This window comes from Buteo buteo, chromosome 9 (genome assembly GCF_964188355.1).
Source record: "Buteo buteo chromosome 9, bButBut1.hap1.1, whole genome shotgun sequence".
Lineage (NCBI taxonomy): Eukaryota > Metazoa > Chordata > Aves > Accipitriformes > Accipitridae > Buteo > Buteo buteo.
This window is the reverse complement of record NC_134179.1, coordinates 28697836-28930523: the sequence shown is the minus strand read 5'-3', so window position 1 is coordinate 28930523 and position 232688 is coordinate 28697836. Positions and strand designations below refer to the sequence as shown.

Sequence of the window (232688 nt, the reverse complement as noted above, 5' to 3'; positions counted from 1 at the left end):
TTCTTGTTTTATCTATGTATTGAAGTGTTTTCAAGACTCAAAATGAATTCTTGACCTTCTTAGCGTCTTTGAGTGTTTGATACAGACCGTGATGGGAATACGCAATTAGCTTGTGTCTTCATGCAAACTTCACTATTCACAAGCCTAGTAATTTTAATCCTGTAATGTCTGGTAATTGTTAGTTGAAACACCATCTGGTTTTTTTGATAGCAGAAGTTGGTGAGGTAATACATGGTCAGTGCTAACACCTCTTCTGTGTAACCTGAGTGTCAGCCTTCCATAGTGGGTGTGATTTCCTCACCTTCCTCAAGGTGTAGGGGACAGACACATGGTCTGGATAATGTTCAGCACAACAGGGAGGAAACTAGATTGCATCTCTGGAACAGTGCTGCTTTGGACCCTCAAGCAAACCCTGTTTTTTGGGGTGGGGTTTTTTTTGAGAAATAAATGCAATAGAGGTCACTTGGTTGTAAGTAATTAAATGGTAATCAGTTTTTAATCTTTGAGCCTCTTTTTTATTACTTTGTTACACTGATTACATAACTCCCAGCAGTGAATGTTTTTTTACTGAGCTGAAGCCTTAAATGTTTTATTTCCTCCTTTCCGTAGGCATTTAAAGATTCCATTGATAATTCCTACCTCTGAGCCTGAGAGCTGGAAGCAGCACATTTATCACACATAACAAAGAATTTTAATTCTTGCTTTGAGGGAAAACATGGCTAAATCTTAATCACAAATGAAACATTCACCCTGAAATAAACACTTCCAGGAAAATCCTACATGGCTACATCAGCTACATGTACTGTAACGAGCAGGGTGCTGGCAAGTTATAACACACAGGCAGTCACAGAAGTACGAGGGACCTGCTGAGCTTGACCCGAGGTTTCAAAGCAGCTGTTCGGAAGCTGGTCAAGCTCTACCGCTGGTTGGGCTCTTTGCTCCTCTTCGGAGACTGCTCCAGAGCAGCAGTCCTGTGATTGTTAGGATCCTTCTAGTTGCCAGCCTAAAGGTGCCTGTGGCTTTTTTTCCTGCTGCTGTGTCTTCTCAGGCTTAGAAATATTCAGAGTTGGGAAACAGCAATTCTCAGTCAAAGGTGATCCTCTCTCTCTTCCCTACCTGTCAGAGGAGATGCATTGTCCCTCTCCCACTGCACCACAGGGAATAAATAACCTTTTGTCACCACATGTTGGTGAGACATCAAAGTGGACTTTTAGGTAAAAAAGCATGTTCTAGTCTTAGTATGCGATAAAATACAGACTAAGGGTAAGGCTGGGAAATAACCAAGCCCAACTTCCTGAAGGTGAGTGCAGAAGATATTTACATGGGAGGGGCAGTATAGCAGGCTTCTATCTTTATACTCTTTAGAAACAGTTATGACACATCAATAGTAACACATTTTCGTATTTAATATGGATACCATCATTGCCATTAATTCATGGGAATTATTAAGGTTTGAATTGATAGAATAATTTAAAACAGAGTTTAAATGTGAATTTGTTTATGGAGAAAAGTTTAATACAAATGAAGCTAACATGGCACTCTGCAAATTGACCGGAGCTCAGCAGAAGCCACTCTGAAAATCTGAACGGCTTCATCCTCGATGTTGGACCATTGACAGCATTATGACCATGAAAAGTGGATTTAGCACAGGACTTCTTTCACGCATATGTTAGGCCTTCTTCGGTGGCGCAAACTGGCCTGCTTTAGGTTGGGTAAAAGAGACAGTAAAAAGCAGGACGTTAATTTTGAATAGGGCTGGTGTGCTTTTAAGAACAAAGCAGTTTTATTTAAAAACAACCAACCAAACAAAAAACCGGGATGTTTTCAGCAGAGGTAACGCGAGGTCTTTGCTTACTTCCCCGGGGAGCCGCGGGCCGGAGGGGAGAGGGCGGGCGGGACACTGGGCCGGCTGCCGGGGCGGGGGGCGCTGAGAGGCTTTGGGCACGGCAGCCAGAGCCCCCGGCGCTCCCGCCCGCTCCCGCGGCCCGAACCCGCCCGGCACCCTGTCCCGCAGGAGCGACGGCCGGCGGGGCGGCGGCGGCGGCGGCGGCCTCCCCCCTGGTCACGGGGCCGCGGCGGCGGGCACCGGCCGCCCCTCTCCGTGGTGCTGAAGCGGCTCCCGCCGCCCCCGCGGGCGCGGGCCGTGAGCCCGGGGCCCGCCCCTGCCGCCGCCGCCGCCGCCGCCGCCGCCGCCGCCGCCGCCGCGGCTCCTGCGCCGCCCCCGCCCCGCGGCCGCGCAGCGCCGGGCGGGCTCTGGCGGGGAGCCATGGCGGAGCGCGGGGCCTGAGGCGGCGCGGGGCGGCATGGAGGCGGATTTCGCCGCCTTCGGGAGCCCGCTGTGCGGCCAGGTCAAGCGCTTCTGCAGGCGGGTGCGGGAGACCTACCGGGAGATCAAGGAGGACCTCACCCCCTACAAGGATGACCGTTACTACCGGTACTGGCGCGGGCGCGGCTCTTCCCCCGGCCCGGGGCCCTGCCGGCCCGCCGGGGCTGCGCCCGGCGTCCTCCGGGGCGGCCCCCGCGGCGCTCCCCCGCCGGGGCTCCGGAGGGGAGGGGACCGGCCTCACGGGGCCGGGGGCCGGGGGCGGGGGGTGGCGGGGAGCCGCACGAGGAGATCTGGGGCCGGGCTTCACGCCACGACCCCCGGCCGCGCACCCGGGCGCAGCCGCCCCAGCGTCGGGGCCGTCCCCAGGCGGGCGGGCGGGCCCCGCAGCCCCGGGCCTGCAGCAGCGGGGGGCGGCGGACGGGGCTGTCTGCTCTGCCCGGGGGGACGTGGTGGCCCAACACCTGTGCTCCTGCCCTCGCGTATTAATGTCCTGACGCGGGCGACGGAAGCAATTGCCATTTGCCTTCCTCTACGCTACGCCTCTGCCGCTGCCGTAGCAAAGCCGGGGGAACGTGGAACGATCCCGAAATAGCTACCAAACTGGCTAGGGATTCGGAGCCGTTGGCAAAGGCTGAGATCAAGAGGGACAGAGGCACTGAGTCGGCTACACCCATGTTTCTTCTGCGCCTGGCCCCGTCTTCTGTTTCCATGAATGACCAGTGGTGGGTGGAGAGTAGTAGCGTTTTGAGATCGCACAGGGCTAGGAAGGACTCCAAAGGTGTTGGAGGGCTGGGTTATACACTGAAAGGATCTGGGGGTCGGAGGAAGGGTCTGAAAAAACAGAACGAAAGTCAGAAGAAACAAATGCCGGGAACTACACAGAGAATGAATGCTATTCAGCCACGCAAATACAGTTTGGGGAACAAACAGGTATATAATATTTATGGTAAAGAAGGGCATGGGAGTTATAATGCTTTATAAAATAACCTCTTTCAACAGTGACATTGTCTTTTACATGTGAAAAAGGTAAAGTAATTTGGGGTGTACAGCAGAAGTATGGTTCGTAAGATGTGAGAATTACACCATTTACTTTTTGTCACCACTCCAGACCTTAGCTGGAGCTGTTCTGAGCACCACACTTCAAGGGCCTACCAGTGGAAGAGAGCATAAAGACAGAGATGTGGATAATCAAAGGCCTAGAAAACATAACTGTGAGGAAAATTTGGGGTTGCTCCCCCAAAAGAAGAAACATCCAAGTTGGAGGAATAGGAATTTCTGTAAAGAAAAACTTCATGTTCACCTTGGACAAAAGATTACAGTCTAATACTCATTGAAGGAATAAAAGTTCATATTGGACATTAAGAAAAAACTTCTGAACAGGGAGGACGGTAAAACCCTATAGAAAGAATTATCCAGGGAGACTGTAGCATCTCCATCATTGCAGGTCTTTAAAAACTTTTGACAATTGCATGCCAAGAAAGGCATACATCTGGCAGATGCTCTCTTGAGACAGAAGGAAAGATTAGGTACCTTGTGAGGTCTCTTCCAGCTCTATTTTACTATGAGTTTGAGCATAAATACTTCTGTCTGTGCACAGTGCCCCAGTTTTTCTGCTGAGATCATTTGACTTCAGTATGCTGTGTCTGTTTTTTCCCAATGAAGAGACAGGAGGTCCATTAGTTTGAATTTGTCTCATTGTTCACGACAGTGAAGACTACAGAGAGTCACAGAGTTTGGAAACACTGCCTGGCAGCTTGGCAGAGTTTAACATAACCACGGTCCTTCCTGTCAAAACAGTGGCTCCTTATACCTGAGCATGGTGTGAGAAGCCATGGGAGGTGATAAGGAGTGATGGAAATGCACCTGTGTGCATCTGGCAGTGCAATAATGAATATTGGCAAGAAAAAGGGGAGACATAAGCTTTGAATTAACAAATAAGAGGTCCCGGGAGATGCATATGTTCAGCTTTGTCTCCAGAAGAAACTGAGCTCTCCAAGGTAAATTGTTATTAACTCACTTTTATGACTTAAAGTGTGTATGGAGGGACTTTCTGTATTGAAAAGAGAAGATGCTACTCCACCGAATCAAATGAGCTTGTAAAGTTAGTGCCAGATTGCCTTTTCTTCAATGAGAGTATCCCCAAGGGGTATCAGCTGCAGGTCGTCTAGAGTGAAATGGAGTAATATTGGGATCTTGGCAAGGAAATAACATTTCGTGACTTAGAAGTCATGCTAGTACTTCTCTGCATTCCCAAGCACTTAACCAAAGTGACCTGGCGTAAAATAAGTTTACTGTTACTGCATACCTGCTGTTCTGGTGAGTGTTTCCCTTCAGCATTATGGATGGATGTAGCAATGGCACCTGCTTTTTAGATTCCTGGTAGGGAGGAAGGTTTCTTGATGCTACCATGCATTCTTCTTACAGCCAACTCTCACTTATGGGAAACAGAGTTAGACATTTCATCCTCTTCTGTCTCTCTATTTTATTCAGTATGTTTGGTCAGGTTATAAATGAGCACGCTCAGGGATGTACTGGAGATATTTACTGCTCTGATGGCAGAAGGAATTTTGGAAATTTGACCAAGGAAATGCTGTGTGGCTTTACTTCAAGCCAAAGGAGGTTCACTAAGCTAATCAGGTTACTAAAAGCAAATAATATACTAGACTAACAAAATGAAGAGATGGTAAAACCATATAAAAGCACGTTTTTTTCCCCTCTCATACACTGTATTCACAAATGTGAGGCTATCAACCACTGCCAGACTTAACTCTCCCCTCCCGCTGGTTGAACAAACCCATTGGGCCATCAGCTGGTGGTTTCCATTGCCTCTTCAGAAACAGAGCAGTTTAGTCCATTAAGTGGTAGGGAAGGAGATGGCGGGGGTGGGGGCATGAGTTTACAAGTAATCAAGATCTTCTAGAAAAAAAATAAAATTGGCTGCTGCAGCCTCACTCCTGATTTCTATAAGGACATCCTTCTCTGAGTGCCAACAGGAAAACTCAAAACTGGAAAGCTTTGGAGCAGACCTGATACAGAAATGGAAAAACACTGAGCAGGCCCCTTTGTGACTGGCAGGGAAATAGCTTTTCTTGACTCAGGAGTGCTCGCTGTACGCTGTGCTGGTATGTGCTCATTCTCAGTGACAGGGGATTCAGTGTGAGGGGATGACCTAGCTCAGAGACGGCTGATGAAGCTGTAATCCCAAGTAACTGTGCTCTCGCTGCACAGATGGCTGAGTCATTTCTGATTCAGCTCTGAGGCTGTCCCAGTTTAGTGACATCTTTTGGTGATGGTTTCCTTTAAAGCACTGTGCTCTTGAACATGTGGTGCAGCAGCTGCCTGTGAGCAGCCTGTTCTTTGGCCAAGGGTGACAACTAAGGGTGGCAGGCTCCTCGGCCATCTCAAGCTACACCATCCTCACTCCGCAGAGCCCCAGCACACTCATCCACACTACAGAGATGAAGGGATGTCCATGTTAGTGAATTTGTTCTGCCCAACAGCCCAGAATAATCTCTACATTGTGCCTCCTGATGTATTTCCCCACGAGCAAGTGCTAGTTTACCCAGCCATCTGAGATGGAGAGAGCAGGGTTAACCATGGCTCAGCATACTGATTAATGCCATCTGTCCTAGGCTAATAGTTCCCTTAGGAAGACATGGGACTTTGTAGTATGCTTGTAAAAGAGACTGTGTATTTACAGTCTAACAGATGTGATATTAAATAACCTCATTGGTAACTCCAATACAAGGTTGGTCTGGACTTAGTACACCTAAGATTAGTCTGTGGTACACCAGGAGATGCTTGGTGCAGTAGATAAGCTTGGAGAAGGTAGAAGAAGGGAAAAGTGTTATGCTTTCACATCAGTCCTGGGGACTGCCACAAAGTGGATCAGGTTTATTATGGCAACTTCAGGATTGGTCTAATTTATACCCCTGAAAAATTGCTCCAAACAAGCCACTTGAATGAACAGTTTGTTGCGTGGTGTCTCTCCCTCCCACTCCAATATGTTCCTTCCTCTCCTAGCGTGTCTCCTGGACGGGACGGCAGGGCAGGGAGAGCTGATGGAGGGCTGACAGCTGATGGCTCCCTCCATTGCACTAGGCGATTTTAAGCAAACTATTGGTACAGAAAGAGCTTAGAACCTTGTTACTAAAACATCTACATTTTTATCTCTTGGACATGTTGCCAGTGAGATATACAAAGCTCACCAGAAGACACCAGGCCTCCCAATCAGCTGACAGTTATTTCAGTGGGAGTTTCATAACTGTATCCCCTAGCTAACATTGAAGAGTTCAGCATGCTGAAAACATTTTGATAGGAAGGCAAGCAATTAAAGTCCCTACCCGACAGAGAGGACAGAGCAGGAGGGTGCCCAGATTGTGGTCTGACATCAGAATTGCATAACTATAAGTAACAACTTGGTATTTTTTAAAAATCAATTTCTTGGTTAATTAACATATCCCACTGGCCAATCAGCTTATACAAGGAAGCACAGTGTTGATGCTGAATTTAGTAATAATACCCAGAGATTAAGATAAATGACCTACAATTGGCCCTGCTTTAAATAAGAGATAAATTTTAAACTCCCATCATACAATAATATGACATTTTGTACATCAAAAAGAAAAGACTATGTATAGGACATCATGAAACGTATTATTTAACTTGCAGCTTTAACTAATGTTTGATGTTGCTTATGCAGGTAACAGAAGAGGTAATTACAGATGATACCAATATTCTTAATTCCTCAGCATCTCCTATTAGTGTTTCCAGTTCATTAAAACATAGCTAATCTCCGAACCGTGTGGGAGAAGTTCATTCACAGTGGTTCTGCTCCTTTGGCAAAAAGACCAGAGAATAGCACATCATTTGACTCAGCAATAAATAGAGGCTCTTTGTTTTTCCTTAGAGAAACTAATGCCTGCATGCTTCAGAGAAGAAACTTGAAGTTTGCCAGAGAGGGCTGTTGTGATAATGATACACTTCTTCCCACCTTCTTAAAATCCTTCCTAATTGCTCAAAGTGCAAGTCTGTGAGAAGCCAAGGGGTCAGCAAGACCTTGCTGGAGGACTGCAGTCAAATTGACTGAAGGTTCATGCTGCTTCCAGCCTAGACCCAGGCAGGATCTTCAGTGGTCCCGGCAACTGGGAGAAGAACCCGAATGACCCCAGTGTGAAGTACACAGCTAGGGCTAGAAGGCCTGAAACAGCAGGAGGAGGAGGAGAGTTAAGGCTGTAGCTTCATGATTGCTTTAAGCTGCCATAAGCTGGCTCTGTGGCTGGAAGAAACCATCCTAGCTTTCCTTTCCCTGCTCACACATTTCTGCTCTCTTCCTCGTCTGACCACAAATATTCCTATAACTGCACAGTGACCAAGCAACCGATCCAGCAGAACGCCTTTTTTTTTTTTTCTGAGTGACTTTTAACTCAGATAATTTCCATTATTTGATTCATCACTCTACTGCACAAACATTTGTGCTGGCAAAAATCAAAGAGCTACAGAGAGGCTGGATTTCACCTTTTGTCACTAAAGCTGTTAGGTATGAGCCATGAAGGTATATAAACTGGTCATGAAAGTATAGCGTTAGTGTTAAGGTGGTTAGTGTAAGTAGAATCCCGGCTGAGCTAGCATTCAGCCTGCTTATTCATAGATCAGCCTGCCTCTTCTTGCAAGCCTCGTTCACCATACAACATCCAGTTTCTGCAATAGATGTGGCAGACAGTAGCTTCTTGCACTATTTCACCCCAGAGCGGGTCAGACAAGGCACTGAGTGAGGGACCTTCTCGCAAGGAGCAAAGTAGGGTGAGACTCTGACTGACTCCATGTTTGTGGAGGGAAAGGGATTTCGCAGTGCCTTCGCTCCAAGTGTTTAGTTTGTAAACTCAATGCCATTATTTTCACAAAACTTAGAGGGTGCAACGTATGTGTTTACAATGTATTCACAACCCTTTGAAAGTTGGTAGATGGCAAAGAGAAGTGTGGTCCCATCACCAATTGAAGTGAGCTGGATTTCAAGCTCTGCTACACCTGCTGTTCTCCACGTGACTTTTGGCAAGGCTCAGTCTCTCTGTGCTTCAGTTTCCTACCTGTTCAATGAGAAGAATGTATTTTTTTTTTTGAGGAGAATAAATTAATACACGTTAGTGAGACACCTGAGTGCCAGAAGGATTGGAGCAGTCACCCAAACAGCTCAGATGTGCGCACATAAATGGCAGGATTCGTAACTCTGCAACTGCGCTTCCCAGAACACTGGAAATGGTCACAGATGCTATAAGCACCATTCCATCATTTTCTGGCCAGGGAGAACTTGTTGGATGAGCCTGAAGTGTGCTGAAAGCTACACAACACATGCCATAGTCACCCGTGACCTAGTGACTTCAAACTGTGGCTCAGTAGTGCTATCTTGTTCTGAGCAAATACAGTTTGTTAGGTTGTCCTGATTACTCAAAGCTTTATTTTCTGCCCTAAAGTAGCGATTCTCATTGATTTAAAATTTATAAATGCCTTTCCTTCATCCCTGGGTATTATGTATTGCCCAAGACAGCCTTTTTATGAGACTACTAAATAATCATCAGTGCTGCAAACCACAGATCTAACTGATGGGATAAATACCAGTATCGATGACTGAATTAATTTCCAGCATGTTTCTTTTGGGTTTAGCGGTGTTACACAAGAGGCATACTGGGTCCCACAGGTCACCAGTAATGACATGAATTACCTGTAGGGCAAGTGAATGAGATGAATAATATTATTAATGTTAAGTACCTTTAAAAAGTAATTGCAATAAAACCATCTTACCATCTAAGTAAGCTTTTAATGGAAGTATTTAATTGTTGAAGAGATAATTTTAAAATTATTTTTAAATTATATGTTGACTGGATCTACCTAAACATTTCTGGGGTCATCCCGAGATGGCTCTACGTTATGTATATGACAAACACCAAAGCCAGGAAGTTACTCTCAATTTTATCCTAGACTAGACACCAGTCTATCCTAGACTATCCCCACATGTTTACTACAGTAACTGCAGTGCTGGCTTTCTGTAAGCAAACATTAGAGCTATCGATCAAAACCGAATACAGAATGTAACTCAGCAAAATCCCTAAAACTGCCTAGTTTTCATCATTGCTACCCAATGGATTGGTTGACAATCATCTTTGTTGCCCAGTCTCGGGACATTTAGTAGGGAAGCAGAACAAAACCCAACTTTATCTCAACCTTTGTGCAAGAATAAAACACTTAGGTGTGATGTGGAGATTTTTATTAAGTAGTGTGTTTAAAGTAGTAGCTTACTCCTAGGATTTAATTTCTGGTGCTTGTGAGCTGACTGAATTCTCTGTGAACACGATACGTTAACCACATCTCTTGACCACCACAAAGCTGCAAGCAGGTGACTGCAGCGATGGTGTTTTCATTCCACTGAAAAAGCCACCGCCGTTCAATCAGGCTGGGAAAAAAATCGTTTGCAAACCAGGAGGCCGTCTCTAATGGGCACTAAACAAGGGACTTCTCCATGGCGAACATGCACGTCAGTCCTCACGCCTGAAATGGATAGGTTTAAACCGGATTCAGAACCGCCTCTCTGTCCTATGTGTCTTCTGTTCATAAGGTCGACTTTTCCTCCAATGAACGTGGCTGCTACTAGCGCCATACGAGCTGAAAAGGGGCACTGGAAATGTGGAAAACACCGCTGTCACCCCAACGGCAGGATGTATTTTGGGCCCCCCCGCCCCGCGCTGGGCAGGGCGGGCCAAGCCGTACCCTCGCGCTCAAGGCCTGCTCACCACAGCCGAGGTGGCGGTTCAAAGCGCCGAAGCTCAGCGCCCGAACCGGACGGCCCTCCCCCGCAGGCTTTCTCTCTCTCCCTCCCGCGGCCCCGGGCGGCCGTCGGGGGCGGCCTGGGCGGGTTGGCGGCCCGTGACCGCGCCCGTTGCCCGCCCCGGCGGCTCCCGCTGTGGAAAAGCGGCGGTTGCGGCTTGCGGCGCGGGGCGTGAAACGGCGGCCCGCCCCTCGGCCGGCAGGCCGGGCCTCGACGGCCGCGACTTTGCTCAAAGCCAGGGCCGCCAGCCGCTGCCCGCGCCCCCAGCACGGCCGCTGCGCCCGGCAGCGACGCGCAGAGCGCAGGCCCGTGTCCCCTCCGGCTCGCCGTAGCGCCGCCGCCCCCTGCCAGCGGGGTCGCCCTTCGGCCCCGCGGCTGAGGAGCGGCGGGGGCCGCCGTGACGTCTTCCGAGTCGCGTGGCAGCCGGGTGACGCACGCGGAAGCCGCCGCGAGGCACCGCTCGCGATTGTGCCACGGCAGCGGTGGCAGATCCCGGGCGGGGGCGGGGGGGGGAGGAGGTTCCTCCACCGCGCATGCGGCGCCGGGATGGAGCCGTGAGTGGTGGGCGGGGGAGGAGCGGGGGGGTCGCCGCTCGCTGGCGCGCGCCGGGGGCGGGCGAGCGAGCGGGCGGGCGAGCGAGCGGGGCGCGAGGCCGCGGCGGGGACCCTCGCGCGTGCCGGGCGGGGCGCGGGGAGGGGGGCGGCGGCGGCGGCTCGCGGGTCTGCCCTCGGGCTCGGGCGCCGGCGGCGGGACCGGCCGTTCAACGGCCGGCGGGGAGCCTGGCGGCGGGGAGCGGTCCGCTCGGGCTCGGGGGGCACGCACCGACCCCAGGCTGCCGGGACCGGCACCGGGACCGCGACCGGGGAGAAGAAATGCCTTCCTCTGGCCGGGTGCGGTGATTGAAGCTTTTCCCCTGTAGAGACCTGAACCCTGTCATTCAGTTTATACACGTTAATTAATCTCATTAAGGAAATAAGATCACCGAGGGGTAAATTACTGTTCCTGAGGCTACGGCTCGCCGGTCAGAAACCTGAGAGTGACCACCCACTCCTTTAGAGGAACGCTGCCGGTTTTGCTCCTCTGTGGTGAATGAACCCCCCTGTATTCTGCAACCCATACTCTCAGATGGCGCCTGTTAAGGAAAAAGAAAAACTTGTTTTCCCGGATCTGTCTTCGCATCGACAGAGCCATAGTCGTGACTAATTTTTCAGGCTTCAATGAATACAACGAACAAAGCCAAACCCACCCCACACAGGGTGGTCTGTTTAGCATAGTCATGGTTAGCTGTCAGTCGTCATATAACAGTACTACGTAGTTCTGTTAATATTAGTTGTATGCATCTTTTTATGTAGTCATGTGCTGCCTCATTAGCTATTAACCATTGTGGCATACGTCTGCAAGAAGTTGTTCAAGGTCTTCTGAGGGACACCAATGCAAGCAATGTCTTTAAACTGTGAGAAAGTGCCGTGTGTACAGATAGACCCAGTACTATGAATGTAGGTAGCATGTATAATAATTTAAATCAAAGTGGTTTTGATGGTTTTGTTTGAGAGTGAGCCTAAAATAGAAAAGAGCAGTTGGAGGCAGAGACATTGAGGCCAGTATGTCAGAAAAACTGCTATGCATGAAAGTGAGTTATTTCTGATTTTAATATCAACTCTGTGCTACCTGCTGCTTAATCCCAATTTTGTCACAGCCTTCCCATCTGTGAAATGAGATTCTTAAGTGAAAATTATTGTGTAAAAGGCTCTTTTTTTTCATGATGGTCTTTAGCAAAGACTGTGTTGTGCAGGCATGAGACGTGATTTGAAGATGAGGAATAGCCTGAGAAACATTGTGCTTAACCATTTGGGCCAAAACTTTACTCAAAGAGCAAGAGTTAACCTACCTTTAGATCTCACATACGAATGGCTACTGAAAGATTGCAGTTGTTATGGATGTGCGTTTCCATAGTTCACTCTATCACAGATTGCGTTAGTGCAGTTTAGTTTTTACTGACTACTATTTGAGATGTCCAAGTATACTATTTCTCTGTTTGTATCTCAGTGCTTTCTGCTCCTTTGCAATTAGTTTCAGACATATCCAATTTAATTATAAAATCTTTAGTTTCTGTCTGAGTTGGGATGAAACTCAGTACAGGTGGTAAAAGCTGCCTGAAAAATCTGCAGACACTTGGATGGCTGGTCTTGAGCTTTGGACTGCCTTGGCTAGGCTGATTAAAGCATCTTCCATTGGTAAAGCAAAGCACAGTTCTTTATTCATTTGAACAGGTGCTTCCAGAGTGACCGTCCTTTTTTGCTTTTCCCATAAATGCCTTTCAAACATTTTATTCTTTATTAGGCCTTTCAGATGTAAGAAAGAAGCTCTTAGTGGGGGATCATCAACTTGCACCAACTTGTATATTCCTAAATTTTATATAATCTCTTTCCAAAAGGCAGATGTTGAACAACGAACGTACAGGAAGATCATTTTATCTGCTTTGTATGTGAGCTGGTGATAGGCTGAAATGAGACTCTTAAAGCATACAAGGAAATTCTGTTATTGCAGCGAGGGGCAATGAAGAATACATCATCCGACTGGAATGCTATAAATTGCTGTTTGCTGTCATGATAAATGTAGTTAAGATTTGGCCAACTTCTTACATTTGCTCTTACAAAAAGTGTCCACTTTGCCTTACTGACCTGAAAAGTAGCACATATAGTCAGTGGCTTAAATGAGACTTCAGGAGTACCAGTATAAAAGAAGAAGGGAAAACACAGTGTGGCCTTACTCTCTCTGGCCTCCTCTCTTTAAGTGCCAGCGTGACTGTGCTTAGGTAGGTGTACACCTACCCATTTTGACTACTGGGTGTTGCACCACCTGGAGAGGAGTTGGAATAAAGAATGAGCCAATGTCTGGAACATGTTTCTTCAAAAGCTTGCAGGTGCATCTGTGCTCTGGCATATGAGTGAACCAGGGTGGTTAATTGCCAATAGCTGTAACCCTGTCAGTGTTCGCTGGGTGGTGAACTCTGGTGACTTTCCTGTAAGGATTGTGGAGATGAAGCTGCTGTTTGTGTTCACGTTATGCATTTTGAAAGTCTGCAAAAAACTTGGAAATTAGGAGGCTTATCAAAAGAACAAAGGATATGCATAGCAAGTCAGAAGTATCCTGCATCAGACTGCAGCTGTCAAGTGGATGCCCAGATGTAAGCTGTTAAGAACAGCATGAGCATATGTCATACTTTCCTGCATGTATATGATACTCTTCCAGTCATCAGCTATTCTTGATCCATGAACTTTCCCATCCAGACCTAGTTTCTGTGTACTGAGTGATCCTCAGTGTGTGCTTGGTATCCACTTGAACCCTTATAGTTAATTTAGGCATATCAACAATTTATGTACGATTTTTATATAATCAAGGATTTTCTTCTTAAGATTAGTATTTTGGTATCTCAAGATAATATCCCATACTTAGGCAGACAAGGAATACCAGGTCATCTGTGGAACTGAAGGAGCCCTTGGAACAGACAGGAAAATGTACCTTAGTTAGTTGTTTTAGTACTGGTACAGATGTAACAGCTTTAAAGTGGTTTAAGTGCATGAAGGCTGAGGTATTAAGACATTGATTTAAGGAAAATACTGTCATTATATCCCTGCAAAAGTTGTGCACACAAGTTCTGGTTTGAAATGCCTCTATTAATTGGCATTTTTCAAAGTCAACTTAAAATCATATTTGTCTGTGAGACTATCTCTGTGACAGAGGTCTGATCTGTTCCTGTTATGATTGTGATAATTTCATGTACAATTTACCTTTTTTGGCTGTACAATCTGCTTGCTATTCTGACTTCTTTGACTGGTGTGGGGTTTTTGCTCCACATAATGGTGTGTTTGCAGGTGCTGTGCCCGGAGTCCTGGACAGCCAGTTTGGGCAAACTTGTAACATTTACAGTTACTTGCTTGCAGTTCTCACTACTTCTGTGGGGTTTTCCTCCCTTCCTCACCTCCTTTGTGAGTTAAATTAAGATTTGGATGTTTCAAACTCTACAGTAAAGGAATAATGTAATTATTTTTGTAGTGTCTCATTTGGAGAGAATGCAGTGATTCTTAAAGAAAATAGAGGTTATTCTTAAATCCTTTTACTGGTTTAAACTGAATTGTTTGCCTTGCTTTTAAGGGCTGCCAGGCATGCAGGCATGCGGTACCTGGTCCCAGAATTCAGGCTGGGCTTATGGAAAGGATTCCACCGCTTTTTTGGCATTTCTTCATTAGTGTAGTGAACCAGTAAGAGCACCATTCAGCTGGTGAAAAGAAGTTTCATTCCAAGCTGAAAGGGAGCACTGTCATTAAAGTCTTATGCTTTCATTTCTTTCCGTCATGGTGCTCATGCAACTTCATCGGAAAATAAGACCACCCCACCACCCCCCTCCCAATTCTACAGCTTTCCCATATAAACTGTACACCTTTCTATGATCATACCTACTGGAACAGCAGTAGAAAATGAGCTATATGGTGGCTCAGTTCTGGCATAACTCAAAACGGCATGTTGGCTGTATTTTGAGACATGGTGGATTGGTCCTTTTGTTGAACTATGCATTTACCAGAAAGGAAGATAGAGGAGGGGTACATTATGTAGGATTAATTCTTTGATCATATTTCCCTTAAGCTAACTGAACTGGAAGTTACATGTTCCAAGAGAATACAATTTGTCCTTTCAATACTTTTCCCCCCTCTATTTTGTCTTTAACCTAATGATAACCACCAAACAGCTGTGGAAGAGATGTCATTGCTTTTATGTGTATTTGTATTTAAGTGTCTAATAATAAACTTAAGTTCAGGTTTCTTTTTCCTAAGCTTTGGTGGAGCTCAGACAAGAATGCAAAGCCTGAGCATGCACATCTAACAGATCTGGAGTTCTGCCTTACTCCTTGTTAGGGGTGATCCTGCAGGGATGAAGTGTATATATAGGGTGTAGAAAACTCATCAAGATCCTGTGCAGGTAACTGAGTTGTTAGTGATGTCAGTCCCTTTGGGTTAAGCTGTCATTGCAGCAAACATGCTATCTTGGATGTTTAAATTATTAATGTATGAACAAAAAAAATGTAACTTTTTCTCCCTCTAAAAAATGCTTTCTCTTGCTCAAGTCTTAGGACAATAGAAAACCCTAGCTAGAAAGAATGAGCAAAATTCAGACATTTTGGGGCACAGATGTGCATGCACATACACATGTCTAATAATTCCTAGTAGTTATCCTTGCTCTATAAAGCAGCATTAATTTTTTTTCTTAGTGTTACATGTTACCTCAGCATTTGGTTTAATTTTCTTTGTGGAGGAATGAATGGGGCCTATTCCCCCCCCTCTATAGAAATAATGACTGACAGCTAAATCTGTGCTTTCTTTTGCTTCCTGTAGGCTGGCACCAATGCGATTATATACACTGTCCAAACGGCATTTTGTTCTGGTCTTTGTAGTATTCTTTGTTTGTTTTGGTCTGACAGTCTTCATAGGAATAGCAGGTAAGGATGTTGTCTTTTTAAAAGATTACAATTCTTGTATGCTTTGTCTAAAACCGTTGGTATTTACAGATTTATTTAAATGCTAATGAGCTTACTGCCCCTGAGATGTCTGAGGAAGCATTACTTTTGACAGGGAGGGGGAAGTGTTTCTTCCATCTCATTTTTTCATAAGAGTACTACCTATGCAGATTTGATATTTGCAACTGCTTTGCAGGGGAGAGTCAGTAAAGTAAAACAAAACTATCTTCGCTGTAACATAATTTTTCAGCAGACTGCTACATTAATTTTCTTCTTCGTATTTCAATCTGTAAAATGGTGGTGCTAATACTTGGTTTCCTGCAACGAAATTGATAACTGTTTGTAAAGCCTTCTAAATGCTTGGGTGATAAATGCCACAGAAATATAAAATATTTTAGTAATGTAAAAATATGAATTTCCATTGTCGAACATAGGTAAGCTTAGGTCTCTGGTTTCAAAGACCTTTGTGCGAGTCATGATGTGGGAGGCTGGGAGGCTAAGCACTTAGTGCCTGGATACTTATCCTGGAGATCAGAGAGATTTGTGGAAATCTGGTCAACAAAGATGCAGAGTGTCATTAGGCAGATGGAAAGCGTGGGAGCCCTCTGTATTTCATGCCAGAGAGCTTTTCCAGGTCTAAACCGTACTTGATAAAGAAGTCATCATGCTGTCACTGCAGTGCTAATAAGCTAATACTCTGCTGTCAGGGTAGCTTTGTCAACACAGAAGTTAATTGACAGACAGGGAGGGGGGAAGGGAGGGACTTGTACTCATTAAGCAACCTGCCCCCCATGTAAGAATTATTTAAAGACATTATCACCTCCCCCCACTTTACTGCTTTCTCTTGTGCCACTCTTGACACCTCTTGGTGTGACACCTCTTGGTGTGACACCTCTTGTCATCCACCTCTTGGTGGGTGACAACCCACCTGTCTGTAGGGTTGTCTCTACCTCTGCTCTATCCTTCACCTCTTTAAAATGAGATGCACTGCCCAGGCCTGGAACTCCTCTGCTCCTGCCTGCCTTGGAAAGAAGTGGGGATTAATGGGAGGCAGCTGTTTGGGCTTTTTGTGTCCATCCATGCCTTGTAGGCAGTACATTCTTCATAATAGCATTAAATAATAAAATTTGTCTGTGAAATAAAACCTCCTTTCCTGCTGTTTGATTTATTGCAGCAGCCTAAGGTCCAAACAGACTTTCAGTCCTTAAAGGTTAACCGCCGATATTCCTGTGACTTGCCTAAGGATGCTGAAGGGCATTATTTGGCCACTAAAATACTGTATAAATACATTTGCAAAAATGCATTTTATATTAATGATAAAGGAAAAAAACATGGAATTACTCAAGTGTGTGTCATTTGGCTTAAAAAGCGAACCATATTTGTAGTTGTGTGTTTATACTGCCCAGTTGCAAGAAATGCAAGAAAGTCGCTTTACATAAGACCAAAAAGCAGTACTCCTGGAAGAGAAAACTGAGCATTTCATTCTTAATTGGTAGCAGAACCTGAAAGAGAGCTGTGTTGGTGTGTCACATTGTGTCTGCGTGCAGAGTGATCTGATGATGTGGTTGCCTTTGGTCTGGGGGACTTGTCTGCTGTAAGCAACACTTGGTCATCTGTACCCTGCTGGGGTCCCAGGACTTGACTGAGATCCCCTTCAGGAACTGGCATGGCTGTGGGACTCTTTTCCTCGTAAGATTGGTTTGCTGGATAGTTTTGTTGACCGAGTGTGAACACAGTTCATTATTATAACTTCATTATTTTTAAAAGGATGCTGTTTACCTTGGGAGGAGACCCACTGAACATTTACTGTGATGTTTTTCCGGTGGCTTTTGTTGACAGCTCCTTGCTTCCTGTGAATAGAGGGAGGGGCACTAACAATAGAGTGCTCCCTCATTAATGGGTGCAGTCTGAGCAAAACTCACCAAACCCACTAAGTAAATGAAAAAGTGGGAGATACATCCATATTTTCTGTGCTACTTGAATATGCCATTGCCCATACTCAACAGCTCTATCTGCAGTTTGGGAAGCCTAGCAGAAGTCTTGCTTCTCATCTGAGAAAACAAGATAGTTTAATCTGAGGTGGCTGTTGCTCTTCAGTTCTTGTAACCCAAGACAGACACAGACTTATTTTGCTTTTTTTCCCAAGTTACACTTACTTTCTTTCCCTTTTCCCAATGGGTCTGTGTTACCTTTGGGGTGAAACAAGTGTAAGGAAAATCCAAGGTGCAGAGCTCATTTTCTGTACCTGCACAGTTTTCCTGTTCACCACCTCAGGGTGGTTCTTTGCTTTCAGATGTGATTCTGTGAACTGAACAAGACTAAAAGAAAAACAATAACAAAGTAATTTAATCACCATTTTTTAATAACATGACCACAGCATTGTTTTGGTCAGTTGCTTTAAAAACCTTTAATATATTGCTTGCTAGAGGAGTAACAGTTATAGCAGTAGAACCTCATTATTTTTTTGGTTGCTGCTCTTGAAAACTGGGACTATGATCTTTCTGCCCCAATATTGGTTCATATCTTCTGGTAAAAAGAATCTTTTTAAAAAGGCTCATTTTATTGGTTTTTTTTTTTAAGACTTAGTTACTGAAATATGATGACTTATCAACTGTGAGCACTTACTGAAATTGAATTATGCTTTTCAAAACAAAAATGCCTTCCAAAACTCTGCCCTATTTATACGTACTTCAGAACTGGAAAGTTCAATGGTGCAGAACAGACTTTATAGTGAATGGGTCTTAGTGGAGTTGAACTGTAATTCTAATATGAAACTTTTGAGTGTGATGGGTGAAATTCTTCATGTTTCCATTTAAAGTCTGTGAGATGGTTAATATTATAATTAGAGTGGTTATAGAAGCCCAAGTAATGCTGCATGTTTAGAGCTGTCGTGACAGCTAACCTAAAGTACTTCTTGCACAGAATGATCCCATGTTGCTCATTTATAAAGTTCCTTCTTTTCCATTGTTTCTCTGTAGTAACTTTGAAGTCCACGGTCTTTGTGAAAAACTGCTTTTCTTGCATATTTTTTTTAATGCTGTTTGTGGCTGAAACAGCATGTTTTGAGGATTAATAAATTACATTAAATTGCCAGGCCGAATACATAAGGGACAGAGAAATCTTACCGTTACTGGGAAGCCTCTAGAGTGACCCAAATATACACAAATACACATCCTGCCTATGTCCCTACCTGCCATACATCTCCTCTGTGTTTGTTAACACCCCAGTATATAGATACAGACCTTTCCCTACTCTTCCCTTTCATTTTTTTGGTTTAGTCCTTTTGCTTATGTACATATGCACGCATGAGTACATACTTTTGAGTATGTACATACATGCATGCATTCCTCTTCTCCCCAGTACCATGTGTTCTTGCATACCTAAGAAGGCTAAGGGGAAACTGTACCACTGTCTACAACAACTTTATCAGAGGATACACAGAAGATGGGGCTAGACTCTTCTCAGAGGTGCATGATGATAGGGTGAGAGGCAACAGACACAAGCTGGAACACAAGAAATTCCAGTTAGATATTAGGAAATTTTTCTTACCATAAGGGTGATTAAATACTGGAACAGGTTGCCCAGGGAGGTTGTTGGAGTCTCTGTCCTTAGAGATGTTCAGGACTTGACTGGACATGGCCCTGAGCAACCTGATCTAATTAAACAAGAACGTGGACTAGATGGCCCCTGGAGGTCTCTTCTAACATAAATTATGATTTTATTGCTTCCCATTTACTGCATACAGAATTAGAGGTAGGGTGTGAGTAGATGGATGCAGTTGATCGTACATGTTAAGTGTGTTTGTCTGTATCCAGAATGATTGGAGGAATGGTTGCATAAAAAGTCTGGTAGCGAGCTGAACATCTCCCACTACAATTGGACATGAAACTCCATTGATTAAATGGATTGTCTGTTTTAGGAGAAATTGTTTATAGAACTTTTATACAATTATGTTTATTTATGTGATGACGTACACAATATATTGTAGCCCCAGATTTCTGTAGAGAAGGAGGGGCCCAATCTGAGTAGACTGAGAAGTGTTCCTAAACAAACATGTGGGTATCTTGGCCTGAACAGACTGATACAATGATAATTCAGCACTAGCCAGAAAGTACTTTTATTGTGATCGTAGAAGCAAGTACACTACATGTACATAAAAAGGCATTAGCATCATGCACTCAGATATGATGGGATGTGTTTGCCCTGGTACCCAAGCCTTGAGTGCAATGCATTATGGATGCTATGTGAATCAGATGATGGTAGCAGTTTGGCTGTAGAAACTTTATAGTGCAATTAGATATCCTGGTTTTTCAGGTGGTTTTTGCAGCCCTTGTTGAGCTTCAGGATGCTGTAACAACAGTGCCACTGGTGCTTAGCTAGCTTTTTCTGTAGCTGAGTACTTTCATGACTGCAGTGTACAGCTTAGCGTGGGGAAAATAGTGTGGTTTGCTGTAGTTAGAGTACACATGCTGGGTTTCTGACATGGAGTTCTTGATTTATAATTTACTTCCTATTTAATCATGCCTAGAAATACTATGGCAGAGAGGCTTAAAGGAACATTCATGCCAAGTTTATTAATGATATTGAAATGTCTAAGTGATTTACTGTTCAGCTTAAACACTGAAAAGTGGGATAATATTTACCTGCTTTGCAGGGAGGTATTTTGTACAGTCTTTTGAAATCGTATATTTACATCATTACTTATCAGTAATACGCATACTTCAATATTGTTTTCTTTCTTCCTTCTTATATATTGTGTAGGTCCTAATGTAATTGAAACTTCTGTGGCAAGAACTGACTTAAATAACACCCTAAAGGTAAGAGTTAGTAAGTATTGTTGGATTACATGAATGGCTTTATTTGATGTCAGTAATATTAAACATACCCCTCCTTCCCCCCACTTATTTTAAGTATTTAAATTTTTCCTGGAAAACTTCTTGGTCACATGGTGCTTTCCCATTTCAAATTGAATGTGCAATATTGTAGTACCACTGTGTTATTTCATGAGTGGCCCAGCAGCAATTTCTAGTCTCTTACTTTTGTCCAAGACATGGGATCTGGCTTCCTAACATGAACCTTCACCTTCATTTTCTTGAAAGCTTTCATATTTTGATTCTCAGTTCTTGCATTTTTATTTCTGTCTAGCTCTTCACTGTCAAACTAATATCTAAAGTAATTTTTGTCAAAGTGCTAAAAAGGTTTTGTTGTTTTGTTTTGATTTTTTTTTAAGTAAGTTTTCATTAAATACACTGGAACATTTCTTTTTTTGGTCTATTAGTCACCTATGTATGTTTGGATTGGTACTGTATTATGGTTGGATTTTTTCTTTTTTTAAAAGCATATTTTTATATCAAATAAGAGAAGTCTTCCCTGCATGTAGGTTTTATCTGTTAATGGTATCTACCATGCTTTTGAAATGAATGTGGGATTTTTAGAAAACCTAGTGGAAAATAGTTGTTTTCGTAATCATAGTTGAGCAGGTTTAAAACTATGTAGCAGATGAGGGGTCACAAATCTGACTTTTGATGTAAAGTGCTAGAAATGACTTTTTAATTTCAGGCTAGGTCTCAGGATTTTGTTTTTCATATCTGAACGTTTTTCTTTTATTGCTGCTGCTTTTATGTACTTTAAGTAGTGGTACCTGTCCTTACTTCAGTGCTGTGCAAAATATGTGTGCTGTTTAAGCTACTTCTCCAGAAGACTTATATTTGAGCTGCTTATCATACTGTCCACAGAGCAGCACATATTAAATCTATTCAAAAAAATACTGTCACAAACATAATTAACATGCCTTTCATCATTGTAACTACAGATATATCACGTAACAGAATAATGGCTAGTGCTAACCTTGTGGGGTTTTTTTACAGCTGAAGCCATTTAATTTAAGTTCGCCACCACTGTCTACTTACAATCAGCAGCTGTGGCTGACCTGCGTAGTTGAGTTGGATCAGCACGATGGTGAGAATCTTACTTAATTCTCAGAAAACTGCTATCTGTATATCGTATCTTTAAGTTCATCTGTCACATACATGATCCTGTTGCTTTCTGGCTATGGTTGGTGGGTTTTTCCTCTGATACATTTTCTCCCCCTACACCCCCTGCCCCTAGTAAAGACATGGACAGCATTGAACTTGAGAACTGGAAGCAACAGGTATATGGGATAAGTTGTTTGTTATTCCTGTGAAAGCAGTAGTATCTAGAGAATCTGTGTCTCTCTTCCTTCATTCTGGGGGGAATTAGAGGTGTAGATTGTAATGATACTAATTTTTCAATAAGACTTCCCTGTAAATATGTAAGAAATACTGTATTAGTAGTTGTTAATCTGTCAAGATTCAATACAGGGCATTTGTGACTTACTGCCTAAGTTTATAAATAAAAAGTTTTGTGGTTTTTTTATTAATAGACTGGACCCCTACTCCAGTAAAGTATAACTGAATAACTTTGAGTAATCTTTGGGTATCATATGTGTTTTAAACTATATTTGGAACTCTGAGATTTCATTTCTGCATGTAGCAATAGCTTAATGTTTTCTCTTTTAATTACAGTATCCCTCAAAAAGAATGTTACTATGACAGTCAAAGTACTTGGGGTGGTGAAGGATGGAAGCACACCGTATGTTAATAATCAAGTTCACAATCGGACAAGATTACTCAGTTGTGCACAAGTATGTGCCTGCTTAAACAAAACTCTGATGCAGTACATTTTCTTTAAATCTATTTGTGTGCATGTTACATTATATGGCAAATGAGAAGAATATATCTGTTAAGCATGTCTCAGGAAAGACTCTAGAGTATATTTTTATTTATAATTGGAACCTAGCTAGTAATGCTGACCCAGATACCTACCTGTCTGTCTTTTTCTGTTTACTTCTATGACTTGTGTCTATTACCCCTTAAAGACACTGCTTTCTTGCTAGAGTAGCTCTATGCCAGAAAAGCAGTGTGTCCTGCTTAGTTACCTAAATAGATTTAGCAGTACTGAAGAAAGGGATATTGTAGTAGAAGATTAGATATAGGGCTCCAGAGGAGAGAAAAATTCTAAATTTTTAAACTTAGAGACATCCAAAACAGCTTCTCCAGATGCAAGTCCTTTAGGAAAGGCATAGCTGAAGTTTTTTTGTGATAAGGATATAGGGTAAATCAAATGTTTTCTTTTTACATATATATACACACACAACATATATATTAAATCTTCAGAAATTAATGAACAGTGTGCCATTAGATTTAACTACACACAGCCAAGAGAGTGATGTGCTTGGGTTTTCTCTTTCCTCCTGTTAACTTTTAGAAATGAGTTAGTACAAGATAGCCCCATCTCACAATCTGATGACCTAGAGCTTGACTGATAGAGTTATTCAGATCTTTCCTGGTGCTGCAAGCCGTTGCTTTCACCAGCTTAAGTGAAAAGCTAGCCTTGTTTATTGGTTCAACCTTTGATCCTGCTGACTGACTTTATCAGTTTCTTCTACTTTGCCTGGTATCTTTCAAGAAATTATTTATCGGCAGGTCTTGTTTGAGTCTTATTATAACTGATCAAGATTGGTAAGGCATATAAAAAATATCATCAATATCTGACCATCTAGAAACAAATTCTCCAACCTGTACTAACAGTGTGTATTCTGGAATAAACTGAAGGCTTTTACATACTATTGTTCACTGTATGTGTTCACAGAAATGCAGTGAAATCATTGTTGCTCACCTTGGCTACCTGAACTACACTCAGTACAACATATTTGTTAGCTTTGAAGATCTAAATAAGTTAACGTACACCATTCAGAATATTACTTTCACAGTAAGTATAAAGTTTTATACTAGCAAAAGAAATATCTTTAATTACTAATGCTGTAGAAGTCTGCTTTAACTGTAATAAAAAAGTTATCTCATTTTTTAAGATAAACATAGAGATGCATCATAATTTATTTTTCTGTCACTACTAATGTCAGAACTATTATAGCATTCGCTGTTAGTAACTGAGTCTACACCAATTTTTTTAAGTCTATAAGGAAAGATGTTTCTTTCAGAACTGCTAATGCTGTTTTGTGGAACAGATAAATTTAGTCTAATTCCTGGGAGATATTTTTAACAGTAGGCAAGCTAGACTAGAACATCCAGTTTTCTGCATTTGCTTATAGATATGTTGCCTCTCTAAAGCATGGCATCTTTTTCAACCTTTCCAGTAGGTGTGTCTGAATTAGCAAGATTTTTCCAGACTTTACAAAACCCTGAGCTAGAAAGATTTATCAAACTCAAAGAAAAATGAAGAATTTTTTTTAAATTGTGCTTATGAGGAAGAAAAAAATGTTTATTCAGCTAAAATAAGCAGGCTAATAAAATAATTCACTAAAATAATCCCTAGTGAAATAACTAGCTCCATTCATAATGCTGAAGATGGCTTATAAAACAGTTACATCATCAGTGTGTGCTGATTGGCTCCAGAAAGAAATTTAGAAACATTTGCATGGGAGAAAATGGAACTAAACCGAATTTATAATACAGGTTACTATGCTATATTCTACATGTACGCAACACTTGGTATGTCAGATCAGGTAGCAAGCAAAAATCTTACTGTAAAGCAAAATTTTATTTTGTATACTAAATTAACTTCCTGAATATTAATATTTGTAATATTCTAGTGCATAAAGCACATTATTAAAAATAAGCTGTAAAAGAAAAAAAAAACCAAACTCACAAACCCTTTGCTTAGTTCCAGATTTCAAACAGGACAAAGTGTTGGAGCCATTATAGTTGTATGGTTTATTATCTTGCTTTGCAGGCTGCCTTCAAGGCAGACTTGGCCGCGAAACCAAAAAACCTAAACTCAAAGCCCTGTTTTCCTGCAGCAATTAGAATTGTCAATTTATTTCATTATTACAATGGTTTATGGTGATCTCAGTTCAAATCATAGATTGCCTTTTGTATAATGGGATTCTCTACATATAATTTTCATTCTACATTTGTGGTTTAAAAAGACAAGGCAGAGGTTGATAGATTTAATACATTGAAAGGGAAAGCTTCTTGTTCAGATGGGCAGAGCACATGTTGTACCTGGGAGTTTACATTTCAAAAGTGGCTTCAAAAGAGAAGCATGCCACGAATGAGATAAATTGTCAATAGAGCCGAGTTTATGCAAACCGACACATTATAGTTAATATTTGTGCCCTTCTAATAATTAGAGGAGGAGAAGGAGCTTTTCCTTCTTAACCCATTAAAAAAGTTCTTTATTTCTGGTTAACTCATTTATTCTTCCCTTACTTGATTTTTTTTTTCCCCCCCCACTTCTGAAACAAGAGAATAAGCTTTAAGAAAACAAGCCCATGACAGGAAGCATGTCTGTACCTTATCAACCTCTTCATAATCAATTTGTGCATCTGACCTTGGCAATAAAGAACATATTGGATTTACTCAATTATTGGCATTCACACTTTGAATGAAAAGTGCAATTGAAATCAATAAAGAATATCCTTTTTGTCCCGAGAAGTGTTTTAACTTATGACAGCACACTGAGTGTGTTACAAAGTGGCAGGCTAAAAAAGAAACAAGGATATTAGGCTTCTTTGGTTATCTTTTCATCAGATAGTCATATGGGTATGAATTTATCTTTGTCTCTCTATGGTGACATGGTGGAATTTGGTTATACCTTTAAATTTTGAAAAGCCAGAGAACTTTTCAGTATCTGCAGAAAGTGCTAATTATTGATGTTGTATGTACCCTGTCAAAACATTGTCCACTGGGCTATTTTTCTGTTTTCTTGTAGTGGAAGACCTACAATCCAACTTTTTCACAAGTGGAAATATGGTTCCGATTTGTCTTTGTAGTTCTTACTTTTGTCGTCACGGTAAGATTTTTTTTTTCAGTTTTTCTCAGTATATTATGTAGGCAGCTGATAACACTGCTCTGTATTGCTGTGTTTAGTAACTTAACCCCAGGCAGCAGAGTTGAGATATCACTGAATAGGTGTAAAAAAAATGTTTCTAAAATAGTTGTTGCTTTTATGTTTTTACAAGTGGTATTGAAGGGACATTAAGAAAATAGGATAAATGGGAAAACTTGTTTTTCTAAACTCTGATTTTGAATTGAACAGAAAGAATTTTGCTTAAACAAAGGAAATTGTGATTAGATGCTAGAAAAAATATTTTTTTTGCAGTGCATGTAGGCTCAGACATTGGAATAGGATGCCCAGAGCGTGAGCTCTCAGTCTCTGAAAATGAAAAATACTCAGTTGAATATGACCTTGATCTAACTTTAAAGTCATCACTGCCTTGAGTATGAGGATGGGCCAGATGACCTCCAGACATCCCTTACAACCTAAATTATGCTATGATTTAGATTATCTCTCCCCTCCAACCTGGTTTGGCCCCTGGAAAAGAAGTGTTTGAAAAAAAAAAACCAAACATAAAATCTAAAATGCAGAAATTTCAGAGTAATTTTCAGACACTAAAGCACTGAACATTTGCATAGCATTTTTCTCACATAGATGATGTCACTCAGCAGGTAACCGAATGTGATATGGAATCTGTTGTTTTAAAAAGCTAGTTTAGGTGGAAGTTGTTAGTATGTGACCAGTAATTAGGCAACATTTTTTCATCCATTGTTGATTTGTGTAGTACTGGCTGGTTTCTTTCTCAGTTTGCTTGAGAGATTAAGTAATTTGCATTGGGCTAAGACAACAAGCTTGAAGCAGAAGTAGAAGCTAGGAGATGTGGCTCCTGTTTTACAATGTTCTCGGTGCCAAAGACCTCGTGAAGTAGCCTTTGCAATGTGCTGTGTTATCTCTTTACTCTGGTAAACCAATAAGGCTCTATTCCTTGCTTACAAATTTTTGTTGTTGTTGTTTTATAGTGTCTGTTTGCACATTCCCTGCGGAAATTCTCCATGAGAGACTGGGGTATTGAACAGAAATGGATGTCTATCCTCCTTCCCCTCCTGCTACTTTACAATGGTACTTGTATCCTGGAATTTTTAGAAGAGCTCCTTTTTTAAAAAAAAAAAACAACAAAAAAAGAAAGAAAAAAGAACAAGAGAGTGCGTGAGAGAGAGAGGGCAAAATGGAATTTGGCCTTGAACTATAAGCAGCTGTTTATAAGACTTCAGAAAACTAATTAAAAAAACCTCTACCCTTTTTAAGTGTATCAAATTCAAGGGCATAATGAGTAGGTGGATTTCATTCTTTGCAGTCACGTGAATGTCAGCTTTATTTGTTTAAAGCTCTGATTGGAATAGGTGGCTGCAACCATACTGAAGCTTTCATATAGTGACATGTAAATGCAATTTCTGTGTTTGTCTGCTAAGTCTTACTTCTTCATTTTTCAGATACTTGCACTTTAGTTAAAAATGGAGGCTATTTTTAGTCCAGTAAACCACATCAAATTCTAGCGCTCTTTAGCAGTACCAGAAGAATATTTACCTTTCAGTCATTCTATGATAATTTTTTAGGTCATCACCAAGAACAGCGGTTCAGTAGAAAGTCTGATAAAACCTGAAATCTTCTAGAAATGTTGGCAACCAGTTCAGATTATTTCTACAGCACAAAGGATTGCTGCTGGAGGCACCATTTTCTTTGTAAATTACTTTAAGATACAGCAAACTTCAATTTCATTTACTGGTGTAATTTGAAAAATCTAGGGGGTTTTGTTCCTCTGAAGATACATTCTGCTTTACTTTCCATAATGGAAAAGACTGTGCTTTTTCCCCTCTGTTTAACTTTTTTTTCTTATTTTGTTACAGATCCATTTTTCCCCCTTTCTTTTCTGGTGAACAGTTGGTTTCCTGGAATGCTGGATGATCTATTCCAGTCACTGTTTCTGTGTGCATTGTTGTTGTTCTGGCTTTGTGTCTACCATGGTATAAGAGTACAGGTAAGGGTGCAACATTATCTACTACTTACTGAGAAGACACTACTTGTTTTTTCAACATTTATTTTATTCTTAAAGTACAATGTGACACATGAAGCTTTGGAGTTAAAATGATTTGTGGAGAAGTACATTGTCTTGAGGCTACCATGCCTAGAGATAGATGGGACAGTCTAAACTATTGCAAGACAGTCTTCAGAATTATGATGCCCTTCTGCTTTGTTCTTGTTTGAAGGGTTTTGTTGTTGTATATGGTGGTTGATTGTCTTTAAACCACTTTAAAATACTGCATAAGATAAATATGAATTCTGGAGCATATTCCTATATTTGCAGTATCAGTGAAATATGTGGGACCTTACAAATAGGATGCTCCAAATCTACTGCATCTTATTAACACAAATGATGAAACAATTTTATGTCTTCTGTAATCACCTGTGCAGGTTAAAAATACAGGAGGCAAGTCTCTTAATCTAGTTCATGTTAAACAAAACAAAGATGGTATTTATTTTATTCTGTCAAGAATCTCAAACATGGCTTCACTCCTTCAAGACACTATTGTTTCCTCAACAGGGGGAAAGGAAGTGCTTAACTTTCTATCTGCCCAAATTCTTTATTGTTGGACTATTGTGGCTGGCCTCTGTTACATTGGGAATATGGCAAACGTAAGTAATTTAAAATTTAGTGTGAAAGTAATGAGCTGAGAGTATTCAAGAATGACAAGATTGTTTATAATTAATGGTATCTATTTCTTAATGTTCTGATTGCAATGTAGGAATGAAGTTGTTAGGTGTTACGGCTCCCTACAATACTCCCTCTAGCACTACGTCCCAATTAGCTTTTAGTATTTGAAGCAACAAGTTTCTCTGTAGTTAACTATTAGACAGTTTAACCAAACTTTCTCAACTATTAAACCTGCACAACTGATATTGACAATGCCCAGTCAAGCTATGCTATCTCTCCTCAAAATTCAGTTCTTTTGCTTAGTTCAGTGTTTCTCTTTTTTTTTTTTCCACCCAGAAAACTTTCTCAGTTTTGGTACATTTGTAGTTTCTAAACTGTTTTAGTCTCAAGTGTTTGCCTCTTATTTTATTTCTTAGAAGGAAGATGCCTTCTAACTATCTTCATGCTGTTGTACATTGTTGAAAGCAGCGCAGTTGCAGGAAATGCTCGTGCTTATGTGCTATCAGCAGAATTGCTATGAGGGAAGGGCTTATACCACAGTTATTTCTTAAGTATAATTCTTATCACCAAGGACAAAATTTAAACACTAAATCCCGAAGGCTTGTAGGAATTTACAAGATTACATATTTTCTAAAAAACAAGTGGGGAGATTAGACCTGCTCACAACTGAAATCTTCCATATTCCTTCAAAATTGGGTTTGGGAAGAAGGAGGATGTTATGTACTGTAAATTGTCATGACTCCATTGGAATCAATGGCATTGCACCAGTTCATACAGCCAAAACCTTTAGTTATAAACCCTGTATAGTAACTTTAAACTTTTTCTTTCTTAGTGGGCTTCTTGGTCAGTATGGCTTCTTGACCTTGTCTTTTGTAATGGTGTAGGTACTACTTTTCATTTTTAATCTTTTCTAGTGTTAATGAAGTACATGATCCTACATATCAATACAGGGTTGACACAGGTAATTTCCAGGTAAGTCAGAAATGTTTTCTTTCTATTAAATTGTCAGGTGGAGTTAGGCAATACAAGGAGGTGGGGTTTGTTCTTCTGTTAAAATCTATAACACAATTTAGAAAATAGCAAATGCGGGTCAGATGGTCTTATTCTGCTGAGGTACTTTTAATTTTGCTTTAGATCATGCGTAGGCTATATTGAGCTCCGTCCCAGTAAGAAGAGTAAATTGTCTTGCAAATCTGGAGACTAAACACCACAAGTTTAGTCACAGACTTGTGACTGTTGGGATTGAAAGAAAAATTTTTAAGCCTCTTATTAAGTCAGTTTTGTACATCTTTACTCCTGCCAAGATCCTCTGTCCTAGTAAATTTCAGACTTTTTTGTTGTAAAGGAAGATCTGATTTAGATGGGTCCTTGTATTGTTCTCAGGAGCTGTGTTTTTAGAAAATCATTGAGATTCAGTTCACTGTGAACTCAGTGAACAAAATGATGACTTCTGTTAAACATCCTTTCTTTACATTCCCCCAAACATACCTTGGTGTATAGCCATCCTTGTTTTGTACTTCATTACATAAGCCTACCTTCCCTGAATAAATGGACCATTCTATGTTGTGCTTTGGGAAATAATGACTTCTATCAAGGGAAGAAGGAACAGACCAAATCTCGTTAAATAATAAAAATTCTTCTTATAGGGAATGAAAATCTTCTTCCTTGTGGTGGCAACCACATACATTCTCTACCTTTTGTTCCTGATAGTGAGGGCATGCTCAGAACTTCGTAACATGCCTTATGTTGGTAAGGAATATTTCTTTTGATTCTTCCCCAAACAGGCTTCCTTTTCCTAGATGTAGGTGTAAATTCGCTAATAACAACTTTTCTCAATCTTTTTCAGATCTCAGGTTAAAATTCTTGACTGCATTAACCTTTGTAGTGCTTGTCATTAGGTAAGGCTTTTCAAAGTACATTTCTCAGTACTGTAACTTTTATAACCTTTTTTTCAGGGCTTTGAATACATTTTGTTGATAATAAAATTGTCAATGTAACTGAGGAATGTCTTTTGATATGATTGTTATGGCAAGCATTTCTTAATTTTTTAACCCTTCTTGGGGCTTTTAGAGCTAACTTTATATTATATCCATTACCACAGCAAATACACTGCAAGATTTAGAGGTTCATTTAGCAGAGATGTTTTCTGTACTGCTGAGTGGCCTGCAGTGCACTGTTTACCTCCTTTGGAGCTTTGTAAGCTTCACTTAGTCAAAGCAGAAGTTCAGAATTAGTTTCTTAGTTTATTGTTAATATCTGTCTCCCCCACTCCAAGCAGTTATTTCAAATTATTATTGACTCTTGGATTGTCTGTAGCAGATGAAATCTGAGGGAAATAGACCAGGGGTGGGGCGAGGGGGGTGGGGGGTGTCTGCTTTACTCAGTTGACTGCTGACGTTTAATCACAAAAGAGTCATTCTTAATTTAGAACTAAGAAAGCAAATGTGTCTTAAAATAAATGGTCACCATGTTAACGTAATTATTTTCTCATATACTCTTCTATCAAGCTAGCATTTCAATTTTGTGGTTTAAAGGCACAATAGACCTATATGCTTTAACTTTTTCCCACAGCATTGTTATACTCTACCTACGCTTTGGAGCACAAGTTCTACAGGACAACTTTGTTGCTGAGCTGTCAACTCATTATCAGAATTATATCCTTGTGTTGTGATACTGCTCAAGTAGGAATGTTAATCTGTTTTCATGCAGAAGGTATTTAAAAAATGATGTACCAAAGGACTGAGACCTTTGACTTCTAGGTGGGCTTTTGAAGTTCAGTCCATTTTGATCGAGGTTTCATGTCAGCATTTTGCAATGGCTCTTTGTAAAGATTATGAGCTGAGACAGTTTCAGTCTAATATGTTTACATCACATAAATCACAACTGCATTTGATACTCTTCAAAAAGGAATGAAAGCCTAGATATGCATGCATTCAAGTAATTTTAACAAGTTATTGTGACAGATTTGGCTGTATTTGCTGCATGAATTCAGTTTGCTGCATACCTATCAGTTGGCATGGGGTGTACCAAAATATTTGAGAAATTAATGGTTTAGAAGTCACTGAAAATGAGTTTGTGTATTTGTCCAAGTCTACATGTGGAAAAAGTCATAGCAGAGAATTTAAGTGACTCGAGAGAGACTATTTCTGACTTCTGTTGGCAACGAGATTACAAACCATTTCTGGACCTGAACCACGAGATCCTACCTAGTTCATTCTACTTTCTGAAAGTGTCTGTGTGACTGCAACTGCTCCGGTTACTGATAAGCTTAGATATGTGTTGGGAGCTAGTAGAAAACAATATGTAAATCCTTTAGTATTTTCCCAAAATGATGACACAAAGTCATCTTCAGAGGTCTGTCTACAGATAGTCCTTTCTCCTTCCTTCTCAGTTGCTGTGCCAAGGAAGAACTTTTTTAAAAAATAAACAAAGCAAACCAAAAAAAACCCCACCTGAACACCCACCTTACTCAGCTTTCTTTTAGCATTGAAGGCAGAACTATTCAATTTACCATGCACTCCACCACGCAAGAATAGACCTTATCTCAGCAAATGTTACTTGTGTTAAAGCTTTGTCTTCAGTGGGAGCTTTACCTTGAAATAGCTTGAGTACATTAGTTGTCACTGAATTTAAAACATGCTGTTTTGTTTAGCCATTCATGCTCTCAAACTTTAGTAAGGTAAACATTCTTTCCATTCAAACAGCTTATGTATGGTTTGGGTCTTGTTCCCAAAGTTAATATGTATGGAGCTATATTGAGCAATATCCTTGACACTTACCACCAGCAGAATTCTTGTCATTTTATGGTTTATTGAACTTTTATCTCTACACGTTAGCCTTCGTGTATTCCCCCTCAAAGAATGCACTATATGGTAAGTGTAAGCAATTATCTGCACTGCTCCTGAGCAAATTAGTATTGGATATGTGAAGGAACACATAAAATGTATACAACTGATTAGCTAGACTTGAATTCTTACACACTTAGATCAAGCTTATAGTTAATATGATGTTTGCATACGATGCACTAACGTTTGCACTGACAGACAATTCTTAAGGAGCAACAATACTTCATTTGTCCTTTGTTCTAACAAAGGTTAATATATTGGCATGCTGGCAAACTGGACTCTGAAATAGGTAACATGCTGTTGGAAAAGTAGGAGTGAAGCCGATTGCTAACATGGGAGGAATTTGGGGGAACTTGCTATGGGGAGAGGGCTGCACAGGCCCCATGTAAAGGGAAATAAAAGGATTGAATCGGTGGCACTTCTGGTTTTGCGTTCCTACATAAAGGATGTAATCTGATTCACATGATGATTATAAAGTATTATCCCTCTCTAACAGATAAAGATCTGTAAAATAAATATTTGTACTGAGTGCATTCTCTGCTTTAAGCATTGAGTTCAAAATATAGAACCACAGAACAGCCCAGGTTGAAAGGGACCTGGAAAGATCAGCTGGTCCCAACCTCTCATGGGAAAAGGAGCCTAGATGAGATAACCTAGCACCCTGTCCAATCACATTGTGCATGCTGAGAGGTATGCCCAGGGAAGGCACTAAATAGTGGAGCTGGTCCTTTCTCTAAACTTTTTAGAGTTGAGATGGATGGAACTGTTACAGAAAAATGCTATTTTTCCATTAAGAAAGAGAAATGGCTGGGTGAGGATAAAGTTAAAAACTTGCTGTTGGTTGCAAGAAGTATTAGTTTCTAGAAGGCAGAAAGTAACAGGCTGCCAGGCAATGTTTATGGCAAATTGCTGGATTTAATTTTACTTGCACCAATTTATGAACTGCAGCTAAGCAGCACAGATTATGCAAGAAATTAAGGCCTTAAAACAAGGTAAAGGGAATTGTCATAAATAGCCAATGGAAAATATGTGTTTCCTTTCACCTCACAATAAAGGTACAAGTCCTTCCTTCATCTATTACAAGGATGAAAAATAACTGGCTAATCATTGACTTGCATACAAGGGATCACACCTTCGGTCTACTGTATTTGTAGCTTAGAAATGACCAAGAAGTTAAAGAAGTCTATGCTTTTAAAATACATATGAACTTTTGAATAATAATTAAGAATAATGAGGTCTGACTTAATGACTCTTATGTGCAGGCTGAAATAATATGACATAGGAAACTGCACAAGGGAGGAAATCCACTTAAACAACACGGACAATATCTATCTAAAATTAAGATGACGTATTTATATCATCTCCTAACTCTTAAGAATACCATGATGTTGTGGCTGAAGGGTGAAAAATTTAAAGGAGAGAATTCGTGTTTGGATATTGTTTTGTTTAGTTTGTAGTCGTGACTGCCTTGGAAGTTATAGAGTCTGTTGCTACAGTGTTGAGTTAGAAGTACAGCGACGTTTCTATAATAGGCTAAATTAACCCTTATTTATATTTTCCAGAATCACAGTTGAAAGACAATCCTGCTTTTTCTATGCTGAATGATTCAGATGATGATGTGATTTATGGGTAAGGTTATAAAATACCTATGGAGAGTTACTTTTATTGTGTTATTTTTGTAGTGTCCTTTTCCATATTCATAAAATAAGGATTTGTAGGTTGTTAGTGAAAGTATTCTGCCTAAAGAACAGAAACATAGCCTTATTCTCTAAACAGAAATGCAGTGAGAATGCACATTATTTTTTCTTTTTTTGGTTTCTAAAAGGGATTGCCATGGCACTGATACAAACAGGTAAGAAAGTATTAGGATGCTGGTAGGTCATGGAATGAAGGCAGCAAGAGCTGTGAAAGGAAAGGACTTCCTTTAAAACTGGGCAGGATTGCAGGAGTCAGGTGGAGTTAGCAAAGAGGCAGCTCATATGTAAATGCTTCAGGGAAGGAGAATGGCTCTTCTTAAGTGCTCATCACTTACTGAAATAAGAATGATCAAATCTAGCAAAACTTACTGGACTTGTGTGAGTTTATGTAATATGATAATTGTAGTAGCACTTAAGAGCCATACTGGTCAGGTGTGTCTGTGCTAGACATTGAATGAACTCATGATCTGCCCTTGATGTTTTCACCTCTTACGAAAGACACTGAAGTGGCCGGAACAGTGAGGATGGGGTTAATACTGCAGTCACCTGAAGAAGTTTGTGCTAAACTAGCTGTATGCATTGTCTGAGATAGCTTGCCTTTGTTTAGTTAGATGAGTAGTGGTAGTACCAGCTTGCTTCTATACTCTATATGAATCCTTGTGAAAAGTGGCTTGTAGTTACTGGAATTACTTTTATTATGCATCACCCTCTGGAGAGAAGTCATATATGTTGTCCATATCCCCAACAAGAAAGGAAAACAGATACCAGCTTCTTACCCAAATAACAATTTGAAGCCTCAGTGTAGTTTAGAACTTTCCTGTTTATGTTGGGCTTTCTATCTGAACATCACGTTCAGAAGTTTTAACAAGATCTGTTTCACAGGAGTGACTATGAAGAAATGCCACTTCAGAATGGCCAAGCTATTAGAGCCAAGTATAAAGAGGAATCGGACAGTGATTGATTGATTTTGATGTAGACAGACTTGTTCAGCTGGAATTAAACCAGTTTTGAAGTTTTCCTAGATGGACAACTTCCTTGGCTTCCTTACAGTCTGCTGTCATCTGAACACCGACTCCCAGGAACGACATCCTGCTTCTGATTCTGTTTACAAAGTTAAAACTGAAAAAAAAAGAATGCTTGAAAAGGTTGTGGTGAACACTTAAGAAACCAAAATTTTTACACGTCTTACAAAATGCTTCGTAGCAGGATGCCTGTGGACTAAATCTATTTAAATCTATTTCCATTTAAAAGTGTCACTGATTATACACTGATTTTAAAATTGCTTCCTGGCTGCTTGGTTTTGGGGTTGGTTTTTTTTGAGGATCATATACAGCATACTGTCATTCATCTGTTGCATTTGTGTTAGCTCCTTTGTATATTGTCCACTGCTGTACGAAGTGCCTCACTTCCCTTTCAATTTCCTACCTTAGTCTTTCGAGCTGGAGGCAGGGAATGAAGTGTTTTAGGGCTTTCTCTTCTTTTTTTTTTTTTTAATAATGAAAGAAAACACAAGCGTTCCATTCTTCCTTCGAAGAAGCGATATAGACTTAAGACCATTTTTTAAAATTCATTAAAATGAGTTTTTGAGATTTGTAAGTGTGAGATACATGCCAATAGTCAAGTTCTAGTGAGCCAAAATAGCCTCAGTGGTGCAAAATTATATTGTATAATATATGTTTCATAACATGCTTTACTGCTGCAACAGAAGTGTTTGTTTTGGTTTTTGTTTTGGTTTTTTTCAAACAGCCCTTTCAAATGGAAATATTTAAGCAGCAACAAATCTCAGAAGGAAGCCAGTACTTTTCTTTCTGTGTTTTTTGTATGCTGGAGGAGATTGTTACACATACAGAGAATACTGTATGAAAGTTTCATAGAGAATTACAATTTCAAATTTCCAGACATTTCATTTTTAGAGGCTTTTTCTACATCAGAATTTTTCCTTAAGTTGTATAGATAGTTAATCTATGTCCTAGGACCAGTCGTGGTTGCTCATGTATTGAACTGTCATGAGAGTTAGCTTTTGAGCATGTTCTGTGCATAGTTCAACTTCTTTGTCATACCACAGTCACCACCTGTACTGATCAGAACTTTTACTAGCATATTTTGTGATTATCTGTATTCCAGTCTATGCTGGAACAGTTATATGGGAATTAAGTATTCCTAGTACAATGCTGCTGCTTCTCTATTTAAAAGTTGGCTTTCTCCTACACCATTGTTCAGTTCTTTATTTAAGTGGATGCTGTTTGTTTCTAACTACTTTTTTTTTGAGGTATTTGACCTGTCTGAAAGTATCTTTTTTTTCATGGATTCATACCTGTGATTTACTCTTGTAAAATTTCTCTGCCCTGCTGCTGTAGAAGACTCTCAAAAGCACTGTTAATGTATTACGCAGAAGATGGTGCTGGCTTACACTAGGGAACTGTGCTCATCATTGAAGTAGTTTAAGCAGAAGAGTGAAATGAAGTCCTGCTAGACTTGCTGAATCATATTGGGCAAAAAGTAGGTTTGTTCTGCTTTGATGCAACAGCTGTTCTAGACCATTCCCATTGCAATAACCTCCTGGTAGCTGTTTGAGATCATGAAGGGGAGACTTCACAGGACAGCAGTTTGCTTAGAGAGGACCAAAGGAACTGCTTCATGTGGTTGCATCCTTGCTATCATAGAATAGTTCAGATTAAATCTGTGCTCTGCTAAAGACAAGTGTGGTAAGATACTCTTTGTGTGTGAGAGAGAAAACTTTCTGAAATGATGTACAGATGTGAATTTTTTGAGGGTATTTGAAATTTAAAACTTTCTGTACCAGGGATCATTTATTTGTTAGAAGCCAAAGCACTATTGTGTGGCTAAAGCAAGGAAACTGCTGGGGAGGAGGGGAAGGTTTTCCCCTTTAATTTCTTAATGAATTGGCATCAGTTTAGAAGAACATACAGGAAAACATTAAAGAAGTATTTCAAGTTATTGGTGGTGGTTTTTTCCAGTGAGCTGTAGCAAGCTGTACCTTCAGCACTTCCTTTTAGACTTTTTTTTAACAAGCATGGGAGATGATCTTTGTATCCTAAAATGGAGAGCCCATTCTCATTTTTACTGTTCCTCAGATAACTCTTTTGAGGCTTACAGCTGTTCAAATTTGCAGAGTCAGACTGGGGAACCAACTAGGCATCCTTTGCATACCCCAAATCCTTTACACCTCCATTGGAGTAATAGTGGGTACAGGAATTAGGTCTTTAAAAATTGATATTTACATGATCCTTATATATTCAGATCTTTTTGGCTCCGATATTGTTTAATTCTGTTCTAAATTGTTCTGAAGAGATAAAATGTTTGATTTGACCAATGTGCAAAGTATACTGATGTTTCTTATCACAGTCTAAACTGGTTGTTAAAATTAATCCTGAAATACAGTGTCATGCTTTGGGATTTCATTAACTAAAGAAAATATTTTTAATCTAACTTTGAGATCATGATTTTTTCCTAAGCTGTTCTCAGCCTATTTCACTTGCTGTTTTGTTTGCATTAACTTTTCTACATCACTACATTCAAAGTGGAAATAGGAAAGCTGAGAACAGGAAATGTGTACGTTAAGTATCCCACTATGAAAATAGTGAGAAAATAGTTTGTTAATTTTTAGAGATTATATTTAAGCAATGTTTGCCATGCAAAATAGCTTTATGTTTCGGAAGTGCTAGAGTGTAATGGTAAGCTTGGTTGAAGCACTGTGGCATCAAATTCAATATACAGTAAAAAGGCAAAAGTAGTGAAGCAGATGAAGAAATGGGTTTGCTAGCAAGAAATCTGTTTCACTCCTCTTATTTCCACAATTGGAAAGCAGAGACAGTATCTGAGGAATATTACAATATGGATTGTAAACAGCCTGGAAGTAGGTGGCATAAATTTACCTCTGAGTAAAGTATTGTAACCTAAGGGTGAAACAGAAGATATCTGGACAAGGAACTAGCCTGGCTTTCCTTTCATTACTGCCAAAGTAATTAAGTATTTCCATCACTAGAGGGACTGTATAAAATGAGAAAACTATACAAAAAGGTCCCACAGCTTACAGTGTTCCTGCTCTAAAGGAGATGCCATCTATTAAATAACTGCAAGACTTCCATGTACACAATGATCAAGAGGGACTTTGAAGAAATCAATAATCATTGAGTGTGAGCCATTAATGGCAACCATTTTCTGTAGTATTTGCTTTAAAGATACAGTTGGTATTGGAATTGGTTGGAAACTTTCCTAGGACTGGCAAAGAAGAGGAAGTGTAAGGCTTAACACCAGTAAGGAACAGCTAGTGTAACAGATCCGGGGCACTAATACTGGGGAAAATGGGAGCATGGTTCCAGCTAGGAAAGGCTTTGATCGGTTGTTTTTCTCTGAGCCAAAAGACAACTTTGTATCCATAGTCACCTAATTTTTCCCCCATTTCCTTTTGCTTATGCCAGTAATAACCTCTGCATTACTGTAAAACTTTTTTTAGAAGTTTGTAAATATGTAAAATGAAAATACGGAAAAATTGTGTACAAAATGGTATAAAAATGTGTAAGATAAATGCTCTGTTTAATGAGAAGCTGTAATTAAATGCTGCTTTGAGAAAGTGTGCATGAGGACATGTGGTAAATATTCTATGTATCTAGTTGTGTTAATGACAGCAATTATCCATTTTTATGTCAGAAAACTTCATGCTAATACGGAATATGAAGGAAAAACTAGTAATTTACTTCAAGCAAAAGTTTCCTGGAAGACTTCATGTGCATAATCATTGTTAAATATGTTCATAATAAAGTTTTATATCTTTATATTGTATCTTGGTTTTATTTTCCTTCTAGTGAATGGCTAACTGTACCATTTTCATAACTTGCATGTATTTTCAGTTTCCATGTATTTTGTCATGCATATTTAAACTTGGTTAATTGCATAAGGATGGGATCCAGGAGGCTCTGTCAGCACAGATTAACTAGGGAATTATGTTTTGGGTTGGTGGTTTTTTGGTTGTTTTTTTTGATTACTCTGCCTGGGCTTGAAGGTGGAAGGACAGGTTGCTAATTTTCCTAAGAAATATGCTAGCCAGTTTACAAAGGGGAACTGGCATTCTCAGATGGTTTAACAGTGGTTTTGCAAAGCCTGCTGTGGTCATGCTGGCAGTAAAACTTCCCCCAGTGAATGTTAGTGCCAGCTGCCTTTCTGCCAAACATGCGTGCTTCACCTGAGCTGCTGTCAGATGCTTCTGCCACCAGGACTTTAAGTTCTTCTACTTACCCTGCAGTGGTGCATCCTCTCAGCACACCCAGGAAGGGCTGCCCCACCTTCAACCCACTGGCCAGTAGTAAAAAAAAAAAGGTTGAGAGATGGTGAAGATGCTGATGTCATTCGTCTTGTTCTTATAGCTCTGTGTCTTCCAAGAGTCTGCTCATAGCTGGTAGACTGCAAAACTGATCAGTGTGTCGCCCTCTATTTGGGGTGATGCCATTCCTCATATAAATTTGAGAAGAGACTGAAATCTCATTATGTGCTGAATAAAATGACTGTAAACATCTCTGCACAAATGGATATGAAACTTACTTCTGCTTTAATATCAGAGATGGTAGTGCTAATTTACCAGCATCAGTTCATTCTGAAGCCATTTCCTTTAGGTTTTAGTTAAAATAGTTAATGGTGGAAGACAGGTCATAGTCATTTGTGGCAGTTACAGTAAATGGTGACACCCCCCACACACACCTCCCCTTTCCTCCAGATCAGGGCTGACATGCCTCTGATTTTTATAGCTGTAGTCATATGAAAAGCCATGGCAGTAAGCTAGAGATAGGAAACAAGAGACTGACCTTACAATTACCTTCCTGAATACTTCAGCCCACAGTTTGTGCTAATTTATTTTTACAGCCAATTAATTACCTAGAGCAAAGACTCTGCAAGCTCCTCACCCTAATGCTTTACTTTCGCACTGAGATGAGCTGGCCAGCAGTCTTTGAAAAAGGTGATTAAAACCATGGTATTTGAAGATAATTAAAATTTAAAAATCAGTAGCTGTACAACATCAAGACTATAATATACAATGGCTATAGCATTTTACAGAAAAGCTCTATCTTAATTCGTGGGAGTGGAGGGAACAACACTCAAAAACCCACAACCCTTAAACCCCTTTCTGTAGTCCTAAAACAGTTACACTGGAAGCATTCATTATTGCTCACATGTAAAATTATCTATAAAACTGGGTACCTTTCTGTAGCACAACTCCTGTTTTAATTACAACAGGGTTTTTTTCCTCCCATACAGCTTTTACACTAAGTGGCTCAAACCTTTTTTTTTCCCTGCAGTTCAGCATATGCATGAACCAACAAACGACAAAAAAAAAAAAAAATCAAGGGATTTGCTATTATTAACAGGAACAAAAGACAAGGAATGTTTGAATGTCTTGACCAAAAAGCTAAGTGTTTCTAGAAGTAAATACTGATTCAAAGTGCACAACACTATTTCTTTTAAATGTAAATAAATAGCTAAGTACTACACCACCAGCATCATAATGGCATGCTAATGGAAAGGCGATAAATTATCCAACCGTCCAGATGTAAAATTTCCTTAGCAATTCAGAGATCAAAGATATATTCTCTTCATGACAGGTTTCTCTCACCCTGATGACTACTTGTGAGAGACTGGAAGAGTCAATGCCTCAAACACTCTGGTGGGGCAAGTTCTGCTTAACAATGAACTCTGCACAACAAGGAACCCTGCTGAGCAAGGAACCCCAGGTGAGAAGCAGCCCACCAGCACAGACATCAGCCACGGGAGGCAGAGGCCATGCCAGAGGGTGCGCAGCTCCCTGTTCTGATAATGCTGTCCTGATATGCTGAGCAGGACAGCTCACCATGCAGGGAAGGGGAAGTTACTCCCCAAACGACCTCCCAAGCCCAAAGGCTCACAAACTGCTCGTGACACCTAATTAGCCTAATGAGTTTGAGTGCCCACCCAAAGGAGGGGCAAGGTTGATAAAAGGACACAAACTGAAGGCCCGGGTATGCAAGCCCACTGGAACCGGACCCCTTGGCCGGCAGGAGCAATGCTGGAGCCAGGACCGGTGACATCCTTCTCTTTTCCATTTTCTCTCTCTTGCTCCCTCTTTCCTTTTCCATAACCCCCACACCTCATCCCTTTAGACGTAAACCTCCAACCAAGTCTGGGACCAGGAGCGGATCCAGCCCCCCCGGGCTCCTCTCTGAGAAGGAGCCTAGAAAGCAAGGGGGTCTGCTCTGAACCTCCAGACCCAGTGGGAGGGCTCTCCTTATTGTCTTCCCTGAACTAATTCCCATATAAGCAAGGCCTGTCGTATATGTTTGGTGATGCATGGTTAGCACATACTACATCGTTTATATGTTTGGTGATGCATGGTTAGCACATACTACATCGTTTACTGACATAGTTTCATGCCAATTTTTGTTGTAAGCATACCAATTTTGGTGGAAACATGCCAGTTCTTGTGAGCAAATAAAAATTTAGTTTTGTGAGTTAAAGGATCCCTGGTGTCATTTCACCTTAATCCTGACCTGGGAATCGGCAAACCTGTCATTGTCTTGAGAAATTGGGATGTGACACTAGTTCAGGCACTTTATTCAATCTATCTTAATATTTTCTTTTTACAGGTGTTGTATCATTTCTGACACTGAATACTCAGCATTCTGTTTCTAGTCAAACCCATGCTAAAACTCTCTCTGCTACAGAAATAGAAGGTGTATACTCCTCAGTATAGCCCTGTAGCACTCACTAGGACATATCCTAGAATAAAGAAGTGGCTTGTCATGAAGGAGGTGTGTTTACAGAGATGTTTTGAAACTGGTATGCTAGCAGTAATATATAAGCCTTACAGGTATATTAAGAGTCTCAAAAGTACCAAGCCCAAACCTGCTGATAAAGACAACTTTTTTGCCCTACTGACAGCAGAAATGGATAGGAAGGAAGAGGGTTGAAGCCCTGCCTAGCACAGGGTTTTCTACAGTCTGTTTGGATACACTGAGTGGAGTTATCACAGAGAGCATGCCTCTGCACCTAGCACTACAAAAAACCAAATCCTCTACTGTCATTTGATTTTTCAGTATTACATCTTTCCAGATCATGGAAACATACTCTTGTATCAGCAGTCATCTCACTGTGAAGAGCTTTAGTTGAGAGCCAGATTCTGAAGACATTTGACAGGGCTTCCTAAATATAAGCAAATGCAGGCCACTCAGACTGACTCTAGCCCAGGTACTCTCCTGTACTTGCTTTGTAAGTAATTCTTTCAACTTCAACAGCAGTAAGCTATTGCATACAGAAGCAGCGTAGCAGTTCACAAAGGTAATCTGAAATTCATAGCATGCTCCCATTTCTTTAATTAGCTGACAAAGAAAACCTTACCCAAGCCTATGCTGAAAACTGGTTTTCCTTGTTATTCCTCTGCAACTTCACTCTAGAAGGCAGGAGACTTATTCACAAGTTATTTAGTCATGTCACCTTGAGGCAGTTTCCCCCCCCTTTCAGAAAGGATCATGTTTCACCAACTATCAGAACTCATCACACTCACTTTCAGCAAAATCTATGTAGAAAGTAGCAGGTAAGTTGAAGACCTACTTAACACATGTAATTGGCTGCAGTAGTGAATGATTACTTGTGCTTAGCCTGCTGAGCACTTCTAGAATGTGAAAAACTTCTTACCTGTCTTTGTTCAATGAACACAGTTATTTCCACGCCCTAAATACCATGCAAGCAGATTAAACAATTCCCAAAATTGCAGCCAAGTTACTTTCTGATAAGCATCATCTCATTTTGTAGTGCATTGCAATTTTGTAGTGACTTTGGCAAAATTATGGAAGTGCTTTGTATTCTGGTATGTACCTCAACTACCTTGAAGAGAATTAAAATAATTGGAACTTTTTTTTTTCCTTAAATAACAAGAGAGTTAAGTTTAAATGAGTCACACCAATGGTTATGAATTTGAATAATTTAATGCTAACCAAGAGTACAAAGTGTGAAAGTCGGTGTCTCATTTATATTGGTCTTAAAAAAAGAAATCTAGAGGAAGTGTTTACACTGCAGCAGATTTCAGTATTAGCACCTTGAAGAGAAGTTCTTGAAGTGTTAAGACAGTATGGCAACACTGGTACGGTACTAAGTACAAACATAAAACATGTAACAGCATGTTTTCACATTTCTACATTTGAAAAAAGTTACTTAAAAAGTACATTAAAAACAGAAGTTGTTCAGTGTATTCACAGTTTGAGTAGAGATGGAATCAAGTGCTGGAGTAGAAAAGAGAAGGATGAATGATTTCAAGGCAATTATATTGCAAGTCCAAAGGCACTGACAATACAGTACATAGTCTTATTCTCCCATCTCACAGTGCAGGTTCCTACAAATACAAAAAAGGGTTTCAGAGAGAGAAGAAAGTTACAGTGCTTAAATGCATGTCCTTATATGCATGTTTGTAATCGTTTACATTAAGAATCTTAAGAATGAAGCTTTCACAACAGCTAAGCATTTCATGTATAGCAGAGTTAGCATCACAGCCAAATGGAAAAAATACCAAACTGTATGCTATTACTCCAAAACCATAGAACTTTGCAAAAAAGAAAAGTATGCTGCCTAGTCTCAAGGGGACTTGCATTAAAGTTGCAAGCTGAAAAATCCAACAGTTCCGTTCCTTACCATCACTGGAGTTGTCCCAGAAGCAAGAGCTTGCTGTATGTAGCCCAGCACCATTCTTTTGCATAATCACACAGGTCACTGTTAGTCAGTAGAGAAGCTTTTATTAATTTATCACTAATGTTAATTAACATTTAGCTACATTTTTGCTTAGCATAGTACATACATACACACATATGCATATATACATGCTTATGAGTAGTTTACAGACATGGTTCTTGCTAAGATCTTCCCCCACCCCCTACCCATCAGTGCACTTGGCTGTACCAGCTTTAACAGAAAAGAGAAAGTTGAGCTCACCAATATACTTGAAAGGCTTCCCCAGCTTTGTGAGTTGGCTTAGCGTTTGTTCCACCACACTTGTTGTCCACTGGTTCACTTTGCTGTGCTGGTAGGCATTGCCACCTATCGCACTTTCTATGGCCTATTGGCGACAAACATGTAAAATAAGCTGCACTGTTATCAATCTACAAGGCACCCATTCCAACATGGAGCACTAAAGATGAGACCCCATACCCATAGAAAAAATCCTAAATACTGCTTGTCCGTACAGATTGTCAGAAGTGTTTTCAACTACTAGAAAACTTGCAGGTCAGAGTTTGAGCTAGGCATAGGGGAAATTATCACAGATTCCATCCTTTCTTCATTTTGTGGTATTTCGATTATTTGTAATTCCTATCCCAATGTCCTGAAGCCAGAGTTATGAAAAGCATCTTGCATTTAAACAGTCCCAAAGAGACTGAAAAAATGCACACAACAATGGCTCACTCACACATATTCTTCTACAGAAATGATCATCAGATTTTTCAGCAGAATAATTTTTGGGAAACAAAACCCCAAATCAAAACAAAAGACCCATGTAGTTGGTGATTACTAACAGAGCAGAAGCCTTCAGCCAAATAATCCATTTTACTTATGAGGATGGTTTCTGCTTTAAGATACAAATATAAGTACATTAAAGCTGCATGTTTTTCACTGATACATTTTTTCCTCACAGAAATTGTTTAAAACATAAGCACAAAATTATTTCAGATTCAGAAGAGACAGGAGCATGTATTAGAACACGTGTATTTAATTTACAGAGTCTGACCAAAACAGTTGTTTTGCAACAAGAAAAAGATTTGGCTTGTTTACAAGAGGAATTCTGGACACAGAACCCAAACCCCTTAGGAAATTTTCTAGACAGGAAATTCATGTTTCTTAGCAACTAGAATAGTGCAATCATTTCAAACAAGAACTTGTTTTGGAGGAAAAGCATCTCAAAAGAACACAGTAACATGCATATGCAGACAGCCTATAAAAACCCCCTATATTACTGAAACAAAATCTATCTCTATAAGGTTTAACATAAAACATCCCCCTAGAAATTCTGATAGGGATACACTGCAACCAAAGAGGAGCATATGAAATGATTTTAATTATCTTTTGGATTTGTAATACATATCACAACTAAAGCTAGGTGTCATTTCCACTTAAAGTATGCACATTGGTTAAATCAACAATTATCTACAGTTTGATAGCAACCTGTCTAGAAATCCATTACATATCAGTTACCAGATTTTCTTGAATGCCTTTTAGCACACAGCATACAACATACTATACTTCCACACCAACAGAATGAAAATGTTAGTTTACCTCTTTAATGATGCTACTGACTTCATCAACAACAAAGGAAGTCTACAAAAAAAGCAGAATGTTCAATAATCGGTGGACACATTCTTCTGTTTACAGTTCAAGCTTTGTTAAGAACGTGCACTAGAAGCTTAATTTATGTTTGTCAGATTTCTTGCAAGGCAGAAGATACCAAGTCTTCCTTTATTTATTCATATGTACACTGACTCCCCAAACCCCGTCAAGTTAACATTCTTAGCAAAGTAATGAAAACTAACAGATAAACTAATATTGGCTGGCCTTTTGAGTCAAAGTTTTAAATGCTTTCAAGTTAAAATTTGAAGAAAAGTAATACGTATAGCACTTCTGTACATATATATTCTCATTTTACAATAAGCATTAATGTCCACAATTCACAGTGGGGTTGCAGAGATAACTTCAGTGTGCAGACACTGCTTACGGTTAAAAGAAACCAACATCTCCAAGGCACTGATGTGGACAAAACATCAATTCACAGCTGTCATGACAATCTTAGCTGGGGATAAGAAGAAAACTGCCCCTTGGAAACCAAAAGGGAAATCTAGCTGGCTGGACTTCCCACCACCTTCATCCTTCTCTCAGGCTCTGGGGAGTAGAGATTAAGCATGTGGAATGGGGACAGAGAAAGCCCCAATATTTTACTAATCTTAAAACTACTACTCATTTACTTGTATGGTTAGTATATTTTCCTATTTTAGTCCCTCAGCTATTGCTGTCTCCCATGTAAGGTGGTTAAAACAAGCTGCCACTGCTGCAGGGCCATCCCGCCACCCCCCCCAGCCGTTTGAGCAGCCTGGGAATGCTAACCGGTGGGATCCCGCTAACTGGTGGGATCCCGCACAGAACGGCAGCAAGCCAGGCACTGCATTTTTACTACTGGCATCTCACAGCCTCGCCTCACAAACCAGAAGAAAGGAACCAGACAAAAGAAATGCACACAGCAGCAAACTAATTAATTTCAGAAGACTGAATAAGGATTTAAAAATTAACCTAATCAAGCATATGTTGACTGAGTTTTCACTGGGAGATCTGCCAGCTTCTCCAGCTGGCAAACATGAAAAACCACATAATTCAGGTGTTCAAGCAGGACATAGTTACACCTGCTCAGGAGAATTTGAACATTATATTCATAAACCCTTGGTCAGAAGGTGAACAGTCTAGCCAGCTTCAATTACATGTGACATTGAGAGACATGTGAGCAGCTGACTGTTCGCTGTGACAGAAGAAACAGCACACCCCAGGAGACAGACAGGCAGTGCCTTTGCCATAACTATTCAGAGGCACCAACTTGCTCACACACTTCAACATTTGTAAAAGCTTTTATGTGCTGTGGCAAACTGGCTTTTATTTTCAGCTTCTTGACTTTGATTTAATTTTAATATCCCCCATTTGTTTTCATGGTACTAAATTTTACAGTGCTTACATTTTAAGGTGCACCAGTGTATTTAACCAAATAAGAGTTACAATTATCAAAATACTCTTTCCCACAGAGCATAAGTTAAGAATACACATGCCAGACATGCTGGCAGACATCAAGCATGCTGTCAGGCAAAATGATAAACCATATACAGTTTTTTCTTCACAAAGTCTAGATCTCTGCTCAGAAATGCCTTTGAATGAGCACAAACGGTTCACCAAAGTAAACTGAATTCAATTCAACCCCCGTTCTCAAAGGTATTTAGATACCTAATTTGTACTGAAACAAGTGGGAAAGAGGCATAGATAGATTTGAGAATTTGGTTCTGGAGTTGCTGTTACTTCTTGACCCTCTTCATTTTTTGGGATGACAGCATATATGGGTTTAGATGCACAACAAAATAGAACATAAAGTTCTGATATCCAGCTTTGTGGTTTATGGGGTATAACTGAACTGCCAAATAATGCAACACTACTAGTTCATCTTTTAACAGGATGATATAAACCCTTTTTGTATCAAAAAGGGAAAAAAAATTCAGGAGCTTTATGATTTCCCTGTACTACCCCTCTGGCACAAGGAAAGCAGATGCAATGTTTCCAATACCATTTTTAAAACGGGTGCTTCCAGGCAACAAATGGAAACAGCAGAGCAGTATTATTTTCTAGTAATTCTGAAAATGCTTTTGAAAACAGCTATAAGAATGATGTTCGAGTATGTTAATTTTTTTTTTTTTTTCCTGTAACTGTATTACATAGGCCAGGCCCAGCAATCAGGACAAGGCTTTAAGGATAGCACAAGCTGGACACACCTTCACTCCTCACACTGCTTTGGTATTGTCTAACCAAGTCACCATACAGCTGTTTAAGAACAATGCAGCAAATTGTCGCAGCTCAGAAAAACCGTCCCTCTGCTGGAGCAACACTTGCTGGGGAGTCATTTAGCACGATAAAGACCAAGACCCTTTATCTATCCGACTTTGTATCTCTGTTAACGGGGTGTAATGTCTCATTAGTGCACCCGTAACATGCAGACTATCTGCTTGAACCCTTCTTTCCGCATAAAAATAGCTTATTCGAGCCTTCCACTGATCTAAACCGTACCAGCAAACCTTCTACCACAGCACACTGCTTTATCCTGCCGGTGAAGCCAGAAGCCACGATACCCCTCGAGCATTTTCTCCAAGTGATGTACAGCGGCAGGTTTCGGGAGAGGAGCAGGCATGGGTCGACGCCAGGCAAGAGGAGCGCAGCGCACACCCCAAATGCAGACAGGGGACTGGCCCGCCGGCCCGGCCGGTAACCAGAGCTGCTCACACCGCCAGAGAGACGGAGAGCTCCCGGGACGGCTCCGGCCGGCCCGGGGAGAGGCGGGGGCAGCAGCCCCGGGCGGCAGGAACAAAGGCTAGGCCTGTCTCCCGCCGTTGCCCAGGACGCGCGGCTCGGAGACACGGCCGATCCCCGGCGTCACCCCGGGGGAGGGCGGCAGGGGGTCGGGGGGCTGCCAACGGCCCCGGGATCGCCCGCGGGAGACCGAGGGGGGGAGGTCCGGGGCGGACAGGTATCACCCAAGACGCCGGCCCTGAAAGGAGAAGCTGGGCGCAGCCCCGCAGCTGCCTTCCTCCTGCCCCCCGCGCCGCCCCGGCCCGGTCCGGTCCGTTACCTCCTCCCCTGACTGGAAGTCGTCCATCTTCCCGGTGGAGCCCCTCACGCCGCAACCGACACCCCGGCACCGCCCCCTCACCACTGCCCCCCGCGCGCCGGCCGCTGCTCGCAGTGCGCCTGCGCCTCCGCCTCCCCGCCCGCGCCGGGCCACGGCGCCCGAGGCGCTTGCGCAGTGCTGCCCGCAGGGCCCGACCCCCGGCGTCAGGCGGAGCCCTACGCCTGCGCGCCTCGCGCCCGTCTCCGCTTGGGTTCCGTGCGCCTGCGCGCTCCTGCACCGTCCCGCCCCACCCCCCGCTTCCCGCCGCTCTCTTTACGCCTGCGCAATGCGCTCTCCGCGTCTCGGATGTGTAGCAACGGGGAGGGACTCGGCCCGCCCAGCGCCCTCCAAGATGGCGCCGTTTCCATAGCGAGAGCGCGGAGGCGCCTGGCCGGGACCTCGGCGGGGTGGTGAGGCCGCCATGGCGTTGCCGCACGCCCCAAAGCCAGGGGCTGAGAGGGAGAAGACTGTTTGCACCAGTTGTGTTTTTCATACAGATAGCTTGCCATTTGTGTTCAGTGGGCGCGCCTGCGGAGAGCTGGAGCCGAGAGGTCCCTCCCTGGGCAGGAGGATCAGCATCTTGTTTCTGGAAACATAGCTTGTGTGTCATGTATGCCCAGAAACTGAAGAAAACATGGAAAGACATGAAGAATATGTGCATTCTCACAGCATCTACATAATTGGATGCCATTATTTTTAGCAGCCAGAATCAGAATCTAGACAAAGGGCACACTTTTCACAGTTTATGGGTTTTGTGTGGGTGCATGTAGCGTTTACAGATTGCCTCAATTACTGATGATACCAACATCTGAGAGCTACTCTAGACAGTGGAAGATGCTGTTCAGGTTCAGAGTGGCCTGGATGAACTGGAGAAATAGTCTGAAGGAAGGAGAAAATATCTTACTGGGGGCAAGTGCAAAGGCCTATACAAAGGCAGGAATAACCAGCTCTATAAATGCAGACAGAGCAGGACCAGCTCACTTGGTAGCCATTCCGTAGACAAGAGAGTAGGGGGTTGTATTAGGTACTATTTACCTCAATTTGTCATATGGTGCTGTTAAAAAAAGGAGATGCCATACTGTGATGTGTAAACAGACGTATAGCTTGCAGGACATGGGAAGCAGCTTTCCTGTTGCACTCTGCAATAAGACCTCACAAGGAATATTGTGTCCAGTTTTAGGTGTTGTATTTCAAGAAGTTTGAAGGAGTTACAGCCTCAGGGCCCGAGTGTGCCAACAAACCTCAGCTGCCCTGATCAGCCTCAGCTGTGGCCTCTACCCCTGTGTCCTCTGCTCCAGGCCTGTCTCTGGTGGACCTTGGCCCTACATTTTGACCTTTGTCTCTAGTCCCGTGTCAGGCCCTGCCTCCTGTTTCTCCTGAAGAAGAAGACCCTGACCAGTCACCTCACTTTGGGACGGTGTGGGCAGCACCCGCTCTGCCTGCGCCCTGCTGGAATACAGTAGGACTGCGGCTGGCTGCTGAGTTTGCCCTCGTCCCCTCTCTGAGGCCTGCGCTCACTGCTCCCACCAGCCAGAAAGCAGAGGCAAAAAAGTGAGGACTATGGGAAGGCTGAACAAGTGGTGCTTGTTTAGACAGAAGAATAAAAGGCTATAACTTGGTTATATTCTTAGCATGTATAGAATACCGCAGCAGTTTTCCATGTCCAGGGGCGAGAGGGAAAAATACAATGAGTTAAAACTGTAGCAATTAAGGCTTTGGTTAAGTATTAGGGGAAAGCTAGTGGTAGGGCTAATGTTCATCTGACTGGATTTGTGATACTACGTATCTGTCACTGTGGATAGTTACAATCCTCAGGTTATTTCTTGTCTTTCATTTAGTTAAAGTTTTGCCTGAAATGAAGGCCCAAATCATCCAAACATTCTTTGCTGAGCATAACTCTGTGCCTCGCTAACAGTTGCTTTGTCTTTGGTGATACAGTTGAAGATGATTAAACTTGACATACACAGGTGGATATGTTTGAACCTATTTAACTTAATGAGGTTATAAAATTGCAGACTGTTTAATTTTGCTATGTGAATAGAGTTGCAGGGCTTTGTTTAATTTTAACTGAAAATAATATTTCTTAAAACACCCAAAACACTAAGAAGGGCTTCTGCATTGTATGTACAGTTTATCTGGTAGAGCCAGGAACAAGAAAGGAGATCGACCTCCAAGAACAGCCTCTCTTCTTTTCCAGACTTTGAAATAATTTGGATGTGATTTTGAATTTCATTACTCACACTTGGTTCTGTAATAGTCTGAATTGGGATAGCCAATCCAAATAATATTTTAACTTTTAGTAGTTATCTGAGATCAGATTTCTAGTTGTGAGGTAAAATAATGTTATTCTTTTTGCAGGTGCATAAAAAATGAATTCTTTTGAACTTCTACCTATACCAATTGCTTTGTCATTCAGACCTGAGTAGAAAACTATTTTGTTTCCAGGAAAGAGCTGTTTACCATACAAGCAGAGTTTTCTGTGAGAGTCCTGGGGACACTGAGGTTAGTAGTAGTTTCACATCTATAGTATCAGAAAAAGAAATGATGTAGAACTCAAAGCCACTTCTCTTCCTGTGTGTGGCTTGAAGACTGAGCATATTTTGATGATATCAGTCAGCTTTTATAGTGTCTTGTGCCAAGTCTCTTTTTAATGTTAGAAAAATGAGTAACTTCTCTTCGATTGCTAGTTGCTGTTGCTGGTAACAAAACCAGAGACTTGGCAAAAGCTGTTGTAGCCGTAGAGCTCTTTGTTGAATGCATTTGCTTTTAGCTGTTTTGGGGATGCTCCTCTGTACGTATGTCAGTCTAATTTCGGTGCCCAAAGGAAGGAAAGGGGGTGGAGAACAGCCACCAGTTTTCTTTAAGGAAAGATAAATAATAAGAGTGCTACTCATCTCTTAAAAGCAGTTTACTTCCACACATCTTTCTTTGATGGCTGCTGAAAAGGTAAGGACATCGTTTTAATCTATTTTATATGACATTGCACAGGGGATGCATTTTTACTTACTGGGATGGTGTTTTTTCAGCTGCAAAGATTTCATGGAAAGACCACAATGGGAACTTAAGTGTTTGTGTTGTTTTGGTTTGGTTTTTTTACTTGAAGTGCTGGGATGGGATGTTATTAAAATCCCAAGACATAACTTTAGTAAAACATTATCAAAGAACTTGTAAGTAATTTGCATGTGTGTGTGTGAGGATGTGAAAATTAAACTGTTGCAGCCAGGTAGTATGAAATAACACTTGTAATTTTCTTAACTAAGAATAAATTTATGTGATTGACCTTTGCAGAATAGAAAATAGCCACAAATTACAGTGGCTTTTGTGGTCGTTTTTACTCTGAACCTTCTTAGTCTGTGTCTTAGCTACTGATGTATTACATCCATCTTCTGGGTTAATGCATGAAGTAATACAATTATCTCAAGTCAATGAAGGCTGTGACTTTAGAAGATCAGTTTATTTATACTTATTCAATTGTCATTATTTTGCTAATGCTTAAGGATCTGAAAGAGATCACCAATACATTACATGCAAAATTGCTTTGAGAAAAAGCTTGCTAAGTCAGGCATTTCTAAGTTCAAAAACTTAAAAAATTAAGCTACCTTTTTACAAACTTAATCTTGTCTTAGGTAGGCCTTTTGATTGACCTTCAGTGACATAACTACATACTATTTTAGCCTGATATAAAAAAAAAAAGGCATGGTCTTCTCAGATGGCACTGTGTGCATGCATGTCTCCCTCTCCTAAGGCGTGACCAGGTTGGTTGTCCCATCTCCTTTATGATGGCTTTGAGACTTCACATGATATTTTCAAAAAGCTGCTGATCCATCTGCAAGCTGCCTGATACAGGATTATTTAAAATGATTCTTAAACAAAATATTTTATGTGGGCTTTGTGCTGAAGAGGGAGAAGTGTCATGGTATTTACTAAAAAGGTTGCTGTTGCTTTTGGTTTTACATAGAAGATGCTTGGCTTTGAGGTTAGCTGGCTGTGTAAAACAGCTAGCTAGCTGTTTTCAGTGGGTAAACATGAAAGGAGGGCATTTGTAAAGGTTTTTAAGATTGTTTTTTCCTGTCAAGGAGGCTCATTACTGAAAACACAACTTCTTTATTACTGCCAAAAACCTAATCTAATGCAGATGGCTTCGGTGTTAGAAAAGCTCTTCTTTTACAATGGTAGAGAGATTTTTTCAGTCCAATTTGAACACCTCTGTGAAATGATTATGAGTTCAAGTCTGTTGTGGGGCACAAGGATTATCTCCCATTTGGGGGGATATAATTATTTATTCTTAAAGCTACCTCATCATTAAGCTAGATTGAGTTATCTTTGAATGTGCAAGAAAAATTAACGGAACATGATGATTGTCAGAGCTTAAATCTTCATGAAGATTTAAAAAAAAAACCCAAACAACTAACTGTAGGAATGTCCATGTGCAATATTGATAGAGCTGCTGTCTACATGCTGTGTTTTAAGTTTTATTCTCTGCAGTGTGTGATGGTTTTGGCCAGCAGTGAGAATGCCACAGTGGCTTTTTCCCTCCCAGCATAGTGCAGATACTGTAGGATGTAGGGCTCCTGGCACTTGGCTCTGCAGTAAGTTTGTTGTGTTGTTTGGTGCCAGAAGATGATCCTAGTCTCTCCATCCTGGTCCCTGTTGGCAGTCCACTGCTGGAGTTAAATTCTGTGCTTGTGATTTATCACTGTGAATAGGGTATGAAGTGCAGCAGTAGACCAGGTGGTTTTGATGATGGTGTTTGTAGTATCACTGATGGGCTGAGGTTGGAATGCTTTTCTGAAGAATCCTGCCCTGGCTAGGGGGAATAGTTGTGAGCAAGACAAAGTGGAAACAGGAGAGGCTCCAAGCTGTTCCTTCTCTCACACTATTTAAATTTGTGCAAGCTTGAATAGCTGAAAACATTTTTTTTAAAAAATCCATATGCATCTCTAAATAAGAATCTGTATGCCCTCAATATTTTTCATACACTAAGATGTCATCTGAAACCCATTTCCCAAACCAAGTTTGAAATATGGAAAACTTTATGCTCTTTCTGTGAAAAAGAAAGGTAGCCCTTTTTTTAAAGAATTTGAAGGAGATATCAAATAGCAACTATTTCTGTGCTTGCTTAACTGCAGATGTTGTTCTTGGTAACTGTTTTACCGTGGCATATTCTTAACAACTCTGTAAGACATTCATATATTTTCATTAAGATCACTAGGGTGGTTTTATTGGAGCCACCTAATAGTGACTATCATGAATTTGCTAGGTTTTACTGATGCTTCAGCAGGATTTTCTGATGACGTTGTAGATACGCTAGCCATTGGAAATCCTAGGAGCTTATAGAAAACGTAACTAAAGCTGTAATGGGTGTTTTGGTATCCTGTATAGTGCAGAGGTCCCCGAGTTTGTACTGACTGCTTTTCAGATTGTATTGACTTAAATGGAGTTGAAAGCTCTAAATGTGCTCATCAATCCTGGGAGGTATTCTTGAGCTAAAAGATGAAAGCAAGTGAAAGATGCAGGGGCCTTTGAAAATTACATATATTGTGTTAAAAAATTGCTCAGGCTTTTTATGTTTCAACTGAGTAATTTCCTGTGAAATTGCAGTTGGTAAGGAAATAAAATATGATTATGCCTATCTCTGTTTCTTTTGTTTGCACAGGAAACCAATCTTTTTTTTTTTTCCTTTGTTAACACTGCTTCTGTGAAATGCTTTGTCCTTTTGGTGTCTGTTGAAGGGTTTCATGAAAAATTATAAAAAAATGGAATGCATACTGTTTATAAATACAAATTATTACCTCCTGCTTTTTTTTGTGGGAAAGTAAGTAACTTAATTGGGGCAAACTGTATGTAAAGTAATTCCCTGCACTGACAAAAATACATTGTGACTATATATCTGAAGTTTTGGTGGTTTTTTTTCTCTTTTAAACTTAAAACTCACAGTATTTTAAAATAATGATGCAGCAATGCAGATAGTTGGTCAAATTGTCAGCTGACGTCCATCAGTGAAGCATCAGTAACTGCTTTGGAAAAGCGTGACCCTTCTGTCCTAGTGTCTAGAATTTCTGCCCAGAGCCTGACTGTATTTATTTAGCTTAGATTAAGTTTGAAACATTAAACCAGTTTTCATATACACATCTTTAATATTTGGTGTACCATAAGTGGAACTGCCTTACATTTCTTGTAATACACACTAGACAATAGACAGTAGTATTAAAACTGAATATGGTATGTAAGTTGAATTAGATTGAATAATCAGTTTCTTTCTCTACTTCGCTGCAAAGTATATTAAAATTATTTTCTATTTTAGTGGGAGTTTTACAAAAGTGAGGTCACAGAATATATCCAAAATACAGTTGTGATTCTTTTTTAATTTTATACTTCTCATATATTTGTACATTAACAGCATCAGTTCGGGGCCAAAATCATTAGTGCACTGAGGTGGAAATAATATATATCTTAACTCTTTAGTGTTTGTGTGTATTAACAAAGATAATAGCATTATTGGGTATTAAACTGTTTATCTAGACTTAACAGATATAGGTAATTGATAGAAGTGACTCTTAGAGGGTGTCTTTCCCTCTTTCCTCTTAGGCTTGTGATGTTTTGTCTTTTCAGTAAAATGAGATTAGAAGGGGGCATCTTTGTCTCAACCAGTATGACTTTTCCAGTCACGGGGCCTGTAGGCCTGTGTTGAAAACTAACTTAAGCTTCTTTATTGGTTGTTTTATGTTGACTGTATAAAAAATGTGAAGGTACATGACTGAGTGTTAATGGACAATATGGTGAGATTGTCTGAAAAATGAGACTGTCTTAAAACCTATCCTGTATCTGCATTAGTGCATGAAAGGTCTGCATATAGCAAAATGTGGTCTTCACATACTATTTGAAATGTCTTGCAGAGGTGAGAAGAGATAATAACATGTATTCTTTTTTTTCCCTAGGTCCAGAAATCTCAAATCTACAAGACCAAATAAAAAAAACCAGCATTGGCCCCACTCCTTTACTCCATCTCTTGGTGAATTCTCCCTCCATCTGGTGACAGTTAAAGCCCTATCTAGGACCTTGCTGCAAGCTTTCATCTCTTTTGGAACCACTCTCAGCAAAAAAAAAAGAAAAAAGAAAAGAACAAGGAGTTTTTTCATGTGAGAAGGACAAGACTGTTGTGACCTTGCTAACTGTTCATATTCCCTGGGTAGCAGAGACACTTAAATGATGATGTGTGTGAAGACAGACACAGTTATTTTTCTCTTCGGGGTATGACACAATAAACGTATCACCAATCAAGTAAGAGCACAGGCACTTAGTAAACACTCAGACTGCATTATACTCTATAACGTAGTATCCATCGTTCTGGATGTAGTAGAACCATAGGACAGTAGTCTACAAAATAAGTGAAGTTTGGGGAAAATGGCCTGTGAATTTAATCTAAACTTCCTTAAGGAATTGGAACGAGAGGCTGTTCTAGAAGTCCTGTACCGTGACCAGATGGTGAGAAAAACAGAGGAGGAAAGAATAAGGTATCTGCCGTTCCCCTATTCCTGTATTTCTGTTCCTTTTTTTCTCAGAAGTACTCTTCTTCTTCTTTGCTGTCCTTCCAAATGTCTTCCTTTTTTAACTTCTTGTTAGCTAATGGCTTTTTATTCTTTGGGAAAACTAAGGGTTATCCAGAGCCTCTTGGATTTGCCATACTATTGACTAGTCTACCATAAAGATGAGCAAATACTGTTCAGTGAATAATCTATTGGATGAATTTTGCTTCTAGCCTTCATGGAAAGCTCAGTTGCTGCCTGTATTTTTTCTATGGCATTCTCATCATGTTTCTATGTGTGTCTATATAGTCCTGGTAACACAAAACATGTTCACATCTTTGGCTGGCTTATTTAACTTATGTTGTGGCAAGACTGGAGTTGAGAATCATTGGATACCTGCTCATTGTGCTGAGTCCATTGTTGTCCCTTCTCGCATACAACAGGTAGCAAGTGCACCACACTGTCTCAGAGGTTGTTACAAGTGTCAATAGGTATCATTGATTAGGAGAAGGATTCTATTTAATTATTTCACACTATGCAAGCATCTCAGTTGTGAAGGATAAGGGCTAATCTTCCAACATTTTATTTGCTTTATATCAGGGCTAGGGCAAGGATTTCCCTGCAGTTTGTACCCTGCTTTGTCACATTGCATCCCCATGTAAAGCAGGGTATTCATGTTGCTAAGTTAGAAATGTTTAGTCTCTTACATGTAGAAACTCAAACTTTGTTTACAGCAAACATTTATGTAAGTATTACTGGACATATTAAATGATTGTGGAAAGTAAGTAAAGGCTTATAAAGAAAGCCTGAACTGGTTAGAAAATCCCTGACAACCATTGATGATGTAGCTAATAAAAACATAGTTCTTGATTATTGGTACATGTAAAGGAAGCAAAGTTAATGAAAGGGAGAGGTTTCGATATTTTGGTCTGATGTATTTTTTATTTAACTTTTAGATGATGCATTTGTTATGATTATTTTTACTTGATGGAAGATTTGATTCTTGGATAAATATGATAAAAAACACAATCAAATGAAAAGGAGCACCATTTAGTCTCAGTTTTTGTATGTGAATACACAATCACTTACACACTTTCAGTGCCCTGCCCTGAGCCTGCATAACTGACATGAACAGAACCCCGTTTATACTAGACTACTCTGTCTGTATGCGCAGCTGTGGCATATACAGTCATAGTGCAAAAATGCTGTGTGTAGACACCTTCAGACAGTGTTCAGTTGAGGTCAGACTTGAGGGCATATCTCCCACTAGTAATGCTATTGCACAATCAGGATATCAGGGGTATTAGCTTGTGACTTACATGGGGTTTTTCGTCTATTTAAATTTTTTTTTTTTTTTTTTAACCTGGGGCATTAGGAAACTGAAACTGCAGCTGCAGCAGCTTCGATGGAAAGGGGCAAGGAATGTAAACCATGAATACCAGGAGAGATCTTGTGCTCGCTGTCAGAAATCGCTTGGGTTATTGATGAACAGAGGTGCGGTATGCAATGGGTGCAGTCATCGAGTGTGCTCCGAATGCCGTGTTTGCCTGAATCCCTGCCTTTGGAAATGCACCGTTTGTTATGCTCATGGGTAAGAAGTTTTACTGGTTTGGATAAGTGCTGGTTTACACTGGTTATCCAGTGGATGCACACTGGTTTTGTGTGTATCTGTTGCTTTAAACAATTAATGAAACAAAGCCTCTGGTGGAATGAAAATGTTGGATGAAGTCCTGGTAGCAATGAAATTGATGGGAATTTTGTGTTATACTTCATGTAGTCAGGATTTCCCTTCCTGTAGTTAGCAGAATGGATCTTCAGGGTAGGGCGAAGTAGTATGACAAAGATGGTAACGGCAAAGCATAGGATCAGTTGTTAGTTTCTGAACTGCAGATACAACTCCTTCCCCTGACTCAATACTGAACCAGGGCATCATAACAAGTTGCTGAAGTTGCTATGTTTTGGTATAGTATTTTGCTGTAGTATAGTATAGCCAATTTCTCAATGATTTCCTAATCTTGATTTTTTTTGCCTCATACTACAGGAGTGAGGAACCTGGATTGATGAATAATTTGAAGTCATGTTTTATATACATTTAAAACCGAGAAAGCATTAATAACATTATCAGGAATTGTTTAAATGTGGTCAGAAATCCAAATCTGTTTACCTTGAATTAGTGGGTTTTTTTCTTTTACTATGTCACCTTGGTTTTGTTTTCCAGGAAACAATCTTTTACTGTATTGGTACAATTTTTATATCAAGATACTTCATCATAGTCTATTCTATTCATCAGAATCTTTCTAAACCAAATGGTTTAACTATATTTCCACCTTTGATGAAAAGTAATATTATGTAGGCAAAGAAAGATAGTTTTGGAAATGAATCAACAGCTGTGCTGGATGATATATATCCCTGTACAAAGAGTGAGGATTTGGATGAAATTTTACTTGATGCCAACACAAGATTAATGCATTACTTTACTCCCTCTTAAGATGCCGAAATGAGATTTAAATAATGCCTGGGAAATGTAAGGCAAGGTATTGGTCTTAAGCTAAGTGAATTTCTACTACTAGTTTAAGTAATTTTCTATAGTTTGGAAGAGACTATAAACTGTCACTAAAAAGATGTTCTCTGAATCCTCAGTTTATTTTGCAGCTTATACATAAATAGGCAGATTAGTTTAATCTATATTTGATACAAAGCAGTTACTAGATTTTGGTGCACATATTTCACTATATGTGCGTCACGCTATATGCACTAAAAGGAAAGGTTACAAAGTTAACTTTCCATATCCTCCTCTAGATACCTTCCTCTACTTCTTTTAAATTGATTTCCAGTTATTTGGTGGCCACAGTGGAAATCCCCTATAGAGAGCAGCTAGTTGTTAAGCTGCCTTATATAGTGCTGCACAACCTTAATTATTTCATAAGCTTGTCCAGATATTTAATGGTAAAACCAGGAAAGCATTATTTAAATTAATTAAAAGGCATTTTTACTTTTCCTTGAGGAAATTACTTTTTTTTTTCTTGCTAATATAGAGGAATTATTTAGCTGTCATAGAAATTCTCTTTATAGCAAAGAGACAGCACATTTGATCTTGTTTAGTCACAATGCAAAGTCCATTAAAATCAGTCAGACTTCCGTTGCCTTCAGTGAGCTTTACATCAAGACTATAAATCTCGAGAAGGGTAGGGAGTGCAGTAGTGTGGTAAATACTACTCAGTGCTTTTTGTTTACCCTGGTGAGGAGAAAATAGGATGACTAAGAAGCATGAGAGCTGATTTTCAAGTCCTGAGCAACTGTAATTTTGAGTCTTGGTTACCGCTAGAGTATTTTTTCCTGAACAAAATGTTATCAGCAGCAGCAGCACTACTGATACACCCTCCTAGACACTAGGGTCATGTTTGTAATGAACATGCTTAAATGCCTCAGTGAAAGTGCATAGAGGGATAGGTGAATGTTCGTTGTTTACAAAATAAGAAATTTAAAAGGCCTTGTGGACTGGCAAAGTTTGTATCTTTCACCTGGAAGAGGCATCACTTATGTGAATGGAGTTGGTATAGTGTGTTTTATTGTGTTTTTTTTTTTTAAAGGAATCCTGTCTTCTAGAAGTCTAGAAAGACTTTTACTTTGAAGGAGTGTAGTCTGTTTTACCTGGCAAGGATAGTTTTTTATCAGCTTAATTGTCACAGTTTTAGTCATAGCTTAGCTTAATACACTTTTTAGCCTAAAAAAAAAAAAAAAAGGGTATTTCTAGATCTGTTTTCATCCTGTAAGTGGCCTAATTATCACATGAGCCTGTGCAGAACTGGAGATTAAACTCTGGGAAGATAACCATGGGTAGTGGGAAGAACATAAAAAGAAGGCTGGAGATGAGAATGGAGGCACTACCAATGCAGAGGCCTTGAAGATCTAGTGCAGCTGGAGATTTCAGACATTTATTAGTTAATAGATCTCCATCCAAAGTAAATAAGTATCCTGTCTCAAAGTTATTTTAACCTCAAACTAGTCTGTATTCAGTTACGCACAAGGATCCAGGGTTAGGCATGAAAATAAATAGTACAATCTACACAGGTAGTGAATTTTTTGAATATTCTGCATTGCTACTTGCAAAGGTGTATTTTAAATGCCTGAAATGCTTTAAAATCAAGCCGCAGAAAGAACAAACAGCATCCTACCTGTAGTTTGTCTATTTTAACACAGAGTAAGGTGAGGTGTGAAATGGCAGACCCAGGGATTTTGTTGCCTGGCCTTTGGTGGATATCACTATAGTTCTCATGTTTAGAGATTTTGCTTTCTTAAGGAGGCAAGCTCTACAAGAATTTACTGTCTGTATGTGTATGTTGTTGCCAATTTCAAGCAAATTTGGCAGGGGGAATAGGTAATAGAGATTAATTTCCTAGAAGGAAAATGAATTGCTGGGTAGAGAAGAAAGTTTAGCAGTGCCTGCACTGAGTAAATTTTTGCAGTGGGACTTCATCCTATAATAAGCGTCAGAAAATCCACAAGGAACAGAGATATTTTATATGCCCTAAAAATTAGTAAGGTATTTAGATGAGAATTTGGAACCTGAAGACTCCAGAGAATCCTCTCCTCAGTTAAAAATTCTTTTTGTCTCTTTAATAATGGATGAGTTCAGATTGAAGACTTCATCTAAGTCAGTTGGAGACAACAAAATGCAAGAGTCAAATCTGCTGAAAATCTGCTCTTGACAGAGCTATTTAATCTGATACCATTTTGTACTTGTTAATCATTACTTTTCTGATCCTGCGATCCTGATGCCTGTGTATGACTGACATCATTGATGTTAGTCTCCACAAAATGGAGAGAGATGGGCCATGAAGTCTTCACACCATCAGGGTTGTGAAGCTGAGTGCTCCCTGGTAGCCATCCCAAGTTCTGCTTGGGAGCATGTCTGCTATCATGACTTTCCTCACTCCTCAGACTAGGCTGCAGCTGTAAGCAGTCAGCATACCAGTCAGTGGAAGTGCCTGGGCTGTATTGCAAGTTGGTTGCATAGACTGGAGTGGACCCAGGACTCCTGGCTTCAGAGCAATGCCTAGAACAGTATGTATTGCTTTCCATGGGCAGTCCTATGTAGTGAAAAGTTAAAAAAAAAAACTGGAAAGGAGGAATCCTTTGTTTGCAGACCCACAGCAAAATCAGTCAATGGAGTGAGCAGTCATGAAATCTTAGTTTTATGGTAGGATTAAGAAAGATTGTTGGATTGTTAAATAGTTATCAAACATTTGAAGAAATGCACTTTGGAAAATGTTGATTCAAATGTCTTTTTCTTGTTTTTCAGAGATGTGAAAGTAAAGGCTGGCGAATGGTTCTTTGAGGAACGAGCAAAGAAATATCCAGGTGAAGGTAATCATTGGAACTGACCATAAACTGCTGTGTAATGTGTAGTCCTTACCTAAGTGAAACACAGAATGTAGTCTGCCACTGTATTTCATGTTTTTTCCGCTTGATGAGAGATTTTTGAGAAATTATCATGCATTGCATCTGTCTACGCACTAAATAAAACATGAGCACAAACTAGCAGAATGCATTTTAAAGTATAATTTATTTTGTGTGAGTAATAAGAATAAGAAAATTGCTGGCCATATCAATTTGAATTAATGAGTGTGGAAGACTTCTAAGAAATACAGTGACATGAAATAAATATAGAAATGTTAAAATATATGCGCAGGAAGGAAATGATCTTGCATCCATTGTTTGTCAAAGTTAAAACTCAATTGTTTTCCCTGAGAAAGTTCTAAAGCTTAAAGAAATGACAGAATGGAATAAAGAAAAACATATATAGCTATAAATCAACAGAGAGCTGAAGACTTACTGTTTCTTTACTTTCAGCTAGCTGTGCCATTACTTTGTGTTCAGTCTTTTCGGTGCACTTAGAAATACAAAGCCCTAAAAGAAATTTTAGAGGATGTGGATGGATTGCTCTATAGGGAATGTATTTTGCCAGCCAAAGGGCTGTTAGTCTTCATTTTCACCTACAATGACTAATGAGGTGGAGAGGATTTCCTTCCTCTTTCCCTTGAAGTGCCACTTTAGATAGGCAACTATTTCACTTTGTGCCTGGCTGTAGCTAAACGTTACAGTTTCACTTCCAGTATCTGCATCACATCTAGATTTAAGAGTAGCTGGTAAAAAGGAAGGCAGTGGGCCTTAAATATCTCTTGGGAAACTTGAATAGGAAGAAGTTTATAAATGGAAGAATGTAATTGGGCAAATTTTCAGTAGTAGGTATTCATGAAAGACAGCAGGTAGCAAATCAGGAAACTGAACTACAGTTCCTGCTAAAACAATTAATTTAAAATTTGAAAGATTTAAATGAATTCCATTCTAGCTAACACAGTTTCTAATTTTAACAATAAGCTGGTAATTTTAACAATCTCTCTCAGTTATTGGAAAATGCTATGTTGTTCTTAGAGACTAAATCTGATATTGCAAGGTACTGACTGTCCCTCTTTCCAGTAAAATAAATGAGTTCTCACCTTGTATTATCAAAACTTTGTGGGTACTTGAAGCTTTTTGCTTAGTTAGTCTACAGTAATACTGTCGAAGTCACAAAGATCTATGAATATACAGAAGATAAGCCTGCAGGGAGAAATATGTTTTGTTTAGTTCCTTTGATTAGACCAACTGATATAATTAAAGGGGTTACAAAGTGGCAAACTTTGAAACACAGCAGCTGTAGTAGTTATATATCCTTCAAGCCTGGAGAGGCAGTGCCCTCTTTTGGTTTGAAAATACAACACAAGCAAAGTATTCACTGGAAAATAACTGAAAAAATACATGTTACAGTGAAGTTTTCTCATGTTGCAGAACAAAAAAAAGGCAGTTACAGCAGTATGCTTTTTATTAATTTTGTGTAGCTTCTACCTAAAGAATAAAAATCATATTTTCATAAAAGTGGTAGATTGCCTTTACTGACTAATAAATTAAAAATTGAAGAAATCATTTAATGCTGCAATAAATCAAGATACCAAATATTACTTATTAATAACAGAGCATTAAGTCTGGAGCTCTGATTGAAATTTGTATTATCAATAAATTGATTATTATTTCTACCACCATGAGGTCTACTACTTTAATGTAAATAATATGTTGTAATTAATGACATCTTCAGTAAAGCATGGATCACATGCTGCTTTCTGTATTAGGAATGATTAGTGATTAAAGCAACTCCAGATATTTTCAGTTGGCCATTTGTTACGTGCATTTAGCCCTTCTTTCTGTTTGCGATTACTCAGGAGCAAACTACATTTTTATGAGTCTTCATTGTTTGTGCCCGATGGAGCGTTTGCTCCTTGGTGTTTTTTACATCATGTGGTTGCTCACATGAGGAACATGACATGGTTGCTATTTCCCCACAGGGATGGCCTTAGCAAAGGGGTTTGCTCATGTTTGTGAGCTAGTCATTCATTTTTGTGATTGTTCAGGTCTCTAGTAGAAATGAAAAGAATTTTTCATAAGATGCAAGACATGTCCATATGCCTACTCTTGTACACATTTTCAAGCTTTCCATAGTGTTTGAGTTTTATGGTTGAAGTGTGCTTTAGTGCAGTGGGCCTGTGTGCTACCTGCCTCCTGGACGTCAGGAGGCTGAGAGCACTTAGCGTTCTGTAAGAATGGGCCTGTTAGCATGTGTACATGATTGTCCTCAGCATTTGCGAAGAGCTGGTCTGAATGTGTCACCTGCGAGAGGTGAAGGTGAAATCATGATACAGTTTGTGATACAGGAGAAACTTGCATATTGCTTGGCATGTATGCTGGCACATCAGGTGGGGGTTGATGTCACTCCTGACTTGCATGTGCATGAGTTTCTGTAAATACAGGCCGGTTCCTGAAAGACACTGATTTTAAAAAGTATTATACAGGCATTAGTAACTGCGGTTGATGCTAAATAATCTTTAGGTGGTTTTTTGTTGGTTTTTTTTTTCTCCTTCACAGGCAGACATGAAACAGTTGGTGCAAAGCTCTTGAAATCTTATCAGAAACTGAGGTAAGACTTATAAAAGGACAAATGGTTCTAGGACACTGAGAATTTGTATAGACAATATATTGTATGTTATAATCCAGCCAGCAGTTTGTAATTTTTTATTATGAAAACCAAATTTCATTACTTTTGGAGTACAAATGATAAAAGCATAGAAAAATTGCCACTTTTATCTGTCAGCAATCCATAGAAAGGGTCTCAAGTACAAAAGAGAGTACTATGTTTAGCATAATAGTGTCTTACTTGAAATGAAGGGATGTTTTTTGTTCTGCTTAATTTTTTGCATAGCTCTTTACACCGTTATCTTTCAAATTTACACACTACTTTTAAATGATCAGAGATGAAAATTATTTACTAGGTATAATAGCAATAGCATCATTATTTGTTCAATGGGAGATATTGCTGATTTGGTAGCTTTAGAATAAATAGTAGACAAGAAGCTCTGTATTCAGTAAGACACATCCACTTACCAAAATTAAAACAAGTAAAAAATCCTGAATAAATACTGAATAAATACACTGAATAAATACTTTGGCTAGAGGCCTAAGCATGACCATACTTAAATTATTACTAGTGATATATAATGAAATAACAGTCTACTTAAATTATATTGTATAAAAGAAACCCTCTTCCTTAAAAAAAAAAAAAAGTAAAATAAGATACAAACAGATGGCCTCAATTTTGTGATAATATCTGGTGAGGCATAGCTGTGTAAGACAGAAACTTATAGTCAGCTAGATATGATCCTAGCCAGGGCTGCATAAGGACTTGCTTTTACCTAGATGTGGTAAAAGAGAATCAAAAAGGAAGTTCACCTGCAGCCTTTAGGGTCCGTGATTGTGCCATGATAACAGAATCAGTCAGGTAACAGTCAGATAATTTTTTTTTTCACAGATGGGGGCTATTTACAACAGATGAAATGGCTGGAGTGCTGTAAAAAGGCTCTAACAGCTTTGGGCCCAGGCAAGGAAGGATCCTTTTAGTATCGTAAACAAAGATAACTGTTTTCTGAAAACATCTCTGAAACAGAGATGGTATGGGTTACATAGGAATTGTGTTTTAACTGGGGACATAGATTGTAATACTGCCAACCATATAGAAGGCTAGGAAGCCTGTCCTAAATTAGGTCTTCCTGATTGTTTTAAATTAATAATTCTACCTAGAGCAGCCCAAGATTGAGAAGATAGAAGAGTAGTCCTAATTCTTACAAACAGGCAATAAGCCTGTGCTGCAACTCTTAAAGGCACAGGATCTCAAGCTAGATCTTTAGATTGCAGGAAAGGCAGATAATAAAGATACTGTGCAAGAACATGGTTTATTTATCTATCTATTAGCATAATATATTAATTGTTGCACTGTTTATTGTGTCTTAAATTTACAGTAAAATTTCTGTTGTACCTCCTACTCCACCTCCTTTCACAGAATCCACAGCAGGAAGCAACCTGACGGTAAATGTACATATCTGCAAAATACACATATACATGGACCTCTTAGGGTGTCATTCATGTGAAAAGGCCAGCCACAGAAATGCAGTAAATAGCAACTTCTGTAGCATCATATTGCAATAAAAATGCTGCCTTATGTTCCTTTGTAATTTTTTTTATGCTGCATTGGTAGTAGGAGAGAAAGGTCAGAGGCTATTATGAGGGATGTGTTCAATTAGTTTTCACTTTTTCAGGGAAGTGATTAACCACTCTACTTGGCATTAAAATACTGCACCCGGTTTTTGATGCCTCACTACAGAAAGGCTGGACTGAGATCTTCTGAGCTCCCCTCCAGCCTGAAGGATCCCATGATCCTATGATATTCAATAGTCATTTATAAAGCGATCATTCCATCTGTTACTTTCATTATTGAGTGAAAAACAGTGAATTTGATGGTTGCCTTGCATTAGTTTCTAGTGGACAGAATAGTAGGACATGAATCAGAACTCATCGAAATTGCACTAAATTACTATTATTTCAGTTAATTTTGCACTGGGTCCTCAGGCCTTGGTTTTGAAGCCCATTAGAATCCTGTAAACATTGTAATATGTGCTCACCTGGAGTTTGATGAAAACTCTTTGATTCAGAGGCACAGGAGCATCTGTAATAGACAGGACTTTCCTACTTGAAGTATTTACAACAAATCAGTGATGTAATTAGTTGTATTTATGAAATTGCTGTGTGATCTTCCTACAAGGAGTATATCAAAGAGTATGGAACTGAAAAGATTATCTTCCATCTTCATACATTAGTGTGACAGTTTTCAACCATGTCAATATATGTCCTCAGACGTATTTGTCTACAGAAGTGAGCAAAGGGCTGCAGGCTTACCATCAGATTGTTATGTGGTCTGTGGATATGTGATCATGGAAACTTTAAAACAGCAAATATTTTGTGTTTTCTTACTCTTGGCATCTCCCATTTGCAGGAACTCGGACAGTCTAAAAGTTTTAATAAGTCTGTGGAAAACTTGGTTTTGTCTCTCACAACACATATAAAAAGTAAGTAGCTTTCACTGCTTTGTCATTTTAGAGTAACATAGTCAAATGTTTCAATTTTTTGGCCAAATTGTTGGCCCAAAAATAGTTATAAAAAGGGTATTGAGTAATGGCTGAAATGCCTAATGCCAAGACTGAGCCAACCTGAAAAATAATCCAGTGAGTCTAATTGTCCTTCAGTATTCTGCTAGTCATTTAACAAGCTTATGATACCAACCCGGAATGCCTTTCTTGTAAAGATGTGAAAAGACTGTATAATGTTATTTTTAAGTTTATTGGGTGTTCAGGTGCAGTATATTTAACTCATGTTAACACAGAGTAATAACCACTTTCTACTGTAGTGATCTTCATGTTATCTATCTGACTGAACCCCAACTGGCCCTGTCAAAGGATCTATCATGTAATGGAAGTAGAGTTTAATATTTTCATTCACTGGCAGTTTTCAAGAGGACTTTCTTCCTCTTTATTGGTCTGTCTAGTTGTGTGGTTTTTTTCAGTGCATACTTCTAAGTGCCAGACAGTCCTAACAGCTCTTCTTTCATTCTGATACTTTTGGTTCCTTCCGTTCGCTTATGCTGCCTGCTGTTCTTTAGGGTGCAGATTGTGTGTATGCACCTCTAAGGCTAACTACACTGAGGACAGCCAGCCTTTGTGAAGAACAAATTAAAGGCATTAGTGACCAGAGGAAAACAACTTCTGAGCCTTATGAAGATTACAGGGGCTTGCACATTTGCATGTATTTGAACAAACCTTAGTGTTTTCAAACTAGCTTCATCTTGGACAACTCCAAATGTGAGATTAGACCTGAACAAATTTGGCTTTAGTAACTTTCTACCTTTCCCCCTAACTCTTCTCTTAGCTCTTGTTTGGTCTTTCCTCTAACTTCTTCCACCCATCCTAAAGGCTTGTTCTCCTTCAACCACACAAATTTAATGTTTTGTCTGTGTGAACACATATTAAAGCTATGCAGAGGCACAACGGCTGTCTCTTCTGAACAGAAATGTAGTGTAGGGTGGCTGGCATAGGGAACTTTGTTACTGGAAGCAGATAGCTGAGACAGCACAGCATTGATGCAAAGTAATTTATTCTGCTTTCTGTTTGTTTGAAGCCTGGTCATATCCCACAGTTACTGGTAAAGACTATCAGAACTGCACCAAGCTAATTTAATAATTCACTGCTACCAAAAGGAAGGTCCTACTCTCCCCACGTCTTCTTTCTCTGTTTCTGGCCTTATGCTGCCATCACTTAACTTGAATTAGCACCAGCGTTTCTGGGCCCCTCTGGAAACTGATTTACCTAATTAAAAGGGCAGAACATTAACCCAGACAAAACACATAGGTACTTTTCTGCTGGTTTAGTGAGTTAAATAGGCTTAAGGTAGGTTATATATGTTGGAGCCTGCACAACAGAGGGTGCTGGGCCATGTGGCCAGGAGCCAGGGATTGAGGAGGGAAGAGCAGTGGTTGCAGAGGGGGATGGCACCAAGTCGTTAGCTCAGTTCAGCTGTATGTGAAACCCCACTCGGGTGTTGTCATCCTGAGTTAGGGTAGAACCTTTTAATTTGTGAGAAAATAATAAGCCGTTGCAATCACTGAAGTCAATAATTAAAAAGTATAGGAAGTCTTACAGAGAGAGAGACTTCATTTTCTTGACTTAAGAAAACAGCTCTTTCAGACCATATGGCCTCTTAATGAAATCTGGTGCTATTCGGATAAATGCTTTTGGTCATGAGTGTCTAAAGTTAGTAGTCTATCTTATCTACATAAAAATGTCCTGGTTTGCAGAGGAATTTAATACACCCAGCTCTTGTGTATTGCAGTAAATAAACCTGGACAACCTTGTTATGCCTCTGATTCTATCATTGGAGCCAGTGTGTGTGCACGTGTATGAGAGCAGCAGGAACAAAGGATTAGTGCATGCAGCACAATGCTGCTGTTGTACAGTCTGCTCTTTACGCTGTTACCTCCTGTTCCAGCATGGTTTGGCAGCAACAGGAGATTATAATCCAGTGGTTGCCATTTGGTGAATATAAAATGGGTTGCTGTTTATAGTTCTATTTGCAGTGCAAAATTGCCCTTGGCACTAGAGATAGTGTCCATCTTACTGACTGTTTGGGTAGAGAAGCCAAGGGAGGAATAGATGGGAAAACCGAACAATCATTTTTTTCTCACAGTAATCTGTTCTGTAACCTGTTCATTTTAAGAGAGTGTGAGGCAAGCATATGTTTCTGCTTCTACTGCTGGTCAAGCTACTCAGATTGTATCTACTCCGTTAGAACTCTCACTGCAGTCTCTTTTATGATCTCCGATTTCACTGTGTATTTTAAAAACCTGGTTTCGTTTACAGTCAGAGATTACTTAATTGAGCCTGCCTATGAATATGTCACATGATGCCTTAATGGTGTACACAGAGCACAGTAAACATCTGAGGACTGATTGCTGCTAAGAACAAAACCCAAAGTGGCTTTAAAAATCACACTTAAGAGTGCCATTGTTTTTGAATACCATAATGACCTATTGTCTGCTGTCTGAGGTTCCTCCACAGAGGCTCATGTTGTGAGAGAAATATTTATTTCTTCTGTATGAATTAAACATAGGATAGCTATTTCATGTACCACTTATAAGTTATAAATTTTTCATGATAGACTATCGGGGATTTATAACAAAGTGACAGCTGCTAAGCCTGCTAGTTTTCAACTTCAGAAATCACAGATGAGTGCTGCCCTTCCCTTTAAGTGAAGTTCTGACTGTACCCTGAGAAATAAGAAGCAAAAAGTGGTGCACTAAATGTCCAGTTGTCTTGTAGGTTTATTTGACAATAAACCAGATGTTACCGAAGTGCTAATTCAATAAGGTACTTAAGTATGGACATAAGCTTATCCATATAAGTAATGTTATTGAAGTCAATGAGGGCTACTCATGTTCTTAAAATTAAATGTGGTTTGGGACCAGAGTATTTAATATCTCTCCTTTCATCCATATATTGTATAAATTTCTAAATATTTTCCAATATGCTCTGCTGTCTAATTTCCATTGTCGTGTCATCGCTTTATGTTGTTATAATGATCTTGCTTTTATCCTGAACCAAACCAAACTGCTTTACAAACCAAGCTATATATAGGGACTGTAGTAGCTACTTCTGCAAGGAAACTATATTTGATAGCATACAACAATTCCTTGCAGCAGCTGTAGTGATAGCAAGCAAAGAGTATAATTTCCAGTTGAAACAACAGGAAATATTTAGGTAGGCAAAATATAATTATACAAAATGGGACAAGCACTTGCCTTCCCATCTGTTTCTTACTCATAGGAGATCAATACTAAAATTGCAGGCTGAAAGTTTGAAAGCTACAGAATTAGCCTATAAATCTACAGGATTGCTTGCAATATTTGTTACAGTGACTTTTCTCTTTATTTTCACTTCAGAAATCTCTAAGTCCCAGAATGACATGGCTGACAGACGTCTCCTAACCACAGATTATGGGCAGAATGTGGAAAGAAGGAAGCAAAGAAGGAGCCAGTCTGACACTGCCATCAACATTACAAGCAGGGTATCCATATTATTATACAGTCTCTAACTGTAAGGGCAGTTTCAGGAATGGAATATATCTGTAAGAATAATGACTTACACAGAGGAATTTTACTTTTATTATACGAGCAGGGCTTAGCTGATATAATAGAAACTGACCACTGCCAGAACTCTGACTCTTCACAAGGTTTTTGACTGAGTCTGCACACTTGATCTCAGCCCAGAGCTGAAATGTTAGACTGAGATTTTACAAAGACCCTCACATAGAGAGGGACAGGATGGGTAATTTTGCTCTCAGGTGCTCACAGGCTCTCTTGAGGCTGATTGATGTCTGCTTGGTGTGATTGTTGGGCTGCAGAGAGGTGCTCTGTCTCTTGTCCTCTTCCTGCCCTTCTTGCTGCTGAACAGGACCAAGCTATGACCATCCAAAACCCATTCTGACACTTCCTGAGCACTTTTTAATTTGGCAAGGAGAAAACGTTGACTGCTGTTAGTTGTTGGGCAACTTCCCTTTTCCTTTTGCTTTGGTTACAGTCTCTAGCTTTCAGTGTTTTCTTGAGAAGTGTGAGAAAAATCCAGTCATCTGTTTTTCCACAAGTTGTGCAGGGCTGAAGGTGATGTCACATATCTGCTTTAAAGTTACACTGAAGATTTTTTTTTGTAAGCTTTCACCTCTCAAGTGACTGAACTTTGTCCATACTCAATTTTCCACATAGTGGGTACTTACTGAATTGCCATGTTCATCTGAGTGAGGTAAATGTATTTTGCTAAGCGCCTGAATTAGATGCTAAGAAAAGCTTTTGCTTTGAGCCAGACCTCATGGCAAATATTACTCACAGCTCCCTTGGTGCACACTTTTCACTTTCCTCTGAAGTCTTAGGTGCTGATAAATGGAAGAGGCAGCATGTTGGACCACATGGACTAAGGGTTTGAATTGGCCCAGCAAGGTCTGTGAACTCTGCAAAATTAGCTCTGGTATTTTTGTATACAGTTATATTGTAAACAAAATTGGCAGCAGTTACTAACTACCTGAGTGCTGCTTTCGTTGTGGTAAACCACACTTCAGTGTTACTTTATTCCACTGGCAGAGCACTGCTCTTTTAATGCATTGAGAGACATCAGAGTTGGAGATAATATGAACTTAAACTATGCTTCATTGCATGCTGATTACACACAGCCTGTCCTGTTTAAAAGATGGATATGGATTCTTTGGCTTGAGAAATGTATTAGTAGGAGACTCCAGATTATTTGTGTGGGGTTTTAATTGCCCATTTAAAGATTTAGGACTTAAATTAAGTCCACCCTTTGCATTACAGATTTTGAAAGATAGATTTCAATGTTGTTTGTGCGTCAGAGCACTATTTCTCTGAGTCAGGAAGCTTTTGTTTCATTCAAACCAGTTAGTCTACATTTAAGTTAGAATTTTAGTTTTGCTAGAATTACTTTTGATCTTTTTTTCTTGTGAATGTCATCTTTGCCATTTAGGTTTTTTTAATATAAAAGGAAATTTTACTCATCTGTTCCTGCACTTACATGATGGGGTTTTTTGTGTCCTTACTGTGATTTTAAAAACTATTTTTAATCTCTGTCAATGACACTATTGCATTATTATTCCATTTATTTTTTCTTCTTTTCCATTTTTGTTTTCCTTTAATAAGGGTAGTTGTTTACATCCTTACTAGAACTATGACTTAAGTTTAGGGACAGAACCTGTTTTAAATTACACTTGCAAAACAACTAATTACTCAAATTTATAACAAAATATGATGTAGAAATCTTACTTCTTGTAATTTCCACCCCAGAAGGAACTTGCATTTTTTGAGGATGAATGAAAGCAGTATTCCTGCCCCCCCCCGCTGAAAGTGTGCATTTTTCTCCTAGGAATAGCCTGGGAAGTGATAGCTGTAACTCCGCCATTTTGAATGTGCAGGGTATAACACTGGGGCACCACTTCAGACTCAAGAGCACTATCTGTTTCTTAAGTAAATTTTCCAAATTTGTGATATGTTCGGAGCTTCATTCCTTCAGATTAAAGTTGAAAGATATTATATTTAACTTCAGTAATAGTGAAAAAACAATCCAATGGCAAGAACTACGAGCCAGTGTAAGGCATGGATTTAGGAAGTTAACTGAATAGTGTTTTCTAGGGCCTCTCGCTATCACAATCTCTAAGTTAATGAAAGGAACTGCAATTATACCTGCCTTACTGGGGGAACAAGCAGACACGTGCAAGCTTTGGAAGCTGTTTGTGGTGTGTTGGTAGCTGTGGATTACCTCTGCTGTGACAGCAAATGCATGCTGCTGCAGATGTTAGAACTGGGCTAGGTGGGAGTCTTTCTTATGTGACCTGATGCTAAGTTTAGCACTGGTAGTTTTGCTGCCTCGTCAGTCACTTATGTTCTCTTTAACACAATAGAGAAGTCTTTCTGATCCAAGTGGAAGCTAAAATTCAGTGTGTAGTAGGTTGTTTTGGTTAGCAAGTTTTATTTTCAGGTTTTTATAAAGCAGAAGACAATTTCTCTGTTGAGAAATATGATGTTTTGGTTTTGTTTGGGGTTTTTTTGAGACTATATTCTGAATGCATTTTCTGTCTGCTTCCTTCTCACAAGGGAACTTAATGAATTCTTACATCTATTCTTAAGGTAGGGCAGTTATTAAACATAACAATCTCTGTGTGTTATAACAACAGCATACTGGTTTGGATTTTGCACATCCTGTTTTTTCAGAAGTAATCTCAATATATTATCTCCTCTGTTGTCCTCATTCTTTAGCGCTTTCTACTGATTGTGCAGGAGGGGTTCCCAGGTTTGTTAAATGTATATTATCTGTTTCTTTTATGCAAATATGTCGTGATCCTTTTTCTTGATTCAATCACAGTATATTTTTTCTAGCATATTTTTTAGGTAATCCCTGTTGTACAATTTCTTTTAAGAAATTATTTTCTTAGATCCTAACCATGTAAAATTTCTTACCTCACTCTTTTCCTACCCATTGAACTGTGAACATACTTTTCATACATTGTATTATCCAGGGGTAGTGGTGTGCCAGAGTGAGATAAAATCTATTTTCAGCATATTTCTAGCCATATGTATTAGTCTTTTGGCACTTCAGTCTATTAACTGTTGTTATTGGTAACAGAGGTGGCTGAAGGTAAATCTTGAGTTTTGCTACTATGTATCTCAATTTTTCACAAATTATCAGGGGTTTCATGGGAAAATTGGAAAGGTGAAGGGACTTAGTCAAAGCAAAGTCAAGAATATCTCAGAAATTTAAATTTTTTCTTTAGTCAAAGCTAAATAAGAACTTGTGAGCATTTCTATTTTCAAGTCTCTTTCAACTTACATTCATTCTTGCATAGGTAGACATGGGCATGTGTCATGCATATTGCAAAATACTATTTTTAATTTCCTGGAGGCAAGATTTTTTTTTTTTCCAAAATTACTGTTTTGTTAAAGGCTAATAATGCCTTTTATTTGTATATTGCTACTTTTGGTGTGTTATTAGTAGACTGTTGTTAGTAATTGCTGTGGTAGTGATCCTTAGAGTAGGTGGTGGTATGTTGATTTTAGAAAATTAAGAACATAATGAATGTACTACTAGCTGGGATGAGAGAGTTGCAAATTGACATTTAAATTAAGTTACTACATGGTCTTTGAAAGTGTGCCACCTGCATGACATTGATCAGAGTGAACTGTAGCTATTTACTGAGTTTTCTTCTAATAGCATTCCTGAAGGAATCAGGGCATTTTTCTTAAATTAAAAAGAAATTACTTGCTGAATTTCTTACAGATGAAAAGTACACCCAGTCTTCAACAGCTCATCACTGGGGCCCCAAATGACAGTGAAATTCTTACCAGAAGGAATTGCAAGGAGGAGGAAGACATAACAAGCAGTCCCACAAGTGATGCAGTTTTCTGTGATGGCAGAAAACATGTAAGTTAAAGAGTGAAACACAACAGAACAGGTGCTTAGTGGAAACAGATACAAAAGCTAAGATTTTGTGCAAAATGTTGGTGTATTTTGGATTATATTACAAAATGAAGGAAGAATTTTACTTGAGTTTGTATCTGATGAAAGAATGACTGCCTTTGGCACGGTCCTCATAGTAACACTGTGAACTTTTTACAGCATAAGCCCAGTCAAATTAATAATGGATGATTGATAGATGGTTATATCCATTAATAATGACTAATTGACAGATCAGCTTCCTCTGAATTTTGCAAATGCAACTAACATTCTTCCCATTTTATATTAGGGTTGGGATTGTGAACATGGTTCTTTCTAACCTAGCAGCTAGCTTTTGCTCTTAAAACTTCATTTAACAGAAGGGTTTTCTTATTCTGCAAGAACTGTGGTAATGGAAATGTCAGTGGAAATTCAAATGTCAGAATGTCAGTGAATGAAGAGGAAGCTGTCAGTGACAGAAGCCAGGGGAGCAGTTCATAGGTTTAAGGGATGGCATTGAATCATCCTCTGATGGATGGCATTTTGAATACTGCAAATGAGAGAGAAGGAAGCCAGTTATAAATGAATCAGACATATGCTTTAAAGCCTCTGTGATTAACTGTGAAAGCTAATTTCTACGTATTAGTGATGAGTTTAAGCAGGGTGAAGTATCCAAAGAATCCATGACTGGTGTTGTAAAGAAGGGAACTAAAATGACATTTAGGAATCGAGATTAAACTAGCCTGTTCACTTTGCAGAGGAGTATAAACACACACAAGGACCTTGGCATGCTTTCATAGTTTATCGCACTGTGGAGTCTGAGGTGTTAAACTGACAAATGGATAACAGTTTTGGATGACGTTTGTGATTCTAATGACAACCATTTGAACTGGACTATAGACCGCCCAGGCTTAAAACTGAAATATTTTCTACTATCTTATAAAAGGGAAGGTCAAGTTCCATCAAAGTTCCCTTTATGGGTAAGTGTTGGATGTTGATGACCACTCCATATATCTTCCAAAATATCAGATGGCATTGCTTCCAGTCATGCCAGCCCAAGTGCAATACATGAAGTCATTGCTAAATCCCTGTTCACTGAACCAAAAGGATGAGTGATTTCTACATTGAATGTATGTGACTCCTGATCAGGTGGGAGACACATGTAGTGGTATTCAGTCCAAACATCATTAATCAGAACACTTCTCCAGCCTCTCTAAATAAATAAGAGGATCCGTGGAATAAATATTAGGGACTTTTGCAGAACTGTTTTTAGGACATATGAGTTAAGACAAAAATCTGTTTGCATTCCTTTGTAATGAAGGATTTTGGTGGAAAATAAGCATTTTCTGATCAGATGAATAAAAATATGTCAGTGAGTGAAAGAGCAGAGCTGAACAAAGCTGTTAAGGGAGATTGATTACACTGATACACGTCTTGTGGAGGGAGCAAGATTACATGCAACAAGCATCAGGTCAAAACAGTCCTATCACTTCTTGTGACTTCCTCAGTAAGCACTCTGACCCTTCTTTTGTCAAGTTTGTATGTTACTTACAACTTAGACGATAGAGTAGATACGTTCTTTAATCTAATTAAGCTGTTGGTTTGAATTTTAAAATGAATATTTGGCAAGCTACACAAACGAAGAAGAGCATCTGCATGGAAGAGAGATATGATCTTATAAACACTACTGTGCACTCTTAGCTGCTGGGTTGTGCAATGCAGAACTGCTTGGTTAACCAGTCCTGCGTGGGTTGGTGTTTATTGTCAGAGGGAGGAGTGATTTAACACAGATATCTTGGCAATCTAGAGCAACGTTGCTGTGAGATTAATCACAACAACAACTGTGTCTTCATGACATGCTATCTAAAAAGTTTATAGGGCTCACCTTGAGGAATATAATTATAAATGAACGGAGACCAAACTATTTTGACTGGGTTGATAATTTGTTGCAGTGAAGGCTAGATAGCGCCATAAAGTTACATGTGTGCTGTGCCACAGAAAGGATTATAGTCTCTTCCTTCATTGCAGTTTCATGACCTCTGTAAATGCTAGACACAAATGCTCTTTATTTGTGTGGATGGAAAGCATCCAAACCTTTGCCCCATAGGCAAAAATAGACGAAAGGAGAACAAAGTGGCTGAGGCGAGCTAGGAAACACCTTCTTTATGCACCAACATATGACAACTGGATGTCTTTGTATTTTAATCTTTCCTGAACTGTCTGCTGCAGTATGGAGTATGTAATTTTTATGTGGAATTGGGGCATCTTGTAGAATGTTTACTGGATGTGCAAGGCCACTTTTGTTTCCTTTAATATTTGATAGAACCTAATGTATCAGTACTGTACCCTACTATGAGCTATGTATTAAAAGCAGTCTAGTTCAATGTTTTGTATGTTCTTTATTCCAGAGGTTTCTTCACTCTTTTCCATTCAGACACTTATCCCATTTTTTCTCATGGGAAGCTACATAGCAGTTTTATTCGGAGAAAATGTCTGGATCTAGATGTTACCAAGAAAGCATTTTCTTAGCCTAAAGAGCTTACTGAAGAGAAAAAGGCAAAGCAGTAGAATTGCAATTACAGTCATAATTTTCAAGGCTGTTATGGAAGCAACAGAATGTTTTATACAGGTTACCTTAAATCTTCGTGATTTGCAATAGTTCCAGTCGTGTCTGTAAAGATACCGACCTTTGAGGGAAATAAATACTTTGTCCTGTTTGATCTGAAGCTACTTTTCCCATATATTTGTCTTTTCTTAGGGGAGTTTGTATAGTCTTAACAGCACTTGCACGGAGTCTGGCAATTTCGGCAAGGCTAACGTCACAGGAGAAATAGAGTTTGCCATAAGATACATCTTCAAAGCTTGCATCTTAGAAATTTGCATCAAGGGATGCAAGAACCTGGCTTATGGAGAGGAGAAGAAGAAAAAGTGTAACCCGTGAGTATTTTGTAGAGGAGAAAAAAAATAAATAAGGAAAATACTCTGTTTTTAAGATACATATGTATGTTGTAATTGAAACCAATTGATATACGACGGTATGCCATATGAGTACTTTCAGAACATCCAACATATATACCAGCCCTTTTTACATATACACACTGCAAGACAAATAGGTTTCATACCAGCGCTTATTCCATTCTAACCATTTTCTGCTAGTAATTGTCTCTTTCCCTGCCTGTGAGCAGGTAGTTGGGCATCTGTGTTACTGATGAGCACCTCTGGATCTTGAGAATAGCTGTTCAGATCTTAGCTCTTAAGTTGTGCCTGCAAAATTAATACAAAAGTGGCTGAAACATGAGATGTCGAGTTCATAATTCATCTGCTGACTCACTGTGGGTTATTGGGTGATTGCTATACTACTTCTGTGCTTCCATCTTCTGTAATAAGAATAGAAATTTCAGACACTGCAACACATTTTAAAATCTAAAGCTGTTTAATAATTATGTATTATTGTAAGAGGAAGAAATACCTACTTCTGTGGATAAAATATGCCATAGAAATTTTTGGTTGGATAGTTAAGCCTTGGTGATTTGTCTGTTTATTACTAAACAATCCCCTCTGACCATACAGCAACCATTCACAGAAAATCACCAGGTAGAATACCTAACTACCTGTTCTTGCACCTGCTGTCACACCATGTTTGAGCACTTGAGTGACCACATTGAAATTGTGGAGTTGCAGTCACCTTCACCCAGAAGGAACGTGGCTTTTGTGCATCTTGGAGAGGATGTTCATAAAGACAAGCTTGGTGATGAAAGGAGCCTTGCTGGAACAGCAGCTCATGAAGCAGGGCAGTTTGGAAGCACTTCAGAAGTGGGTCAAGGTTCTTTAAGTCCCCTGGTAATTAAGCCAGGCAAACAGTTGCAGGAAGCCTGAAAGGCAATGTGGGAAGTCTGTGTAGTGAGCACTATGTTCTCCATTGGTATATATTTATACATTTCTGTTGGTTTCCAAGCCAACAGAAAAAGGACAGTCAGTGCACTCACTTAACACACTTGCTGAAAAGCAGACTTTTAACTGATGTTTAAAACCTGTTGAACTATTTAGCTCATTGACTGGTTTGAAGTCTGTCTGCTTTTTAATTAAATTGTTCTGGGGTGATAGAGCAAGAGGCTAAAACTTCTAATGCCTGAGTATTTTAAAAAGTAGTTTTACCTACGGATAAGTTTGGAAAGAATAGGGAAGATGTGTAAGTTCTGCACTGATGATATGAAATACAGCTGATTTTATTTACCCAGCATGTTAATCAAGAGGCTGTCTAAAAATTGGTTTACATCATATCTGAAATATATACAAGTACAGTTTAAAAATATTTAGTATTATGTTAACAATCACTCCTTTCCCTGCCAAACTGTGAGCAAGCACTCTATTGCTAATAATCTTTAGTTTTGAATTCATAACACAAATACAGCCCACTGAACTCATATTAAAGGGAATATTTAAGTATTAATGTTTACGTGACCTATACATGAGAAACTTTGGTAAAGAAATCATTGGTGCTTGATATTGGTCCAACTTAGCTTCCAGAAATTTTTTTTACTACTTTTTCTTGAATCAATGTTAGGGCAATTTTGAGCACTTTAGACAATCTCTCACTTTCACTCTAGTGGCTATTGTAACAATTAGCATTTGTAAGAGTTACAAATAATACATAATAATTCATATGATTATATCTTTTTTTGCTCTATGGTACTTGATGTTGTAAAGATGAGATTTTCTTCATGAACAAGCAGTAATGATCCTAAAGTTGATTGAGTTGATACTTTTTTTCTTTGAGCACATAATACAGTTTGTTTTCCTCATAAAACTGTCACTACAACTGACAAAGTGACTTCCTTGGTGGTTATTTTATCAGACGCCAAGAGTATGAAAGCAAAAGGTTCCTATTCAGATCCTAATCCTTTCCCAATTAGAATAAAATTGAAACACATTAGCTGAATGATGTACAGGGGTCCTTATAGTCTGTCTGCTTTTACTGAGAAGGGATATAACTCACAGTCTGCCATTTTATTGCTTGGAAAATTACAAAGTCAATAAAATTGTTGAAGAATTAAGAAAAAACTCCTCTCATCTAACTAATTTTTATTCTTGGTTTGTTCCCCCCCCCGGTCACTTTCCATATATCCTTTCTATTTACAAGGTATGTTAAGGTTTATTTACTTCCCGATAAATCTCCTCGGAGTAAGCGGAAGACAGCTGTCAAAAAGAGCACAGTGGATCCAGAATTTGACGAGACTTTAAAGGTACCGTTTGCAATTGTGTGCCACTAAGCGCGCTTTTCCATAGTAATGTCTCCTTTTGTAATGTACAATTCTGCAAGTTCAGAATTATCCTGATGGGGCAAGTCTAGGAGTCACTGACAACAATAATTTTAAAAAAATATGTTTTTCAGTCCAAATAAGAGAAAATGCTACTGGAGTTACAATAGTAAATTGCAAGCCATTAGAAGAGTCTGCCTTTGTCCATGAAAACACTTTTAATGAATTCCAGTGTTGTTCTGAGTTACCTTGTGGCAAAAGCAGTGTCTTACATAGACACTTTTTTTTTGTATATTCAGGAACTGGGTGTATTGCAGAACAGTTAGTATTTTATACAAGTATCCCTTTCAACTGATACCCCTTTTGTCAGTGCCATTGGGAGCGTTTCTGCTGTTAGCTGAATGCTAACTGAATTCTACCACCTCTAAAATGTTGTCTACTTCCTTTTCCCTGTGCAACTGATGCCAGGCCATCTCTTTGTAGTGTCTAATTTCAAATGTTAATAATCCCACCAGAGAACATTAGTTATTTTAATTCCTTAATGCCTTACAATATTACTTCTTGCATCCTTGTGAAAACTATGTGTAGAAAATAGGAGCCATTATTCTCACTTCACAGACACTTAATCAAAAGTGAAGTGGAAGCTGAGTACTGTCAGCTGGGAGAGGTTGGATTAGTTTAGTTGTTCCCAGCTCCAGTTTTGTACTCGGATCACTACAAACCTGGTTTTTGTGTGCATAAGCAAGCTCCAGTAGCACATAAGGTGAAGAGTTCTTCAGTAACATGTTGTCTTGGAAGAGATATGAAGCAAAGTTAATGGAGAGACAAACTTGTATTGCTTCTCCTTGAGCTACACAAAAGTTTCAGTGTTAGCCCCATCATCTCTCAGTGTGTCCCTTTTCAATGCCAGAGTCATGGAGAACTGACAAAGGGAGAGTGAGAGCTGTGCCTGAGCTGGCTGCATGAACACTAAAGGTAGTTTAGTTAGAAATCTTTTAAATTAGTTTAATTATTAGTTTATCCAGATTAGCAGAAAAATGGTCAAAAGAGCATAGCGCTAGTGCAGGTAAACTACATCATGACACTGGGATCCAACTTAGTGGGATTCAGCTGCAAATTAAGGCACCTGCATTTAGGTAGCTGTATGTGTGAGAGGTATGTAAGTGCTCTTGGGAATCACTGGAGCCCAGGGTGATTCAGGGTGATTAGCCCTGGAGCCTACATCCAGTTTATGATTCAGCAGCCTAAGTGTGGGTAGCCATGTCCTCATCCATGCCATTGCTTCCAGCTTTCCCAGGTGGTCACCTGTAGGCTGGGTATCATGTTTGCCAGTCTCATGTGGGTATAGTAGATACACAAGAATGTCTCAAAGGGCTCTAACTATGTTTTGGGAGCAGATCAGGGCTTTAATTAGTGGGCAGCTGAATTACTTGTCCCTACTGAATGCATTGAGTAGATGTCCACTGACTAGAGTGGAAGTTTCAGCACCATCGTTAGGTGTCTTAATCTTGAACTGGCCTCCAGAGCAGTCAAATTCTGTTGGGAGTATAAAACAGAAATATAAAAAAACCCAGCAAAAATGGTCAAGAATTATTTAAAGTTCTGAATTAATAATCAAAATCTTTAGCAAGGCAGGTCAAGGTATTCCTGGAATGTTGTTTCATATTTGGATGAGCATTATTTAGCATTTAAGTAGTGGGGTAATCTACAGATTGCAAAGCACATTCAGACAACATGGTTCTGTCTGCGTCCAGATGCCTTCAGCCATGCTGCGGCTAGGCTTCCTTTGAGCAGGTTATGAGCATGGGCCTGCATTCATCCTGTGTATTGCTTTGTAAAAGCTGTTTATCATTCTAGTACAAGATTGAATACTCCCAGCTGGGAAGTCGGCAGCTTCAGATCTCTGTGTGGCATGCAGGAGCACTCAAATACAGGGTATTTTTGGGGGAAGTGGTGATTCCACTGGCAGCATGGAATTTTGAAGAGAACTCGATGCAGTTGTTCAACTGGTACCAGCTCAAACCCAAGGTGATTTTTAGTTTTTGTTCTTAGTTGTATCTTAGAGCAAGATGTAGTGAAAGCTATGAAAAGATCACCCTTCTGAGATCGAGGGGAAAAAGGCTGTCAATCCAACCCATTAGTAAGACATGTTGCAAATGTCAATAAGCTGTGAAAAAGATGTGGAATAGAATGATTGCAGTAATGCAGATTTCTGTATGTCTCTCTCTTCAGCTTGAAAAGCCTGAAGATGATTTTAACCAGTACAGCGGCGAACTCCTTGTGTCTGCAAGACTGTCATTACCAGCCCAGCATAAAAATTTCCTGTTTGAAGGTATAGAATGTTTCAGCATTCATGAATCCTTTGGCTAGAAAATAATTGCGATCAATGAAGGACTGACAATGTGTCCATATAATATTCCTGTATGGGGTTTATAACAGCTACTGCAAATGGTGGTTTGTGGTGTATTATATTTTAAATTAATTAAAATTCAAACATTTGCCAACTTAATCGTTCTGTTCTTTTTGATGCCAACAAGAGTTGCACATTATAATGGCAGCAGTATGATGCATCCAGCTGTTTGGCAAGCTTGTGCCTGTTGTGGTATTGCCAGTAGACCTTATTCTGGAGGTGATGCAACAGTTTTACTGCCCAAGGTAGAGACTGCCTATTTAGGAAAAAGGTGGCAGGGAAATGTCTGCAAGGATACCAGACTAGCACTCTTGGCTTCCTCCAGTAGTCTCATTTTAGAAAGATTGTTTCACTTGGAAGATGTTAGGTTCAAAATGTAGTCAGGATTCAGTTTTTGGTAATGAAAGACTTGTAAGGTACATTAAGTATTGCTGTAGTGTGTCAGAGCAAGCACCTGCTGGTGGAGTAAAATAAATGCTTGTAGGGGGGAGGGATAGGTCAACCTCATTTTCCTTAACTCCCTAGATCATAGTGAGGTATATAGAGGTTCAGAGCTCTAGTAAGGCTGTCTGTGTCAGGACCATACCAACAGGTAAAAACCAACAGGAAGATCTAATTAGCTGTTAGGTTAATTTTGTTCCCTTTTCCAAATAACCCCAAAGTTACCAGCTTGCTTGCTTCCATTTTTCCTCCCTGTGCATGCCTGTGTATTGGGTCTCTGCTTTATAATTAGAGCTGTAACAGAGGAGCAGTATCACGCTGTGGGTTTGATTGATTGTTTCTCCTGCTTCTGGCTTTGTTTCAGAGAAACGCTCCTGTGGGTACTGCCCTGTGTTTACTTTTCACAAATACAACAGAAAGCTCTGTCTTTGGAACAGGAATCACAAAGCAACCTGCTACTCATTGCTTACTTTTTTGTGTGTGTGAATCATATATTGTACAAGCAGGTTAAAATCTTTCAAATGATCCTAATACAGCGCTATGAATCCTTATCTCAGTAGTACTGCTTAGGCATTTTCCTGCTTACTTATAGCAGCATCTTAAGCGATCAGCTGAACTAACTAACTGGTTATTTCATATGATAAACGCTCCTGTTTCAGGAAAAAAAGACCCAGGAGTTCCCAACTGCCAGCTTCAGGTTATGATATTTGGGGCCAAGAACTTGCCCATGCTGAGATCTGCTGGAATGCCGAACTCATTTGTTAAAGGGTATGTATGAGACCTAACACTTCAAATAGAAAATGTCACACACATTCTGTGCAAATGTATGTATTAACATGTTTTCATCAGGAGATGGGCATATGAAAGTGGCATTGTTCACACTCTTAGTCAGACTTTCTTGTAATGGTGACATTTGGGTGTCAGCACAACAGCAGCATTCAGCAGGATGGTGATGGGTCCCACGTGCTCTTTGGGTCCCGAATAGAACTTCAGAATTTACTGATGTCATTAAAATTTAGAGTTCACTAGTTTAAGTATCTGCCTTTAGATATTAGGAGAGGAAAAAACAAAGTGCAAATCAAAAAGGTGTTTTTATTCCTATTTTCAGCTGTGCCTTTGCAGAATTAAATATAGCTTTGGATACATTGAAAAGGAAACTTTTATCCTCTCCATTCTAGACATTTTAAAAGAGGAGGGACTAAATTTTTCTTCAATGCAGTAAGTAGCTTGTATGTGAGATTATTTTACTTTCTTGCTGTCAGGCATCAGATGCCATTAGAAGTATGATACTGGGGTACACTTACAACATCTCATATAGCCATTTCACCTGCTGTGGCACCTATCTTCAGTGAAATGGGTGAACATTTTATCTACTGAAAGGCAGGTTTCAGGCAGTACTGGATAACAGAACGGGGAGTAAAGACTCCTTCAGCAGTCAGTGACAGCAAAGCAAAAGCAGACCCAAAGAGCCTACGTGCACCCACACTGCAGGCAAACAGGAAAAGGAGTAAGTCCCAAAATAAACACACTAGCACTATGTTCTACCTTGCACTTAAGCTGAATTTTTTTGCTATTTAAGGCAAACCAAAGGGCCCTAGTTGATTATTGCGAATGTTCTGTTTTCTGGTTGAGAATCAGTAACCTTCTGAACAATCATTGTTTGGGGGAAGTTGTCTTATCCTTCCAGACCAAGCAGAGGTAAAGCGAAAGTCTCCTGTCCTGAAGAAAGAAGCCTTTCCCCAGTGGAAACACTTGTTTGTCTTTGATGGTGTTACACCACCTCAGCTACAGCAATCATGTCTACACTTGACTGTCTGGGACAAGTCAAGTTTCAGCTCAAGTGATCAGTTCCTAGGAGGAGCCAAGCTTGGTGCAGGTAAGTTCTTTATCACTAAAAATTGAAGGTAATTGGGGAAAAAGTTCATTTAGTTTACATTCTAAATAATAATATTTACAGTGTGCTATTTATTACCTGCTGTCATGGGCCTACACATACAGGCCCAGCCCCTGTCCTAAGCAACTTGTGATCTTGGGCTTTGATCCTGCAAGAACAGAGGCATGTGCGTTAGTTCAGGCCTGTGCAGAAGCTCAAGGTTGTCAGTGGGAATTTTCAGGAAGGCCATTTGTTAGCATGGTAACTTTTAGGGTCAGAGCCTGACCATGCTAAAACAGGCACAGAAAAGTTGGGTGGAGTTAACTCATCTAGAGCTCCATATATATTTTTTAAGACTTGTTCCTTGAGCTGTTTTCTAAGAATTGGCTAGTGTTAAATACTATTGCATCAAAAAGAAGCACAAGAACTAATGATCTAGTAGGCTCCAACCTTGCTTATATTTGTGCTTGTTATTTTACATCCACAAATCAACCCAATCAATGGGAGACACAGAAAGTGAAACTTGCTCAAAGGGGCTATTGCATGTCTGAGTTTTGGGCTCTATTCTAACATGAGAGTGAGCTCTCTCAAGGCTGAGAAATTTCTGAGAAACCCTCTGCTTACTGAATAGGCCCTGTTTAACTGGTAGTTGAGCAGGGAAGCATTGTCACTTGAAGACTGCCCGATGGAGTCTCTCACCCCTGTCTTCCCAGGGAGCAAGTGCATACTTTGGTTTCAGTATTTGAGAAGAAAGGCTCCAAAACAGTGAGGCTTGGTCACTTTGTTACGGTATCAGCATGCACTTTAGAGTAGTAGTATCACTAGTAATAATGCAGTGCTGTGCAGGCTTCCTTGTAAGCTTCTTTTGATTGTCCTACCCAGCATTTTCTTTCTGCTAGAGCAGGGACTACCTGCTTCTGAGGGAAGAAGACTAAGCCCTAAGACTAGTAATGCATTAAAGTCACTGAAGGTAAACTGAAGCAGCAGACTTAATAGCAGAATGGCACTATTAGTATGCACACTTGCTCCACTGCTTTTAGTCATACAGCTAAAACCTCTTCCTTTTCTGCAGGCTGAGTTCTTCAGCGTGTGATCCTAATCTAACAGGATGTAAATAATGCTTCACAAGTATAACTATAATTTATTGCAATTAATGCCTTAGGAGCTACAGAACAGCTGAAATTGCTATAGAAGTGGGAGAAGCAGGTTCTTTGTTACCTAAATCAATTGGGCCAGAAGTTGGGTAAGGCCAAGTGAAAAGTAACTCTGTGACCTTTCCTTTTGCTTTCTTGCAGAGGAATCATTGGGCTCTGCAGATCCTGTTCCTCCATCAGTGCTCCAATGGCAGGAAGTGCTCCGCAGCCCAAACACGTGGATGGACTTTACACTTGTACTGCATTCAAATAAGGAAAACTTTAAATCATGAGAGATTACCACACAACTTTTCCTTCCCCATGTGTCATGTTTCAACTTCAAGTGGCACATACCTTTCAGGTCTGCAGAAAGGTACACTGCAACAGTACCTACTCCAGCTTTTGAGGAACAGAGTTATAGATTTGAAAGTGTGTGATGTTCTGAAGGTTTTATTTCTCCAAAAGTTAAGGCTTTGTTATCTGTGTCTCTAGCTGGAGTATTAGGTTAGTATTGTTTCTTCAGGAGTGACATACTCAGTTTGAAATGCAGTACGTTGACAAGGCAACAGTTGCCAGATGGTATGCAGTTTTCCATTTCTGGGCATAGCAGAACAGTTAATTATTTAATTTAATCACAGATAGGAATACTTCTTAAGAGAAAATAACTGTTACCTTAAAGTTACATGCTTTCACTCTGATCTTGATGTTTTATACATGTTCAGAGAGAATTGAAAACTAGCTTATCTTTAACTGCTTGCTGCAGCTGGGTGATGCTAACACCTCTGTGCTTCAGATTTCTCTACAGTGCCACCATTATTTCACATGACTCTAAAAAGCTTTGGCCTGTGGCCACATGCCTCTCAAACTATGTGCTGTATCATGGTGCTTGAAACCAGTTGAATGTATAAATTTTCCCACAGTGGGAGTGTGGGACAATAGCTTATAGAGTAAGTGTTCTTATCAGCTGCTGCTGTGAGACAGTACTAAGAAGTCTGATCCACATGGTATACAGCACAGGACAAGAGTTTAGCTAAGGTTATCATTTATTCATGTGAACTGGTGGAAATGCAAGCTTAAGGCTCAACTACTGTGTCAGTTCACTTTGCCTCAGATGGAGTGTTACAGTCAGCAGAAACTTCCTGTCTACCACTGTAACTAGTGCTGCTGTTACATATCTCCAGTCATTACAGCAAGTATTCTCCTTTCTTCCTTTCCAGGTCAATATGACTCTTAAGTCCTTAAGAGTTAAAGACACAGGGATTCATATGCTAAGCTCAGGAACTAAAAGAGCAGTAGGACAGGTTACACAAAATACACCCCACACAAGAAACGCCTGATGCCAAGTCCTTTGTTACTTTGCAGATCTTTTATTTAGATGTTTGCTGCTGCAGATAAAAAACCCACACAAGATTCAACTCAAGTATAAAGCAGCATAGATGTTGTAAATGGAAGAGAAGAGCTGACAACATACTGTATCTCACTTTCTAACAGATTTTCAAGGAAAGGGGAAGATTGTGGGGAAGGAATGGTCACAGAAATGCTCTCTAGTAGAGAGAATACAACTGTGATATAAACAAGCAGTCCCTTCATCTTTGGAGTCTGAAACTTTAAATCAAACATTTAAAAAAAATTAGAAAATTTGTTAGAAAAATAGGTGCAGTAAAATTGTATATATTGGATCATGTGTACATATAACAGTTTTCATTAAGTAAAAAAATGATCTTTACAAATAATGCTTTATAGCAAATAATCAGTTACACTGTATCAGACTACAGTGTTGTTTAGGCATTTTTACAGATACAAGTCTTATTAAATCTGAAAAGTAACAAAATATACAGAGCAAAACTATTTCCCTTCAAACTAGTATTGCAATCCATGTATTGCATGTTTTTTATATATATAAATACTACACTATAACTGATCAGTAATGAAGCTGGAATGCAAACACAGTAGTGTATTGGATTCCAACAGAGTATTTGCCTAGTTGTTACATCAGGAGGGTATCAGTGTCCCTATGCCACACTTCTGAACCATCATTACAGAATTTTTCCAGTTGAGAACAGCAACCAGAAGAAGCCTAATTTCTACACAAAGTAGTTCTAAGGTGTTGTCAGTTCTTTTGTGTGCTGGGGGCAGGGGGCAGGGCAGGGCAACACAGGCATCAAGACCAAGGAAAAAAAAACGGAGTGTACAAACACATGTGCACACATACACACAGGTGCTTGCAAATCCTGAGTTCTACAGCCTGTCTTCTCATCTGTTGGACTTATACTGTAACTAATAATACAAAGACATATGGCACAAAATTCACCCACAGTTGCTTGTTTTTAGACCAAGCTGAATCCAGCACCTGCACAGGACACATATCTTAACTAGAAGCATGGTGTATTACAATTTGTCTTGCTTAAGAGAGATGTGACATAAGGCCTTTTGGCACTAAGCAAAGGCATGAGCAAGTTATCAGGATCAGTGGTACAATGAGTTTTTAACTATACCAAATTTGATAGAAGGTATGGAATGAAAGGGAGATTCAAACACCTCTGGGTTTAGAGAATATTTGTTAAGTGTCATACAGGGGAAAAAAACCCACAACAAAAACAACCCCAAAAGAAAACAAGAACACAGCATTATGATCTGCCTTTCCCACAGTCCTGCCTTCTTGTTACAACCATCATTACATTGCCTCAAACTCATCAATTCTCTGCTTGGTGTTGCCTTGCCGGATCTGCCGCAGCGTCTTGTACTTGTCACGTCCTTGTCGCATGTTCTCTGAGTGAATAATATCATTGTGGGTCCTCTTATTTTCATCTCTAGCCTGGGCCAGCTCATCTGTCAGCGCCTGCAATATAAAGAATATTAAATACAGATTACACACGAGAAGCTTTCAGCTCATGACAGTAGTGTTTTTTGGTGAAAGTTGACAGTTCTTAGGTGACTGGACAGATCAGTGAAATGGATACAACATATGTTTTCCATAAACACTATGGATGATTTAAATAATCTCAAAGCCTGAGCAACGAGAGTAATCTTTATATATCTTGTCTTTAATTCAAACTGCCTATAGAAACTGCAAGCAAAGAGAAACTATCATGCTTTGTGTGCTTAACCAAGTGGTTAAATGATGTGTTTTCCAGGAATGATTGTTTCAATTACTCCACCTCCTCCAAGCATTGTCTTACCCTCAGTTGCCTCTGTACACGTTCATTCTTCTCTGCTTCAGTAATGCGTTTCTCCTCGTTGCGGTCATTCCTGATCCCCTCGCTGGAAAACTCTGCGCTGTAGGCAGAGTACTCAGATCCTTCATCTTGCAAGTTATCATGGACATGGTAGTTCACTGGCTCATAGACAGGCGGTGGGGGTGGAGGCGGAGCAGTCATTACCAGGTGTAGCTCCTCTTTTGTCTTTACCAGATCCTCCTGGGCTTCCTTGGCCTTTGGGAAAAGAGTAAAAAATATTTCAAATGCATTTCTTGCTTTAAACCAGCTTAATCAATACTTTAATGCTTATCTTCCCAGTTTTTTCAATCTACTATGAAAAGCAAGAAAGAGGGAATTAAATCTCCACAGCTGATAGTATTCTGTTATAGTCTTATGCAGAACATCTTTTTTTTTTGCTAGTGATGCTATCATCATCCACTGTGTAATGTGCAGGGGATCTGAACAAAGAATCTTCCAATAAAACAGTCTAGCAAAAACAATTCTATGGGAAGCTACAGTTATCTTCATCCTGTTCACCATTTTAAGAGCTGTAGGCTGTAAATATGGGTTCCACAGAGCAAGAACTTAGATTCCCAGGTTAGCATTTTTAATGCAATTACACACTAGGCAGTCAGCTTCCTTGCTGCTTCAGTGGTTCTGCCCTCCCATGTGGTCGGCAGCGCTAGTTAGAGGGCACTAGGAGCACCAGGCACTCTGAGCCTTGCATGGTTTATTTTTGGTGTTAGTGCATCAAATTATTAAACTCTTCCAGCCCAGGTACCAGGAAGCCACTGACAACAGCACACACTCCTCAAGACTGGTACCTGCAGTGTGGCTGCATTTGTAGCATCTTCTCGATTGATGTAATGTTTTCAGACATTACATCATGGATTAAATGCATCATTTATACATGTGCCCCTTCCCCTCCATGGCTCCAAAATGATGATCACAACATTTTTAGGTTTATAGAAGCTTCCATTTTGAATTTTGACTGAAGGCTTGTTGGAAAAAGAGTTTTGCAGACATATTGCACATTCATCTCAAGTCTGCACTTCTCTGCTGGTGTACAGATGTTTATCTCCACATATTTAAAGAAGTCATACCAGGCTAAGCACTGCAGTATGCTCTGCTCAAGTGTAGAACTTCAGAGCAACTTGGTAAAGCAGATACTCACTCTGATTTGCCACTCTTCAACCTCACTCTCTTTACGCCTCCTTGCCTCTTCAAGAAGTGCAATCTTGGCTGTATACTCGGCAAGCTCTGTAGCCTGTTAAATAATAAAACTGGAATTATAAGGACTCTTAAAAGCCAAAACCAAAACAAAAAAAGCAAATGCAAAGAAACACTGTTGACTGGGAAAAGGCCCAAGTGTTACACTCCACTGTAATAAAGACTGAGTAGGAAATTAGGAGCAAAAAAGTAGATTGCTCATGTTAGAAACCAGTGCCACAATGATGCTATCACATGGTCTAGTACTTCACTGCACTATGCTTTTCCCCAGAGAACAAGGCTTTGCCTTACTCAAAGGGCACAGTAACATGCCTGTGTATCTTATCCTCAAAATGACTGGATCTTACCAGCTGTTCCTGGCTCTTTATCTGGTCCATAGTTTGTCTCTCCAGCTCTTCCTTGGCCTGCAGAGCAGCCAAACGATCAGCTTCCAAGCGTTCTGCTTCCTCCTGGGCTCGCCTCCTTTCCTCCTCCAGCTGAATGGCTCTTTGGATCTGATCTGAGAGCTCTGGAAAAAGATGGATCAACATGGTTAGTCCACAAGCCTGGTCAAAGTGAAGGGACTACAGTCTCAGGTAACTGCAGAAGTCATGACAAGCACTTTACTCCAGCTTGTAATACCCTTTCACTGTGCACCTCCAAGTAATTATTTGCATAATGCATCAAGTAACTGAATTCAGAAGTAGTCAGCTGCACATTATAATTAAATCTTCTGCAAGGTATTTGCACTGAAGTCTGTAACACTGACATGATTCTGTTGCCTTTAATTGACAGTTTACTGCAAGGACCAGATGTTGCTGTCTGCAATCTGTTCATCTGTGCATTGAAACAGAAGCTTCTGTTTCACTGGAAAGACTTGTTCCCAAAGTACTTTTTCTGTTAGAAGTAAAAACTACTTGAGAGCTGAACTCTTGCTCACTGCTGGAAGAGGCTCTCTTGGCAACAGGGGAAAACAGAGCATGCCTTTCAGTTCCCAAATACAATCTGCAGATTTTATGGTACTTTCATACTTTGGATGATCTTAGCAGCGTGTGTGCGCGCATACATGTGTATTTATCTGTATAGGTAGATATCAGTAAGCCTTGCCAAGAGATCCCAGTGTCACCAGATATAGGCTAGGTGTAGGTGGCAGCGACTCATATAACCCTTCTGTGGAGGGAGCACAATACACATGGTCTGGTCAGCCAGTACACGTACTTTACCTTTCTCTGCTTTCTGAGTCTTCACCTCATACTCTTGTAGCCTCACCAGCAGCTCCTCCTTCTCCCTCAACATTTGCTCTTTCTCCCTCTCAATTGTCTCCCTCTTCTTCTTCTCATTTTCTAGTTGTTGCCTGTTAGAAACAGATTTCATGCTTGAAGTTCACTTTCACACCTAATCTAGAGCCAGACAAGAAAGTTGGCTGGGCATCTCTCCAGGCAACTGAATGGGAAGCGACCACCACAAAATAAGAGCCAGAAGACAGAAACACATATAGGCTGTTCCTTCATCACTTCAGAATTTTTGCTCAGTTTTGGATATCCCATTTCATAAAAACATTTGTATTTTTGTTGCCCACCAGAGAAATTTAGAACACCAAATAGCTGCTAGATGCAGACAGTGAAAACCACAACTCCACTGCACAACAGAGGAGATTTAACTTTGTTACTTCTGTCATAAGGCAAGTCAAGGAGGTGTAAAAACAAGAGCACTGAGGGAATGAAAACAAACAAGGCACAAATACGAGAGAAAAGCAACACAATTTCTTGAATCAAGCAACCTACAGCCAGTGGCAGAAGTCCAACAGAATTGCTAATCCTTTTTCCTTGCCTGTAAGAGGTCTCCCAGTCCCCTCTTCTCTCTTCACAGTGTACACACATGCTCCCTTGTGAAGGTTTCTCCCTTACTCCCAACCATCCCATGGTCCAACACATGAATCAGGTCCTAGCACTCAAGAGCCAGGAGAATCCCTCTCCAGGTGTGCACCACCACACATGACCCCACTGTGCCTTTACTTGCACATTTCCCTGCAGTTCTCAAGACTGCAGACAGGACAGCAGACTACATGGACACAGGTCCAAGCCAGAAGAGTAACACTTACAGTCCTGCTGCGGGATATCCTGAGTCCACCCCTGTAAGCCAGAGCCATAGGGCCACACATACACCTTATGAACGTGGGACGGCTCACGGCCTTGCCTAAGCAAAAGCCACGTTACCGACTGCTGCCCTGCAGGTACAGCTGCCTGCTCGCCCTGGGCAGTTTGGTGTCATTTCTCTCTGCCACCCCATCCCTGCTGTCTGTGTTCAAGCTCACCTTTCCATTTGTTTCTGTTGCTTCTCCTCCCGGGCCTGGGCTTTCATCTGTTGCACCTCAATGGTGTCGGGCTTCCTGCGTCGCATATACAGTTCATGGTTGCCCATGCAGAGCTGCAGGATCCTCTTGTTAATTCTCAGACGAGGGGCGTAAAACACAAAGTCCTAAAAGAGAGACCCCACACAGTTTTCCAAGTATGCCTTCTCTTCTCCCAGCTAACTGCAGACAGATCATCTTGCCACTAATTTCACTGTAATCGAGACACATACATAGGCCATCTGAAGCCAAAACGATTGTTATTTATATTATCCATTTAAAGTCTACATAGAATTGAAAAGTTACTCTTCTAGAAAAGGTATATTTTAGAGAAAATTAACAATCTCCATTTAGAGGAGACTTTGTGGAGTTCCGATATGTTGCAGAAGATTCTGGGTTGGCAGGGCAACTCATAGACCTCTAGTATTGAGTAATTAGTTTTTAACTTTGCATGGGTTTGTGACTGAAAGATAAAGCATGAAACTAAAAATATATTGCAGACTATCAAAGCAACTTTGTAGAATTTCTTGATCTATTTGAATCAATATTCAGGGCACCATCAGTGTTTTTTCAGAGAAATACCTTCCAATATCATTCTCTTCTCTCCATGGCATTTCCTAGTTAAGTTAACCTAGGCTGTTATAAGAGTGTCAAATGAAAGCTGTATTTTTTTAAACCGCCAAACATATGGGTTATTTTGAATATTGGGTTGCAGGCAGTAACAAAACACAAGTTATTCTAAAATTTCTGATTCAGCAAAAAGAACAGCCATATGTGTTTACAATGCAGTCTGAACTTACACAGTGAACAAACTCTGCATCTTTGTGCCTTTTTTTGTGTATTTTGTGGACGGTGATAAGGGCAGTGGGCAAGCTACCACATTACCACCATAAATCAGTACCCATTCCTTAGAATCACTGTCTATGGGTTGCCTCACTGTTAGCAAGAGGTGCAACTGAGAAGGGGCACACAGGCTCTACACTTTTGCATGGCAGCAGTGATCATGCTTTTTAATTACCTGAGCTTGGAAGCACAAGTTGTGGCTATCTCTGGGAAAACTAGAAGTCACGGAAAGCTCTCCAGGTACTATTAAGAAGAACATGAATATGCTGACCCATTTTCTTCAATGCATTTTCCTAATTCACATACTGACTACAAAAGAGGCAGTCAGCATGGTGTGTTGTGCTCCCCTGCTAAATCCTGCTCAGACCCATTCTGAGCTGTACAGGTCTGATACTGCCAGCTGTACCTGTAAGCTATTCATCCAACCTCCTACTTCTGACAAGTAATTTTAAAAACATACAGTTTGTGTACACTGTGATAAACAGGTCCTATCCTGAGGCAAGGCTCACTTACATGGAAGTAAGCACCAAGAGCATGGATGGTGGTTGCATTTATCATTTAAGGCCATAACCAAGGGACAAAACATTCACCTAAGAGAATCCCCTCCTTTCCTTATCCCCAGCCTCCCTGGTCTTGCACAACTGGGAGCATCACAGCTTGATATTTTAAAGATAATATGCTGAATATGTTGGAGTATGTAGGCAGACAGGCCTAAAAATTAAAAACCTTATTCTGGGCAAGGTAACACAGGACTCTACCCATTACATTAGTGTCCATTTAAACACTGACATGTAGAATCCTCCAAATTAAAGGGGAGCTTCCAACCCACATCTTGGGTGGACTGAGCATTTTGCTGTAGTTATAATAGTTGCCTTTTAAAAAGGAGATATGAGCATATGAAAAGACCCAGACAACTTCCTGAATGCTCAGAATTATGTCCAGATAAATACTTCTTTCAGGCATAGCTTTCAAAATAACACCACCCAGAGGGAAAAGGACATTTGACACAGAGAGGAAACATAACTGAGGTTTTCAATGTTAACACCCTTCTGTATCAGCCTTTTGCAAGTCTCCCACTTCAAACTCAGTCAGATTTACTGTTGGGGAGTGGATGGAAAGCCATAATCCATAAAGAGGAGATGAATACTTAGTAATGTGTACAACATGTCCAAGAGGCTCTTCTATTGAGAAAAGCATGCCTGACAGAACAGCTTTGTATCTCTGCAGAGTTTTGCTGGCTTTCACTAACAGCATCACAGAAAGAAGCTCCTCTCCCCCCAAAACCCAGGTTATCTGGAGGAAAGCCCTGCAGCACGCTGTGCGTTAGTATCCTTTAAATTACTGGGAGGATCTTTTTCTCTTGAAGAGATTTATAAGCCATCACCCTTTGCCAAAGCCAAACTGCTTATTATTTCTCAGGTCTGTACTTACCCACCAAGGCCAAGTACTGGGGTGGGGGAAGAGAATAAGAGGAGGCCTTTCTCAACTATTCCAATAGTTTCACAAGACTGACAGAATGAGGTCCACCTGTACCAGTTATTCCAATTTATGTTCTCAACAGGTCAAAGTAAGTTGCTGATTCTTCACTAAAATAACTGAAAACATGTTTGTAAGTATTGAAAAGCAACATGCACAGGTAGCTACATTTCAGCTACAAGATCAGATTGGATGGCGCTTTGAGCAACCTGGTTTAATGGAAGGTGTCCCTGCCCATGGCAGGGGGGCTGGAACTAGATGGTCTTTAAAGTCCCTTCCAACCCAAACCATCCTATGGTTCAGTGCTGCACAGAAATCATATCCCTGCCATTTACCCCAGCATTGAAGAAGGTCAATGAACACCATGGTCCCTAACTGGCTTTTACTCTTTCAGTAGTGTGGAAGTGAGCAGTGAGCATTAAGATGGAAAGCCATATGTATCCATGTGGTTTTGCAGTAGCATTTAAATTATTTTTGTGGGTGTTTTGTTTTTTTTTAAAGGAACAACAACAAAAAAAGTTACCCACCAGCTTCCATGCACTGAAAGAAATGGAGAGAGGACTAGACTCAGTGTAATCTGGCTACACAGAAAACACACAGAACTAGCGAAGAAACTCAGATTTAAGCACAAGGCTACCTAGTTTGCTAGAAAAAAGAAGGACTCCACAGCTGTAAAATCCTTGTCTTTCTCCATGTTAGATACCACCATAAGCCCTTTATGGTGCACAGAAAAACAGACAGCTCTAAATACACCATAAATACGAAGGCTCATTTTGCACCTAGCATATCTGCAGCTTTCTCCTCCCCAAAGACTACTTTATTTTGAGATAAAACAGTATTAGTTGTTCATATGCAGTATCCAGGAATCCATTATAGATATACTTACTGGTGCCTTCTTGTCAATAGGCTTTATAACAAACTTCTTGTCATTGAAAGAGATGTTTCTGATTTCGCTCCAGGGGAACCCAATCTTTGGAGTCAGTCTGGAAAGCAGAGAATTGGTTTTAAGAGATGCTGCAATGAACGCTTTTTTTCCCCTACATTGCTTCTAACACACAGACTCAGTGGGACGCAACACTTCACATGGCTTTCCCAACAGAAAGACGACAGTAGTTGAACCAAAAACCCACAGGGAGTAGGAAAAGAAGCCCAGTCACCTCCCTTCCAGAGTCTCTTCTCATTATGGTCAGCTGCCCTACTGACCTTTGGCCATGCAGTAGGGATGGTCTCTACTGAAGCCACACACTCAGCTTTACCAAACACCTGCTTTAAGTTAATTTCTTTGAAATCAGGGCCTAAAATCCGCAGCGTGCAGACTCTAGGTATATGTGCTGTGCTTCCCGGAGGCTTCTCGTACATCATGGGAGGCATAAGCCAAAGTAACTCAGCTGCTCCTCACACCTTCTAGCACCCACAGAGGAGTCTACCCTGCTGTGTTACAGCTAGCGCAGTTACCTCCGCTCTGCCTTTACTTCTGAAGTGCTAGGCAGGCACAAACACAACTGGTAGAAGCAGAAGTCTTCTGTTTTCTCCCCTAGATTACAGACAAGGCTAGTAACAAAGAGCCCTGTTCTTTCCTTCCATGCAAACTGCTCTTTCAGCCCATCCCACTAGTCACCAAGCAGAACTTTACACGTTGGTCATGCAACAGGTTGCACCACGTGGCTCTCTCCTTTTGGAAAGCATCCCTAGGAAGCAAAGGGCAAGATTCAGACTCGCAGCTCTTCCTCACTGCTTAGGAGTTCAGGTCTGTTGGTTGTTTAAAATTACTTCTTTAAGCTTCACTAATCATTTGAGATTTTCCTCTCCTTTAATTTCTCCAGACTCTTGCATACAAAAAGCATGTTATTCATGAAATCAAATGTTTCCGAGCCATTCCAGTACTTCACCCTTACATACCTGCCCAGCTCTGCAGTAAATTCTAATATTACAAGGACTTGTGTATTTGACTGTAACTAATTCCTTTAATTCCCCCCAACCAAATATTTCAATTTTTATGTTTAATATCATGTTATTATTCTTTTATTCTTCTCTTATCAAGGGAGAGTATATTCTCTAGACATAGGAGTTAATGATTAAGAATTGTCTTACATAAATGATAATACCAACAAGCAATCTTCTTGTTACTAACCCCTCCAATACATGTGTCTCTGACACACACTGAAGTGCTAACAATTATTTCTAGCAAATGGTTTCAAGACACGAGTATTTAATGTTTAGCACTTCGAGAAACATCTATCATCATGGTGAACCACTCAAACTCTGTAAGAACCTTTCTATGGAGCTCATTGGTTAAGGAAAAAAGCTGGCCATTTTGGAGGAATTTGACTCATTGTCACAGAGATGGAAAGCTACTACACAGCACAATTTCACTGGGCCCAAGTATAATAAAAACTTGCTTTGTTTAAAATCAGACATCAAGAAAAAAAATACATCCTCTTCAGAACTTACCATTCCCTAACCTTTAACTCAACTGCAAGATTATGCAAGTGTGTGTGTCTAAGATTAAGTGAGAACTGTAAAGAAAACAATTTGATTAGACTAAGATTAACTAATTATTCCAGCCTCCATCATATTAGCTTAAGTGTTTCAACCCTAGACAATACAGTATGATGGACAACTAAAATAATTCCCTTTATTAATAAAGTTCTATTGCAGACTCCGCTCTTTAATTCAGGAAAAAAAAAAAAAAGCTTGAAAATACCTAGAAGTGGGACACTGACATACACTGCAGTATAGAGGCCCGCACACCTATAGCACGGTCTCATTTTCCTCAGGTTGAGCTTCAACAATGAAATCTTTGATTTTTCACCTTTGCCGCAGTCCCCAAATTTTGCACGTACAAACCAGAGGGGCGAGGTTCACATGGCTATTTTTCTAGTCCCCATATCTGCTCAAAAGACTTAATTACATAGTAGCAAGAGTTAGAGCAGAAACAAGTAGTTTATTCCAGCACTGTATTTGTTTTGCAAATGTTCTTGAGAGCTCTTTACAGTCAATGGCTATATCCTGTCTGCTTCTGCAGCTCGAAAAACCTGTTTGTGTGACCATGGTTACATAGCAAGACTAGTCATTCAAGACTGAAGTATTACATGAGCGAAACTACTTTTCTTTCAAGTGACACTCCTTGTTTTCTGGGTGACAGCACATATTAGCATTGCAGAAAAGACTGCATTTCTCTTTGCCATCTTAACAGAGGCTCCAGAGACTTCCAATTAATATTTGAGTTGCAGTCAAAGCTTTTTAGAGGCAAAGATGTAGAACAGGTGAAATCCCTTCTGTATTGCAATGATAGTCTGTTATAGGTTAGTGACATGAAACCAAGACTTGGAACATAGGGAGAAAAAAAAAAAAAAAAAAAGAAAGAAGGAAGCAGTCTAGACCGCATCCCTTCATCTAGAAAATGTCTATTTTAACTCCCCTTCAATCCTTCAGTTGTGGAGTATTAGAAGAGACTAGCAGGCTTAAGACACAGCTGTTCTCACCTTCCTTTCATGTTTATTTATAGATGTAGCCTATCATTTCCCACCTACTATCCAATTAATAATGGCTCTGCCTTTACCAGAAGGGCTGATTAAAACTATGTGTACCTCAGCAAGACCTCATTTAATTCCTTGTTCACAGTAACTATATAGGTTAACTCCTCCCTGGCTTCTACGTGTTATCCAGCTTTGGTTTTGTGTCCACCCCATAATCTGTCTTTTTCAAAACCAGGCAGTTGTACACACAGCTATCATTAACTTCAGTATAGGAATGGCCTTAGATGTCCAAACACTCTGCAGATATGTTAGCCTATCTAGGTTCTCGTATTGTATCCACTGCTGGCATACCTGGCAACCTGACTCAAGGAAAAGCTTGGCAGACTCCTTAGTTCAGGGTTCAGCTCTACAACTGTGCACAATTTACCAGATGGCATTGTACTACTGACACCTCTTTTTATATGGTAGGTAGCATTAGCAGGTCAGGCTACAAAGGTCAGGAAAGTCATGAAAGCATAAATGATGTGAAAGCTCATTTCCTAGCACAGCTTCAGCTACTGATCCAAAATTGGAACACGATTGAGTTCTAAACTTTGCCCTGATCCTGTAAATGAGAAATGTCCCTTGGCTCCCACACCAGCCCTCACTCTGGGGTTTCAGAGGTGAAAACAAAAGCCTTACTTATCATCCTTTTCATAGATGTTGAGCCCCAAGGCATCAACCCCCAGCCAAAGGTCAGTTCCTTTCTTATTCTTGATTTCAAAGTAGTTGATTCCATACATCTCCAGGTCTTGAGCAATCTTCAGGTATTCCAGCATGGCATTCTCTCTGGTTGAGACAGGAAGGAGAGCAGATGTTAGCTTCTCATTTATCTGACTATCTCAGAAAGCACAAAGCCCTCAGAAGAAACAGGTAACTTTTCCTAAACTGACACATCAAACAGAGGAGTTTAAAACTAAATATTCACCATCTGGGATTCACTTTGGAAGTTACAGTATTACACCTATGAGCACACACACACAGAGTACTCCCATTTACCAAGCCCTAGTATTGCCAGATGGAAAATTAGCAACATTCATCTCTCTCAGCATTCATCCTTGTCTCAAGGTAGTCAGTAGGAAAGGTATAGTATCTGAACTTTCTGCATCTGCCAATGCAAATGCTTCAATGAACATAAGGTTAGACATACACCTTTACTTTTTTTCCACTCAAAGCCATCACTGATGGCTGGACCTAGGTCCAGGATCTTCAGGAAGAAGACACTATTCTCAGCACCAGTGCAAATATCCTACTGAGTTTTACCATGTGATTCAATGCTGGACTAGAAAATATACACCAAGAGTTCCCCCACACAGGTAACCCTTGGAGTCTATTTCAAAAGCATGTTGTAGAACTGCAAGGGTAAGGTCATCAACCAGCAACAAAGGACCAATACCAAACACTTACTTGAGCATGCCACCGTGTTCAGCATGCCACACCTGGATCCGTTCTTCCCATTGCTCTCTGGAGAGTTTATGCTGGTCCATCACCCTACACAAGGAAAGAGGTATTAGCAAGATTAGACTTTATGTTCTACAGTATCCACTGATGCTGATCTTTGCTATAGCCTTACTGAAAAATTAGACCCACCCATGAAGCCTTACTGAAACCAAGAGGAAGATCCTACCCAGCCCAAAGATGTACTCTGTGAAGCAGAGCTGAACTGCTCTGAATGAACAAAATCCCTCCGCAAAGCCTTTCTGGTCACCGATCAGGGACATGAGAGGCGTAAGCAGAGCACTGCAAAAGAATCACATACACGCTGTAGACATCAGAGGGTTAAAGCAAAGCAAAAGTTGGTGTCATTCCTGGAATTAGACACTGCTGCAGAGTGTCATCAGGACTTCAGGAAGTGTAAACAGAGGCATTTGTCTGATAACATACACTTATCCTGTGTGGGGATGGCCTATGTAGCCTCAAGACATGCTTTCCAGATACAAGATTTTTAGGACTGTACATTAGGATTAAGGACACACAACACAACCTTCTCCAAGGATGAAACATTCTTGACTGAATGCTGCTCTCTTCTTCTTAAAGAGAAGACATTCATACTGCCAGTTACCAGCATGGCAGCAATGTTTAGGAAAGAAAAGCCGAATTCAAAGTATACTTCCTCTCCCTAACTAACCCAAGGAGAGAGCACAAAAACATACACTAATATGACAGAACTAAAAGAAGGAAAAAATCTGAATGCATACAGTTCAATTAAAGAAATAAATAAATCATGCTTTCAGTGAAACTCTTCGTATTTAACTGCAATGCAAATTCTTGACTTTAAAAAAAAAAAAAACAAACTACAGCAAAAAAACACCAAAAAAAATGGGAGACTGCATCAACCAACTCCTTCACCTTTGGGGGATCAGACGTTCTGAATTGAGGTATCCAGGCTTGTGCACATCTTTGTTGTAATCTCCGAATTTGGCCTGCACAGCATAGGAGCCAAGAAGTACTGCTGTTTCAGGAGGACAGTAGATCTCATCGCTGAGGATCCCTTCCTTCACCTGCAGGAAGAAGAGCTTCTGCGTGATGTCCTGGATCAGCTCTTCAGACACATCTTCTGGGAAGAACTTGGCACGGAATTTGAACTGGAGGGGATTCTCCTTTCTGATTTCTTGAGCAGAAACCTGAGGACATAGGTAACACAACAACTGAGCAAGGTTGCAAACAACAGAATAAATTGATTTCACACAGAAGAAAAAGATTTGAGGGATTTGCCTTAAGAGGTGACTAGCAACTCATTAGTAGAATTCCTTAATTCTGGCTGCTTACTGGTATGAGAACACAGGGGAGACACATTATGTTTTCCAACTAACCTAGTAAATTCTGTTTGCAAAGCCATGGTCACTGGAGAATGATTTACCATGCTGTATCAGATGGCAAACCCATCCAGTATGGTATGTGTTTGACGGAGAACAGCCCCCTGACATTAAAAAGGTATGTCTGATTGCCCCATCAAGAAAAACAGTTCATACCTTCATAAGAACTGCAAGTCCACAAACAAGAGCACATCAGAGGCATCACTGTTCTGTTACAACTGCCCGGCCTTGAAGTGACCTATCTTTCTGATTAGTGCAACAACTGATCCTGCACAAGCAGAGACTAAAACCATCACTAGCCAAGATGTTCCTCCAGTCACAGCAAGAAGAACTGCTTCTACCCACCAAAGTACAATATCAAGTTACTGCTGTATATCCGACCAATGCTAGAAAGCTTTCTACAATTCACACAGAAAGGGCAAACTTCTACCATGCCACACCTCACCCAAATCATTCCCATAGAGGTTACAAAGTTCCCTCTAAAAATAATTGTGGAGTTATGAGAATTAGGGAACAATCAACAACAGGTACAAGGTTTATAAAGTTGCAGCCAATAACACATCAGGAATCACATAAGCTTTAACCTTTGTTCAGCAATTAGCCCGAAGTCTGTTACCTTTTTATCAAGCTTCAGCCAAGTCTGGAATCCTTTGTTGTCCACATACTGAAGACCAAAGTACCACACTTCTCGCAAACCTATGGTTTTAACCACCTGCAACAGAAAGGTCAAAAAAAAAGAGTTATTGTAGGTAACAGTTCACTTGAGGTCCAGGTATCCTCGCAAGTCCCGCATCACCTGCGGGTGCAGGCAACAGCCTATACCTACTCATCTGGCATCTCTTAATTTCATCCTGTAGACAAAGATATACAGCTGCCATAGTAGATGACAGCAATGGCACAGGCTAAGCTACTTGTCCCACCCAGTTCCTAGGACAAGATGATTCTGGGGAAACCGGGAGAGACAAACAGGGTAAGTGACAGGCCATCAACTGCTAGACTGGTACACTGGCAGCAGGTGGGGCTTCTGCTTGCTTCTATCTACTGGCCCCTCTTAAAACTATACTTGGTGAAGCAGACGAGTTACTTCTTGTAGCTTGTAGCTTTTCCGAAGCTTATGGTCAGATGGTCTGTAATGGTGTTAGTACTAACTACAACTAGTTAGCAGTACTAATGGCTCAAGTGATCTTGTCTGCCAGTCACCAAAGATTATTTGGCTGGAGGAAGCAACTGAGGGATGCTTCACACAGCTGCTGCAGTAAGCTCCCTGTGTGGTTTTGAGAATTAAAACAAGCTGCATGTATTCTCAGTCAAGGGCATTCTTCTTTTAACTCACAGAAAGGCTGGTTTTGAAGGACAAAATATACTGATGGCCCAACATTAGGATAAATTTCATTTCAGATATTGTAAATACTAACCAGACAAAAGATCCAGAAACACCATCCATTGACAGGATGGCACACTTACTAGTAAAAATAGTCCTGTTTGGACATGTCCCTTTTCCTCAGTGGAGGAGATAGCCTAACAAGTTCCTGACCTCCTCCTACTCTTGACCGCTTGTTCTTAGAGCCCAGTAGTTTGCTGCCAGCTCATCTACCTGTAAAGCTGTGCTCTAGACAGAGACGAGATCTAGAAAGATTCACTACATAACATCGATGAAGTAATCCAGATATGTATTTGCAGAGTAGACCCTCAAAAAGTGATGTAGGCATCGCCACAGGGAGCCGAACTGAGTTGGAAGGCAAGAGCTTTTTAAAACCACTTTGCAAGTCAGGACAGTGTGACAAGACTTGAGAGGGTGGAGTTACATGTGTTACAAGAAGTCTAAGATCTCAACCAAGGATCTGTTTCACGCTTCCCATTTATAGTATTGCTGAAGACACTCTAGCTGGAGAGCAGACTTGAGAGAGACAATGATTCTAGGATACTTCATTAGTTTTTGCTGTAGTTTCCCTTAAATTTTCTTACTGATGAGCTAGAAGCCAGCAGTCTGTACCTGGAAGCCAGAGTTTCCTGGGGTTGTAAGGAAAAATGCACCATTCTGATTAGCACTCTGAGAATTACTGTTTGTGTGACATTGTTGAATAACAGGTAAATCTATAAAGTTTAATGATATAAGCAGACCAAGCAAATTGCTTAGTAGTATGAAAAATGTCACAAAGCAAATATAATTTTTAAGGATAAAGAGGTCAGTGTCTACTAGTTGAGGAAATGAGATAGCTTCATAACTAGACACTGTGGGCTGTATTCAGACTATGGTTTATATATACTACTTCAGCAGGGCCATAAGGAACTACTTATAACTAACCAGAGTTTATGTTAAAAAAACCAACCCAACAAACAAAAAACCCCAAACCCCACAACTTTTAAAAGATATGGGGTCTGAAAATGCTTCAGCCGTTACTTGACTAAAATCCTTTTCCCTCCACCCCCAAAGTGGCTTGTTTCACCACAGAGCAGACAAATTTTCTGACAGCTAGATAGATGTATTTTTAGAAGGGTCAGAACTGGGATTTACTCAATCTAGCAGAAAAGCAGGGGTATGTTGAGCATGGTACTTCCTATTGCACAAAAGTGTGTTGCAACTTTGTTAAAATAAGAGAGTTGCATAAATCAAGCAGTTATCAGGTCATCATCTCTGAATGACTCTTACAACAGAAAAAGTACACATTTTCTATAAATCAAGTTAGAAATATTGCAGAAGCTATGACCCCTCAAGTTCTTCCCAAAACCTAAAGGCAAGGAGAAAGTATTAAGCTAAACTTCACAATTTGACCATTTGAGTTCCAATACAAAGAACAAAGACATGAATGTTTTAGACTGTATGCTGGGAAATTGTTTATAAACTTCCTCCACAGCAAAACAAGGAAGAACTAAGAACCAAGGCATTACATTCAAGATGGGAGACACCGCCATGCCCTCCTCAAATGCATGAAGCAGCAAATCTTAAGTCTGCCCATTCCACCCAGAAACGCATTGACCCCCAGAAACTGCCAGTGGCACACTCTCCTCCATTTGAATTTGAAATCCTCCATTTCCTTGTGGCCAGGATGGCACACAACTGCCTGGGAGGTACTCCAGCCAGCTGCAGAGCCCACTGCATTGGTTCTTGGGACACCTCAGACCATTGTGGAGCAAACTCTGCACAGGTCTCACTTGAGCAGAGCTGAATTCAATATTCACAGGTTTCCACTATTTTCCCCTTTCTATAAAAGGGAGCTATAATCCACCTTATGTGCAGGATACACTTATGCTAGAAAAGCCTAAAGCACAAGGGCACTGCCAGAGTAGTTTTGCTAACTGACAGCCAGGCCAAGAAATCATTCTGTGGTTTTCAAAAATAGCCTGCTTCTTCAACGCCCTTTTCCGCCCACAGTTTGCAGTTCAAGTTGAGCCACTCCCCATACCTGTGAAAACCTGTTGCCTCCACAGGCTTTATCTGAGTGTAAACTCCATCTGAGATAAGGGTCTAGTAGAAAGCTTGCACAGCAGAAGTGAAAAGATGTCAGAACAGTCGCAGCTAAACATACGGTCTTCACCTTCCCCAGTTTTGTGCTGCACAATTCTACCTTGCTAGAAGCCACACTTCTCTTGATATGCAGAAGTGCACCCTAACAAGGTATGGACTATGGGTAAGAATTTCCAATCACAGGTTTTAAACCTGAGCCATAGAATGTAAGAAGCAAATCTTCATGAGGTGGATAGTCTATCCCAGTAGTGCAGTAAGTGCTGCAAGTCCAAGCAGTCTTCAGAAATCCAGAACTACCTAGACAGCAAGCTAGAAGTATCTTGGATCTGAAGCATCCTGCCTTCTTCCATGTTCTCAGGATTTTGTGCTTCTGTGCTGGAGGTCAAGAAAGTAGCTTCTCTTCTGCCAGAGAGATGACTCTGGCTCTTAACAGATGTAAACATTAGTGAACAAATGGGAAAAAAAAAAGTCCTTATTGAAACCTTGTCCTAAGGAACACAGGACATACTTACATTGTCTGATCTAAGGCATTGCTTTTAAAAACCTGGCTTTTAGTCATTTGGATTTTTGTACCCTCAAAGATGAAGCCAGAGTTCTCTGTTTTGGGTTAACATGGAAAGGGCTGAGGGAGGAAGGTACCCCAATGCAAGGGTGATCAGCAGTGAATGGAAGGTCAAACACAAGATGCTGGTTCCATAAAAATTCAGGTTTCATATGCACTTCACCAAATTTCCAGTCAATGAATACTTGAAGTTTATTCCACATTAGTAATAATCAAAAGGAATTAAAGTTAGATTTAATGCTAAACACAATCTGTAGTACTCTCTTTGGTCCTGTGAAGTTCTGCAGTGATTATAATTTGGCTTCCTCCTTTCACTCCCTCCAAGAACCCACTGTTTTCTTTGTCTTTTTGTGGTGTTTGGGGTTTTTTTTGTTGTTTTGGAAAAGTACTTCTCACTGCACAGTTGCCATAAGGCCTAGCAAGTTCTAGCTAACTCACTGAAATGAGAAATTGTACCAAAAAAACTTAGAAGGAATGGACATTGTTCAGCCAGTTCTGCCTCCTTGAGTTAAAGCTCAACCACCCTTTGCCATCAAGGCTAGAAGGGGACAAGGGGAAAAGTGCAGAGGAATTGCTGTAACACTTGATAAACAGCTCAGTATGCGTAACTGAAGTCTACATAGATCAATTCTTCATTTTCAGGGTTCCAGCAGGACTAGCTAAAGCAAACTTTTTTTTTTAAATTCCAGAACAGCAAGTTACATTTTTCTGCTGAAATCTAGGCCTTGCTTGACTTTTATAAGAGCAAGCAACTTAAGAAAAGAATAAGAAAGTTTTACAAAGTGCTCTTTGTTTATTTTAGTTGTCTTTATCTGACTTTTGTAGGTCTATCTCCAAACAGTTGTGTATATTTTTAATGCAGTAGCAGGAAGAATAACAGTAAGGGAGGAGAATCTTGACTACTCAGGCCCTTCAGTTCCCTGGGAACCCCCAGAAGAAGGCTAGACAAGTCTCTGCTCCACCCTGCTGCACAGGGGCTTCTTACAAGGCATGCTGCTATAGTTGCTGCATGGAGATCACAAACTCTTCTGTTTTTCCAGTAGTTTGGCAAGCTTGAACACTTGTGGCAAGTGGCTACCTCCAACCCAGCTTCTGAATGAATATGCAGCTATGCCCTATGCCTTCGTCAGCCACCTGAAGACCTGATTCTGAAGAGCTTTATGCACAGGGACAACATTTCAACTTCAGAATTTAAGAAATAAGAGCTAAGCTCTATTTCAAAGAGGTGCATTTTTACACACTACCTATGCTGTCTAGACATTTTAGATCCTTTATGACACTTCATCACCCAACACTGCTAGGAAGACAGGTTTCACTGGAACATAGCATACCTGCAAGGATTTTTGCTTTTTTCTTTTATTGTGATGGAATTTAGAGATCTCAGTTCAGACCAGATTAGGAGGTGGAGAGAAGAAAGAAAGGCAGGTTTGGAATCCAGTCTTAAGATAACACTATAATCTGAAATGTACTCCAAGCTTAAACAACAAGAGCCCATACCAACCCTTCACTGACCTGGTCAAACAGCTGTTTGCCTGTAGTGTTTGGCTGGATGGCAAACTCCAGCTCTGCATCCATAGTAACAACTCGAACATTGATCTAAGGAGAAAAACAAAAAGCATTATGTAAGATGTATTGAAAGCTATTTCTCAGTGTTAACACAGAACTTCATGTACAGTACAGTCTCCACGCTTTAATGCACTACTGTAACCTCTATAATATACACACTTAGGCCCCAATTAGATTTGTGTTATCACACAAGCAAACTTAATTGGGGCACTGACTTTGCTGTCTTATCCAGATTGCTCTGCAGGTTTTCCTACTCAGCACAGGATTGGACTGAGCTTCTGGCTAAATGAGAGGGCGTTTCAGAGTTGACCATTTCCAGGCCTAAACCCCCGTGGAATAAGAGCTCCTGTGAGTGCACAGCATAGCTGCCTGCAGGCCATCCCTTGGATTACGAAAGGCCCTAATGACTAAATTAAATTTAAGACTTATAATTTAACTTCCATTTATATTAGAGCTGGAATTAATCTGAGGTTTTAAAGGCAAAAGGCTGCAGATTATTCTTACGAAGCAATTGGCATTAACCTGATAAATGTTCATTCTTTCCCTCATAAAAATCTACTCAGCACATAAACCAGCAGTTATGGGTACTAAATGATACTACAGGGCAAGAGTTCACAAAGCTATTGCTGTTAGTGAAGAAACAACCAGATTTACTGCAATGGCAGAAGCAGACTGCAAGACAGAGGTTACTATTGTATGCAGAAGGCAAGAGTGTTTAATGACTAGAAAAAGTCTATTAGCTTTTAATCAAGAGGCAAAAGCAGCAACTAAGCTTGCAGGGAATAGCATAAGGACCTGCAAAATGGCAAATCAGGAAAGGATTATCTCCAACTGTTCTGACTACAGGAGACTATATTGCTTGCAATATTATACTATGTCTCAAAAAAACCAACAACGCCCAAACAAATATAAAACCCCCAAACTGGGATGATCACGTAGTATAGTTCTACTAACAAGTTAGATTTGTAGCTTGGTATCTTAAAGGAAAGACAAGAGAAAGTAGACACAAGGCAAGGCCAGACAACAGGTAAGCTACAGGCAGATAAGATTTCATGACAATTTCCCCATATTTTATAAATGTCACATTACTGAAATCCAGAGCTAAGAGACCAGGAGAGCCTGCTACAGCTGGTGCCCAGCACAGAGGCACACATTTGGAAAAAACAAGAGGAAGGGCCAGAAGAGGAATAGAATCACTCACTACAAAGCCTTGACACTGCAGCAGTTTCCAGCCACTTAATTATGTATATTTAAGCTCTAGGATAAATGTCAGGTAAAACAATGTTACGGTTAACACAGAACTGTGAATAAAACAAGTTGCCTCAGCTAGTTTCAGACAAATATAATAGAAAATTTTGCATTTGTTTTTTAGTGAGACATGAAGGCCTCAAGTGTCTTTTAGCCTTTATATTGTTTCTTTCTCCTGCTCTCTCCCAGATGACAGAGGACCCTCCTACAGAAAGATGACTGAAGACAGTTCCCAAGTCATGAGACCCCAGAACTGAACCAGAGAAGATGACTGCTTAGGTGTCCTGTCATTTTCAAGCTGTGTCCTTTAAATTAGGATTTTAAAAAAAAAAAAAAAATTCCTCTAAAAGCAACAAGAAAGAACAAGTAAGAAAGGTTTTCTAAGAGTTCCTTTTCCCATCTGTAGCATTTGGGATCGATAATGGAGCACGGAAGTGTGCTTAAGGCTTTCTTCCTGTGCCTTAAGAACCAAAGGTTTCCCAAACAGTGTTTCCAGTGTAGGAAGGGAGGGGAAGTTCAGATACCAAATTCTCAGCAACAGCAAGGCTGCAATTGGAAAATGTGACCTTAAAAAGCTCTTGTTGCTTAATCCCTCTCAACAATAAATCCCTAATCATATTCTAATCCTTTTCTACCCCCTTCAAGAAGACATATGCTTGTAATCCGCAGTTTTGTATTGTGCAAGTTATTTGTACTTCTGGCTAAAACACCTCAGTGGGTATAAAGTAAGTATCCTTTACAAGCTAAAGAACTTGAAAGGCTCTGCTTCCCACTCCTTACCAGAAAACTTGCAGGTTGTTGGCTGAGCACAGAATTCCAGCTGGTACCAGTACGTTCGTCTTTTACTCTATCTCCTTAGTGGTTATTTGCTAGTAAAAAAATGTAAACTCCCTAGTCTAGGGGAATACCCTGTATTACTCCAACCCTAAAAGACCCTTCCAGATACAGTCCCCTTCCTAAAGGATCAGCTACATAGTGAGCTATTTAGTGCTAAAGCCATCTACCTGCTACACCTTTTAAGAATTATTTTAGTATTAAGACCAAAAATTTAAGTCATCTGCTTTCCATTTCAATCATTTAAAGCCATAAGCATGTAGGAACATGACTACTTGGTTATCCAACAAGCTTTCAAGGACACTTGGGAGATGTGGTAAAGGTTAATTTCGTTGTTCTTAAAGGGCTGAACAACCAGCAGGCTAAAGAGGAATTCCCTGGTGTCCCTGCTGTGCCCTCAGACAAGCTGCTAGCCACATGACAGGCAGAGCAAGAAGAGACAGGGCCTCAAGCAGTTGTCACTTCAATGAGTTGATGACCGCCTGGGAAAATCCTTTGGGTCTCCTTCCTGCCATACTAAGTCCTCTTGCTTCTCATCTCCAAACCTTAGCCTTGATTTCAAGAAGAACATAATGGTTTTAACAGTGTTCTAAACAGATGTCCTACAACCACTCCACGCAAGCTTTTAGCCACAGAGAAGCTGGTAGTGAAGCAGGCAAGTGGAGCTTAACCCACTTGAAACCCTGATTTAGACCATCTGAAGAAACCTTGACATCCGTTGGGCTGAGAGGCGATCAGTTTGGCATTCAGCTCAGACCACGTGAAACTCCCCATGGTGCCAAGACGATCAAATCAAAACCCAAGGTGCTAACCAAGCCAAGATATTGTTGGGGAGGAAAACAGAGTAACTCAGACTAAGTTCTATCAGCAACAAAAAGAGCAAGACACAGTTAAGACAACTTTCACAAGTCCTGCTTATCCTGTGTAGGCAAGGCAGGTCATTTGTAAGATCCCTACCAAATCCTGGCAGTACCCCAGGACAAAATTGAAGGCATAACCAAAAGGAAAGTAGGTCTTAATTGTTTCAGAATACAGGTGAGTGGAGAGTGGAGAAGAGCACATGGCTGTTATACATGAAATAAGGGTGTTTAAATGCACATAGCATGCTAAAAACCCTAGATAGTAAGTTTTAACTTCCTTCTCAATAGGCCAATGCCATAACACTTCAAGGTTATATTTTTATGTTGAAGAGTAACATACTTAAAATGAACGACAAATAGCACCTTAGAAGGTTTGCTCGTGTGTATGAAAACATTACAAGGTTTTCCTCTTCCCCATCTTAGGATGCATAAAATTCCTAACCAATTTGATCCAGAGGGGAAAAAACATGCTTTTGAAAAGGCAATGCCATTTCCGTTAAATGGAAAAAAACTCCATGAATCGTAAAAGACAACAGAAACAGAAGAAATTACTACACCAAATGACTGAACACGAATTCCATGACCTCAGATTGTTCAGGGTGGACTGTAACACGTTACCTACATTTCCAGCTGGGACAAGAGAGTGGAAGTAAGATGAAAGATCAAACTGGAGAGAACTTCAGAATATAGTTTAAATAATCATAACGCTGTGGAAAGTTCTTGTACTAGAAGTTACAGTACTTAGAATGGGATCTTCCCTCCTTTAGCAATGCCCTCAAGTCATGCACTTGTTCTTACTTGCTTTTGGTTTTTTGTTAAGACAACATCTCTTCTAATGCTAAGTCAGTAGATCAATCTATGGGACACTGCAGCCTTTCAGAGACCGCGCACCATACGGTATCTAACTTGGAAAATTAAAGTGCCATTTGAAAAACATTCAGAAAACAGTGTCTCTTAAGGAGGCAACACATTGCCAACCAGCTGAGTGGCAACATCTTCTCTGTGTAAGATCCAAGACCTAGATGGGAACCCAAGATGACGTTGCCTCTTCAATCTCTTCCTAGCATAAATGCCCAGTTTCCAGGTGTGTTGGACACTATGCATGCACAGGTAAGTTTTTTTCTGAACTCTGACTCTTGATCTACAGCCTGTTGGTGCAGAATCCGTCTCTGGTTGCAGGCAGCATGGTATCTTTGAAGTTAACCATCCCCCTCCTGGTACTGCAGCTCCACCACAAAACATCCTACACTGAAGGGGAAAAAGGCGGCAGAACAGGAGAAAAATCCACAGCACTCTCACACAGTAAGCCATCATGGATATTTTGCATCCTGATGCATGAAAATAAATACCCCTTAAGTTCACTTGCATAATAAAATAGTTCAGTGACACCATGAAGTTGTGCAAGTAATTTCAAATACCATACAATTTATTTCCAGTGAATACCTAAGATAAAGGGCAGTAAATACCAACTCTTACCCGTACACAAGACAAACCAGTACTTAACATGTTGCATATCATTATCATTATGCAGCACTAAATGCCTCAGACAATGCTCAGGAATGTTTTCTTCCTCTTTCCAAGGAGGGATAAAGACCAGAGTCTCTTAAATAGCAGGTTTATGAGTACAAATGCTAGTGAAGTATCTTTCCAAGTGGTGGCAATTACCAGTATCATAGTGGAGAAACCTAGACAGGCATGCCTTCTTTCTTCAGTCACTGGATGTCTGGAAATCCCAGGGAAGGAGCTATTACATGTAAGCAGATCAAGTGCATAGCACAGAGGAGATAAGGGGTTTTGAAGTGCTGTATCTACACAGCACATAGTGTGAAAAACAGCATGAAGGCCTGTTAACGTTTCTTGCACATATGCAAACTGACAGTATAGCACATGGACATGCTTGTGCTGAAGGAATATAACAGTCTTAACAACAAATAAGCAAAAGCAGTGGTATTAAGAATACTATTAAGAAAGCAGTAGTATTAAACTTGCATCCTCTCTTCTGCATGTCTACTCTTCCACCACAAAAGCAATAACTACTATTGTACTTGTAATAAATAACAGACAAGCTTTTTGCCCTGAGTTGCAATGCATCTACATGGATGAAGTAATCTCATTTCAACCTTAGCACCCAGACCTGTTTGTAGACATGTGTAGTGATTAGGTATCTGGTAATAGGAAAAGCAATTTCACGTAGCAGCATCAGAAGGGCACTGAAACTGCTCTCTATTCTTCCACCTTCCATGCACTAGTGTTTGTTAGTTCCAGGCCCAACAATAAAGAAAAATATTGTGCTAACTGATGGAGTAACTGTAGTCCCAGCTCCTGGAAACTATTTTGGGAATTTTTTTAACTTTGATTAGAGAAAAAAAATCCTAGAAGCTCCAGAGCTCAGAGCTGACCTGCTAACACTTCAGTGTCTGCATTTCTGTCCTCCTCAAGTTACTTAAGTCAACAGCTAATGGTTCAGAGACTGTGGAAAGGAGAGGACAAGTCTGGGAAGGTAAGTAGCACGAATAACCCAAGCAACTGGAGAGATATTAGTTCTATTTATTATATTATTCTTTAGTACTTATGAACACCAATGTGTCAAGAACACAGCACCTGGAGCCTGTTCTGTTTCTTCTCTCACAGAATACCCTGCCTGAGGGATCAAACCTCATGTAGTAACATATTTGATGTGGTCCCATATGACATAGACTAGGCATACAACAAACCTGAGCCATGTGAAATTACAACCAAAGGACAAGTTGTGCACCTAAATTCTCCATAGCTTCTGTCAAAAGCAGGAGACAATGTCATGAATATCAAAGCAAATGATCAATTCTATTTGCTGCTGCAGGACTGCCAAAACACAACTTCCCTCTTAGTTGGGCTCGGCACCTTCATCTTGCTGGAACTACTGTAGGGACACATTTTGACCTCTGCATGGCAGGCCAGGGTCTTGAAAGTGGGATGACAGTGTGGTGGGGTGGAAGGAGTAAGAAAACACAGCTAAGTATTCTCACGGTCCCTGGAAGACAGAGTGCACTTACAAGTTCACAGACAGCACCGAATCAAGAACGAAAAAGAAACTCTTTAGGAGGACAGGGCTGGAATTCAAAGATCTTGATAGGTCTGAGAAATAAGTTACAGGTGTTACACTTGGAGAGGTGAGAATGGACATGAGGCACATGAAGAGATGAACAAATTACAGGCTTGCAAACAATGGGCTACAACAGTACTGTAGACAAGGATATAGTCTATTATAATCCCCAGAAAAAACACCACATTTCCTGGTGTGATGCTGTTGCATAGAAGGAAATATTACATTCTTGAGTGTCACTGGAAGCATTACAGAAGGTGACTATTCTGCTCTGCTTGCCTGATGACTTGCCAGTTGGAATGCTGTCACCTAAATTTGAACACTTCTTTTGGAAGGGAGCAAGTTAATCAAGGAAAGTCTGCACTAATCTGCAGGTCAGGTGTTTTGGGGTTGATTGCAGGGTTTGGGGGTGGGGGGATGGGGAGGGTGTTTCAAACTGGACTTGATTTGTTAGCATGGCACTCATCTCTTCCAAATGTGAGTTGCCTGAAACATTAAGTGTTTACAGAGCAGACAGCAACTTTTAAACCCACAAGGAGAAAAACACCAAAAAGCCCTCTAATTTTGCAGGCTGGGCAACAGGAAAAGAAACAATAATTGCTAGAGTGGTAAGATACTGGGATACTATATAAGCACTTCCATGCAGCCTTCAGACAACATAGGTTCAAGTCTTCCCCAGTGCTACATTTTTATGATGTAAAGGATCTCCAAGAAGCTAAAAGGCAAAGGCAAATAACAAACCTGCAATTTCTCTTCTACGGGAAAGAGAATCTGACTCCTATGAGAGTGGGAAAGAGATGTACAGCACAACACTGAAGAAAGCCTTTCAGTAGGATCCACATGCTCGTCCCCCGCCAGAATCCTTTCTGCACTACCTGCCCAACACCTAGCATTTCAGAAAGGGCAGTGGCAGCACAGCAAAATAGTCCTGAGTGTTCCCTTCCACACTGCTGAGCACACAGTCTGCTGACAAGAGAGAAAACAGCCTCATCAGTTAACAAGCCATGAATGGGGACAGCCTTATTGGCATCCACTTGACTGACAAGGCAAGCTCACTGCACCCATTTAACCGACCCAGTTTCTCAGCATACCATGTTAAATCAAAAAGACCCGACGGGGAACCGAAGGACATGTTCCATTTCAAATTTCATTGTGTTAAACATTGCTTCCTCATTGCAAAGAAATGGGAACATTAAGTCACATTCCACTGGAATTCCTCCAAGTCTGTGAAGCAGAGTTGGGTACTGCTGCATTTGCAACAGGTAAAACTAGAGTTGAGCAGGGTGGTCTTCGTTCCTTAAAACCTTGCTCACCTTTCCCAGAAGAGGAGGAAATACCACTGAGGGTAAATACAGTTGTATATATATAATCCAGAAGCTAGCAGTTACCTTAAAATTGTTCAGCATGGTTGTTAGCCTTAAATACTAGTCAACTTTAATGCAACAGCTTGTACAACTGTATTTTTTTTGGTAGTAATCCTCAGCATTTAAGGAGCAATAACTATATCAGCTATACTTAACTGAAATTTCTTAAGTTTACTCAAGGCAATAGGAGCCCAGGTATTTGCTGCTGTCATGTAAGGTGAAAAAGCCTTATAACAACTTACATGGAAGTTTTTGTGAAGAGAGAAAAAGTGCTCTGAGGTAAAGCCAAGAATAATTTTGAAGTGAAATCTTAAAGCCAGACTCTTTTGGATGAAGCGGAGCGGGGGGAAACTTATGTGGGCAGGAAAACCTTGAATACTCAGATCTGGGGAGTCATCCAGAAATTCCAGTTTTAGCAAAGCAGGTTGAATTTTCAGAATAAACTTCCCCCTCCCTGCCAGCATACACAAACAGATCACAAGAAAGCCAACCCATTGAGTTTGGTTTTGCAGCCACGTCACTTGACTCTTCTTTGTGAGATACCATGAAACCTTCTTTATAATTAAACATGAAGATAATCCTAGAATGTAAATTCAAACTTTTTTAGTTTAGATATGCAGAAGATGCCATAGTAAATTACACGCCTATCTCAGTTTCCTTAACCAAAGCCTTATGTATGTTCTGTCAGCATATAACAACTCCATAGCAGGCATCTGTGTGAAAAGCTGAGAAGCAGTCATGGCTGTAATTCAGTTCTTTATCTTAGGCCAAGCAATAACACTCTGCACGCCAGATGATCATGAAGATTTCATGCAGGTATGGCAAGCACACATGACACTGCTTTTCTGACAGCCCTGATTCCCAAATGCCTAGGCCTCAGCCAGACTTCCAGCATTCTCCACCTCTGGTCAGCTCTGTACAGTTAACATTAGATGCTCAGTGAAACAGTAAAACCAAGTAAGTACTCTTCCCAGAGAAAAATCTTTCTCCACCCACCAAAGTTTCCCCCAACTCTTTCCTAACAAGCAAACTACATTGTTCTGTCTCGCCTTAGGAAGAAGTTGAAAAATTGAGGCCGCCTTAGAATTTTAAAATTCAATTTTTTAAAAAATGTAAAATTACCTAGGGACAGCTCTATGATCTAGCATAAAGCAATGCCATTTAAGCCTGAAAGGCCCCAGGATATTGCCCTTAAACTAAGCCCCGTACACGTGGGGAGCCCAGATGTTTTTCATGCAAAATACTTGCTCCCACTTTCTGTGAGGGATGTAGGAATGGTTTACTTGAACACAGACAACATTAGCAAGCAGCAGGAGAGTTTATGGTGTTCTGTTGAAATACATTAACATTCACTTTAAAGACTTTCTGACACTGTATAATACTCTATTAGCATTGTTGGAATATCTGTGCACAAGCAGCAGTCTGTTCGTTAAAGAAGGAACACAGAGCCAGGGACACAAGGCTTAGCACAGCACCACTGCTTGGATGAGCCATTTGCCCTCAACAGATGTTAGGATGGATTTAGGAGCACAGACTGCAGCAACAATAGGTCCTTTGTACCTACAGGAATAAATACAGAGGGAAGCTACAGGCCACTGATTCAAACTTCTTCATACACAGACTGTTTTATCGTGACAGCTGTTGCATCTAATTAAACACAACGAAGCTGCAAGACTAAGATTTTACACGTGAAGTTTAAAGAAAGCCCCACCACCAATCCTCAAATAAGGTTTATCTGAAGAAGTCACTCAGAGTCCAGAACGAATCACGTCATCTTTTGTGGTCTTTCATCAGAAATGTCAGCATAGGGCCAAGTGCAGATAATCTAGAGGTTTAAGATCTGAAGCTTTATTATCATTTCAGAGTCTTTTAAACAATTTAACATCACCAGTATTTATGCGAGTCAGCTACATAAAGTTATATGATCCTTCTGCAATCCCTGAAAGGGAAAATAAAAAATAACCAAGTGTCTTCTAGGCTTGATCCAGAACACAAACACCATTTCATATTTCTGCTTGGCTTTTTCATTTGGAAACGACAGGCACACAACAATCTATGCAAAAGCTGAACTCCACAGTACCAAGTCACAACAAACAGTGGCACGGTCTGAAGGCATGAATAATCTAAATAAAAGCTATAACAGCCTCAGAGCTTCCCCTGAATCTGAGCACCAACACTGGTGCCTTTTATTCCAATGCTTATGCAGAGGCATAAATTCCAGAGAGCAATGTGCATGGAAAACCCAGAGCCATTCCAAAGAGTCCAAAGTCTGACAGATACTCACCTGGAGACCAGGCAAGAACACAGCCTGTCAGCACACAGCTCTCAACACTTTCAGTAGACCCTGTATGAACAGTACTGGCACAAGGTACAATGATTGTTCTTCTAAGGTGGAAGAGAGGCACATTATATTGGAGCAAGGCGGGCTGTGTGAACACAAGGAGAGCCTGTGACTTACTCTCTCACAGGATTATGCCTGGCAGGTTTAAGGGGACCAAGAACCAACTATTGGAGAAATGTTCTTAACGACTGTACTCTTTCCAGAGGGAGACATTACAGGATGCAAAGCAGTATTTTCATCAGATCTGAACTGGAAGAAGCTCAAGCATGTTCAAAGGCATGGAATAATTTCCAGGCAAGGATCAACTAAACTAGTTAAGGCTTCTCAGTTTGGAAGAAAATTAACTGAGGCTAGGACGTAAGAGCATGTAAATTCATGAGTTACATGAACAGGGTGGACAAGGATCACATGTTCATTGCTCTACCAATAGAATAACTACCAGGCATCAACACTCTAAACAAGAAAAATTTTTTTCAAGTAGTGCTGTAGCAAGGAGTTTTGTAGATAACTTTCCAAACAATGTGAAGGTTATCTAGGACAGCCTTTGTTAAAGCATACTGTGGATGCTGGAGTTCACACGGTTTCAAGGGGAGACTGGACAAGTTCAGAGAAATACCTTTAGTAACTCATTATATAGGAACTTTCAGCCTCCAATACCTCAGTAGCTCAGAGGAAAGCAATGATGCATATCTTTGAAATACTCTTCCTCAGGCATCAGCTTTTGGCCAACATCAGAGGTATACTATTAGGCTACAGGGGCTTTCTGCCTGACATAGCAAGGCCAGCCATGTTCTTATAGACGTCAAAGTGCAGAATGAAGATGAACTCCATTTGCTTAAGGAGAAATAGCAGTGTAACAAGTCACGCACGCAAGGCCCAGTAATGATGTATGGTCATTCGGCATTCTAGATACGAATCCATTTGTTGAAGAGGGATTTACTGATTCGATACGCCACCCTTCTGTTTTACTTGTTCTATAATCAGCCTCTTTCATTTTACCTCATGGACTTTGGTGGAACGTACCACATGGCATTTGTGAAATTTATGAGTGGGATTAGGTGATGTGATCACCTCTGATAGCTTGATAACCTGATCTACGTCCAATACACTACTATGCTTACACTTCCCAACAAGGTACTTCAAACAGTATGCAACAGGTACTATTTGCTCCCAGATAAAGGCAGGTCATCGCAAGTCCTGGAATGTCACCTAAGCACAAAGAGATTGCTCTTGTGAAGTTATAGATTCTACAGGAAAAGTGGTTGGAAGGATTGGCAAAATACCCCTTCCTGACCCCTAAAACAGCTTGAGGGCTTCCAAGATGAAACTCTTCACAGGCCCTTCACTACAGAAGTGTGATGGCAAGCAAACATGCACCAGTGATTCCCAAAGTGTACACAGAACACTGTGGAGGCAGAAAGGGTAACTTTCAAAAGTTTGCCTGCACAGCTGTATCAGTTTTTAAACCATGACCTCTCCCTTGTCTGTCCAGCCCGGGTCATGACAACCGAGTATCAGAGTATCAATTATGCAAATCCACCCCACATACTTTGTGTACCAGGAACTTTCTATAATCACTTATCTCTACAAAAACAAAAAGTTAAGCAAACTAAGCTTTCACAATTAAAGTGTATTCAGCTAGATGTTAAAGAATAACTTTATCTCCCACAAAGAACTCTGAAGCCCAGATCCTACAGTAAAGACTTTGAAGTCCTCTGCTAGGCTACACAGGATAAATTCAGGCACCCCAATACAAATGTGAGATTCTTTAATCTCTACTTCTTCAGGTAGCAGACAGCTCACAGATCTGCTCTATGCATCTGCAGAATGGTGATCTCTTAGCAGAACTGAGCAGCTCTAGACCCATTTCATAAGCCTGCTCAAGTCTCATCAACTGGATGTCCACCCACTCACATCCCCAGAGGAGCCTTTCTCACACATGTTCCACACTGAGGTTAAAACAACCACAGCAAACATGGACATTTGCATGCAAAATCAAGAGAGGAAGAGATGGCGATAGTGATGCCTCTAAGTTTTACTAAATAGCTAGTGCACTTGCTCATGAAAGTGGGAGGGAGAAGCAAGTGCACAATAACCCTCTCTCAAACAGGGCAATTCCATACTCCCTTCTCAAAGCTAGCAGAAGGTTACAGACCTTGTGTAGGGGTGCCAGCACCTCTTCCATTGAGCCTACACAATAGCTAGCCAAATACAAGTCCTTGGTCATCAAGCAACAGTTTCTCTTGCTGACTCAATTAGAAGATGAGAGTTCTGCATTTTAATTCTTAGACTCAGGATTTTTATTTTAATTGACAGCTGATAATATCAGGTGCTTATCAGTCCCAGCTGAGCACATGGTTGCTACTCATGCTCTCTCAAAGATGACAGCAGATGCAGAGAAGGCAGGTGATTTTTCCCCACTACAAAGTAGGAATTAGAAAGAGAAACAAAATCTGGATCTGAACAGAGGAGCAACATGGAGGCAATATGGTTAGCTGTTACACTGCGCTACGCCTTGTTTCCAGCCTCAAATAGCAAGTTTTCTCCCTTTCCTAGGAGAAAGGATCCCATACACTGCTCAGTAAAAGCCAGAGACTTCAGTTGCTTCTGCAAAGAGCTGTACTTCTCAGCTCACAGGCTAAATGTTATCTAATGCTGAAACCAGGCTTCAAAGCAAGCACACAACACAGCTAAAATACATTACTTAACACAGCATGCAGGGTGGTTCAGTGATCTTGGGCAACACTGCCGTCCTTCAAGGTCAATTGAGTGATTATGGGATTTACAGTGCGCATAAAGCTCTTTGGACACAGAGTGCCAAACAAGAATGACAGTGATGCGGGAATCTTCAGTGGTCATCAGTAAGTCTTATTCTCTAAAAGTCCTGACACACTGCAGCTTTTTTTCATGGACAGAGGAAGACATTCATGTGGGCGGAGGGGGAGAGAAGAACAGGAAGGCTTATCTCTCTGCCTCTGCCCTTTAACTAGGCTAAGAAATTCTTTAAGTAGTGACTAACACAACCGTTGTTAACACCCTTGATTTCTCTGCAGCAGCTAACATCCCAGAACAAACTGCTCTCAGAAATGCTTACTCAGCTCATGAAGTAATTCAGGTTTTTGGCACAATTGCGAGCTCATTCTCTTAGAACTTTAGTCATCTGTGAACTACTCCCTAAACTTACTATTAATAGAAACCTCTACCTTCCTTTTGCAGCTATGAGTGGGAGTTCTCATGTTTGGCAAATGGAAGCTTCCTTACGTTTCCATTTTGCACCAGAGTATACACCTCCTGGTATCAAGTACACCATACACCACATCATCTGATGTACTGCAACTGGTGCTCATAAGGAAAGGGTAAGATTTTATTCCCAACTAAATCTATAGCTATCCATAAGCTAAGAGTATTTTAATTAATCATAAGCACTTAAGGATATGAAAAAATATTTTTATTTCAGTCCAGTTATAGCAATCTGCTGTGAAGAACTCAGAGATGAAACTGCTATGTGTAGTTAGAAGATACACAGTCAAAAAATAAATTGGGAAGATCTGGGAACACTTATTATTATTATTATTAATTATTTGCATTTAGAATAAATTCCAGTCACTATGCTTACAACTCTTTGGGCTGGCTTATCATAAACTTGTTGAATTTTTAATGCCACGATCTGTTCACAGGCAGCTAAAGGTTTGGCAGAAGACTTGCATGCTGTCTTCAAGTTCATTTTTCAGAATTCACGTATATTCAACATCAAACAGGTATGGAGGACTTGTCTAACCACTTAATGCCTAGCATACACTAGCACATTATTAACAACACAGGGCTGGGAAAAACCTTTTGAGTCATCAGTTCCAGTTCCCCACTCCTTACAGGCAGCAGCATTAAATTGTGTCCTTGTCAAACATTATCTTAAGGGATGTTAGGTCTTGGAACAGTCTCCTAATAAGACCAACGTGGGGGGGGGATGGACACGGACACACACCCACCCCCCACCCCCCCACAACCCCACCCCCCCCACTTAACTGCTCTAATCTTAACAACTGCTCTAATATTTAAAAGTCTCTTAAACCACAAGTTCTGCTTAAAGCAGTTCTTCCTCCTCTTTGTAATTTAAACCCCTTACATTTTATACAGGTTAAGGAAGAGGTAACTTGTTTAATTCTACCAGGCTAAACTAGCCAAGCACTCTTATCGTGAGGTGCCTTTCTGCCTCTAGTCATCCCAAAACTCTTCTCTAGGTTCTGCTTTGAATTTGTCTCCCCTGGACACAGGTAAGTGCAACACATATTCAAGGAAAGTTCTCACTAGCACCCTCTATTAATGCTTTCCATTAGAGAAACCCTATGCATTGCAGATGACATGGACAAGACGGTCATACTACCACTGATTAACCCATATCCTTCTATCCTATATAGTGAGGGACCTTCTTTCCCCACCCTTCCAAGTTTAACTATTGCAATGGGACCTTATTACCCAGTCCTTCAATCCCTTTTATATGATGGCCCTCTGCATCAATAATACCTCCCCCTCAACAGCAAGACATTAGCAGATTTCATTCGTATACTCAGCTTTCTGACCACAGGCCATTAGTAAAGGTATTAAAAAAATAGTGCTTCTGGATATTATTCGCTTGTATTTTCTCTTTAGCACCAGAAGCTGTTAGATTGGATTTACTGCTGTCGTCTCTTTACAGTTTTATATACATGCACACAAGTATTAAAAGCTCATGTGACACTATATCAAATGCTCCACTGCAAAGCTGACTTCACTTCTTGTGAAGCTTTAAGTTTTTTCCCCAAGAGGCAACAAAAAAGCCCCACCTTCGATAAAGTAACAGGCCAGATCAAATTAACAGGTCTCTAGACCAGAGATCACGTTTCCTTCTCTGTCGGTAAGTAATGTTCATTAGCCTGCAGCCATGCTGTTCTAGCCACAATTTATTAGATTGGTTTGTTTTGCAAAAGGATACAATTCAGCTAAAACACCATCTATTCAATGAGTCAAACAGAAATAAACTAGTAACATGCATTTAGGAAAAACACAGAGAGCACACAGACACTGCAGTAATGAAAAGATGCAAGGCTGAACAAATAAGTTTATTTAGCATTTCACTTGTTTCCAGATAACACAGCAAGATTTGGACAAGATGACATGTCTTGCATTTCCTTACAGAATAATTCACCACCTGTGAAGCCTAATGAACCTCTGTACAGACGAGGTAGAAATTGTGTAGCTGAACTGTTGATGAACTCCCAGCCATAAACCCTTATGAACTGGGTACAAGTTATATATTTATAGCTTACCTCAGAGCGATCTCGTTACTTTGTAACTGTTACACATGGCAGAATGTCTGTGTTAAATTATAAATTAACACTTGCCTATATTAACAAATATATCAGAATTATTTTTTGGACTGTTACTAAAATTTATTTTGAGCACTGTAAACGTGCATCAGATCCAACTAATTGTGATTAAACGGTACCACAGAATGTGGAAAACAGTTGGCTTTCTAGCACTTCACTTTGGTACTCAATTAAAATACAAAATCACTAACATTCTAGTGTTAATGGACTTACTGTTTGTTTACTGTGAACGAATAAATTACAAACATGATCCGTAAGCTTTGTGCATGCATGCACGCATAATTCTTGTTAAAACAGAAGTTTCATATAAAGGTTTAACTTAGTGGTTCGGGGGGTGGGTGGGTGTTGCCAAAGTTTTGCTTTCTGTCATCTTAACCTTTACTTGTAAACAACTGATGACTAGTGTGTCAAACTTCATGCACAACAGCATGAAGTCTGCCAAACAATATATTTACTTATGCCATGCAGACAAGACACATGCAAACAAGCGCAGGTAATAAATATTTAGTACCCATGTCAAATACGCATCAGAAACTAAAACTGCTTCCCCGTGCATCCCAAGGGTTCATGCCATCATTCCTCACGAATGCCAAAGGCTGTTGTCACGTTCATCCCCAGCACCATTCTGCCTCTGGAGCAACAGCTTTACATCCTCTCTCCCTGCAAACTGAGAGGAATCCTATTTATCTGTATTAAGACCAAATGAGCTGGTTTGGGAAGGATCCAAATCCAGTCACAGTCTGACGCAGTCAGACGAAACAGTGTGTTTTATTAAAATAACCTCTGCAAAATTCCTCTTTTTGGTTTACAGTAAGGTGGCAGTTAGCCCTACTGATCAGCAGATTAAAAAAAAAAGGTGCTTATATTGTACAAACTATTGACACGGGATCTTGTCCATAAATCCCAGCCAGTAGGTCATGTCTCAGAAATCATTAGAGTACAACTGTCCTTCCCCAGCGGAAGGTGGTTTACACCATCCACTTTTGTTATTCACTGGCTAGTCAGCCAAGAAACAAAAATCACCATCTATGAGGCAATATGAGCATAGCTGTGCCAGGTAAAAGGATGAACACAGCTAGTTTTTTGTTGTTTGTTTGTTTGTTGTCGGGTTTTTTTTAAGATATTAAAGAGTTTTTCCACACCTATCCATGGCTTCCAGTACGACTTAGTCCTAAAGCAGGATTTCAGATTATTCTGACTAGGAAATTTCAAGAAAGCACTCTGTAATTAGCAAATGGGTAATAAGGCAATGAGAGATTATTCACATACAACCTTTTATATCCATGCTTTGTAAATTATGTATTTGATCCCCCAGTTGCGGAAGGGTCCTTTCAGTATACAGTTTCATACGCAGTAATATATCACCTCCTACTGATAAAAGACACCCAGGGAGATGGAAGATTTAGCAGTTCTTAAAAGGATTGAGCACTTTTTTTTTTTTAGTAGGTTTACAGAAACTGCAATGTAAGTTAACCTAAGCACTCCTTTTAAAAAAAAAAAAAAAGTAAAACAACTTTAATGTTACGGTGGTAAAACATCAATTGCTTATTACCATAAAGATAAGCTTGTTTACTCCCATTTCACAGGGTGTAGCTAACACATAAGTCCTTCACTACACTGCATTTTAAGAACTATTGCCTCTGTTGAAAATAGATAGCAACAATAATCTGTTCCGATTATGCTCTTCAGAGTTCAAAAGTGCGTCTGCTCCAATGACTGCTCAAAGCTTCGCATTAGGCAGTTGGGTCCTCCAGGGAATTATCGTTTCTAACCGGCACGGCAGTACCAGACTTTAAAACAAAACAAGCGAAAAACCCACTAGAATACCGGGGGTGGGCAGCGGTGGGGAGGTGGTGGTGTCCAGAACAAGCCGACAGAGAAATCCACCGCTTGGCCTCTCAAGCACGGCTCCCGAGGCTCCTTCCCCCGCACCTCCGGCCCACCCGAGGGGCCGCCGGCCGGCCCGCCACGGCTCCGGCGCCGCTCCGGAGGGCCCACGCAACGTCTGAAGCGAGCCGCTCTCGTTTTCCCTCCTGCTTGAAGTAGCCGCTTATTTGGTTCTGGGGCGCCTGCGTGAAGCGGGGGGTGCCCGCCGCTCCCTCCCTCCTCGCAGAACTTCTGCGGCAAAGCCCCGTCCCGCTGCGGAGCGCTCGGCCCACGGGCGCGGCGGGGACCTGGACGCGGCCCTTGCAGCGCGGGGGCGGCAGGACCCCCGGCAAAAGCCCACGGCGCAGCACCGGGAGGCGCCCGCCCCGTCAGGCGCCCGGGCTCGGGCGGCGCCGGTACGGCCCCACAGAGCGCCTGTCTCCCTCCCTCCCTCCCTCCCCCCGTGCCCCACTTACCGGCTTCGGCATTTTGAGGGCTGCGGGTGCTTCTCCGGCTCCCAAGAGAAACGTTCATGCAGCGGCTGCCTCGCCTCAGCCGAGCGCCCTGTGAGGAGGAGGAGGAGGAAGGAGCCGCTCCCGGCCACGGCGGCAGCACACCCCACGAGTGCCGCGCCGGCCGCCCGGCGGCCGTTAAGTACGCAGGTGGGGCCGCCGCGGTGATTCAACGCCGACGGCCATTACCCGCCGCTCCCCGCCCCCCTTCCCCCCCCCGAGCGTGGGGCCGAGTCTCGCCCAGCCGCCGGGCACCCCCACCGGCCTCGCGTTCGACACCACCCCCTCTCCCCCCGGGACGCAGGGGGGACCTGGGTCCGGAGCCCGCAGCCGCCCCCAGCCCCCGCGGGGTGAGAGGCGGGCGGGGCCGCCCGCGAACCGTCGGGCAACAGGTGCCGGTGGGCGGGAGCGGCGCCGCCGCCGCGGTAACCCCGCCGGGCACAGCCGAGCCGCCGCCGGGCTTCCTTGCGTCGCCTCCGCTCCGGGCCCACCACCCAAAACCCCCGGCGGGGAGACCCGCACCCCCCGCCGCCCTCCCCACCGCAACATGGCCGCCGGGGCGAGCCCCGCCGCCGCGCCCGCACCTGCCCCTGCCTCCGGCCGCGCCGGGGGGCCAGCGGCGCCCAGCGGGCGACGGCGTCTCCCGAGCCGGCCGGTGGCTCCGGGAAGGTGTCCGTCCGGCTGCGGGGAAGGAGAGGAGTCCGAGGGAGGGCTGCGCGGCACGGGCTCACCGAGGCCCCCGCTGCCCCTGCCTCCAGCCCGGGGAACGGGGAGTGGGTCTCTGGTTCTTGTCGTGATGGGGCATCGGCGCTTCTCGTGCTTTATCGCTAGTCTGTCATAGTCGCTGTGTTTCTTGAAGCCCAAAGTCGGGAGATACAATTACTTGACAAAACACAGGATTGCTTTTGTGCGTTAAAGCGCATTTTCAGCAGTGGCAGCAAGAGAGAAAAGTTTGAAAATCCATCTAAGCTCAGAAACTGGAAAGCAAAGACTGTACTTCAGTTGGCCCTGATCTTTCATCAAGACCAAAAAAATCATGCAGGTAGCCTAACAATTTATAGGCATACAAAGATGACAAAGTCTGTGTCTCTGCCCCTTGTTCCTTCTCCCTCCTCATCCATGAATACACTCTTGCAGATAAAGTGTCTGCCAGCTCTGCAGGAGCTCCTGGCCTCCACAGCATCTCCTCGCTTGGCTGCTCGCAACAGCACATTGTATTTACATAGTCATGGGCAACCGCCTGTAGGACACAGCTCTTCCGCAGCGCTGGCAAAGGCATGTACTTGAGCTGTAAGATTAAGGAAATCGCGCAACCTGTACCCAAGCTGCTGTCTGCAACATCCCTGCTTCAAGCAGCACCTGGCTGTTTGGTCAGAAGAGGCCTAGGATGGGAATAGGGAGGCATGCAACAAGGCGAGTAACAACCCACTAAAAAGAAAACATGTAAGGCAGGAGAGAGCCTGGGAAATATCAAGGGATGGTAACAAAAAGGTCAGCCCTAACAATACAGGGCCTGCATTGGAGGAGATCCAAATGGCACCTCCTCTCACAGAGTCCACTAGGCAGCAATGGGTAGTGCTGCATTAAAATAAAAGAATCATTACTGCATCAGGTCTGTGAGAGAGAGAGGAGGGGAGCTGAGTCGGAGGCTGAGAGAATTCCACGGTTATATTCCTTTCCTATTGCATGCTCCTCGGGGATTAGAGGAGGCTTTTCCATCAAAACAGAGCCATGGGGGTGGCCACTTGCAACAGCAGGTGAGACGAAATAGTCTAAGCTGAACAGCTTCCAAGTAAAGGGCCATGGGAGCAAACATCTTTGGGAAACAGGTATGGCCTCTGTTTTCAGATTAAACAATTCCACTGAGTTTTATCCAAGTATCAGGTTAATTTAACAAAATACGATTTGTGAGGAGACCCTCTGTGCTCCTCTGTTAAGCAATAAGTTTATGCTGGGATTCATGCTTTACTCAGCAGGATGATACTGGAGATGCACCAGACCAGATTACCAGTGTTTTGGGTAGGCTGCCAAGCATAAGGAACAACTCTTCCAAGTAAGGAATGCTTTAAGAACCCAGCTTTTGCATTTCTCACTCAGAACCCAAAGTGGCATTCATGGATTTGGGGGGGTTGGGGTGTAGAGATGAGATATTTTCACTCCTTAGTCTTAAAATCCACATTTTGGCTGTGATTGGAAAAAAAGCCAAAACAAGTATGTGTCTGCATACCCTAGAAACAGGGTATTGCACAGATCTAAAGGGAAGCCCATTTCCATCCTGGGAGATTTCCAGTCCCAAAATCCTTTCCTGTCTGTAGCTCCACATGGGCTCAGAGACCATCACCCTTGGGGCTCCATGTTGCAGTGATTCCATGTCACAGTGATGCTTCATTGTCATGGTTTAACCCCAGCCAGGAACTAAGCACCACGCAGCCGCTCACTCACTCCCCCCCCTCCCAGTGGGATGGGGAGAAAATCGGGAAAAGAAATAAAACTTGTGGGTTGAGATAAGAACAGTTTAATAGAATATAAAAAGAAGAAATTAATAATGATAATGATAACATTAATAAAGTGACAGCAGTAATGATAAAAGGATTGGAATGTACAAATGATGCACAGTGCAATCGCTCACCACCCACCGATCGACACCCAGCTAGTCCCCGAGCGGCAATCCCCCCACCCCCACTCCCCCCAGTTCCTATACCAGATGTGACGTCCCATGGTATGGAATACACCGTTGGCCAGTTTGGGTCAGCTGCCCTGGCTGTGTCCTGTGCCAACTTCTTGTGCCCCTCCAGCTTTCTCGCTGGCTGGGCATAAGAAGCTGAAAAATCCTTGACTTTAGTCTAAACATTACTTAGCAACAACTGAAAACTTCAGTGTTATCAACATTCTTTGCATACTGAACTCAAAACATAGCACTGTACCAGCTACTAGGAAGACAATTAATTCTATCCCAACTGAAACCAGGACACTCACTTAATAGATCATCATCTCTTCAATGTCTTGAATCAGTCAGGTAAGTATTTATTTCCATATGTTAGTTATATATCCAAGTTTAAACCCCTGTTTTTCGGGTTATTTTTTTTTACACTTACCATTGCTTCCTAACCACACAGACCTAGAGGCAAAAGGAATTTAGGTGAGTAATAATTAAGTGTGGCAACATACAATCTTTAGGTTCCTGTTTGCCACAGCACATAACCTTGTGGCACTCTCCCATAATCACCTGCAATACATGGGGAAAGGTAGATACCTCAATGGTATCCATAACTACCAGCTTACTCAACATCGCTCCACCCAAAACCAACCACCATGAACATACTGAGCTTACACAGGAAGAATTGTCTTCTGTGGAAGGAACCAGAACAACTGCCAACTTGGAGTATACATTAGAGACCCTTCACCTCCTTCTTGGGCTTTTGCCTTCTGCTAGGTGTGTTTTCAAACCCTCCTGCCTGCAGTGCTCAGTGCCTTATGAAACACTCGGTTAGGTGGGGTAGCAAGGTGTCTTTGTGACAGTATGGAACTCTCTTCTATAGCTGAGTCCCTGAGCTCCTTCCTTGATATTTCTCTCCCCACCTCCCCCCTCAGAAGGATGGGAAGGTATATAATGCCAGCCCCTTCTTCCCTTTTATACAGAAGCCTACTTGTCCTTTGCAGATGCAAACCAATCTAGCTCCCCTCTCCTCCAGAGGAGGCGTGAAAGCCCTCAGTTCTCTGGTTTTCCTGAGAGTGTCCTGACAGGCCACATATTGAAATTTTTTGAGCATGGGCACCATGTATAATACTGATAAGCATCATCTAAGAATGCTTACAGACTGAATCCCCATTGGAGTCTGAGTGAGGGAATATTGGTGCAGGCATGAAATGGGTGCAAAGCAATCAACGCCCATCAAGACAGCCTGGGGCAGAAACACAAATGTGAAAAAAACCCAGACAGAAATGTAGAAGCTGGGGAAATTTTCACATGAAAACTCTATGGAACTTGGTTACTTCTAGATGTAGGCATTAGCTAAGTAAGAGAGAGCTTTTATAGCCACCCTAACTACAGCATCTTCAGTCAGACCTCACAATTAAGCATAAGACCCAAATCAAAATGAAGCCTTTAAGTTTCAGGATTAAGATCTGCTCTGATCCAGCACTTATTCTTAACCTGCTTTATTAAGAGGATAGCATTACTAACAATTTACAGGAATTACTAAGGCAGAGGAGGTGATGAAAGGATCTCAATTGCTCAGCAGGTCAGTAGCAGAACCCAGTTTCTGTTTTCTTCTCTGTAACAGTTCCTGTACCTTACTGACCCCTAACCAAACTGTGTCATCCTCATCAAGCCTGCCTTCCCTGTTTTAAAGAGAAGACCCATTTAATTTTCCAGTTCTACTATAATCTGTAATAACATTCCAACTTGATGTAAAACATGTATGAATTCCAAGTATTTGCCAGAATTTGCTCAAGCAAGTCCTATCGCTATAAAGTGGCTTTTGCTTAACAGGCTTGGTGCCAGACAATTTTTAGTCAACATAAAACTTCCTAAGCCGGATCATCCCAGAACTGGGCAACATAGAATCTTGCATCCTAAAAACACCATTCTTGGTCGCTCATGCAAAATCAATAGTCTCAACAAGAGGCAGACTTGAAGTCCCTGTTTCTCCATATAGAAAACTTCATCCAGGTTTGGCAAGGCATAGCTGGAAGAGTTTTGCAGCATCTCTGCTGGTTAGTTTGCAGTTTTACTCCAGGGCTTTTTTACTAACTGAAAATCTACAGTAGCTAACTCTGTCCTCTTGACAAGTCACAGGCTGTGCATTTAGTACAGCAGTTAAAAGAAAAGACATTCAGTATAGTAGTTAAAGGAAAGGATGCCATGTTCTGAGCTGTGTTCTATAGATTTAACGAGGTTTGCTCTCATCTAGGACAGTCAAGAGGGTGATTTTCTTTGTCAATTGGAAGAGCTGTAGGAGGAAAAAGAACCATATGGTATTATTGACAATAGCTTCTTTTTCATTGTGCTTGACTGAATAGGTAGCTTATTCCCCATTGCAGTTTCTGTGTAGGGTTCGGCGTTCGGAAGATCTCGCGATGTCACGGAAAGTTAGAGGGTTAGTCGCAGCCTTGTGATGTACCTGTAACCCCACCTCCCCTTGTTAGTATAAAAGGAATTAACTGCGCAATAAAAGGCGGAAGTTGGCGCTCACACTGTGTGTGTTATCTGTCTCTTTCCCTGGTCCGGGCCGACCAGTGATCTAAGCGTGGCACCTTGATATGTAGCGAACTCTACATTTCTGAAATTTTAGTATTATAATTCCTGAAATGTCAGACTTCACGAAGAGTGGCCAAGGACCTGGAGAGTTCTAGTTCTGTCTGCACTGAAAGCTGCTTCCCCACTACCCACACTGAGCTTATTGAAAACCTGATGAATTCAGGTCACAGTGGACCAGCATCTATTGACAAAGCACTGTTGACATACTCTGGGTTTCTTTTGAAGGGGATATATGAGGTAAAAGAGCGCCACGCTTGTGCCTCATTTTCAGTTGTTCCTAAATGAGAAGCTGCTGCCCAGTTCAGTTAATGTTTTTTTCCAGTAAGCATGGGTTCCCACAAGTTTTTTTTTTCTACTAACAAATGGTTTGGTGGGTTCAGGCCTGGAAATAAACCTCATTAAATGATCCAATGGTTACATGCTAGAAGACCCTTATCTTTGCATTAATTTTATTCTCCAGCTGCACCCCCAAGTATTCCTTGGGATTATCTGACCCTCTGATAGATCATCATGGAGCCCTATGGGGACATGCTAGGTTATGAAGAAATGTATATAAAATGAAGTTTATGAAGGATTATTTTAAAATGTGGTAAGAAGGAAAAAGAAGCAGACAAGACTTCAGGCTTTTGTCTGGTTTCTTCTTACCCATCATAAAAGGAGAGAAAAGCTTAAAGCAAGATTATGAATATGTTTCTTTTCCTCAGCAAAAATTCTGAAATGTCCCAAGGCCAGTTTGCTTTCCGTTCCCATGAGAGTTGTCTTAGTAACAACTCTAGTAACATTCTTCACTCTTCTTCCACAGGAAACTCTCACAGGGAGCGATGCAAAGTGTGCAATAAAATCTCCTCCTGGACTGAAACAAAATGTAATTTGGCATTTACATTTTGAGTACGCTGAGACTAAGAAATTACTTAGAATGGATGGGGAAGGCAAGACTTAGTGATAGGTAAAATATAGATAAAATATTACTCAAAGTAAAGGCAGGTTTAAACACTCATGGGATCAGGGAAGGAAAATCTGTGGTAATGATCTCTGTAACTGAAATCCACAATGAATTATTGATCTTACCAACAAAAATAAACAAATAGAAAAAGCACTGAGAGTTTTCTGAACCTATTGAATGAGAACAATCATGTCACAAAGCATTGTTTAAAAATGTGTAAACGAAGTTCATGACATACTGAATTTGTGGAGATTATACCACGTGTAAATCCAGCCATGTTTGTCCAAGACTCAAAGCAAATGGAAACTAGAGGCAACACAGCTTTTACGTCTCAAAATGAAATAATGATCTTAATGTATATGATAAGAAAGGAAAGAGGAAGGGAGTTCCCCTGGTTAAGTAATCTTTATTCTACCTTGATATCTTCCTTTGTGCTTTTTTTATTTGGAATCTGATTAAAAGCAGAGCTGAGTGCCATATACTGCAAACAGACCCTGCACATCTGAACTCTTTCTACGGGGGCCAGGTCTTTTAGTTTTGGGTTTGGGTTTTTTTAACATCAAAGTAGAGATGTATAAAGACAGCGTTGACAAAAAGAGCAGGTCAAATAATGTTAACTAACCTAGTTCATGTGCTTCACAAATGGAGCACAGATGTGTGCTTAGAGTAGGTGTAAGTAGTAAGGAAGGTAGAGGCAAAATAAATGTTCACTGGTTGATAGAGGGAAAAATAATTCATCAGTCTATGTACAGGAGTTTTTTGACTCCAAGTTGTTTTATAATTATATATACTGCTGACACCTGTATTGCTCCCACTACCGGAATGAGGTTGTAAGAGTTCAAAAATACAAATAAGAAGCTATTTCAACTTAACTAAGAGTGCCAAAATTCAGAATTTCAGGGCTAAAATAAGAGCGCAGAGTTCAATGTACAATTAATGGACACAGAGTACATTTTCTTTTCCTGTGATATGATGCTGACTCACATTTTTTAAGATCAAAAGGACCATGTTGTTTGACTTTCAGCACAAATTAAGCTGTTGAGTTTCACCTGGTGATTCTCAAATCAAGCCCGTAACATTAGAAAGGCCTTAAACCCCAGTCTCAAGACTGAATGACAGTGATTCTACCACCTGCCCAGTTCTCTCCATGGCCAAGTAGTCTTTCAGTGTAAGTTGTGAAATTTGTTTGCATTGACTGGTACTTGTATTTCTCATTCAATTTCAGAAGATACACTATCTATAATGCAATTTGCATTTAAATACTCAGCCAAGATAAAACATCTAGCATGGTTCTTGCCTCGGCTAAGTCAGTAATATCAGCTGTGCATTACTGTACAGTTTGGTGCCAGCTATCAAAAGACCATTTTCTCATATTTTTCCCTAATTGAAACAGAAAGAATTGCTTGATGCAGAGGTTACTAGGTAAAGTTCAGAAGGTCCCAAACGTCACTCTAGCCTACTTTTCCACTCAGGACTGTCTCTTTCCAATTATCTTCCCATATTTTGCCTAGCCTCATTTAAGCGCTCTATGCAACAAGGCCTCTACTGCTTTGAATATTAGAGATCAGGTTTCTTTTGTAGTGTAAGGCTGGTTAACCTTAAAAGCTGCATCCAATAGCAAGAGGAACAGAAAATATGTAATATTGGGGCTGCTGTTTATTACTGGTCTATACATTAGCTCTCCTACTCTGCATCACTTCCTTCTGCTGTAGACAAGAACATTTCCAAGCCCACTAGGAGCTAAAGTTATTTCTGCTCCACTCAGGCTGCAGCTGCCCAACGGCAGTGCAGGCTGCATAGAGAATTCCCAGTGCTGAATTAGGAGAGAATATACAATGGATGCTTCTCTTGCGGATAAAGGAGAGTAGTTTTGACCTTAGTATATCATGAGTAAGACACTAAACTGGAGTCTGAAGTACAAGAATCCACCTATCTCTTGGGAAATCCTCTGTTTGCTCTGTGATAACACAATAATGCTGAAAACAGGCGGGCACTGATAAAGATGTAAGACCAAATACAAGGCAGGTATAAGCAGGGTGACATTGCTAAACAAAGCAGAACACTGCCTACTTTCACCAGACCTGAATTTTAACTCTGATATTTTGCAACAGCTTACCTGGAACTGTACCTCAATTAAATATTCACTCATGAGAAAAAGCTGTGTTTCATAGCAAACAGCTCATACACAATTTAGAAATGGCTACATATTTCCTTAATTAGTTTTCAACAACTCTGCTAAACACTGAGGGCACACTAAATCCATTTTATGTCAAGGCTGCAGATACACAGTCACCTTATCTAATCACCCCCAGCTGCCTTAAAGCCAATAACTCAGAAACAAAGAGGCTACCAAACCAAATAACTTCTGTGAGGCCTTGCTGGAGGAGAAGGGGAGCGGGTTGATTACTGCTCACCTGCCACACTGAGGTATGCAGGCAACCTGAAACAAAGGGAGTTTTCAGTGCTTCCCAATGACACACCTAGTTTGTGAAGTAATTACCTCTGACGCATGACACAAAAGATAAACACCGAGTCTTGTAGCATGTTGGCTAGCAACTCCTCAGAACACTTTGGAAAATAATACCATTATGATACCTTTAAAATAGCAGGTGAATTTCACCTGTTTGCAGCAAGTAACTCAAGACCTAGGTAATAATTAAGTACCACTTGAGCCTTCAAAATAGAGCTGAAGTGCAGCCTCAGACGTAACCAGGATTTCACACAGACTTGATTTGCTCCTAGGCAGAACACAGCTCAGCTCAGTGTTTCACTTACTTAATAAGCTGATTATCTTTTAAAGATGGCATGATGAATTCTTCAGTCTCTTTAATAAAAGACAAATGTAAGATGAGGGGGGAAAATCTATAACATGTAACCCTATGATCACCTTCTGTGCCACGGTTTCATCTGCATGACCTCTCAGCAATTGCTAGCTACGCCAGATTTGTTGGTCCACTGTTCTGTTTTGACCTTCAAGCGCTATGGTGTGGGAGGAGAAGGGTGAGGTGCTGCTGGACTCCAGAAGCAGGGTGTTGTGTCCTTCCACCTGGTATCAGTTGAGGGTGAGGATCTGGTGACTCCAGAGCTAGTGGTTCATGAGCTAATTGTTCAGTATGTTTAATTATCTTGGAGTGGTAAAAACATTGTCGTTGCAGCAATCAGACATGAAGTAGAGTTTCTGTATCCAAGAAGTTTGTCTGGTTTTCCCAACTATGTCTTTTGGCCTTACAGACTTTGCTTTGGGTGGCTTAGTGCAAACATATGTCCATTAGAGACCTTCATAGACTTGCCTTGGATTACCTCCAAAGCCAGCCCCAGCTCAGTCCTGGATCTGAGAGAGATCAGGAGCACAAGAGGTGAAAACACCTTGTAGACATGGGTGAACCATATTGTCCCTAAGGCATGCCACGCTGTTACGTGTGGCATTTTCCTATGAGAAAGTGGGTTGCCCCGTGTTGTTCTCCCTGACTGTGGTCTGGCTGCCAGGGCAGATGGAGAGTGAGGTGAAAGTACAATGTCAGCTATGGCCTTCTTTTGCAGAGTTCAGTTTTAAGGCCAAATGCTGTGAGCACCTGGGATGTGGGTACACTAAGGGCTTCACAGTAGGCCATACCAGGTAACATGGCCTGTTTTTGACACAGCGTGTTGAAGCGCGGTCACCCTGGGCACGGCCTCAATTCAGAGTGGCCTAGGGCCATGAGTGGCTTCTGGCCTACAGTCCATGGGGAAACTGGTCTTTGAGGCCTGTTTGCGAAAGCCTGCAAGAAGGGCTCGGCCCACTCCACGCAGACATGGCAGGCCAGGCCTGCGGGGCGGTTTCCCTGCCCAGCCCTCCATGGCTGCTCTGCGAGGCAGGACAGCAGCACAGAGTGGGGAAATGGAGAGTCCTGGCCACTGGCCTAGCCTCCCTTCACCTGCCTGACACCGTGAGGCAGGAAAATGCCAAACGGACCTTAGAGATGACAACAAAACAGGGTGTGTGTGTGCAACTGATTCACAGGGTGGAGCAACGGCTGGACATGCTTGTAAAGAAAGGCACCTGTCTCCCAGGCGGGGACCCTCCACAGTGCAGATGTGCCTGGGAGGGTTCAGGGGCATCCTGGAGAGCTGCACCTAAGGTGCTCCCAAGAAAGCAATGTGGACAGGAATAACAAAAGCAGTTCGCCCATGCTATTTCTCTCCGAGTGCAACCACCTCTAGCAACGCAGCATTTGTTCCAGTTGTGTTCAGAGTGATGCGAACTCTCCTGATCCCTTCAGGAGGCTGTCCCATAAGTGAGCAATGTCACAGCAAGGAATAAATTTCTTTCCCGATATCTAAATGTGCTCCTTCCCTGGAATGCTCTCAATACCCTCCACCCTGTTGCCTGGAATTACTGCTCACTCACCACTGTAGTGGGTTTAGCCGTGCTGTATGAATTTAGAGAGATAAGAAACTATATTCTTTAGATAAATAGCACAGACTCTTGCGCAAAGTTCTTTCTTGTCTCAGAGTTCAGTCTGCACCCTTACTTAAAAAAAAAGGAATGTAACAAAAAACCCCTTCTTTACAGAAATTACCTTAAAATGCAGCATGCAATATCGTTAGTGCAGTGCTAAGGACTTTAAAAATACTGGTGGTGTTTCAAGTAAGATTATGGCCACCATTTTCCCCATGGTTGCCAACGTATAGTGTTTGAAATGATCTCTTTTTCTGTGCTTCAAGCAGCAATTAAGTATTGTGTTTCAAATGCCACTACACAGCAACAGTGAGTAAATAACGGCTTAAATAAGAAGTAAGAAAAAGTTTTGTTTGCTTTTGCAGGTGTTAAATTTCAGCAGGACAATCTAACTCAAACAAAGCCCTAAACAAAAAAGTTACTGGAATTCCTGACTGACAACCTGAGTTTCATGTTAGACAAGCCAGATAATCAAAATTATTATCTCTCCTGGCTCTAAAATCTCTAGCCACTGATTTTTACCATGGCTGTAAAATTCTGAGATTGAGATTTTTAACTTCAGGTGTAACATTTTTAATGCATGGGAAAAACAACTGCAGCAACTACATGTGGTTAAATGCTTTATTTCTGTAATGAATAGCCTTAAAAAAAAAAACACAGTAAAACTCACACTGACAAGTACATTGCAGGATTAAAATGTGAATTTAGGTTATTTTCTTGTTCTTCTGGTAACCTGGTTATTCCTCCCTTGAGAAGAAATGCAATGCTACGTTTCCAGTACCCAGATGGATTCAAACTCACATCCTGTAAGAAATTTCAGAACATTAGGACAAAGGTAAGTGAATCATTTTTAGACCCAGTAATTAATTCTGTGGAACCCATTTATGGGAAACAGCTGCAGTGAAACCCTGCTTGTAGAGAACAGAATGAAAGCTGCAAGTTGTTTAAATGCAAACTAGTGATGCTTGTAAGTGAGCCCCTTCCCACAGGACTCAAGCTTGCAATCCTGCCCCAATGTCAAAGACCTTCAGAGTGAAGACGGTGGGACCAGGCCTGTAACTGAGAGGTTTAGTGGAGAAAATTCCATGACTTCATGACGACAGGCTCCCATTGTAATTCTTAATTGGTTACTTTAGATTACTCTTTCAGCCAACCTTTGTTAATGTGAAATGATAACCTTGAACTGTGTTCATGGTTTAAGTATTATTCAAACACCTGCATGCAGCATACAGGGACAAAGTCAGAAATTCTTTTGCACTTGTGTGAGGTCAGAATCAGGCTGCTTCTGTCAGCCTGATCACTGGATCACAGTAATCCAGCTGTTTATGGGCTTTATCAAACATTAGATTACAAGTTTGTGCATGCCATTCTGGAAATAGAGCTTACTGGCCTGATTTTGCTACTTCTAGCCATGGCGCTGTTATCTGATTTCTTGTGCAATCTTATTTATACATGAGCAGAGGTGGAAGAGATGAGTCTTATGTTATTTAAAAAACTTGAGATTACATGAGGAACAAATTAGTGGTTCAGCAGTTATAAAAATCTGAGGTAACTAGGGGAAGTTGAAGTGGTCCTGGTCAGAACAGTTGCCCTGTTAGTTTTCAACTCAAGCTAAATGCCTGTTGTTTGTCCTGAAAAGAGACAGAGGATAAATTCTTTAAAATAACAGATTTCTTTTAATCTGGCCTTTAATGTAATGATTCCAAGGTTTCTACTGTGGTTTTTTTGCAATGTATTCTGTAACATTATACACATTCTATGTATATGTGTTCTATATACACGTTAATTACATCTGGCTTTGATATGCACAGACTCCTCTTGCTCCTTTGAGAAGACTGGTGGGATGGTGTTTGGTGGCACTGCTCAAGTAAGGGAGGTCAGCCAGATTTGGCTCACATCACACAGGGAGAGAGAGTGTAAATATGAACTTGAATTATTGAAGTATCTCCTTTACTCCTCCTTCTAGGATTATTATCTACACAAGATTTCCAGCTTGGATCTATGCTCCTCAGCACCCACGTGCACCCTCCTAGAGCGCTCAAAAGCCTGTCTGCTCTGCTCGGCAAATTCCTTTTGCATCTTCCAACCCAAAGCTGCTTTTTCAACACTTATTTACCCAGTGCCTGCTCTGTTTCCTTTCAGCCAGTCAATGGTGCCCTTCAAGCCACCCATGGTTCAGCTCCTCTCCACTCTCCCCACTCATCTTTGAGTCCTCACTCCTCACCCCAGCTGGGAATTGGGGAGGCAGCTGCACCAAGGGTCCTAGTTCTCCCCCAGGCGAGGAGGGAGAGGAGAGCACGGAGAAGTGGAGCGATCCCTGTTGTTCACAGTAAGGAAGTAAGGTGTGGCTCATCCTGAATTTGCCTGACACACTTTCTCATCAAAGGACAGCCGGCAACCAGGAAGAAGGTTTATCAGGTGAGGGTTACTTGGAATTGCCCATCCAGGCCCTACAACAAAGGCCGGGTCTTATGAGACTAACAGTTTTGTTCTGTGTAACACGGTTAACAAAAAACCTGCCCATAAACAGGGTGATCTGGCTCCAGGTGTTCTGGGCTGGGAACAGACTGCTGTGGGATGCACAAGGACCTTCACTGGAGCACGCGTACAGGGCAGTACATGCAGGACAGAAAGGGCCGGCTACAGCAGCCAGTAAACGTTATATTATTCTAACAGCATAACAAGTTGGTTTTACTATTCTTCTTTTGTCTTTTTTTCATCATTAATTAATATTCAGTTAATACAGCAGTAAGCAGAATGTACCCACAGGTCTATCCATAGAGGAAGTAATTTACTGCCTGCTTTACAACAGTGCTGTGTAAACACTTGAGTTGCATTCAGTACCGCATTTCTATGGAAGTAGTGGCACATTCAGGTGAGCAAACACAACACTTTGGAGAAAAACAAGCACTTCTGGTCCAGCCCCAGCCCACACTGCTACCAGCCCGTGACAGTCTAAAAATAAATCATTGTTGTTAATGAAAAAATTGAGGAACTGAAAATGATCCCAACACGCTCTTTAAAATTCAATGTTTCTATTAGTTCCACAGGACTCCTGCTTCGTGCAGCTTGAATACAGCATTAGAGAGGCCCTGGCCTTACTTCAAAACTCTCATGGATTTCAGTCAGTCAGGATCAGGCCCAGGATGGGTACCTGAAACCAAAAGGCTAAGAAAGGAAGCCCAAGGGACCATCATTACTTCCCAGCATCAGAGAGGTTTCTTATAAACACCTTAAAATACTCTTCCAAAATCAGAAGTATTTATAAATACATAATTCTACAACCCCTGTATTGTCCTGTTAACATCTGCCTCTGTATGAGAAGCAGATTTTCCTCTATTCTTGTTCCCTAAATCACAGAGCAGGTTTCAAATGTCATTATTCAGTTGTTTCTTTCTCCACAGACGTTAACACTTTTTCTCGCAGTGCAGTTTCACTGCTGAACAGCAAATGGAACCAAGACCCAGATGGAGACAGGGATCTACAAGACCCTCCTCAGATTTGCAGTGTTTCCTTGCCTTAAAGCACATATCCGAACTATTCTTTGGGACCCTGTGGCAAGGCACGCATCCCATGTGAGGCTACCGACTTCAGTTCATCCTTGAAACCACCATCCTCTAGAATTCAATTAAATTACAATACTTATTTAACCCTGTGCATACACTTAAGAGTGCTGCTTGGGTCCAGCAGGCATTCCTGTACATGCTCAAGGATAATAGTTGACTAATCAGTTTGGTGAGAGCTGACTATCAACTTCTAGTGACTGTGATCTTCAGTAAAACCAATTTTCATCCTTAACATTTTTAGAATCATTTCAGTATGGTGTCTGTACATCATAAGTCACTGTGGCATACATACTGCCCTGTTTTCTTGCAGACATAGGAGCTTAGAATTTTAACTCTCTACCCTCCCACATTCCTGTGCAATTCCTTTCCTTAATGAGCATGCACACAAAATGACCTCTGTGTTCCCTTCTGCAAAACTGTGCACTGTTTCCCTAAACATTTTCATGATGAAAAGTGCAATTATTTTCCTGTGCAAAACATCTGCAACAAGACTGGCTTTGCAAACAGATTTTCAGCCTCTCATTAGGTTGACAAGAATTTGGTCTGCCTGGTAAGAAATCTTCTGCATGTGGCAAATTCATTTTATTTAAGCATCCCTTCACATTAGTCTTTTAAAAGAGCCTTCTGAATGCAAAGGCAGACACTACTGCTCAGTCTACCCTTCCCTGTGCATTACAAATTGTTTATTAATGAGGCAGGTAGAATCCAATTTTATGCAATCAATCATGCAAATGTATTAACAACTGTAACCTAAAATTAGCACCTTTCATGACTATAACATCATTTCCAAACTTCCCTCAATCATGTGCTGTTCCTTAGCAGTTACAGTTCATTCTTTGTCATTCTGGAGTCTCAGAAAACTCTAAGCAGTGCACTATGCTGGTGACCACGGCAAGGCAGAAACTGGATCTATGTAATTCTTAAACACTACTCACAGATCTTTTTTCCCCCACAGTAGATGAGATTCAGTGAGCGCAAAACTTCACTGACATTCTTTGATGATGCCTTTGATTTGTGGCAGTGGCAAAACTGCTTGTCTGAGTAACCTACAATTATGACATTTCAGTGATAAAACCCACACAAATCAACACCTCCACTAACAATGCAGTTTCGCTATTTTAATGTTGGGTAATTACTCGCATTTTACTTTTGGCACAGGTTCTGATTTAATTCCTAGTTAAGTCAATGAGAGCCTGGAAAATCTTTTGGTTTGCTTCAGTGACAGGGGATAAGCCCAGCAGTCAAGGTTTATTCTCCAAATATTAGCAGAAGTGTTCCACTTATCAGGAAGCTGATACTGTTAGCTCAAAGACAATAAATTCTTTGCATCCAAGTAAAAGCTTTTGTGAGATCTCAGTTGACAGATGGATTTATAAATTGATAATACAATCTTGTATTTCTTCTTAAACTTTAGTTAATTGAAGCATTTGGGAAGTGTGGATCTTTCCAAAACAACTCCTTGAGGAACCACACTGAAATGATGTTGCCTACTCAGGAACTTTAATGTCAGTGAACCTTGACTTTCCAATCATTGTAAACTGTCTTTAAATTAAGACTATTATAAAACTGGAATCTAGTTTTATTTTTGTTTGGATAAAGCAACTCAAGACACCCGACATGGACAGAGCTAACGAGATATGAGGCAGATCTATACTAAAATGGCAAACTTTTCTTTCTGCTCCCAACTTTTTCCCCAGTGAAGACAATTTAGCAGTGGGCTTTATAAAAAAATTCCACAAATCTTTATGTGCTGAGGGCATGTCCTCTAATATACTGAAATTCTTGAAAAGGGTCTCATAGCCTTCAATGGAATTGTAATCAAGCTCTGAATGCGAGAGGCAAGAGATTCCCCAATTTCATTTTCTAGATATGATCAGCAGTGATGGAAGTGCCCAGCTCTGTGAAATGTTGTGTAAAATTCTATATTATGCTCTTGTATATGGCTTGACAGCGGTACAGATGTGACAGCCTGGGAACCCCTATAGTATAGACTATGGTAATTCCTGGGTGAACCGCCTTCTGGAAGAAGATTTTCTTTTAATGAATTAATGGGCAGCAGATGCTGGGAGGAATGCATTCCTTTGTCTTTCAGCAGTGCTTCGTATGTACAGTAAATACATGTAATGTTTGAGACACCTCTAAATATATATATAAAAGGTGTATAGCCAGGATTGCTCTTTAGAAATTACTAAGCACTATCAGATGACCAGTAGCATAATCTTTAAGCAATTCAATACTTTTGAGAATAATTTTTAAGCCATAACATAAATAGGTTCTGAAATCCTACAACAGAAGTTGGACAAATAGAAACAGCTTCTGCAAAGTTTATGTATTGCACTCCACTTGCCCAAAACGTGGTCTAAATCAGGAAATGTCGTGAACTAAACCAGTCAAAGTCCAACTAATTAATATTTTACTATAGTTGTTAGCAGACAAGACTGTAAAAAGTCCTTCTTCCCCGTCTGCATGCTTAGCATGTGATATGCCTATCACCTGGCAGAAACTGTCCAGGAGTCTTTTGGCTCAGGCTCCAGATTAACACAGATCTTGCCTGTGCAGACAAATTCCTGTGGGAGATGAAGGGCTTACACAAATGAGTATTTCAGGGCCACTCCAATATGTTGTTGCATTTTGTCCTGATTTCAGCTGGGATAGAATTAATTGTCTTCCTAGTAGCTGGTACAGCGCTATGTTTTGAGTTCAGTATGCGAAGAATGTTGATAACACACTGAAGTTTTCAGTTGTTGCTAAGTAATATTTAGTCTGAAGTCAAGGATTTTTCAGCTTCTCAAGCCCAGCCAGCGAGAAAGCTGGAGGGGCACAAGAAGTTGGCACAGGACACAGCCAGGGCACCTGACCCAAACTGGCCAACGGTGTATTCCATACCATAGGACGTCACATCTAGTATAGGAACTGGGGGGAGTGGGGGCGGGGAATCGCCGCTTGGGGACTAGCTGGGTGTCGATCAGTGGGTGGTGAGCAATTGCACTGTGCATCATTGGTACATTCCAAACCTTTCATTATTGCTATTGTCATTTTATTAGTGTTATCATTATTAGTTTCTTCTTTTCTGTTCTATTAAACTGTTCTTATCTCAACCCACCGGTTTTGCTTCTTTTCCCAATTTCCTCCCCCATCCTACTTGGTGGGGGGGAGTGAGCGAGCAGCTGCATGGTGCTTAGTTGCTGGCTGGGGTTAAACCACGACACATTTCCCACCTGTCTGCCAGAAGACACACTGGCTGTAGAAAACTGGTGACTTCCCATGACCCTCATTTCCACAAAGCTTGATTTCCACATCCTCCTGAGAGCTACATCCAAGGACTCCAAGGATGATGATTCCTGCAAGACTTAAGGGAGGCAATTAGCACTGCTAATTCAGTGTCAAGCTATGTTGCCAAGCTAATACTTGCACCTTTCTCAAGGTGCTCTTAGTTGAACAGTTTGGTGAACTGGAGAAACTTCCACACCCGTGTAAGAATGCCAGGCAACTGGATCTTTACACTACCTACTGTTGAGCTCTTTGACCATATGAAATGGTAATCTGGTCTTTCATCTTTACCAGTAGAGTTTTCTGACCTTAATCTCAGGTGCATACTGACGTACCAGCAGACCTACTGGAGACATAAGGGACTGCAGCTGCTAAAAGCATACATCCCAACCATAATCACAAACTTTCTATAAACAGAGCATGAAAGTCACACATGGCTTTTATGGGCCAGGTGTTCTGGAAGCTATTTTTGAGTGGCACTGAATCGTGGCAATGTATTTAGCCCATTTGTTAAATGTTCACAAAGCAGTTGTGCTATATGCCAAAAATAAATCTGCAGTGAACTGATCCATCAGACTCTGTGCCATCCCGTCATGGAGGAGTAGGGATGTGAGGATGCTCCTATCTAGAGATCAAAATCAGCAAAGCTGAATTAAGTTTGTTTGTACATCTAGAGATAGGACACAGCCTGGCTGCTTCCTGCAGTTTCATTTCACCAGTGTCAGGGGAGTGCAGAGATACCATAGCACGCTTTCACAGCTAGACCAACAACTAAGGCAGCTGCAGCTGTGGCAGCTGGCGCATCCCCCCTGCCCCTCAGGTTCATGCCTAAGCCCAGCTGTCCCTGCAAGCCTTCCATCCCTTCGATGCTGTAAGGACACGGACGGAGAAGTGACAGCAGCAGCATGGGATTTCTCCCAGCCTGCAGAGGCGGCTAAGGATGAAACCCCTGAAATATGCCTCGGAGCCCCTGCCCACAGACCCCCAGCCCACAGACCCCCAGCGATTCCACCCTCGGACGCTGCTGCCCCCTCCAACCTGCCCCTGGAGCCCCGCCGCCACCAGCAGCAGCCCTCGGCCCACCTCCGCGGGAGCCTCCCCTCGCCCCCGCCGCCATCTTGAGCGGGGAGCTGAACGGGCCGGACGTGGGAGAGGGCCTCGGGGCAGGGACGACCCGTGTCTCCCCCACCTCCAGCAGGGGAGGAAGACTGTGGCTTCCTCCCCAACCCGGTGAGGCTACGACGGAGCGGCCCTCATCCCCGAGAGCCGCCCCAGAAGCAGCCCCGCTCCGGTGAGACCAGGGTCCCAACGCTCCCTCCCCCACCCTGCTGACAGGACACCGCACGCCCCCCCCCCCCCACCTCCGGGCCCCTGGGGCCCTGCGCATGCGCACAGCCGCCGCTCGCGCCACACCCCAGCCGCTACCCCGGTCACCCAGGGGAAGGGGGGGATGGTGGGACTTCACCCTGGGAGAGCCGGTGTCGTCACCCGGGCGACGACCAATGAGCGAGCGCGATTAAAATAGCGCACTATAAATAGCAGGTCGGCGGGCGGCGCTGTGTGGGTGCAGGTGCGGTGGGGGCGGTGTCTGCCTCCTCCGGTCTCCGCCGCCTCCCGCGCTCCGTGTCACAGCTGCCCGCCACCAGCCCGGCCCCGAGGAGCCGGCTGGGCGCCAACGGGGCGGCTGGCGGACGGAGGGGGCGCCCCCCTCTCTCGGGAGAGGCCCCAGGACAGGACGCAACGCCCTCGGGGCCTTGGTGCCTGGCCTGGTTGCTTCATCTCCCTTCAAGGACTGGGTGACTCTTCCTGCTGGTTTTAGTTCATTTCTTCCGTCAAAGTGTGCTCTCCGCCTTTCTCTAGAGTAACTGAGGGTAGCCAGTGCCATGTCATCGTGAAAAAAACACCGTTCCTAGCATTAATGCCTTGTGGGTGCTTTTAAAACAGCATTGGTTTGAGATCTGAGGCTGGCTGTTACCAGTGTAGGAAGTGGAGTGATAAAGCTTATCGTGTTGGCCTATAGTCTTCCATCTCTCCTCCGTTAGTCTGAAACATGCAACAAAATGGTTTCGGAGGTATTAGAGGGCCAGGCTCTTTCTGGATAAGGTCCTGCTGGAAAGATGCAGGCCTGCCCTGTCTGGGGCTTACGGCTGAGGCTTCCCAATCCTATACAGACATGCCCAGTGAATACATAAACCCATATCCACCAACGGAGAAACATAAGGTGAGGTTTTCTTTTTATCCCCTTTTCCTCTGGGAAAGATGGGGATGCATCACATGGAGGTGAGTAGAGGAGAACTGTAATAAAACAAACATGACTCATAATGAAAGCAAGTAGTCTTCTATTTGAAGATTTTTGCTTTATTTTTGATGTATTATCAGGAAAATGTTAAAAATATGCTGAGTTCCTGACTATACTCAAGATTGCAAGTCCTCGAAGTACGGTGGGTCTCTTAGAAGATGTGTTCCTCCTTGCTTAAACTGCTGATTTTGTGGAAATGCCCATAGCACACCTGTTCTTGGTCTGCAGTGTGCAACTGTTACACATGTTCTCACCTTACTAATTGCATATACTGCATTGCTACTTTTGTATAGCAGATAAGGTATCTGCTGTAGGGCCACTGGGGTTTCTTTTTTTGTTGCATGGTTCATTTTTGCCTGCCCCCCCCCCCTTTTTTTTTTTTGTGTGCGAACCTTGCTGAGATAATAAAGGTTATGCATTTGCTATTTGGGAACATATCATGCAGTGTATTTTATATAATTTTTTATATATATATACACACACACTTTCATCCAGCTGAATTATCTAAATATGAAGTTTATTCTCTATTTTTTACAAAGTTGCCACTGGATTCAAGGAGAAGTATTTACTGAAATGCTTAACATAGCAGCTGGGGGGGGAAGAGGGATCATCAAATGAAATCATGAGGTGGCAAGTTCAAAAGAAGGTACCTCTTCATGCAAAACAATTAAATCCTGGAACTCATTGCTACAGGATGTCAGAAGTTCAAAAAGCAATTAGGCATGATCATGGAAGAAAAATCCGTGCAGGGATGTTCAACACAAACACCTCTGATTCAGGAACTCTTTAAGGTGCAAATTTGCATCCTGCGGAAGTGTTTTGGGGAGCAGCCTCCCCTGTCCTCACGCTGTCATTAGGCGATTCCTGTTGGCTGCTCTAGGAGATAGTGTCCTGGACTGGACTGGAAATGCTGCTGTTCTGACCCAGCATGGTCATCTCTGTTTAACTGTCATTTCATTCAACACGGTTTTTTTTCACAATCTTTAATAAATCATAAACAGCAATCCTTGCAATAAACTTTCGTGATACGTAAATGCTGTTTCCTTATGCTCTGTACATCTCTGTCCTTTCTTGCCTCTTACTTTGACTGAGGGATGGAAGGTTGCTTTGCTGTGTGTTTGTATAATGCCGCGTTATCAAGCTTAGCACTGGTCCGTGCCTGTATTTCCTAGGTAATTATTTGATATAAATAAATATTAATAATCTGTATTTCTGAAGATGGCCTGTCCTGGTTTTGGCTGCGATAGTTAATTTTGTTTCTAGTAGCTGGTATAGTGTTATGTTTTGGGTTCAGTATGAGAAGAATGCTGATAACACACTGATGTTTTCAGTTGTTGCTAAGTCCTGTTTAAAGTCAAGGATTTTTCAGCTTCTCATGCCCAGCCAGCAAGAAGGCTGGAGGGGCACAAGAAGTTGGGAGGGGACACAGCCAGGACAGCTGACCCAAACTGGCCAAAGGGGTATTCCATACCATGTGGCATCATGCCCAGTATATAAACTGGGGGGAGTTGGCCTGGGGGGGGGGGGGGGGCGGGGCAGATAGCCGCTCAGGAACTAACTGGGTGGTGGTTGGCAAGTGATGAGCAATTGCATTGTGCATCACTTTTGTATGTTCCAGTTCTTATATTATTCTCATTTTATTATTATTATCATTATTATTTTCTTCCTTTCTGTCCTATGAAACTGTTCTTACCTCAACGCATGAGTTTTACTTTTTTTTTCCGATTGTCTCCTCCATCCCACTGCGTGGGGGGGCAGTGAGCAAGCGGCTGCGTGGTGCTTAGTTGCTGGCTGGGGTTAAACCACAACATGGCCACAAGCCAGAAGGTTTGCTGCTCGTATAAATATCCTAAATAAGAAATCATGGAGCTCTAGTCCTCATTTACTGGCAGAATTAGCCAGATGGGCCATTTGAGAAAGCAATTAAAATACCAGCAATACCTGCCTAAAGAGTTACAAATTCCACGGCTCGGGCATCCGCAAGGGCTTGTATTTATTACCTAGGAGCATGGGACCAGACCTCGCCAACCCACTGACGCTGAAGGGTGAGATCAAGGGCAAGACGTCAGCATAGCAGAACAGGCGTGGGAGCCCGCGTGGTGCCAGCCCCCACCTCTGCCCCGAGCCGCCTGCTGTGCCTTCCCTGGTGAAGCCTGGCGCTGGTCGTGGGCCTGCGGTGGGTCCACGCACACCAGAGGTGTTCTCCGGCTACATGTCCACGCGTGGCAGTGCCTTTGGCAGGGCGGACCGGGTGTCTCCGAGGGGGCGTGGAGGGCTTTGCGAGGGGTTGAGCAGACACCTGCTGAGGACTGTGCTCTGACAGCAGGCTTGGAAATTGGAAATGGGGTCAGCTGGGCTTGGTCCTTGGGTTTTTCCTTGTAGCAGGAAGATAGAGTTGCCTTGTAAGACACAGGTAGCTCTTGTTCCAGCCTCGCTGCCAGAAGGAAATGGGTTGATGCATACATTTTCCATTGAAGATTCAGTTGTCCATATTCATGTTTTTTCTCCAAAGACAAACCTAATTTTAGTGCTCAGGAATGGAAGTGTCTTGAGATCATATGGGGAACAGGAGTATGATCATCCTACTGCATTGAACAATATTCAGCACAGATTTTCTGAAAAAGCCCTAATTCCTTTCCTGCCAAGGCTGGAGAACCACTATAGACTCTCATGCTCATTTTATACATAATGGAAATCCAATGTATCAGTCCTAGGGCAGGGGGAACAACCTGGGGGAGGACCTTTTCCCTAAGGAGAAGTGAAAAGAGGAAGGGCATGGGATTCTGCTGTGGAGTATCCTTGCCATAGCAATAGGATTTTACACCAGCTCTTGGCTCAGAGGCACAACATCCTATGTATATAAGGATCTAGCTCAGGATGGATGTGGGTAACCCAGCAAAAGCCAAATGGTAAACCTGTTGTTCTTCCTGTTTGTCTCACCTGTGTTCCTGTTGCTCTGCTGATTTTGCAGGGGATCTGAGAGAGACTGCATATGTACAGAACGGGAGACAACGTGCTTGTAGAGGTTGACAATGGAAGCCAGTCCTGCTGCAAAGTCACATTTCTTTGATGCAGCTGCTGATATGTGTTCTTTTATGTGTTGCTGATAACCATTCAGCTCATGGTTTTAGCAGCCCCTCAGAGGTAACAGTTTCCTAAGGATGAGTAGTTTTCTTCAACAGCTGCTTAAACAAGCAACTGCATCTCAGACTCAGATGCTTTGTATAGCACTTTTCTCCAGGAGTGAGTTAGCATATAGTGTAAGTAAAGACAATAAAACTGAATTTATTCTTTAGTTGGAGGGCACAGGCTTGGAGGATATGGGGTAGGTCACTGAGCTTAGTCCCACAGGACTGGCAGCAGGGATTGGGCTTCAGTCCAGAAAGGGCTGCAGAACAGTTATTCCACCTGCCCCACACTCAATGTACGTTTATACCACATTGGCTGCAGACCCATAGCTGCGTTCTGTACTTCCTGGTAACTTTTAACAAGCCCCAGACTATTAGTAGATGTCCAAAAGTTACAAGTATGGGGTCCCACAGGAAGAGAGGAGAGTTTGGGGGTGCTGGCACTGTGTCCCTGTGGTTGAGGGGTTTTCCAGTCCCAGGTCCCACACTGCTGTGGCACCTATTAAGCTCATGCAAAGTCCATAGAGGAACAGGGAAAAGCTCTCCCGACTCCTGTGAGTTTCAGCTCCTGAACAAAGCCTGACTTAGGTACCCTTTTAGTTTTTCTTCAGCTCATCCCGTCTGTTCCCACAGGTGCTGCTGCAGATGTGTACCGCCCGTCTGCGTGTCCAGGCAGCTCCTGAAGCCCAGGCGTGGTGCGTAGGTGTGTTCCCGTGGAGCAGTTCACCAACTTTTGTGGAAACCCCAAGTCATCAGCAGCTGGGGATGGACATGAGATCTTGCAACTCAAGGGCATTTGGAGGACAGCAATGTTTTCTTGGAGTGAGGCAGTACCTGACAGTCTTTGGAAGAGGAAAACTTTTGTAAATTGTCCGAAGGGACAGAGGTGGTAATCTGCCACACAGGGATAAGGAGAGTAACACAGAAAGAAGATCAAAATTATAAATCTATGTATTTTTTTTATTTTCCAGGAGAAAGGCTTGTCTTTATTGGCTAGTATATCTCCAGACTGTGCTGATTTACAGACACATATATAATCTTTTCCTTGAATCTGTGTTTTTCACTAACCAGAACTAGACAGTGCCTGTCATTTGGGCAGTTATACACATGAAAATACATTAATTTATGTTCGTAATTTTTACATTTTAATGAATGACATTTTTGCTCTTCATTTGGTGTGTCAAGCTACTGTTGGAGGGAAATTGCAATTCAGTTCAAAATTCAGAAAACCATAATTTTTAAATTGTTTGTTGGAAATAATCTGGGCATACCTACCAAAATAATATGCTGAATCAGAATTTATTAAACAAAGGTAATACTACTGGATTTCTGAATTCTAGTATTAGTGAACTGATTGTTTGCAATAACCATGTTCTTAAGATTTTTTAAAAATTAGTAGATTTTTCTACCTACCTGGAACAGAAAAATACATTTCTCAGCTATTTCACTCATGGTCACCCAGCATCACATGCAACCTCAGTGGAAGAGGAAAGTTTTGGGGAAGCCCAGAACTAGTGTCACTGCCAGCCAGCTCTGTCTCTGCCTGCAGCCCTCTGCCACAAACCCATCACTGTCCCCAGCAAGCCCCTGAAGCGCTGCAGTCCCAGGCAGCTCCCCCAACAAGCCCATCCTTGGCACTGCATGGAGCAGGGACCCATGAGACTCTCCACAGGCACCTGTGGAGTGTCCAGTTTAAGGACCTTGAGGGCCACTCTGGAAAATTCTAATGCTTGTGGGTTTGGCTTTGCCACATCAGTAAAATACCCTTCAGAAGCAGTGTATGCATTGGGAGGGATTGAGTTATTGAGGAGTCAGGGGTGGCCAGCAGTGGATCCCTGAGCAGGGCAAGCGTGGGTCCCAGGCTGGCGCGGTCTCACACGACAAGCAGTGGGTTGTGCAGGCACAGATGCTGCCAGGCGACCTCAGGCACCAGCTCTGTGAAGAAGTATGTTGGCAGAGGCGGCTGCCCAGCCCCATGGAGAGCATGGGCCCTTGGGGAGCAGGCAAACCCTTGCTGGAGCTCTCTCCTCGTCCTTAACCCTTGGCCATATGAGGATTTTGGCAGGCAGCTTACAGGAGCATGAAGGTTGGTCACCCTGGAGTAATCTCACTTCTCCAGCTTCAAGACATTCACTTGCCACTGCTACACAGCAGAGACCCAAGGATCAGCTGTAACTCTGTCAGGTACACAACTCGTCTACCTCTCATTACCAGCCAGCTCCCTCCCCATATGTCAGTTTGTCCCTGCTGCACGTTTCTAATGCTGCTTTGTGCAAATATTTTAGTGCAAATGGAAGGAAATGCAGCAGAACTTGCCCAACCACTGGTTTGTCTACCAGCAAGATGCCCTCTCTGGGTCAGTACAGTGCAATTTTTATTGACATAGGAGCAAGACAGGCTCCTAAGTAAATTCCGTTCCTCTTGCTATCTTTAAGTTAGAGCAAACTTAAATAATTCCCATTCAGGCAAAGGAATATGACTGCCGGGCTGACCCCAGAGCACAGTAATGTCCTTCCACCAGCAAAGAGTCACTTGCAAAAGGTGGTTCAGGGATGGCCATTATAATCTTTTTCTTTTAGATTTGGGTACACCTTATCCATGTGAAGGAATATTTTTCGTCAAATAAGCATTCTCGGTGCCCATACTGCTGTTATCATTAAACAAATATTGTACTTAAGGGGTATGGAAACAGGTTTATGACTTTTTTTACCAAACACAGCCATTAGCTGTTGACAGAAGAACACAGATTGCACCATACTTTAGAGCTAAAAGATTTGGTTCCCCCATTCTAATACATTCTGCAAATTTATTGTAAGATAATTTTTACAGTGTAGTATTCTTTTCATGCCACATTTGTTTTCTTAAGTGCAGACTTTAAAGTATAGATGTGATTTACAGGCTTGGATTGTATTTGTAAATTCTAATGAAGTAAAAATGGCACTTTCTCATATGAATGATGCTGCAGAAAAAATACCTAAATGTAAGTTCTCACATAACTTTCCATAAGTACCCTCTACCCACATTATAGCAGGTGGTGGGTGAAATCCCAAGCAGCATTAGCTAAAACACCTTAGGCTGACCTTGGAGTCTCTTGACAATTTTACAGCATAAACAAACAAACAAACTCTTCACATTCTACTTTAAAAAAAAAGTTGTTATGAAGTCAGGAGCATGTCTTTCTAGATATGACCAAACCTGTTTTCTTTTCTGTAGTTATGCGTTGTTCACATCACTTCAGGTAAGCGAGGACAGGGATTTCCTGAACAGCACTTTTAATGTTATGTGAAAATCAGATGTGATGTATGAGCTTTGAATTTCTCTTAAACATGTTCTTGACCTTTCATAAGTCAATATTCCTGAATTATTTCAATGGATACAATTCATTAATTTTTCTTACAGCAATTTAAGAATAAAAATTATGTCACAGACAATTTAAATACAACAATTCAACACTCTCTAATTAAATTTTCCAGCTAATAAAGCACAAAGGAGAAATGGCAGAAATGAAAATCTTCCAGTTGACCACTCCCCTTGGACAATTTCCAAAACAAATATTCAAGTCAGCATTTGGTTCCTTGAGTCTTTTCACAAATATCCACAGCAATCCTCTTAGTGATGCTAAATCTTTTGTAAAGATATGACAAGACATCCAGTAATGAGTAATCCCTGAAACTGACATTTAATATTCCACTAAAGAAGCTAAAACATCTACAGTTCTCACAAGCCACACCTTAATGTCCTTTTTATTTATTTTAATCTGGATAAAGTGAGCCATAATAAGACTGATTTATATGAAGTCATGATGGGAGTCTCCATCCTCCTGGAAACAAAACCAATGTGAAATCTTGGTCCCATTGACTTCAATACCTAAACCAAATTTTCACTGCCAGACTTTGACTCCTGGCTTGTGTGTCATCAAAAGAAACCGAACAATTGTTCTCAAATACTAACAGACAGGTATGGTGAGGGTGGATAATTTTAATTTCAGACAGTTGACATATATTTGGATACCTTTAGGAATTAATGATAAATGAAAAATATAGCATAGTATGTTGAATTACTGTGACTTAGAAACCAGAGGTTTACAGAGGTATATTCCATCTTTAGAATGTGTCTGTGGTCTGCTAGCCGAATTTTGACCTCCAACCATCTGACTACAGACACTCAGTTTAACACATTCAAATCTGTTGATCCTCAAACCACTGAGTGGATTTGTTGGTGGTTACATCTTATTACTTCTGATTTTCAACTACCTACAGAGAAGGTAAATACCTGGCACCTTCCAAGGGAGCTTTTCCATGTAAGCAATAGCTGCCCTGGTTATCACTGGAAGTCCTAGCCCAGGATGGAGGGAAGGCAGGGTCTGCCTTTGAAGTCACACGTACAAGTGGTCCAGTGAAAAGTCTGGACGTCCCTTTTGAGGGTATGAGATGTGGAGCAGGTCCTTGTCTCTTCAGGTGTCATTCCTGACATCCCACTGAGACTGGGATCTGGCCTGCTGGGTTAGCACACGTGACAGATAACGCTCGGAGCCTGAAGAGCTTCAGGAACAGCAGCCTTCATTCCATTGCCTGCTGAGATGCCCATGCAAGGCTCTTTCAGGGCAGAAGAGACAAATGTGATGACAGCTTTCCTGTCAGTCATTTCGCAGCTCTCTGCCAGCCCCCAGGCCCATCCTGCATGGGTCTGTCCCCTCCACCTGCCGTGGACAAGGGGCTGAGTGTGGCTGCTGGCGTGCCCTCTCACCCACATCAAGCCCCATGATGGTCTCTATAGGATGAGCCTAATCCTCTGTTTCCCACTGCAACCAATTTGGTACAAGTCAGAAGGTAGAATTTTATTACCATTTCAGTTTTTGGGTTTTTGATTTTGACCCGAAGCTATGGAAAACATGGGTTTTGGTACCTCGCCAAGTTGCGTCTGGTCTCCCAGTCACTCCTACGGCTGTACGTTTAGGAAAGCCCAGTCCCTAAACCTGTCTCCATCCAACCTAGGGAGATTCTGGCAAAAATATTACACAACCCAAAATGCATGATAAGCAGGAACAATGCTAGGAAGGGCTTTACACTGAATAAGCTCCGCATGACAAATGCTAAATTAATGCCTGCAACGTCAACGACCCGTGGCCATGGTGCAAGCTGTGGACGATAGGTGGGTGTGTGAGCCTGCCTTTGAGGGATGACTTTAACCACAGGCAAATGTGCTTTGCTTTAGTGTTGTCAGTGACATCTGGTGGTAATAGACAGTAAATTCAGTTTAAATCTTTTTAAAGGCTATATATGAGTTTAAACGGCTAATCCCAGTTGAAGTATTTTTTACAAAGTTGTATTTCCCAAAGTGTATTTCTTTCTGACAAAACCATGTAATGACGGTGCTCCATGCCAGGAGCAAGGACTAACCAGAAGATTGCCTTTACACAGCATGGTATTTTTTGGTGGTGGGAAACACTGGAACCAAGGAAGCCACCAAAGTATTTAGTGTGCCTGAAAAGCAGTTGATGAACACCTGTTCTTTACTACTGTTAGCTACATATAGCCTTTGTAAGTTTTCCAAACCTCATAGCCCCTCCAAATCAATGAACATGGCAATAATTCAACTTCCAATTTGAAATACATAATTTGAATAATAAGTATGACAAATTGAAAAGGCCACCAGTGAAGGTGGAGGGGCTTGATAAAGAAAATAGGACAATACAGAGGTGCTGCAAAAAGTCCATTGGTAATTGATGGGTTGGGTTTTGCACAAAAAGAAGGAATTGTCATCAACGGAAGTGAGTTTAGCAGCGGGCCGCCAAGATGGTCAGGGCTGGAGCACTTGCCCTATGAGGAGAGGCTGGGGGATGAGGGCTGGTTCAGCCTGGGGCTGAGATGGCTTCAGCAGAGCCTGACAGCAGCCCCCAGCACCTGGTGGGGGGTCCACAGGATGACAGAGCTGGGCTTTTCCCAAGAGTGCATGGCAGGAGGTTCAACAGACCTCTGGAGCTCCCCTCCAGCCTGGGCCAGGCGGTGATCAGCTGAGGCAGCAAATATAGAAGAGCAAAACAGAGGCAGACTGGTGGTGTTTGTTGACATGCTCCAACCTCTCTGTGCATCCCAGATATGGTGTAACTGGTTGTAAAAGTTGTAAGAGATTTGATGGAAATATGATGGAGTTCCTCATCAACAGTATATCCTACAACAGTCTCCTTGGGATGTTTATTCAATAGTCACATACAATACTTCTTTCTTAAAAGAAGGGAAAATTCCCCCCCGTCCCTGAAGAGCTACATGAGGAAGTGATCCTTAAGTGAACATACCAGCACATATATCTTACAATAAAATACCTAATAGACTAGATGTAATTATCCAAATTATACCCTAACAAATAAAATTCAGGGTCCTCATTAAACTGAAAATAAACCCGAAGGAAACAAACACAATTGTAATTCAAACCCAAAATCACAGCAGGAGGAAAACTATAGGAATGAAGGTGTAACGCAAGTGTAAAAAGTGATTTGATCTAGGTCCACCATGGTGAACACGCATTCATCATAATTTTGTGTTTCTACACAAGACAGAGTTTAGATTGTTCAGGTGTTTCAACTGCAGCCTCTGAAGACTGACTAAGAAAAGAACCTGAATACTTAGCTTGAAGTAGCCCAAAAGACAATTGATATCTTGATCTGTTTTGAAAGCAAGGACACAATTATTGGTAAGGTAAGCCCTTGTTTTGATGAAAAGTGTTGGTCACCTGACTTCTCAGTCAACCATGGCCTACAATTATCCTTCTCTTCTCCTTTCATGGAGGATGAACATATCAATCCATAGCTCAGGGAGCTTACACAAATAAGTTAAGAGACTTTCGTGGTATACATATGGCTGTAGACAGGATGGGCTTTTCTATTCCCACTGGCACAATCAGGCACACCACAGAGAACAGCACAGCCATGGTGGCTGTGTAATACCTGAAAAATAAAAGTTTTATAGCAGAGAAAAGAATTGGTGTTCTTTAACCATTCTGCTCCTGCCAAATGTACTGCATGTCCCAGCATCAACACATCTCAAACAGTATAAAGTCAGCAGAGAGAGGGTAGTGCGGCATGGCTGACACTTCCATTAGTTCAGCTGAGAATCCATTACGAAGGTGTATGTAGTAGTGATTTTCCAACATTAACTTCCTCTCTAGCCTTTCTTCCACTTCTGCCATCAGCCACAGAAGGAATACTGTCTCAATATCTGTAAGAATTAGGCAGGAAGGAAGAAAGAAAAAGTTTCTTTTTATTAAGGGTGAGTGACAGGATCTTGGGGATGGTTTTCATTTGTTGCAATCATTACAGTACGAATATCATTGCTGGAAGACACTTGGTTTGCAAGAGCCAGATGAAATCTCCCAGGAGCTGCTGCGTGTCTCACCTCCTGCCTCTTTTACTGAGGTTCCCCACCTTTACAGATCTGGGCCAGAGTCTGGAAATGTACTGCAAATTGTTTTCCCTCTTCTGACGAGCGTTCAGACAGGCCTGTTTTGCTCTTAGGAAGTCCTACCTTCTCCTCTCTGTATCGCCTGTCCTGCTCTTCCAGGCGCTGTACTTCAGCAAGCTCTGCGTTACGCAGCTCTGCATAGGCACGCTGATGTGCCCACAGCTGGGCCAGCTCTTCTTCCTCCATGACTTCCAGCAAAGCTTGCTCAACCGTTTTCCCAATCAACACTTCCAGGATCGGCTTGACTTCAACGTCAAAGTCAAACAACTGAGGATGGGAGTCAGGGAAACAGAGATAAATGTCCCGTGATCACTGTCACTCTTAACACCTTGGCAAGGAGAAGAGGAGACTGAACAAAGCCCTTGTGCTGAAGGCAGGGCTGAGAAGTGCGGGGGGAGCAGTGTGGCAGTGAAGGCAGAAGCATGAATGCAGCTAGGGGCTAAGTGATGAGTGGGCTGGAGTGAGACACCACACACCCTACCACAGGCACTCTGGGGGCTGCCAGGGAGAACCAGAGCACTCACCTGGACCCTGTCTCTACTCACCTCTGTGTTCCCAACCCTTTTTCAGGCTGGACACTATTTCTACAGGGGAAAGAGTTTCTCAACATTGTAGTTCTTAGCTGAAAGCAGCAGAACCAGTGCACATGGAGAAGCACCTTCCTTAATTTTGCACTTAACTTCACAGCATACAGTGGAGACAGTTTTGTTTTAATACCTTCTGTGAGGAGAAATTCCTTTCTGTTTTTTCCCCAGTTTTGCATCAGAAACTTGTTTCATACAGGACACATGTTTTGACACTGCTTGGGGAAATGCACCTCTCCTCTTCCTACTTGCATGGACACATGTCCTCTCTCTTTTTGGGTGAGAACAGAGAGGGTTGTCTGTCCAGAAAAGCGCCTTTTTGACTCTCTATGTGCACCTCTCTTGCTGCCCTTCTGAATACATCTCTAGAAAGCAAAAGCTGCAGGACTTTGTTGTGATTTTTAAACCTGACAATTCAGTAAGGCAAACATTATCCAAAAAATGAACAGTAAAATTACTTTTGTGAAGCCAAAATCAAAAGTCAAAACCCAACTTAAAACACACACCAGGCATCTGTGGATGCTCTGATGCCATGTTCTCTCTAACTTCTGCTGCTTTTCTTGAAAATGGTTCTTGAAAGGACATTTCACTCCACAGACTTCTGAAGCCAGTATCTAGACCTTTGAGTTTCATCTCACCTTGAAGAATAAACAGTTCTTGGAGGAGTTTACTTTGATAAGGCAAGTGCAAAAAAGGACACAGATAGCATATTGGCTATGCTGAAAATGTGTCTTTCTTTTCATAGCCTGTTCCTCCTGGGAAGCAGTGGGAAACAGAGACCTCTGGATCTGTTAGGTTAGGGAACGATGCTCTGTTTCAAGCCCTGCCAGAAAGATCCTTGAGGTATCAGCACATCTGTAGCAGAATGTGCTTGAGGCAAGACGTTTAACACTGGGATTTAATTTTGTTTTGTGAATGTTCTCATATTGAACTTCTGGAAAGTGTTCCTGTAGAAAAACACTGCAATGACATATTGAACTGTCTGCAACTCTCCGTGTTTCCACAGATGTATTCCCACATAAAATTAAGGAATTTGGCCCAGCAGCCACAGACTGTGACATCCCCAGTCCATTCTCATACCTGTGGAGCTGTCTGTGTGCTCTGGTGACTCCTCAGCTGAGGCACAGACAGGGAAGGCAGCGTCCTCCCCAAATATTTCTGAGCAGTTGTTTATGAGGAACTTCACCAACACTGTCACCTGCACACAGATGCTGCAGATGAATTGATCTGTCCTGATACAGACAAAATGCCATCAGCCACAGGTTTGGCCTCATTGTCCAGAGGGCCCGCAGGTGGCAATGCCCACTGGGTGCCCCCCTTGCCCTTTGTGTGCAAAGTGTTCAGGAGCTGTGCTACAACGTAGGGGACTGCAGGGCGACTGCTACTTTTGCTCAGAGGAGCCGAGACGAGGGGCAGCCTTGCCCATCACATTGCAGGCACCTGAGATGATGGCCACCCTCGACGTCCAGGGCTGCTGTTTTGTTCAGCTTTTGCAATGGCAGTGGCATCCCTATGGATGGCTCTGAGCTGCCCCGACGGGGGCAGCTGCTTGGTGAGTTCAACACACCTTGTCATTCATCTCCTTCTGCACTTCCAGCGGGAGCATGTTGTCTGTCTCTGGGCTCAGCATATTTGGGCCAACGCAGATGGCCAGATTGCTGGAGTCCATCCTGTTGGTCTCGGCATTTTGGCTGATGTGGCGGAGCAGAGAGAGCAAGTGCTTGAGCAAGACGAGGTTTGGTCTAGGCAGTTTGTCAGCCACCCTGCATGAACACAGACAAAATGTGATGTTAATTCATGGTGCAGCAGCCGCTACTTCTTTATTTGAGCAAGTCTCAATTAAAGTCAGACAGATGATGCTTCCTCCAGAAAGAGGCATGTGTGTACTGTTTTCACTGCTTAGCTGAAGTATCATTCAGGAATGCCCAACAGCAGCTGAGCATGTGGTTAATTACGAGATCATGAATTACAAGGTCTTGACTGAAAGTCCATGTCCTTGAGTAGATGGGATGACATCGGGAGATGTCACTGGAGGCTTCCCAAAGGCACGTGAAAGCCTGTGGTTGTGCTGTGCAGCTTTCAAAGCACTCCCAGTCAGCCTCTGCATCTGCTCTTTCTAAAGAGCAAAACACAGTGGTGGTCTCCATGTGCCCGACTTCACCACCAGCAGATGTGGAGGCTCCCTGTCAGTGCCTGTGCCGCAGCACCATGAGTACATGAGCTGAGACACTGCAGCCTCTCTGCTTTTCCTACGCTAGTTGTTTCATAGGGCAGGCACCGGCAGGGTCTGCCCCAGACACAACGGAGCATGAGGGTGAGGGTGGAAAAAAAGAAGCTCCCTGGCAGGGTTACGAAGGACTCTGAGACACGTGGCTAACACAGGGCTGTGCGAGCCAGTGCTAGACAAGCAGAGGAAACAGGGACATGGACAGGGACAGGGACATCCTCTTCAAAAAGCCTATAGGCTGCCACCACTAAGTCTCAAGTACAAAAGTGATTCAGGCTCTCAAGCTGTGATTATTTGACCCATCAGCCCTGCAGCTGAGGAGACACAGAAATGAAGGAGCATGGTCGGTTGTGGGTCTGGGCCTCCGGGGGGACTGCTGCTCCCCAGGGCACGGGGGCTGGCACATGGCCGCTGTCTGCACATGGGTCTGCGCTGCTGGGGCTTGGGTGCTCCAGAAAGTGTCAATTTTTTTTTTTATTATAGAGGAAATATGCAGTCCTGGATGTGTCAGCTGGAAGGAAACAGTTTTGATTTTGTGTATGATAAGAAGCCTCCCACCTCCCCACAGAGCTTCTCCTGATGCCCTCCCCTCTAGTTTGGCTCTGCACCCACGGTGGCACAGGGGAGGCCCCGGGGGCTTCCAGCTCCTGGTCCCTGCTCAGAGCCACAGCAGCATCCCTCGAGTGTGGGTGCGAGGGGGAGCGGAGAGGGGAGGGAGGCAGACGGCGCTGCAGGCACTAGAGGGCAGGAGAGCCCGCAGCAACCTGGCTGCAGACACGCACAGAAAGACACGGGTGTCCCCTATTGCACACCGCACGCCCTGCGCTAGTGACACCCGCCTGGACTTCCCTCCTCTGCTAAACCCCGAAGGCGTCGACCTTTTGCAAAATCTGCTCATCTTTCTAACGGGAGGAGCCAACAGTGAGCGTCACCCTGCACCCTCCATGGTAAGATCATAGAACCAGAGAATGGTTTGGGTCGGAAGGGACCTTTAAAGGTCATCTAGTCCAATACCCCTGTCATGGCCACATGTCCCCTACTCAGTTCACACTAAGATCCTGGTTTTCAGGGCTTTGTAACTGCAGCTTCCAAGTATTTCCAAGCCATGTCTCAGCCCTGGGCTGAACCCTTTTGAAAAGTTCATCAGAGCTGTTTCAGCCTGTCCTTTGAATGAGACTGGAGCAAAAATGCATTTCCCTGCCTATATTCAACCATCTTTTTAGATGCCCCAGTAAGTAACCCTTGTCACCTCCTTGCCAGAATTTGGTGGTTTAGCTTTGCACCACCATCATGAGGTGCCTCAGCTAGGAGGTGGGAGAAATTGTGCAGCACAGCTCCAGCTCACTTTGTGAGAGTGAAGCGGAGGCTTTAGCACACAGATAGGCAGGATGCCGGACTTCTGCTTTGTGTTTTGTGGTTCTCATGGAAATCTTCCTGCAATTTTCAGGAGGAAAACGGAAGTGGCAGAATCAACCCACTGAAAACCAGAAGTTATTCTCTGGAGAAGATCCTCCAAAAAGTTTATATCCCACATGGGCTGCAAACTACCTGGGAAAAATTTCAGAAAAGCTCAATCTCCTGACTGCTTTGAAAGCATGTCCAAGGACACTGTCCATGTGGAAATCCAGCCCCACAGCTCACTGGAAATGACAGGACATCTACTTCTTGCTACTGCTTCACATCTGAAATTGAATACACAAACACAAACCCAAATTGCATGTAGAGCAGGCTGTATAAAACCAAATGAAACACTCAACAGCCACCTGAAAAATGCATGCCGTGCCTCAGAAAACACAGATTATTGTGGGCTCATTACCAAATCCTATATAGGGAGCTGCCTTGTTCTGTTTGCACACCACATTAAACTCATTTAGTCTACAGTCCCAGAGCTGCAGCTGGTGATTCATCTCCTCCAGCACCTCTGGCCACTTTCCCAAGAGCAGAACTCCCGGCACAGACCCCGACACTGCTCCTACCCAAGTCCCTGCCAAGTAGCCACCTACATAAAGCACTAACTTTTTCTCCTCATGGAGACCTGGAGGGATCGCTCAGCAAACATTCAGCTATACATTATGCTATGTACTTGTAGCAATGTTTCCAGAAGGAATGCCTTCCTGCCGTCTCACTGCTCAGGATCCACCAGCCATTCCTCTAGTGGTCTTTGGCCTAAAGCGACAAATATTGCCTTATCCCATGCCACCTGATGCCTGTTTCCCTCTAGACCACAGGCCTGGACATTTTTGCAAGCAGCTCTTGCCAGTCAGGGCTGCAGTCAAGAAAAAGTTACAGATATGCCTCTTTTCCGAAGCATACAAATCCTTCAAGATACAGATCCTGAGCAGCTGTCGAGAAACATCCTGGCATATGCAGATCCACACAGTATTTGCAGTGCCTGGCCTACTCCCAGCAGCTTGGGATATGATCTATGACATACCCCTACCTCATCAGCTGACACGAACAGAGATGTCCTTCTGGGGATGACATGAACTCCAGGCTTGGAAATAAACCCCAGGAGAGTCCCTCAAGAGCAACTGGATGACTGAACAAACCAACCCAGGCGCAGGTTGCCTCACCCACGCTGCACTCTGCCGCCCGTCACCGCTGCAGGCAGCATTTCTCCCAGCCGCAAAGCTTTCCTGTGGCCCAATGCAAGAGTCAGGTACTCTCTGTTGCTAAATCACTCCCCAAGTAGAGACCCACGGGTCTGCACAGGAGCACACACAACACCCCCATCCCGCACACACATTAAGACACTCATTCGCTGTGGGGTCCCTGCCAGGGCCTCAGCAGATCACGCTTTCTGGCCCTCCGATCCAATCCACAGAGCTTCACACAGTAAACAGCGCACAAACGAGACGCTGCACATCTTTTTTGATTAAAGCTCAGGGAAAGGAGGATTATGGTGTTTATCTTCCCAAGCCACCATTATGCGTGCTGAGGTCTTGCTTCCCAGGGAGTGGCTGGACATCTGCCTGCAGATGGGAAGTCATGAATGAATTCCTCTTTTTGCATTGCTTGCGCACACAGCTTTTGCTTTTCTTATTGAACTGTCTTTATCTTGACCCACAAGGGTTTTTTTCATCTTATTTTCTCCTCCGGTCTTGCTAAGGGGGAGGAGTGAGAAAGCATCTAGGTGGGCGTCTGGCAGCTGGCCAAGATCAACCCACCAGTCCTTTTTATTGCCGCCCAACGTGGGGCACAAGATAACGACAGTTTTGATCTGGGCATACTATAGCTGTGGTAGCTGTTAATTGGCAGGCTTCTGCGGGTCACAGAGCTTGCTTGATTTACTGTGTAACAGAGCCTAGGGCTTGTCAGCAGCTGCTTTCAGCTCCTGCTTTTTGCTGCACCGCTTATCTCTGTGTTTAGCTGCGCCTGGGAACATTCTGATAAAAGCAGTGGACATGCGCTTGGCCCTGGCACGGGTGCAGGAGGGCTGTCCTGCGGAGAGGTGACGGACTGAACCTCCCTCTTCCCCTCTGGGACTGATGTGGCCACCTTTGTTGCATGGGCTCCAGAGGTCCTCGCACATCCTTCTCTAAGCCGCCTGATTAACAACACCGTCCTTTTGTCGTGTGGGTAGAAACTGGTTTTGGTCTGGTGTTAGGAGGGAACAGTTTGTCGTCCTTTTGTCGTGTGGGTAGAAACTGGTTTTGGTCTGGTGTTAGGAGGGAACAGTTTGTCGGTGAGGTGACAAGGAAACGTGCCTTTAGGCCATCGATCCCTGGGTGGCAGGGTGTGTGGGAGGACTTGGGCAGGTGCCCAGAGTGGTTATCATGTCCCATAGCCTGGGATTTTACACCTCTACAGGCATGTAATCTTGTTGAATTGGCGCACTACTTGGCAGAAGAGTGCCTTGCCTACCCCAGTGAAAGACATCAGCTCTTAGTACTGTGCTGGGGCTTCCCTTGTGTCTCGAGCCTCCCTTCAGCACCATCAGAGGAGCATGGTTGAGACAGGGACCCAAACCACATCTGGGAACACCATGGATAAGATAGGGACCCAAACCCCTACTACAGTAATTGCCCTCATAGTCAGAAAGAAGCACTGGATGCAGAGGTTGATGGGTCCATACCATCGATTAGTGCAGGAGGAGGAATAGGGAGGGTCTGATCAGGAAGCTAGTCCTTCAGCAAGGAAGTACGAAGAAGAAGTGCGAGAAATCACCTCGGAGGAGGAAACTAGCTGGTCCCTAACTTTGGGCAAACTTCGAGATATGCTGAAAGATTATGGCCACCAGCCAGGCAAGCAGATTGCTGCCACTACCACTGAGGAAGGCATCCAACATCTGAGAGAATTAGCAGTGCTGGAAAGCCTTCTACAGTGACCTGAATGACAACCAGGTCTTCAAAGATCTGGATGATGTCCAGAGTACGGGGGCATGTGCAGAAGGGTCATCCAAAATGCACCAGTATTACATTCCAACTGCCTGGTGACAATGGACTGACCAGACTTTGATACACCAACTGTGGAGAGAGTGTCTCACTGACTCCAACGTTTTGAAGAAAACCTGTCTCCCTCCTCGTCCCCACAGGCCAGCATCTCGGCTGTCAGGGGTCCCCTGCAGACCCAGCCTCCCCTGGCCAGAGGGGAAGGGAGCCCAGGTACACACTGCATGCCAGTCTCTTGTTCCTCTTGTGTGACCAGGGGGAGGACATGGGGAAGTGGGGTGGTGAGCCCACCTCCAAGTTAGGAGCCCGTGTACGCACATTGAGGGGGAGGACAGCTGATAAGAAGGGCCATCCGAGATGGCTGTCCATTCAGCTGCTGTTGAGACAGTAGGAGGCGACCAGTGATCTCCCAGATATAGAAGAGGACTAAGAGTGCCTCCCTTGATTTTGGTGAAGAGACTTCTGGTCTGACACCGCAAGGGTCTCCAACTGAGAATAGAGGGTCCCTGCCTTTGACCAGGAGGAGGAGAGGGATGACTGGGTTTACTGGACTGTGTGGATTTGATGGCCTGGCACATTGGATCCACAGAAGTATAAAGCTTTGGTAGACACCAGTGCACAGTGTACCCTAATGCCATTAGCGTATGGCAGGGAGGAACCCATCTGGATTTCTGGAGGGGGTTCCCAACAGCTGTCTGTATTGGAGGCTGAGGTGAGCTTAACAGGGGACAAGTGGCAAAAGCACCCCATTGTGATCAGCCCAGAGGCCCGACATCTCCTTAACATAGACTACCTCAGGAGAGGGTACTTCAAGGACCCAAAAGGGCAATAATGGACTTTTGATGTAGTTGCCATGGATTCAGAGAAAGTTAAACAGCTGCCTACCTTGCCCAGCCTCCTGGAGGATCCCTGTGTTGTGGGGTTGCTGCATGTGAAAGAACAGCAGGTGCTGATTGCTACTATGGTGGTGCACCATTGGCAATATCACACTAACCAAGACTCCCTGGTTCCCATCTGTGATCTGATTCATCAATTGGAGAGCCAAGGAGTGATTAGCAAGACTCAACCACCTAGCCATAGTTTGCTTTCACATGGAAGGCTGTCCAATGCACCTGGAGCTGACTGTACCAAGGAAGCACAGTTCTACCATTTGTCATGGACTGATCCAGACTGCACTGGAAGAGGGTGAAGCCCCTGAACATCTGCAATACATCACCATCACGTGGGGCAACATAGTGGAGGAAGTGTTTGAGAACAGGAAAAGGATAATCCAGATTCTTCTGAAAGCTAGTTTCACCATTGAAAAAAAAAGCGAAAAAGCAAAGTCAAAGGACACACATGAGAGATCCATTTCTTGGGAATAAAATGGCAGGATGAATGTTGTCACATACCTACAGATGTGATCAGTAAGATAACAACTATGACCCCACCAGTTAACAAAAAAGAAACACAAGCTTTTCTAGATGTTGTGGACTTCTGCACAATGCATATTTGGGCTACAGCCAGCTTGTGAGCCCTTTTCATCAAATGACCCAAAAGAAGAACTATTTTGATTGGGGCCCTGAGCAACAGCAGGCTCTTGAGCAGATCAGCCAGGACATGGCTTGTGTAGTAGCCCTTGGGCCTGTCCGTACAGGACCAGCGGTGTAAAATGTGCTCTATGCTGCATCCAGGGAGCATGGCCTCACCTGGAGCCTCTGGCAGAAAACACCGGAGGAAACCCGAGGTCAACCTCTAGGGTTTTGGAGCCGGGGGTATCAAGGATCTGAAGCCCACTGTACCACAAATGCAAAAGAGATACTAGCAGCATATGAGGGACTTTGAGCTGTTTCAGAAGTTGCTGGCACAGAAGCACCCATCCTCTAGGCACCACAATTACTTGTGCTGCACTGGATGTTCAAAGGAAGTGTCCCCTCTACACACCAAGCAACTGACACTATGTGCAGTAAGTGGGTAGCGTTGATCATGCAACAGGCTTGAATGGGGAACGCCAGCCACCCAGGAATCTTGGAAGAGATCATGGACTGGCCAGAAGGCAGATATTTTGGAGCATTGCCCAAGGAGGTGACTTCTGCCCAAGAAGCATCACCATACAATTTATCAGAAAGTGAAAGGCAGCGTGCTCTATTTACCAACAGATCCTGTTATGTTGTAAGAAACCATCAGAAATGGAAAGCTGCTGTGTGGAGTCCCACATGACAAGTTGTTGAAACTGTTGCAGGAGGCCAGTCAAGTCACTTTGCAGAAGTGAAAGCCGTCCAGCTGGCCCTTGAGACTGCTGAAAGAGAAAAATGGCCAGTACTCTGTCTCTGTACTGACTCATGGGTGGTGGCAAATGCCCTGTGGGGCTGGTTACAGCAATAGAAGGAGACCAGCTGTCAGCACAGAGGTAAAGCTATCTGGATTGCTGCGTTGTGGCAAGACATCGCTGCCCGGGTAGAAAACGTTGTGAAGGTACGTCATGTAGATGCCCACAAACCCAAGAACTGTGCCACTGAAGAACATCAAAACAATGAGCAGGTAGACAGGCCACCAGAATTGAAGTGGCTCATGTGGACCTGGACTGGGAACATAAGAGTGAGCTATTTGTACCTCAGTGGGCCCATGAACATTGGGACATCTAGGGAGAGATGCAACATACAAATGGGCTTGTGATCAAGGAGTGGATCTGACCATTGAAGACATCACACAGGTCACCCATGAATGTGAAATGTGTTGTAATCAAGCAAGACATGCAAGTAAAGTATCCCTGGAATAGAGGGCAGTGGCTGGGTTATCAATATGGTGAGGCCTGACAGATTTGGCTATATTGGACCACCTGCCAAGGCAAGTGCTACGACATACTCACCATGGTGGAAGCCACTACTGGATGGTTGGAAATACACACTGTAACCCATACCACTGCCTGAAACAGCATTTGGGCCTTGAAAGGCACGCTCTGTGGTGACATGGTACCTCAGAAAGAATTGGGTCAGATAATGGGACTTATTTCCAAAATAACCTCATAGACTCCTGGGCCAAGAAACATGTCATTGATTGGGTGCATCACATTCCCTATCACCCCAAGCCTCTGGAAAGGTTGAATGATATAGTGAACCATTAAAGACTGCTGAGACCATCGAGTGCTGGCGCATGAAAACACTGGGATGTAAATTTAGCAGAGGATCTGCTAACTGTCCTGGTCCTGCCCAAGCAGTGCCCCTGCATACTGTGGGAGGAGATAAGGTCCCCATAGTAGTGCACATAGGGAAGTGGCCGGGAGGGACAGTGTGGGTTGCTCCTCCCTTGGGAAAAAGGCAAACCCACTCAAGGGATTGTCTTTGCTCAAGGATCTGGGTGCTCTTGGTGAGTAATGTGGAAAGATGGGGGGATCCAGTGTGTATCTCAAGGGGATTTAATCGTGGGGGAAAAGTAATCTGTGAATCAAGTTCTATGTAAGTAATGCAAAGGGAACCACCTGAACTGATGGAGAATGAGCTTCACCAGGCACCAGGTGAGTGCAGTGATGACCCAACCCAAACTGATCCTGGCACCCAACAATCCCACATGCTGCTTCTCATGTCCTGGGCAATGACCTTGACAGATGGGGCCCCAGTCACTGACTGTTCTTACGGACATTTTGGGCGGGAGGCCCATGGAATGGGAGAGTAATACCTCTCTATATGTCAAGGAACAGGGTATAGTGGTTAATGAGGGTGTATAAACCTGACTGTTGAATGTCAAGAAGGTTCAAGTATGTAGTGTAAGTGTTGGTGAGATGGGATTTCAGGAATGAGAAGGAGATAGAATGGGATGGTCAGAGGATACCTAGGTATTGGGTAACATGGGACCTGAGCGTGGTACAAATGGTATGGAATTAGGGATGGAGATTGTGCTGGGTCTGTCTGGGGTGAAGTTACAAAGTTAACTTTCCCCATTGCAGCCTGTGTGGTACTGTGCTTTGCATCTGAGGCTAGAACAGTGTTGATAACACACTACTGCTGACCAGTGCTTGCATGGTGTCAAGGCTTTCTCTCCTCTGCACCCCCAAAACCAAGTAGGCTGGGAATGGGCAAGAGGTTGGGAGGGGACGTAGTGGGGACAGCTGACTCCAAAAGACTGAAGGGATATTCCATACCACACAACGTTGTGTTCAGCAATAAAAGCTTATGGAAAGGAGGAGGAAGGGGGGGGACATTTGTGGTTATGGCATTTGTCTTCTCATAGAACCGTTATGCATGCTGAGGCCCTGCTTCCCACTGAGTGGCTGGATATCTGCCTGCCAACGGGAATGAATTCCTCTTTTTGCTTTGCTTGTGCGTGCAGCTTTTGCTTTTCTTATTGAACTGTCTTTATCTTGACCCACAAGTTTGTTGGTTTTTGTTTTGTTTTTTTTTAAAATCTCATTTTCTCCCCCTGTGCTGTGGGGAGGGGGAGTGAGAAGGCATCTGGGTGGGCATCTGGCAGCCAGCCAGGGTTAACCCACCACACTCACATGCACATACATACTCACAGGCTTTGTACATGTTTATATACCTGAACATACATACGTTCTCCTCTGAGCTAATTCACTTACTAACAGCAGGCAAAGAAGACCAAGTCAGCTTTTCAGTTGGTGAAAATAAATTTGAAATAAACTTCAGGTTGGAGAATTGCTATCAATTCCTTGAACTAATTATTATTATTACTGTATTGCATAGAGCTTCCGGGGGGTAAGAGAGAGCAACACTGACTGAATGTCACTGAAATGCTGTCCCTGCCCCAAGGAAAACCCAGGTGCTGGTGCAGGTCCTGCACTGCTCAGGTGGTCCGAGTAGTGAGTTGACAACTGTCAACAGAAGTGATGGTAGCAGAGCCTGGATCTCAGTATGTACAAGACGTGGCAGATGGAGTGCAAAAGCAAACGGGCTGGCTGGCAGCAGGCACTTCAGTAATGAAGCGACACAGGAGCTTGCAGACTCCTCTCTGATTTTACTGGGCTATGTTCCAGAGTGCGTCTTCACCTTTTTTTTTTCTTAAGTATCTACAAATGAAAGCCTGCTAAGCTCTTGGATAAGATAAGTGTCTCTTTAACTTCTCAGTCTCTTCTGAATTTCAAATAGCATTTTTTTATTATCTTAATTGGTGACTGCCTGTTTTAATTAGGCATCACAGTTAATCTTACACTGCTGACACATATGAGGCTTTGTGCAGAGCAGAACTTTTTTTTTTTTTTTTTTAGAATAAGCACCAAAAGAAATATGAATTGTAAGAAATAAGATGACCATGTTTGCAATTCTGATTTTCATTTTCTTCCTTTCACTGCAGTCTTCAGTTACTACCTTCCTATGCAGATAGGTCCTGGCCAAGACATTGTGTGAGCTTAGAAAAAATTTCTCCCCTTTGCAGTGATCCAGATTTCTGATCTAAACAACAACAGGCAGAAAGCAATGGTCTGTCTCACTTCTCTGAAGGTCTCAAGCTGTAATTTTATCTGTCCAACTTGAGCTAATATCAAATAATAAACAAATTTGTAAATGTAGAAATCAATCACTCCTGATCATCCTGTCTGGGAACATATTGCAACTTCCAGAAAAGCTGGCTTGCGTTCATGTCCTGGAGGGCTTAACTGAGCCTTCACAATAGCTGCACTGATGATGCCAAACCTCGTGTAACTTCCCCGTTGATTTTTGCAGGCTGCCAGAGGGTGTCACAGAGGGAACCCAGCACCTTGGAAAGAAGTTATATTAATGTTTTATACAAGAGAAGTTCTCAGCAATAAAGCTGAAAAAATACAAGAGGAGAAAAACCCAAACAAACCAAAAAGACCCTAGAACTCCCTGGATCACACAGAGCCAGGAAAGGGAGGGTAATACTGGCAGAGCTAGATGGCTGATTTGCAGCAGCCAGCTGTACACAAGCAAGGGCAGAACCGCTGTGATTAGATGCAACTTTTGCAGGAATCTGTATCTACCTGTCCTTTCAAGGGGGCTGGGTGGTTTTGAAAGGTGCTATATGTTGCCTTTTTTTTTTTCCCCTAAGGAGTGCATTGTGGGCGGTTGGGGACATGATAATTCATCCCTCCCCTTCCTCAAGGACAAACTGGAGCTCTTTTTAACCAGTTCATATTTAACAGGACACTTGTCCTTCTGATGGGAAAGAGCAATTTCTATGCTCTTTCCTACCAAAAATACCAAAATGTGGCCTGCAAGAGGTAGTGTCCCATCTGGAGGCAACTCATCATTTGTCTCCTGGCAGCTGCCAAGAAGCACAGCTCAGTGAAAGCAGATCACTTGTAAAATGTGATGGTTAAGTACAAGCAAGTCTGTAGAAGAAATAACCCACTTTGAACTGATAAAGCTCCCCTGTGCTTGGGTCATTTAGATTTCAGTAAGAAGATGGAGCATGTTGGGTAGTAGCAAGTCAATCCTAGTTGTTTAAGAGCCCTGTGCAATTCTAACCAGAGTTAAAAGGGTGATTCCCCAAACCTGTGCCCAGGAGGACACTGATGATGTGTTTTCCAGACCAAACTGGACACTTGCAGGGATGACGAGTGCATTATAGAGCCTTTACCTCCAGGCCAGTGGCAGCACAGACCCCTATCCCTTATGTCCCTTGGCCCCATCCCTCATTCCTGCATGCCGGATGGACTCAAATTTGGGCTGCAAGTTCCCCGGCACCAGCGCTCGTTACTTCTGACACCCCGGGGTGTTACCTTCACACCCGCCACGCTGCCCCAGTAGCAATCCTGGCAGGGAGGCCTTGGCTGCCCCGCCGATAAATAAGCAGCCGCGAAGGTTTTTCTCTTTCTAAGTCACTTTTCACTTCATTTCTCCCTACGCCTACCCATTTGCGTCTCCCTTTCCCTCTGCCGGCGGCCAGCTCGCCATCCCGCCGGTCCCCCCCGGGTTTGCTGCCAGGGGAGGCAGCGACTCCTCCCTCGGCGGGGCGGGGGGCGTCGGGGAGCCGGCAGCGGGGTCTCCGCTCACTCCCTCCGGCTCCGCGCCCGAGGCGGACGCAGCCGCGCAGCCAGCGCTGAGCCCCCGCGCTCCTCCGGCCGCCTCCCGCCGCGATGCCGGGGCCGCGGGCAGGCGGGGCGGCGCGGCGGGGCAGCGGCGGGGGCAGCGGCGGCGGCGGCGGCGGCGGCGGCGGCGGCGGCGGCGGGGGGGTCCCCGATCCCGAGGCGGTGAGTGCGGCGCGGCGCGGCGCGGCGGGAGGTGCGGAGCGGGGCAGGGCCGGGGTGGGGGCGCGGGGCAGCACCCCGCCTTCCCGGGTGTTAGGGGCCACGGTGGCTGCCGCTGCTGCTGCGGGTTATCCGAGGGTAGAGACTGCCGAGGAACTGCCGGGCTCTTCTGAGCCTGGTCTGGAGTTTGGTAAAGAGCAAGATCCCACCGAGGCTTCTCTTGCCTCAGCCTAGAAATGCGCTCCCGCGGGCACTGTTCTGCGTGGGCCAGTCCCGTAGTGCTGGGCTCCGCGGGGTCGTGCTCCCCGCCCCGGACCGCGGAGCGCTCGTTCTCCTAAGGAGGAGGGCCACGGGAGTCGGGTGGTATCGGGGTCAGATTATCAGAGCTCAGGCAAACGTGCAGTCCCCCGCCTCTTGCCAGAGACAGAATGCGAAGAGACTGCTCGACGATACCACTTGCACGGTCAGACTGCTCGGACGCTGCTTTAGGGCAGCACAGTCCCGGAAAACAGAAAAAACAAAACCAAACCCTCGGCCACGAGTAAATGGATATTGGTTAAAGTAAAACCGGAGGGTTTATGGGCTGTACCTGTGTGAGGGAAAGGGTTAAAGAGGGGCTTTGTGTTGTCGTTGTTGTAGTTCTTGTATGGAGAGGTTTAACATCATTGCAAGAGACGTGTTTCACATTAGCGCACGCTGTGAACTCTGTCCCGCGGCACCTGGTACTCTGATGTGGGCCCAGGACCAAAGCCCGGTCCCCGGGGGGGTCTCAGCTGCAGCGATAGCTCCTGTCAGCAGGGAGAGGAGCCCCGGCCGCCAGCCCATCGATTGCGAGGCCAGAAGGGACCGTTACATCATTTAGTCTGACCTCAGACAGGAGCGAGGTGCTGGCTGGGAAACAAAAAGAAAATTGCCGGGGACTGAATCTCTGCACCAAACACAGCATTTCTTCGTGACATTGTCAGCTTTGACAAATAGACTCTTCCAGAAAAAATGAGATTAGTGGTAGGGGCTCGCTGCATGAATCGCTTACGCAGAGATGCATGGCTCCTAAGTAGAAGCTTCAGAGCTTCCAAATATAAAGCCTGGAAGTGTATTTTACATGCCAGCTGATCTGGTCTTCCATTGCTCCTCCTGCTCTTCAAAACTAGGGCTGTTAGCAGAAATGGGCTGTTTTCCAATAAGAACTTACTGGGAGAAAAAAACAGTTAACAGGAAAAAAAGAAACAAATAATAGTTACATTTTGTTCAAAGTTGTTTGTAGAAACATTGTAAAAAAATCAAAATTTCAGGTGTATTTTTCTTCCTTGTCTTCCCATTTCTTTCCTTTTAACCTCTGTATTTTTCTATTTCTGGTGAGAAAGTAGAAAAGAAACAAAAAGAAAAAAGCAGGTGATTATTTAGCAGAGAAAGTTGGGATGCTGACTGCTCTGAGATCAATTTTTACTTTACTGACTTTTTTCAAAAGTAACCCTTCAATATACATTGAAAAAATGCCATTTTCTTTATACATAACACAGCCCCGGCACTTGCACCCATAGCATGGGGCTGGATTTACTTCTAGTTTTATGGATCTGGCCCCCCACTATTTTACTTAAGCCTGGTACTTTTTCAGAGTACCAACGGAACAAGACCGAACAAGGCTCCTCAACTTACATCCCCCTTTTTCTGATATTAACAATGTACATAAATCCCTTGCAATGGACAGGAATGGAGCATCACAGGAGTGCCAGGCTGTACTGGGACATGATCCCAAGAGACAAGAAGGGTGAATCACCTCCCCGGAGCCATGCGTCTATTGGTCCGGTGCACCATCTGCCACAGACCAGTGGGTCCTCCTGGGAGCTTGAGAAATGTGTATCTACTGCAGATAGTCATGGATGTCTGGCTTGCATGGTGTGGCAGGAAAAGGGACGCCAGTATTTGCGGTTAATGAAGTCCAGTGCAAAGCTGCATCCCGCAGTGATTTATTACCTTGGAAAGCAGGGATGTGATGCCAGACAAATAACTGGCCCTGCGGGAGGGCACGGCACCGGGAAGGCAGGACGAGGAGGGTGGGATGATGATGATGAGGAGGAACCTCCCAGTGCCACTGCTGCTGGGGACAGCAGCAGTGCCCAGCAGAGCTTGTGGGGGGGATTTGTCACAGCTGGCTCTTAGAGACCCTGCAGCAGAGCCCCTGCGGGGGCTCTGAATCACACTGATTGCACAGTCAATAAAGAAAATCTCACCAGTCCCCATAACCAGGCTGTTGGCTTTTAAACCTCTTCAGATAAAAATCTGTTTATTGCTCTGTTGTTAGAAGATCAGAGTAACTGCGCTGACTCCAGCAATGTTAGTAGCACAAAGTAGCTTTGGAAAAGAGTTTTAATATAGATAAATTCCAATCTAGAGGCAAATTCCAGTCTGGTTTATTCCATATAAGCCTGGAGCCATGCCATTGGATGGCTAGCTTAAATTGATAGTCCTACCGCTTATTTCAGAGGAACCACACTCTGCCCACGCTGATACAACCAAGACCAGAAATCCTTCTCTTGCATATATTTGTAAGTTCCTTCCCAGCCCGCCTGACAGCCAAACTAGCCCCTCGCCCTAAGGGAGTACCTGCAGGGCAGCTCTTGGGGGTGCTGCTGGGGGCAGTGGGGCAGCAGGGCACAGAACAGGTCCCAGGGGGTACAGGGGAGCCCTGGCCCATGGCGGGCAAAGGAGCTAGCCGATGCCACCCATCTATGTGCCACTGGGAAATACTCGCTGAGGGCTGCCTGTCCAAAATGTCAGCTAGTGGAACTGGCTGCAGAAATGGCCAGGGCATGGACCAGTCAGGGTATGTCTACACTAGTTGATTAAGCAGCACTTGAGAGTCCTCCCTGGCACCGCAGCATAATTATCTATAATCAGTATAAATTCACAGATATATATCACAGATGAAGTGTTAAGAGCCAGCCCTGGCACCTGTTTGGCCCATGCCTAGTAGCACTGCCCTGCTCAGCCCCTGTCCTCTTTGAGGCAGCAGCGTCCCAGGCTGTTCCCGGTGGGGAGCAGAGCCCTGCCTCGGGGCGGGCAGCACTGGCTACCGCGGGCTCAGCTACCGCAGGCACGGCCTGAGCACCAGCAGCATCTGCAGGTGGTTTGGTTTGGCAGTGCAGCACTGCCTCGGAGAGAATCTGGATGCTCCTGCCCAGCGCCACCTGCTCCAAGCCCTTCCCGCTCCCCCGCAGCCGTGGGAGCTCGCCCCAGCCTGGCTTACCCCTTTCCTCCTTCTCTTCTTCCATTTCCCCTACCCTTCCTGAATGACGCCAGCTATACAGCGATAACAAGATTTGGTCCCTTGCTCCCATCGCCTCGGTCACCCCCATTACATCCCCCACCTCGTCTGTTCCCACCGTGGCCAGCCAGGCAAGGCCCCCTGCGCCGCAGTGCTTGCGTGGCGCTGGCTGCACCCACTCACCTCACTGCGGGAGGGAACCTGACCCTTCCCCTTCGCAGATGGACAGGGAGCTATGGGTGATGATGCCCCGGTGATGGTCGAGGCCTGGCCATACTGGGGGGAGAGGTGGTCCCACTTCCAAGGTGGAGCAGGGCCACCCCCTCCTTGCTGCTGGCCTCAGGTGAGAAACGAACTGGAGGAGAGGTCCAGGCAAAAGCTCATTTAAAGGACTCATCCCCCCCAGGAGCCTGTTTCCCCCCCCCGTTTTGGTGGTCCGATGTGCCAGGGTGGTCACAGCTGCCCCTTCCCCGGCCTCCTCTGCATGTGCACATGCACAATGTGGCCAGGGAAGGGAAAGTCCCTGGGAATTTTGGTGTGTCCCCTGGGAAAACCTGGTCGAGGAAAGGCAGCTTTACCTGCCAGCACACCTCCTGGAAACCCCCCGGGCTGCCCTCTCTGCTTCTGCTTTTGGTGTCTCATGGGGTTTGGTTTAAGCGATCACTTAATGTGAACCACGTGAAATTTCTGTGTTCCTGCCAGTGATGGATTCTTTCAGGAGAAGAAGGAAGCATTTGGGTTTGCCATTTTCACAAGGACTCTTGCCTAGCATGGTGGAGGGGGGGTGAAGAGGCTTTTAGTTCCTCCTTAAGGATTGTAGAAGTAGGTTTGTAGGTGTGGGGACATTTCTGAAAGTCCCGAAGAAACAGAAGTCCAAGGTTTTAGAAATGGGTTTAGTTTTCAGCTAGTGCTGGCCCTTGCCTGCTGAAGAATCTGGCCACCTAAAAGTCTCTCCAGATGGCAAAATCATGTCCCTGTATATCTCTGAAGGAGGTAACACTTTGAAAGGCTTTCCGAATGAGTGAAAACAAGTGATGCATTTGCACCTATAAACCAGCAGCACGTGATTAGCCCATCTGAGGAAGAATGACTAAACTCTGGATTTTCAGTCTTTTTGGTGGAGTGCTTTGAGCTAATAAAGGAGTTTCGACTTCTCTGCCAGTTTCAAAAAGCAAATCATTTGGTACCAGGGTTGTTCAGCATTCTCAGTACCCTACATCCCACCGCAATGTGCAGAGCAGCGGGATACTTTTTAGGCTTTCTCTCCTGTTTTCCTGGTTATGGTCAAGTCTTCAGGCAGTTCTTGTGGATGCCTGGGATGAAGACCTTGTGCAGTGCATGTAGGTGATTTTACTAGGTAAATGGATTCCAGTGAGTACACATGTAATTCCACAATCTGCAGATGCCACTCTTGTGTTAACTGCTGTGTCTCGAAATGAGAGTAGGTTACAGGCTAGAGTAAGAAGGGCTGGAGTTTAACTTGTGGCAGATACTGTGATATCCTCCCTGAAGCAAGAAAAGATTTCTGTTAAGTGGAGGAAAACCCCTGAAGAGAGAAAGTATGATGTAATTGATAGTCAATACTGGCATAAATGGGTTCAAATTCTCCCAGCTCTTGGACCACAGGGCAAAGTTAATTTGGTTCCTCTGTGCCTGCTGCAATCTTTCAGCAAAAGAGATGTGTAGGGTTTTTTCCACCAAAGTAGCAACAACACTTGGGAATAAAGTTTTTCTTCATGACATAATATGATTCAGGTTCAATAAATCAAATGAAAATGACCATTTTCTCTGTGCAAATTAAAGACTAAACACTGAATCTGACAGGTATAAGTCTGTCCAGGTCCAGGTTTTGCACCACCGACCTGACATTGGCATTGCCCACCTGTACTGGCTTTCTAAGGGATTTCCAAAGAGGGCGGGGAGGTTTTACCGGGGATCACACAGGAAGCCGGGGAGGGCATGGACACCCAGTAAAGATGTCCAGTAGCTTCAAAGAAGCACAAAGGCTGGGAGACAGCTCAGCTGTCCTGCAGGGGGGTGGTGGGAGCTTCTCATGGAGCTATTCTTGCACTGATGAGGACTCAGGCCAGAAGGAAGAAATATGTACCCCATGTGGGAACTTTTATGCAAACTATTCTAACAAGGCATTAATTTAATTTTTAAAACCATAAAAACTGAATGTGCTTTCTGTGTGGAAATAGCCAGTTCCAAGGCCCTGGACCCTGATGAAGTAATTTATTGCTTTTATCTGAAACATGTTGCATGCGCTGGATTGACTCTCCACATCCCAGTACCTCCCACTTCCCAGATTTAGTCCTTTGCTACCGAATCGTGATAGGAAACGTTTCACCCTGTGGAGATAGGATTTGTTTTTAATTCACCGAGAGGAGAGGCCATCGTCAGAGACCTAAGGAAGGGAGTAATTTGGAAGGACTTCTCACCTGTCTCAGCCGGCAGCCAGCGCACTCCTTCTGCAGGCGACAAACACCAGAGATGGGTGAATCAAGGAAGATCTGCACCCCATCCCCGCTGTTGGGCCCAGGGCCCTGCTTCCCACCTCTGCAAGGAGGTGGTGAACTACTGCTAACTCTGTCTCTTGCCCAGAGCTGGGTCTGCTAAAGCACATAAACCTGCTGCAAAGCGCAGCGGTTTCTGCAGGACCTGCCATGGCTCCCCACCAGGCAGGAGTGACCCTTGGGTTCATGCCTCAGCCTCTCAGGAGACCCTCCAGCATCACAGCCCAGAGCTAGGTCTTGCTCTCCCTCATATTTGGAGTGAGAGGAGGAACATCGGGTCTGATATTTTCACTGGTGCCAAAATGTGTGCACGTGTACATGCATAACTTGAAGGACATTGCTCATTTAATCTTCGCTATACGCACTTAGTAGGTGAAATTGTGGCAACTGTAGAGTAACAGGAATAATGGTAACAGAAATAATTTGCATTACACCGGTTCAGGGAGAGGAACAAACTTGTTATTCTCTGCAGTGCAATGCTCTTTCTTTGCCCTCCTGGCGACACATGGATGCAGGCATCCCGAGCGTTGTGCTGCCACCAGCTGTAACCCCGTCCCCACCCCGGGCGGCAGTCGGGAAGGTTGCGTTTCCCTGAGCATCCCCCGCCTGCTCTGCAGAGAGGGTGCCTCTGCCTGGTCCTAGGTGGGTTCAGAAGTGGTTCCTAGCTGACCTCCCGGTGCCGCTTGCTGGCAGATATTAAACCAGATTAAGAAATTGGTGTCTGCCCTCCCACGTGCAGCTTGTTTGGGAGTCTGTACTGAGCAGTGCTCATGGCTTTGAATGGAGGCGGGATGACAGACAACTCTGTCACTGTCATAAGCTGATATGGTCAGAGCTTACGATACAAGGAAGTAGACTGGGGAGAAAACAGACCTGTCTGGGTCAGGATTCATCCTCACTTCTGCTGCAGTGTGCAGCTATTTCTATCTCTCTATCACTAGCCTCGTGATTTATCCTGATACAGCAAAGCCAGCAAGAGACAGACAGCACCACCACCACCCCCGCACCCAGTACCATATTTTAAATTCAAGCTGGAGGACTCCCCCAAACTGGAGTCCTGTTGGGCTCAAGCATGAGGACAACACCCTACAGCATCTTAGGAGAATAACCTTTCCGCAAAACATGTTTAACTCTGCGTGCTCTGCAGTGACCGCTGTGAGAGCAACATGGCCTTTGTCACAAGGAGACCTTTTGTCGAGCAGCTGACTTCAGAAGATCTTCTGGTAATAATGAGTCAATGTTTATCAAAGAAAAAATCTGCTGCTCTCGTAACAGAAACATGTACACAATAAGCAATTTCAGTGTTCATTTCTTTGACTTCTGATTGTGTATTTTAAGGTATTTGTCAAAGGTAGGCAGCAAAAACGGCCATGATAGCACAAGCATGGGGAACAACCATTGCATTCAGAAACCAGCTCCTCTGCAGGTATGAAGCAGTGTCACCTATTCCTGTCACACAAGCTCCCACAGGCGGAGATGCCACAGGAGTAAATGTACCAGTGTCCAGCTGGTATAAAACAGGTATAAACCAGGATTGAATATACCTGTGTCACTCCTGTCTTTCACTGTTCCTAGCAGAAAGGGATTTTCTAGTATCTCACCACAGTGCTGCTGCAGCTTCATGGCCATGCGTGCCAGCACCTTTCCCTGCAGAGAGTGCGAGGTGACTTCTGCTACTGCTTTACTTTTCTCTGCTGATAACAACGGGGAGCATCGCTCATCTCTGAGAAACTGCATTTGCTTTGGGTTACATGGGCTGGGGCACCATGGGAGTGGTCTTAGCCGGCTCGACCTCCCATCACCCTTCACAGGGCTTGGTCCCCGGCACCCTCAGGGAGCGTGCTGTGCCTCCAGATCCCCTCCGTGTTCCACAGGTGCCCACCATTTGCGCTGGGCTGGTTTGCACTGATTCAGTGAGGTCTCGGTTTCTGCCCTCTAGGAAACTACTCAGTTCCTCGTCTCACCTCCAGCTTTGGCAGCAATGCTTGGTGCACGCACACACACGCGCACACACACACTCACCTTCTCCTCTGTGACATCCCAGCAAAAGGCTGAGGCTACTTTTCCACTTCTCCCAGGAGAGAATATCTGCAGACACAGATAGTAGGGCTTGTTTGCCATTTGTAAACCGCATGGAGTGATATGCTGCTAACAATCTTCAGGAGTAAAAATTGAGAGTTAGAGGTGAAAGCTGCTGAAATTCTGCTGAATTTGGGACAAAGTTTCAGGAAAAAGCAGATGGCATTTTTAATAATTCTTTTTCCACTCAGTAAATGGGGCCAAATGTTCAGAAAGTTGTCTGTAAATATATGACCCTGGATTTCAAGTATCTCAAAAAAATACTGCAAATACAACTTTAATAAGACAGGCATCCCTCAAAGGGCAGTAACCTGCCCTTTATTGGCCTCATGTCAACACTTAGCAGCAAGGAGCCATTTCTTGCCTCTGATGCTCCTCTGCTGTGTCACTTGTTCCTGAAATAGCCTTGTTACTTGGCGCCCATGCTTGCATTCAGATGGCGGGTGGCCACACAGAGCCTGCTGTCCTGAAGTACATATTTGAGGGATTTGAGCTCTTTAAGAGGCAGGCAGCTCCCCCGTGGATTTTCAGGAGGCAACTTACCTACCTCTAATTGAAGGCAGCTTGGTTACCTCTGCAGGGCACCCGGCTTGCTTCTGAGAGCCCAGCTAGGCTCACCGAGTGCAGCCTCCTCTCACCCTACCTTACAGAGCGTGGAGGTCTGTATCCAACTCGGCTGCTCCAGGGGCCTTTTATAGTCAGCGCAGAGAAGCGGGCACTTCTGGGAAAGGACATGGCTCTTCTTCTCCCAAAGCCGGCTGCAGAAGCAGGGAAGGAAGGTCGGTGCCCTACAAGCGCCCATGTCTCCCCGCTGACCGTAAAAGGAGGTTGGGGGAGCAGCCCCCATTCAGACGCTGGTGCTGAGGTTGTTCTAATTTGGGCAGACACCCACTGGGGTGCCTCGGCCGGTGCTTTTTAACAAAGTCAGGGCTTTGCCTACGATGCTGCGGCTGTGCACCAGGCCAGCCCAGCGCTGCCGTGCCCGGCTGGCTGTGCAGGGCAGCGGCCGTTGTGCTGACTGCTGTGGGGCTTGGAGCCCCGGCACTTGAGGGGAAATGCAGCAGCATCCAGGAGTCAGGAGCACAAAGAGACTTTATCCTCTTCTACACACTTTATAGCAATGACTCCTTTAAATGCTCAAATCCCTCACCTTTGTGGGAGCTTTGCTGGATGATGGAAACTGATGACAAACTCATTCTTGTTTTCAGCCCCTCAAGACTGTGCCTTCCCGCCGGTGTTCAGCACCATCGCTCTTATTCAGCAAAGGTTTGAGCAAGCCATGGTTGCCTTCAGCCAGGTACGTACATCATGTGCCATATACACTAGTGCCTGCACAGATGTTTAATGCCCAGGAGCAAGGCGATATACCTTGGCTTGCCCGTGCATATACCATGTGGTGCCGCTGTCAGTGTCTGCACTAGAGGACCCCAGGTGAGTTGCAGAAGAGGGAGTGTATATGTGGAGCCAGCAGTCACGGGTGCAGAGCGGGGGCTGCTGTTGTATAGGGGACGGACGGGAGAGGCGGTGGGAACTGCATCTCCTGGCATTGCCCCCAGCTGCTCTTCTCGCCCTCCCACCAGACCTGTGTGAGCCTAGCAGGAGCTCAGACTCTTCCTTGCGTCTATCCCATCCCATGACAAGGGCTGCCAGCACTTGCTCCTTGTTCATATTAGTTTCTGCCTGTGCTGTTGAGAAGCCTCCATTGGCAGTTTCCCCTGCAGAGCATTTAGATTCTTTGCTTTCCAACTGTTTTTCTTTCCTTTGGGTAGCAAAGCCTTTAAAACAGGCAGAAGAGTTGGCTGTGACAGCATTTACTGCCTTATTTTGCTACAGGTCATGGCTTGCCTAGCCAAACCGGTGGGAAATTTCTGCTGATGTTAGTGGCAGTGCCTCATTCCTTCATTAAACTGACTTCCAATAAGCAGAGGAATGCTACCATTTGAACTGCAGCTACTTCACTGCAATATCCTCTCATAAACCTAGTCCAGTTAGTCAAATGGCACTGCTAACTGGGCACGGTGGTGTTGCAAGTAGGCGCGTTATGTGTTAAATAAAAAGCTTACAGAGGAAAGGCAGGAAGGGCAGCAGTATCTTGGGTCTTCAGGTAGTGAAAGTCTGAGTCATTGAACATTCCTCACTTGGGGAACGGGGCAAGTTGTGCTGTACGAGCACTTGCAGTGAATTATTCTTCAGTTATGTCTCTCTTCAGAGTGAGCACATTTTTTGCATTCGTTTCTTGACATGAACATCAGGAGCTGTCAGACTGTGAGAAAGGCTGAGTTTAACACATTTTCCTTTAACTGGAAACATTCCTGATTGAAGTCTGTGCAGTGGCTCTAATGTGACACCTCCTGGCTTGCCATACGGCTCCATCTCAGAGTCCAGAATCATCATACAGCCTGGGGGGACAGGTGGAACTCAAATACTGAACAAGTGCCCAGGATTCACTGCTCTGTTTTCTTTGATGCCATAATTTACTAGGTGTTACAATCAAAAAATACTATCACAACCACCACCACCACCTCCCTCCCCCACCCCCCCAGCCCTACAAACTCCAGGAGCCTGCAGGGAAAAAGGGGCTATTGCTGCCTCTATAGGAAGGAGACAGCAGCATCCCTGTGTTGGCTGGTGATGGGTGACTGGCTGGAAGGGCAGTCTCGGACCCCCTCCAGCCCTGAGTCCCTGCCTCCTCCAGCCTCTGGCTTTGGCTTTCAGACCTCTGTCTGTAAGAACAGACTTGGCTGCGCAGGAAAGCGGTCCCAGTGCCTCATCCCTGCTTTGTGTACAATATGGGTCCTCCCTCTCATTTCTGCAGGAGGCAGCATTTACCAAGAACACAGTGCACTCCGGTCGTGTAATCCACGTTGTTGTGTGCTGGTGCCATCAGCTAATTTGCAGCTGGTGCCAACAGTTAATTTGTTTGTGGCCTGGGTGTATGGGGGAGGGAGGTGTGCTCTGGCAGTCTCCCCTGTTTTACCACCCCTCCAGACAAAGCCAGTTTAAGATATCTCAGCAGGACAAGCAAACATCACGTGCCAGCACTGGGCTGCCCCTACACTAGGAAAAGGGAGAGGGCAAGCAGAAGAACCAGGAGAAATAGCCCTTGGGGACCCAGGTTTGTCTGTTTGCGCTTCAGGTGGTAAGCTGGGGCAGGACAGAGCAGGAGCTGCTGCTCCTCCAAGCAGTGGTTCAGCAGTAGCTCCTTTGCCCGGAGCCTTGCCTGGCTGCCCGAGGAGCACTGCTCTCCAGGTGGTGTGGGCAGGAGAGCTGTGATGGTTTTCACACTCTCGGTAGCTTGCTCCCCTGGGTGACTGCCTGCTTTGCCTATCCCTCGAGCTGGTGCTAATCCTGCCGAATAGCCTGGGCAGAGCCCCAGCTGCTTCATCGGCACCTGCCTCACAGAACTAATGGCCAGAAAGGCCTTCAATCAGCTCATCTCGCAAAAGGAAGTATCATTTCCACTGAATACATTTGAGTCGACAAATACACAAAAGCTCTGAGGCGCAGAAGAGGCTCGTGTGAAAGTCAGGTTAAACCCAGCTTCCTTTGTGCCACAAACACAGTCGCCCCCCGAAACCTCCCAGGCCTGTGGCCAAGCCACTGGTGGCTTCATCGTGACATAAAGCAACAGAGAAGGCCCACAAAGCCCTATGGAAAGAACTTTTTGTTTGTCTGTGATTAGCATAAGCTAATCAGCCTTTAAATGAAAAGTGTCTTTTGTATTCCAAAAAACATTGCCACCTTGGGCAACACTCCAGACTTGCTGCCTGCAGACATGGTCTAGAGCCTCTGAACCTACAGAAGCATACATAGAAAAGTCTCTATTACACTTAATAGCAGGAAAATTGTCACAAGTTGGAATTGTCACAAGGAACCCACCTTCATAAAGCTGTCACCTTTTAGGATTCAGAGCAGTCACAAATGGAATATCCCCTGAATTTTTCTCTGCAGGTAGTAAGCTATACAAATACCATGGAGCACTTACTGGAGCGTTACCCTTCATAGCTACTATACGGCGAGGATGAACCTCAAATGGAGGTGAAAGCCTTTGTGACGTGGTTGCCAAACCCGTGAACTATCCAGTCCTGACTGTTCTTGGTCTAAATGGTGATTTTTCCTTTCCCCTACAGAGGTTCGCAAACTACCTGACTGGGCTAATGCAGGTGATTGCAGTAACTGAACCATAAGTCATTTCCAGAAAGTTGATGAGTTTATTCATCTTGCAGATTCAACTGCCTAGAAACTAGTTTCCTCCAGCTCCCAGACCAGTTCCTGGTTGCAGTAGCATGCAGGACATGCTCTAATCAACTAGTGCTGATCCAGACATTGACTGAAGAGTTAGCTCATGAGATAAATTCACTGCAGTGCCTGGTTTCTGGACCTACTGAGCAATTATCAGCAGCATTAGGAAAAGGTAGAATACTCCCATACTTACTTTCGGGTTATTGACCAACATGCCAATCAGAAATCCTTTGGATTTATGTTGGAAAACTATCAATGACAAACTTCAAGAAGTAAGTAGGGCAAATGTTTTGTTTTAAAGCACACATCCTCCATAGCAAACTGAGACCCTGAAGGAACTTATTCCTTGGGATGTTGTCTAGAGGATATTACCTGACAGCTGATGTTTGTTTTTCTACAAGGCATCTTCTATACCTCTGAGGCTGAGTTTGCATATTGCTTATTAGGTGCTAACTTCATTACCCACTCCTGGCAGGGAAGACATTAAACAAGGTGCATCCTGTTCAAACATTTATGGGGTCAGGATTCCTACCCCAAAGGTTTTCCATTGGGTTTTCCATTGACGTAGTGTTGGAGAGGTTAGTGGACCCAGACCAACTCTTGCCATGACTGCAGATGCAATTGCAGAAAGTGAGAGGAGCAGTGTACTGAAGACAACACTCACCTGGGTTTTCAGGAGTGAGGCAAGTCTGATCTGCAGCTTTTATTATGACATTGGGAAAGTCATTTAATTAACCACTGTCTTATTTTCCAGCCTGATAGTGAAGCTAGCACTGCATTTCCTTGCAGAAGGAAACAGCTGCACACTGACAGAACAAGGAGTGGGGGAGTTTGGGCTCTGTGTGGTCTTTTCTGTGTTGTTCTGGCTCCTTCCCCTACCCAGGCAGCCAGGTCCAAGCAGAGAGGCACAGCGTGTACTGAACTCTCCTACAGAGATGCTGGATCCCATCCCAACACTGAAGATCTGATTCCTGTCATCATGCAACCACATTTAGTCACCTTTTTTTTTTTTTTCCAATGGTGTGACAGACTTGCTTTGCCAAGCTGAGAAAGCTCAGAGAAATATCTGCAGAGATGCAGAGGGGGGCAGAGATGCAGAGGGTGTGAATCATGCAGAGTTTGGGGGCTGACGGCAGAGACCCTTATGTGAAAGGCTGTGGTTAAAGGAGGTGGGAGGGTTTCTTGTTGGCCACAGGACTCAAGTGGGAAGGTGTAGATGAGTCAAGTGAAGGTTGTTGCAAAACAAGATATCTGAGGGTGAAATCAGTTGCGTTGCTGGTAACAGTACGGAGTTTTATGGGTCAGCTCAAAGCTTTGATTTCCATCCTATACCCTCCTACTACTTCTTGGCAGCCATGCTGCTCATGCCCTTCAGTTTTTCTCTTCATTCACTTTTACTCTCTTCCATTTTTCATCCTTTGTGTGCTTATACTAGCTAAATGCTTTAGCTCCCTTGTTTAACCAGCTGATGATAGTACTGTAAGTTTTCTTTCATAGGCTGACTGATGGGAAATAACGAGTCAAAAAATAATACTATCACAGCACCAGCTGTATGTAAGCATAGTGGGTAGGGTGCTGCTTTTCAGGGGAAGAGTGGGCATTCACCCCCTGCTCTGGTCCAGATGACCTGTATCATCTTCAGTGTGACATTTCAACTCTCTGCACCACAAGTCCCCATCTGTAACACAGGGTTAATAATGCTGCCTTTCCTCATAGGGATGTGGTGAGGAAAGGAGTAGTTAACAACTCAACATAGTGATTGGGCTGATTGATTCAGACGTAGGCATAAGACAATCAGGAACTGCAGAGACCTGGAGCAAACCCAAAAGATGAGGTTTTTTCAGGGTAAGACTTGTCCCTTTATTAACTGTTAGCATAACAGCACTCTGATCCATGTGGGATCCCTCTTTTTTTTAAATTCAAGTAAAAAGTGAAAGTATTTCATATTAATTGAGAGCAGTTTACCTGGGAAAGAGTTTTGAGAAAATGGGCCTATTTATAAACACAGAAGTAACATATTCAGCTTCTCAGGCGGGTTAGTTCAAAACAGTTCATAGAAACTGAGTTCTGCTGAGAAACTCAGAGACTGGCTGACATTATTATAGAAGGTGTCTGCTTTCTTTGGAAATGTAACATTTTGAAAAAAACAACACTAAAAATACCAGTCAAACTAAAAAGCTTGTCAATGGGAAAAATATGTCATCATTGTTGGCAGAGGTAACTTAAAACTTTCATTCTACCTGTTTTCTAACTTTCATGTCAGCTCTAGAGACTTGGCCTGCATGACTCCCCTTTGTGCTTTTGATAAATTACAGTCTCATGAAAGCTGCAATCCAAATTTATTCAATAAACACCAAAACCATGGTTTTCACACCCAGAAAGCTAAAGACATTTTGAAACAATATCACCTGCCACTGATTGATGTCACCACACACATATGTATGTCTCCAAGACCAGTGACTGGGGGCTATGGTCGGATGAATTCAATGGGGTGAATTGGGAGCTGAGGCATCTCCCATAGAGGGGTCAGCCTGCAGAGCCCACACTGCTGGCGGGACAAGAGGTGTCCAGTTTGCAGTGGACCAGCTCATCAAGGCATACACACAGCTTTAAAATGGTTGGAGGGACTTCAGATGTTACTGCCCTGTTCCTACTTGTCACCGTTCCCTGTCTGGAAGTTATAGCCAGCTGCAAAGGCCAGTGGGTGGGATCTCACAGCTCTGGTACCAAGTCTGCTACTTCTGTATTGCAGTGCTGAGTGATGGGGTTTGAAGTAAACTGGAGATTTCCCACTGGAGAAAACCTGGGAGCACTGACTCCGTTTTACCTAAAGACCGGTGGGAGCAGGACACTCACCTTGTTTAAAGCAGTACAACTTTTATTATGTGTCCAAGCCTTAGTTGTAACCAGCTTATCTCTAAGCTAACCATTTCATTTTATTTCTAAATGAAACTCTCAGGCAAGCCAGAAAAGGTTTTCCTGACCTCTCTGCATACATACAGCTATTCCCATCTATGTGCCGCGAGAAATATGCAGGGCAGGTGCAATGTTGCTACTGGAGACATCTAGGACTTAGCTGAGTCCAGTAGTACTGCAGACATCTGGACAAACTTTATCCAGAAACAGCCAGCACTCTGCAGTGCTCACAGGATGCTTTTAGAATACAGGATTCTGTGGGGTTTTTTTTAAAATGTACCTAGAAGAGAGAGCTTGTAAATGGCCTTAGAGGGATGGGGGCTTCAGTATTGTGGCCCTGTCAAAAGACTGGTCTGAGAAGAGATAGCCTCAAACCGAGAGATGTGCTGACGAAAATCAGGAGCATTGCATTGCAGCTCTTGGCGAAGGCTAATTAAAACCTGTGACAGCTTACATCCTGTCTGCTGGTGGAAAGGAAACATGCTGTAGGCGTCCCAAGGCTGACATTAATGCCTGGCATTTCCCCCGCGCTGCTGCCGCGGGGTGGGCAGCACAGCCGGCTGCGGGCCGGCACACAGACCACTGGCACTCGGGGCCTGGGAGAGCCAGCAGACACCGGACTGGGACGGGGGGCTGGGGGGAGCAGCGTTGCTCTGATGGGGGTCACAGGCTGACGGGGGGGGGGACTCGGTGCTGACACCTCTCTCTAGTTCACTGCCGTCCCTTCCGCCTCAGCAGTTTTCTGCATGGCATTTACTGCTGAGCTTGGAAATCTTGGAAAGGCACATACAGCCCGTTAACGCGCAGGAGGACCTGTGCTCCCAAGCCCGTCAGGAGCGCCGGTAACCCTGGCCGTTGCTGGTGATGCCTCCAGGACCTCCAGCCAGGACCTCCCTGTGCTCGGCAGCACGAGGCAGCCTGCGGAGGTGTCCTGCCAGCAGAGCATCAGCCCCGGGCTCGCCGGGGCACCAGCTCTGCTAGCAAATGGGGCACTCTCACTGGCACAGGGTCGTCCCTCTCAGAAGGTGCTCAGGTGTTCCCAGCACGGCTCTGCCCGGGCCAGCCAGCCCTTGCCAGCAGCTCCTCGGCACCCCCCAGAAACTGGCGTGAGCTGGCTGCCCCCGGTGGGTGGCTTGGACGAGGTCTCCCTGCTTGGCAGGGTGATAGCTTTGAATAGCAAAGAGGTGGGCTGCCCTGTGCCAGGTCTCCCCAGACCCAGGCCCATGCTACGTGCCAGCATTGCCACGCTCTGTGTTTGGCGTCTTCCCAGTCACCGGCTGAGGAGACGACGAAGCACAATCCTCTACCCTGAGCTCAGGGCATGGGCAGGACCTGGCCATGCTGGCAGTGCAGCCCTGGTCCCTTTGGCTCCCTTCCCTACCCAGCAAACCCACTTTACCCCCGTTCATTTCATAGACACAGACCTGGGTGTGAGATTCCCTGGTGCTACGAGAGCATTTGGGAGGCTACGTCCACAATAACAGCACCGTCTACCTCCTCTAAGTGGGGCTGCCCTGTGCAGCACCTCAGCCCTTGAGCTGGTTCCACAGGATGCTCCTTGGGTGGTCCTGGCATGTGGCTGCTTTCGGGGCACGCAGAACAACCCCAGCTTCCCCACGGATGCTGAAGACTTTCACCTTGGCCGCCCGCACCGCTCTCCCCTGTAGGGGTGGAAGGTTTCTTACCAAGCACGAAAGCAAAGCCGTTTCCTCTCGGAAGACACACCACAGGACCTTTGCACGTTTCCTCTGTGTGCAAAGCACCAGCAGACGCCACTTTCCGTGGCAGCCGGCTGCCTTGCCCTGCCCTGCCGGCTCCCCAGTGGCAGCTCCTGTCACCTTGGCCAGCCCACGGAGAAAAGATCAGTGGAAAGCACTGGAAGCTGGGCAGAAGAAGACCTGCGGGAAAGAAACCAGGCAGAAGGGGTGGGAGCAAGCGAGAAAACATGTCCCCTCCTCAGCCTGGCGGGAGGTCCCCAGCCCTGCACTCACGATGGGCTGTCACCGTGACTGGGAGAGCAGGCGGACTGCTAACATCAGCACAGTAACTGTCTGTCCAGCCCAGGGAGGAACATTTCAAAACTACAAATCACACCTGGAAAAAGCACCAGCAAGAAGCAGGGAAAAAGCGTGCATCTGCATCCTGGCACTCCCCAAGGAGTTCCCTGTAAGGCCCCCCAGTGCAGGCAGAGAAGTAAAACTTCCAGGTGGGGGAATCTAAGGCAAAGATGGAACAGACGATTAGTCTTTCACACTAATTGGGGCGTGCCTGTACCCCAAGCCCTAGCTGCGCAGACCCATGTGCAGACAGCAGCCACGTGCCAGCTCCTCTGCACTGGAGAGCAGCAGCCCCTCCAGGGCCCAGACCCACATCCCACCATGGTCCTTCATTTCTGCATCTCCTCAGCTCCGGGGCTGATGGGTCAAATAATCACAAACACAGAAGTCTCTTTTTCAAAAGAATCTTGAGAGCCTGAATCACTTCTGCACTTGGGACTTAGTGGTGGCAGCCCACAGGCTTTTTGGAGAGCATGGCCCCATCCCTCTCCACATTTCTGTTCCCTGGGCTCATCTAGCACTGGCTCGCACAGCCCTACGTTAGCCACTTGTTTCCAAGTTCTCCGTAATCCTCCCAGGGAGCCTCTTTTCCCACCCTCGCCCCTCACACTCGGTTGTGTCCGGGGGAGACCCGTCTGGTGTCCAGCCCCAGGTGAGTCCCAGGGCCGACTGGAAAAGCAGATCTGTGCCCTGCTGGCAGCAGGCTTGAAGGTGAGCTCCTCTGACCTGCAGTGGTGGAAGGACATTGCTGGTCTGCACAGGCCCACTTCGGTGCCCAGAGCTGACCTAGGTGGGACTCCAACCTAAGGCCACAGCAAAGCCAGACTAAATGTTTCAGGCTTAGGAAAGTTTGGCATTTTCCTTTTCCACCTGATTTGCAGTCCACTTGTGCTGCTGATTTCCTGCATGCCCACAGGAAATTCACTTTGTCTTCCTCCTCAGCATCCTCCCCAGGGAAGAACACTGAGATTTATGGGTGAATGAAAAGCAGCTAAGAGCTGGGTCCTGTTGTCACCCCAAAGCAAGTGTACTTGGCATGTACTTGTGCAACCCACTTGTGCCAGTGGCAACATGCACCTTTGAGAACAGGAAAGATGAGCCACAGAGGGCTGCGGGGCCATCCCGATGCTATGATAAGCCCCACAGCTGAGTTGAGCCAAGTAATGCTCATCATCCCCTTGATCAGGTGTGCCTGAAACAGTGTCCGTCCCCTGACAGAGAGCCTTCGGTGCTCACTGAAACTGGGAAAGCTGGGCAAGTCTCATTGCAGAAGGGCGAGACAGCTCCAGGTTTGTTTGGAGATCAGCTTCAAACCGTGCCATGGTGTCAGCCTGTACAGACTATTTCAGCCATTAGCATGAACAGAGCCAGAGGGTTTCCACCCACTCCCTGTCTGTGCTCTCACATTTGGCAGGCTTTTAATCCTAGTCACACAGTTATCCAGTGCCTCCACTGCCAGGCAATCTTCTGCTAGCCAGGGCCACGAGTACTTAGCACCCAGGTTCAGCCAAGCACGGGTGCCTGCAGCCTTACATGGCTGCCAGGGACCCAGAAGGGCTCTGTCCTTAAGAAAACAAAGGTCAAAATGGGTAAACACAATGACAGCTCTTACAGCATGACACCTACTACTGGTACTCTTTCTCCCATCCACACATCACCTCCCACAAACAGCACCTTTTACTTCAGTCTCTACAAAACTGGTTAATAGTTAAATGTCAACAAAAGCAGCAAAACCTTGCAATTCTGCAGCAGCCCTGAGCTCCCTGGTACCACACAGCCGGCACAGCAAGCAGGGGCTCGGGAGGAAGCAGCCCGTACTGTGTACGTGGGTGTGCTGCTCTTGTTGCACAAGAGGAGGGTGTTACTGGATTATCGCTCGTGTTTCTCATTCTACACGTGACGCTGTCACCTGCTCTTTAGAGGAAAAGGCATGCCGTGAGTCGTGAGCGAGACAGGGGAACAACCAGATGAAGATGCAGTTGGCTGACATCAGAGAACCTTCATATGCCTTGGAGGTGTGCTTCACACCGTATTGCTCTGACTCTGCTCTCTTTGAGGTCCCTGAAGATTTGAGTGTTACCTGTCATGGTAACCAGGTGTAAATGAGGTAGAAAATCCATCTGCACTTCTTAACCCTCCACGAGAGAAGGCAGACTGGAAGGCGCAGGATCCCGAGTCGGTCTCAATGCGGTTCACTGGAGGATCTGTGGCCACGGATGGACCTGCGGTTTGCCAGAAGCAAATGTCCTCACTGCCCTTCCAGGGCAAGTGCATGTGTCTATAGGCCACCCAAGCCAATGGAGGACCCTGGTGTACTGCAGATAAGCTTGCGTGTTTGGGTTTCATATGGAAACACAACCCAGGTGCTGGACCTGTTACATCCTCAGACACCAACCTCATCCCTCTTTTCCCAGGCAGCAGTCACATCCCACTGTCCACTGCTGGGAAGCTAAGTGGCAGGCTCCTAGCCTCCAATTACATCTTTTAAAATTCAGGCATTGAAGGATCCAGGGCTGAGGCAGAGTCATAGTGGTTCCCCTGCTCCACACATATTGGTGGATTAATGAGAAGAGGCCTGGGTGTGGAAATTAGCCCCATAAAGCTACAGTCTGAGGCAATGCTGCTGGTTTTGCATATGAAAGAAATGGCAGTTGCTGAGATTTCAAGTACCCGGTGAAATTCAAGGGACTCCAGGAGCTCCCACTGGAGGATAAAGTATCTCCTTGGTGCTTCCCATGCACGTCCATCAGTGGATGGGCTATTTCTTTTTAAATCAGTTATAGCCATAAAAGCAAAATGCCGTTTGCTTTAATGTCAAAATGAAGTCCCACCAAGTTGCCCACCTCTGCGCAGGAGGAAGGATTTTAGCCAAACTGATTGCATCTATTTCTTACTGAACAATATAATCCATAAAAATAATATAAATACTGTCAACTATTGTTTTTCTAAGCCTCTTTTACTCAGTCTGACCCCATGAAATTCAGCCAGGAGGATGCCTTATCCCTGTCCTCACTGTGTATCAACTGTATGCAAGCCCTTTACTTCTTAGAAATGCTCTTGATCAAAATGACTTGTCTCCTCTGTGAGTCAATCTGTACACTGTGTATCCATATACAGGAGATTTATCAACATTATTCTGCCTGGGTATGAATTTGGGTTTCCTTGAGAATGCAGGCACGAAGCTGCTGTGGGATCTGGCATCCCCAGAGCCAAGGGACAGCTGTCCCCACCTCTCCTGCAGTCAAAGATGTCAGTGGAACAGAGGTCCCCAGCATCTTCGGACAGACCTGTCCATCAGCATCTGCACGGCCCACGGCACCTGGCCTCAGCTTTCCTAGGGGAAGGCACAGTGCTTTTACCTTCTGTGTGTCAGTGGTCCATATCTCACTTTAGTTCAGGTAGATGATGGAAGCTGGGACAGGTGACTTGTTTTAAAGCCTCTTTCAGCTGTTTATTAGCAAGATAACTGCTTGTAAGGAAGCTTTTATATACTCAAAGCTTGATGTGACCTTTGGGTATATAAAAAACAATTAGCAGAAATAGGGAGATTTATTTTATCTGAGAAAAGTGTTTGAAACACTGGAACTGAAGGACTGTTGACATGCTGGTGTCTGTATTTTTTAAAGGATTTGGAAACTTGATGAAACTGCAGAAAGATCGATAAAAATTGCTGCAGGGTTTGAGAAAGCTCTGCAGTCTGAATCTGAAGGATATCAGCCCGCATACATTACTGCAAGGAAGATTAGGAGTTGACTCAGGGTATGTGTGTGGATTCATTCATGTAGGGGAAACAGCTGCCGCAAGGGGCTCCTGAAAGTAGGAGAAAAAGGCATTAGGGGAAGTGGTAGCTGTACAAGCTGGGGAAAATAAAATGTGGAAATAACCACACTGTTAATAAGCCATTGTGAAAGTTTGAACCACGGTGAAAAAAATACCAAGGTAAATAGCAGTCTCTGCTGAGATCTCCAGGTCGCAAGGAAGAGCCTTTTGGAGGGCTGTATGTGATAACTGTAAGCAGAATTATTTTAGTCAGACACACATTGCTGACTGGGCTTGCTCCAAGACTAACCAGACAAAATTCCAGTGTGGACATGCAGCCAGACTAGATGATTTCATGGACTCTTTCCTGGCTTTGTGGATGAACATATGTGACATGTTCTTTTTTCCTAAGGAAAAAAGAAAACCCATCTCTCTTCTGCTTGATGTTCCCTCATCCTGCAGTCCTCACCTGAGCACAGTTTCCATCAGCTTCATCAAAGTGTTGTTCACATAGTCCTGCAAGGCCAAGGCCAGATCTCACTCTTGGCCCTTCTCCTGGCTCTGATGTGCCACTTCAATGCTTCATTGCAAAAATAAGGGCCCAATTGCAAGATGGGAAAAGGATAAGCATCTAAAAGGGTCCAAACACATCCAGAGGCATCTAAAGAGACAACTTGCTTTCTTGGGCAAGCAGCAATATCTAACTACAGCCAGCCACACTTTGCCCTTATCTGCAGTTGTAAGGTTGGCCCCACAGTGGCCGTAGGTTGTAGACTCCCAGAAACCCAGCAATGAGCATCCATCTCCCCTTGGCTAACAGCAGTAACCCTAATTCTACACAAGAAAATGTGTACACTGATTATGTCTCACAAATATCAAGTCAAATGGATTTTCTTACTTCTTATGCATCTCTTTTTTTTCATATAGTATCTCTAAAAATAATCCCTGAAACCCCCCTACCTTAAGTGTTTCTTGAAAAATAACAAAAAAAACCAAGAAACTCTCCAGTCAGTTACAAACAGACGATGGGAAAATCCTGCACTTGACTAATTGTAGTACTGTGGCTGGGCTTCATCTTTGGGGATTTTTCAAAGTTCAACTTCTGCATGAGTGAGCTAAGAGCCAAACTGAAACCAAAAACTGGGCTCTGTTTGGAGCCCTGCTGAGCCAACCACAGATGAACCGGGTAAATCTGCGACTCTGCTTTTACTGACCTACACCAAACAAAACAAACAGGTCTTTTTGGTGCTGGCTTGAAGAAATTTGAAAGGAGCTTGATTTCTTAAAAACAGCTGCTCAAAATCTTATTTTTGGCAGGCTGCTGCGAACTTTCTTGCTGAAAGTAAAAGAAATGCAAGAAGTTGACTCACATTTGAAATATTGGTTTTCAGCTGAGAAAACCTTACTTTTTTCAGTGAAAGCATTTTATATTCTGTTAAACTTTTAATGATGCAGAAGTCATTTCCAAAACAGTTTCAGTCTTCATTTTGCAAAGAGACAAATGTAACCTATTTTTCCTCAGCTGATTTACCACTTTGACCCTGATGGGGACTCACCGTGGAGCTGGCTGGGGGGAGAAGACCAGTCAAGCAGCCGCAGCTTCCCCATCAGCACCCTGCTCATTAACCTGGACCCTGCAAATGGGCACATCAGTGCTCCCCCATCCTCACCCCAGGGAAATCCACCCACATCCTAACTTCAGAGAGCCTACTCATGGCAGACCTTTCAAGGCTGTTATGCTTAGGTTATAAAAATATTTCCTAGGAAAGCGGTAGCAGGTTCTTCGCTTGAAGGGGATTACCAGATCCCTTCAAACTGGTAACCTTCTCCTCGCACAGACCCCAGGTACCTGCTGTGTCCAGGCTATAACCTGCTCATGCAGAAATGTGGCCCCCCTTCCCCCCATGGTGCTCTGATTTGGTTAAGCCCCAGGCATTGGGCTATAATAAGCAAGGTTAATAATAATCATGCTCATGGCTAGATCAACAACATCAGAGTCAATCAAGCGTGCCCACCCTCGGACCCCAAACCCAGCCTCTCTATATATAACATACTGACACGGTAACCTTTCCTTATCGAAACAGTCGACTGACTGTTTATCTAGCATTTAATCATTCGTCACTGATTTTCAAATCAGCCATCTGATGTTTCCCAATTTATATACGAAAGGTGCAAGCTTTCACTTCAGGAGAGTGACTTGCACAAAGCCTGTGCTCACCTTGAGGAAGTCATTGATATGGACCGCTTTTCCACAGTGGCTTTCATCCACGGGCAGCTCTCCTCCTCCTCCAGCTCCACTTTTGTAGTTGGACTTCTCCATTCAGACCCTGGTAATACAGTCTCTGGTTCAGATGCTATCTAATGAGCAGATCCTGCAAAATGAATGGAAGTGAGAGAGCCAGCAGCTCTGTTTATTTTCAAGAAACTTTGAAATGTAATCATTCGGGAGGATACTAAAGGCAGAAAGGGAATTTCCCTGGACAGGCTTAGTCTGAGGGAGCTGCCAGCACAGATAGAGGGAAGTCCATGGCGCAGGAAAAGTTAGGTCCAACCTTTAAATACATTTCTTCTGCTTCACAGACCATAAATGTTCCTCTAGACTCTTTGCTGGGTAAAGTGCTCATTTCAGGGTCCCAGCTCTTGGTTTTTGTAAGCTTCACAGCTAGAGGAAAATGAAGGAGGCTAGGCACCCTGAGGGGAGTGATGCTTTATAAGCTCCTTATCCTCACAGAAATGCATCAGGAATCTAGTACACTGTGTAGGCCATTATTCAGAAAATGCTGCCACTCTAAACAGGTGCCAGCTGGATGCGCTGCAATTGAGTATGTAAATAGAGCTGGCTAGTGACTTTTAGCAAAGCTTTTGCCCAGTGGATCAGGACAGCTCTTTTGTAGCAATAGAAGGAAAGGTTTTCTGAACCCTAGGAGACACAGGATGGGTTATGAAGTATGATGTTCCCTGGTATCTGGTATTTTTCAGTTGGGTTTTGGGGTTGGGTTTTTTTTTCCTGCATCTGTTATGCATGCATGCATCTAAACTGTGGCTTATACATGTAGTAAAAATGATCACATCCTATCGCATCCTCCTCCTGCATCCTGTCCAGGTAATTGCGCCATGTATTTGGAAATGCACCACAGATCAGACTAATTTTCCTTTTCATGACAGCACTAGGAGGAAGGGACTCTGACTGTGCTCCAGGGCCCAAAGGATTTGCTTTTGTTCTTAGAAAGACCCTCTCCTCCAGTAAAATTATCAGCCTAAGTTCTAAATCCTTGCGGGGAGAAAAAATAGCAGCTTCTCTGAAAGAGTCTCTGCCATAGTCTTAAACTGCAAACACCCCTGGACAGCCTTTCTCTTCACACAGGCAAAACATTCAGCCTGCACACAAGTCAGCCAGCCCACCGCACTTCGTTGACTTTTCGCTTTCCTCCTACATTCAAAAAAGTGGGTGCTTCTTCATAAAGCCCATACTTCTTAAATTACTCAGGGGGGAACTTAATTTATCAGTCTGAAGGTCTGGGAAATAACAGAGGCTACACCTCCTGATTCAGCCTCAATTGCAATATTTGCCTTAATAATGGACAAAGTGCATCTTGTGTTTCCCATCAATGCTATTCATTTCTGCTGAGAAGTGACTTATCAGAGAGAACTGACTGAAAAAGAACAGAAAGATCTAAATGTATTCCTATCTAATTTCTTCTCACAGTCAGTTCAGATATAGTTTTTCATTTCCATTGTTTGGGGTAATTAAAAAAGTTTCAGTTATTGTATTAGATACACTTCCCATCAGAAATTCCCCTAGATGATACCTATAGGCAGAATTCTTAAAATCAATATGCAGTGTCACTTTTGTGATCCTATGATACGGGTTTGGGCTTTTTGTTCTGCTGAGAAGCACAAGGAAGAACAACAGTCTTTCCTGGTTCTTTGGGGTATATGTTTGCTGGCAATTGTAAATCTTGTCTTTGTTTTTCTTGGCCTCTTCTTGGGTGACAGAGCAAGGTGAATGGGAACTCAGCTGACATTTAAAGGTGAAGAAAGGCTGCACCTTTAATGGAAACATTTTCATCTACCTTCTTTAGCAGACAGCATTAAAAAAAGTATAATTTTAAGGAGCCTTCAAGGAAAAAAAACATGAGTAATTAAACCCAGAATTTTGAGTATAAGCCCATTCAAGCATTTTTCGTCTTGTTTATGTTGTGTGAAAAGACTAAAGCAATAGCAGAACACATTAATTCACTTTGTTAGTCACCCTTTAACATGACTGTATGCTGTTTTACAGAGAACAACCAAGATAAGGGTCTCTCTGGATATGACTGAGGGAACTGAGCTATGTGAAAAGCATAGGCTCTGGCAGAGAGGAAGGCTCTTCTCCCTTCGAGGATAGCAAACTCAGAGTCCCACTGCCAAGACTTAATGCAAAAGGGCAGCATATGTGTCAGAGCTTGCATGGATGAGACAAACATTTGTTAATTGTTTCTATTTTGGAGGGTAGAAGATGCACCAGAAGAACACCCTGGGTCTTTACCAGCAATCTTTCCTTTGAACACTGTGCTCTTCTGCCCGTGGGGACAGAAGCTGATGTACTGGTAAAACTGAAATGGTTACCAGTCTATTATCATTCCTGCTTTTTTTAGGCAAACAGTTCCTAATGAAACAAGAATTTAAATCAACCTTCTTGATACTCTTTTGTCAAGAACAAATAAAATTAATAAACTAGAGGCTTGGAAGAAAAAGCTTCTTATAAAGGCATGAGAATTGCAACTATTTCTGAAGCAAGTAGCATCGTTTGCTATTAGAGATAGAAATCTGGGTTAGGTGGCTCGCGAGTCTGATCCAACCTGCTAATTCCTACATTCCTATGTTTTATGTACACTGTTTTTCCCCAATCAGATGGCTCAAGCTGAAAATTTAGCTGTGTTCAAGGCTTCCATGAGCTGCTGAGTATTTGGACACAGAGGTTAGCTGTGGTCACCTGTAGGGGCTTCCCACCACTACACGTTTTCACAGATCTTGGTTTCAATTGCAACTACAAGCAGAAGTTCCAGAATAGCACAAGAAAGGATGTTCCTCAAATCGTTTTTAAAATCAGGAAGTAGAAGAAAGCTGGTAAGACCTCCAGAGCTAATACAAATGCTAGCCTCATTCACAAGGTATGCCATTCTTGTTAAGTGCTTCTGCCACCCAGATTTTTGGGCTTCCCCATCCTTGAGTATACTTTAAATATAATGTAAGGGGACTATGCCTGGCTGCTCAGAGAACCACAAACCCTCAGGATCAGCCCACACCACAGAAGCCTTCAGGTTGTTTGAACATGTTTCTTGGGGATTTGCTCTGTAGACACCTCAACATAATCAGCATGGAAAAAGGGCAGAGTAGTCCCCTTAAATGGGCACTACATGGCTCAGAACTATGATGGAAGTGAATTATAAATGCAAATCTGCAAATCTGACCTGGATGTCTGTATTTTTTTTTCCAGGTAAAAATGACAGAATCATGTAGGCACCCAAATGCTGCCTATCTGCATATATGGATGTCTGTATATGTAACTATGCATTTAGTGGGATGGATCCTGTTGTCTTTTCTTTACACAATTTATTTTTATAAGGAGACAAAGATAATAATGCTCAGATAATTTTGAGCCTCTGGCCAGCTTCACGAAAATTCAAGTTTGTTTTTTTTTTTTCAATTTGGAATAACTAGATGGAATAAAACCAGATTGTTTAGTGAAATATAGTCACCTGCTCCAAAAGCAGAATCCTGCTTTATCACCATCAGCTCAGAGCAGTGGCTGGGAGGTTGTCTGTTACAGTGGCTGTGTATCCAGTGTCGTCTGATAGCCCTGGAAGACCTTCCCAAGCCTGGGAGCACTGTCTGCACTGATTTCAGCTCCTTCCAGCACAGAGTGCACAGGCTGAGGGCAGGAGATGTCTGGAGAACCAGTTAGACCTCCCTGACCTTCCTCCTGGCCCTGGGGTTTGAGGTCTGGCTGCAACAGCTTCCAGGTTAGAAAATACTTGCAGAAGACACTTAGTCTTGTTAAGTTTCATACTCTGGAGAGAAGGTTTGTTTGGCTGACCTCCTCCGCTCTGCCTCCAAGAGTGTCTCTCTCATGAGACCCCATGCTAAGATGCCTCATATAGCAGAGACAAGAAGCACAGAGAGGTCTGTGAGCTAGCTGGTGGCTGGCCCAGTGATCAGGCAGGGTTTGAGGAGACCTGGAGAAGAATGAGGCCACCTCAGGCATGTCTTTTTCTCATGTTGCAAACCCTGTCTTCTCCATCTCTCTTTTGTCCTGAAAGTGGGGAGGTTGACAGAGGTGCTGCTATGCTAACCTTGCAACCAACTGAGGCTCTTATTCAAGGGGACACTGAGGTACCTCAGGAACATGGCAAGACAGAGAAAGTGCCCCAGTGACTCGGACTGATAAATGCAAATTGTGTTCAGTGTATTTAAAATGCAACCGGCATGTGTGCCAGTGGTATGTCACAGAAAAAAAGAGGGTTTTGTATTTGGGCTGATGGATACAGATTTAATCATGTGTATTCTGGTTTCTGAAGGTCTGCAAAGGCTTGAAGTCATCTGTGAAAGGTTAAAACCCCCAAGTGAAAAATGTAAAAAAATAGCTTGAGGTCACCCAAAGGTGGTGTTGACAAATAACAGTTTCTCAGGGATCCAAGAGAAGAGATTTTGCCTCAGTTTGGGCTGGCTGAATGCTAGCTGATGAAGCATGAATGTGACAGCTGTAGGCTTTTCTCTGTGTTATCAGACAATCTGAAACCCCACCTCTGGCTTTTTCAAATATACTGTGGTTTGTAGTCACTAAGTAGTCAGTCAGCTGCTGTGAGGAAGACACAAGTGATGGTCATCTCAGCACTGGGGGAAGACTCAGTGAGGCAATCATGACCAACATGTCCCAGCAAATGGAGAATTCTCATCATGGGAATAAGCAATTCAGCAACTTTCTCAAACAGCAAAAGGCATGTAGTCACTTTCAAAAGAATAACACAAACCAAGCTAAGTCACTTGACTGGCAGTAAATTGAAGAGCTCATTTAAAAGAAACCGAGTATATCTGAGTTGTAGGAAAATTTCATGCTTGTGCAACAAGCCAGTAGGCACTGAGGCAAGACACTGACCAGCTGCCACAGATCATACGCTCTCAGTCACATGAACCAGCTTTGCAGAGGAAATCTCTCTGATGTGCCTTTTAGACAGTTACTCAGCAGATTAGCTGCTGCGGCCCTTGTGGAGGGTTATTTATCTTCCCCATTTTGTAGCATTATGTATTCTTAAACCCTTGTTCTCAAGAGTCCTTAGCAGGGTTAAAGAGGGAGATACCAAAAGGCCCTCAGTCTCCGTGAGGTGACGGTGGCAAACTTTGACCTTTACATACTCCAGTGTAGATTGTTGCTAGACTAAAAATGATTATACCTGGTCAGATTAAAGGGGCTGGTTTTTCCCTGCTTGCTTGCTTAGTTCAGCACAAGGAAGCAGACCCCGCTTCTAGTTTATCAGCCTCCCACATGCAAACAAGAAGTGTAACACCTCAGAACCTGCCAGCTCCTCTCTGAGGAGGAGGACGGTGTGAAGAAATGTCACCAGCAATTGCTTTCTGAATGGACAGTGGGCTGGAACGTCCTCTCACTGGCACCGCTGTTATGCAGCCTTCGCAGGAGCCCCTTGCTGACGTGCAATCACAACTGCAGATCTGCCTCTGCTCTCATTCCTTTTTTGTCTTTCTACCTTCTGCTTGGTCAAACTGGAGGCATAGTCCCAACTGGGCCTGGGAGCATTTTGCACTCCCGGTGCCCTAGGAAAAGCAGGGGAGAACCCAGCTTAGAGCATCCCCAGCGGCGTGACGGGAGCCTAAAGGAACTATTACAAAACTGTCAGGAAAAATCAGACATGGGAATCCCAGGCTCCTTTTGGCATAAGGGAGGCATAAGAGTGGTACAGACCCATGCTGCTGAAAGGAACATAGGCAAGTAAATGAGATGCACCTCAGAGCATAAAAGAGCAGAGTGAGAGCTACTGCTGGGGAAAACAGTTTAAGAGCAAGGTGCTACTGTCGTTATGTGAGCAGTATAGGTGGAAGAAAAATGGTGGTGTTATTTCCTAAGAGCTGCACAAGGAGAATGGCTTTCTTTATCAGGAACTGAAAGAGACACTTTTCTATAAAGAAGAACAAGAAGTTTTATTCCGTCTCAGTTTATTTCTTCATCTGGAAAACAGAGTCCCTCCGGTTTTCCTCTTAGACTGAAGAAGTGTGCTACCATTCACGTTGTGTGTGCTACTCATGTACATACTATGTGTTTACCACATGTGTACACTGTTCTGGGAAATACTGAACATCTGAGCCTGTGGTTAGGTCCGTTTATAGTCAATGGGGAGAAAGAGGCAGTTCCAGCTGCAGAAACCCTCTGAGCTGTCTTAGGTTCCTGGTGTAGGACAGGATTCCTTCCCATGTAGACATGCCTTGCTCTCTTTCTGGACTGTGGAGAGTCTAGATGTCTAACTTGGATGTAGCCGTGTCAGTTTAGACAGAAAAAATAGCCAATGGGTGTTATGCCTACTACCCTTTGCACTGACAGGGATGTCTCATCAGTTCCTCGTGATGCCCCCTTGGACTGGCTGTGTCCACTCACAGTCTTAGCTTCTGACTGCATCTTCTTTGGGCGAAAGCTCTTATTTTGTGCTGTGTTTGAATAGCACCTTGAGCAATAAGGGTTCAGCCTGTGCTCCTTCAGCGAACCCTTAGTGTTGCCACACACAAAACCAATTATAATCATCATCCCGAAAAATGAAAGTATGTTTGCTTCATGCTTCTGTGATTTCAGTGTTGGGATACCAATGCTACTGTAAACAGCAGGATGGAGGATAAAAATAGAGACATACGTCATAGGTCAGAAAACATGGCAGTGCCAGTCAGCGTGTCTTCACAGCAGTGACTGTTGCTGATTTCTGCCATCCAAGACTCTGGGCCTCCATTCCCAAGGCTCTGCCTCAGTGAAATGACTCTCCCAGAGATGGTTCCCATGGCTGCCCTAAGAAGGCCACCTAGAATTGAGTCCCTGCTGCTCCCCTCTGCAGCTGTGGCACAACCTTCTGCCTGAGGCACAGGCTGGGTCTTGGTGAGCTGTGGGTTGTGTGCAGCAAGAAGGCAGCATTCAGGTGTGAAGAAGAGCAGGAGGTACTTATCTTCAGATGCAGCAGTTCTCTTATCCTTGTCTGGCCCACCAGCTTCCTTGTTGCTACTTTTTAGTGAATTTTGGTGACATATCACACAGCTGTGCTGGGTTGTATGGCATAGCATTCATCTGCCATCCTATCTGGGCTACCTCAAGCTTGTGTCAGAATGTGGGAAGTGAAAGTAGACGCACCGCTTTGTATTTAGACCGTGACCACATTATTTTGAGTTGATCTTCTCCCCTTTGTAAACAGGCCATGCAGTAAGCATGCAGCACCACAACAGCGAGGCAGGTTTGCAAGAGGGAGTATGCTGAGAGGTGTGTCTGTGTAGACAGCAGGAATGAGAAGGGCAGATGTGCAGAGGTGTATCTTTTGTGTACTCCTACCAAGAGGAAAGTGGTCACTCTTGGTCACAGGACACCACAGATTTACTTTCACCTAAGAGTTGTCTAAAACCAGTTAAACACCAGTAAGCACCATGCTTCTTAGCAATCCTGAACTGCAGGCTATGACAGCTCTGGAAAAAGTGGATGGCCTGTATATAATCTAGAGAACCACTGAGTTCTCTTTATTTCATGACAGGGCTCGCCAGTAAGTGGCAGCTATACAAGATGTAGAGATCCAGGACTGAAAGGGACTACTGTAAAGATGTCTTCTGGCTTCATGTACCTTTGTGTCAGACAAGCCTTTAGTCATTTTACGTTTCTCTGCTCTTAATCTGCCAAAGGAGGACAGGAACACTGCCTTTCTTCCACCTCATCTCCTTTGTCCATTGCAACATCTGTGTTCCTGGGGGCAATGGCAGCCTCTTGTTAGACATACCCAAGAGCAATGGAGACCTCCTTTTGGAGCACATGATTTGGAAAAGCCCTGGTCACTTCCCTTGCCCATTGCCATGACCACTCTAAGGAACAAGCCTGACACTGCAGCCCCAGCAGGCATTACATTGGTATGGAGAGACTCCAGATGAACAGCAGTCTTACATTCGCCAGAAGTAATAATGGGAAAATGGAAGGGGAAAGGCCGGTCATGTGGATATCTTGCGTAGGAGCAGAGCTCCTTGGCTGGCACATGCACATGCAGCACCAGCGATGCTCCAGGAGAAACCTGCAGTCTGTGCTCAGAGCCAAAGGGGAGATGGGATTTAGGCTTGCTAGCCCTTGGTGACTGACATCCAAACCCAAACCTCCCTGGCCTCCTCAGCCCCTCATCCATGAGGAATTCCTGGTCTTTTCAGATATGGGATGATGAGATGGGTGATGGATTTACCCATCCCATGAAAAGTTTCTGAGTCTTACAAATTTTCAGAAGAAAATTCTGTTCAGATTGTACAAAACTCCAGTTGCCCAAGGTATTTCCCAAGAAAGTGGAAGGGAAAATTAAAGAGCTGCACTGAAATAAACAGCAGTGGGAAAATCAGGCTAGACATACATTTAACATCAGTCACAGACCTACCAATATTGGGCCACTTTCCTGTCTTTTGCTGCAAACTAGTAAAACGAAAGTTAAATTCAGTGGGTGGATTTTAATTGCAACATCATTCTCCATTATGTCAGTTGATGGATATGTTGAGCCTTTAAGAGAAACTTCTCCATAAACTGCAGAAGTAACTGCCCTTCTGCCCCTCTTGCAAAGCATATTCCAGGAAATCATGAGGGAAATAATATGTCTAGTGAGGAATCCATTTCCAGGGAAAAAAGCTCAGGCTGGATGGACCAAAGACAAGAGAAATTGAACAGTGTGGAGGGGAAACATAATCACAGAGAACTGTGTGGTAGCTGCATATCTCAATGCAGAAATAAAAATGTGCTAGAAAACATCACATGGGTTGTGATGAGATGTATTCAAAAATTTTGAAATAAGAAAGATAAGAATATTATTTACATTTATCTTAAGCCTACTCCTTATACATTCATTTCAAATCCAGAATGAGACAGGGATCTTATGAAAAAAACATCTATGTAGTCATATGACCAGCGACATTATAAGAGTACATGGAGTCAAGGCAGCTAACAAAGGTTTGCCCGTGCAACCATGAAGTTGACACTTCCCAGTCACTTCCCAGTTTGACTCGGCACTCAAGATCACTTTCTTTCTTCAATGTAATTCCCCAGGTCTTTATTAGCGGGAAACCAGAGACTTCTTTATTGCTTTGTTGTGCAGGCACATGCATCCTTTCACTTCAGATTTCATTGTTTGTGAGCCTGAATTTGAAAGTTGGAGCTCCGAAGCCCCTGGCAAGGAGAATTAGCTATGTTTATAAATCTTAATGGAAGAAAAGTGACAACCCAGCTTAAATGAAGTCCAGGGAGATGGCCGTAACTGGACAGAATTCCCTCCAAAGTCATAGATTCTCATTCCCCTTCTGTTTGCGGTAAAAGTGTCCACAAACAGGAGAAAAAAAGGAACAGTGAGAATTAAAAGGCAGTCTACAGATACAGTTCAGGAGACCCTTTTGTTCTTCTTGTTCAGGGCAAGTATGATGCATAGCTTTTTCTCACTAACTTCAGGTGGGTCTACATGTGGTCATGCATATCACTTTTAATGCATCAGGTTTGTGGAGAAGGAATGGCTTCTGCCTGTGTACAAGATTATTAGCATGTCAAAGTTTTATACAGCGTGGCACCATGGTGGAGATATGCCAAAGGATCTCAGTGATCCAGTGCCCACTTTCAGTAAAGGAAATTACACTAAAGGAAACATCTTGCTGTGGCCCCATTAGTTAGTCCAAGGCAGAGTTCATTCAGAGCAGGTTCCACTAGGGACAGAATGAAATTTCTTCATTCATAAGATTTTGGCTGGTAGTAGATCTTTGAATCATACTCAATTGTAGAGATGAGTCATTGACTAAAACTTGATTCAAGCACGATTTGGAGCAACTCGTCTCTGAATCCCAGCTTTGCAGCATTCCTGTGCAACATTTCTGTGACAGCTCAAATCAAAATCTAGGTGCTGATCCCTGTCCCTTTTCTCTCTGTGTCCCCAGACCTGGCATTCCAGGAAAGCATTCATTATTAATTATTTATGATATTAAATCCATTATGATATGATGATATTAAATTCATCCTCTGCAGTTATGAGATGCAGCCTAGGTCATGCTTTTGCCATCTGTTTTCTGTAGGAATGATTTGGGGAATGCATCATGTAGACTCTCTGCACCTCCTTTCACTGACACTGAAAATAAAAGGGATCACAATGAAAAGCACTGCCCAAGCACAGGTTAGTTTTATCCCAGCCACGCTTGGTGCACAGTGGTCATGAAGAAGAGCAAACTGAAAGGGAATGACAAGTCACACCACCAGAGCCTGCCTGCCCTCTCCCTGACACCGATCTCATCCAAAATTTGCCAAGGCAGATATGTTCCCAACTCCTATTTAAAATCAGGGTGGCTAGGTGATTGAAAAGGCAATAGGTCCCTAAGTGTCCCTGATGATCTGGTCCTTGACCCCAGTTCCTCACCAGAGCCCTCAGTGGTAGCTCCCCAGCACAGCGCTGCCCACAGCCGCCCGGGCCAGCTCCAGCCTCCTCCCGCCGAGACAGCGCAGAAGACACAGCAAAGGAGATAAAATCCCACAAGTGGGCAAATGCTGTTTCCATCCCCTCTTCTCTTCCAAGGAACAGAGAATAGGATGGTACCTTGGCCGTACAAAGCGGAGCCCTCATACACGTGTATCATTGTGAAAGAGTCTGTGGTTTCTAATGGAAATTCCCTGATGAGGACAGAAATATTTACCAAAAGTGACAGAATATTTCATGGCAGCAGGCTTTTATAGGTGTTCTCTCATAAGGGCACAATCCGACACCAAAAGCCTGGGATTTTTTCCCATTTTTGTTGTCACTTATCCCTGTTTAATTTTGAATGCCACCTAAATAAGAATGGTGGCGTTTTATACCTGGGATGCATGGAGAGCCAGACTGCAGGAATTGGGCCCTTTTCAGTTATACCTACACGGATACAGAAACAGCCACACAAACCACTGTGAGGGAAGGCATTTTTGGCGGGAAAATTCATTCTGCAAAACTAGTGGCATCTTACTCATCGAGAAAAAGAGAACCAACAAAAACTACATTTTGAGGAACTAAAACTAGGATCTCCTAAGCAATAATAAAGAAGAAAAAAAAGAGAAGGAAAAGAAAAAAACAACCACGCTGTTTGACCATAATTTCCTTACCTCTGTGTAAGAAATTAAGCAACTACTTTCAGGCTGATGAAAGTGTTGGTTTTTTTCAATCGATACAACATAATTCAGCATTTAAAAACTAAACTGGAAAATAGAGGCATCTTTTTTCCTTAGTTTCATTAAAATCACTTTATCTACATAGAATACTGGCCAAACCCCAGCCAAAGTTCTCTAACGTAAGCTAAGCAAAAATCACTGGTTGACCAGAGAGAGGATATTGTTCCCATTTGTTATTGGATTCTTCCCCCACTGTTAAAGATAAGTACTTTTTGGGGTATAAAATGGGCCTTTGTCTCTTGACCAGGTAGCCCAGTGTACTGAAAATGGAAAAGGGGAATTTCAAGCTCTGAAGTGATACATAAGCCCAAATACCATTGATTTTCATTTGCTTATGATGAGAGTAGAGGAAAGGGACAAACCTATTAATAACAAGGATAAAGCAGTGATTTCTGCCTTGGTACCAAAGGTATTCAGTTCATACTCCAGCTCAGCATGTTCAACTAAGCACTTGTCTATGCTCTTTGCTGAAAAGTGATGAACTGAATTCACACAGATGGTGTCACACTGGTGGAAAGGGATGTTATCTGGCTTATCGTTAGGATATAAAGCAAGAAGTCTACCTCCATACACACATCCATCCAGTCACCAGCCCACTGTTCTTTTAGATTAAAAATGAAGTTTATGAAACTTGGCAGCTACCTATTACCCTCAGCACTTCTTGTATGTTGAATATACAAGAAGTTCTTGTATATTTTGACAGCCCTCCGGACATGTATTTGACGACAGAGGCACACCTTGGCACCATCTAACCACCTTCCACCCTCCATCTCCTCATCTTTGTAGCTCAAAACCTGAATGCAGTCACCGAAACTTTGTCTGAAAATCTGAGTATGCTGTTCTGGGAGAAGTGGAACCAAGCATGTGACATTTCCTGTAGGCTTGTGTCCTTTGTGCCTTGATCCACCTCTGCAAAGACCTTGATCTCCACCATGATTATATGCCGTTTCCATCAGGCACACCAGCGCTAGCCCAGAGCTATGGGCGTAGTGACTGAGTGGCTGTGATGCACATGCTGATTAGCTACCCAAGACTGTTTAATGACATTTTCTTAGGGAAAAAAATCCCCACCACCCACTAGTTTCCAAAATGCTTGCAGGAAATTCACTGGCTTGGGGAAGAGTTGCTCACTTGCCTGTTGTGACCGAAATTTATGTGGAGACTAAAAGTTACTGGGGGTGACAGAGGAGTAAAAAACACCTGGGAAAAAGTGCAGTCATATAAGCCTTGCCTGTGAGACTAGAAGCCCAAGTTTAAAAGCATACAAAGGACTAAATCCAGTTAAGTCTTGTAAAAGTTCTGCGTGGCTAAAGAAAAAGAATTTGGCATAGGAAAGTAAAAATTAGAGGACAAAGAATATGCATACAAGAAGCTAGACACCGGTGTCTTAAGAGGGGATAGGTGTGGGCTGGGGGTTTCTGAGGAGCTGCCACTGAGGCCCCTCAACCTCATGCAGAATTAGACCCTTTTTGCTAAGGGGTCTTGCAAACTTTCTTGCTAAGGAGGCTAAGAGCCTCCTTAGGAGCTTGAAGGTACACAGCAGTTGCAATGACTGCAGTGCCATGCGGCCCTTCCCAAGCTCACTTTGAAGGAAGTAGCTTCTCAAAGAGCATGTAGACATCATGAGACACCATATCCCACTATCTGCCTGATGTTTAAAGCATAGCCTCTGCTGTGACCATGCTTGGAGTCCCCAAGTCAGATCCCTTCCCAGAGGTCAGGCAAAGGGAGGGGAGTTCATGCTCAGAAACATTTTTATTACAGAATCTAGATGAAATGGCTAGTTCATTTACCATATTGAATGGTTATTTCATTGTGACATTGTCATATTTCCTCCCAACAATAAGCTGCATGCTTAAAATAAGTGAGTATTTGATCTGGCCAGAAGGCGACTGTCACATTTCGATGTGGCAAGTAGAACTGCAAAGACCTTGAGCGACATAAGTAATGCCCAGAAAATAACATATTGTCCTCACAGACGATGCATTCAAAATGCCTTCATTAGTCAAAGATTTGACACTAAGGCTAAAACTAAGGTCTTCTCTTTGCTACATGGCACATAGGAGACAAAGAGTCAACAGCTGCCAAAATCTTTATAGGGTTCTCCTGTATGCACCACTTTTCACCAAAAGATACCAAAGCACCTTATGCAGTGTAGTGACCTTTTATTTTCAGCACGTTATTCATGAGAAACTGAGGCAGAAAGAAGGCAAGCTACCTTTCAGATATTGCATGGAAAATCAAAGGGTAAAACAAAGCTTCTCCTGGAGTTCACCAACAAAACCCCAACCCCGAAGATGCAATGACAGTTTTTGGTTAGTTTGAAAATTCCCTAATAGGGGGATTACTGAGCGCTGTAGGTTTGATGAGTAAGCCTGTTCAATTGTTAAAGTAATGACTTTTTCCATGCTTGTGACATTCATTAGGATTTTTCCTTTAAGGTCAGTACAGAAATATTATCTGCATTGTTTATTCATGTCAGTCTCACACTTATGACAGGTTTATGTTGCAGCACACTCTGGTCCAAAGAAAACTGCGGGAATGCTTGGTTCTGGAAACAAACAGAAGAGTTGCAGGGAGGAGGGACAACCACTGGGACATAACGCAGGCCTCTCAAGCTCCTCTTCTAGCATATCTGGCTCTCCTAAAATAGCACAGACAGGAGTCAATTACAGTGATATGTTGTATTTCAGTGCCTGAGTTTAGCAAATGTTCTTGCTGAGTATAGCATTGGAGGTGACTAACATAGAGCTATAATAATTCCAGGAGGTTATGTTTGAAAGATACACTCTGGGGATCTGTGTATAATGCAGTAAGAATAGGCACTTTGCCTTGTCACCCACCAAATGGAAGTAGGACCCCCTTGCAAATGTACCAGCATCTTAGGTTTGGCATAATTTACAGGATAATGAGTGCTCATTTTTACTCTCTGAATACTAAGTTCAATTAAGTTACACAAGGACAGGATTGGTTCATGATGTTGCACAAGCAATACTAAGACTCTCTGTAGCAGTATGGTCTTTGGTTTACACAAATGTTACAGCAGTTGCTGGACTGTACATCTTTTGGCTTAGCATTTTTATATCTTACGGCGCCTAAAGGTAAGAGGGTTCAATTTCTCTTTGAAAAGACCGTTCTTGAGGTGCTTCTGGGGTACCTATCATATCTCAACAAGTAACCATGTAACTGATTAATGTATCTAGTAAAACTCAGAGCATTTCTTCTCAACTTGTCCTTAGATTGAAGACAGGCATTTCTTTTCAGACCCAAGGAAGGGTTTTGCACCTGTATCAGTTGGCCTGGTTAAAGATAAATCCTCCCCTCGCAAACTTTCTTGCTAATACTAAATAAGGCAGTTCACGACTGTAAGACCACACACAGTGACTGTTTTCAGAGAGAAAAATCCCAAAGAAACATACTCATCTAATAAATGGGAGAAAAGGTAAAGCTCAAACAAAGCAGAACAAACCTTTAAAACGAAGTGGAAAGGGAGAACAGAACCTTCTGTTCAAGCCTCAGCTACCACTGAACGGGGAAACGGACACGGTGGCATGCAGGTACCTTCCCTACATACTCCTTACTGTCATCTCTGTGCAGTGACTGCAGATCTGAAAGCAAAGGCAGGGTTCAGAGCAGGCACACACGAATGGAATAAGCAAATGCAGCCATAGCAGCACCTGGTCTGCATGGCAGCAGCAGTAATCAATGGCCAACTCTGCAGGAACGCAGGCCTGAACAGTACAGCTTGGCCTTCAAGCCGAGCCGTCTCCAGCAGTGAGCCGATAGAGCTGAACTCAATCTCAAAAGCGTTTTTTCTTCCCCTCACCCCACTCCCGCTTGCTCTGGAGGGTGGAAATTCCTCTCTTATTCCCAGCCTGGAAGTCACCGTGCTTTTGCAAATGTGGACGTGAGGACCCGGCTGCCCTGTTCCAGGCGGGGCAGCCCTCCGTGCCCCCCGTTGTGCCGGTGGGTGCTGGTGCCCGAGGCCGGCTCGCCCTGCCCCACGGCAGCTGCAGAGCAGCCACCTCCGCTCTCCCCGTCCCCTCCGCAGCAGCAGCGACAGTCCCGTTTGCCCAGAGACCTCGGGGTGCCCTGCGGCAGGAGGCAGAGCCTGTGCCGTGAGAAGCATTTTCTTTCTGAAATCCTCATAAGGTAGTCGCGCTCTAAAACGGGTTAGCAATACAGAAGTGGAGTGTTTATGTAAAACACTAACACAGCAGCTGTTGCTAGTAGCAACAATATGGCAATCACCCACTAATATGGAGATGTTTGTTTCGAATTTATCATCTTGATTTTGATGGGTGGCCAAAACTTCACAGAAGAACATTTTATTTTGCTGTGTGTGGATGTGCATGCACAAGGACAGGGCATGACAGCAAATAACTCTCCCAAAGTACGGGGTCAAATGTGCTCAGGGGAGATTAACTGTAGCCAGCAGAGCTGCGCTTGGAAAGACTTGCTTCGCCTGACACTGCTTTTGCCTGGAGGTTGGAGTCCAGGTGTGTGGTCATAAACGTTCCCGTTCATGATTAATTTAGTGGTGATGAGGATCTGGTTGCTGGCAGTTCTACTTATTACTTAGGGAGAAGGTCCAACACAGGAATGACAAACTCACAAGGGCATCACTATGATGAAGAGTTTGGGGATATTCCCGTCATACCACTGGGGCTTGGAAGAGGCCAACTGCAGGCGAATGAGGGGGAAATTCCAGGTACTTCTGGTTGTTCCTCCTGGGTGCCTACGGTGACAGCTGTGTTCATGGACGTGGGCGCTTGCTATGCCTGGGGCAGCTCCCACTCTGCCGGGGGACTTGTAAGGTCTTGCCACTCCTGAGCTTGGCTTTCTTTTCTAGTTTTTGTAGCAATGCGACACATACACAATGAAACCCCAAAATTACACTCGGGCCAAGTTTTCTTGGTCTTATTCCAGACTGGCTGCTAGGCCACTGGAAGTCTGCAGATCATCTTTTGTGTGAAACTGAGATGTCTTATGCCTGAAAATCACAGGCAAGTTAGAATTCAATGTGAAATCCAGGTTATCCTGGGTTTCCACTGATTCTTATTTTGACATCAGAGATCATTTTGATGCTGAAATTCAAAGCAAAACACAAGATGCAGAAGCAGGAGAAATACAAGCCTACATCAACCAAAATCAAAAAGAAAACATTTGTATTAAACCTGAAAAGAAAAATCAAGATTCACACCTCTCTGGATTCAGTAAGAAATTTAATCTACAAAATAAGTGAGAAACCTGCTGGAGTTACAAAAAAAAGTGAGTAGCATCTCACTTTTCAATACCTTTTGAGTACCTTCAACCAGAAATCTTGAAAAGAATATAATTCAAACTTAATTACACACATTCTCTATTATCTCATTGTTTATTGTAAGCAAGCAAACATTTAGATCTGCATCCGCTCAGTCAGAAATGATAGGCAACTTCAATTCCCCGAGCCCTTTGTGCTGGCCACCTCAGGGAGCCCAAGGAATGAGTGATTCCCAAGTGCTGCCGAGATACAACAGCAAGCTGAATTCAGACACAGCTGAACACCAGCACAGACCCTTTGGAAAAATGGCCTATATGCGCCCACCCTCCACAGCTAAAAAACTACCCATTGGAACCAGTCACCTGAGGACGAGTAAAAAAAGTTTAGAGCTGCCAACTTAGTTTTGAGGGGAACACCCATGAAAAAATAAACAAACCATCCTGCAAAGCAAATGCAACCAAAAGGGTGTCATGGGAAGGGCGCAGAATACACATTGGGCTGTATTTATAGTATTATTTTTGATATGTAACTTCTTCCTATGCAATAGTAACACAGTGTGTAAAAGGGTGGTGCAATCTAACCCACATTGCAATCTAATCTTGATATCTAATTAAGGATAGAAATCAGTTGATCAGAGCTGGGAAAAACTGACAGTGGGTTTCGCTTTCCAAAGGCAGGGTTAGCATGAGCCCAGGTCCCACCCGACTAAAACTGCAAGAGTTCAACACCAGCTGGGTTGAAGGATCTCATTCTGAACTGTTACAGGTAGGGACTAGTCTGATCAAAGCTCAGGTTGCCTTTTCTGTGATCAAACCCTGAACCATGCCTATGCAATCCACAACACGCTCTGGAGAGTGGTAGGAAATTAGAGCTGCCTTCAGAAGATGTGTAGAAATGCGACCTGTTCCCAGCAACCCACATGCCACCCTGTTCTTTGAGTCCATGTACAGATTGTGCAGAGCTTTCTTTCCCCAAAAAACCCCAACCAAATCCCAACCCAGCAACTGCCTGACTTGGCATAGCTGCTTTTCTTATTTTGGTAAACGTTCCTGTTGTCCCCTGCGGAGACCGCAGTTGTGCCAGTGAAGACAAAACCGGAATACAACTCCTTTCCCACATGGAGAGGCACTGATGAAGGCTCTTTCTGCTCTATATGGGCTTGAAAGAGTCACTGGTCCAGGCGCGTCCTGCTGTACCCTTCTCACAGCTACGCTCCTGCTGTGTCCTTGCTGGTACAACAACAGGGTGAAGGCGGGTTTCAGGATTCATTCAGACACTCCCTCATTTCTAAGAGCCATCACGTCAAACATTTGTGAAAGTAGTAGAAATAAACAAAAGTGAGCTGTGGCTGGGATTTTCCCATTTGTGGTTTGATAAGGAGAGAAGAAAACAGACGCTTTCCAGCCACAGCAGATTTGTTCTTTTGTTTACTATCAGCTCCTGATTCCTTTCTCCTCCCAGCTGATGCTGCCCCTTCATTGCTATGGTCTGGAGTCCTTCACTGAGCCATAGTGTAAGAGGAGAGAGGAGAAAACACCTAGCCTGACTGTAGCTCACGCAAAGGGGAAAATCACCATTTGGTCTGTGTTGACAGCAAGTGCTATATAAGCCCTCTCTCCAAAAACTGGCTGGGCGAAGTGCTTGGGAATGGACCACAAAAGCAGCTGTGGCCTGGGAAAGGAAAGGGGCTACTTGGGCCTGGGGGGGAAGCAGAGGCTTCAGTCTGATGTCCTGGCTTCTACAAGGAAAATGCTTCACATCTCAAGGAGTAAACCCCATCCCAAGAGGCTGGATCTACCCAGCATCAGCTGCTCTGCGGGACCTGCCTGCTCCTGCTTTCCCTCCAATGAATGCAAAGCACTTCTGCAGAACTGAGGGAAGCAACCTGATGTAGGGGAGGGGAAGAGCTCTGTTGTGGTTTAACCCCAGCCGGCAATTAAACACCAAACAGCGGCTCACTCACTCCCTTCTCCATGGTGGGATGGGGGAGAGAATTGGAAAAAACCCAAAAAGTAAAACTCATGGGTTGGGATAAAAACAGTTTAATAGGACAGAAAAGGAAGGGAAAATAACAACAACAACAACGATAATAGAATATACAAAACAAATGATGCACAATACAATTGCTCACCACCCGCCAACTGATGTCCAGCCAATCCCCGAGCCATGGCATCCCCTAGCCAACTCCGCCCGGTTTGTATACTGGGCATGACATCACATGGTATGGAATACCCCTTTGGCTTGTTTGGGTCAGTTCTCCTTGCTGTGTTCCCTCCCAGCTTCTTGTGCACACCCAGCCTCTGCTGGCAGGACAGTAGGAGAAGCTGAAAAGTCCTTGACTTAGTATAAACATTGCTTAGCAACAATATCAGTGTGTTATCAACATTGTTCTCATCCTAAATCCAAACCACAGCACTATACCAGCTACTAGGAAGAAAATTAACTTTATTCCAGCAGAAACCAGGACAAGCTCATACACAGGCTAGTCCTGAAAACCCTTTTAAGTCCACCCCCTCTCCCACACCCTGATCTTTGTGTAAATGTCCCAATGTCTGTGAAGGAGAGTGCATTCACTTAGTCAGGGATGGCTTGGGAGAAACACATCAGCTGCAAACAGCTCCAATTGTGCCCAAGCCATCTGCCATGTATTCTGCTTGCCCTAGGGCAACCACTGTGGTACAACAAAGACATCGCTCTAATGCATCCTGGTATAAGATCTGTACCAAATTGAGGGGCAGACCATAGCAAAGGCTCTGAGTTTGCAAAGCAGAGCCGTGTGGTAGAGAGGGACTGGATCTCTTCAGGGAGAGAAGAAGTTGTTCATATAAGAGACATTCATTTGTAAACATCCCATATGACAGGCCTTTTCTGTTAATGTTCAGTGTGGAGATGGGCTTTGGGAGCTACATCTGTGTTACCCTTTACACACTGGTGGAGGAAGCTGTGAAGCTGCTCTGGCAGGTGGGTGTGAGGGCAGCTCACGCTGTGCTGGTCCTCCTATCTTCACCCACCTGGTGCAGCAGCTCTTCCGACCTCAGGACCCTGCATGCAGCTCCACGGTGCTTGACAGGAGCCAGCACATGCTCGCTTACTGCTTTTCGCAAATACAGCCAAGCTTCATTCCGTGTGGCCATACAATTACTCTGCCAAGCCATAGCTTTTTAGGATGCCTGCTATTCAGGTGGGGCATATTTGTTTGTAATGAAATAAGCTGCTTTAAAGTAATTTTGGCACAAATTAAGTGTTTGTGATACACACCATAAAAGAGCTGTAAAAAGAAAGAATGATATCAGGAGGGTAAAAAAAATCAAATTGTTTTCCACATGGGCAGGCAGGCCTATACACATACCTTGCATGTACAATGGCCATTACATCCCACAACCATTAATAGATGGGAACTAACTACAGATACAGCAGTGTGTGCCAATGGACAGTCTGGTGATCTGGATCAATACACCACCCACCACTGTATCTTTTCCTCCTGGGAAATTCAAAGCATTATGCCCTGTGTACAGCTGTGCCCTATTTGTAATCTGAGCTTCTGGCCTGGCTAATCACCATCCATTAAACTCCCATTTTTTCAGGAGTCGCACATTTTCCAGATCAAACCCTGTGTCTTAATCAAGCAACAGACTGAGCTCAGAAATACATCTACGTACAGTGCTGGAAGTGAGGTCAAGGCAGAACTGAATTGTATAGGTCCCCTAAGCCTCCGAGATACCTAACAGATAGATACGTTTAGATACACATTTAACAGACGTACTGAAAAATAGATTCCCCTTATCCCAGGAATCCTGCTGGGATTATCAGCAGGGGTGCTGCAGCTGCCAGGGAGCCTTGGAAGAAATTCTTAGGGGAACAAGATGCAGGATGACAATATTTCTGCAAGAACATGCATTGGCCCATGGAATTTAGTAGGGAAATGACAGATGTTACGGGACTGCTTATTAACAAAAAATCAATTACAGCAGTGAGTAAAAAATCAATGGTGAATGAACAGGGCTGTATTTGAAATTCCTGGAAGTCTCAGCCCTAAACAGGTCTACAGACTGGTTACAGGAGCATGGAAATGATGGGCCTCCAGAGGACTTGAAAGGTCATCTACAGCATCCCACCTTGCCCCCGCAAAAGCAGGGCAGCTCTCCTTTTGCCCTTCCGGACACACGTCTGTCTAACCAAAAGTGAATTTTGCACCTTGGCTTTCTGCCAGACTCAAGCTGAGGCCACCTGTCTGTTTTGCATGACAACCCAGGATCCAGGTCTGATGTGGTTAATGAGAATGGCTTTCAGGGTGAATTCAGCAGCGGATGTAGCCATAAAGTACATCTGCAAAGAGCTGTGCTACAACACAGCCTTGTCCCCTGCACATGTGAAATGGAGCATCCACCGGGGAAGCAGCAGAGAGACCACAGTTTTACAAGCGTGCTTTCCACCTAAATCCACCGCTGAAATATTCCCAACCCTTTGACTCTCAGCCTTAGCTCCTCTTTTTCACTAGATCAAAAGACTGGTACCCAGAACACCAGGTTGTAATTTGCCTCTGTCAATGAATTAGTAGAACTAATATCATGCATTTAACATCATTTGTTGATGAATTTTCATAATGGCCTGGTAGAGTGAGTACTCTTGTCCTTATGTTCCTGATCTGCTCAGGTTGGGGGGGAGTCAGTAACAGACCCTGAAGAGGTATAGGGAGAGCAGAGGTAGGTTTTTCCTGGATTTTTTTATCTCTTCAGTTGAATTAAACTTCATTACTTAGACACATAATTCTTACTAGGACATGTTTTAAGGAAGACTTTTTATTATATGTTGTCATGCTTTACTAAATTATTACATAATACCACTTCTTCTGTAGGAGTCCAATGCTTAGATTCTCAAGAACTAGTTGGCACTGCCAAAGTGTGTGTCTACATCTGCTTGCAGACAGTAAACTGTTGCCATTAGTTTTTAAAAAAATATACAAAAACATTTCCCTGAATCTTGGGTATTCCACTCCCCCATCTTTTTAACTATTCTTAGTGTAACTTGATCTGGCAGTGTGTCTTTAAACTGCAAAATCTAAGGTCTCTGAGCAGTCAAAGGACAGACTGTACTCACTGCCCTTTAATGGTAAGGAGAAGCTGCCCACACTGCAGCCCCCTTTGCACATCCCACCTCACACTGGTGATGCTAGATGGAACCTTTACCTGGCAAGTGTCTCATCTTTTCCATCCATAACAGCTACAAGGGCGCCTTTTTTTTTTTTTCTTTAAGGAAAAAAAAAAAAGTACCTCCTTTAAAAGGAAAGAGGAAGCCAGAAATTTCATAGTGTTTCTGTCCTGCCCCATGATGCTTCTTCCTGTCTGTGAATTTCCACCTGCCCCTTCTGCGTATATAAGGGAGCACATGTGGGGTAGAACTGTTTAGTTGCCTGTCTCCGTCCAAAGGATTAGTAGCAGTGGGGAGTGATGCTGTTTCTCCTTTCCTCTGCAGTTCGCGGGAGGTGAAGGAGCTCTGGCTGGATTCACTCCTTGGGTAAGTACTGCCTGGGATAAAATCTGTGGTGTCGCGGTTGAAGTCGGTGGAGTGCTCCAGATGCAGCTGTGCAGAGATGTACAAAAATATAGAAGGGGGAGAGGTGTGCCCACTGCTAAGTGTAGCTCGTGGGCAGACCTGACTGACTTACTTAGCTTTGTGTTTGCAGATTAACAACCATATGTAGCTGTCACCACTTGCTCATTTTTTGCATGGATTAAAAATGGAAAGCTGCTTTTTTTCTGTTTTCACCAACAGGCAGATAGGGCAGCAGGGCTGAGTGCCTTCCAGAGAAGGGCTTTATGATTGACATGTGTGGGATATCTTGCTGGTTCAGGATCATACTTAAATGCTAGACTGGCTTGCAGGTGGAAAGACAAGGGTGCAGTTTTACAAAGCTCTTTCTTTGTCCATTCCCTGTTCAAAAAACAGGCAAACAAAAGGACCGAAGGAAACCAGAGTGTCCAGAGCTCCCCCGATCAAACTCCTAATGAAAGTGTTAAGCAGCTGTAATACTGTGAGTGTCTATTGTTTCAGCTCTGTCAACAGAGTGATTTTGAAAAACTCTGATTTCTAAACATAGCATTCAATTACTCACATTGTGTCTTTGTTTTCTTGTCTAGTCAAAGACACTAAATGCTGGGAACATGGAGAGTCTGATTGAATGCCAGTTGGAGGTAAGCAGCCACTCCATTTCCCCTGATCCTTCTTGGGTACTGATGTCAGATATCGTAGCAAAGTGGTGGTGGCCCCTGTAGGAGCTGCTGGCTGCCTACCATGACCCATGAGCAGGCAGAGCCCTTCAAAGGCAACTCCGTGCAGCACTATGCAGACGGAGCTGGACATCACTGTGAGCAGTCGGCATGTTCCCTGGGCTCTCAGGGAGTTTTGCTCAGGAATCTGGCAGGCTCCGAAGCCATCAAGGTTCCCCAGAGGAGTGTGGGAGGAAATCTACAGTGCCAGGGGAGGACACAGAAGAGCAGGCTGTGGCCAGCTGTGGCTTCTCTGGATCAGAAGTCCAGCCTGAAAGAGCATGGGGCTGTGACCTGCCAGGCAGGTCTGGGGTGGCTGGCTTGCAGGGTTTACCACAAACCCCTCTATTGGGCAGCGAGGCAGCATCACTCCTGGACCGAGGCCCCTCTTCAGCAGATGCTGGGCTTGCTCTGGTTATTCCCTGGAGCGTCCCACAGATTTCTGAGGAGCTGCAGCGACACACTGGTGGCTCTCGCTGCTGGTGGCAGCTCTGTAACCCTAACATGCTTCTTGCAGGCGGATGCCAAGAAATGCCCCGCACTGGTGCCTGCAGATACTGAAGATGGACTTTGCCGTTCAGCTGGTGAGTTTTAAAACAAACTGAGGAACTGCTTTTTTACATAATGATTGCAAGCTGGTGCTTCTGCAAAACCACCTGGTTTTCACCTCCCAGAGAGCAATCCACAGCTCTCAGCCCCACCCAGGAGAGGGCTTAAGCCCTGGAGTGCCACTCACTTGCAAACGACTGCTTTCCCTTATGCTCAGTGGCAGAGGTGACAGTACTGAGTGCCAGAGGTCTTGTATCCCTGTCCCTAGTCCTCAGAGCCATGTTTCATTGTGTTCCCTGGTAGCGATGGGAAGTAAAAGTGCTCCTTTCTCACTAGAGCATCACCACTGAGGTGTGGCACTGCAAGCAAGTACCGAGTACCGCTACCAGCAGTTGCATGCCAGAGCAAATAAACCCTCTTGGCAGCAGCAACAGCACTTGTTTTCTCTCACCATGCAAAACCTCAGCACCTGTAAACAACCAGGAGGAGCCCATTAGCAGAGCAGGGTCAGATTTGGAGCAGACCATCATATCAGACCATTTTTCAGGAGTATAAGAAGGAAACATTTTATAGGATACTATAATGTTAGGTCACCTTCTCATAGCTTTTAACCCCTCCCTACCAAGGACTTGTGCTAAGCCACAAATACAGGTCCTGAGAACTTCTCATCTGCATGAGACAACTTCATTTTGGAGTAGAAGGCAAGTCCTTTTTAGGAAATTTGCAAAAGGCAACTCCTTTAGAAAGCTTTCTAGCAAAAGGATCCTTCTCTCACTGTTTCAGAAAGGGAAAAAAAGCCACACCTCATCCCAATACAACCATCATCTCCAAATTCCTAGCATGCCCTCCTCTTTAAGTTGCAGAATGCAAAAGCCATGCTAAGATATTCCTGACCCTGAAGCCAATGAGGCCCTACTGTGATGCTCCCATCCTCTGGAGCAAGTATCACCTTCCACTGGCTGGTTGGCAGGGGACAAGCACTAGCTCCAGCATGGACCACTATCATTAGAGCTGGCTCTGAAGCTGGCAGAGCTGGAGCCATGTGTTTTTAGCCTCTGTGAAAGAGGCTGAAAAGCAGGAGCCCCCAGTTCCACTCCTGCCCTAAGGTTGGGGCACAGTCAGACCACATAGTGAAAATTGTTGTCATTGCTAGCTGCCCGGGTGACATATCTGCCTTAGATAGTTATCACAGAAACCACCATGATATCAAAAAATCTCTATAAATGTTGTTATTTCTGTGCCTTGCATGTTCCCACTCTCTAAGAAGAAACGGTGACTAGAATGTAAAAAAAAACAACGCCAAAACAGGAAAGGTGGTGTCCTTAGAGGGATGGTCACAGTTTTACAGTTTAGGCGGTTGTTTCCTTAGTAACCACTTAGTTGTCTTTCAGTTTCTCCCTGTTGAGTTTGAGTTGTTTCAACATATATCTCTGCACTGCACACAGATGAAAGGCCACATAGCATGCTCAGTTTTTTTAAAAAATTGATTTTTTGCTTTTCTTTTGCTTGCAGCAGATGGAACAATGAAAAGAAAGAAGGTGATATTGCAGTCATTTACTCTGAGACGAAGCTCTACCAATGGGAATTCCCCAGGGCAGCTTGACTCAGGTGCCAAAATTGCTCTGTTTGGCCAGCCTCTGGCAATTATCTGTGGGGAAGATGACACACTGCCGCAACCAGTCCAGGTAAGCAAGCCTGGCAATACTTCTGGCTTCCAGTGTGAGGCAGGATCCCCAGTACTTGTCCTGCAGAACCCAGGAGATGAGTGATTTTGGTGTTTCCCCTCCACACACACTTCTGATAAGCTCAGAGCCCATCCCAGATGTAGAAAGGGTCAGGTGTGCGGGTTTTGTCCAGCCCACCCAACTTTCACTGGAAGCAACTTTGAGTGGAGACAACCCAGGACCAGGAATAGGAATCTGTGATTCTACAGAAGTCATTTAAATGAATTTTTCAGCAACATAAACTTCCAAGGATTTCTGTATTTCCCTGAAAACAGTGTTCAGCTATGGACTACCACCGACAAATACCTAAACACTATATTCTGGATAAAAACGGTCTTGACAGTTCTCCTACTGAGTTGGCTTTTCCAGTAGACAGGCTTTTGTCTCTTCTAAGCATTATTTGCCTGGCTTGGGAAGGAAGGGGTTTGAAGTAAGACTTAAGCCATCCTTTGTTTCCTTCTGGAAGGAAGCAGGGATGACCCCACTGAAGTTAGTGGAATTCACTGGTCCAAAAAGAGGGTGGGTTGCAGGAAAATCAGGTTATTGCCCATGTAATTTACCTGGAGCAAGAACTAGATACTCACCTAATTAGAGCACAGTGTACCTCCAGACAATTTCTCCTCTGTTTCTAAAGAAATGTTCACCTGCTAAAGGATCTTCCTTCACCCAAGTAACTGTTCTCCCATTCCTCTCCATTTTTTCCCCCTGCAGAATCTCCTAGCTATATTGCATATGAAAGGACCTGCCACTGAAGGGATATTCAGAAAAGCTGCCAATGAAAAAGCACGAAAGGAGTTGAAGGAGGACCTAAACAAAGGAGGGAATGTTGATTTGAAAAGCAAATCGGTGCACCTGCTGGCAGTGGTCTTGAAGGTGAGCTCCTCTGACCTGCAGTGGTGGAATGACATTGCTGGTCTGCACAGGCCCACTTCGGTGCCCAGAGCTGACCTAGGTGGGACTCCAACCTAAAGCCAGAGCAAAGCCAGACTAAATGTTTCAGGCTTAGGAAAGTTTGGCATTTTCCTTTTCCACCTGATTTACAGTCCCACTTGTGCTGCTGATTTCCTGCATGCCCACAGGAAACTCACTTTGTCTTCGTCCTCAGCATCCTCCCCAGAGAGGAATACTGAGATTTATGGGTGAATGAAAAGCAGCTAAGAGCTGGGCCTCATTACTACACCAATGCAAGTGTACTTGGTGTGTACTTGTGCATTGCATTGCTCTGCCAGTGCTGATGGTCAGGTAGCTCAAGCCAACCTGCCTCCTAGTGAGTCCATGTCATAGTGATGCCCCTTCTGTGCTCAGGAGTAGTGTCCAAACCCTAATCTAAATCTCTTGGCCTTGCAGGACTTCCTCCGAAATATTCCCTCCAAACTCCTGTCATCTGACCTCTATGAGAAGTGGATGCAAGCTCTGGAGAAGCCAAGCAAGCAGGAAAAAATTGAAGAATTGAAAGAGTAAGTTTTGCAACCAGAAAATTTTGCAAACAAGCTCACCCCAATGTGATGGAGTGACTGGTAGAGGCCAATGATGTCTCTCAAAACTGAGTCTCATTTAAAAGCCTGTCATTTATATCAGCTTGCTATTGCTCTGTGGGTTTAGTTTAGAGGGCTCTAGCAGCAGCACTTCCTGAAGTTATTTGAAATTGTTCTATGAAACGACTAGCGTAGGAAGAGCAGAGAGGCTGCAGTGTCTCAGCTCATGTACTCATGGTGCTGCGGCACAGGCACTGACAGGGAGCCTCCACATCTGCTGGTGGTGAAGTCGGGCACATGGAGACCACCACTGTGTTTTGCTCTTTAGAAAGAGCAGATGTGGAGGCTGACTGGGAGTGCTTTGAAAGCTGCACAGCACAACCACAGGCTTTCACGTGCCTTTGGGAAGCCTCCAGTGACATCTCCCGATGTCATCCCATCTACTCAAGGACATGGACAGCTGTAATGCTTGCCTTTCAGTCAAGACCTTGTAATTCATGATCTCGTAATTAACCACATGCTCAGCTGCTGTTGGGGATTTCTGAATGATACCTCTGCTAAGCAGTGAAAACAGTACACACATGCCTCTTTCTGGAGGAAGCATCATCTGTCTGACTTTAATTGAGACTTGCTCAAATAAAGAAGTAGCGGCTGCTGCACCATGAATTAACATCACATTTTGTCTGTGTTCATGCAGGGTGGCTGACAAACTGCCTAGACCAAACCTCGTCTTGCTCAAGCACTTGCTCTCTCTGCTCCACCACATCAGCCAAAATGCCGAGACCAACAGGATGGACTCCAGCAATCTGGCCATCTGCGTTGGCCCAAATATGCTGAGCCCAGAGACAGACAACATGCTTCCGCTGGAAGTGCAGAAGGAGATGAATGACAAGGTGTGTTGAACTCACCAAGCAGCTGCCCCCGTCGGGGCAGCTCAGAGCCATCCATAGGGATGCCACTGCCATTGCAAAAGCTGAACAAAACAGCAGCCCTGGACGTCGAGGGTGGCCATCATCTCAGGTGCCTGCAATGTGATGGGCAAGGCTGCCCCTCGTCTCGGCTCCTCTGAGCAAAAGTAGCAGTTGCCCTGCAGTCCCCTACGTTGTAGCACAGCTCCTGAACACTTTGCACACAAAGGGCAAGGGGGGCACCCAGTGGGCATTGCCACCCGCGGGCCCCCTGGACAGCGAGGCTGATGTGTTTTGTTTGTATTGGGACAGATCAATTCATCTGCAGCATCAGGCTGCATCCTCCAGAGAGGACTCTGACTTTAAGCTAGGATTTTGGCAGAAGCCTCTTTGCTCTGTGCTGCCCTCCATACAAAGACAGCAGGCAGGGGCAGGAAAGACTGTTCAATATGTTTTCAGCCCTTTTGATTGAAATAAACTGTTTTCTTTGTGCAGGTGACAGTGTTGGTGGAGTTCCTCATAAACAACTGCTCAGAAATATTTGGGGAGGACATTGTCTTCCCTGTCTGTGCCTCGGCTGAGGAGTCACCAGAGCACACAGACAGCTCCACAGGTATGAGGATGGACTGGGGATGTCACAGTCTGGGGCTGCTGGGCTAAGTTCTTTAATTTGGTATGAGAATACATCTGTGGAAACACAGAGAGTTGTAGAGGGCTCAAGACACTTTTGCAGTGCTCTTCTACAGGAACTCTTTCCATAGAGTTTCCTTTCATCCTCAGATGGTCAGTGAAAACTAACAAGTGCTTTCTCCCCACAGAACACCTATGTGCTGCTCATCAGAATGACTCTGCCTATGACAGCCCAGATGCTGAAGCTGAAGGCAGCCCCTGTACCTCTCAGATGGAGCAGCCCAAAGGGAGGAGTACTAGTGTGAGCACAAGATACCCAACATGCATCTCCGCCCCTTCACTGACTAATTTCAGAAATGACATCAGCACAATGGACAGGAGGTACTCAGAGCCAGACCTGTCCTTCCAGAACCGCCTTGAAGGCAGGATAAGGAAACAGAAGCTAAACAAAAGTGAGGACAATTTTCCAGTTCAGCAGAAACAGCTAGGGTTGGAGGCACTGGAGAAACGGCTTGCAATTTTACCTTCACAATTATCTACAGACTCTTTACCCAAAACATCTTCCAGTTGCTCCCTGGAGAGCTCTGATGGCTCAGTCTTCACCAGCTCCCCAGTAGTTTCGCCCTCTAGTCCCAAAAAATCCTTTTTGAATAGGCCCCAGTCCTTTTCCACCAAGGCCACTGAAGACTGCAGTACGCCTAGCAGAGAGATCAAAAAGCATTCCATGTCGTTCTCTTTTGCAAACCGCAGGAAAACACTAATAAAAACCCAGAGTTGGGGGCCTGGAAAAAACCTGGGTTTTCAGAGAGACAGTTTCACAAAGAAAGAAGATCAGCTCTCCTGCAGAGTTGTCAGTCAGAATAGCCCTGATGATGACAAACCATTGCCTGTGGCATATGAGCAAAGGCCCCGTTTCAGGTCAGCTGATGAAGTGTTCAGAGAGGTAGACCAGAGGAATCCTGGAAGACCACCCTCTTATGAAGAGGCTACTAAAAACTGCCTGGCCACTAAAGGTCCCTCCCACAATCTCACCGTTCAGACTATGAGATTAAAGGTGTCAACCCAGGATGCTTTGCTGCCTCATCCATGCAGCAGCTGTGCACAGGACACAGCACATACTCGAAGGGATCTACCCAGTGGCAGACTTTCTGCAGCGAAGGATTCTGACGTGGAAACTGAAACCCTCAGCATCACCGTGGGAATAAACTCCCGTGTGAGTTTACCTGTGACCCCAGGAGTCTACAGATTAAGAGCCATGTCTGAATCCTATCAAAAGAACAAACTTGAGTATGTGGCTAGGAGGTGCAGCCAGCCAGTTTTTGAGGTAGACCAGATCCAGTTTGCTAAGGAATCCTATGTTTAAAAACCCTATCCCTCCTCCTTGCGCTGTACAAAGTAAAGATTGTTAACACAGACATCTTCCTCATCCTTTGTAAGTTTTTACTTTCAGGAGACCAAGAATAAGCTATCTCTGCATGAACTTTTTTAACTTGAGCCTCTCCTGAAGTGTCTGTCAGCTTGACATGTCACATTCTTTCACCACAAGAGGTGGTGGCAGTGAAGACCTTTGTATTATTATGTAAAAATGTAAGTGAACATGCTGTACATAACCTGTTGTTTGGGAAAATGAGTTAGTAGTTGATAAACAGTGTTGCATTTGTATCCCCAAAAGGACAATTAAAAGGTTGGCAGGTCCAAAACCTGTCCCACCTTCCTTTTCTTTTCTGTATGGTCACACTCCATGCCATTTGTCACATGTGTGTGCCAGGCTGATGCAATGCTTTGCTGATTTTCTGCATTAAGAAGTGGGCTGGCATTTACCCTAACTGGGGAAGAGCTGTTCTGTCATCAAGGCCACTTCAGCATTCTTCCATAAACCCCCTGTACCTGCTGCCATTCCCTCTTCCTGCTAGCTGGTGATGAGAATGATCTGACCACTAACCAGCATTAGTGTTGTATACCAAGCCTGGGTTCAGAGCCACCGAAGCCCTGCAAGGTCATTATGGGAATGTATCAAGTAAACCTCATGTGGCCTGAGGTGCTTTTAGTGTAAACAAACTGGACAGGCTAAACAGAAGGAAAGAGTATCTTCAGATTTACTTTTATGAGGTAAACAAAACCCAAACAACAAAAACTCCTGTAAGGAAACATTCTGGATTCCAGCTTTGAATAGTTAAAGCTGCAGCTCATTAAAATCACCCCACCCCACCCCACCCCCACCCCCACCCCCCCCCCCCCAAAAAAAAAAAAAAAGAAAATACCAGGCGGTGTCCTTATAACCTTGTAAAAATGACTGGAAGTGCAATGTGTTTTTACATGTAGGAACTTGTTTTGGTTAGCGCTCACCTCCCCTTTTATGGCCCAGCATAGCCTTAAACCAGAAGCAGGGAGACTTTTGTTTTTCTCCTGTGTAACTGCACTACAATAAAACATTTTTCTGCATGAATGCTAAACTGTCCACTGTCTGTCTTTAAAACATCCAGGCTCTACATGTACTGTACCTACTTCTATACTATTCTACAGGTACTGCAGGTCTGCTTGAATGACATGGCATATCTAAGTAGCGGAAAGGAAAGTAACTGACCAGCAGTATCACTACTATTGTTGTTGTAAGAGGCTGCAGACTAGATTTTGGGAACAAATCTTTCTCTGTCAGGAAAATGAGTTACACTGCCATGTAACAGCAGTTATCAGTGAGGTGGAAAGGAAGCTGCAAAGAGGTGATGCTGCTCCAAAAGCGGAGCAGATTAGAAAACAGCATACCAGCATCTCAGGTATGATGTTTTCCAGGTGTAGGTGTTCACAGGACACAGAGAAAGGGGAAGGAGAGTACCTGGCCTGACAGAAGAAATTATGTGAGAAGGACCATACTGGTAGGCTGCACTAGAGAAAATGCCACCTCAGCCTCCTAAGCAGTGGCACTCTTCTTCCAAGCAAGCTGCAAAAGGCATTTGCCATTTTCTGGAATCTGCAAGCCCTGAGTCACAGAATCACAGAATAGGTGAGGCTTGAGATCCTCCTGTCCAACCCCCCTGCTCAAGCAGGATCAGGTAGAGAAGGTTGCCCAGGAGCATGTCCAGATGGCTTTTGAGTATTTCCACAGATGGAGACTCTGCAACACCTCTGGGCAACCTGTTCCCATGTTTGACCACCCTCACAGTGAAAAAGTGTCTCCTTGCATTCAGATGGAATTCCATCTGTTTTAATTTGTGCCCTTTGCCTCTTGTCCCATCTCGAGTGGGAATGACAGCCTTCTTTGTAAAAAACACAAGCGTCTTGCCCTCATGGCAGAATGAGTGTGAAAAGAAAATCCACATGCAGCGGAAAGGCTCAGAAGCCACAGAACAGAAAACACGAACTTGAAAGTGTACTCAAAACAACATGGCTACTTCTTTGGTAAGTGACTCATTCTTTTCGACTGTGACAAGACTAAGGATCCCAAGAAGAGGAACTGCTTGTCTCCTGTCCTGTAACCACACCAGAAATCCCAGGGAGAATAAGCACGGTCACTTCACCAGAGATGAGGAGAGTCTCTCTTTAAGTCCAAGGTGTCCTAATGCAGACATGACAATCACACTCAGAAAACTTACCTGGGGTCTAGATATTCAATATAGATGAGCCTAAATCTTCCAGCTTCTGGATAAGAAAGCTTATTTGGAACTTCTTGTAAGACATTTCAATAGACAGAGAAAAAGGAAGAGAGAGGAGCTCTACACATTGTTAGCAAACAATGGGCAAGGTGAAGGAGTTGTATAAGTGTGGCCCACTCCCCCTCACCTTGCTCTTGCATTTCTTCAAGTCCAGAAAACACTGATTAAACAAAATCTGAATGTAAATGGACCCCCAAAGAAATTTACTCCCTCATTGATAGATAACTTTTGTCTTCCTCCATCTCTTAAGACTTGCCTGTTTAGTCAGAATTATTTTCATGTCAAGTGTCTCCACAGAAGTGATTTCTCTTCTATATAAGCACTTAGGAGACCTCAAAAGACAAGAATGACACATAAAGCAGAGAGCTTTGCTTTAGCACTTACTCGTCTGCCTTCAGCTCAGAGAACAGTTTTATCATGCTACCAGCCCACCCTACCACATTCAAAGATCCAGCCCAACTATCTGGGCCTCCAAGAGTAAGGCCCTTTAACTGCTATATCCAACAAGTGAATTACCTGAGTGCCTTTGCCAAAGCTGCCTTTGACTCCTTAGCCAGAAAGATCAAATACCCGTTTACAGCTGGGTCAGCTGGAGATGGATTTTGGCACAAGAGTTGAATGATGACAGTAAATCTCCCATTCTCTACAGGTTACTCCATCATCAGTATTGCATCACTTGCTTCACACATCCAATTTTCTAATTAAATTGCATGAAGACACTCTAAACATACAAGGCATATAGGACTGGAAGAGGGGAAAAAGCAACATTAAAGCAGAAAATCCAAGCCATCACCTTGTAAAGCAATGCTGGAATTAAGGCTGTTGGTGCAGCCTGAATTCAGTTCCTTGTGTTTGCATCCTGCTGTTGTTTTCAATCACACGATGCACTCTGTTCTTCCCCACAGGATGCACATGCTCTGGGGAGGAACCAAGGTTGTGCAGCAGAGGAGAAAATTTTAATTCTGGCATTCCCCAGCACAGCTTGCCTAGCAGGGCACCCTGGTTTTGGACTTATGTCTATGTCTGATTTTCTAGGATTTGAAAGAGCCAACAGAAGAACAAAGGAGTTCCTCATGGAGCAACATCCTCCTCTCCTTCCTTCCCCATGTTGTGCACTGGGGAGTTGCAAACTCTTGTTCTCTGCCACTTGAATTAGGACAGCACCTTACAGCAAAAGCACATTGTCATCAACTCTATGGCCAAATATTAGTGAAGGCTAAGAGAAACACCATGGTTTCTCCAGGTTTCACAAACATTCAGACTGGCACTCAGGTGCAGACTGCAAACATAGACACATTTAGTTATCTGTATGCAAACATTTATGTGAGCCTGTGTCTCATCTTCTGCACAGTCTGCATTTGAGTATCTCTCTGGACTCCTGGGACTGAGTTGAGCACAGGTGGAACACAGTTGCCTTAAAGTAGGTGTCTAAAGTCATTTGAGTATCTTAGGGCACCTCAAGGAATTTTTTAAGGTATCTGTCGTGGTTTAAGCCCAGCTGGCAACAAAGCACCATGAGGCTGCTTGCTCACGCTTTCTCCCCAGTGGGATGGGGAGGAGAAAATATAAAGAAAAGCTCATGGATCAAGACAAGGAGAATGAAGGATCACTCACCAGTTATGGTCACAGGCAAAAACCAGACTCAACTTGGGGAAAAAAACAAACAAAAAATTAATTTACTACCAATTAAATCAAAACAAGGATAATGAGAAGTAGAACCAAATCTCAAAACACCTTCCCCCCACCCCTCCTTCCCTCCCCAGCTCAACTCCACTACCGATTTTCTCTACCTCCTCCCTCTCCAGCAGCACAGGGGGAAAGGGAATGGGGGTTGGGGTCAGTTCATCACACGTTGTCTCTGCTGCTCCTTCCTCCTCAGAGGGACGACTCCTCACTCTTCCCCTGATTCACCATGGGGTCCCTCCCGCAGGAGACAGTCCTCCATGAACTTCTCCATTATGAGTCTCCTTCCCATGGGCTGCAGTTCTTCACAAACTGTTCCAGCATGGGTCCTTTCTGTGGGCTGCAGTCCTTCAGTAGACTGCTCCAGCGTGGGCTTTCTCGTGGAGTCATGGCCATCTTCGGGGGCCTCCGCTCCCCCGCTCCCCTCCGTGGGCTGGGGGGGGACAGCCTGCCGTCTCACCACGGGCTGCAAGGACATCCCCTCCTCTGGTGCACCTCCTCCGCTCCTTCTTCACAGACCTTGGTGTCTGCATAGGGGTTTCTCTCACATCCCACTCCTCTCTCTGCTGCAGGTTTCCCCTCTTAACTATGTTATCGCAGAGGTGCTACCAGCATCGCTGATGGGCTCAGCCTGGGCCAGAGGCAGGTCCAACTTGGAGGCAGGGAAGCTTTTAGCAGTTCCTCACAGGAGTCACCCTTGCAGACCCTCCCCTGCTACCAAAACCCCACCACACAAACCCAAAACAGCATCAAAAGCAGATGCAGATCCAGATATTTAGGCAGCTGAATCCTTCCCTAAAATCTTCTCTGACTATGATGGGAGCTTAGACTCACACATAGATGCTACATTTAGATACCTTGAATGTAGGTCTCTATAATCTAGGGCTGACACTTTTACTGACAGCAGAGAAACAGTAAAACTTGGGATTTTAGGCTCCATCTAAGCCTTCAAAGGAAGCATTCTTGAGCAGGTATAGGCCCTCCCGCTTGCCTCCCTCCAGAGCTTGGGGTCTTCTGCTGCATCCCACCACAGACAACTCTGACTCGGGCCTTCCTCTTCTCCACTCCTGACTCCTCATCTCTGCCTCATTTTCATTGCCTCCCCATTCCCAGCCTGCATTCCTCACCTCAGCCAGTTATTTATCTTTTAATTGAACAAAACCCAATCTGTCCCTGTGGACTTGCTGTCAAAGTCCCAATTTAATTTCTGTTCTCTCCATCCCTAGACCCACTTCTCTCAGTCAGCCAGTTTCAGTTTTCCTTTTCCAATTCTGCCACGTTTTTCCCTCATATCTGCACTGGTTGTTATTGCAATAAGTCCCACCAACACTCATTTAGTCTCAGTCCTGCCCCGCCCCTTGTTTTAGTCTGTATATGCAGAGAACCAGAATAGAGAAGGAAACATCTCTGCAAACTACAAGAGAAAATATACAATTCATAAAGTCCAGTGATTACCTCAATTCAGAGCTGTAACTATGGAAAGCCTCTAGGATGAAACTTCATGGATGGAAGTCCTTGACTTTATGGGATTTCAGCAAGGGGACTGCATGTCTGTTCTTGTGGGGAAGTATGGGCTGTCAGCTACTTTGGAAGGAGATTTGGAGCTAGGTTAAGGTAAAATAACAAGTCAAAATAAGCCATTTTCCCCCATGCCTCACCAAAGCAATTCACAAGCTATGATGTTAGGGATATTTTTGGTAATTTTCTCACATTCTCTGAAGAAATGCATTGTCAGTACATTGATTTTTTCTGCCTCTACAAGCAAGGTCTTGGGGAAGAAGCTTCCTCACCTGTCTGACCTCCTCTGTTATCTGAAGGGCATCTCTTTCTGGGAACTGTGAAAACTAAAGAGATCATGAATCCTTCACACCTCAGGAAGAACAACTGCTGGCCACTTAACAATGATGCACAAGAGAATTGTTACTACCATGGTCAATTTCCATAATATCTGCCACAACATTGCCCAAAAAAAGCTCTTCACTGGACACAGTCACAGAACAGAACCGCTTCTCTATGTAAGATCTTTCTTCCGTACTTTCGTCCCATGATTGCTACTTGTATACCCCAGGCACAAAATGCAACACTGAGATTGGTGGTATAAACCCATGGCAAAAATGGAAGGAATCCCACCAACTTTATACTAACTAGTAGCTTGGAGTGTTACTGCCCACACTTTGTATTTGGCATTTACTTTACAACACAGACACTTGGCTTTCTTTTTTCAGGTGCACTTGGCTCTTCAGAGTTTCTTACACTGTATCTAGTTTGATGAAACATCATTTGCAATCTTCTTTGGACATTATGTAAGTGGAGGACAAGATGGCATGCCCTGCATTGACAAACATCACTTGGAGTTCAACAGCTAGTATTAGGGAAGGCAGGGCATCCTGTTTGTCACCCAGAACACTGTTTCTGTTGGGACTGAACCACTCTGTAGGATGTGACTGTGCTCGACAATTCTGACACCTAAAATAAAGCCAAGTATTTGGGCAATTTTTTGTAATGGGATTGTATCTCTTCAGCCTTTTGCTTAGAAATAGATATTTTCCTGTAGCACTAGAGCCAAAATGGGTGGCTTTGGGATTCTGCTTGGACTATGTATACTTTAATGTTTAAAAGCTAATGATAAAATAACAGCCTCAGTTATATACTGTAGGAAGTTCCACACGGACTATTTTTGCCATAGTGTTCCCTTTTGTAATACTGCTATGAAATGTCTCCAACTACAAGAGGAAGAAGTATCACAGCAAACAAAATCTCGCCTGTGTTATTTTTAGTCTGGGAATGGGAGTTTTTATCTCTCTACTGCCTGTTCTAGTTTTGGTGCTGATCCATCACAGGAGACCAGGTGGTTTGCTGCAGCACCACACCAGCACTGCTTATTCCCGGGCTGACTCATTCCTCACCCATACACTGTAAGTGACAATTTCAGCTTCCTAACACACCCAGGCAGGTCTCTTGACCCAGAGAACAAAATTTTTGCCATAGTGAGGCCAAGAGTTTATAGCACTCGGCTATCACAGGGGTGAGCTCTGAACAAATATAGGTAGGCAGCCCAGGATCCTGAATGATAGGCCACAGCACATAAAAGAGTTCTCAAGTTAAGGAGCCACTGGTTGCCAGTGCCTCTTTTCCAGGACCTCCATGCTCAAGGGTTTCCTAGAAGAAGATGGGATTATGGTTGTCAGGAATTTTATCCTTCTGCCACCTGAATGCGTCCAGAGACACTTCTTCCCACAGGATTCCTACAAAGGGAACCCCTTCATAAAAAAGGTCAAGAAAAACCCCCAGTGGCTCACTGGCAAAAACTCCATGACAATAGCATTATCCTTCTTGCCTTAAATCCATTAATTTATTCCCTTCCTCAGGAAAAGAGGATGCTTTCAAGTGTCATTCATGTAACCCTACATTTCTGTTCAATGTAAATCATGCCTGCAATAACAGGTGCACAAGCCATTTCACCTGCCTACTAAGACATGTTCAAGGAGCAGACTTGTTTCTCAACTGCTCTGCAGACTCGGGGGCCACTGACAGCTGTGTGGAGCAGGCAGGAAATGCTGTTTTCTTGGTACACATTCCCTCTGCATGGCAAATATGCCTGTCTCAGATGGAAAGCAGCATAGAAACTCATTCACCAAGTTAACTTGGAAACTCAGCCATGAAGATAACCCATTTCACTTTCAAGTTGGCTTGGCTGGCTGTCCAACCCAGTAAGCATTTCATGTCCATAACTGATCACATCTAACTGCAACATTCAGGTGATTAAAACATGTTGCTACTCTGCTAGCATTAGCCAGACAGCAGTTACTGTGGCTACCGTGTGTCTCCACGAGGACAATTTCTCACTACAGGAAAAGGAAACCCACCTTGGTTAGGCGCTCTGGTTACATTTTTCTCTGAATTTTGTTAGCAGTCAGTCCTTATCGCATGTGTGATCAGAACAGAGTGAAAACTTCAGAGGAACTTCTGAAGGCTAAAAACTCAGAAGAGGAAGCAACTTTTAAAATAAAAAGTCTGACAATAATAGAGAGAAAAATCCATGGGGAAAGGGCAGCTACTGTTGGAGAAGTGATATAATCCTCATATGGACAGCTGACTCTCATATACATAGCCAACTGCAAGTTTCCATGGATGTTGGGTGAACAACTGCTTTTTTTGCCTCTCTGTTACTCAGAAATGTGAATTATCTAATCCTTTTTTTTCTATAGAATGCAGCACTTCTATTGTTTTAAATCAGTCTTTTCCATTTGCTGTGATAAATATACCAATTTAAATCTCACTTCTGAGCAAAGCCCATTCCAAATTCTTCACGTTCTTCTACAAGGGGAGCAGAAACCACAGATTATTTTCTGTTTCTAACCTGAGGTGCCAGCACTTAAGTCTGAACAAATGGTTCACAAATCCCAAACAGGGTTGACTCCATTGAGCTCTGCTTCCTCTGCTGGGTAATAATATGAAAAGTTTTCTATGAAGGGTTCCACACTTTCTAAACAAAATATGCTCTTTAGCCAACCAGCTATTTACAGAACTGATCCAACGGCTGGTTGAAACTCTTCCTTCCTACAACCCACAAACCTCCCACCAACTTCCTTGACAGATGTACAGTCCAAATTCAAACCCTGCACCTTCAGTATCACACAGGCCAAGCTGAAAATTGTCAAACTGTATTTTTTATAAAAGTTAAGGCCAAACCCAAGTGGATGCCAAGACAGATGATCAGAGAAGATGCTCTTATGATAAAGATTAGAGATTTGTCTGCTTTTCCACATGCTTGCTGCAGTCTTGGTCCATGCAATTCAACCTCATCATATATAGGGCATAGCCCTGTCTGCTTCCTCCAAGCACCGAAGAAAAGGTTTTTGCACTCACCTTTCCCCCCATTCCTCCAGGTGTGAATTCTGTCTCCCCATCATAAAGCTGTGACTTCACACAGCAAGTGCAGCTGCACAGCTTTGCCTGTGATTCACCAACCAGGTTTCTTTAGCACAACTGGTCACGAGGTAAGAAAGTAACCACAGTATCATTCAAGAACTTTGCAAAGTGCTGTAGTCCAAGGAGTACACAACGTTACATGATATGATATACAGATGTACATCCACCTTATGTGCTACAGACACCAGAAGACATGGCATTTGAGAAGTCTCTGAGTGTGTGAAAGAGCAAAGCAGTCACTAGTTCTCCATAGGTGATCAGGGAGGATGGCCTTGAGATAAAGACTGGAGACTTTTAGTTAAGTTATTTAACATCAGGGTCTGCTTTTTTCACATGCCTCCTGCCCAGTGCAGTTCTTGGACTGTGCCGTTTAACTCCAGTAAAGCACAGATGACACTGGTCTACCTCCCAGAGATGTGATAAAGGGCAATTTATTTCAAGATGGACAAACACCCAGCCCACAGTGAAGGGGCAATAGAAGCAGATCAGTCTTGTTTCTTACTCTGCAAGTTTAGTGCAGTTGAATGACTGCCCTCAATACCAGGAGATGGAAAGTAAGGAAGAGCTTCCTGGGGCAAAAGGAAGACACTGGGAGAACCCTTTTCAAAGAAAGAAGAGGTAAGAAGAGGCTGGAGAGGGATTAGCACCACACAGTCTATTTGAGCTTGAATAGGAAGGTCACCAACAATTGATCTTCCAATTAGCAGTTTAATGAACGATAGTTTAAAATTAAGTGTGCACTGCTCCACCCTCTAAGGTGCTTTCTCACCTCTCCATAATTCTTTCCAGTCACTGGCCCTGAAGTCCCACAGTGGTGTAGGGGAAGAATGCAAGCCCTGAGAGCAGGCTTGTCACACTGAAGAACAAAGCTTGTGGGGGACATGGAGGGAAGGGAACCTAGGGAAAATGGTGCTGAGAGTCAGAGGTGAAGTGGTAGGGGGAAGCAGGATTATTAATTTTGGCTGGAATAGATGAATAATAAAATCTGGTTTTTGACTAGTGCTGGAGAAATGAAGGCCTTCAGAACTGGAATTTTCCAGTCCTGCCCAACCCCATGAACTCAGGACTGGGGTCAAGAGGAAGCTGTGCTGCTACAGAGAAAAGGAAACTTAATAATTTTGGTTTGAAGACATGAGTGATAGGATCTGGATTTTTTTCTATTCACAATTACATATCAAGATTAACAACCCTACTTAAAAAAATATTGATGTCACTATAGGGAATCAAGTTTAACTGGGGTATTTATTAATTTTTCCTATGTCTCATCTGTCAAAACTCTCAGGCTGGCACATATTTTTTAGAACTAAGTACCTCACTATTAGGACCAGGCCTATATGTAAGCAATGTCTGTATATCACAGATGCATTGAAACTAGCGCCTACGAACAGCAGCAAAGACACCATCTGTGGGCTGGCAGACCTCAGTGATACAGTACTGGTGCAGTATTGCTGATTCTCTTTGATCACATCACTGCAGTAAGTTAAAAGCAGGTTTCGGTGCACTTCTATTAATTGTCCTCCGAAAGCACTGGGGCAAATAGTACATATGCACCTCACCTGAGCTCTGCGATTCTTTCACCTTTGCAGTCACACTGATGGCTCTCCACGTTAGTACTGTATTTTGTATTTCTGTCAAACATCTCAGGGCATTGATTAGCAGCAGCATGATGCTTTCTGGGATTTTCAAGGCTACCCCAAGCATCTCCATCCCTGGAGAAGGAGAAGGCCCTGACCAATCTGATCTATCTTTGAATTTGTCCCTGCTTGGCAAAGGGGTTACACTAGAGACCTCCACAGTCCCTTTCAACCTAGACTGCTCTGTGATTCCGTGATGTCTGCTTGAAGGCAATGGTATTTTGGCCTCAAGTAGAGTTACTCCCAAGACTGGGAACTCCATCCCTTTATCTGCAGACCCAGAGGGGTAAGAACTGCAGCTTAAAATTATATCTCAGGACCACGGAGAACCAAATCTAACCCCAATTTCAGGTAATTACACAGTATTACATCAGGGAAGCGTTCCTGTAATTTTAAAAGCAGACAGAAGGCAATGCTCAGGGAAGGCAATATGCCCCTCCATGTCCTTCCTTGATAATTAAACATTATCTATATCCAAAATGGCTCTGTAAACCTCCTTCCTTTCTTAATTATGCAATGCTGCAGAAAGTTAAGATAGTGGAAACTGGACACAGCTAGTCTGCTCAGCACCTTATTATGCAATGCACCGTAGCACAAGGTCTCCCAAGCTAGCAGCATCCAAGCTAGGGCCCCAGGAAGACCCAGTCTCAGGACTGTAGACCCCTTATATTGTATTTCAAGATGTCATTCAGTAGTTACAGAATGCATTCCAGGTGCTGGGGGAAACAGTGGATGCACATCTTTTCTTACTAGATGCTGACACCTTCACCCCTGCTTTGCTGTGAATAAACTCATTTCACACCTAGAAAGCCAAGGGGCATGCCATAAGGCATGGTACAATGCCAGGAAATTCTCATGAAAACAAAACAAAAAATAAGTCTGTTTGTGGCTCCAAGGCATTTTAACAGACCCACAGCAAACCTGGAAGGAGACAAAGCCCTTGCTCTGCAGCTCTCAAGTCAGCTGAAGGCGCTTCAAAAGATGTTTCTTAGCTGCCATATGGGAGATGGGCTGATTGATTCCTTGCTAGGCAGGCCCACTTCCCAGGCAGTACCTCCTGTGCTGAGATCTGTGCAGGTCCCAGACAATCCTCCAAAGAATATGTGAAACAGCCACTGTGACTGTAAGAGCTGGAGTGCAGCTATGGATACTAATGGCAGCCTAGCCATCTGATTACAATCAATGTGGTTTTGGCTGCTGCTGCAGTCGGTCTCGTGATGACATGAACTGTTCCAGAACTCAGGGGTATTTTTAGCAAAAATAACATAAAAGGGGGCAAGGGAGAAGAGCTGAGTTTTCTCCTGGGCATGGCATTGTCACTTATAAAGCTCTGCTAACCCACAAAGTCAGAGACCTTTGCCTCTCCGACACAGTACTTGCAATGCTTTTGCACTAAACTGGTAACTTAGGAGTTAGCAGTGTTTCACAGAGGCAAGTAGGAGAGTCACTGCCATTCAGTCAGTGCATATATTAGGTGAATGAGAAATTCACCCAACACGTGAGACACCAGGCTGGGGCCAGCTTAACAGAATTAACCTGTGATGCAACACCTTCATCTTCACAAGCTTTGTGGGCAACGGATGTGTAACAGGCAGCTCCTCGGGAATCCTCGCTCCAGTGGTTACAGGCCCTCTTCTCACCATCTCTCTACCCAGTTCACTCCAGCCAGATTTCTAGGGTTGTTCAGCAAGCATACTCAATTCCTTACTGGGCATGTATAGACTAATGTTTTTGAAGGCTATGCTGCGGCTGTTTTTCATGTGAAGAGAAAACA

At 43.2% G+C, this 232688-nt stretch overlaps 5 protein-coding genes across 13 annotated transcripts; 3 read left to right on the top strand and 2 right to left on the bottom strand.

Annotated features, from left to right (window-relative positions):
• The first annotated feature begins 2303 nt into the window (after nucleotides 1-2303).
• Nucleotides 2304-38524, top strand: TMEM181 (transmembrane protein 181). Of its 5 annotated transcripts, XM_075035902.1 has the most exons (18): nucleotides 12020-12960; nucleotides 14021-14134; nucleotides 15536-15639; nucleotides 20419-20474; nucleotides 21525-21615; nucleotides 22203-22321; nucleotides 23329-23448; nucleotides 25411-25491; nucleotides 26496-26595; nucleotides 27381-27511; nucleotides 28076-28167; nucleotides 29101-29158; nucleotides 29833-29935; nucleotides 30033-30084; nucleotides 30758-30840; nucleotides 31969-32058; nucleotides 33594-33660; nucleotides 34611-38524. In XM_075035902.1, exons 3-18 carry the CDS (start codon nucleotides 15546-15548, stop codon nucleotides 34687-34689), a joined length of 1416 nt encoding a protein of 471 aa, XP_074892003.1. In that variant the 5' UTR covers nucleotides 12020-12960; nucleotides 14021-14134; nucleotides 15536-15545; the 3' UTR covers nucleotides 34690-38524. The 5 variants fall into 5 exon arrangements, with proteins under 5 accessions (XP_074892000.1, XP_074892001.1, XP_074892003.1 ...); XM_075035899.1 differs by lacking the exons at nucleotides 12020-12960; nucleotides 14021-14134 and adding an exon at nucleotides 2304-2434; XM_075035900.1 differs by lacking the exons at nucleotides 12020-12960; nucleotides 14021-14134 and adding an exon at nucleotides 10583-10699.
• Nucleotides 38525-42684: 4160 nt separating this feature from the next.
• On the bottom strand, nucleotides 42685-48256 carry DYNLT1 (dynein light chain Tctex-type 1). Its single transcript, XM_075035898.1, has 5 exons — nucleotides 48121-48256; nucleotides 45030-45071; nucleotides 43695-43818; nucleotides 43398-43475; nucleotides 42685-43101 (listed from the first exon to the last, which is right to left on the bottom strand). The coding sequence occupies exons 1-5, from the start codon at nucleotides 48145-48147 to the stop codon at nucleotides 43031-43033; spliced, it is 342 nt and encodes a 113-aa protein (XP_074891999.1). The 5' UTR covers nucleotides 48148-48256; the 3' UTR covers nucleotides 42685-43030.
• A 2665-nt stretch (nucleotides 48257-50921) lies between these two features.
• Nucleotides 50922-85880, top strand: SYTL3 (synaptotagmin like 3). Of its 3 annotated transcripts, none has more exons than XM_075035895.1 (16): nucleotides 50922-51105; nucleotides 55098-55673; nucleotides 57061-57276; nucleotides 60988-61052; nucleotides 63645-63696; nucleotides 65072-65138; nucleotides 66103-66175; nucleotides 69598-69722; nucleotides 73490-73633; nucleotides 76404-76582; nucleotides 78786-78888; nucleotides 80761-80931; nucleotides 81136-81235; nucleotides 82414-82522; nucleotides 83425-83630; nucleotides 84923-85880. In XM_075035895.1, the coding sequence occupies exons 2-16, from the start codon at nucleotides 55564-55566 to the stop codon at nucleotides 85051-85053; spliced, it is 1851 nt and encodes a 616-aa protein (XP_074891996.1). In that variant the 5' UTR covers nucleotides 50922-51105; nucleotides 55098-55563; the 3' UTR covers nucleotides 85054-85880. The 3 variants fall into 3 exon arrangements, with proteins under 3 accessions (XP_074891996.1, XP_074891995.1, XP_074891997.1); XM_075035894.1 differs by having other exon boundaries at nucleotides 63609-63696; XM_075035896.1 differs by lacking the exon at nucleotides 80761-80931 and having other exon boundaries at nucleotides 63609-63696.
• Nucleotides 85881-86212: 332 nt separating this feature from the next.
• Nucleotides 86213-123413, bottom strand: EZR (ezrin). The gene is made up of 13 exons (XM_075035897.1): nucleotides 123198-123413; nucleotides 105710-105793; nucleotides 100786-100881; nucleotides 99703-99977; nucleotides 98761-98844; nucleotides 97996-98142; nucleotides 94722-94818; nucleotides 91481-91644; nucleotides 90390-90520; nucleotides 89535-89695; nucleotides 89132-89224; nucleotides 87940-88191; nucleotides 86213-87599 (listed from the first exon to the last, which is right to left on the bottom strand). Exons 1-13 carry the CDS (start codon nucleotides 123207-123209, stop codon nucleotides 87435-87437), a joined length of 1761 nt encoding a protein of 586 aa, XP_074891998.1. The 5' UTR covers nucleotides 123210-123413; the 3' UTR covers nucleotides 86213-87434.
• Nucleotides 123414-177010: 53597 nt separating this feature from the next.
• On the top strand, nucleotides 177011-221510 carry TAGAP (T cell activation RhoGTPase activating protein). Of its 3 annotated transcripts, XM_075036805.1 has the most exons (11): nucleotides 177011-177094; nucleotides 212936-212977; nucleotides 213410-213494; nucleotides 213601-213654; nucleotides 214247-214313; nucleotides 215791-215963; nucleotides 216714-216875; nucleotides 217350-217459; nucleotides 218175-218370; nucleotides 218881-218998; nucleotides 219204-221510. In XM_075036805.1, exons 3-11 carry the CDS (start codon nucleotides 213468-213470, stop codon nucleotides 220376-220378), a joined length of 2082 nt encoding a protein of 693 aa, XP_074892906.1. In that variant the 5' UTR covers nucleotides 177011-177094; nucleotides 212936-212977; nucleotides 213410-213467; the 3' UTR covers nucleotides 220379-221510. The 3 variants fall into 3 exon arrangements, with proteins under 3 accessions (XP_074892906.1, XP_074892908.1, XP_074892907.1); XM_075036806.1 differs by lacking the exon at nucleotides 177011-177094 and having other exon boundaries at nucleotides 212879-212977; XM_075036807.1 differs by lacking the exons at nucleotides 177011-177094; nucleotides 218881-218998; nucleotides 219204-221510 and having other exon boundaries at nucleotides 212845-212977; nucleotides 218175-218379.
• Nucleotides 221511-232688: the final 11178 nt, after the last annotated feature.

Excerpts from the sequence above, each read along its gene's own strand:
- TMEM181 (XM_075035899.1), top strand. The coding sequence starts at position 2,304 with ATGGAGGCGGATTTCGCCGCCTTCGGGAGCCCGCTGTGCGGCCAGGTC. Across the intron at positions 29,936-30,032 it reads TCGTAACATGCCTTATGTTG|ATCTCAGGTTAAAATTCTTG; the intron begins GTAAGGAATATT and ends AATCTTTTTCAG. Across the intron at positions 30,841-31,968 it reads GTCAACTCATTATCAGAATT|CAGCAGAATTCTTGTCATTT; the intron begins ATATCCTTGTGT and ends GACACTTACCAC.
- DYNLT1 (XM_075035898.1), bottom strand. The coding sequence starts at position 48,147 with ATGGACGACTTCCAGTCAGGGGAGGAG. Across the intron at positions 45,072-48,120 it reads ACTTCCAGTCAGGGGAGGAG|ACTTCCTTTGTTGTTGATGA; the intron begins GTAACGGACCGG and ends CTTTTTTTGTAG. Across the intron at positions 43,819-45,029 it reads TCAGTAGCATCATTAAAGAG|GCCATAGAAAGTGCGATAGG; the intron begins GTAAACTAACAT and ends TGTCGCCAATAG.
- SYTL3 (XM_075035894.1), top strand. The coding sequence starts at position 55,564 with ATGGCCTGTGAATTTAATCTAAACTTCCTTAAGGAATTGGAACGAGAG. Across the intron at positions 55,674-57,060 it reads ACAGAGGAGGAAAGAATAAG|GAAACTGAAACTGCAGCTGC; the intron begins GTATCTGCCGTT and ends CTGGGGCATTAG. Across the intron at positions 69,723-73,489 it reads CCATCAACATTACAAGCAGG|ATGAAAAGTACACCCAGTCT; the intron begins GTATCCATATTA and ends AATTTCTTACAG.
- EZR (XM_075035897.1), bottom strand. Across the intron at positions 98,143-98,760 it reads GAACACGGTGGCATGCTCAA|AGAGAATGCCATGCTGGAAT; the intron begins GTAAGTGTTTGG and ends TGTCTCAACCAG. Across the intron at positions 91,645-94,721 it reads CTATTGACAAGAAGGCACCA|GACTTTGTGTTTTACGCCCC; the intron begins GTAAGTATATCT and ends TCTCTCTTTTAG.
- TAGAP (XM_075036805.1), top strand. The coding sequence starts at position 213,468 with ATGAAAGTGTTAAGCAGCTGTAATACT. Across the intron at positions 214,314-215,790 it reads TGGACTTTGCCGTTCAGCTG|CAGATGGAACAATGAAAAGA; the intron begins GTGAGTTTTAAA and ends TTTTGCTTGCAG. Across the intron at positions 215,964-216,713 it reads CACTGCCGCAACCAGTCCAG|AATCTCCTAGCTATATTGCA; the intron begins GTAAGCAAGCCT and ends TTCCCCCTGCAG.